The sequence below is a fragment of the Onychomys torridus genome, chromosome 8 (genome assembly GCF_903995425.1).
Source record: "Onychomys torridus chromosome 8, mOncTor1.1, whole genome shotgun sequence".
Lineage (NCBI taxonomy): Eukaryota > Metazoa > Chordata > Mammalia > Rodentia > Cricetidae > Onychomys > Onychomys torridus.
Genome location: NC_050450.1, coordinates 780676 through 1020803, shown reverse-complemented (window position 1 = coordinate 1020803; position 240128 = coordinate 780676). Strand labels below are relative to the sequence as shown.

The 240128-nt window shown below is 49.5% G+C and overlaps 4 protein-coding genes, 1 non-coding gene and 2 pseudogenes across 27 annotated transcripts; 3 read left to right on the top strand and 4 right to left on the bottom strand.

Annotated features, from left to right (window-relative positions):
* Window positions 1-7775: 7775 nt before the first annotated feature.
* On the bottom strand, window positions 7776-67806 carry Tango2 (transport and golgi organization 2 homolog). Of its 11 annotated transcripts, none has more exons than XM_036194508.1 (10): window positions 67573-67806; window positions 44959-45052; window positions 40650-40688; window positions 33200-33288; window positions 29489-29608; window positions 28153-28267; window positions 25521-25591; window positions 21286-21439; window positions 20049-20153; window positions 18231-19132 (listed from the first exon to the last, which is right to left on the bottom strand). In XM_036194508.1, the coding sequence occupies exons 5-10, from the start codon at window positions 29598-29600 to the stop codon at window positions 19012-19014; spliced, it is 678 nt and encodes a 225-aa protein (XP_036050401.1). In that variant the 5' UTR covers window positions 29601-29608; window positions 33200-33288; window positions 40650-40688; window positions 44959-45052; window positions 67573-67806; the 3' UTR covers window positions 18231-19011. The 11 variants fall into 11 exon arrangements, with proteins under 11 accessions (XP_036050398.1, XP_036050401.1, XP_036050402.1 ...); XM_036194509.1 differs by lacking the exon at window positions 67573-67806 and adding an exon at window positions 64331-64368; XM_036194499.1 differs by lacking the exon at window positions 40650-40688.
* LOC118590549 lies at window positions 17942-18048 on the bottom strand. Its single transcript, XR_004945833.1, has one exon. It is a non-coding gene; the product is annotated as a small nucleolar RNA U13 (small nucleolar RNA).
* A 112-nt stretch (window positions 67807-67918) lies between the features above and the next one.
* Window positions 67919-127510, top strand: Arvcf (ARVCF delta catenin family member). Of its 8 annotated transcripts, XM_036196295.1 has the most exons (21): window positions 67919-68146; window positions 72653-72704; window positions 96666-96783; window positions 109387-109617; window positions 116827-116985; window positions 117157-117683; window positions 118620-119119; window positions 119761-119944; window positions 120445-120562; window positions 120845-121016; window positions 121545-121562; window positions 122412-122483; window positions 123661-123788; window positions 124006-124156; window positions 124415-124613; window positions 124703-124814; window positions 124911-124998; window positions 125324-125377; window positions 125614-125699; window positions 126249-126368; window positions 126808-127510. In XM_036196295.1, exons 4-20 carry the CDS (start codon window positions 109405-109407, stop codon window positions 126354-126356), a joined length of 2889 nt encoding a protein of 962 aa, XP_036052188.1. In that variant the 5' UTR covers window positions 67919-68146; window positions 72653-72704; window positions 96666-96783; window positions 109387-109404; the 3' UTR covers window positions 126357-126368; window positions 126808-127510. The 8 variants fall into 8 exon arrangements, with proteins under 8 accessions (XP_036052188.1, XP_036052187.1, XP_036052195.1 ...); XM_036196294.1 differs by lacking the exon at window positions 96666-96783; XM_036196296.1 differs by lacking the exons at window positions 67919-68146; window positions 96666-96783 and adding an exon at window positions 68575-68593.
* On the top strand, window positions 75363-75516 carry LOC118590561 (annotated as a pseudogene).
* Window positions 127511-128360: 850 nt separating the features above from the next.
* Window positions 128361-139927, bottom strand: LOC118588842 (annotated as a pseudogene).
* A 2754-nt stretch (window positions 139928-142681) lies between these two features.
* Window positions 142682-232272, top strand: Txnrd2 (thioredoxin reductase 2). 6 transcript variants are annotated; one of them, XM_036195426.1, is made up of 19 exons: window positions 142684-142898; window positions 146398-146463; window positions 178569-178637; window positions 185049-185105; window positions 185842-185986; window positions 186460-186534; window positions 188550-188628; window positions 189354-189416; window positions 196537-196607; window positions 207719-207738; window positions 208486-208577; window positions 209965-210139; window positions 222339-222475; window positions 225682-225777; window positions 226322-226414; window positions 228163-228234; window positions 228694-228791; window positions 230666-230872; window positions 232018-232272. In XM_036195426.1, the coding sequence occupies exons 1-18, from the start codon at window positions 142796-142798 to the stop codon at window positions 230787-230789; spliced, it is 1635 nt and encodes a 544-aa protein (XP_036051319.1). In that variant the 5' UTR covers window positions 142684-142795; the 3' UTR covers window positions 230790-230872; window positions 232018-232272. The 6 variants fall into 6 exon arrangements, with proteins under 6 accessions (XP_036051320.1, XP_036051319.1, XP_036051318.1 ...); XM_036195425.1 differs by having other exon boundaries at window positions 146395-146463; window positions 232110-232272; XM_036195424.1 differs by having other exon boundaries at window positions 146395-146463.
* On the bottom strand, window positions 154536-175135 carry LOC118588841 (catechol O-methyltransferase-like). Its single transcript, XM_036195431.1, has 5 exons — window positions 174879-175135; window positions 158902-159169; window positions 158113-158306; window positions 157729-157860; window positions 154536-155313 (listed from the first exon to the last, which is right to left on the bottom strand). Exons 2-5 carry the CDS (start codon window positions 159167-159169, stop codon window positions 155122-155124), a joined length of 786 nt encoding a protein of 261 aa, XP_036051324.1. The 5' UTR covers window positions 174879-175135; the 3' UTR covers window positions 154536-155121.
* Window positions 232273-240128: the final 7856 nt, after the last annotated feature.

Here is a 240128-nt window from a genome sequence, read left to right as displayed (position 1 = left end):
TTGTCCTGAGTTTCTTTTGGACCTGACAAGCAGCACAGACTTGGGTGCATGCCTGCAAACCTTAAGAGAAAGCCCAATACACAACGGAAGGAGCAAGCGAATTGCTGGGATTAAAAATGTGCACGACCACCGCCTGGCCTGCTGTTTTTAGAGATTTACTTATTTTATATGTAAGGGTGTTTTGCCTGAATGTATGTTTGTACATAGAAGGCAGTGAGAAAAGGGTGGCAGATCCTCAGGAACTGGAAGTACAGATGGTTGTGAGCTACCAAGTGGGCTCTGGGGACCAAACCTGGGTCCTTTTCAAAAGCAGCCAGTGCTCTTAACCACTGAGCCATCTCTCCAGCCTATGTGGTCACCTTTTGTTTTATTTAAGAGAGAGAAAATTTCTCCTTTATTTCTACTAAGAATACACTCTGATTTAATGTAATTGTGTTAAGTGTACTGGTGATAACTTTTAATGTAATTGTTTTTGTGTTATTTTCTGTCTAAAACATCACAGGGAAAAGCTTAGTCTGCTCCCCAAAAATTCCTGAAAAAAATCACTGAATAACAAACCTCTAATATTTTTAACTTATGGTGTGACAAAATTACTACTCTTGACATGCCCAATTTAAAATGACTGTGTGTATATGTGAATATAAATGTTTTTAGGATGATTTTTGAACTTGAAAGCATGGCATTCATGTATATGGGTTATTATAGAGGGCATGGAGGTCCTTGTGCTCATAGATAAGCACTAAGGAGACCAAGAATGTTAAACATGCAGGGTTGCCCAGCAGTGGTGGTGCACACCTTTAATTCCCCGGCACTGGGGAGGCAGAGGCAGGCAGATCTCTGAGTTCAAGGCCAGCCTGGTCTACAAAGAGAGTTCCAGGACAGCCAGGACTAAACAGAGAAACCCTGTCTCTAACAACTAAAACAACAACAAAGGAAGAAGCACCTGTTTTCTGTCCAGAAGGCTGGGAATAGATGTGCTTAATAGCCTGACCTTTGTACTATCTGTAAAACCACACCTGGTTCCCCCCAAACTCTTCTGTTTATCTCAGTCATCTTTCCCAGACACCCTTATCATGAGCATTACTTCCCAGTCAATAAAACCCATCTTTTTTTTAGACAGGGTTTCTATGTGTAGTTTTAGTGCCTGTCCTGGATCTCACTCTGTAGAACAGGTTGGCTTCAAACTCACAGAGATCCACCTGCATCTGCCTCCCGAGTGCTGGGATTAAAGATATGTACCACTGTAGCTGAAAGTTTTTCTGTGTCCCACCCGGTCAGCAGACCCACCCGGTCAGCAGATGCTCAGACCCAAGTAAACACACAGAGGCTTATATTAATTATAACTGCATGGCCATGGCTCAAACTTTTATCTAGCTAGCTCTATATCTTAAATTAGCCCACAACTATTAATCTATATATCGCCACATGTTCTGTGGCTTTACCTGCGTCTCATTACATGTTGCTCCTTGGCAGCTGGCTGGAGTCTCCTCCTTTCTTCCTGTCTCTCCTTTGAATTTCTTGCCCGCCTCTAAGCTACCTTGCCATAGGCCAAATGGCTTTATTAATCAATCAATCAGAGCAACACAAATTCACAGGTTACAGAAAGACCCTCATCACACCACCACTGCTCCAGCTAATAGAACCTATCTTTATGGGGGATGTCACATGTATTTTACAAATGGGAGTAGAGGTGGTTAATAATCTGGTGACCTCTGCACTATCTGTATGGCCAGCTCCCCGGAATCTCTTTTGTTGTTGTTGTTGTTTGTTTGTTTTGTTTTGTGTAGGTTTTTGGGTTTTGTTTGGTTTTGGTTTTGTTTTTTGAGACAGGGTTTCTCTGTGTAGCTTTGCACCTTTCCTGGAACTCACTTGGTAGCCCAGGCTGGCCTCGAACTCACAGAGAGCTGCCTGGCATTGCCTTCCAAGTGCTGAGATTAAAGGCATGCGCCACCACTGCCTGGCTGTTTTTTTTGTTTTTTTGAGACAAGGTTTCTCTGTGAAACAGTCCTGGCTGTCCTGAAACTCACTCTTTATATCAGGCTGGCCTCAAACTCAGAGATCTGCATACCTCTACATCTTGAGTGCTGTTATTAAAGGCATTTGCTACCACTGCCCAGCTTCAGTACCATTTGGGGGGGGGAGCTGAGGACCGAACCCAGGGCCTTGTGCTTGCTAGGCAAGTGCTCTCCCACTAAGCTAAATCCCCAACCCCCATCTTTATTTTATTTGTTTGTTTGTTTGTATCTTATGTACATTGGTGTTTTGCCTTGCATGTATGTCTGTGTGAGGGTGTTGGATCCCCTGGAGCAGGAGGTACAGACAGTTGTGAGCTGCTATATGGGTGCTGGGAATTGAACCTGGATCCTCTGGAAAAGCAGCCAGTGCTCTTAGCTACTGAGCTCTCTTCCCAGCCCATTCACCACCATTTTTAAAAAACATTTATTTTACTTTTATGTGTGTGTGTGTGTGTGTGTGTGTGTGTGTGTGTGTGTGTACACATGAGTGTATGCACGTGTCCACATAGTCCAGAAGAGGGCAACATTCCCTGGATCTGGAGTTACAGGTGGCTGAGTGTTCCCATGATATGGATGCTAGGAATAAAATTTATGTCCTCTCCAAGTGCATCAAGTGCTCTCCAGCCCCCAATCTTTAGTCAGGGTCTCACTATGTAGCCTTGGCTTACCGGAACTCACTGTAGACCAGGCTGGCCCTGAACTCACATAGATAACTTGCCTCTGCCTTCCAGTCACTGGAATGGAAGACATTCGCCACCATACCTGGGCTGTGAGTCCTAAATTTTCTAGTTAACTCATAAATGTCTGCATTTTAGCAAGAACTGACTTCAGACTTAGAATAACCTTTTATTCCCCAGCCCAAAGGAGGTCGTAGCAGGAGAGCAGCAAGAAAGAGGGCAGACAGATAGGCAATCGCCCGTAGGCCCTGCAAACACCAGGGCCAGCAGAGTGTTGATCTTCAGGAGGCAAGGAACAGGACTCAGTAGCCAGTGTTGGTTCAAACTTCTAGAATCTGACTCCAGGCAGTTTATTTTTGGCATATTTAAGTACAGTGCAATTTGAGAAAAAAGTTTCTTGGTAATAATTCACTCAATCCATGTGCCACAATAAAGCTTAAGGAGTGAATACATTGAAAACCTTTGTAAAGTCCACATGACCTCTTCCATAAAGATGGTTTATATAGTTGACTACATGTGACATCTTGAAGGGCCTGGGAAGGATAACTGAGATCAATGTAAGAGTCCAGGAGAGCCAGGCGGAGGTGGTGCATGCCTTTAGTCCTAGCACTGGGGAGGCAGAGGCAGGCAGATCTCTGTGAGTTAAAGGACAGCCTGGTCTACAGAGTTCCAGGGCTGCTAGAATTCTGTCTCAAAAAACCAAAGGGGGAAAAGTATTTAAGGGGCTGGGGATTTAGTTGACTCATAGAACTCTTACTTACCTAGCAAGCACAAGGCCCTGGGTTCAGTACTCAGCTTTGAAAACAAAAACAACAAACAAACACAAAACAAGGTAAGGTAACTGTCATACACAAGCATTGCCCGACAGTTGTTGGATCAGATATGCAGCTTGTTCAACAGGTCAGGTGGAGATGGTCTCCCAGACCTTGGGACAGCACACAGTGCTGCTGGGACTGTGGCCTGCAAGCTCCATCGCTCAGAATAGGAATGATTCTCTTGGCAGTTTTTAGTTTCACTTTTTCAGTTGCACACGGGACAGATGTGATCATTCCCAGAAACCCTGGTTTTTTCTCCAGTATTTCCCTAAAATACTTTGGGAACTAATGCTTTTCAGGCTTCTTCTTATCTGGAAGTAGCAGCTGTTACTCGATTCAGTGCTGACAGGATCAGAGACAATAAAAGATTAATGGGCACACAGAAGAAAGCAGCTCAGGGGACATTAGTGCCTTATCGAAGTTTGCCCTTGTAGAGAGGCTGAGGTGTGCAGCCCCTTTTGTTGGACAGGGGAGCAGTGTTGGGAGCAGGCACAGAGCACCTGTCCTGAGTACTGCCATTTGACTTCAGACTCTGGTTACCTGTGGGTGAAACAAAGTTCAGGTTCCCAGGCCGTAGGGGAGCTGGAAACCTTCCAATGGCTGACCCACCTCACCCTTAAACCACAGAAGTAGTCGTTATGCATCTTTAGTTCTCTAGAAACATCATGGCTGTTCCTAACAACAGAAGGAACAAATGAATCTGATTGGTTGGACTGAAAGGCTTGCATTGTATATCAGTTGACAGTGATGGATCATTCAAGGAAGCCCCTAATCTCTAAATTCTGATTGGAGAAAACTGTAACTGTAACTTGGTAACAAATGTTTGTGATTTTTATGCTTAAATACTTGTTTCAGCTGGTATTCAGGTCAGTTGAGCTCCGGAGTCTGTTCTGCCATCCAGATCAATCAGCCCCCCTTTCCCTCCTTTGTACTTCCCTGTGTCAAGTCTGTGGCAACCTCTTGTGTCTGCTTGGGTTGATTCGGAGCCTCAGACCACAACAGTTAAGTTTTGAATGATGTTGCTCTTGAGAATATGTGCCTGTGTTTACCACCTTTCAGTTTCGAAAGGACAGGGTGTGCCTGGCTCACTATTTAGCCAAGTTAACAAAATGCTGAGGGTTGTTTTTTGTTTAAAAGTTGTTTTGATGTAAAAATTGGGGGGAAAAGAACCATATTTTTTTTCTGGAGGCTAATCCTGGAGGGTGGGAAAAACACGCTTGTTTTTGAAGTATAAATAAAAATGGTTCGAGCTACTTGGGGCTCAGGGCTTGTGTGAAACTTACCCAGTGCTCCGACACTTCCTTCTTCATGTGATTCCCCTTCCCCATCTCAGGACCTGAACCCAGCTGAGGCAGAACATGGCAGGCAGTGGTGGCCCATATCTTCAATTCCAGCATGGGAGGCAGAGGCAGGCAGATATCTGTGAGTTCCAGGACAGCCAAGGCTGTAATACAAAGAAAGCCTGTCTCGATGAAAAAAAAAAAAAAAAAAACAACCAACCAACCAACAAACAAAAACGCACAAGGTGAACTAGGATGAAAAGGGATTTTTTTTTAATTAAAATTATGGGGAAGGAGATGAGACGTTAAGGAGTTAGGGCCATGGTTCTGAGCACCAAAAACTGAGATATTCCTATTTGGAAACTGACTTGAAATGTATTATCTGGTCTCTTTGTCTTTGCTAACTGAGTCATATAAGAAACTGATATTCTATAATGATACATTATAAAAAGGATTAAAAAATTAAGACTCATGGTGTCTCTATGGGTTGCATTTATGATTTGAAGTTTTATTTTTGTATTAAAAGAGCTTCAGTTAAGAATTATAATTTTTAAGGCTTTAATTAGGACATTCAGGTTAATAGTCAGTCACCCTATAAATGATCAAATTCTTTGACATGCCCAGAACTATGCTTGTAGTCATTGTTATGAATTATGCATGTGTGGAACACCTTGGTTTTTTTTTTTTTAAACAGTTTTTGTTTTTATTTCTCCTGTAACCCAAATTGACTTTGAACTTTTATTTATTATATACAGTGTTCTGCCTGCATGTATGCCTGCAGGCCCGAAGAGGGCACCAGATCTCATTACAGATGGTTGTGAGCCACCTTTTGGTTGCTGGGAATTGAACTCAGGACCTTTGGAAGAGCAGCCAGTGCTCTTAACCTCTGAGCCACCTCTCCAGCGGCACTGGTTACCATGCGAGGAAAGGTCAGAGGCATGACAAAACCCAGTATCAGAGCTTTCTTAGGAAGAAGAGGGGCCCGAAGAGAGCCTGGCCAGACCTGGGGCAGAGACACATGCAAGAGAGAGGCAGGGGGAAGAAAGAGCAGAAGAGGAGGGAGGAGTCTGTGTCCAGCTTTTTAAGGTTGTCCCTGCACATGTACAGAGCTACATCATGCATGCACTGATTGCATGACCACGCTGTGCACATTTGCACAATCATGCAGTGCACTTATGATGTAAGACATAAGCAGCTGGAGTAGTGGCAGAATCTTAACATTCTAGACTTTTTGCTTATTATAAAAAAGCAAGTGAGGGTTGGGGATTTAGCTCAGCAGTAGAGCGCTTGTCTAGCAAGCACAAGGCCCTGGGTTCCATCCTCAGCTCCAAAAAAAAAAAGCAGGTGAACAGGAATAGGGGCATCCTTTCTCCCGGAAAAACTGCTTCCAGCTGACTTGGTGGGCATCGGTTGACTCCTGGGAGGCAGGGAAGGGAGCTTCTGAGGTAGACAGGCATCCTGGGATGGTGGGCTGTCCCTGCTGCCTTGGACCTATCCATCATCCCTCTCAGCCTGGGACTCTGGCTGCTTGTGTCTGGGAGTTTGAAGTAGATCTGACCTGTCCAGATGGATTTAAGCTGGTTTCTGGAGCTTAGAAAAAATTGTAAACATATTAAGAAGCAGCCATGAGAAAATTAAAGTCTTGGGCTGGTGGCCATTGTAGTGTTTAGTATTCTGCTTATATTAGTTAGTGTTAATGAGAGAGAGAAAGAGAGAGAGAGAGAGAATAAGAATGTGTTTTTAATTTTTACCTGAGATAAGCTTTATCAGAGAAAGATTTATTTTTTACATTTTATGAAATCTTTATTGACAAATAATTCACATAGTATACAATTTGCCTGTTTGCACAATTTGATAGACTTTAGTTCAGCATCCTCATAGGCCCGTGACACCATCACCTCTTTCTACTTTAGAACATCGCTGCCTTCAATTTCATACACACATATAATGTTTGGTGATTACATTCCACCTTATTTTTTAAATGAACATAATATTTGCAGTTGTAACCATTATTAAGTTCACAATTCAGTAGCATGAATTACATTCAAGATAGAGACAGATTATTTTAAGTTGCCTGTTTCCTTTATTAGTTTAGCTTCCAGGAGACACGGGTGATCAATTGCTGAGAGCATTTAACAGTACTAGATTGTTATATTAAAGTCTGTTTTTGCAGAGTCCAGACCCTTTTTGGTCTGGGGGTATAAATACCTTTTGATTGTTACTGTTCCTTTTCCTTACTGCCTGGATATAGCTGATGATCCTTGGACTCCAGCTCTATGGTGATCCTGTAATAATTAGCTAAGTAGTTAATTAGAAGATAGAACCAGGAAGAGAAAAGCGTGTGGGGTGAGACCTCATTCTTCTGGAATTGGGGACAAGGCAGTGGATCCTGGTGTCCTCTGGAACTTGAGGGAGAGCAGGGCCTTGTCTGTGTCACTGTGTATGAGAAGCACTGTTGACTGGTCTGGAGTGAGGCACAGGGAGGGAGCAATGAAATGAAAGCTCCTACTTTTGCTGGAAAATCTCTTCCCATTCAGTAACCCTGAAATACAATTAAGTCTGGTGAGGTGGGTAAGGCTGTCCCCCTACCCTGACAATAGGGAAATGAGGAGAGGTGGGACCCCAAAACTCCCTCAGGATTGATTAAGTGCCTCGGTGTCCAACAGGATGGAAATGGATTGCCCCATGCTTCCTCCTGGGTTCCCTGTGAGCCTGTGGCCAGGCCTAGGAGGTCTGCTGGAGGTCTTTGTTTGATGTCCTCATTACATGAGGTGCATGGGTCAGCTGACCAGTTATCTTTGTAGGTGGCACTTTGAATAAGGCTCAATTGATGGCCCAGCAGGGCACGCACTAGCCCGTATGGCTTTCTAAAACAGGACCTGGAAGCCCTTATGCACCTGCTGCTTAGATAGCATGTACCAACATTTGGCAATTCTGTTCATGAGCTTTCTCATCTCTCCCATAGCACATCTTAAATGCCACAGCTGAGACTCCCGCCTTTGGGGTCAGGAGCCTTGCTCTCCAGATGCTTAAGTTTAGCCTTGATGTTGGGAAGCTCTGAGAGATAAGAGGTGGGTTTTATTCTGTGTCTTGAATTAGTTTTTGTTTGTTTGTTTTGTTTTTTGATAGTTTGATGGTTTGAGGACAGCTTTAGGAAGACCCGCCAGGAGGAGGCAGGTTGTAAATTGATCTCTAGCTAGAGAGCCATCCGGATTATTATGATCCCAATGTGGGTCCTGATGGTAAACTTATTTGCATGCATCCTAGCATGCTTCCAGACTTGTCCAGGCTTAGCGGCCTGTCCGGTACTGGAGAACAGAGCCGAGGGTCTTTGGAGTCAGAGATTCCTCATTTGGGAATGCAAGTGGGCAGGAGAGAAAGACTCAGAAAGGGAGAGTTCAGAGCTTAGGTAAAATGTGGGGATAAGGTAACTCTTTTCATTTGCCAGTTCGCTGGCAGAAGTTAGATAATTCCCGTGAAATATTGGGGTTTAAGCAGCCATTACATGGCCAAATTTACTGGTATCTGGGGATATTTAAGGAATTTCTCAGAGGAAGAGTGGAACCACAAGAAGGAAGCCCCTATGTCCCATCGCTGCAGCTCAGAGAAAAAATAAAAAATTAAAATAACAAACGGGATCCCAGGCTCCCATCTCAAGCATCCCCAAGAGCAGGCAATCTGTGGACCGACATAAATTAACAGCACAACTTACCCCATCTGTTGTCTTGGGAGGGGCAAGGGCTGGGGGGTGTACTGGAGGACACCCCAGGAGTCCAGACAGTATCCATACTTCCTCAAGAGAATGTGTTGTGGTATGCAGCCTGAGGACCCCCCAGGGGTCTGTCATGAGAAATATATCTCAGGAAATGACGAAGGATCAGAAAGGGAACACTCACCAATCTGGTTAGCCAGTGTGTTGTGCGGAGCGGTCCTGGCAGCAGGGCAGTCGCAGGTCCAGTAAACCTCAGTACAGGGTCCCGGATGCAGAGCCCCAGACTCAGAGCACTGGGAGAACCTGTTTCGTCACAGCACCAATGTTGGTTTTAAATAAAAAGTGGCGCTGGTTACCATGTGAGGAAATGTCAGAGGCACGACAAAACCCAGTATCAGAGTTTTAATAGGAGAAAGCTGGGGGGGAGGGGACAGAAGAGAGCGTGGCCAGGCCTGGGGCAGAGACACGTGCAGGAGAGAGAGAGTGGGTGGGGGAAAAGCAGAAGAGGAGGGAGGAGTCTGTGTCCAGCTTTTTAAGGATGCCCCTGCACATGTGTAGGTGGGCTTACAGAGCTACACCACACATGTGCTGATTGGGTGCCTGCACTGCTCGCATTTGCCCAATCATGCAGTGCACTGATGACCCCTTACATAAGACCCCTTACTTAGCTACTGAACTGTGCATGTGTGGTTGTATAGCTGGAGTGGCAGAATCCTAACACCCCTGGATGGCCAGGCTAGGGTATCCCAATCATTCAGGGAACCATGCTGGCATGCTGAGTTGGGCAGATGCATACCATCATGCATGGCAGCGGCCAGTAATTCACAACCCAGACACGGCATCCATGTGGAGCGTTTATTATAATAGAGAGATGAAGAGAAAGATAGGAAAGAGAGAGAGGGGATTCAAGGGGTGCACACTTCATAGAAGGAAAAGTGAAAGAAAGGGAGGAAGGAAGGAAGGGAGGGAGAGAGAGACAGAGAGACAGAGAGAAAGAAAGAGAAAGGAAGGAAGGAAGGAAGGAAGGAAGGAAGGAAGGGGCAGAGTTTTTCTTTAAAAAGAGGCTTTTACATCAGGATGCAGGGAGCCACCAAGGGGCGGGTAAGAATATTAACATTCCTCCGTTTTGATTATCATAAAAAGAGGTGAGTTATGGGAGCAAGTGGGGGGAATAAAAGTGCTGAATTCTTGAGGCTACTTCAAGCTGACAAGGGGCAAAGTGGGGAGGGGGACCCAGAAGTCACGCACGGCAGAAGATCTCAGGGACGTTCCTTGAGGGAGCTGAGGAGGCAGGTTGAAGCAGTGGTGTTTGATTGCTGGTTGGTGGTGCACACCTTTAATTCCAGCACTTGGGAAGCAGAGGCAGGTGGATCTCTGTGAGTTTGAGGCCAGCCTGGGCTACAGAGTGAGATCCAGGACAGTCAAGGATACACAGAGAAACCTTGTCTCAAAAAACAAACAAAAAACAAAGAAAAGAAAAGAAAGAAAAAAGAAAAAAAAGAAAAAGATTTGACGTTTATGTAAGTTTTAAGGGTCTGAAAAATAATAAAACTTTAAATGCCAGGAGATGGTGGTGCATACTTTTAATCCCAGAACTCGGGAGGCAAAGGCAGGTGTATTTCTGAGTTCAAGGTCAGCCTGGTCTACAGAGTGAGTTCCAATGCTTAAGAGAACTAAAAAGCATCTGGGCGTGGCACACACCTTTAATCTCAGCATTCCAGAGACAGGCCAACTTGGTCTACAAATCGAGTTCCAGGGGAGAGAACAAGAACTTAAAAAGCAAAATTAGACTTCCAGATGTTAAGGGCTGTTAAGGGTTAATTTTTTAAAACTTTTTTTATTTTTATTTTTTTACTGTTTGTTGTGGTTTGAAACATGCAGGGTTTGGAGTTTGCCCAGGTGGTTTTCAGGCGTGCTTTGGTTCAGTATTTCCTTGCTGTTCTCCCTTCCCTGCATTTTGGAATGGTAGTGTATGTCCTGGCCATCCTATGTTAGAAGTATGTGATCTGCTTTTTTATTTTGATTTTTACAGGGGATATAGTTCAGAGATTGCCATGTGTCTCAGAAGAGACTTTGGACTTTGAAACAAGTTTGAGACTGTTATAGACTATGGGAACTTTTTGCATTATAATATGGCTACAAGCCTTTGGGGACCAGGAGTGGAATGTGGTGGTTTGAAAGTGAAAGACCCCCGGAGAGGTCTCCCCTCAGGAGAGACCCCCGGCTCAAGGAGCACGCAGCGACCACGGATCAGATGCAACAGCACGAGGTTTATTTAAACACAGGTACCTGGGGCAACCAAGTCTCTCAGAAAACTTGCGCGCCTCTGGGTTGGTAAGATGGGTTTTTATAGCAAGAAGCGCAGGAAAGCATTAGTCAAAGGGTTCTGATTGGATAATTTAAACAAGGCGCGAATGGTTACAAAGCTCTGATTGGACAATTCAAGTGAGGCGCGAATAGTCAAAGGGTTCTAATTGGACAAAGCTCTGTCAAAGTGAGGGCGCGAATAGTCAAAGGGTTCTAATTGGACAAAGCTCTGATTGGACAATTCAAAGTGAGGCGCGAATAGTCAAAGGGTTCTAATTGGACAAAGCTCTGTCAAAGTGAGGCACGAATATATGAGCATAAATCAAATGGGGCGTGAACTCAGGCTCAGGGCGGTTTGTGGGTTTTTCCCTTGGTAACCAGATATGTGTGTTGACTCAACCCCTATCTAGAATTCCAGCTGCTCTGGCCCTCCCGCACTGACGCCAGGCAGTCTGCCCCTGACATCCTGCTTATCTATCGGCTATCTGGGCTGCGGTGGGGCCATTCTATTTCCTGGAACTGTCTTTTGTTCCCTTATAAGCCTTGCAAACATAGCATTACTATAGGGGTGCCGGGGGGGTCTTTCAAAAGAAAATGGCCCCCAAGGGGAGTGGCACTATTAGGAAGTGTGCCTTAGGTGTGTCACTGTGGGGACCGGCTTTGAGATCTCTGGCTCAGGTTTCCCTCAATGTGACAGTCAGTTGACTTCCTGTTGCCTGCAAGATGTTGGACTCTCAGCTGCTCCTGCAGCACCATGTCTGCCTGCAGGATGCCAAGTTCCCCATCATGATGATAATGGGCTGAACCTCTGAAACTGTAAGCAAGCCCCCTCAATTAAATGTTTTCCTTTATAAGAGTCAGTGGTCATGGTGTCTCTTTACACAGTAGAACACTGACTAAGACAGGGCTGATTCTGCTTTGGTCAACAAGCTTGTTTTGCACAAGAGGACTTTCTGCTTGGAGAACATTATAACTTTGTGTTCTTTGTCTTATAAACCCCTGACTGAGGTGGCTGGGCTGCATTCAGGATCCTGAATCCTGGATGCAGAATACCTGATGCCAATATCTGAGTAAAAGCCTCTTCTTTGTTAAAATTTATTAATGCTCAGACTGAGGGATCTCAGAATGACCCCAGGCCCACAACAACCAAGTCATCTCTGGGTCCCCATAAACCCCGCCAAATCCAAGCAGCAACCAGGCATGATGGTGTACACCTTTAATTCCAGCACTTGGAATGCAGAAGTAGGTGGGTGTTCCAGGGCACCCAGGCTACATAATGAGACCCTGTCTTTTGTTTTTCTCAAGACAGGGTTTATCTGTATAACAGCCCTGGCTGTCCTGGAACTCCCTCTGTAGACCAGGCTGGCCTCAAACTCACAGAGATCCACCTGCCTCTGCTTCCTGAGAGCTGGGATTAAAGGCATGTGCCACCATGTTTGTCTTAAAAAAAAAAAAAAATCCAAGCAGATGTCAACTCTGCCTATGATAGGCAACAGACAAAAACCTTGTAGTTTATCTGAAATTATTATATTGTCATAAATTATATTTGGATTTTACTATAATAAATTGATGTATTTGTATTTATATGTTGCATTATCTCATGATGCTAAAGAAAGACTTTTCTATGGTAAAACAAGATTCTATCCTAAAGTAAAGGATTTTTCCAAAATAGAAAATCTGAAAGGTGACGACAACAGGGATGTTAAAATGGTTTGTAAAGTGGCTGGAGAGATGACTCTGTGTAAGAGGGCATACTGCTTTTGCAGAAAACTGGTTTCCATCTCTAGCTATACTCATATCTGGCAGCTCACAAATACCTGTAACTAATTCCAGGGACCCAGCAAGTAACTCAAGCATCACTCAATACAAGCAGTCACACAGTAAGAAAATAAAATACATCTTTTTAAAATACAACTAGTTGGTTAGATTCCATCTAAATGCAACTTTATGTTTTCTCACTGGACTGAAGACATCACCTATTAGATAGCCACCGACTTAGTAGTACTGAAAAAAATTCTATTAAAAAGAATTATTCTGCCCGGCAGTGGTGGCACATGCCTGTAATCCCAGCACTCAAGAAGCAGAGGCAGGTAGATCTGTGAGTTTGAGATTAAAGGTGTACACCACCACACCTGCCCTACCTATTGTATGGAGAGCCTCAATGGTTTCTCTATATATGTATCAACACGGTTGCCTCTTTGTCTCCCAGGGAAAGATGGGGAAAGCTCCAGACCAGGTCTCCAGACCATGGGCCAGGAAACCTTCCACGTCCAAGAGAGAGCTCTTGACCCTCTTCCCCTTCCCTTTTAAGAGGTCACCACCTCTATCAGGACAGATAGCCCAAGGGCATGGGTGGAGCAAACTCCCACAACAACCTCTTAAATTTAATTTTTTTTAAACATAAAAACAGGTTATAATTTAAAAGTTCAGGGTTATTTGAAACTGGGAAATATTTTCTCTGTAGAAAATAGTATAAATGGGCTGGAGAGATGGCTCAGAGGTTAAGAGCACTGGCAGCTCTTCCCAAGGTCCTGAGTTCAATTCCCAGCAACCACATGGTGGCTCACAACCATCTGTAATTTGATCTGGTGCCCTCTTCTGGTGTGAAGGCAGAATACTGTATACATAATAAATAAATAAATCTTCAAAAAAAATAGTAAAAATGATAACATTTCCCAATAAGCCCTTTTAAACCAAATAATAGCTGATTTATACATATAAATATTAATTAGATTCTGGGATACAGAAGAAACCTATCTTCATCTGTTCAGAGAGCTATGTTTTACTTAAGTTGTGTAAGTGAGATTCCTATTCATCTTCCCCTTCACTGTTTGATTTATGGCAGACATTTTTCTATAGGCTAATCCATAATCTAACAAGATTTTAGCCTCCCCTCCTGCAAGTACAGTCAGCGTTTTCTTTCATCAGCTTGATACAGTATAAATGCTTATCCTAATAGTGAAATGTTTCACTAAAGCTTGCCCAAAACTTATTATAAGCCACAGTCATCCTATGGTCCTTCCTGCTAGGTAGCTTCCCTGGATCTGTGGGTTACAGTCTGATGGTCCTTTGCTTTATATCTAGTATCCACTTATGAGTGAGCACATACCATGCTTGTCCTTCTGAGTCTGGGATACCTCACTTAGGATGATATTTTCTAGTTCTATCCATTTGCCTGCAAATTTCATGCTGTTATTGTTTTTCTCCATTGAGTAGTACTCCATTGTGTATATGTACCACATTTCTTAATCCATTCTTCAGTTGACAAGCATCTAGGTTGTTTCCAAGTTCTGGCTATTACAAATAATGCTGCTATGAACATAGTTGAGCATGTGTCTTTGTGGTATGATTGAGTATTCCTTGGATATATGCCCAAGAGTGGTATAGGTCTTGAGGTAGATTGGTTCCCAATTTTCTGAGAAACTGCCATACTAATTTCCACAGTGGTTGTACAAGTTTGCACTCCCACCAACAGTGGAGGAGTGTTCCCCTTGCTCCACATCCTCTCCAACATCACATCCATAGACTGTGATCAGTGTTTTTGATCATAGCCATTCTGACAGGTGTAAGGTGGTGTCGAAGAGTCGTTTTGATTTGCATTTCTCTGATGACTAAAGATGTTGAGCATTTCCTTAAATGTTTATCAGCCATTTGAGATTCTTCTTTTGAGAGTTCTCTGTTTAGCTCTATAGCCCACTTTTTAATTGGATTGTTTGGTATTTTGATGTCTAGTTTCTTGAGTTCTTTATATACTTTGGAGATCAGTCCTCTGTCAGATGTGGGACTGGTGAAGATCTTTTCCCATTCTGTAGGCTGTCTTTTTGTCTTATTGACTGTGTCTTTTGTCTTTTGTCCTACAAAAGCTTTTCAGTTTCAAGAAGTCCCATTTATTAATTGTTGCTTTCAGTGTCTGTGCTACTGGTATTAAGAGGTCACTGCCTCTATCAGGACAGATAACCCAAGGGCATGGGCAGAGAGAATTCTCACTACAACCTCTTAATTTTTTAAAAAATTTATTTAATTAATTAATTTATTTATTTTTGAGCTGAGGATCAAACCCAGGGCCTTGTGCTTGCTAGGCAAGCGCTCTACCACTGAGCTAAATCCCAACCCTAACCTCTTAATTTTTAAAAGACTTATTTTCTGTGCATTGGGTGCTGGAAACTAAACCCAGGTCCTCTGCAAGAGCAACAAGTGTTCTTGACTACAAATCCATCTCTCCAACACCCACAAGAGGCTTTTAAACATGGTAACTAAAAATTCAGAGTTGGTTACAGAATCTTTCCACAGTGAGTGCTCAAGAAACAAAGAACAAAATGAACAAAAACTAAAAGCAATAGATTTTATTGATTGGAAAAAAGACAACTCATCAAAGACTCAATTCACTCTGGAGGAAAAGGACCCTAGCCTGTATTTCTAACTACCTCCTATGCTACAGAACTTGAGATTAAAATTTTATCTATGTGTCTCTTACCTCAGACTATGTCAGGTTTTAAGACTGAGTCATGCTCACCTTTGACCTCACTGATAAATGAGTACCCTAAGTAACTGAGTTTGAAACTCCCAACAAGGCAGGCATGGTCACCCACACCTTTAATAACAGTACTGGGGAAGCTGAACAGGCCAAGCTCTGTGAGTTCAAGACCAGCCTGGTCTACATAGTGAGACCCTGTCCAGCCTGGTCTACAGAGACCCTGTTTCAAACAACCAACCCAAAAAACTAACTCCTCTGACAAGGTTTCTACAAACTCTCAATTTTCATATTTCTTCAATGCATTTAAATTTATACATTTTAAAAATTGTCTAGGATATCCCAGATGATAAAAAGGCAGTTTTGGTTTTAGTAAAGCTGCTAATGTCCTTTCATTAAACCTATTTTTGTTATGGCTGTTGCTCACTCAGACCTTTTCCTGAGCCAAGTCTTCATGTTTAAAAGGCTCAAACTTGCCAGGCGGTGGTGGCACACGCCTTTAATCCCAGCACTCGGGAAGCAGAGGCAGGTGGATCTCTGTGAGTTCGAGGCCAGCCTGGTCTCCAAAGCGAGTTCCAGGAAAGGTGCAAAGCTACACAGAGAAACCCTGTTTCGATCTCTCCCCCCCCCCCCCCCCGCTCCAAAAAAAGGCTCAAATTTTCTTTTTTCCTTAGAGACAGAGTTTCTCCTTGTAGCCCTGGCTGTCCTGGAACTTGCTATGTAGACTATGCTGACCTTGAACTCACAGAGATTCTGCTGTTTCTGCCTTCTGAGTGAGTGCTATTATTAAGAGCCTGTGCTACCACACCAGGCCAACTTTAATGTGTGTATGTGATGTGTTTGAGTGCAAGACACGTGTGCCACCAAATGCATGTGACAGAGAACTCAGGGGTGGATTCTTCCTACTGTGAGTTCCAGGGACTGAACTATAGTTGTCAGCAAGGATTTTCCCCCTCCAAGCATCTCACTGGTCCAAGACTTCAGCTTTAAACAGGTGTCTTCCCAAGGCATGGTTAGTCAAAGGGGGCTTCACTTAATTTGCAGGACCTGAGCTTAGTTCTCAGAGCCCTTGTGAAAAGGGCTGGGTGGAGTGGCATTTGTGATTCCACAAGCAGAGGGGCCAGTTCCTGGAGTTCAGTGGCCAACAAGCCTAGCTTACGTGGCAAGTTCCAGGCCAGTGAGGGACCCTGGAGAGGGAGGGAGGGCGGGAGGGAGGGATGGATGGAGGGAGGGAGGGAGGGAGGGTGTGTGTGTGTGTGTGTGTGTGTGTGTGTGTGTGTGTGTGTGAGAGAGAGAGAGAGAGAGAGAGAGAGAGAGAGAGAGAGAGAGAGAGAGGAAAGGAGGGTGGATAGTATCTGAGGAATGATGCCCTAAGTTGCCTCTGACTTTCCTATGTGCATGTGTACATGTACTAGCATAAAAAAAGACTTTGGCTTGGATATTTGAGGGAAGAGCTCTTCAGGCTTAGGGACAGTGGCTATAAAGGTCCTAGTTCATGAACGATGTCTGTGGGAGGGACCTGGGGCCACTGGGGAGGAGTCAGGAGGGGTGCCAGGCGCATAAGACCTGCATGGAAGGGTGGAGGGCTTGCAGCGCCCCTGGAGGCATCGCCTTGTCTTTGTCCTGGTCTCATGTCTGCTCCCTCACCTGTGTGGTACTAAGGGACTATACAGCTGGTGCTAAGCCTGGGTCCACACAGGTGAAGCTCTTCTTCCCATGCTGCCACAGCAAACACAGTGGTAGTGAGCACCTTCTTCAGAATATTTGTGGTTTGGTTTTGACTAGGGTTTTAGTTTTATGTGTCAGGGTCTCACTAGGTATCCCAGGCTGGCCTCAAACTTTCTATAGTTTCCCAGCCTCTGTCTCTGAAGTGCTGGGATCATAGGCATACATCACTACACTTAGCTTGTTTTCCTTCTGGGGAGGCGGTGCTGAGGACAGCTGCTAGGCAAGCACTGCCAGTGAGCCAGATACTCACCAAGATAGCAGACACCTCTTTGGAGGCTGATGTCTGGATGTCTTCAGTCGTACAACTCTGAGGGACTGGGATGAGGATTTCCTTTATGGGAGGGCATAACTTAGGCTGTAAGAGAAGCTACACTTTGGGCTGTTCCTTCCACAGGAGGCCACTGAGAAGCTTCAGGCAGACTTGGGGCAGAGAGCTCTACGGCAGGACAGGGATGGACATCTGAGGGGTTCTCCATGAGTGGAAACTGGATAGAACACAGGTGGTAGAATCTTCAGCATCCTGTGGAGGCTCGGCCCATGTGATCCTCAGCACCTGCTTCTTCCCAGGCCTGGGTGATGTGTTGTGTCACCCATTTCAGCCTTCCTGTCAACCAAGCATTATTTCTCTTGGACCCCAGAGGAGGGTGCTAGAGGACGGAAAAGTGAAGCCAGGCTGACTCTTCACTAGATGGACCAGCAGCGCATCACATGCAGTCTGGGACACCCAGATCAGATCCATGCTTGGCTCATTACTCTGAAATGCTGGCTGCAGATGTACAAGGGAGCCTGAGCTGTGGCTTCTTGCTGGCAGGGTGGAGAAGTCTGGTTCCAAGGCCCAGGGCTAACAACATCCCCTGGACCTCTAACTCATCCATTGCCATCAAAGACCCAAGACCCAGAGGCTACCTCTTCTTCCAGGGACTCCCCCCCCCCCAATGTCAGATGGGTAACGTTCCAATGTCATACCCAGGTTTGTGGGAGTTACACATCTATCTCCCAAAGGCATGGATACCTAATCATCAGACTTATGAACCAAAAAGGATCCCAGGGACTCCTGATGAATCCTTGGTGATGGCAGCTCACCCTGTAGTCACAAATAGGTTCTCTCACACCCTGGCCTCTGCCAAAGGACAGAAAGGCATCCATCAATGCTCCAGGTGTTATGTAAAAAGAAGAAAAATCTGACCTACCATGACAGTTCCACACGAAGGAAGAACTCTGAAACACCCTTACCCAGCACAACCTCAAAGCTTTATTATCAACAGCTCACATTCATATTCCTATGAAGTCCAGCTTGTGAAGAGGGAAATGAGAGATACAGGGGCTGGCTGAGCCACTTGCTGAGATGGTCCTGTAGAACCCACAATGCCTGCTGGGCAAGCAGGGGTCTAAGGGATCCCAGAGTCCACACAATGGGAGTGATCAATGCACACAGGATCCTCATGCATGCAGAACCAGAGCACACATGGGATCCCCTAACACATTCAGAACTACAGGATCTCCAACTGTCTCCATTTTCTGTCGATGTGGGTTTTTCTTGTGCCTGATTCAGTTTCTAACGACCAGTGCTCCTGCAGGAGCATGTCTAGCTACGAGGAACTGGAGCAGAGTTGTGCTCTGCATTCAGGAAAGGAAAGGTCAGTTGCTATAAAAGCTGCTTCTGCTGTTTGTTCAGGGAAGAGACCATGGCCAAACATGTCAAGTGAGAGGTACACCTCTGCTACTCAGTCAGACATACACGTGTGTACATGGTGGTGGCGGTGGGATTGAGCATGAGGTGCAGTCACATATGTTATGACACACCTACGCCTGACTCAGACCTAGTGATCAACTCTGTCATTCCCCACTGGCACAAAGACAAACGCTGAGCTGAGTATGAGGTCAAGTATGGGTGACACACAGATCAAATGTCCTGGTCCTAGGGATGCTGGCTGATTCATGCAGCGTGGCCACGGAAGGTTCCTGTCTATGCTGGCCCTTGAGGCACAGCATCCTGGCAGTGGGGGCTAACTCTGTAGTGTGAACTCATAGGTGTTAGTCTCCCAGCGAGAGGTGTCTTTGTCCAGCATGCTTCGTTCTGTGAAGGTCACATGGCCATCTGCATCCACAAGGATGATGGTGTTGGTTCTGAAAAAAAGCATCCTTTAGTCCCAGCTCCACTTTTCAGAGCCACAGCTAGGATCAGACCTGAGGCACAAAGGGTAGGCCCATCACACCTGGGGCCTGAACTGGCTATTCAGCTTTGGCTTCAAGTCAGTTAAATAACAGCCTCAACTTGGAGGATGTGAGGGGCTCATAAGGGGCATCTGGGCTCCCTGGCCAGCCTCATAATGGGTGAGTCCTATTACCTCTGCTCTAAAACAGCCCAGCTTGGCCTGACCTTCTTTTCATAGCAAGAACCAATTCACTCCCTCCCTCACAGGGTTGTGGAGCTGACTGCCCACCACCCCACTGGCAGTACACCAGGCCCCCAGACACCTGGCCATGTTTGGAGAGCCAAGGTTGGCTCTCAACTACTTGGAGCACATGACCTGTTTATCTAGAAAAATCCTTCTTGTCCGTCTTCGTCCACTGGCCCAGGCTAAGTCATCCAGCTCACTTTCTTCTTCCTTTTAGTCCCACCCTATGGTGGCTTCTCATGTGTGAGCTCCTGCCCTTCAAGTAGGGTGGGTACACATAGGAAAGACCAGCCCATAGCTGCTATTCCAGCATGTAAAGCACAGGCTTTGGAGAATCCATGCCAGGGCAGCTGTCAACCAGTATCTGCCAGTAGGAACATTTCAAATGCCTCTCTGGCTTCTTTGAACAGGTGCGGTAGGCAGGAGTCCCACCTAGGACACAATGACATCTTTAGGAGGCCAGAGCTCTGGCCCACCTGACCTCATGGGCACATAAACTATAGGACCTGCTAAACCTGCAGTGAAGTCTGGAGAAGACAGACTCTGGAATGCACCCAATCGGGAGGTGCCTGGCCATGGCCAGCTGTGTTGTGGGGGCCACCCAATGGGAAGGGGATATGCCCAGCAGTTCCAACCCTGATCACCTGGTGCCATAGGTGGCGCAGCGCACACACACAGCTGCATACTTGCTCAGAATTGGCTGTACATACTCCCGGCCCTGGTCCTCAATGGCTGGGTCTGGCAGCTGTCTAGAAGGACAGAGGGCCAGAGAAGCTGTTAGTCCCCTTACTTCCTGTGTGTAGCCCCTGTATCTGAGCCCTGTTTGCCACACTGGCAGCCTGAGGTTCCCAAGGAGGCCTTGGCCTTAAAAGGCTTGTTTATAACTTTCCTACTTGGCTCCTTCTGTCAGCATCCTACTGTATCACTTATGACTCCATCAGTAAGCCTAGGCATCCAGATGGCACATGCACTCCACTATCTCTTAGCAGTACCCTGTGGGCATCAGTCCATAGACAAGAGCCTCCTTAAACCCTGAGACCCACCAACCAGCACAATGTGCACCACAGCTATAGTTACTGCTAAGAACAGCCAGAGCCATAATTGGCCTGCTCAAATTATTGAGGACCGTGTGGACACATGGCTGAACAAAACCCAGCACTGCCCCACAAAAGAGCAGCTGATACTGAGGCTGGAGACTGATGTTATGGTTCAAGGCCCACAGGAGACAGTGAGCAGGGGTCAGGGCAAGGTGAGCAAGATGGAGGGACACTGGGCCATCTGGGCAGAAAGTGGCCAAGCTTACAGGAGAATGGGAAGATGCATTCTTCCCAGGACTTTTGGATGGGATGACTGAGAGCTAAGTACCCACAGTCTAAGGGTGCCCCATGAAGACATCCATGGCACAGAAGAGAGAGAGTGAGGGGGGGGGGCATCTGTTCCTTCCAGGGACAGGTGTGTCTACACCTAATGCTTAGCTCCAAGGTGACTGGAGGCAGGACGTAGCTAACAATGTCAAGCTCTAGGCCTGCTCTGGCTTCTCTGGCTCTTCTCCCTAAGATTTGCTGAGTAGCGAGAACCTTCTAGAATATCACACTAGCCCTCTTTGTGTGAGGGAGACCAGACCTCAGAGAACACCAGGTCCTCCAGAGCACGGCCCCTAGCTTTACCATCTCTCATTATCCAGGGCCACACTGGAAACCCAGATGCATCCCAAGAGAAATAGGTTTGAGTCCTGAGGAAGCAGAGGATAACAGGCCAGGCAGGTTCTACTGCAGCTGGAAAGCCACCCTGCTCATCTTCACAGGCCTTAAAGGTAGCAAATTCGGCCTTCCTTCCTGCCCTAGACCTGTGTGGCTGCCCCAGGGGGACTTGCTCACTTACGCCTCTTCATTGTTGAGTACATCCAGGAGATGGGAGACAAGGATGTCCTTAGGGAGGGCCTCGCTCTGCTCCACCACTCCGGTGAAGAGCTGTTTGCCGAAGCACAGCTTCCTCCAGGGCGTCTCCAGCAGGGCATTGCTCAGGCCATAGGTTCCTGTAGGAAGAAGGTTGGCCTCGCCATGTGGAGGCCCCAGGCGGCTGGGGCAGGTAGCTCACAGCCAAGCATCCTGATAAGCCACCAGTGGAAGCTGAATCTGACTGGTCCAGCTGGGGCCCTGGAAGATCACTCTGGCTCTGCTGCAGCCCCAGGCCAAGCTGTTGGTCTAGTGTCCCCGATTCTTCCTGAAGTAGCTTGGAGACCACTCTCTAATGGTGCTGGATGACAGGGTAGTCACAAGATTGGAGTTGGACCTGACCTCACATCCTATGCAAAAATAACTCTAGGCCAGAAAGATGGCTCAGTGGGTAATGGCGCCTGCCTTCAAGCCTGATAACTAGAGTTCAAGCTCGGGATTTATGTGATGGAAGGACTACAGCAGCTGACTCGTCCTCTGACTGCCACATGTGAGCTGAGGAATGGGCATGCAGGCAGGTACACACACACACACACAATAAATGTTTGAGGCAAATTTGTTTACATGAGAAGTCTCCAAAAAACAACCTGCCCCCCCCCCAAAAAAAAAGAGCAGCTTTAGTATCAAGTATGGTGGCATGGCATGTATCTGTAATTCTAGAATTCAGGAGGCTGAGGCAGGATTGTAGCAGGTTTAAGGCCAGCCTACATAGCAAGGTTTCAGACCAGCCTTGGTTAGAGTGAGATTGTGTCTCAAAGCGAACATGCACGCGTACGCGCGCGCGCACACATACGCACAAAGTAAATACATTTTAAAAAGGAAAAGCTTCGTGATCTTAGATTAAGCGATGGTTTATTAGGTAAGACAATAAAAGCAACAACAAGATAAATGACACTTCAAGTGAATTTAAAGTCATGCATTTCAAAGAAAGTGCCAAAGAAGTCAAAAAACAGGACATGGGAAAGGATTTTTGTGAGTTAGATATCTGACGAGATTTGTAGATTATGTAGAAAGAACAAACATTTTAAATGGACAGACCACACCTGTATCCCAGCGTTCAGTCAGTGGCAGTGGGAAGACCAGGGGTTTAATGCCATCCTTGGATAGATACTGAGCTGGAGTCTGGCTAGCCTGGGATCATGAGTCCCCACCACACCCCTACCCCTCACCCCTGCCTAAAAAAAGAAAAAAGTGGCAAGTAATAATGTCAAAGACAGAGAGCTTTGCCAAGTATGCCAGAGGCCTTGGGCTTGATTCACCAGAGGGCTGGGGATATAGCTCAGTGGCACAGAATGTGCTCAGCATGCTTAAGGGCCTGGGTTCCATCCCTAGAACTCTCTCCCCCTAAAGAGAGAGAACAAGTCTTGGTGAGCGTTTGGGAAAACAGGAACTTTTACAAACCACTGGCAGAAATGTAAAATGTGCAAATGCTTTGGCAAACCACGTGGAAGTTCCTCAAAAGGCTCTAAGTGGAGAGAGATGTGTTGGGCCAGGGAGATGGCTCAGGGGTAAAGACACTTGAAAACATCAGGATAAGTAATCCAAATTAGAAACTAGCTTCCTCCACCACGTGGTGAAATGTCCAGAATGCATAAACCCCAAGAGATAGGAGGCAAGTAGGCGCGGTTGCAGATGTGTCTGGGGTTTTTTGGTGGATGATTAAAAACAATTTGGAATTACCTGGAGCTTCCTATGTAAACCAGGCTGGCTTTGAACTCATAGAGATCTGCCAGCCTCTACCTCCTAAGTGCTGGTATTAAAGGTGTACATATCATGCCCAGCTCATCATTTGTTTTTTTATTTTACTAACTTACTTGGTTTATTGAGATTTCATCTTACTATGTAACCCTTGCTGGCCTGAAACTCACTGTATAGACCAAGTTATTCTTGAACTCAGATCCGCCTGCTTCTGCCTCCCAAGTGCTAAGATTAAAGATGTGTGCCACCCCTGCCTGGCTTCACATTTGATTGTACATGGAGTCCAGACTGACCTCAAACTATGATCCTTCTGCCTCAGCTTCCTGAGCACTGGGTTACAGATGTGCACCACTCACAGCTTACATGAAACGCCTTTCTTCCATCTGTCATGGAGTCCTGGTGGGCTTTGAAGTATTCTGCATATCAGCTGGCCTTGAAATTATTACCTCTTTGCTTTTACCTCTCTAGTGCTGGGATTATAGGCTTTTGTCACCACAGCTGGCTGTGTGACAGACTTTACATGCACAGCATGTGAGACTCATCTCAATAAAGGTTTGGCTTTTTGGGACAGGGCCCCATTCTGTAGCCCAGGCTGGCTTGGCACTCACTATGTAGTCATAGCTGGATTTGAAATCAGGGCAATTCTCCTGTTTAAAAGTGGAGGGCTGAGGATTTACTAAGAGTGTGTTCAGTAGGTGGGAGGGCGGAGAAGGGGACACAGATCAAGTAGGGCACTCAGGGATAAATCATGGTGTAGATGGAAAGAATTTCTACTATAAAGACCCAGCAGAAAATAAATAAGCTGCAGTCAGGAGTTTTCAGTTCTGAGAACAGTAGGACTCATGTCCTTGCCCCCAGCTGCTCTCCCAGAGGCCTTTGGGCTGTTGGGCTGGTATGAGGCCAACTTCAGTGGATCTGCAGACCCCAAGAAGCTGAAATGAAGGGGCTCTGAGGCAAACAGAGTGCAAGACTTGGCAGGAGATGAATTCTTGACTCTGCCTAAACTCAGGTCTTCAAGACAGGCATCAACTGGTTCTTGAGAGTGCACCTGGACCTGTCCTGGGCTTGCACAAGAAGGGGAGGACTATGCCACCAGGGGCAGCTAGGGTGGCACAGCTAGAGTGTCCCCAGCTGTCCGGGAGCCCTGAGTGAGGAATGTGCAGGAGACCTAGGAGTGACTAGAAGCCGTGCTCTAGGTCCAGCTCTAGGATCTCACCAGCCCACGGCATCCTGGCCTGGACATACCCCAGCAAATCGGGGGGAGCTCAAACAGCCCCAGAAAGTCATGAAAAGCTGAAGCCAGCCTTAGTATGAACTAGTAGGTGTATGAGTTCTGTTATGAAGCAGGCCAGGACTCCAGACCTCACCATTATCCCTGGAGCTAATAGCACAGGTGGGACAGGGCTACTCAGCTATCCTGGGGGCTGCTCCCCACTTCCCTTAGGCTCCACCTAGAACAACATTTTGGGCCTAACAGTGATCCTCAGTGGGAAGGGGTGACATGTGTCCTGCAACCTCCTTTAGAAACCCAGGCCAGCTGCCTAAGAAAGATTCCATGATTTGGGGGTACAGAAACTGTATTATGAGTGAAAAGTGTCACACAGAGGTGGGATATGGGTGCTGCTGAGGACACCGACTCTCTCCAGTGGCTCAGTTGTAGGGACCAGAGTCAGTGTCCAGGGCCCTGGACTCCAGACCCAAGACGTTACCAGCAAGGATAGTTCACAGGCGTTAATGAAGGAGAAAATAGCTGGTCCCAGCTGAGTTCACCCTGGGCTGGACCCATCTGTGCTGTTTCCCACAGATCCTGCTCAGTCTTGGACCAGACCTGGGACAAGATACAGACTTTCCTTCTTCAAAGTGGCTTATAAGGCTATGTGAGTGTGTGTTTGTGAGTGTGTATGAGCGAGAGGGGAGGAAGGGAGGAGAGGGAGAGGGAGAGAGAGTCAGCTCAGAGTGGAAGCAGGCAACTGGTAGACGAAGCTTCCAAGAAATCACAACACTCAAGGAAGAAAGGGACAGCAGGCCCAGCTGCAGAAACTACAGCCTGGGCATAGGTGCGGTGAGAGAAGGGCACCCAGGAGCTCTGGGGCAGGGGGCATGGGACAAGTATGGGCATCAGGTATAGGAGATAAGTATACGAGAGGAGCTGAAGTGTGTGAGATGTACATGTATCATCAAAGGGGAAGACCCTGGGCGGTGACTCCTGTGAGCTGCTAGCTGAGCTATGGGGGCTAGAACAGGGGTCCAGAGAAGGTCAGCATCTCCCAGTGTAGGAAAAGCCCATGGGAGCATTTGTGCAGATGTGGGCAGGTGCAGGCCCCAGGCCTGTACAGACTACATAAGACATACAAAAAGCCAGTACCAGGAGAACAATGCAACAATGGCCTGGTCTCTGAAAAGCACATGGTATTCCCACATAGGAGCAGCCCCCACCCTGTCTGGACACCAAAGCAGGCTCACCTGGTGCCAGGACAACAGGCTCAGGCTCCCCCCGGTTTCCATAGTAGCAAACGACATCTCCTTTTGTTGTGCTGCGAATGGAAGCCAAAAGTCAAAGAAAGTTAATGGGAGCCACAAGCACCCACTCCCAGCATTTCCCAGTGGTCCCATGGCCCTGCCTCTGGCCTAGGCACAAGGACTAGCACAAGGACACTAGCCCACTTCAGTCCAGCTCGGGGCCTGGAAAACTGGGCCACGGAGACACCAGGCCCTGTCCATTCTCACAGTGGTGTCCACACTCCTGGCTCACCACTCTAACCAGCAAGAAAGAAACAGAATGTACAAGTTCCTCCTACTTCTCTGAATGTTTCATGGCACAGACATGGACATGGTATGATAACTGCATCCCACCCTGACCCCTTCCAGTGGGTCACAGCTGCCCCACACGGGTAATCTCTAAGTGCTTCTGACAGGTAGCTACAGAGCAGGCTTCTGAACAAAGTGGCAAAGACTGCTTTCTCCCACTTCAGCATTTCACAACTATTCACAAGGCTGGAGCTCAGAAGTGACTGAAATACCTTCCAAATGGACAATCACAGACAGGGGTGGCGTTGGTTACTGAGCGGATTCCTCTTGTTCCACACAGACACCAGGTAAGACTTGCCCCCATACCCAGCAGCCCCCAGTGCACACCCCTTTCACATTCCTCCTCACTCTAGTCCTACAACCTTTTAAAGATGGTTAGCTAATACATTCTGATCATTTTGTTTGTGGGACATGTTTTTCCTTCATTTTTTTGCATAAGGACCCATGGAAATGAGCACCCCTGTCAAGGTGTCCAAGTGTGTGTATGGGGGGTGTCCAGGTGTCTATGACCAAGACAAATCTCTCTCCACTCTAGGCCTTGGTTTCTTTCTCTGTCTGTCTTTAAGAGTCACTGTTATTTTGATTGTATGTGTATGGGCACCTGTGGAGGCCAGAGACAGGGCCCCTGGAGCTAGAGGGGCAGGAGCCTTCTGACATAGATACTGGGGACAGAACGCCAGTCCTCTAAACACTGTATGCACTCTTACCCACTGAGCCATCTCTCCAACCTCAGGTCTTGCTTGCTTGTTTTGAGACAAGGCCTCACTAGAGTCCTAGCTGGTCTTCAACTCTTTATGTAGAACAACTGGCCTTGAAGCCCCCCCCCCCCCCCCACCTGCCTGACTCTTGGTCCCAAGTGCTGGGAGTAAAGGTGTGCAGCACCATGCCCAGCTTAGATCTTGGTTCATCAGTACCCGACTGCTACCCTGCAGCCTCAGCAGTGGCGTCAGCAGCCTGACTTGTGGGATTAGTCTTTGGCTGAACTCTGACCCTGAAGAGTCTATAGCAAGGAAGGCTGCTCAGATCTCCAGAGGCCCAACTGCAGAAGCCACGGTGTATCCGGCTAGGGAACAGCAGAAGGTACTGTGTGTCTGGCTAGGGAACAGCAGAAGGTGCTGTGAATCAGCCCAGAGAAGAGCAGAAGGTACTGTGTATCGGCCCAGAGAACTGTGGAAGGTACTGTGTATCGGCCCAGAGAACTGTGGAAGGTACTGTGTATCGGCCCAGAGAACTGCGGAAGGTACTGTGTATCGGCCCAGAGAACTGCGGAAGGTACTGTGTATCGGCCCAGAGAACTGCGGAAGGTACTGTGTATCGGCCCAGAGAACTGCGGAAGGTACTGTGTATCGGCCCAGAGAACTGTGGAAGGTACTGTGTATCGGCCCAGAGAACTGCGGAAGGTACTGTGTATCGGCCCAGAGAACTGCAGAAGGTACGGTGTATCGGCCAGAGAAGAGCAGAAGCCACCGTGTATCAGAAGAGCAGCCTTGTTTCCACCCTTTTGACACAGCCACTGAGCAACCATTCCTGCCCGCATCAGAGCCATGGCTCTGGTCTCTGGGGGCTGGATCAGACACATAGCTCCATGGAGAGAGCAAGCATAGGTTTACGGCCTCCAGGAACCCCCAAAGTGAGGAAGGAGGATGGCAGCTCCTACTCCAGTCCTTCTTCCTGACCACTGCACCTCACTCGGCTTCCACATCGAGTCAGCCTATCCATGTGTCCTGGAATGACACAGGACACACTATACACAGTGGATGGGGTTCAACTATGGAAGCAGCTCAGGACAGACATCTGGGTATGAGATGACAGCAGCTTCCCTCAGGAGGAAACCCCCAGCTAATCACATTCATTGACATCAGGGATAAAAGGAGGTAAGGATAGTTAACTCACTGAAAGGCCAAGCCTATCAAATTTGTGTCCCAATAGCCACATCTCTAATATGAGACCCACCTGGGAGCTCTAGTACCTAATCAAGACTAATGCCAGTTGTTATGAAGCATCCCCACAGGAGGTGATGGCTGCCCAGATGGAGTCGCCCCAAAGCAAGAGGCCACTGCCAGCTCCCAACTGCAATTCTGTCACTGCAGGGAACCAGCAACCTCACACTGACTCAAGAAGCCCTAAGCTCTATGCCCTGTCCTCAGTCAGTGGGTCTGAGACAGGCAGGCCTTCAGATGCTTGCCAAGCACCCCTCAAGTGGAGTCCTGGGAAAAGCCACCAAGTTGCCTGGGGCAGGGAGCTGGATACAGAAGTGCTGGAGACCTAGCTACCAAGGCAGACCCACCTCAGGTCAGCTGCTATGAGGTTAAAGCCGTTGTACAGGTGGCCCTCTGTGGAGACTTTCTTCAGGTAGGACAGGCTGTCCATGTCACTGGTCAGAAAGTGAGTCACGAGTTCACCTGGAGGCAGAGCACACACATCAATAGCTAAGGCAGTAGGCCTCGGGAAGACATAAGAAGAGGGGTAGTTCCACTGAGGTGCTAACATCTGGTGTCAGTCGCACCTTGCTAACTGGGCTATTATGGAAAATGGTCTTAAAAATATTTTCTAAGGGGGTTGGGGATTTAGCTCAGTGGTAGAGCGCTTGCCTAGCAAGCTCAAGGCCCTGGGTTCGATCCTCAGCTCTGGGAAAAAAAAAAAAATTTCTCGGTCAGGCAGTGGTGCGCACGCCTTTAACCTCAGCACTAGGGAGGCAGAGGCAGGCAGATCTCTGAGTTTGAGGCCAGCCTGGTCTATAGAGCGAGTTCCAGAACAGCCAGATTACACAGAGAAACCCTGTCTTGAAAAACCAAATATGTATATCCCCCCCTTCCAGGTAGGAGTCAGATCTCAACAGAAAAACTCTAGCTGAGCTTGCTCAGTGCCCTGGGTTCAATATCCACAGGGAAGAATGAACAGATGAATGAAAGAAAATAAAGTTTGCCTACTATATGCTCTCTGTGCAAGTTCAGCATTAAGAAAGCCGAAACTTGCCGGCGGTGGTGGCACACACCTTTAATCCCAGCACTCAGAGGCAGAGGCAGGAGGATCTCTGTGAGTTTAAGGCCAGCCTGGTCTACAGAGTGAGATCCAGGACAGGCTCCAAAATAACATGAAGAAATCCTGTCTCGAAAAAAACCAAAAAAAAAAAAAAAAAAAAAAAAGAAAGAAAGATGAAACTCATAAGTGGTGAAGAGATGGTTCAGCACTTAAGAGCCTAAGTCCAATCCCAGCCCCCACATGGCACCTTAGAACCGTCTATAATGGAATCCAATGTCCTCATCTGGCATGCAGGCATACATGCAGACAGAGCAATCATATATATAAAATACACAAATAAATAAATATCTAAAAAATAAAAGAAAGATGGAACTCAACAGGCTGGGGACAATGATGCCGGGCAGGGAGTCATAAGCCTAGAGGATACTTCCTGGCATAATCACATTGGCAATGCTTGCCATTTCTCTTCTCCAGCTCTTCTTCCTGTCACTGCTGTGTGAAGGGCACATGAAGGGCATCAGGCTCACCAGAAGCCCTGGCAGGGTGTCTGCCTTCCTCACAGCACCCGTGAGATCTGCTCACCTCCACTGCCCTGCCAGTCTTGCCTTTCTAGGCCCCACCCAACCCCACAGATCCCATACCTCTACCACGGGCGTCTGGCTCTTGCTGGGGCTGCAGGTAGTTGGTGAGCGCCCCCAGCTTCCCACGTGTGCTGATGCCAAGCCACGTTCCTCCTGCCTTGCCTTCCTCCATGTCGAGCCCTAGAGCAGATGACAGCATTACCACCAGCCAAGTTCCCGTGACGGGTCAGTCCCCTTGGCACTCTCTGCCAAGTCCTCATGAGGCATGTTCCATAGCTCTGCCAGAACATACAGGGTTGATGCTACTGTCACCAGGTCCCACACTAGGTCGCAAGCCACAGGAGAGGAGCTGGGAAGTGTGGCCCAGGTGTGAGGATGTGAGCGGCCCCGATGACAGGAAGTGTTCTGGCCAGACTGTTAGGTCACTGCACTTAAAGTCTGCGTAAAATGAGTTGTTAAGATGTCCTATGAGAAAGTGTGTTCATGAGTGTGTATGTGCAATCTAAACGTGTTCTTTGCACACCTGTGAGTCCTGGTACATGTACCTGTGCCCAAGCGGGGCTACAGGAAGTCAACAGATGTTTGCTCTACCACTCTCCACCTTAACCCTTAAACAGCATCTCTCACTAAGTCTGGAACTAGGCTGGGGGCCAGCCAGCCTCAGTGGTCCTGTTGTTTCTACAGCTCTGGGTTATAGGCATACAGGCCATGCAGGTGGGTGCCAGGATTTGAACTCAGATCCTCCTGTTTGTACAGTGAGTACTTTTACCTGACGAGGCATCTCCTTAACCCTAAAATGTCATTTGTTTGAACAAAAATCAATTATGACAGAAAAAGAAATATAAAATATAAACGCAGGAAAGAAAACAAAACTCTGTGGTGGGAGCAGAATAGCATACATAGAAAAGCCCAATCAAACCCAAGGCAGCCCACTAGGACCAGTGCGTAAGTCGGCTGAGAACTAGAGAAGGGACATTTACCTGTTCACGTATTCATTGTTATGTTTTGAGTCACGGTCTAATGTAGCATCTGATTCTCCTGCCTCAACCTACGTGCTGAGATTACAGCATGTACCACCTGTGCCTGGTCTATGCAATGCACGCCAGGCAACTCTACCAACTGAGCCACCTCCTCAGCCCTACTTTGTTTTTGTTAAGCCGGAGTCTCATAATTCAGCCTAGAAGGCCTTGACTGGGACCTCAGGTGACACTCATGCCTCAGATCCAAAAGTCTTGGGATCACAGGGCTGGCAACATCACCATGCCTGGCTTAGAAAATGAAAATCTGAATATGCCATTTCAAACAGTATTGAAAACACTTAGAGCCCTGAACTGTTGGGCTCAAAAGATCAGGTGTGACTACTGGGCTCAGCTCAAAAGAAGAGTAACAGAGACTGGCACTGGTGCCCAGACACACACATCAGTGTGCCACAGAGGCCAGAGCAGACTCAACATGCACGCACAACTGATTTCAATAAACAATACTGTAATCATGAGGAGGATAAATCTCAGCCCTTACCTCATATCAGGCACAAAGACTGATTTCAGAGTTGGGGACAGTTATTAATGTGCTTGCCTTGCAGGTATGAGGACCTGTTTGATTTCCAGAATCCTGTGATATCCAGGATAAGGTGGTATAAGCAGAGAAAGTTTTATCATGGGAGACCGTGATGGGCCAGTCTAAACTAATGAGGGAGCTTCACGCCAATGACACTTTGTTTGAAAGGAGGTGGCCTATGTTCCTGAAGTTGTCCTCTGGTCCCATGCACACATGTGCACACACATAGACATGAACTCACACACACACACAATAAAAACTAATTTGAGACAAGAGTCAGACTGCCAACTTAAAAATGCTATGGTGGAGACTTTGCTGACTACCATAGGAGGCCTTACCCACTCTGAGGAGTGGATGGGGGCAGAGTGGGAGGGAGGGGAGGAGGCGGGAGAAGGGGAGAGAGGGGGAACTGGGGTTGGTATGTAAAATGAAAAAAAGTTTAATAAATAAATATATATATATTTTTTAAAAAAATGCTATGGTGGGGCTGGTGAGTTGGCTCAGAGGTTAAGAGCAGTGGCTGTTCTTCCAAAGGTCCTGAGTTCAATTCCCAGCAAGCACATGGTGGCTCACAACCATCCATAATGAGATCTGGCGCCCTCTTCTGGCCTGCAGGCAACATGCAGGCAAAATATTGTATACATAATAAACAAACAAAACAAACAAACAAATAAATAAATAAGTAAATAAATCTTTTTTAAAAATGCTATGGCTTGGGGGAGGAGCAGGCTTCCTGAACAAGACAAAGAAGAACAAGCCATAAAAACTACATTCGTTAAAAATGAAGTGTTCTGCTTACCAAAAGATATTAAGGAAGTCAGTTGGCAGCCCATTTTACCCAATGAAAGGCTCGTATCCAGAATGCATAAAGAAACCTACAAATCAACCACTGGAAAACAAATGAGCTTTCACTGTGTGGCCGAGCAACAGAGAACAGATTTACTATCCCACATAAAACCACCAAAAACTAAAACCTATGAAAACATGGACTTTAAGAAGGATTTGAGCAGGTGTGGTAGTGCACACCTGTAATCCCTGCTGTAAGAAGGCAGAGGCAGTAAGCTTCAGGCCAGTCAGAAACACACAGCAAGACCCTACCTCCTCCCATCAAAAACAAAACAAAAAACAGGCCAGGGATATGGCTCAGTGGTGAACACTTGCCTGTCTAGCATGTGTCGGGCTCCAGGGTTGATCCCTAGCACCGTAAAAGAGCAAACAAAAGGCCAGATGGCTGGCAAGAAGGATCAGTGGATAAGGCCAAGCCTGATGTTTGACCCCCATAATCCACATGGCGGATTGTGAGAGTGTACATATGTACACACAGACAGACAAAGATCTTGAGGACAGAACTAAAGGTCCAGAGAGACTAAGGTGGCCAGAGTTCATGAAACAAGAGCAGAGGCCAGGGCTGTTCCCAGACTGTGTGTGACAGGATGAAAAAAAACCACACAAAAGGAACTGAACAGTGCTCACCGATGGCAGTGAGTGCTGTCTGCTCCCAGAAGTCAGGCTGGAAAACCCACTAACTCCTGGGGTTCTGGGTTCAGGAGTCAAAAATACTTAGCTTGAGCCGCACAGTGGTGGCGCACGCCTTTAATCCCAGCACTCGGGAGGCAGAGGCAGGTGGATCTCTGTGAGTTCGAGGCCAGCCTGGGCTACCAAGTGAGTTCCAGGAAAGGCGCAAAGCTACACAGAGAAACCCTGTCTCGAAAAAACCAAAAAGAAAAAAAAAATACTTAGCTCAAATGGCTCCTCCCCCACCTAACAGCCCCTAAAGCAAAGATCAAACTGTTTCCTGACAGCTGGCCTGCATTAAGAAAAAGCTTACTGATTTCTACAAATACCAAAAATACCCAGTACAGGCCTTTGCTGGGGGCCAGGGGTGCAGGTAGGAGCATGAACGCAGATACGAGAACACACATAGACATACACACACAATGACAATGCTCCAAAGACCAAGCAATGTGGCCCCTTCTCACAGGCTGGCCATTTCTTCCAGGACCCACAGCATGGGAAGAAGACACATGGGACATACTGGGTGGTCAGTTCTAAGGGATGCCTGATTTTAGGGCTGGCTGAACCCCAAAGCCTACTTTGCATTCAGCACCTGCACATGGAAGCAGCGCCATTACTACCCTTACTAGTTGTGGGTGCCGCCTTGCCAAACTTGGGGAGCACAGCAGAGCAGCTCACCAGGTGTGGAGAAACACTTACCACTGAGGATCTCACTGTTGTTCCCCCAGAAGTCTGCCAACTTGGACGGTCTGTGGTAGAATTCATCTCTATTGGCTGCCAAGATGAGCCTGGGAGAGGAAATCAGGGGAAGCCATGTCCTGGGGATTGAAATGCACGTGCGTCCCATGGGGAGCACCTCCAGCCTCTCTGCTCTAACGGTAAATTTTCAGCAGCAGCAACATGAAGAACCGCTCATTCCTGGCCATATATCCACAGGCGCTCTAGGCAGCTCCTGGGAAACTGCGGCAGAGAGCCTGCTCAGGAGACAGGCACCAGGCAGAGGTATAAGTACCAGGCAGGACAGGAAGGAAACTAAGGAGACAGAGAATGGAAAGGTAGCTCACCAACTCAGCGTTGAGGACGCCAGTCCAATCAACATTTACTGTTAAGACTGCCTACACAGGGCAGGTTCGTGAGCTGGTTTAGTTGTTAAGAGCACAGACTGCTCTTCCAGAGGTCCACATCAGGAAGCTCACAATCGCCTGTAACTCCAGCTCCAGGGATCTCACATCTGTTACCTGTGGGCACCTGTACTTACGTGCACATATCCATAAAAATATAAATAATTTAAAGTAATAAAAATAATGTTTAGAAAAAGAGACATTAAAAAGAGACAATGTCCTTTTTATATATTTTCTTTTAGAAAGTGTTAAAATAGCAATGAGCTATGTGTAAGGCCTGATCATTTATGTCCTTGAGCATGGCCTTATTACCTTTCTCAGATATAAGTCTGAAGTTTGCTGAGAACCTCAAGCAAGACAGAAATCTGTTCACAGTAAAAGCATCTTCTCTGTTACCCATGTGACCTTTATCTTATCAGCTACTCTAACCCAGCGCCCCCAGGAGCCACTCTGTCCTTGAAGTACCTTTAGAACCCTTTGAGACGTGCCCTCTGGAGGCACAGAATCACACAGACACCTTTGAGACCTACTTTCACAAGTCACAGTATCCTATACCTTTGAGATGGACCGTTAGACGGCAATGGAATCATATACTGCTCTGTGGAAGCCCACACCTTTGCCCTGGGAGTGTCTTGATACCCAAGTGTCTCTACTAACCTCTGCCAAAATCTATGTTAAAAATCTCTTCTCAATAAACTCTACCTCTGCTTCATGCTGACTCACCCTGAGATTTTTTTCTGTGAAGTCAAGCTGGGCATGATGGTACACAACTTTAGTCCCAGACTAGACAGGCGGAGGCAGATCTCTGTGGATTCTAGGCCAGCCAGGGTTATACAATGAGACCTCCATTAAAAAAAAAAAATCACGGGGTTGGGGATTTAGCGAGCGTAAGGCCCTGGGTTCGGTCCTCAGCTCTGGTTAAAAAAAAAAAAAAAATCACAACCACACTTTACTACCTTTCCTGAGTGGACATCTCTCAGGCTGCTATGGAGGCAGCATGGAGGCTTGCAGCTATACCTCTGGCCTCTGCCTGCTAGCCACATCTACCAGGTCTTGTGGGACAGTCTCATTCCATGCCATACTCCAAAAGGACCAGGGCAGTAAGGATTCTTCATGGACTACCAGGCACACAGGGGATAAGCTAGAGGACAGGTCATTTTCTTCCTTCCACCTGTCTGCCCCGCCCACTGCACACTCAAGCAGACCTAGAAAAGTGTGCCTCTGTCAAAAGAAGCCTGAGGAGACACTGGACATCAGTAGCTACATCTTGGTTTTGGAAGGAGAGTAGGAATGGCCCTTGAGCCCTCTGGGTCTCCTGGGGAAGCCTCACCGCATCCAGACTGCCCTAGTCTTGCCCCTAATTCTCACTTCAGCACAGTCACCTGGAGTAGGGAGGTAGTCACTGTCCTTAGGGTAGACTGTGGTGGTCTGAAGGAAAACGGCCCCACAGGCACACACAAGTGGCACTATTAGGAGGTGTGGCCTTGTGGAAGGAAGTGTATCACTGGGGGTGGGCTTTGAAGTTTCAGATGCTGAAGTCATGCCCAGTGGCTCTCTCTTCCTGCTGCCTACAGATTGGGATATAGAATTCTCCAGTAGTACATACACCATCTCTGCCTGCATGCCGCCATGCTTCCCACCAGGATGATAATGGACTAAACCTCTGAAATGTAAGCCAGCCCATGTGCTTTCTTTTTGCCATGGTGTCTCTTCACAGCAATAGAACCCTAAACAAGACACAGATACCCTCAGAACAATTCTCTGTACCTTCAACAGGCAAGTTCCAATGAGCCTGTGTCTCCCATCTCTGTTCTGCCCCTTCTGGGGTCGAGTTGTCTCTCCCATCTTGGCAGCAATGCCAGCATTCCCAACACCACATTTTTCACTGAGCCCGCACAGTGGCTAGGAGGAAAACAAGCAAAGCTCCTGAGGCTTCAGTGATGACACAGAGACTGGCTGGGAGCCCCCATTCTTCCAGATGTAGGGTCAGCTTCCTGGTCCTGCCCCTGAAAATGAATTGGGGGCAGTGGAGCCAGGAAGCCCCTGCTGTGGAATATTCCTTTACACTGTGTGAATATATGTCACTGTGATTGGTTTAATAAAGAAGCTGACTGGCCAATAGTTGAACAGGATAAGGTTAGGCCGGAGAGCCAGACTAGGAGAATGCTGGGATGAAAAGGGGTGGGTGGAGTCTAGAGTTGCCAGTCAGACATATAGGGAGCAGGACATGAATGTGCCATGCTAATAAAGGTACCACCACATGGCGGAGCATAAATAAGGCACATGGGTTAGCTTAAAGTGTAAATGCCTGTTAGTAATAAGCCTGAGCTATTGGCAAAACATTTATAAGTAATATTACTTCAGTCCACAAATGGTGTTCCAATGTGGCACAACTACATCCACATAAAACCTGAGAGAGCTTGGGAAAGAATTCTAAACACACAAAAAACGGAGTCAAAACAGCTTCTTGGTAACTGCCTTTTCTCCAATGAACTCTGTTTGCTGGTGGTGATCAGAGGTGTGATTAGATCTCTTCCTTTAAGAGAAGCTTCCTGGCTCAGCGCTAGCAGCAAAAACCGAGGGAGGCTCTTTTCAGAGGCTCTGCTACCCAACATTTAAGTGCGGTTTATGAGCAAATGGGTGGTACGATACTCAGTGGCCATGTGGACCAAAAAATTCCCAGATTTGGGGCAGTAAACATTGCTCCCGGAGCTGGCGGTAAATATACCTCTGCCATGAGACTAGACACAGGGAACTGAGCGGGGAGGAGCCAGCCACCAGCACACTATGATCTAAGTTACACAGCAGTTTAAATATTTTGCTCATGCAGACAGAAAAGGTTACAGATGCTCAGTGAAGGACAGATTTAGACAAAAAAAAAAAAAAGGCCCTAAGTGGGCTTGGGAAAGAAAAGAGAAGGTATACACATCATAAAAAAGAAACATAAAGTTTTAAAATAATAAAGTCTTGCCAGGCACTGGTAGCACACACCTTTAATCCCAGCACTTGGGAAGCAGAGGCAGGCAGATCTCTGTGAGTCTGAGGTCAGCCTGGTCTACAGAGTGAGTTCCAGAACAGGCTCTAAAGCTACACAGAGAAAAAACAAAACAAACAAATCAGGTTTGATCAAGGAAGACCCCCCCTCCCCGAAATCCTGACTACAGACACAAAGAAACCTAGAACTACAAGATACATAATGTATATTTGCCCGGCTCAAACACATAACAAAAAAATCAACCTTGGCTGATTTATGTACAATGTACAGTCTGTACTGTGTTAATGCAGATACATATGTTACCGTTAGAAGTTTATATATTTCAGGGCAGACAGGGATGGTTGAGGAGATCCAGCATCCAGAGCAGCTTCCAGATTGCTGACTGCTGACCCAGCCTCACGGAACGCTACAGTTTTCCTAAATTTTCCCAAATTCCCTCAAAGATTACCAGTACCCCCAACCATTAGGAAGTAGTCCAGAGAACTATGCCCACATTCCCAAAAAATGGGTTATGGATGTCTATTATCATTTAAAGGGGGTTACAAGTTGTTATTAGTGATAATTTAAAAAAAAAAAAGCTAAATAAAAGAGTTAAATTCAAAGATCTCTTTCTAAAGGAAAAAAGGAAGATATGATATAAAAATGATAGGATAAAAAGGTAGATTACTGAATCAATTTCAAACTAAAAAAAGCAACTATTACTCTTAAATAATTTACATTGGTATGGATTTTTGTATGTTGATAGAAATTTAAGCATTCTTGTTACACTGCTTATATGTTTCCATTTCTGTTTAAGATATTTTTTAAATTTATCTATCTATCTATCTATCTATCTATCTATCTATCTATCTATCTATTTATTGTTTTTCAAGACAGGATTTCCCTGTGTAGTTTTGGAGCCTGTCCTGGATCTCACTCTGTAGCCCAGGCTGGCCTTGAACTCACAGAGATCTGAGTGGCTCTGCCTCCCGAGTGCTGGGATTAAAGGCGTGGACTACCACCACCCAGCTGTTTAAGATAATTTTGTATATTGCCACAAATTTGAGGTTATTGACCTTTTACATCTGTTTCTATTTTTGCTTAAGGTAATACCTATACAGCTTATACCTATACAATGTAAAGTTTTAGTCCTTAAAAGCTATTTAAGGGGTTGGGGATTTAGCTCAGTGGTAGAGCACTTGCCTACAAGGCCCTAGGTTTGATCCTCAGCTCAAAAAAATAAAAATAAAAAATAAAAAAGCATTTAGGGATACTAAAAGGCTAACACTCACTCATAACTATTAAACTTATAGTCATGTTAGATAGGTTTTCTAGCTATACAGAGATATATTCTAGATAAACAGAGAAATAGATAGGCAATCTTTAAAAACTTCAAAGACTTACAGAATATGGCATTTAAAATGTTTTGATAACTTAGACTTTTATGACAGTTAAGACATGTCTGTTCCTGGCAGCACCAATGTACTCCAGAGAACATGATGGGCATCGAAAAACTCCATATGGAGTTTGCTTTCTTTATGGAAAAAGTTAGCCACGTGGGAAAAAAAAAAAAACTGCCCTTGCCTAAATTGCTGACAGTTACTGTCCAAACTGGACCAGCAGGATGTAAGAAAGGAGACTGTAGAACTTTGCCAAGACAGGATAGGATAGTCTTTCAAAATTCCCTGCTTCACAGGAAAGTCTGTCAGATATGCTAGACCTGTAGGCCAGAGTTGGATGCCCTAACATTGCAGAGGAACCTAGGGTGACTGTCCAGGCGGCCTGATGTCCCTGTCATTAGGTAACATTTCACCCTTCTGGGGTCTTTGATGTAATTGAAGACTAGATAGTTATAATTATAGTTTTCTTTAATTATGATAAAAGGTAAATTAGATTTAAACTTTAGACTCACCAAGATAGGATAGAAAATGGAGTATTTTCTCTAATTTTGCCAAATACAAATGGACTGGATATTGTAACTGTAATTCTTTTTTTTTTAAAGATTTATTTATTTATTATGTATGCAGAAGAGGGCGCCAGATCTCATTACAGATGGCTGTGAGCCACCATGTGGTTGCTGGGAATTGAACTCAGGACCTCTGGAGGAGCAGCCAGTGCTCTTAACCTCTGAGCCATCTCTCCAGCCCCTGTAACTGTAATTCTTACTTGATAACTGTTTTAGTTGTATATAATTTTACTACGTTAAAGTTAAAACCTTCTTTTTTTTTTTTTTTTTTTTTTTTTGGTTTTTTGAGACAGGGTTTCTCTGTAGCTTTGTGCCTTTCCTGGACTAGCTCTGTAGCCCAGGCTGGCCTCGAACTCACAGAGATCCACCTGCCTCTGCCTCCCAAGTGCTGGGATTACAGGCGTGCGCCACCACCGTCCGGCAAAACCTTCCTTTTTTATTTAGACAAAAAGAGGGAATTCCTGTGGAATATTCCTTTACACTGTGTGAATATATGTCACTTTGATTGGTTTAATAAAGAACCAATAGCTGAACAGGATAAGGTTAGGCCGGAGAGCCAGACTAGGAGAATGCTGGGATGAAAGGGGGGAGTCTGGAGTTGCCAGCCAGATGCAGAGGGAGCAGGACATGAATGTGCTATGCTAATAAAGTTGGCAGATGGGACAGAAACTTCTACCTCAGAGCTCCTACTGGTAGTCTGTGCTCTTAGTAAGCTCTGTGCCCAGAACCAGACAGGGACTGCTGGCCCCAGGAACTGATTCTTACATATTTGAATAAAGGCAATGTGAAACAAATAAATAAGAAGGGAAAGAAAAGCAGAAAAGCTGACTAAGCAGGACCTTCTGTCTGAAGATGTCCAACTACTTATTTTTCTTAGGACTAGAGAGATGTCTCAGTGGTTAAGAGCACTGGCTGCTCCTTCAGAGGACCCTGGTTCAATTCCCAACATGGTAGCTCAAAACTGTCTGTAATTCCAGTTCCAGTGGTTCTGACACCCTCACATAGACATACATGCAGGCAAAAGACAAATGCACATAAAATAAAAAGAAATAAAGTAACAACAACAAAAGATTTTCAAAATTATATAGCCAGGTTGTAGTGGTGCACTCCTTTAATCCCAGCACTCAGAAGGCAGAGGCAGGCTGCTCTCTTGAGTTCAAGGCCAGCATAGTCTACACAGAGAAACCCTATTTCGAAAAACAAAAAGAAAAAAAGTCTTTTTCCTTGAACCTTTTTCCTTTTATTATTCTTGTGTATGAGTGTTTTGCCTGCATGTATGTCTATGCATTACCCACAGACAGTCCATAGAGGCCAGAAAAGGGACTGGATTCCCTGAAACTGGAGTTACAGGTGGCTGTGAGCTGCCATGTAGGTTCTGGGAATCAAACCTTAATTGCTGAGCCTTCTCTCCAGTACCTCAACTGCCTATTTTTAAGCAAGAAATGTGTTTGCCTAATTTCTGAAGAACACTAACTGCTCAGTTATTTTTATCACAGGTTGAACTGCCGATGGTTTGTGGGGACTTTGTAATTCAGGGATATGCTAGAGAGATGAGCACCCACATCAAGTCCTAGATGAGAGGAGAGACAACTTCCTCAGCTAACACTTGGAGCAACTGCAGTACCCATGAGGGTTCATCTGTGGTCTGAGTTCAAGTTCCTAGCACCCAGGTGAATGTTGGGTGTCTTTAACTCCAGCCGTGAAGCAAGCTGACTAGTTAGGCTACCCACATTGGTGAGCTCCAGATTCAACTGAGAGGCTCTGTCTCGATGCATAAGGTAGAGTGTCTGAAGACTTGCAACACGAACCTCTGGCCTCCACATGCATGTGCACAAACCCATGCACACATGTGCACATGCACACCTCAACACAGACGTGCACCCACATACATGCATGCACACCACATGCTCAAGAAAAAATTTTTAATTAGAATGCATCATTTTCAGCTTTGTGCATGGGAGTGAAACACTGACATTTCCCTAGTCAATGGAAGGGCATGCTTTTACTGCATTTCCATTTATAAAAAAAAAATGCAAGTTTCTCCAGCTCATGGCTCTTTGGGTGAGTGGACAGGGTACATTGACTTACTGTGGTTATTGGTCAATCTTGTCAAAGCTGTTACGATGTCTGTAAGAGTATTTCATGTAATCAGTTATAGATTTTGAAATACACACAATTGCCAGCCAGAGTAATAGGCATTTATTTGCTTCACTTTTGACCTACTCCTTCAGGAGGCATTTTGCTAGGGTGAAGTCAGGGCCTGAGTTCAACCCTTAGCTCCAATAATGGCTTGATTGCATTTTATTTTTGCAGTGTTGAGGACTGAAGACAACTCTCTACCACTGAGCTATCCATACATAAACCCCAAGAATTTCAAGCATCATTTCCAGTTTTGTTTTTTTGTTTTTCGAGACAGGGTTTCTCTGTGTAGTTTTGGTGCCTGTCCTGGATCTTGCTCTGTAGACCAGGATGGTCTCGAACTCACAGAGATCCACCTGGCTTTGCCTCTGTGGGATTAAAGTGCTGGGCTTAAAGGCATGTGCTACCACTGTACTGTATTTTATGATTCTGACCTGGGAGATCTCAGACCTTAGGGAGGTTTATACTGCTCTATGGGGACTTTAGGGGACTTTTGTCTTTTGGGATCATGGCAGAAATCTAAAGCACTGCCCAGGCGTCCTCTCAGTGAATAAGTCAGAAGCTGCAGCCTGCCACCGTCACTGGACATCCCTGGAGCTACCAGAAGTGAACTTCGTCCACCAAGCTGGGAAAATATGGTTCGTGTTCATTCACTTGCTCAGGGCTGATTTAGTGAGATCTGTTAGGCTTCTTCACCTCCATAAGAAACACAGACCAGTGTGCTGTAAGCTGGCAGCAAAGCGTCTTCCTTGGAGACATGAGCATCCAAGTATAGGACAAAGTCCCCTGGGAAAGCCGTCATGCTGACTGATCTTAGAGCACAGGCTTCCCCTCTGCCATAATGGATCGCCACAGGCTGGCAGCTCAGGCACCAGCAGTTTATTGTCTTGTAGCTCTGCAGGCTGGGAGTCCAGGATCACAGTATTGGCAGGGACGGGTTTCCACCAGGGGCCTGTCTTCCATCTCTCTGTTTGTACCAGCATTCTTTTGTATGTCTGTATTCTGATCTCTTCTCAGGACACCCAGCGTACTGATTCAGGTCCACTCCCGTGGCTTCATTTGACCTCAGTCATTTCTTTGAAGGTCTATCTCTAAAGAGAGCTGTATTCTGATGTACTGCCAGTTAGGATTTCTATTTTTTACTTTTTGGTTTTTTCGAGACAGAGTCTTAGTCTATAGCTGTGATAAATTGCTGTCCTGGAATTTAGAGATCCACCTCTCTCTGGAGTGCTGTTATTAAAGGCCTGAACTGCTACACCTGGCTGGAGTTAGAATTTTAAACATAGAAACTATAACATCCTGTGGTTGTGAAGAGCTGTCTAGTTACTTTCTGTTGCTGTGATAAAACACCATGACCAAGGCAGCTTATAAACGAAAGTGTTTAATTTGGGGCTTACAGCTTCAGAGGGTCAGAGTCCATGGTGGCCAAGCAAAGGCATGGCAGCAGGAACAGTGAGAACTCATGCCTTCTTTTTTTTTTTAATTATTTTATGTGCATTGGTGTTTTGCCTGCATGTATGTCTACATGTATGTTTACTTCTTTTAGACCTTAGAGATGTTTATACTGCTCTTTGGGGGCTGTGTCTTTTGTGATCATGGCAGAAATCTAAAGTACTGCCCAGGTATCCTCTCAGTAAGGGTGTCATATTTTGGAATTACAGACAGTTGTGAGCTGCCATGTGGGTGCTGAGAATTGAACCCAGGTCCTTTGAAAGAACAGCAAGTGCTCTTAACCACTGAACCACCTCTCCAGCACCCCCCGCCCCCAGCTCATATCTTAATCCACAAGCTGGAGACAGAGAGTGAGTCACTGGAGTGCTGTGAATGGCCCCCAAGTCTTTTGAACCTCAAATCTCATCCCCCAGTGACACCCCTCCTCCAACAGAGCCACACCTCCTAATCCTTCCCAAAGTGTTCCACCAACTGGAGACCAAGTGTTCAAACACATTAGCCTATGGGAACCACTCTCATTCAAACCTAAGGTGTCTTCTCCTACTTCAAAAGCCATCTGTGGCAGCCACAGTAAGCCCTGGGGACCAAGTCTGGCTCTGTGATCAATCTTTTCTTTCTTTCAGAATTTCATGTTGTCCAGGTTGGCCTTGGACCTCCTGCTTGCATCCCCAAGTGCTGTGATTAAAAGATGTGAACCACATCTGGTTTCCAACTGAATGAATAAAGGTTGGTCCCCAGGGTCTCAGACTAATTGGATGTGAAGGTGATTTTCAGTGAGGCCCCAGGTGGTGATTGGTAAGTCCCAGAGATTGTCCCCAGAGGCCAGGGTTGCTGGAAGGATGAGGTGGGTGGAGCTTACCACAGGCACAGGCTCTGAGTATTCCCTGCAGGAAGAGGAACAGCTAAACTCCAGCCCCCTAAAGCTGGACAGAGATTTCTGGCCATATGGATCTGTTAACATCTGAGAGGGTAGAAAGGAAGCCAGTGAATACATGGTGACCCCAGGAAAGAGGATGGTGGTGGTGTTGCCTCTTGCTGCCTCCTCTTCCTGCTGGTCTAAGTTGTCCTGCCTGAACCCACTGTGTGACTGGGACTCCAGGTGTGTGCTGCACACTCGGCTCTCATGGGTCTTTACTTCCTACTAGTACGTGATGTAAACTTGCCGATTTTTTATCCTTCTTTCTTCCCATTTTAATTTTACCTGCAGATGGTCTTCAAGGAACAAACTATCAAGTGGGCTCTGGCCAACCCTGGGATTCATATGTCACTCAAGACTAAGGAACTGTTTGTTGGGCTGGGTCATCCCAGATGGAAATACAACTTTGCTTTTGCTGGTACAAGGAAGCTCACGTGAATATAAGGGCTGAGGAGAGCAGAGAAGTGGGTTGAACCACTTCTCAACTTAGTATGTGAAGGCTCAGATCCATACTTTACTGCTTACTTTCTTTTTTGGTTTTTCGAGACAGGGTTTCTCTGAATAGCCTTGGCTGTCCTGGAACTCACTCTGTAGAACAGGCTGGCTTTGAACTCACAGAGATCTGCTTGCCTCTGCCTCCTGAGTGCTGGGATTAAAGGTGTGTGCCACTGCCACCCAGCTTTTTAATTTTAAAGATTGTGTGTCTATGGTGCTCTGCCTACATCTATCTGGGCATCACTGGAGTACCTGGTGTCTCTGTGCAGGCCAGAAGAGGGCACTGTGTTCCACGGAATTCAAGTACAGACAGTGGTGAACTACCAAGTGGATACTTTCCACCAGAAGAGCAGCAGGACATCTCCCCAGCACCCCACTGCGGATCTTAATACAGGAATGACACACAGGGCCCTGCTCTGGGCACTGGAGTAGGGGCTGTTTCTCATGTTTGTTGTTTGTATATTCATTAATCTGCTCACTTCTCACCAGCCAGCCCCTTGGTGTACTTCCTTATCACTGTCCTTGCGGGACTGCACCTGCAGAATAGACCCTGACTCCCTTAGATCTTATGCCAGGGGCCACTAGAATTGCCTCCTTCAGCCTGATCCAACTATGCTGCTAGTCCTCTGCAGGAAGAGAAATGCTAAGTCCCAGTAATCCTATCCCTAACCTGAAATGAGGAAATTCAGGCACTGTGACAGGCATGGTGGTGCCTCTCCATTCTGCATCGTGACCCAGTATGAGAACCTCACTGAAACCACTCAGGTCATTGCTATAATGCATCTTAAAAGCTTGAAAACGCTCCAGGCAAATTCGTGAGAGGGGAGTTCTAAAGTCCATTTCTAGCTGTGGGTTAATTCTCTGCCATGTTCTCTACATGGAGGAATAAACGCTGACATGTCCTAGGGAATGAAGGGGCTACTACTGTCCTGAGTTCACAGGTAGGGAAGAGTAGGGCGGGCTGGCTCCCAGTTCACCCTTCCCTGCCCACTGTTCCCCAAGTCCTTGGCTGGTACTCCAGGTTCCTCTCTTCAGACTAAGAGCCAAAAACCCACGGATGCTTTCCTCAATCTGCTGCGATCCAGATCACTCACCCAAACCAACTCACTGTCATCACCACCCAAATTCGGCAGCTGTGACCCTAATCACAACCCACAGAACTGCACCTCGTCACGCTGTCCTCCCAGCACCCCATGCTAAGCAGCCACTGTCCAAGACAGCCAGACCAGGCCCGTGCAGGTTGCCTCAGAGACCAGTATGTAGTTATTCAGAGGCTGGCCCACACACCCAGCAGCCTGCCCTTGTCTCTTGCATACATGGCACCCCAGTGGTGAGGAGTAGCCATGTACCCCAGGCCCAGCAGCATGGCAGAGGCAGAACAAGGGCATTCATTACCTGTATGCATTTTTGGAAACGGGACGAGGATCAAACTTAAAGAAGATGATGCACATGGGTTGCAAGGGAGGCTTTGCTCACACGGTCACAAGCTCTGTGGAAAAGGAGAATAGTGAGCCATGAACAGCAGTGTCGCAGGGCCTTTCAGACACCTCAATGGCCCAGAACACACCACCACAAGTGAGAACCAGATCTTGTAACTCCACCACCACGACACTCCCTGACCCTGGGCACACCGCCCGGGGTGGTGGGTAGTGCTGGAAGGGACAGCAGCAGCAATGGGAACCACACATAAAGCTAGGGTAAGGACAGCAAATCCTCTCCCCTAAAATGGCACTTCACCTGGGGTGATCTGTGACACAAATTCCTGCAGGCCTTTGTCCAGCACACACACCTACCATCCCAAAGGACCTAATGGCTCTACATACCCACATTAGTAGGCAGAAATCTGTGCTGGGCATGTGCACACACCTGGGTGCTATATGAGCATGGACCCCATGCCTCAGAGCCTCTGGGGCCCAGAAAGCATTTTCCCATACTTTCTAGTTCTGAGATTAGACCTAATCTAGATGTACCAACTCTGGAAAGGAGACTCAAAGAACCCCAAAATGTATATAGGTACAATGATTTAGTGTCATAGTTCCAGGACACAGCCAATGCATCAGCTGAAATCTGGGACAACCAAGAAACTGTTCCAGCACTGAGGAGGCCAAGTAGTGAGCAGAGAGGCAGTGTGCACAGATGTGAGGCCACTGAGGACGAGTGCAGGAATGTGTATGTTGCTCTGCAGACAGATACATTCTATGTTCATGTGTACTTGTGTATGATATTTGTACACAGCGTGACACTGTCTTTGTGAGCACGTGTATGTTGTAAGCACATGTATGTCCATAGGAGACCACCCCTATCACAAAGGCACAGATGGAAGATGCCTCGGAGGTCAGGGTGGCTGGGGCGTCAGGCCAGGCTGTGTTCACTCTTAGGTTTGGGTAGGGTCAGTGCAGTGGCCTTAGTACTAAGGTGCTAAGCATGACATGGCCACTTGAGTTTGGGTACCTTCCTGGGAGGCAGCACACACGTAAGATGTGGGTCTGTGGGTCAGGCTCTTGATGGCTCTCTATATAGGAGACCAGCACAAGAAACCCAGGTCCAGCACAGCCGCTACAGCTGTTAGGGCAGCTATGTCCCCAGTCTCCATGTAGCTACACAGAGCATCATCCTAGATGAGGGCCTTCAAAGTCTCTGTGGGCACATTAGGAGAAAGCATGGCCTGGAGACCTGGAGACCACTATCACTTACTTTTTCAGAAAACCCTAACAGATACTACAGCATTGGGAGAGGCCTCAGCTCCAGGGATACCAGGGATATCCCTGGGACAGACACTGGAAATTCTAATTCTTGGGTCTATGAAATGGAATTTTTGCTGACTGTGCCTTGGCACTCAAAGAACTGGTTATCTCCACATCAGGCCTGCCACAGTAGTAGAGCGGGCTCAGGCCACAGCCTGCCATGGCTATTGCTTGCCTGAGTACCCCAGGGAAGCAGGCAGGCTTAAGAAAGCCTTCCATAGACAATACCACAATGTGTCTGCCCCCAGACTATCTGGCACACTGGAGTGATGGCTTAGTGATTATGAAAACTGGCTGTGGGGCTGAAGAGGTGGCTCAGTGGTTAAGAGCACTGACTGCTCTTCCAGAGGTCCTGGGTTCAGTTCTCAGCACCCACATGGCAGCTCACAACTTTGTGTAATTCTAGTTCCAAGGGGACCCAATACCCATGGCAAAACACCAATGCACATAAAATAAAAAGAAAAAAATTATAATAAAAAGGAAACAAAACTGGCTGTTCTTCCAAAGGACCTGGGTTCAATCCCCAGCACCTACGTGGTGGCTCACAACCATCTGTAACTCTAGTCTCAGAGCATTTATTCTGGCCTTGGGGATACTAGGCACACACATGGTGCATAGATGAACCTGCAGGCAAAACATTCATATACATAATTTTTTTAATTAAAGGGGGTGGTCTCTGAGAAATTATGTGTACCTAGCATTCCATGAAACAGAGACAGAGTCACGCTCTGGGGTCAGGTGAAATTCAGTGACTTTGGCTATCAAGAAAGATTGACATGAATATCACAAACTAGCCATGCTAATTCTAGGAAAACAGAAGCAAGGTAGAAAAAGTAACAGAACAAACCAGGGGTCACAGAGTACAGAAAAAACTTTGTAAAGTTCTCTGAGAAATGATGCTATAGGAACTATAGAGCCAGCAGGTGTGGGGGTGTGGGGGTGTGGGGGTGTGTGGGGGGGTGCACAGAAGTGGTAAATTCACAAGCAGACGGACACAGCTAATGAGATGGTCCAGCAGTTATCCAGAGGCAGTGCAAGGAACTGACATCACGCTGGGTCTCAGAAGGCCCATGTTCCACTTGCCAGCTGCTGTGGATGGGGGCTCCTGGACCAACAATACACGCAAAAGCCAGCTCCTGGTGTCAGAGAAGAGGCCAGCACTCTGGACCTTAGACTCCTCAGGCCCTCCCTAGGCTGTGTACCCAGATACTGGGAAGAGCCACTGGTAGAAGTAGTTCTGGCCACTGTCACCAGACATAGCCAGAGAAAGGGTGTTTCTCCAATTCAGCTGCAGGCCCTGCCATCTTAGCTGGCCCAGGCGGGCAGCAGACCGGCCTCTAGGTTGGAGTGGTGGGAGGGCTCCGGGGTCCACAGGAAGGCCATCGATGTGTCTCCAGGCAGCCTGGAATTGGAGGTGCTGGCAGAGCCTGGGGCTGCGGCCTCGATGAAGACGCAGTCATTGGGAGAGAAGAACCAGAGGAAAGCCAGCCCCTGGGAGGGGACCATCAGGAACTGCCTTTCTCTCCAATCCCTCACCCCCCACTCAAGCCAGGCCCGCTGCCCATCAGCCCCTCTGCCCTCTCTGGCCAGCAAACCACCCCTCATACCTTCCCTACTGTACCTCTCCCGTAGCAGATCCTTCTTTCCCCTGAGCCCAGTTATTTCCCCCAAGAAGCTGCTGGCAAGCCCCTGTGAGTGCCAGGTGTCTCCAACTTAGCACAGATGGAGTTCTGATGCTCTTTCTGGGCCTGGTGGGGTCTCAGACATGCTGCTTTTTCAGCCCCCTTCTTGCTCCTGCTGACCTGCAGGGCTGGGAGCCAACCTGAGTCCATCCCCTAGCCTCCTGATTACCACATTGTGTACAGGAGAGTGGGTATGTAAATGGTCAAAACCACCTCACAGAGTCAACACCCCTGAGCATGCCAGACACTTCCCATGGTCTCTGGGACCAGGAGAGCCCATGGGACCGCAGAAGACAACATGTATCACAAGGGTCCTCAAAGGCCATAGGCTGTTCATGACGGCCATGTGTTGGGGAGAGATGAGCCTGGCTTTTCCTCTACCTCGCCTGGAGCCGCCCTTGGGCTCATTAGCTAATGAGTTCAATGGAATTTCTGTCTTTGGCTACCCAAAAAAGCCAGAGTGACCAGGGTCATATAGGATTCTGCAATTGCCTGAAGTCAGATTAGCCCAGTCACCATGGAGAGGAGAAAAGGAAAGGAAACTTTTGGAAGAGCTGGAGACAGCTCAGCAGCTGAGAGCACGGGCTGTTCTTCAGAGGACCTGGTTCATTTCCCTGCATGCACATGGTGGCTCCCAACCCTCTGTAACCCCAGTTTCAGGGAATCTAGTGCCTTTTCTGGGCTCCATGGCCACTGCACATACATAGTACACAGACATACATGGAAGAAAACACCCACACACATACAATAAAATGGAAAATAAGAACAAAACCTAAAAAACCCCCCTCTGGACATTTGTGGAAATGGGTGAGGAGAGCATGAAGTCCTGCTGAGCACAGGAAGTTGCAGTCCTGAGGACGTCTCTGAAAGCCCCAAACGACCATGCTAACAAGTGCTAGCCCAGGAACTGGGATCTGTGCCAAAGGTTCCTGAGGTTAAAGTGCATAGAGAGTCCAAAGCCGGTGCCTCACACCCACCTGTCACTGGGCAGAGGGCTCACACTGTGTCCTTGGCCTGCCTAGCAACAGTTAGCACTCCACTTCCTGGGATGATCTCCACCAATACAAGTACACAGCTCTGCCCAGGGCTCTCCTGGCAGTCACTGTGTGTGGAGTACAGCAGGCCTGGGCTACCCACACCCTCTACACTTCAACTAGTCTCTTTGGAATGTCTTTTGGGAAAAGTGTCCTCACTGACATGAAGCCTATGTCACTGTGACTTGTGATGGTGGCCTTGGGCCATGTAGTTATCAGCTGGATACAAAGTAGGGTCAGCCACATAGGTTAGCAATCAGCCAAACCCACAAATGAAGTCCCTGTAAAACCCTGGGTACCCAGGTTAGCAGGCTGCTGGCAAAGCCCATGTGCATTGTTTCGCACATCACTGCTGAGAGAACTGAGCAGGGGCACACAGCTCCACTGAGAACTCGCAAATAGGAGCCTCTGCCCCTTGTCTATTGTGGATTTTAATCTGTATCCATCCCCTGTAATAAACTATGAACATGAATACAAGCTTTTTGAACTCTGCGTCCTCCTGAGACCCGCTAGAGTCACTACACCCCTCCTGAAAGGCTGGACCCTGGGCCCAGCAACAGGCTCCACTCCATGCAGGCTACTTCCACAACATAGTCCACTGAGCCTAGTTGTACCTGCCTCTTTGCCCGACCAAGACAATATCCTCTAAGTGTCTATAGGGCCAGAAAACTGTTGTTGCAGCCTGTGCCTAATCACGGGCTGTCTAATTGGTCAAATTCAGACTAAACGTAGCCACCCTACACAGGAAGGAAAGATTAGATCAAAACAAGACAGAAATTCACTAGGGAAAACATTAAATTCTGTAGCTGCAAGTCTGACATCCAGGACATGTAGTATGATGTGGGCTCCACAGGGCTTGGCCAGCCCCAACTCACAGCCCTTTTGCCTGGAGCACACATGAGCTGGCTCCACTCATTTCCTCCAGGTTCTGCCCTCAGTGGCATTTCACATTCCTGGCACCCTGAACATTCAAGGGTTTCTATTGTAACATATTCTTCATCCTTACAGTAAGCACTGGAGGAATCTCCTCAGGAAATCCAACCCTGCTACACACTGCCTGGCCTAAGACTTTCCTTTAAAAAAACAAAAACAAACAAACAAACAAACAAAAAACCAACCTGGGGCTAGGGAGATGGCTCAGTGGTTATGAGCACTCTCTGCTGTTCCAAAGGTCCTGAGTTCAATTCCCAGCACCCACATGGCAGCTCACACCTGTCAGAAACTCCAGTTTCAGGGAATCCCCACACCCATGGCAGAAACACAAATGCACATAAAAATAAAATTAAATTAAATTTAAAATAAATCTTAAAAACAAACAAACAAACAAACAAACAAACAAACAAAACCCTAGGAAGGCAGTTCTCAATCTGTGGGTTGTGACCCCTTTGTGTTGACTGACCCTTTCTTAGGTGGCTGCATATCAGATATTTATATTATGGTTGGGGGTCATCACAACATGAAGAACTGTATTAAAGGGTTGCAGCATTAGGAAAGTTGAGAACCTTTGGTCTAGGAGCAAGCCTCTATGTCCTTGTAATTCTTGCATCCTGTAAGCCTGTAAAACCATCACCATGTGGACATTGACAAGGTCTGGTACTAGCCTGAGAAACCTAGCCACCAGGTACCCTTGGACCTTGGCTATAGTAGCTCCCAAATGCTTTCATTGAAAGGCCAACAAGGGCTGGAAAGACGGCTCAGGGCATAAGGGTATGCACAGCTCTTGTAGAGGATCTGGGCTCAGTTCCCAGGCCCCACATAACGGCTTGTAATGTCTGTACCACTAAGAGTCTGACAGTCTTCTATCTATAAGCATCAGAGAATGCACACAGTGCACGGTCACACAAGCAAGCAAAACACTCCTGTACATAAAATAACAGTAAGAACCCCCAAGAAGCCAGGCATGGTGGCGCACACCTTTAATCCTAGCACTTGGGAGGCAGAGGCAGGCGGATCTCTGTGAGCTTGAGGCCAGCCTGGTGTACAGAGTGAGATCTGGGACAGGCTCCAAAGCTACACAGAGAAACCCTATCTGAGAAAAAGAAACAACAAACAAACAAACATACAAAAAGAACCCCAGAACCCCTGCCTTCCCTAAGCAGCCTGTTTCCAGCACAGCACCCTGGCAGCACACAGCACCCTTCCTCTTTTTCTGTGCTGCGTGCTCCAAAACACACTCATTTTTGGCAGTGGTGTAACAAATTTTAATTGAAAATAGACTCTCTGAAAATAGGGAAATTGGAAAAAACAAAAACAAAAAAACCAAGAAGGCCAGTAAATGTTCAGAATTCAAGAGCATGTCCATTGTGCTGGCTAATTTTATGTCAATTTGACATAGACTAGAGCCATCTGAGAGGAGGGAAGCCCCAACTGAGAAACGCCTCCATAGATTGGGCTGTGGGCAAACCTGTAGGACATTTTCTTAATGTGACCATTGTGGGTGGAGCCATCCCTGGGCTAGTGGTCCTAGGTTCTACAAGAAAGCAGGCTGAGCAAGCTACAGGCAGGACCCCTCCATGACCACAGCATTAGCTCCTGTCTCCAGGTTCTTGCCCTGTTTGAGTTTCTGACCTGACTTCTTGTAAGCCAAATAAACCTTTTCCTTCTCAGCTTGCTTTGTTTGGGTCATGGTGTTTTATCACAACAATGTGGACGCTTGTAGTAAGAGAAGATTCACAACTCCCCGAGTTCAAAACACTACACACACACATGCACATTTTAAAAGTCCAAATAGCAACACCAGTGATTCCAAGAGCCTTCCACTGTACTTCACCTGAGAGATATGACAAGCTCCTCCCCTATCACCAGGGGAGGACACCTAACCTAAGAGGGCTAATCCCCATTGCTAGGTCTGGGGTTTCACTTTATATTGTCAAGCACAGGGTTTGACGTCCACAGAACAGCCACAGATTCCTTAGTCCTGCCTGAACCATCAATCTGGACACCTGGGCCAGAGGGCCCATTTCCCCAATTCCAGCAGGGAGATAGATCCTGACCTACTCAGGAACTTAATAAGCCTTTTCTTTTCAAATGAGTTTTCAGGGTTCTACCCTGGAGCCTTTGATGGGCGAGGTCCTGTCACCTCCCGAAATGCCCTCAAGGTACCTTTCCTGTCATAGTACTAAGTATGTCGCTTGTTTTTGTTGTCTTTTTTAAAATTATGATTATTTTCTATTTTTGAGACAGGGTCTCTCTGTGTAGCCCTGGCTGTCCTGGAACTCACTATGTAGACCAGGCTGGCCTTGAACTCAGAGAGCTACCTGCCTCTGCCTCCCAAGATGCCATTAACAGCTCTGGCCACTCTAGCTTCATATACACCTTTAAATATACCCATGCTCCCTTCCTGGCCAAACTATATGCTTTTTTTCGTATCTTTCATTCTTTTAGCTCCTAATTCTTATTAGGAACCTGATTAAATTTTCTCCAACAAATAATAATTGGCTGATGGACCGGCAAAAAGTATAGGTGGGAAGATCAGACGGAGAATGATGGGAAGGAGGGTGGAGACAGGAAGATGCCCGACAGTCAGCCGATGCTGAGCAAGCAGGACGTGTAGAAAATGAGGTGATAAACCATAAGTCACACGGCAAAACATAGATGGATAGAAGTGGGTTAATTTATGTTGTAAGAACTAGTTAGTAATAAGCCTGAGCTATCATCTGAACATTTATAATATAAGCCTCTGTGTGTTTATTTGGGAGCAGGTGGTTGAGGCACACAAAAACTCTGCCTACATATGGCATTCCAACATGGGGCTCAAATTTCTACATAAAACCTGAAAAGGCTTAAAAAGGGATTCTAGACACAAGAACAGAGTCAGGCACAGCTTTTCTCCAGTGGGCTCTGTTTGCCGGCCGTGAGTAGAGGCACCGCTCCTTTAAGAGACAGCTTCCTGGCTCAGTGCTGATGGCAAAAACAGGCAAACACTTACATGGTGTTTATGAGCAGTGAGTGGCATGCTACTCAGTAGTGGCACGGACCTAGAAACTTCCCAGAGTTGGGATGGTAAACATGGAACCCAGAGCTGGTGGTAAATGTACCTCTGCCATGAGACTAGACACAGGGAACTGAGGGGGAGGAGCCAGCACCAGCACCATGGTCTAAGTTACACAGCAGTTTTTTGGTTTTTGTTTTGTTTTTTGGGTTGTTTTTGCTCATGCAGACAGAAAAGGTTACAGATGCTCGGTGAAGGACAGATTTAGACAAAAAGGGCCTCTAAACTGGTCTCAGTGTGTTTGAAAATATGTATAGGCTTGGGAGAGAGAAAGAAAAAAAAGAATATGCACAGTCTTAGATTAAGAAATACAGTTTTAAAATAAAGTCCTTAAAAAGGGAATAGAGTCATGAAAAATATAAGCCATATAAAAATGGAAAATACACAGAGAGTCTGGTACTGTATGTTACTCTGTTGTCTTTAAATTCTTGGACTGCTAATGAACAGGTGAGAACTGCTGAGAGATATGTGATTATGGAAGCTGCTAGATTAAACCAATGCATAGATTTTAAAATATCTTCACTTCAAATTTTGAGTCAAAAAATATGTTACTTTGGGACAGAGTTTTTGCTTTAATTTCCACAAGAAATAAGAGGCTCTGGATTCATTCTGGATTAAGAAAAATTAGGTTTGATCAAGGAAGACCCCCCCCCCCCCCGGAAAAATCGCCAATGGGAACAGATGCCCTGGATGATGCAACATTTCAGAGCACCTGTGTTGCAGTTTCCTCTAAGTTATGCCCCCAGAACACCTTCAGGGCTGCTGGCTGAGATGACCCAGCCTCACAAAATATTATAGTCAGGACTTGACCATAACCCTAAATTTTCTCAGGGTCCCCCAAAGATTATCAGTGCCCTCAATCAATAGGAAGTAGTCTGAGAACTATGCCCACATTCCCAAAAATAAATTGTGAATGTTTGTCATTGTTTAGGGGGGTTGGTTACAAGTTGTTATTGGTAATGGTCAAGAAAAAAGCTGAAAAAAGGAGATTAGATTCAAGAATCTCATTCTAAAAAGAAAAAGAGGGGGGATACAGAAATATGATAAAAAAGGTACATTATAGCTTAAAAATACAGGTTAATAATTAGTCATCTATAATAGCTACCCATATCTATCAAACTTATGGTCATGTAGTTAGGTTTTCTAGGTATACAGAGACATATTCCAGACAGATAGGTATCTTCAAACCCTTCAAAGACCTACAGAATATGGCATTTAAAATGTTTTAATAACCTAAGGCTTTTTTCATGAAAGTGAGACACGTCTGCTCCTGACAGCACCAATTATTTCAAAGAGGATGATGGGCATCGAAAAAAACTCCATATGGAGTTTGCTTTCTTTATGGCAAAAGCTAGCCATATGGGCAAAAAAAACTGCCCTTGCCTTGATTGCTGACAGTTACTGTCCAAACTGGACCAGCAGGAAGCAAGAAAGGCGACTGCCAAACTTTGCCAAGACAAGGTAGGACAGTCCTTCAAAATTCCTGCTTCACAGGAAAGTCTGTCAGATATGCTAGGCCTGTAGTTGAATGTCCCAACATTACAGAGAAACTATGGGTGACTGTCCATGCAGCAAGATGTCCCTGTTATTAGGTTACATTGCATCCTTCTAGGGTCTTTGATAGAGTTGAAGACTAGACAGTTATAGTTTTCCTTAGTTATGATAAAAAGTAAATTAGATACAAAACTTTGGAGTCACAAAGACAAATAACAGAATTTTTCTCTAGTTTTGTCAAACACAAATAAACTAGATATTGTAACTGCAATTCTTACTTAATAACTGTATTGGTATATATAGTTTTACTATGTTAAGGTTAAAACCTTTCTTTTTAATTAGACAAAAAGGAGGAAATGCTGTAGAATAATCCTTCTGTACACTGTGAATATGTATCACTCTCTTTGGTTAATAAGACACTGATTGGCTGATAGCCAGGCAAAAAGTACCGGCAGGGAGATCAAACTGAGACTGATGGGAAGGAGGGCAGAATAGGGAGATGCCAGCCAGCCTCTGAGCAAGTTGGATGTGTAGAAAATGAGGTGACTCTCTATGCTGATTCCCTGAGAGATTCCACCCTCCTGAATGCTTAAGGAATGTTCCTTGTCTGTGTATCCAGCATATTGGGCGTTAACAGCTTAGATGCAAGATTGTGAAACATCAGAAGTGGGGTTGGGGATTTAGCTCAGTGGTAAAGTGCATGCCTAGTAAGCGGGAAGGCCAGGGGTTTGATCCTCAACTCCAAAAAAAAAAAAAAAGTGAACTTCTGTCCTCCAGGGTTCTCTTATTGTGCTGTAAGCCTGTATTTAAGACCTCCTCCCTCCTGGCATTCCGCATTCAAAAAGAAGAGGAGGAGGAGGAGGAGGGGGAGGGGGAGGAGGAGGAGGAGGAGGAGGAGGAGGAGGAGAAGTGGGAGGTCAAGATCATGATGGGGAAACCCAGAGACAGCTGACTGGTGCTAGTTGGAGCTCACTGACTCTAGACTGACAGCTCGGGAACCTGCATGGGATCAAACTAGGCCCACTGAATGTGGGTGACAGCTATGTGGCTTGATCTGTTTGTGGGGTCCCTGGCAGCAGGACCAGGACTTATCCCAGATGCATGAACTGGCTTTTTGGAGCCCATTCCCTGTGGTGGGATACCTTGCTCAGCCTTGACACAATGGGGAGTGGCTAGGCTCTCCTTCAACTTGGTATGCCAGACTTTGTTGACTACCATGGGAGGCCTTACCCACTCTGAGGAGTGGATGGGGGTAGAGTGGGAGGGAGGTGAGGAGGCCGGAGAAAGGAAGGGAGGGGGAAGTGGGGTTGGTATGTAAAATGAAAAAATTTTAATTAAAAAAAAAAAAAAAACCCTAAAAAAAAAAAAGAGGAAGAAAATGAGGAAATAAGCCATGAGCCACTGGCAAAACATAGATTAGTAGAAATGGGTTAATTTGGGTTGTAAGAGCTAGTTAATAATAAGCCTGAGCTACTGGCTGAGAATTTATAAGTAATATATGCCTCTGTGTATTTATTTGGGACAGGAAAACTACCTACAAATGACCTAATTTCTTTCTTTCTTTCTTTCTTTCTTTTTTTTTTTGCCAGAGCTGAGGATCGAACCCAGGGCCTTGTGCTTGCTAGGCAAGTGTTCTACCACTCACTGAGCTAAATCCCAACCTCTCTTTTCTTGTTTTTAGTTGCTGTTTGTGGTTTTTTGTTTTGTTTTGGGGTTTGGGTTTTGTGGGTTTTTTTTTTTTTTTTTTTTTTTGAGACAGCTCTGGTTGTCCTGGAACTATACAGATCAGGCTGGCCTCAAACTCACAAACAACCACTTGCCTCGGCCTCCCATATGCTGAAATTAAAGGTGTGATCCACTGTGCCCACTTTCACCAACTAGGCCTTACCCCTTAAAGGTTTCCCAAAATTGTGATTCGTGCTGGGAAAAAGAAAACATGAGCCTAGAAGAGACAGGCTAGATTTGAACTATAAAAACTGAATATTACAGGGGTTGGAGAGATGGTTTAGCAGTTAAAAGCACTGGCTGCTCTTCCAGGAGACCCAGGTTCAATTCCCAACACTCACATGATGGCTCACAGCCATCTATAAACTAATGCTCTCTTCTGGTGTGCAGACATACATGCAGACCAAAATCGATATACATAAAATACATAAATAAAGAGTATTACATAAAACTGAGTATTACGAAGTATAGTCGGTCCCATACTTTATTGGCATTAGTTTCATTCTTGGAGTGTGTACAGAAAATTAGAATCCTTAGGCAGATACTGGAAGAAAAAGTGGTCAAAAATTCTCCAGCATGTGCAAAGCACACATCTGACCCCTCCACACATTGCCCCTGCCTGCATGGGAATTCCTCCCAGACCAGAGTCCTGGTACATGCTCTGAAGAGAGCTGCCCACTTTCCAGAACACGGGGGTGGGGGTGGGGTGGGGGCTGGTCCACACACAATGAATGGATAAACATCTACACTATACAGATCTGTCCATGTCTGAAGACAGCCAAGGTCCATATATACAGACAACATAACAGAGGAAGGTTTCCGTGTCCTGCGACAATCAATGCTTCCAACCCTAAGAATATCCCAGCTCTTTCTGACCTGTCCTTAGCAAGTGGGCTCAGTCCCCTGGTCTGCCTACCTTCTCTGAAAAATCTGAGTCCCCAAACTCCTTTGTTCTCCACATTTTGAAGGGAAGATTCTTCCCTTTAAGACCCTATCATGGCTGTCTATGGCCATGCTTTATCTCTAGTCTATAATTAAGAGGTTGTGGTGGCTTGAAAGAAAATGGCCCCAAGGGAGTGCCACTGTTGGGAGTGGCCTTATTGGAGTAGATGTGACCTTATGGAGGAAGTGTGTCACTGTGGAGACAGGCTTTGAGGTCTCATATATGTTCAAGCCACACCCAGTGAGACAGACCACTTCGTGTTGCCAGCAAGATGTAGGACTCTCAACTACTTCCCCAGCACCACATCTGCCTGCATGCTGCCATATCCCAACATGATAACTGACTGAACCTCCGAAACTGTAAACGAGCCACTCCAATTAAATGTTTTCCTTGTAAGAGTTTCTGTGGTTATAGTGTCTCTTCACAGCAATAACACACCCTAACTAAGACAGGGGTGTATCTCTCCTTCAGGTCCCCCATCATGATACACATAGCAGCTATCCTTCCAAAGGAAGCTCTTCTTTGGACCTGAGGGTCCACTCTCCCACTAACAAAGCTCTTTTGAGGTTTGATCTCATTTCAGGTCCTTCCCATGAACCTGAATTTTAAGTTACAATAGCTTTGAACTCACTATAGAGCCAAGGTTGACTTTGAACTTCTTCCTTTACCTCAAGTCCTGGGATCACAAGTATATGCCATACTTGGCTAAAATTTCCCTTCTTTTTTTTTTTTTTTTTTTGGTTTTTCGAGACAAGATTTCTCTGTAGCTTTGGAGCCTGTCCAGGACTAGCTCTGTAGACCAGGCTGGCCTCAAACTCACAGAGATCCACCTGCCTCTGCCTCCCAAGTGCGGGGATTACAGGTGTGTGCCAACACCGCCTGGCAAATAAATCTTTTTTTTTTTTAATTTTTTAATTTTTATTTTTTGGTTTTTCGAGACAGGGTTTCTCTGTGTAGCTTTGTGCCTTTCCTGGAACTCACTCTGGAGACCAGGCTAAAATTTCCCATCTTTAGTTTGTATCTCCTGTCGTTCTGAATAACCCCTTTCCTATCCCAACGTGAGATCCCCTTTTCTGGCTTTTTGATTGGCCTTGTCTGTTTGTTTGGATGGTGCAAGGCAGGGGCCACAACTAGGCTTCTGAAATGCACAGCCAATCCCTGGGTATCTTACTGAGCCATCCAGCCTGCCCCACTTCATCTGACTTCTGACGCCTTAGGTCTGGCAGCATCCCAGGCTTCAATGGTGCAGCAATTAGCCTTCACCCCAGTTTGGACTCGATGGTTTCTTTCCTGGCTATTCACAGACGCTATGGGTTGGATACATCCCAAACTCAGCCTTCCACCCCCATGGGGTGGTAGTGCTGAGAGGTGATAAGACATCTAAGAGTTTGGGTCAGGGGGCTGGAGAGATGGCTCAGTGGTTAAGAGCACTGGCTGATCTTCCAGAGGACCCAGGTCCCAGTTCCAGCACCCACATGACAGCTTAAGACGGTATGTAACTAGTTCCAGAGGATCCAAGGCCCTCTTCTAGCCTCTGAGAGCACTACACACATGTGGTAGGCATGCATACATGTAGGTAAACACCCATATACACATTAAATTAAAAGGGAAAAATAATTTAGGCCCTCATGGGGCTTTTGAAAAAGCAGGTCATTACGAATTTTCTCACATATGCTCCTGTCACGGCCATCTGCCAGGTGGTGCGGCACGTGGGGCACAAGGGCTTACCTGAGTTTATATCACACCTTTTGGACTTTCAACACCCCAAACTATGAGCTTAAAAAAAATCTGGGGGCTGGAGAGATGTCTCAGCAGTTAAGAGCACTGGCTGCTCTTCCAAAGGACCCCAGTTCAATTCCCAGCACCCACATGGAAGCTCACAGCTGTCTCTAACTCCAGTTCCAGGGAATCTGACACCCTCACACAGACATATATGCAGGCAAACCACCAATGCACATAAAGTAAAAATAAATTAATTTAAAACTGTTTTCTTTATAGAGTCAGCCTACTTTGTCTCTTCTGCTGTGGCAATGAAAACTAGAATAACTGAGCCTTTACACAGTGGCCATGACAATACACACATAGAGTTCTACCACTTAGGAGACAGACAGGAAGATCACAAGTTCAAGGCCAGTCTGTAGTACAGGAGACCTTATCCCCAACAAAGTGATCTTCTAGAAGCCGAGCTGGGCCATCCAAGGCTGCACTGTAACTGGCATGTCTCTGGAAGGAATGAGGGTTCACTAAATAAACACTTGCGCCCCCATTCTAACTATGCAAATGGCTAAAACATGGCACCCTAGGACCTGGAATTCTCCCAGGAATCTCCAGCTTGTCAGGCGACCTCACAGGAGAAACCAGCCTGGCAGGACAGACTGGAGCTGAGACCTTGCTGGACTGCTTAGTGGCACTTATCTCCCCTTATCTGTACCCTCAGGTTAGGGACCATTTTGTCTGCGTGTGTGTCTGTGTGTGCCCAGGGGCCGTTGTGAGCTCTCATGTAGGTGCCAGGAACTGAACCTGGGTCCTCTGCAAGAGCACCAAGTGTTTTAACGGATGAGTTGTCTCTCCAATCCCTTAATTTGGGTCTTTTAATTGGTTTATTGAGAACAGTGATAGAACTTGGCTTGTTGGGACATAAGCTGTGATTTGAAGGCCAGTAATAGTGCTATCCCTGTTAGCCATGCCAGATAGTACGCCAGCACCAAAGCCTCTGAGGTAACAGTGAGGAGGTCCATAGCATTCAGTGTATGTGGTCTTGGGGGTGGAACCCACAGCCTCCATCATGCCCTAGCTTGCTTACAAGTGCTCTAGCACATTACACCTGAGGCCCTCAGAGCTGGAAGCCAGCTTATAGCCTTCCAGTGGTGCTGTCCCTGTCCTGGAGCAGCAATGGCCAACAGCAACAAGTCCCTGCTCCTAAGGCAGCAGCAGGGAGGTAGCAGCCATGAGAACAAGTATCACTCTGGTCCATGGGGGTCAGAAGGCAGACAGCAACATCTTGTCTCAGAGACAGCCAGAGGACAGGAAGCAGAGGCCTGGGTGCCAGCAATGGTTTCTGCATCTGACTGTGGATGGCTAGGCTCCCTGGGAGAAGCTATCAAGTGAGGTACTGCAGTTAGCATGTTTCAGGTCAAAGAAGAAAGCTTGTACTGCCTGCTCATCTCATGCTGATGTAGGTGGAGAAGAAACAAAAGAAAGAACAGACATGTCATGGTCCATGGACACAGGGCACGGCACAGGCGGACTGCCTGACAACAGCATCATTCAGCAGAGCAGTGTGCAACACATGGCTGGGGCCTAGGAGTAAAGGCAAGCAGGGCATGTGGGCAGGAACATGGAGATGCAGGAACACACACACAAGAACAAGAGGCATTTTTTTTCTGACTTTCCAGCTGGAGGGCTAACATTTTGAGACAGTCTACCAGTGCTGTCTGAATCAAGGCTTTGGACAGAGGTCATGTGATGTTAGCAGTCAGCTGACACATTTAACTAAAAGGAATGAAAATGCACTTTTAGGACTGCCTAGTCTGTTAGTCTGGGGAGGATTGTCAGTGGACAGGTCCCTTAGGCTTCCAGCCAACCTCAAGCAGCTGCTCAACCTCATTGCTGCTGCGCATGGTAGTCCTGGGAGTGAAGATGTTCTTTTGGGCAGGTCGAGACAGCGAGACAGACAGAAACTCCTGATATGATGGACTGTGATCTGGGCTCCAAGGAGCTGCCAGCAGAGGAGGTAAACACACATGGAACACTGTGTCACCATTCCTGAGACCTTGGCTAGGAAATCGTGACGTCTGGAAATTCTCCCAGCAACCAATCCAAAACAGCACCTCTCCCCACATCTCAGCAGCCAGAGCTCCTTAAGCCAATGGCTGCTCATTCCAGCTATTACACAGCAGCTCACAAATTCCCTCCTGTGACAACCTTCTCCTCAGCCCTCCCCAATGTTCTGAAGACATTAATTTAGCCTCACACCAGGGTATCACTGTCTCTTCACAGTTCAAAGAAACAGCACAAACCAAACGTACTGTGGGTATGACAGAAAGCTGTGGATACAGGGCAGTCTTGCGTTTCAGCCTCCCCTTGGTAGGAAGGCCAGTCTGCTCCCACCCCCACCCCTACAATAGGGACAGGCCTGGCTTTAGATGGCTTCTAATACCTCATTGTGTATTGAAAATAAATAAATACAGTATTCTGTCTAGCTTAGTTTTTGAAACAGGATCCCTGACATGTCTAAAACTCTCTACATATACCAGGCTGGCCTAAATTCTTAGAGATCTGCCCACCTGTTTCCAGGTACTGGATTAAAGGTGTGTGTCACCACACCCAGAAAAAATATGGCATTCTTGCCTTGGTTTTTGTTTTGCTTTTTTTTTTTTTCCCCCTGAGACAGGGTTTCTCTGTGTAGGCTTGGCTGTTCTGGAACTTGGCTTTGTTGACCAGACTGGCCTTGAACTCAAAGAGATCCACCTGTCTCTGCCTCCTGAGTGCTGGGATTAAAGGCGTGTGCCACCATGATGGTATTCTTTAAGAAAAATAAAAGATTTTATTTTATTTTATTTCATGTATGTCTGTGTACTGTGTACATGCCTGGTGCCTGCAGAGGTCCAAGAAAAGAGGTGTCAGGTTTCCTGGAACTGCAGTTGTAATTTGCTGTCTGGGTAATAGGAAGAGAACCCATGGCCTCTGAAGGAACAAGTGCTCTTACCTGAGCCATCTCTGCTCACAGCTTCCCCAAAGAGAGGATAAAGGCAAGCAGTGTGCCAAGGGAGCAGCTGCTGGGAGGTGGTGCTGGTCTTCTAAGTATGTATTATTTTTGCAATCTCAAAAGGAACTGAGTACGACACACACACTTGTAATCCTAGCACTTGGGAGGCAGAGACAGGAGGTAACAAATCCAATGCCAATCTGGGCAACACAGCTAGAGCAGGTAAAAGCACTTGCTGCACAAGCCTGCTGACCCAAGTCCAGTCTCTAGAATACACAGCACAAGGAGAACCAACTCATAAAGGCGGTACTCTGCACGCAAGCCTGAGCATATCTCTCTCTCTCTCTCTCTCTCTCTCTCTCTCTCACACACACACACACACACACACACACACACACACACATACACACACACACGAAAATAACAAGCACTCTGGAGAAAATAACAAGCTGAGAAATAAGACAGATGTGAGTTCAAGGCTAGCCTGGGCTACAGAGCAAGTTCTAGGCTAGTCCAGACTATACTGCAAGACACTGCCTCAAAGAGCAATGAACAGTGAGAGTTCTGTCTACCTCTGCATCCCAGGTGTAAACTACCACGTCCAGCCTTATTTACAGGTATTTTATGTTAAAATAGCAATGGCCCAGGCTCAAGGCATGAAAAATGTCTGACCTTGAGCATGGCCTTATCTCTTTACCCAGACATTGGGAGAGAACTTCAAACAAAACTGTTTACAGTAAGACAGCCTACCCCTGAGGGCACATTTTCACCACATAACCTTGTCAGGTGCCATCAGAAACCATCCAAGTGACAAGATGGAACTTTAAACCTCACTCAATGAGCTGTTTTTTTTTAGGGGGGGGGTTCAAGACAGAGTTTCTCTGTGTAACAGTCCTGGCTGTCCTAGAACTCTGTTTGTAGACCAGGCTGTCCTCACCTGCCTCCACCCCCCACCCCCCACCCCCTGCTGGGATTAAAGGAGTGGCCACCATGCCCACCAGCTGAATGAATTGCTCTTGAGAAGCTCAACCTCTGGGGCATGTTTCACTTTTTCTGAGCACCTCTTTTGCTCCTAATCTTCATGCCTTAAGCCTCTATTGAAATATTTTAACAACTCTGCTTCATAAACTGGCTAGCCTGGAATTCTTTGATGAGACATGAGTTCAGAGCCTTAGAACTAGAGGAAACCCTAGGCTGCTGAGGGTGACAGCTGGGAACTTTGTCTCTCCGACCTGTGTCCCCCAGATGCTGACACAAAAGTAAAATGAAAATGTGGGATTGGGAACCATGGTAGGAGCACCCCACATCCCTGTGGGAACACTAGGAATCCAGGAGGAGCAGAGGCTCTGCTCTATCTGGCAATAGCCACCCTCTCCAGAAGATCACATGACTGGGGGCTGGGGCGGAGGGGCACAGCCTGGAAGCCAAGCACCCTGGGCTGGAGCAGCCTTGTAAACACTTGACTCCTTAGCTAGAGTTTCCTTCACTATGGACAGTGCTGGACCAATGAACATTGTCTTAGAAAGTTGTCTAGAGGATGGCTTTCACAGTGTCCTTTATAGCTGCTGTCACATCCACCTCAGAGGACCGCTCTGAGCCCAGTAGGGGCAAAACAGCAGTGAGAGGTCCAACCAGCCAAGACAGTGCTGAGAAAGACGCACTTCACTGGGGGAGGGCGGGAGGACTGGGGATCAGGGACTCGTAGAAGGTCATAAGGTTCACTCTAAAGAGGCGACCGAGCAGACAGAAGGAAGCACGGGACAAACACTGAGGGTAGACGGGTGGGGTCTCCACATCGGAACCTCCTTGCCCACACCTGGGCTGCTAAAGAGCCTACAGTAGGGCCAGGCCCTAGGCTGGATACAGTCTACACGCAGAGCTCTCCAGTTCCGGGCGTGGGTTTATTACCAAGCCAACCCAGTAAAGCCCATACCAGGCACAGGAATGACCCAGCACTTGCTGCCTACTCTGACACATCGTGAGGCCTCAGGCCTCACAGCAGGCTTCAGGGCGAGAGGGGACGACGTGACTAGGCTCCAGAGCGGTCCCTGACGCCGGAGGCTGCAGCCCTCTACCCTGTAACAACCATGCAACTCCCTGTCCCACCAATCTAGCCTCTTACACAGCGAGTCTGCTCCTGCCTGCCGTGACCCCCTCCCCGCACCGAGTCCTGACAGGCATAATCAGAAACATCTTTCGGTACCGTGGGGGGCTGCTTTCAATTGTCAGAGAAGGTCTGGTCTGTAGGACTAGAGTTCCGAGCCAGGCTATTTAGTTTCCATTTTACGCCTTGGAAAGGCGAAATTGAGTTAGGACGAGAAGGTGCGGGCCGCCTCGCCCTCGACCAACCTGGTCCAGACCGCGTTCCAGGAGCCCGGCGCCCGACCGTGGGTTAGCCCCGCCAGGAGCACAGCCCGCCTGCCCCAGCCTCCCGCCGCACACTCACCGCCTCCGCAGCCGCCGACTTCCGGGTGCCGCACCCGCGCACCACTGCCACCAGCCTGGGCCCGCCCAGCCCGTCGCCAGAGCGCTCGCTATTGGGCGCAGCAGCGAAGGGCGGAGCGGCGCACCCAGAGCCGCCGCTTTGTTGGCTGTGCGTGCCGTCGCTCAGAGACTCGGCGCTCCGCCCCCGCAGCTGCGCCAAGACTGGAACTGCGCCAAAGCTGGAGCTGTGTCTGGGTCCTTCATGCAGCCACAGCAACTCCAGCCTGCGGCTTATCTCTGGGAGACTGAGATAGCCCCTGAACCCCGACGGGTTCAGGCGCCGGAACCGCGGCCCTTAGGCTGTGTTCTGATCTTAGCCTCTAGATCTGTCCTGGATCTGTCCCTTCCCTTTGTTGCCTCCAGTTCAGTCCAGACTGTCTGTCTGTCTAGCCTCTGACCCCTTATCTACTGCAGTCCTTGCATTAGAAACCGCCCAAAACAGAACTTGAACTTTTGCTCCACCTCGCCTTCCATAGTCTTTGAGCAGACATGGAGGCTGTCCTGAAGGTCCAGACCTCAAGGATAAGGAGTTGACTACGCTTGAACTATGCTCGGGCGTGGGGCCCTCAGAACAGGATAGAGGCGTTAATTCCCTGGGCTTCCTGTGCCCGTTAGCATCAGGTTGTGTCAGGGGCCTGAGCATCACTAAGGTGGAGCATCCAAGTCCCTCCTCAAGGTGAGTACTCAATACAATGACAAGGATGACAAGCACAACAAGGACAGTGATATTGTACCACAGGCTCTCAAACCAGAGCCTTGATACCCAGCTCTCATTCAGTTAAGCTATTCAGTTGAAGTAAAAAAGGGCCAGCAAGATGGCCATGTGAGTATAGACGCTTGCTGTTAAACCTGGCCACCTGAGTTCCCTCCCTGGGACCCAAATGGTGGGAGAAGAGAACCAAGTCTTGAAGTTGTCCACATGTACATCGTACATGTACATGTACATCGTACACTAAATAAAATGTAATTGCATTTTTTAAAAATGGCAAGTGGCAGCAGCTGTATGGAAGATGTAGGTGCCACGGTCCCAAACTGCAATGCTGATATTTTGCAGATAACTGGAACTCAAAGAGGCAAAGGCAAGGCTGTCGCCAGACCCAGCCACGGAGGCCGCTCTTCCCATCTCACTGCCTCACCTGTATTCCTCCTCCTCAGAGCCAAGAAACCATTTGCAAACAACATAACAGGACTCGGCACACCGTGACGCTTGACCAGCAGGTGGCAGACCTAGCTAGGCACGACCATTCTCCTTCCAGTTTAGCACAATCCCTCTATGCTCCCTCTAGCGACCTCCCACTGAGCAGCCAGACCCCTTAGTCTACAGTACTCAGAGGTAGTACTGGTGGTGGGCACATAGGTCATAGGCTTGGGGATAAATGAGTATGGGCCAGCAGACACACAATGGCTTGTCTCCAAAGCACCAAGCCTTGGAGTGGGGCACGGGTTGTTCAAGCTTTCCCATCACTAACAGAGATACAGGAACATGTTGGATGGTGGTCCAAATCCCATCACAGGTAGCAGGTGGCCATGTGACCAGATTTGAACCTTGCCCCCCCACACACATTTGAGTCTGGCTCATTGCTGTCCCACCTCCAACTGCACATCCCTCACCACATTTGTAACCACTTTTAGGGTGCTGAGTGGTTGGAAAGTTCTTCCTGACACACACCTTGGCTCTGTGACTTTCCCAGCACTGTCCCTCCAAAGCCGACCAGCAGCTAGACAGGGTGAGGCGGTGGGAACACTGAACTACCGGCTCCTGTGGTCTTCTGCTCCACTTCTGTCCCCTGCCTAGTAGGCAGGCTGCAAGATAGCGCCCCGAGACCTACCTGAGCCATCTCTACCCACCCTGGTCTTTGCTGTGCATCAGTAACCAGGCTCTAAAGCAGACAGGTTTCTGGAAGGGGGCATTCCTAGCTTGAGCGAATTTGGGAGGAATGTCTCCCTTTTGCCCTCTTCCAGCAGAGAAGAGCATGTTCGACCTCTTTTGTACAATCAGCAATTATGTGGGAATAGTGATACAGAACGATGAGGTTTTAAAAGAAGGGCTCCAGGATGCCTAGGGGCCCATGCCTTTGGAGAATGCCAGCGGACAGCTGGACTCACTAAATCCACTTCTGATGGAGAAAAGAGAATCTCCCACCACATAGCAACTTAGCCAGAATGGCAACTATAGTGTTGCTCTACATGGAGAGCTGCCTTCTGGGAGGACTCTTGTTTTCTTGGGGGTGCTCATTCTGTCTTTCCAGAGCTGCAACAATATCTCAATGCTAGGATGCCAAATGGTGTTCATTTCAAGTGCCAATACCAATGGAGTAGTAGCAGCAAGGAGCTATCAGTTTTTATTGCTGGGGAACTGGTGGACCCGGGTGGACCCAGAAGTGAGATTTTCCTCCAGGGACTCCACTTTCTTTGTTCTTGCCAAGCAACCATTATTGGGTGAGCATTGCTGGACTCAGCATAAGTGGGTGAATTATGACTGTCCGGGAACCCTCCCCCCCCCACACACACTGGCCTCCATTAGCACTATCTGCAGGGGCCTTGGAAATACAGACAGCCCAGAAGTTACTAATTTCCGGGTGCATCCCGGGCGTGAAAGGCTTATAAGCAAGCACAGGCCAGAGTCATCTCTGCACTCTGGTCTCCTGTTTACAGCATCCCTGGTGGTTCCCCTCCACTGCCTTATGTCACGCAGAGATGTGGTTGGTGTTCTCTACCTGGCAGGGAAATGTGTTAATCTTTTCAGGCAGTGGATGAAGCTCCTTGATGTTTCTCCAAGACTCAAAGCACGGCAGAGGAAATGCCGACACCAGGGTGGGCTGGGGAGAGATAAACACAATCCCCCTTTCCCAGGAAAGAGCAGCTTCATGGGGAGTACCCAAGGGCTCTGGTTTGACAGAAGAAACAAACCCTAGTTTTACCAGTCTGTTTTTGCCCTCAAAATCACTGCAGCCATCCCCACCCCTTGCCAGCCTCGCTAACCTTGTCTGTCCTTGCTGGGGCAATGACCCCATGACCTGGAAGTCTGACCACTGGGTTCACACCCTGGTCTCCTAAAAGAAGCAAGAACCTCCCCGGACCTCAATTTTCCATTTGTAAAATGGGAGCAGCAGTCCAACTCTCCTTGTAGGAGAAATGCCATTCTATGCCAATAAAAAGAGATCGACGCTCTGTGTCCGGCAAACAGTAGGCACTAGAGGATACCTGCGAACTGGGGATGGTGATGGAGACAACGCTGCTGGAATCCGGGAGTGACCGCCGGCCCTAGGAGCTGCAGCTCGGGGCCTACTTATCCCAGAAAGTCCTCGGAAGGTGGCCGAGAGGGGGCAGCTCCGAGCCTTCTGTCTCCGCTGCAACCGCAGCATTCAAGGCAGGTGTCAGGGCCTCGGCCTGCTCCTCTAGGGGGCCGATCTTCCGCTAAGACTGACAAGACCGGGAGCCCAACAGCAAGCTGCACTCTCTGCACATCCATCCAATCCGTGCGGGTTGCGGGGAGCGTCTCTCTACCAATGGGAAAATTCGCGGTTGGATGGGGCGGGGCGGAGGCTTCGTCGCCGGCCAGGTCCGCTTTGCGCACGGGTCGCGGGAGGGGTAGGAGGGCTAGCCGGCTCCGGGTAGGGAAAGGGGAGGGTTCTCCCCCCACCCGCACGAGTTGTGGCCCCGGGAGAAGCCTCCGCTGCACAGCACTGGAGAGGCGGCTCCTCGCGCGCCGGGGGACCGGGGACGCCTGTCTTGGGGGCGGAGGCCGCGCTGCGGAGCTGCCCACGCCGCGCGCCAGGTGAGCTCGGCCGGGTGGGCGGGGTCCGGCTGTGGGCCTGGGCCCTGGGGCTGGACACTCGTGTCCAGGGCAGGGCTGGGTGTGTGCTAGGGGAGCGGGCTGGGTATAGAGTCTAGCTTGCGACGCGGACTCGGGTAGGGACGGGGTCCTGGGCTCGGACTCAAGGTCTGGGTGGGGTTCGGAAGCCAGTTCCTCTCTGCCCACCCGCGCCTCGCCCACGCCGGGTCTCCAGAGACCTGGGGTCGCTGAGGGCGGGTCCCTTTGTGCGTGACCTCAGGGCCCTGTCCGACTTGGCCAAGGCTCCAGCTTCATGCTACCCGGCTGAACACGACCCAACTCCCGCAAGCCTTGCCCTCCACCGCAGCACCTGGAAGCCGGGACCAGGCAGCTACCGAAACTTTACAGGGACCCAGGGGCGGCGAGGCTGGGGAACTTCTTCGGTGAGCGGTGAGCGCAGGGTCTTTGCGATGCCAATGGGATGTCCCTGCACCGCGCTGCTCCTAAGGCCTCACAAATGAGAGAAGAGCCACTGCTGGAAATTCCTTGTTTGGTGTCTCTGCTTGGATCTCCTACCTAGATACCCCTACATTCCTCAGTGGGACAACGGCCCTAGACAATCTGCAAGCCTAGAGTTATTCCTGGCAGGAGGCCTGGGTACCCTGGCTTTGCTCTTTTAATTTTTTTAGTAATTAAATGTTGCATACATGCAACTCTTTAACTATTTCAGTGTCAGGTGTCAGAGTGTATAGGGTACTAGGGGACTCCTGCTTCTTCAGACATTTAGAAATGATGGAAAAGAAAGAAATTGTCCCATTTGTACTAACTTTAGGCGCTTCCCTACCTCATCCATATATCTTTACTTGTTCATTGCAGAGAACCATTGGTCTGGTTCGAAGCTTCTGGTTTGTGCTACACTATCAATGCTGGGTCCTCACTGGGACTCTTCTTAGTTATCCTGCTTTTAGGCTAGACTTTTAACGTGGACCAACAATCTGAGATGCAGCACACATACCCGCTTTTATAAAGCCAGGGGGTGAAGCCATGCCCAGGTTGTCTTTGGGGTCAACTTTCCCTGAGTACAGCTATCTATGCACTCAGAGCCTCTAACTCCACAATGATTCCCCAGCCCCTCTACCTCTTCTCTGGTCCAGGATCCGGCTATATCTAGTCCATCCAGAGCAAGTGCTGCCTGCCCTGGTGAGGGCCTCAGAATCTGTGAACCTGGATGGTGATAGGTACCAGGACTGTTGGAGTTTATCCCTGTGTTCTGAGGCTATGTCTGCTTCAGAAGCAGGTTGTGCAGATAGGTATTGGCTATCTGGAAAGGCCAGGACCTACAACTTTGTGTCTTCTGAGGTACTTGCTTCTTGCTGTCTACACCCACCCTTCATTTGGGGTCCATTAGGGCCCATCACATAAGTGGGCACAAAGTATTTGGCTCTGATGGCAGAGGTACTTCTGAGCACAGCCAAGCCAGTGCCCACCTGACCTCCTAGCTGTGCTGACCTCATGACTTTTCTGCACAGATGCTGGTGACCAAGACTGTCTTGCACGAATTGGGCCCAGTCCTTAGTCTTGCTATGTCCCAGCTGCTGTATCCCTCCTACCCTCAATCTGTGCTCTTTGGCTCCCTACATTCATTCTAATACACACACACACACACACACACACACACACACACACACACACACACCTCCAGGTGGCCTGTTCCTAGTCCCAGGCACCCTTTGCATTTCTTAGCCTCCATAAGAGTAAGGCTGTAGCATGTCCTTGCTTGTGCAGCACAGGAATTCAGACTGACTTCCTTTCACCCCCAGGCTAGCCTGGGGCTCTTCCCCAGGTGCCTAGCTAGAAAGCTAGAGCTCTGCTTCTTCCGGGATGACTGTCAGGAAGTGGAGCTGCGGAGAAGCCAGAGACCCGGGACAAGGCTCCTTGGCATCCAGGAGTGCCTCTTGCACTGTGAGGATCACTCAAGGGTGGTAGTGGGACAGTGAGACCAAGGCCCAGGATACTGGTAGATGGAAATGGTTTTGCAGGAGAGTCCAGACATGAGCTGGGCATCATTGCCCATGGCAGCGGTTGGTCTGTTCTTGAGAGGGGTCTGGAGGAGTGGTTTTGCTGTGGTGGGTACCTGTCATTGAACAGCATGATCTGTCTGCCCCTGCCTGGTGCCTGAAGGACTCTCTGTATCTGTGCCCACACTGACTGCTGGAAGGGCTTGTTCTCTTACGTTTTCAATCCTACCTTTGCTCACAGAGCCCGAAGAGATCCATGCAAGGCTGCATCCTGTTGAGGCTATACCTCAATCAAGCTCTCAGGCAGGCCATCCCGATCCATGCTGGGCATATGTGACCCTAAGTCACCTGCTCATCATGCTCAGTCTGGCCTGTACCTTTGGTGGACTCAGCTTGTACCTGTGGGGACTGTCCACATAGTCGCCTTTGCTTGGCCTATAACTTGCTGGTCTGGCTTTTAAGCTTGGGCCAGGCTTGTGCCCATCTAAAGCCCTGTGTTTGGGTCAGTGGTACTGTAATACAGCTGCAGACCTTCTCCAGAGTCTGAGCAAGTCTGTGGGCATGGGCAGGTGGTGGCAGTGTCTCTAGAGATTTAGATGGTTTGGTGGAGAAGCCCAATGTTTGTGCCTGGGAGGCAGGTTATGACGGGGTAGGCTCAGACCATCCTCATTGGAGAAATGGAACATAACCAAGTGCCCATTGAGCCTGTAGACAAGTCCAGCAGGATGTTGAAAGGCTTTCAAGATGGGTATCCCCTATCACGAGTCCATCTCTGGGTTTGCATTTGTTTCTCTGCTTTGTCCATGCTCTGTCACTTCCCATCTGCCTCAGGCTGGCCGGCCATAGTCACTCCATTCTGACCTAACCTGTACCATCCCCTGTGATGAGAGCACTCCTGGAAAGAGCCCGTTCCTCTGTTGACCACCACTACCCTGCCTCCTATAGCCCCTCTGCCTCTCCACCCTTCCCCTACCTCGTCACTTTCTCGTATCCATGCCGTTCCCCACTGGGTGAAGGGTGAGAAGCCTGGGAATAGGAAGACATGAGTTCAGATCCTACTCAAGACAGTCAGTGGGAGTCAGACAAGATGTTGTCTCACCACTCATGTGGCCAAGGTTGTGGTGGTGTGGCAAGTCCTGGGGAGAGACTTCCGAAGATCATGGTTCTCTATAAGACAAAAATCTAGGTCAACATTTAAGTTAAAAGCAAAGTTGTCCCAGAAATGTCAGGCTTAGAACAAGGGCTCACTTCCCAGCCACAGGCTTCGCCTCTGCTTGGGGAAGGGGTAGTGGACAGCTCTATCCAAGGGCTCCTCTGGCATCAGCTCCTCCTCCCTCAGTATGTGCCTGGCTCCCCTGGCCTCTGGTGTTGTGTGCTGGCCCTCACCCTCATATTCCATGATTCTACTCTTGACCAGCTCCCCACTTCCTACTTGGAGCCTCTCAGCCTCCAGCACCACAGCCTGGCCCGAGTATGGCCACCAGAGGGCCTCAGGGACTGCCAGGGCGGCAAGCCAGGCTCCTGGTCCTTGCTGCCACCCCATTCTGATGAGCAGCTCAAGGAGAACCCTCTCACTAGGGTCTTTCTGTTCTATGTAGGGATTCTAGGTTGGATGGAATTCTTCCCCAGACATTTGATAGGCTGTTGTGAGACAGAGAAGACCTCTGGGACCAAGTGGATGGAGTCCATGGAGGATTGGGCAGAGGCACAGAGCAGTCTGGAAACAGACCAGAGAAGGAAGAACTCTCATTACTTACATCATAGTACCCCAGACATGCCTCCTCCGTTGATCACCCCTCCATGACTGTCTGTGAGCCATATAGGTTTTCATTTTTGTGACATAAACACTCTGGCAGTGTCTCTAAGTTCAGATACACCAGGAGGGAATGTGTTCCTAGACTGTTTACAGAGACAGGATGTGGTGGTTCCTTTGGCCCACGGTGGAGTTGTGTGCTGAGAAAGTACCAGTGCTAGCCGCCTCACGCCACGCGCCACCCTCTACACCGTGAGCATGCCACACTCCGGGGCCAGCTACTACAACTTGCTTGCCACCAGTTTCTTAGGAACTGGCAAGCTGCCTAAGGGAGCAGGGTTGGAGCTGGCTTTGAGGAGCCTTGGGAGAGGCAGATGTCATCCCACAAGGCTGAAGGGGCGGGCATGACTACATAGAACAGCAAGACCCTCCTTGAGCTGCTCATCAGAATATTCTAGATGCAGCCTTCTGGGAGGAGAAAGAGGGCGCTATCTGTCCACCTCTGTGACCTGTCAGCCTCATCAGGAGGGAAGCTGACCTGATGCAGACCGCAGTCCCACTTGTATGTGGGTACAGGAAAGTGTGTACAATGTGTGGTTGAGTCAGGAGCACCACAGGGCAACTTTAGAATCAGGAATGCCAGTGTCCTGCTTGGGAGAGGGTCTAAGCCAGTATGCCTGCATCCAAAGGGACTGAATCCAGGGGGGTTTCACATAGTGTCCTCTGGTTTCTCTACAGGAACAGAGGTCACAAGATGGGTGTTAGGACATGCTGAGACCCCCTGAAATAGGTAAGTGGCCTGTGTTTCTCAGGATAGCAGAGTGTCCTGGTAGGGTTGGTAGGTGTGGTCAGTTGGGGAATGATCTGGGCCCAGGCAGTGTATACTCTTATTTGCTTAGCTTCACCTGGGTAGGCACAGTCTGAAGGCTAAACAGGACCAGATATGGGGGCCTGCCACGCCAATTTGGACTTCCCATTGGCTCAAGTGTACATAGCAGCCACCAGATTGGTGTCTGTCTTCAGGATGAGTCCACAGTGGGACTGATCTACCAGGATGCTGGGTATTGTCAATACGGACATTAGCTGGGTCTGATCTCTGTCCATCTGGGATTGGATACCAGCCATGGTGGTATCTGGTGTCACACAGCCTGCTTGGCGTAGAGCTCACCTCGGGTGCTTCTGACTGCCCAGGGGGGAATGGAGCCTCCAGCTGGCCACTGCTGATAAGCCCCAAGTCCTGGCACTGTGGACTTCATCTGCAAAGTGAATGAGACTGTGTGCCTGCTCTCTCATGGCCTCACCACTGCCTCTGTAGGGCAACAAGGCAGGTATCAGAGCAAATGACACTCTGGTCATAGCCTGGCTATGTAGACTTACTTCGCTAGGTTGCTCACTTGTTTTGGGTTCATCTGTGAATTATAGCAACAGCTTCAGTGGCACAGGCGTGTGATGCCCAGGAAGTGTGGCAGGTTGGGTGGCATGGTTGTTTCTGTGTCCCCTGGTACTCTGTGAATAGAAAAGACACTTTGATGGCATTGGACACCCTACAGTGGGTGCTGTTGGGCAGAGTGGGTGATAGTTACAAGGAGTGCCCCAGCCACTCTTGTTCATCCAGTACAGCTGTCCAGTCCCCAAGCAGCTGTGCTTTCCTTCACAGAGTTCTGCTCAGCCGACTCCAGGGCCCGGAGCCAAACCCTGGCCCTATGGTGGTGTGCTGAGGAGAAGGTGGTAGCCACAGACCCAGGAGCACCAGGCCTTTGGATGCCTGAGGGTCCTCCATGGAGGGATATCAGGCACAAGGCATGGATAGGCAAGTCTGACTTCTCCTAACCTGTGACCAAGGACCTTGGGCGTGGGAAGCCGTGTCTGTTGATGGGTGAGAGGACCACTGTTTGGCTGAGCACGTCAGTGTACTGTCACTGAGCTCCCCAGTGGCTTCTGAGAGAAAGAGGCTCAGGCTGTGTGCAGGGCTTACTGGACCAGAGTGTCCCGGCCTTGGGCCATGGCGCTTCTTGTAGGACAGGTGACAGTGTCTGGGGCAACAGTGGACAGAAGGGCTACACTGTGTCCCTCCTTTCTCTTCTTCCCCTCGGTGCTGGGTCCGGCCGGGTAGTCCCAGACCCCCTTGTCACGGGCCGCTGCACACCAAGGAGGCCGGATGGCTGGGCCTCGATGGCTGGGCCTCGGATGACAGCTCTGAAGCAGCAAAGGCACATGTCCGGGGCCACTTGCCCCCAAACCCACTCTTTGCTGTGGCACTCACCTCTCTTCTTTCTCTGCTTCTAGCTCCTCCCTGTCTTTCTTTGCCCCTCCCTCTGCTTCATTCTCTCCTTTTTCTGTCTGTGTTCTGCTGTTTCGATTGATTATTCATGCCTGCTCTGGGTTTGGGCAGGATGGTTGGCATGGCTCGTGCCTTCTCCGCTTTGGTCTGAGCCCATTTTGTAGATTGGCAAGCAATACCCTGGCCCTGGCTTATGGCTCCCTGTTTTGTTACACCTTAAAGTGCGTCTCTGCGGACAGCCAGGAAGGCCATGGGGAGGGGCCCATGGAGCTAAGGTAGAATGGGTGTATGTGTCCCCCATGCTCACCTTCAGTCACTTAGCACCTACTCACTGAGCACCATACCAGGCATGGGCATTGCATTTGAGGAGTTCCCAGCTCTCTTAGAAAATGAACAAGAACAATTACAAATGTGGGTCTGTGAGATGGGAGTAGTGGGGGCCCCCCAGGAGAGAGAGCCGAAAGGCACTATGAGTAAACGGCACACCTGGATGCAAGGCCTGGGTAATAATGTATCCTTCACACACTAAACCAGCTTCTGCCCCTTCTCAGAAATCTGCACTAGCCTGGTCTGTTCCCACACCAGAGTTCTCCTGAGGGGTTATGGCTTTTCCAGCCCTTAGCTCAGTCTTTTTTGTTTTTTTAAAGATTTATTCATTATGTACAGTTTTCTCCCTACATGTATTCCTGCATGCCATGCCAGAAGAGGGCACCAGATCCCATTACAGATGGTTGTGAGCCACCATGTGGTTGCTGGGAATTGAACTCAGGACCTCTGGAAGAGCAGCCAGTGCTCTTAACCTCTGAGCCATCTCTCCAGCCTAGTTCAAGTCTTTAAACATTAGTGATACCAATTCTCTGCTCATCTCTCTGCCTCCTGCACATTTTTCTCAGCTTTTACATTTTTGTTTGTGGCAGCTTTTGATGTTCAAAATTTTTCATACTTATAGCAAAACATTGAATGTTTTCTGTTGTCCTCTCTGACAGGTAGCTGGATAGATGGTGTCTCTTTCTTCTATTAGATGCTGCTGCTTTAGGCTTTTACACAAGATTTAATCCATCTTGACTTTATTTTGACATAAATGCAAAGTGAATGTTTAACTTTGTTTTCCTGCTGCGTCTGAACAGTTTCTTTACTAGTGTCTTCTGTCAGTGAAAGGGAAAAGTTACACTCATCTGGCAGAAGAGACATGATTAGGAAGGCTCTTTCCCAGGGTGAGGCTCCTCCCTGTACTCGGGAGGTGCTGACTTCTGCTGCCTTCTCCAGTTCACAAAACTCAGCTGCCTCGTTTGTAGTAGTGGGAGATGTGTTCACCCTCAAAAGGTGTGTTGTGTGTGGAGGGATGTTGCTGTGTCTCCAAGTTCTCAGATTGGCTGTCCCTGGAATACATCCAGTACTCATTGCTCTCACTGAAAGACCAAGTATCAGGGGCTGCGAAGATGGCTCAGCGGGGAAGAATGCTTGCTACTCAAGTGGGAGGACCTGAGTTCAAATCCTCATCATGGTTATAAAAAACCAGGCATGTAGCCGGGCGGTGATGGCACACGCCTGTAATCCCAGCACTTGGGAGGCAGAGGCAGGTGGATCTCTGTGAGTTCGAGGCCAGACTGGTCTACCAAGCGAGTTCCAGGTCAGCCTCCAAAGCTACAGAGAAACCCTGTCTTGAAAAACAAAACAAAACAAAACAAAACAAAACCCGGGCATGTTCACATATTTGACCCTGTAACCCCAGTACTGTGGAAGACAGAGACAAGAGCATCCCTGGGTGTTGCTAATCACCAGCCCAGCTCCAGCTAGTGAGAGACCTATCTGAAAAGGTAGAGAGCAATAGAGTAGCACTCCATGTCCTTTGCCTCTGTTCGCATATAGGTGCACATAGGTGTGCATGTGTACACACACACACACACACACACACACACACACACATTGTTTTTGTTTTTTGAGACACAGTCTCACTATGTAGCCTTTGCTGGCCTAGAACTTGCTATGTATGCCAGGCTGGCCTCAAATTCATAGAGACCCACCTGTCTCTGCCTCCTGAGTGCTGGGATTAAAGGTGTGCACTGGCTTGCTTGTATGTTTTTATAGATGCTGACTGATCCTCTGTATGCTCCCTTCCCTGGTATCTCTGTGGGAGTCCTGGAGTCGGTGCCACTGAGCAAGCTGTGAGACAGACTCGTGGCACACTTGGAGACTGTCGACTGAACACGGGACCTGGTCCCTGTTGTAGTGGGGCCTATTCCGGAAGCTCCTTACAGGCGCCTGGTCCTAAAATGCCATGTGCTGGTGTGGACTGGTGACATTGCTAGAGCTGCAGGGTCTGCACCTCCCTGCAGTGAGGTGTGTGTCATCCGGTGTCAGCTCACGTAGATCTTCACGCGGAGGTTCCTTGCCCAGACAGTGTTGTTCTGCTGTGGGTCATCACTGTCCTCATCCTCAGGGTGATGGGCTCTGGAGTCCTGGTAAACCTAGGTTAGCAGGACTTCTAGGCTGGGCACTCAAATAGTTCTAGTTTGAGTCTCAGCCTAGGGGTGAGTGTGCTCAGCTGGCCTGGCTGCCTCACAAGAACCTTGCCTACATGACTGGAGAACCTATCACAAGCTGGCCGTCTGCCTTTGCCAGCTGTGATGCCAGTCTTGGTTGTCAGCTTGACTACACCTGGAATTAACTAAAACCCCAAAAATGGCTGGGCATACCTATGAGGGATTTTTTTTTTTTTTTTTTTTTTTTGCTTAATTTGATCATTTGAAGTGGGAAGATCCACTTTTTTTTTAAGTTGGTTTCAGTGGATCTTCTTTTTCTTTTTTTTTTCTCCCCAATTCACCTATTTATTTTATATCCCGGCCTCAGCCTCCCTGTCCCAGCCTCTCTTCCCCTTTCTCCCTGCCTCATCCCTCGTCCCTGCCTCTTCAGTCTCTACCCATGAAGGGGCAGGTCTCCCATGAGCATCAACAAAACACAGCAGATCAAGTTGCAGTAAGACTAAGCACCTCCCCATGTATTAAGGCTGGGCAAGGTGACCCAGGACGAGGAGCAGGGTCCCCAAAACCAGTAAACAAGTTGGAGACTGCCCCTGTTCCCGCTGTCAGAAGTCTCAGAGGACCGAGCTACACAACTGTCACATATGCAGAGTGCCCAGGTCAGCCTCTTGCAGGCTCCCTGGTTGTCAGGTTAGTTGATTGTGTGAAGGACAGAAGTGTCCTTGACCCCTCTGGCTCCTGCCCTCCTCCTCTTCCCACTCCTCCCGCTCCTAATGCTTGGCTGTGGGTCTCTGCATCCGCCTCCATCAGTTGCTGGATGATGCTTCTGATGACAGTTGAGTCAGGCACTAATCTGGTCACAGGAGACCAGTTCAGGATACTTAGCCACTATTGCTAGGAGTCTAAGCTGGGTTCCTCCTCATAGACTCCTGGGAGATTCCCCTGCACCAGGATTCTGCTGGACCTGGAAATGCCCTCCCCAACAGTCTCCCTCAACACTATCCTCCTCAGTGCCCCCCCAACTCGATCACTCAGGGTTCCATGCCCCCACCCTCAGTCTACTCACGAAATCTGGGAAGATCCACTTCTAATCCCGATCTTTGAGGTTGGAAGATCCATCTTTGTTTGTTTGTTTGTTTGAGACAGGGTTTCTCTGTCATTTTGGTGCCTGTCCTAGATCTCACTCTGTAGCCCAGGCTGGCCTTGAACTCACAGAGATCCGCCTGGCTCTGCTTCCGGAGTGCTGGGATTAAAGGCGTGTGCCAGCACCACCCGTGGAAGATACATCTTTAATCCAGATCTTTAGAGATGGGAAGATCCACCTCTAATCTGGGCCACGCCTTCTGCTGGAAGCCTGTAGGACATGGAAGAGGGAAGTGCTCTATTTTTGCCTGCTTCCTCCCACCCTTGCTAATAATCCTTTGCTGGCATTAGAACCTATTTCCTTGGGATTCCAGCATATACTGAAGACCAGCTGAGACATCCAGCCTCATGGACTGAACAATTATGGGTTCTTAGACCTTCTGTTCATAGTCAGCCATTGTTGGATTAGCTGTAAGCCATTCTAAATATATATCTCTATATATATATGTATGTATGTATGTATGTATATATGGTGAGGGGGGGGGAATGATTCATTCTATAAGTTGTTACTCTAGAGAACTCTGACTAATACACCTCTCAACCTGTGGCTCTGGACCCCTTTGTGGGGGGGTCACATATCATATCTTGCATATCAGATATTTACATTATGATTCATAACAATAGCAAAATTACAGTTATGAAGTAGCAACAAAATAATTTATGGTTGGGGGTCAGCACAGCATGAGGAACTGTATTAGAGGGTCGGCAGCGGCATTAGGACAGTTGAAAAACCACTGTTTTAATTGTTGATGTAACACGACCTGGGATCCCTGGGGAGAGATTGTTAGTCCCACAGACTGGCACACTGTCCTCCACCTTGTGAGTTTTCACGTCTTGTTTTGTTGCTGTGCTGAGGGTGGGGTCCAGAACCCTGCTTCTTCCATTTACCCTCCAAGTTTGCTGTGGATTGTGGTCTACTCTTCCATGTCATTTCATTGGTGTCTCCCATTGCCCACCTCCAGGGGGCATGGCTCCCCTCCCTGCAGCCTTGCACTTTCTCTGGATGCTTGGAAACAGTCCCTTTTTCCTGTGGTGCAAACTGCAGCTCTCGGCCAGGTCAGGGCTCCTATGGGAAATCCTTGTGCATCCAGAGCCACTTTTCTGTATTAGAACAACTTGGACCTGACCTTGAGTTCCTAGCGGAGCAGATATATGTTTATGCTTGCTACAGACTTAATAGTGAGAAAGATCCACACGTCCTTGAGGCCTGGAAGACCAGCCAGTTGGAAGGTCTCATGACCCTTGACCTCACAAGTCTAGTTCTATTCTCTCAGAGCTCCCCAACTCATGGTGTTATTTCCCAGAACCATCCATCCTCTGGGAAAGTGTCTTCATTACTACCTGCAGCTTCTGTGGGCTGCTGTCAGGCCTGAGAACACGCCCCCCCCCCCCCCCCCCCCCCCTCCGAGCCTGGCTCACCACTGCTTTAGCAAACATTTGCCTCTAGTCCCCTACCCCACCACAAAATCCCATTCCCTTCATGATAAAGCTCCCTCTACCTGCCAGTCCACTCCATCAGCCTCTCTCATCTACACCCTTCTCAGCTCTGCAGCCTGTGAGACAGCCCCGGCCCTCCTAAACACCTTACATGTGTAGGTCTCTGGTCCCGTTGTAACCCGAGGCAGTCTGCCCCTTGGGCACACCCAGGCTAGGGAGCCCAGCTGCTGTGCTGCCTGGGCACTGTTCCCCAGCTGTGTGACCTCACTTCCTCGTGCAGATGGACTGTAGCTCAGCTCTGCTTTATAATCCAGCAAAGGCCAGTGCGGTCTTGTCTCCCTGAGCTTAACCTTTTCTGATGAAGTGGCAAGGAAAGGAATGTTTAGGATTCTGAACATCTTCCTGACCCAAGCAGAGGTGCCGGAGTCACATTGGGAGCTTCACGTAGCCTCACAGGTGGAATTTCTAGGTCTTTCTTCGGTTCTGCCTTCTCTGAAGCACACCTGTTAGATATGTCTTAGTTCTGGAACATGAAAGATAGTCAATTATAGGTGTGTACTTCTTTTGTTGGTGGTGCTTTGGACAGGGTCTTTCTATGTAGCCCTGGCTAGCCTGGAATTTGCTATGTAGACCATGCTGACCTCAAACTTACTCTGAGTACTGGGATTAAAGGCATGCTCTACCAAGTCTGTTCTTAAAGTATGATGTAGGAGGTGCCCCCCATACACTGTTTCTTTGTTATCTAGCTAATGATCGATAGATGGATCGCTCTACCTACCTACTTACCTATCAACTCTGTGTGTGTGTGTGTGTGTGTGTCTGTCTGTCTGTCTGTCTGTCTGTCTGTCTATTGAGACAGGGTTTCTCTGTGTAGCCTTGGCTTTCCTGGAACTCACTTTATAGACCAGGCTGGCCTCTGCCTTAGAGATCCACCTGTCTCTGGTCCCTGAGTGCCCTAATTAATGGTGTGCACCACCACTACCTGGCAGATTCATTTTATGTGTGTGGGTAGTTTACATGCATATGTCTGTGTGCCAAGTGCATTCAGTGCCCATGGAGGCCAGAAGAGGGCATTGGATCCCCCAGGACTGGAGTTCCAGATGGTTATGAAGCATCTTGTGGAGCTGGGAATTGAACCCAGACCCTCTGAATGAGCAGCCAGAGCTCTTAACCTCTGAGCTGTCCCTCAGCCCTCCCCACTGTTTCAGACAGTGAACACTATTTTTGAATTTTTAGTTTTGATATCCTTATTTAAGAGAGTATTTGTCACTCGGGAGGCAGAGGCAGGCGGATCTCTGTGAGTTCGAGGCCAGCCTGGTCTACAGAGCAAGATCCAGGACAGCCAGGGCTACACAGAGAGACCCTGTCTTGAGAGAGAGAGAGAGAGAGAGAGAGAGAGAGAGAGAGAGGGGTGTGTGTGTGTGTGTGTGTGTGTGTGTGTGTGTGTGTGTGTGTGTGTGTGTGTGTGTGTGAGTACAGGCTCTTAGCTTCCACAGTGCATAGTGTGGAGGTCAGAGAACAGCCTGGGGTGCCAGGCTTTGTCAGCCTTCAGCAGAAGTCAGCTGTGCACTCCAAGATCGGCCTGTTTCTGTCTGCAGTCTCCCCATAGGAGCGCTGAGATTACAAGCCCACATGACTGTCTGGCTCCACTCATCCTGAGGATTCATCCTGAGGATTCAGATGCCCCGATCCACACGCGTGGCAAGCACTGTATCCACTGAGCCCAGTTTTGTGATTTCTAACGTTACATGAGGGGAATCTTTTTAAAGTATGGTCAAATATTCTTAACCTTCAAGTATACATTTCAACTGTATTAAATATATTTGCATTGTTCTGCAGTCATCTCCAAACTTGTTTTCACACAACCGGAGCTCTGAGCAATGGTGTCCGGCTTCCTCCCTCCCAGCCCCAGCCCTCTTCTCCTGTTCTCGTCACTACTCTGGTTGTTCACAGAAGTGGAATTGTTTAGGATTTGTCTTTTGTACCTGTTAGTTCAGTCATCTTGCTGTCTTCAGGATTCGTCTGTAGGGCTGCAGAGATGGCTCAGAGATGGAGAGTATGTACTGTTCTTGCAGAGGACCCAAGTTCAGTTCCCAGCACCCACGTTTAGTGGCTTACTACTGTGCTGACTCCAGCTCCAGGGGATCTGATGTCTTCCCTGGACTTTGTAAATACCTGCACTTAAATGTGCACATATCCACAAACAACACATGTGTTTAAAAGAAATAAATTGCCAGGCAGTGGTGGCACACGCCTTTAATCCCAGGTCTTGGGAGGCAAAGGTGGGCGAATCTTGGTGAGTTTAGTCCAGCCTGGGCTATCGAGTGAGATCCAGGAGAGGAGCAAAGCTACACAGAGAAACCCTGTCTCAAAAAAAAAAAAAAAAAAAAAAGGAACTTTTTAAAAATTCACGTTTAGGCAGGCAGGCTTGGTGGTCCATCCTTGCAATCCCAGTGTTCAGGAGGCTGAAGCAAGAAGTTGCTGCAAGTCCCAGGCTAACCTGGGCTACCGAGTAAGACCCTTCTCAGCAACAGGAACACGATTGCTATGTGTGAGAGTTTCCTTCCTCTTGTTTTATTTTGTAGACAGGTTCTAGATCCGTGGCACATATGCCCAACCCTCCTGGAAGCTGAGATAGCAAACCTGAGCCACCATGCCTGCCTTTCTTCCTTTATATGGCCAAATAATACTACATAGTACATATGTTTATTTCTCCACCAGTGTATGTTTGAATTGCTTCCTTCCCTTGGTGGTTTCAAATAATACTTCAGTAAATGTCAGTGAGTATCCAGATGTGTCTTCAAAAGCTGCTTCTAGCCGGGCGCTGGTGGCACATGCCTTTATTAATCCCAACACTGGGGAGACAGAGCCAGGTGGATCTCTGTGAGTTCGAGGCCAGCCTGGGCTACCAAGTGAGTTCCAGGAAAGGCACAAAGCTACACAGAGAAACCCTGTCTCAAAAAAACCAAAAAAAAAAAGGTGCTTTTAATTCTGCACAAGTTGGCTACTCTCCTGTCACTGTGATGAGACACTATAACCCATAACTTACAGGAGGAAGAGTTTATTTGCACTTGCTTTTTGAGGGAGAGTCTATGATGGCCAGGAGGCTCAGCAGGAGCAGGAAGCTGAGACATCTCCATCCATATTTGGGAAGCAGAGAGTGAACTGGAAATGGTGTGAATCTGTGGAGTCTCAAAGCCCACCCCTAGTGATGCACTGCCTCCAACAAGGCCAGGCTACTTCTTATGAAGCAATACCACCAACTGCATGTGAGTTGCTGGAGGCGATGATGATGATGATGATGATGATGATGATGATGATGATGATTTTGGTTTTCGAGACAGGGTTTCTCTGTGTAGCTTTGGAGCCTGTCGTGGAACTCACTCTGTAGGCCAGGCTGGCCTCAAACTCACAGAGATCCGCCTGCCTCTACCTCCTGAGTGCTGGGATTAAAGGTGTACACCATCACCTCCAGGCAATATTTTTTAAGCCTTTTTTTTTTTTTCAGAGCTGAGGACTGAACCCAGGGCCTTACACTTGCTAGGCAAGCTCTCTACTACTAAGCTAAATCCCCAACCCCATTTAGCCTTTTTTATTAGAAGCTTTATACCCACAGTGGCTGCAGCACCAACAGATATTTGTCCATATCTTGACAATACTTTTTGTTTTAATAAAATATTTTTTTACTGTCCTGTGCCCTTTTGGAAGTAGCTGCACTTAGGAGTGTAAACTGATAGTACATTGTGTTTTTTCATTCGTATACCCCTAATGATTGGGAATGTTCAGTATTTTTTCATGTGTGTGTTGATCATTTGAGTATCTTCTTTGAAGACGTATTTACACATTTACATATCTAACTCTTATGCTAATTTTTTTGGGGGGGGTTGGTTTTTCTAGACAGGGTTTCTCTGTGCAGCTTTGTGCCTGTCCTGGAACTCACTTGGTAGCCCAGGCTGGCCTCAAACTCACAGAGATCCGCCTGACTCTGCCTCCTGAGTGCTGGGATTAAAGGCATGCACCACCACCGTCCGGCTCTTATGCTAATTTTTAAAAATTGGATTATTTGTTTTGAAGTTTCTGCTCAAGAATTTTTGTTACTATCATATTCTGTGTATTATCCAAATATTACATATATCATTGACCCTGTCTTATTTCTTCAGGTTTTGTTGTTTTAAAAAGATTTTACTTCAAATATTTTAAGATTGATTTATTTTATGTGTATGAATGTGTTTTGCCTGCATGTATGTCCTTGTACCGTACATATGTCTAGTGCCTGCAGAGACCAAAGAAGGTGTTAGAGTTCCTGAGACTAGAGTTCCAGGAGGATGTGAGCTGCCATGTGAGTGCTGAGAACTGAGTCTTCTGGAAGAGCAGCCAGTGCTGTTAGCCACTGAGCCATCTCTCCAGCACCAGAATTTATTATTATTTATTTATTGTTTTTCCTGAGACAGGGTCTCAGTTTGTAGCCCTAGCTGGCCTTGAACTCCCAGAGGTCCAGCTTCCTCAGTCTCCTGAGTGCTGGGATTGAAAGTACATCACCATGTCAAGGTAAGACTTATTTCCTGGCTACCCAGCCATCTTTCCATCCACAGTTTCTTGGTTGGCTTTTTTGTTGATTTGATTTTTGAGGTAGGGTCCGTGTGATCCAGACGGGCCTTGCATCTGGAGTGTGACTGAGGCTGGCCTTGAACTCCTGATTAACTCCTTTCACAGCCTCACAGATGCTGCAGGTTCAGGTGGGTGTCAGCACACCTGGCTCAGATGTTTTTAATTGTTTGTTTGGTTGATTGGTTTGTTGCTAGGGATTGAAGCTAGGGCCTTGCATATGCAAAACATGTTCTACGCTTGTTTTTACCTGCAGCCCAGTGTTTTTAATTCTGAACTCATCATTTTATTATTTTGCTGCCAGTTACTTTGGCATCTTATTTAGAAATGCCAAACCCAGTGTCATGAAAATTTTCTTGTAGGTTTACAGTGTCGGGTGTTACTTTTATTTAAGTTTCTGAGGTTCTGAGTTTTTGAGGTACTGGCCATATACGGTGAGAGATAAGGCTCCAACTTCATTTCCATATGAGATCCGGTTTCTCCAGCTCTACTTTTGAGGAGACTGTCTCCTCATTGAGTGCTCTTGTTGCCCTTGTTAAAAGTCGGTTGACTGCATCCATGAGATCTGCTTTCCGTGCTCTGTGTTTTGTACCAGTAAAGAACACAAAGAACAGTGTGTGTGTCTGTTCTTATGGTTTTGATTCTGTCTTTTTTGTTTGTTTTTCAAGACAGGGTTTCTCTGTGTAGCCCTGGCTGTCCTGGAACTCTCTCTGTAGAATAGACTGGCCTTGAACTCACAGAGATCCGCCTGCCCCTGCTTCCTGAATGCTGGGGTTAAAGGCATGCACCACTGTGCCAAACTTGTAAAAATGTTTTGAAGTTGGCTGAGGGTACTGTAGCTCCATGGCAGAGTGCTTGCCTTGCTTGCATGAGGCCATAGGTTCAATTCCTAGCACTGCCAAAAAAAGAAAAAAGAAAAACAAGTTTTGAAGTTATGAGTCTTCCTGCTGTGTTCCTTTCCAGGACCGTTTGGGGACTTTGGGTTCCTCGGAGGTCCCAGTGAATCTTTTAATACATGTCATTAGATTTTGAGTTGAAATATGTTAAATCCTTAGCTGTAGTGTCATCCTAAATACTAGTAAAGTCTGGCAAGATGGCCAAGTGGGTAAAGACTTGCCACCTCTAAGCCTGATGACCTGAGATCACCCCCGTAGGCCCACATGGTGGCAGGAAAGAATCAGCTCCCCCAAGTTGCCCTCTGATCTCTATACATAGGCCATTTGTGTTTATATCTTTTGTAGTTTTCAGTATATAAATCCTACATTTATTGCTGCTGCTGCTGCTGCTGATGGTGGTGGTGGTGGTAGTGGTTTTGAGACGGGGGTCTTCTTCCCCAGGCTGCTCTGGAACTTGATCTGTAGCTAAGGATGACCCCAAACTCCTGATCTTCCTGCCTCCACTTGGAAGGTTAGAATTACAAGCATGTGCCACCGTGCCTGATTTGTTTGTTTGTTTGTTTGTTTATTATTATTATTATATATTTTTTTGGTACCTGTCCTGGATCTTGCTCTGTAGACCAGGCTGGCCTCGAACTCACAGAGATCTGCCTGGATCATGTGCAGATTACATGACCACGATGTGCAGGGATTATGTAGGACTTAAGGCCCTTGAGTGACTAAGCATTTTGCCTGACTGCAGCATACACTCAGTCATGTGACTCCAGAAGTAGCTAGGAATAATAGCAGATGCACCAAAGTCATATAATTTTTTATCATGTCTGGTTGATGTGTTTTACCAGTGATTGTTACGCCCTTGTTGCACATACTTTTTAAGTGTAACTTTATGATAAGTAGGCATGTATAGGAAAAAGCATAGTGTACATCTTGCTACTTCCTGCAGGAATTTCGGAGCTAGCTTTGAACATCTTGAAAGGTAAGATGTCTGTGTAGAGACAGTTGGGAGCTTCTGACGGAGTCCCTGGCAGAACGAGCCCCACTGGGGAATACAGTGAAAACCACCAGGGTTGTAAAAAGCAGAAAGGACCAGCTCAGATCCAGTGGAACCACCAGGCAATGTCTTGCCACCTCCCCTTCCCCACATCCTGGCACAGGAAACGGAAACAGCAGTTGGAGCAGAGGGCTCACAGATGCCTGTCTTTAACCTAGCACTCTGCACATGCAAAGACCAGCTAAGGCAAGAGAACCCCAGGGACCCATCTACCTGCTCATTTAGTGCAAGTCAGCCAGAAACTGACTCAGAGTCCTCAGAGAGAGCTGATGGAATGGCTCAGTGGGCGAAGGCACTTGACACCAAGCCTGTGACATGATCCGTGGTGGAAGGAGAGAACTGACTCCTACAAGTTGTCTTCTGACCCCCAATGTGCCAGAGCAGACTCCATTCCCATCTACAAATAATGTAGCATAAAACAAAAAGTAAAGCCCTTAGCAAAAGGGAGACAGGAATGGGATCTTCATCATAGAGGAACTCCCAATGGTGAATAGGCTTCCAGCAGCTGGAGAAGGGATATGAGAGAAGTCAGGTTGAACCCAGAAGTCACATAAGTCAGTTTTCATGGCCTAAGCCTCCTTCTGCTCTCTCCCTTTGCATCTGTTCCTTCTGTACCCATACCTGGGTCTGCTTACCAGGTGTGGTGGTTTGAATAGGAATGGCCCCCATAGACTCATGTGTTTGAATGCTTGGCCCTAGGGAGTGGCACTGTTAGGAGGTATGACCTTTTGGATGAAGTGTGTTGCTGTCGAGGTGGGCTTTGAGGTCATACAAGCTCAAGATATGCCCAGTGTGATACACAGTCACTTCTGCTGCCTGAAGATGAAGATGTAGAACTCTCAGCTCTTTCTCCAGCGTCATGTCTGCCTGCACACCACCATGACAATAAAGGACTAAACCTAAGAACTGTAAGCTAGCCCCAGTTAAATGCTTTCCTTTATAAGAGTTGCAGTGGCCAAGTGGGGGGCGGCTCACACCTTTAATCCCAGCACCTGGGAGGCAGAGGTAGGCAAATCTCTGAGTTCAAGGCCAGCCTGGGCTACAGAGTGAGTTCCAGGACAGCCAGGGCTACACAGAGAGACCTTGTCTCGAAAAACAAACAAACGAAAAGAGTTGCTGTGGTCATGGTGTCTCTTCACAGCATTAGAAACCCTAACTAAGACACCAGGCTAGCTCAGCGGTACTCTGTTATTGTGCCGTGTTGTTTTATCTTTTTTTTTCCTACTCTTCTCTTTTTCTTCTCCCAAAAACATTGTCTGGCCTGGTCTGTGCAATCTCCATGACTCACCTCCTGAGGTGAGACTGTTCTGCGTTATCTGATAGTAAATCTTGAAAGATATCTTTTTAAGGTTTATTTTTATTTATGCGTGTGTGCTCACATAGAAGTGAGGAAAGAGCATAGGCACCCCTAACATGGAATTATAGGCAGCTGTGAGCCCCTGGGTCTTAAGCAGGAGCAGCAGTTACACTAAGCTGCTGAGCCATCTCTTCAGCCCCATAGCGTGTTTTCCTTTCTTTCTTTTCAGCCTGCCTTTACTGGAAGTCCTCATCCCCATTTTTAGCTCCATTCATTTACACTCTCCTCCTTTACTTTCTGTCACCCCAACACCAGTCACTGGTCTGCTATCAGGGACCCTTACTCCCCACAGTGATTGTTCCATCTGTTTTGTAGTTGACCGCTTTTCCGTCCAATAGCTGGTCTGCCCCTGGACAGAGTCTGTTGTTTCAGATAATATGTTACTCTCAGGAGGAGACTGGAGACAGAGCCTGGCCCTCAGCTCCAGTCCAACAAGAGAAATGGCCCTACAACCTTATCTATCTGGAACATTGCAAACACTGAAAGATTAAAGGTGACCTGAACAATTACAACAGAAATCAACTGTCAGTCTGTCTCCTAATGTGCAGGTTCCAACACAGCATAAGTGACATGAAAAGCCACGGCAGTGTCTCCTCAGAAATTACCAGTCCCACATTCCACAGGAATGGCCTCCAGTGAGTGACTTAAATGAAATTCCAGACAAGGAGTGATTATAAATATGTTCAGAGAGCTGGGCACAGTGACGCACACCTGTAATCCCAGCACCCAGGAGGCAGAGGCAGGCAGATCTCTGTGAGTTTGAGGCCAGTCTGGTCTATGTAGTGAGTTCCAGGACGGCCAGGGTTATATAGTGAGACGCTGTCTCAAAACCAACCAACCAACAAAAATATATTCAAAAAAATGAGAGTGGACACAAACCCGAGTGAATTCCATGAGAACACAGATAATTGATTGAAATAAGGAAGACACACAGGATATGGAAGTGGAATTCAGTCAAGAAATAGAAATACTGAAGGAAAACCAAACTGAGATGATGGGATTGAAAAAATCAATCAAATCAAAGCCTCAGTGAAAGCCTCACCTATTGAGTGTCTCATAGGGAGGATAGAACAGCAGGTCTCGGGGGACAGGGGCAATTGGAACCTTCAGTGAAGGACAAAGATAACAGAATCATACAAATAGAACATTTGAGATCTTTGAGACACCATGAGCAGACCTAATCTACAAATTATGTGGAGATGAATTCCACGCCAAAAGCATAGAAAATATTTTCAATACAATGAAAGCAGCCGGTTCCCAAATCTAGGAAAAGAGGCTCATCTAGGAAAAAGATGAATAGAGCCCCAGATAAGAAGGAAATTCCCCCTATTGTTAAAACACTAATTATATGCAACACAGAAAATGTATCGAAAGCTTGAAACACAAAGGCAGATCATCAGAATAATAGCAGATTTCTCAGTAAACACTTCAACCCCAGAAAGGCCTTTGTGATCCAATTCAAGTTTTGAAAGACCACATCTGCCACCTAACACTACTGTACCCAGCTCAACTATCTCTGCCACCTAACACTACTGTACCCAGCACAACTATCTCTGCCACCTGACACTACTGTACCCAGCACAACTATCTCTGCCACCTGACACTACTGTACCCAGCACAACTATCTCTGCCACCTGACACTACTGTACCCAGCACAACTATCTATCAGAGTTGAGTGAAAAGGAAAAACACTCCAAGATTTTTTTTAAAGTTGGCTAACAGAATTTATGATCTTGTGATGTGAAGCCCGGCCTGCAAAGGAGACTGGAAGGAATTAGGACTGAAGAGAATGACTAAGCACACCCAAGCGCTACAGGGAAGAAATGCTAGAACAATAGTTAAACCAAAGGGGATTAGAAAAATGCTGAACACTGCAACATGACAGGATTTAATACAAACTTAATAGTTCTGAATATTAATGATCTCAACTTCCCAATCAAGTCATATTATCAGATTAGAATAAAAACAAGAGCCATGTCTTTGCCTCCTCCAGCCATATATTACAACACCTCATCATACATATATAGTGGTTCGAATGAGAAATGTCCACAAACTGTAAGCCACATTAATAAATCTTGTGTGTGTGTGCTTGCTTTTGTTTTGTTTTTCTTTCTTTCTTTTTTTTATTTAAATCCCCAACCTGTTTTGTTTTTCAAGACAGGGTTTCTCTGTGTATAGCCCTGGCTGTCCTGGAATTTGCTTTGTAGACCAGGCTGGCCTCAAACTCACAGAGACCCTCATCCCTCTGCCTCCCAAGTGCTGGGATTAAAGGTGTGGTCACTACCATCTGGCCCATATGTATAGTTCTGTTTCTCTATAAAACTCTGACTAATATAAAAATGTCAAATACAAATATTCTAAACAATATCCAATAAAAATAGCTTGAACAGAGTTCTCAAAAGAATATGAATGACCAATAGGTATTTTTTTTAATGTTCAAAATGCAAATTAAAACCTCTTGGCTATTGTCAAGAAAACAAATGACAAGTATTGAGGATGCAAGGAAAAGGAAACTCTCATCCACTGTTGGTGTGAGTGCAGACATGATGGAAATCAGTGTGGACTTTCTCCTACGTATCAGCTGTACCTACTCCTAGACACCTACCCAAAGGAGTCTGTGTCCACCTATGTTTATTGCTGCTCTATTCATAGTATCAGGAACTGGAATCAGAATGGATAATGAAAATGTGGCACATACACACATGGAATTTATTCAGCTGCAAAAAGAAACTGAAATTTGCAGGAAAATGAATAGAACTAGAAAATATATTAAATGAGGTCTTCTAGACTTAGAAAAAATGATGCCTGCATGAAAACCTACTCAAGGTACTTTGAATTGCAGAGATGCAAGGATATTTAAGCGTATACAAATCCGTAAGTATAATATCTCACATAAATAGGAGTGTCTATAGAGCCCAGGAAACTAGAAATGGGCCCATGACACAGGAAACAGGCTGTGGGGAGTGATTGTAGGGTACATGTGATGTGAATATGGAAGAGGGGCTATTGGGCACAGAAAGGGTGAAGCAGGGGAGCATGCTACAGAGGTGGGGGAGGGGCATCCAAAACTAAGAATTATGAAACAGCCATGAGGAAGTCTGATTCTTGGTAAACTAAGTGAAAAATAAAGTATTTGAGTAGAAGTACCCTGCATGGGTGGATAAAGTTACTTTCAGAAACCATAGCTGGTAGATGAAAATCTTAGCTACCTCCTCACACATTGTTGGCCAAGGAAGCCCCTGAGGCAGCTGCCATAACAGCTGGATGTAGATGGTACTATCTACAGACTGTGTGGAAATAGCACACACTCTGACTGCATGATATAGAGACGTGCATATGAAGATCAGGACCAAGATGGAAGCTTACTCCCCAGTGGCCAGCCCTCAGAGCCAGAAGTGTCTCTGCGCACTATGTTGGGGAGATTTGTCATCAGCAGTTTTTGCTGTGATGCTAATCTTGGTCATCAACTTGGCCACATCTGGAATCCACTAAAACCCAAGCAGCTAGATGGACCATTTGAGGTGGGAAGACACACTCTAAATTGATTTGTGCCTGTTTGCCTATCCTTTGCTGATATTAGAACATACTCCTTCAGGATTCAACAGACACTGAAGACCAGCAGTGCTCTGGGGGTCCTCCAGGGTTCTAGCACCAGATTGAGACATTTGAGACAGTCAGTCTTTGGGACTGCGCGGCTGCTGGATTCTGGGCCTTTGGAGGGACTGACACTGCTGGACTATTTTGACCACAGCTTGTGAGCCACTGTAAATAAACTATTTGCATCCTATCAGTTCTGTTCTTTTAGAGATCCCTAGTAGAGCTATGGACCCTGCGTGCGATGCTACTGACTGTCCAGACATGATGTCCCCCTGGTGCAGCAGTGGCAGTCTATTAGGAGGGTAGCCAACCACTTTCTGATTGGAGTTGAGGCCAATTCATAAGGAAATTCGTGTCTGGGACTGTGAACCTGTCAAAAGCCCATGGCTGGGAAGGTCGTTCATAGGCTCTGGAGCGCAAACCACAGCTGTTTTGTAAAGTGGACATAATTTGCCCATTAGATTCTCTTCTAAATGACTGTTTTTATACCCATAGATTAGTATTGCTGTCAGCTTTGGTCAGAGAAGCTTACTTTTGCAGGAGACAGTGGTAACTGCAGAGACTCGTAAGTGCTCAGCCATAAGTAGGACATCTGCACCCACTCCTCCAAGGCTTCGGGAGCACCGTAGGAGAAGAGGTGGGAACACTGTAGTAACTGCAGGAAAGAGGGGGATGGTGGAGAATGCCCATTCCTGGGCAGGACAAGGCCATTAGCTCTTGAAGACTGATCAGCTGTAATTATCCACACAGGATTTGCACAAGACTGGCCTGCCAGCACCCTGTCATGGAGAGGGGACCTTAGGGGGCCATCATCCCTTCCTCAGGATTTATAGGATTAGTAGGAGGGGACTAACTGGAAAAAGGGAGGGGGACCAGGAAGTCGGGAGAAGATGAGAGGGTAGCCAGGGTAAGTATGACCAAAACACACAATATACATACAGGAAAATGTCCTTGACACCGAATATGTGTGTTCAATAAGACAGGTTTAAAAATAAAAGACAAAAGGAGTGTAGTTTCCTTGAGTATATTTTTTACTGGAAAGGCAAGAAAAATACTTAGTTTCCAGTTCTCTTAAATTGTCAATTTTCAGAATAAATTGATGCCTTAGAATTGTACAGTGAATAAAAAAAGAAATGGTTGCTGGCTGTGGTGGCACATGACTTTAATCCCAACACTCAGGAGGCAGAGGCAGGAGAATCTTTCTGAGTTTGAGGCCAGCCTGGTCTACAGTGGGAGTTCCAGGACAGCAAGGGCTGTTACACAGAGAAACCCTGTCTGGAAAAACAAAATAAAATAACCTGCCCCAAGAAATACACAGGGTTATCCAGTGTGTTTGTTTTGCTTATTTTTTCCGATGTTTTTATATTTTTAATTGTAGCAGGAATTTTAAAAGTTCTTATTAATAAAACTCAAACCCGAGGCCAGTTATTGGAATGAATACTGGAAGATCAGAGAAGCAGAACAAGCCACAGCTTCCTCACTTCGCCAGTTCTTCAACTGATCCTATTTCCTCAGACTGGAAGCTTCTGAGTCCTCATCCGAATGGATCTCAGCTGAACTGCTGCTAAAAGCCTAAAAGCTTAACCAGCCAAATGCTTCTAGTTTCTGGTCCTCACGCTTATATACTTTTCTTCTTTCTGATATCACATCATGGGATTAAAGGCTCACTTCCTGGGATTAAAGGCGTGAGTCATCATGCCTGGCTGTTCCCAGTGTGACTTTAAACTCACAGAGATCCGAATGGATCTCTGCCTCCCAAGTGACAGGATTAAAGGTATACGCCACCACCGCCCAGCCTCTGCAATGGCTTGCTATTAGCTCTGACCCCAGATAAGTTTATTAGAGTTCACAATATTTTGGGGAACACAATACCACCACATTTCCCCTTTTTTGTCTAAAATTTTAAAAAGTTTGTTACTAATACAAGAAAAACTATCCAATAAGTGTATATATATATATCCAATGTATATATATATATATATATATACATTGTCTAGTCCATTAACATTTGACAGATTCAGATATATATTAACAATGTCCAGTCCAGTAACATTTGATAAACTCAGACAAAAAAATTTCATTACTTATCCTATTTAAAACAAGTAGTTCCTTTTTAAAAGTAGATTTAATAATTGACCTTTTTATCTTATCATATCCATATTCTCTTTTTTCTTTTCATAATAGATTCAGTAATCTACCTTTTGTCATTTTTATATCTTACCCTTTTTCTTTTTAGAGTAGATTCAGTTATCTTATTATTTCTTTATCTTTTTTCTCAGAGTAGACTCAATGATCTACTTCATATCTATATTCTCTTTTTCCTTTTTCTTTTTTTCTTTTTTAAACAAAAACTCTGAATTTAATCTCCTTGTTCAGCTTTTTAACTAACCATTAACAATTAACAACTTGTAACCAACCTTTGTAAACAATGACAGTATCCAAAACTCATTGACCAAAAACCTCCCATCCCACCTCTTGGGAATGTGGGCGTTGTTTTCTTAAAATTACTTCCTGCTTTCTGTGGGTGAAGACTTCTTTAGGGAATCCTGAAAAGAAAGTTTTGGGGTTAATTGTCAAGTCTTGTATCATTTGTCCAGTCGCTGCATAATGAGAAAGTGCAGGGCTTGTTTCAAGTCCTTTTTCGAGTAGTCTGTCAGGCTGGATTGTAGTTAGAGTTTTTCTGCCTGGCCCAGTCAGGACAAATCTCTCTTACCCGCCAGTCCCACAGTCGCTCAGACCCAACCAAGAAAGCACACAAAAACTTATATTGTTTACAAACTGTGTGGCCGTGGCAGGCTGCTTGTTATCTGCTTCTTCTATCTTAAATTAACCCATTTCTGTTAGTCTATACTTTGCCACATGGCTTATGGCTTACCAGTGTCTTTACATGTTGCTTTTCATGGTGGCGGCTGGCGGTGTCTCTCTCCAACCTTCTACTTCCCAGAATTCTCTTCTCTCTTGTCCCGCCTATACTTCCTGCCTGGCCACTGGCCAATCAGAACTTTATTTACACAGAGCGATATCCACAGCACTGGATCATCTCAGCTAGCCATCTCAAATTGTCCTGAGTAGTTTGCAGTCCAGAGTTGATCTTTCCGTGATATTAATCAGCTTAATGGCTTTACTATAGTCCATGTGGAATCATCGTTGTGGGGTCCTGTCATCTTTTTGAAGATTTCAAAGTTACTGTTAGTTATGGTCTTGGTTCCCTGCAGACTTTGTGTGTGTGTGTGTGTGTGTGTGTGTGTGTGTGTGTGTGTGTGTGTACGCCTCCTTTGTGGTTTGGAGCAAACTCAGTCTGATAAATGTCTGTCTCTTGGAACCATTAGTGTTCTTCCCTGTAAGAGAAAATCTTCACAGCAATTTCTCTCCACCATTTGTCTTGCCAAACTTTTCCAAACTGACCTTTGCCGATGCTTTTTTGTAATACGATGGTCCTGGCAATTCTTCTCTGAACAAACAGTGGTAAACCCTTTGTCCCAGGTAGCAGCATCACCGCAGTCACCAACAGGATGAGAAGAAGCCTGCAACTCAGAGCAGCAGCTGCTGCCTCCATGGTCCCACCACTGTTGTGGCTCGGGCCGGCCGAAGCTTCTCTGAAGCCTCCTAGGCTGGCCTCAAACTCGGGATCCTCCTTCCTCTACCTCCTTCAGTAAATCCAACCAGTCAGTGTGCATCACCACAACTGGCTGAGGGTAGCTTGTGTCTGAGCAGGGGCCTGCAAGGCCACAGGCAAGCAGCTTTTTCATGAATTCGTACCACAAACGTTGGATGCCAGATGTAGCAGGAATTTTAAAAGTTCTTATTAATAAAATCAAACCTGAGGCCAGTTATTGGGGTGAATGCTGGAAGATCAGAGAAGCAGAACAAGCCACAGCTACCTCATTTAATATTACTCTATGTTGATGGTTTTTTATTAACCCAAAATGACTTACTGAATTATTGTCATTATTTTTAGCTACTCAGTCTTTGAGATATGGTAATTAAAAGTCATCAATCCAAAACCAAACACAGCAGTGAAAAGATGTTGAGGTACCAAGCAGGCAAATGGCTGATACCTCAGATCTCAGCTTCTCAGCAGACTGAGGCAGAGTGATCACTTGTCTAGGCTCCTTGAGCCCCACACTGGGCTTTGGGCCTTACCCTGAGGCTTGAGATTTGTTCCCTGCGGTAAACAAGGACTGCTTTGCTTAGGATTCTCCATCATGATTCAGTCTTGACAGATGGTCTGTTTCTAGGAATTTGTTCATTTTGCGTAGATTATCCAGTTTGTTGGTCATATTTTCTAACCAAGCTTTCTTACTGTCTTTTTATTTTATTTTTATTTTTGTAGACAAGATCTCTTTATGTATCCCTGGTTGTCCTGGAACTCACTCTGTAGACCATGCTAGCCTTAATTCACAGAGATCCACCTGCCTCTGCCTCCTGCTGAGATTAAAGGTGTGTGCTACCTCCCTGGCTCTCTTAAAATAAACGAAGAATCATGCCAAAACAAACGTTTTGTTTGCTGTGTTGTTGAGCTGCTTGGCTTGGCCAGATCTTGTTTCATGTTTCTTGGAGTCACACCTAGTCTGTTGGTAGCCCTCAGTCCACAGATGCTGTTCCTATGCTAGTAGGATTACCCAGGATTTGTTCTGTACAACAATACGGGTTCCCTCTGGTTATCCTGAATTTACAAGCCTGATGTTTACTTTCCCTTTGGTTCGTTTTATCTTTGTTGTTGTTGTTGTTGTTGTTTATTTTGTTTTGTTTTTCGAGACAGGGTTTCTCTGTTTAGCTTTGTGCCTTTCCTGGATCTTGCTCTGTTCTCGAACCAGGCTGTCCTCGAACTCACAGAGATCTGCTTGCCTCTGCCTCCTGAGTGCTGGGATCAAAGGCATGTGCCTGGCTCTTCTTTTTATCTTTAACTATGTATATGTGTGTGCACATGTAAGTTCAGATGCCCACAGAGTTCAGAGGTGTCAGGGTGTCAGATCTCCTGGAGCTGGGGATACAGGTAGTTGTGAGCCACCTGATCTGGGTTCTGAGAGTCAGCCTTGGGTCACCAGTCCTTGCTTTGGTTCTTAAACACTACAGAAGTGTTTCTAAAGAAGAGTCCAGGGCTCTGGGTGACATGTGTTTGCTCTGAAAAGCCTGAGGGAATGGAGGGCATGAGGCAGGGAATTAGGAAGCCTCACCTGCTGCTTCCTGAAGGACTTCAGAGCTGGTTTAATGTTTCTGAAGACCTCAGGTATTAGCCAGGCACATGGCCCACATCTGTACTCCCAGTTACTCAGGAACCTAAGACAGGGGAATTACTTGAGACCAGGAGTTCAAGACCAGCTTGGGCAATATGGTAAGACCCTGACTCTAAACAAACAAACAAAACAAAAACACCCTCCAAGTGAGAAAGGAATAGTTTTTGTGCTTTTTCTAAAACCATCTTCCTAACCATAAAAACATCTAAGATTTAAGAAGTAGCTGCCAGGCTATTAGTATCTGTTGATGAGCAGTGACCAACTCCTCTAGGGCTTGGCACAGTCTGTTGGAAAAGTGATCCAAACCCACCGAGCCCAGCAGGTCTGGTCCAGGCAGACTACTTCCTATACTACGCATGGGCACAGCACATCAGGAGACCAAAAGAAAGGAGACCTTGATGAAACTTCTAAAATGCCAAGAGACATGTCCATGATTGCTGAAGCTGCTACTGTGGTTGAATCTGGCTTGTTTCCGCCAGACCTCAGGCTGAAATTTAATTTCACTTTATAAGATAATAAGGACTGGAGCCGGATGGAGGCTTGAGGAGGTAATTAGGGTTCTGCCCTCGTGAACAGATTGACCTGTTTGTTTAATTGTTGATAGCTATCTAAGAGTGGATCTGCTATGCAGCCAGTTGCCCAGGTCTCTTGTTCTCTGTGTTTCTAGCATGTGATGCCCTGGACTGCTTGCAACCCTACCAACAAGACCACCCTTGGATGCAGCCTCTTGACCATAGTCCAGAATCATAAGCCCAAATCAACCTCTTTCCTCACTAACCTCCTCGGTGAGTGGAATTATTACTAACAGTAGAAACAGATGAGGACAGCCTCCTTCTGGACAGAAAACTCCTCCCAGCCCACGTTCCCACGTGGCCACCTGAGTGCTGTTGGTCTGGTCTCTGTGGTGGCAGCTCTTCTGCCTTCTGCTCACCTGACTCTGCTCGCGTTTGTCATTGTCTGCTTTTGCAGCTTGAGTTGGCCCTCCACCCCACGAGGCACGGTTTCTGTCACTGCTGTTCCTTGTGTAAATCTGCCTCTGCTGTGGTTTTTGTAAACTTCACTTACAATGCTTCCTTTTCTTTGTGGCCTGTTCCCAATTCATCATACACCATCTTGAACCTTTCTGGGGTGTCCTGGCTATAGTTCCTCACCTCTATGCTCGTAAATGTGCTCATGTGACTCAGCTGAAGGCAGCTTTCCCAGACCTCTCACAGCGGAAGTGTGGTTGCAACAAGCCTATGGTTGGCTTTGAAAAGATCCCCATATCTGGCTGGGGATGTAGCTCAGTGGCGGAGTACCTGATGTACACAGAACCCTGGGTTCAATTATCAGTACTGCATGGTGCTGTATGCCTGTAAGCCCAGCACTGGCAGGAGGTTACATATTGAGCCTAGGATACATAGAAGGAACCTGTCTCCAATGCTGTGTGTCATCAAGAGCAGGGAATGCTGATGATTTAGGGATCCTTTTAGGAGGTTAATGTTTAGGGAAGTGGATACATAGGAGGATCTGTCTCAAAAAACATCTCCACCCCCTTCAAAAAGGATCTCCAAATCATCAGCATTTCCCACTCCTGATGACAGCATTTGGACAAAAGCAGGTCCAGTTCCCAGAGGCTCTGAAGCTAGACAGAGCACTGGAGGGCCAGCACTGCACTGGGTGAAGGTGGAGAAGCGCCCCCTGCCCCCCCCCCCCCCCGCCCATTTCCACTGTTTTGTTTACATATGAAGGCAGGACTCTTCGTACTTGCTTGAAGTTGGTGGTACCTGGCCTGTTAGTGTGGGTACTCCAGTTGAGCTGGCTTCACCAGGGAAGATGGGTCGGGTTCTGGCCAGGCAGCCAGATTGTGGGAAGTAAAGGCCCAAGTTGCAGCTAGAGCTGGCCAGAAGCCATGTGGTAGCCTAAGGTGAGGACAGAGCAGAGACACACAGACCTTTGGAGCCTAGAACCTCTCTGCTTCAGATATGGTGGGTTAATGCATGGCTGGATGCAGAATAGGTTTATTTTATCTCTGATTAAAGAATTAAAAGGCAGGAAAAGTGTGAACGTCAAGCAGAGCCAAAGTTTGTTCAAAGAGGACGTTTTTCTTAGAGTCAAACAAGACAAAAAAAGAATGCAGGACAGGAAAGCTGTGACCCTCAGTGAGGAGGAGGGGGAGGGGGGCTATGCTGTGTTAGTTTAGCAACATAGCAGTCAGCAGTGGCAGAGGAGCAGCTTTAGAGAAGGGGAAGGAAGCCCAAAGTACAAAACCAAACCTGCACACTTAGGTTCTGGACCGCTCTGAAAGAGACAGAGGCAGAGGAAGAAAGAAAGGCACACCTTTTTCAGTAAGGATGTAGAAGGGCAGGGGGTCCAGTGAGACCTTGTGGCAGCTCAGAGGGAAGGTGCTGAGGCAGGGGTTCAAAGAGGAAAAAGTAGAGTCTCTCGTTAAAGGGATGATTATTCCACCTTAGTGTGCCTTACAGTGAGCCTACTTTTTGAGGGGTGGGACCTTAGCCAAGTAATTGACTATTTGGACTGGATAAACCCTTTTTTTGTTTTATTTTTATCTTTAAAGTTAGTCTTTTATTTATTATCTGCTTATTTATTTTATGTGTATGAGTGCTCTCTCTGTATGTATGACTTTATGCCAGAAGAGGGCATCAGATCCCACTATAGATGGTTGTGAGTTATCACATGGGTGCTGGGAATTGAACTCAGGACCTCTGGAAGAGCAGCCAGTGCTCTTAACCGCTGAGCCACCTCTCCAGACCCCTAGTCTATGTTTTAGAAGCTTGTAATGTCATATCTCCAGCTGGTTTAGAGATTTCATCCTCTTGGCCGGCATGAACTAGTTTTCCCTCAGTGAGGCTTTCGTGCTATTGTGTCAGGTCAAGGTCATGCGCCACTTGATTCTGACCTGCTTAGCAGGAGGGTTGTGCCAGGGACAGTCCTTCCCTCGAGGATCACCTGCATGCAGACAGATCACCATTACCAAGGAATTGCAACTCTGCCCGCTCCCAGGGTCCTGTCTTTTCCCTTCCTAAAGCCATGGTGGCAGGCAATGGGGAGAATACTGCCAGTTTCTTGTCCCAGAGGTCGGGGGTGGGGGGCACTGTGCAGAAGGGTGCTGGTATTCACACTAACGCCGTTTCATGGCTGAAGCCACTGATGGCTCTTCTGTTCCCAGCATGATTGTCTCATGTAGAATTTCTTGGATCAGGGGACCTTCAGCATCACAGTCTGACACAGTCCCATGCCCACAGGAGGGCAGGCCCAAGCCCCCTGAGCTGGCCATGACTTCGGCATCCTCTTGCCACCTTCCATCGATCCAGAACCAGGTGGCCACAGTTCTACCACAGCTGTGCCATCCTGGCAGCCCAGCCGTAGAGTGCCTCCTGCTCTCCCTCACGTTTCTCAACATGGCCCAGATTGGACTGTTACTTAGGCACTCCCCACAGGGTAGGAAAGGCCAGGGCATGGCAGAGAGCATAGGCTCCTTGCTTGAATCCTGAGTGTTGTCCTTGGTGAAGGAATGAATGGGGAATGTTACTACATTTTTCTAAGCAGCTGTCTTTTAGCGGATGTGGACGATTCTGCAGAATCTCCATCTCCCCTGGTAGCAGAGCCCCTGAATGTTCTGTGGGAGCCTGTGTGTGCTGACTGAGGGGATTTGCAGGTCCCTGCATAGCATCCTCATGTCCACAATGTCAGCAGATAGCTTGAATGCCAATGGGGAAGCGGGCTGGGGAGGGCAGCATGGGCCTGTGTCAGAGCTCCATGTGCTGCTTGCTGATTCACAGACCCTGTTGAGTTGGGAACTGTCTCTTGGCCGGTCACCCTCGAGTGGGCACACTCACACACAAAAGGGTGGGTACCCTCCCACCCTACTGGAGCCCATGCTGTCTCATACTGCCACTAGGACTCGTTACCCCACTCAGGGCTTAGTTAGTAAAGCTATTGTGGGTCAGACTGAGGTCACTTGGTGAGGGCCTCTGGGCAGAGAGCCCAGCATGCCAGGGCACTGCCAAGTGCCTGGTCAGCAGCAGTCAGGGTGGGCAGGACCCCCTCAGGCCAGGATATCTGGGAGGAGATCCATGTCTGGGCTACCTCTGGCTGAGGCCTGCTGTAGGGTGGCCTGGCCATCTCTTGGTCTCCTGGACTATGATATTGGGGTACATATACAGCTACTGCACCAGGGGGGTCTGCACAGGGTGCCTATCACCGTGTGTGGGACTTAATACTGTCCCTCGGAATGAGCCGGTCCACAGTGAGACCCTCCTGACCAGGCCGACCCTGGGGTGGTAGGCACAGCTAAGCTGTTCCAGGCTACAGTTTTTTCTAGGACAAGCAGGGAAGTTGGGATTCTCGGGCAGGGGGACAGATGTCAGGAAAATGAAATGACAGACAGCTGGAGCAAGACCTGGATGCCATTGCCAAGTCCCCTCAGCAGACTCGGTATTGAACCTCTCCTGCCAGCCCAGAAGCTGTACGATCCCAACTGCCTGTCTGTGGAGGACTTCCAGCATCCCAGTTTCCATGGCTCTTCAGCCCAGCACTGTCCCGTGGCCATGTTCGGGTGTTCCCTGTCCCATGAGTCCCTTTCCCACCACCTAGCAATGTCTTCTTTGTCACGGGGACACAGGAGACATTAAGACTCTGAAGCTTTGAGGACAGCTACTGCTTGTGCCGGGGTCTCTCCGACAACCCTTAACCACATCCCCTGACCTAGGGACTGTTCTGCAGGTAGTCAGAGCCCAGCCCAAACCACTAGACTTCCCCATCTCATCTCCTTAGCTTTGTATCCTGGGAGGCTGGACTCGGGCCCCTTTGTCCCTCAGAGGCTCTCTGACTACAGCAGGGGGCGCACCTCAAAGGGTCTTTGTGTCGCCACAAAGAAGCTCTGTCCCTCCAAAGAAGCCTGAGTGTTGCCATGGTGATGGAGGGGCCTGGCAGAAAGGGTCCCACCATCTGAGGTGGGGGAGGGCATTGCAGTATGCAGGGCTAGCAGCCAGCAGTCAGTGATGCTGCACCTGCCCAGCTGAGGCCCTTATCTTTCAGGACACTGTCCTTGACAGGGCCCCTGGGGAACTATAAGTACTGGTAGGGATAAGAGTGGGCCTCCCAAACCTGCTGAGCTCAGTCCCCTCTTCAGGGTACCTTGATCCTCATGTCCACCCCAAAATGCAGGGGCCAAGCTTGGTTCTGTGCCTAGGACCTCAGCGCCTAGCTTCCTGTCTCCTTAAGATGGAAAGCCACTGGCAGGTGCAGTCTGGGTGACTTTCAGAGGAGGGGATGGAAGCTGTAGGCTGGCATCTCCGCTGCCTGACCCCACTCAGTGGGGTGACCTATGTGGCTTTGTAAATGGATGGGATATACTGAGCATCCCCGTATCATGGAGGAGATAAGGGAAATGCCCTGGCAGGACGTCTGCCATAGTGGGCCCATTGTAGCCCAACAACACCTCCAACTAAATGGGGAATGTCCTTCCCATAGGGATGCATTGGACATCTGTGAGAGGACACATACTGGGGGAACCGTTTGGTTCCTCATGGTTGGCACCAGCTACTGTGGTCCTGAGGGACAGGTCCTTCAGAGCCTGCGAAGGTAACCCCATGGGTTGCAGCTGGTGTCTGCTGCTTCAGACACAGATGGGGTAGCAGGGACTGCCCCAAGTGGGGGACATCTATCTTCCATATCCTCTATGTTCTTATGGAGAGATGAGTCTCAGGGAACATGGAGGCTTGAAGGAAACCAAATGGAGAAGAGGTGTCGGCCCCCAAGGAAGTCTTGATCCCAGGATCTGGCAGTAGCTCCCTGTGGCTCAGGCCTCCTATAGAAGAGGACACAGCTTCCAGAATACTGAAATGCCCACCTGCCTGACGGTGCATTGTGCACCGACTGACAGACCCAGAGTCTCCGAGTCACGGACCTCAGGCTCCTCAAACCTCAAGTTACCTGGTCCTTGGCCACAGTAGCACCCTGTCCATGATCAGAGCCCCAGCCTCTCAGGTCAGCCCCGACATAACCCCTATGCTACCCATATCTTTCTGCTCAGAGGCCCTCTGCTTTGGAGCCTACCAGCAGTCCTTGACCCTTGACAAGCCCTGGGTCCAAGGTGCCCTGTTAGTGTAAGGTAAAAATCCACTGAGGACTCCCTTCCCCATGAGGTCCATTTCCCCAAAGCAGTGCTGTTGAGGCACTGTGGGCACACCCTAGGAGACAGAAGTCCCTGAAGAGTCTGTCTCCCCACCCCCTACCCTACCCAACTCTCTGCCAGAATGGTCTGCCTCTTTGTGGGAAATCTAATTTCCAGGCTGTATCTGATTAGGTTTTCCAGGCTGCCTGAAAATCCAGCTGCTTCCCTGGGCAGCAGACTCATCCCTCACCCCTCTCCCCTCCTCTCCTCTCTCACCCTCCCCCCTCCCCCAGCAGGCTTGGCCTGGTTGAAAACATAGCTTCCTCTTCCCCTTTCTTAGACTTGATTATACTCATAACCCTGCTTCTCAGACGTGTGTACCTGGAGCCCTGGATCAACCCCAGTACCAGGACATCCCAGCTACAGCTGTGACCACAGGCTGTGGGTCCTTCTAGTCTTTCTGTGCTCACAGTATACACAACCATTCCCATGCCTCTTGACTGAGGTCTTCAGCCATGTCACCCGTGTATGCCATTTTACCCAGTTTCAGCTGGGTTTTTGGTTTTTGGTTTTTTGTTTTGTTTTGTTTTGTTTTTCCTGATTTATATAAGAGCACCTTATGAGCAGGTAGGCAGTGGTGGTACACGCCTTTAGTCTCAGCACTTGGGAGGCAGAGGCAGATGGATCTCTGAGTTCCAGGCCAGCCTGGTCTACAGAGCAGGTTCCAGGATAGCCAGAGCTATCCCACAGAGAAACCCCATCTCCAAAAAAAATAAAATAAGCCAATAAAAATAAAAGAGTACCTTGTGAGTTAAGGATATTACTTTACTGTTGAATGTCAAATGCTTAATCCCAACAGAACAGCTGTCTTTTGAAGTTCTGTATGTCTGCCCTCCTCTGTCCCCCACCACCTCATTTTTTTAAAAATAATTTATTTTTATGTGCATTGGTGTTTTGTCTGCATGTATGTCTGTATGTGGGTGTCAGATCTTGGAGTTACAGACAGGTGTAAGCTGCCATGTTGGTGGTGGGAATTGAACCTGGGACCTCTGGAAGAGCAGTCTGTGCTCTTAACTGCTGAGCCAGCTCTCCAGCCCTCTTCTTGAGCTCCTAGGCCAGCAATTGCAGTTCTCAACGTGTGGGTCATGACTCTTTCACTCCATTCACAGGGTCCCATATCAGACATCCTGCATATCAGATATTTACACTACAGTTCATAACAGTAGCAAAAATACAGTTTTAAAGTAGCAATGAGATATTTTATGGTTGGGGGTCACCACAACATGAAGACCTGTATTAAAGGGTTGTAGCATTGGGAGGGTTGAGAACCACTGTCCTAGGCTCACATGATCCTTGAGTAGTTGGGAATATAGGAACATGCATTACATGCAGCTTCCTACCACTGTCTTCGGGACATGACTAAGGCTCAGAGGGAAGAGAGAAGGGAGTGTTGGTGGGTGCACTGCCCCACTCAGCCTCTTTTGCTGAAGGCACTGTGTAGCCATGAAGCCATTGCTGTTACTGCACCTAAAGTGCCTACTGTTTGTGTCGCTTGTTGTTTTAAAACAGGACCACACCGTGCAGTGTTTTTGTTGGTTTTAGTATACAGAAATGTTTCGTTCTCACAAAACCCTGCTAGTACATCCTTATGCTGCTACGAAGAGGCTGAGAACAGCTATTTCCTAGTCCAGCACCCCACACCCTCCTGCCGGAGACTCTGTGGTCCAGACCTTGGTGCAGACATAGTTTGTGAACCTCATGCTCCAGACCTCCTCTGACTTATCTCAGCCTGGGCACAGTGCCTGTCCTTTTGAGCTTGGCTAGAAGCCGTTCCCACAATTCTGGGTGTCACTTGACCTCAATGAGCATGACAAGATAATGATGGAGTCCTCCCAAGGCTTGTATATATAGGAAGTGTGTCTTCTGTGCTGGCAGAGCTGGGGGGATGAGACCAAAGCTGTTCCCATGATGGCCTCGCAGGCAGAGAGGATGGGCTTGGGCATGTCTGCATCAGCTCCTACCAGACTACTTCCTGGTGTCGTGTCTTTTTCCTGCTTGGGATGGGCAGAGTGTGGAGTATGGGTTGGAAGAAGGTTTGGCTGTTCCCAGTGTCTTCTTGGGCTCTGATAGGAGGCTGGTAAAGAGCCTGTAGCTGGGCCCCCTCCCGCCCCCTACTGACCCTTAGGAAATTCCTTTAATTCCTCATCCCTAGTTGGACTCAGCCCTGTAATTTGCTTTTCGGGGCCAGGCCTTTGGCTGTGTGCTCTCAGAGGAGGAATGTCTGGGTCAGCGAGAAGACAAGGCGCGCTGCTCTAGGTTCCAGGGGAAAGAGTCAGTCTCCACCCGCCTGTTGCTCCCGTAGAGTGAGTGAGAGCCCCATTTGCTGCAGAGGACACGGCCACTAGGCATTCTTTTTCTGTGATTGTGAGACTGTATTCTTATGCCCATCATTCACACCCCCATCTTTGCATTCTCCCTCACTCCCATCTCACTGTGTAGTTCTTGCTGGTCTAGAACTTTCTACTTAGATCAGGTCAGTCTCAAACTAACAGACCTGCCTGCCTCTGTTTCCAGAGTGCTAGGACCATGTCCTGCCCAGCTGTCTATTTCATTCACCCTTCCCCAGCTCTCTGGCCTGTCTCCCACACATCCCTACCCATTCAACCGTTTTTCTGCCCACCAGACTCCACCTCCAGTTGACCTCTCCTGCACTCATACAGCCTCTTTCATGTTGTTGGCACAGAACTGTTTTCTCACTCATTCATTACCTTACCCCTTCCAGCCAGCCTCCTAGTCCCCCATTCTTCTTCCCTCCAGTGACTCAGTAATCTATCCACTCATCCACCCATACATACATCTTCCAATCTACCATCCATAATCATCTAACTCAGTAGTCCATACTCCACCGTCTCCACGGCTCACCCTTCATTTACCTGTCTGTCTGTCCATTGCCACCCACGCACCTGCCTACCTCTCTGTCACCCATCTGCCCATCCCATCTCCTCTGCCTCCCTGTCTGTGGTTTACTGCCTCTCCGTCTCTGTCCTCTTGCCTTGATCAGCTTGCTTTTGCCTCAGGTTTCTGTGCTGTGCCTCTCCCTGCCCTGTGGTTATGAGAGCACAGGTAAGGGGGACCCTAAACCTGATGCCGGTCACTGACGGTGGCTGTGTCTGCGGCTCCATGGCCACGTTGTCACTCTTCTTCTCTGATTTTGCTTTTGCTTTTAAAAATCTCTCTCTCCCTCCCCCTCTCTCCCTCTCTCCCCCTCCCTCTCTCCCCCTCCCCCTCTCCCCCTCTCTCCCCCTCCCTCTCTCCCCCTCTCTCCCCCTCCCTCTCTCCCCTCTCTCCCCCTCCCTCTCTCCCCCTCCCCCTCTCCCCCTCCCCCTCTGTCCCCCTCCCCCTCTCCCCCTTCCCCTCTGTCCCCCTCCCCCTCTCCCCCTCTGTCCCCTCCCCCTCTCCCCCTTCCCCTCTCTCCCCCCCCCCCCTCCCCCTCTGTCCCTCTCCCCCTCCCCCTCTGTCCCCCTCCCCCTCTCCCCCTTCCCCTCTCTCCCCCTCCCCTCCCCCTCTGTCCCCCTCCCCCTCTCCCCCTTCCCCTCTCTCCCCCTCCCCCTCTCCCCCTCTCTCCTCCTCCCCCTCTCCCTCTCCCCTCTCTCCCCCTCCCCCTCCCCCTCTCCCCCTCTCCCCCTCCCCCTTTTCCCCTCCCCCTCTCTCCCCCTCCACATTATATAAATGTGGTCGCCCACATCCCACAGTTCACACGTGGAGGTCAGAGGACAAACTTTGGATGTCAGTTCTCACTGTGCATCTTATGTGTGACCAGGGCTCTAGCTAGCCTTGGAACTTCCCATGATTCTCCTGGTAGGAGCATGCTAAGATTACAGACACTTGTGCCACTGTGTCTGGTTTTTACATGGATTCTAGGGACCAGAACTTAGGTCTTCAGTTAAGTGCAATGAGCACTTTACACGCGTGTCCCCCCCCCCCAGCCATCTTCCTGGCCCTGTGGTTTGTTTACTTGTTTTGTTTTCGTTTTGAGACAGGGTTTTACTATGCAGTGCTAGCGGTCCTTGAACTGTGTAGACCAGGCTAGCCTCTGCCTCTCAAGACTGAGATTGCCCATGTGTGCCATCATGCCTGGCAGTCCTGTTCCTTCACAGTTGAGTTTTCCAAGTTTAACCTTAGTCCTGACTTTTCTAACTCCCTCTTCTAAGTTCTTGGGTCCTCTGGCCTTGTTCTGGTGTAGGTCACACTGAGGGGTCCCTTTAATCTGTCTCGTGCACATTTAACAAGAGCTGTGCAGCTGGTTTTGGGGCCTGGGTGGGGTGTTGTGTGGTGCAGTGGGTTGTCCCAGGCAAGCAGGGGCTGGCAGTAAAGGCCAAGGCCCATAGCATCACACTTCCTGACTGTCCTGAGGTGATTCCTGGGCTCTGGCAGATGCATACCCAGTGCCCACCTCCTAGCCAAGATCTGCAGCCCTACGCCCCAAGCCCTAGCTGAGAGAAGCATCTTTGAGGTCTCTGTGGTAATTTTTTTTAAAATCATGCATTTTTGCTTCCCATGATAGCATATATTTATTGTTTTTGTTTGTTTGTTTTCTGAGTTTCATTGTGGAACTCTAGCTGTCCTAGAACTCACTCTGTAGACCAGGCTGGCCTCAAACTCATAAAGATCTGCCTGCCTCTGTTTCCCAAGTGCTAGGATTAAAGATGTGCGCCACTACATCCAGTTTTATAGTTATTGTTTTAATATAAAAATAGTATTTTGAGTTACTATCCAAAAAAAGTTGCCCTGGGCTGGGCATGGTGGTGCACATCTTTAATGTCAGCACTCAAGGCAGAAGCAGACAGATTCTTGGGAGTTTGAGGTCAGCCTGGTCTATATAGTGAGTGAGTTCCAGGCTGGCTAGAGGTATAAAGTAACTTTCAAGAAATCCAAAACAAACAAAATAAAACCCTGTCCTTTGGGGTTCTGGGCGTTGGTCACTCATGTCTCATGTGTCTTCATTTGTCTCATGTCTGGGCCTCCTCTAATCAGCCAGATGGGTACCAACAGCCCTTGGGGTCCATACCACACCTGAGAGCAGGCAGGGCACACAAGCTGGGAAGCTGGCAGGGGCTCAGTACTCATCTCTCTGCTCTACTGTAGGAACTGCCGAAAACTCTACCTCTCACCAGCCTAGCTAGTGTCTGGGGTGTTCCTTGGGAAACACATAGTGATTTTACTCTGAGTTATCAGAATTGGGCAATGAAAAAGCCAGTGTGGGGTTTGGCCACTTTCTCATCCTAGCTTCAGAGTTCTGGACCCCAGCCAGCCACATCTAGAGCCAGTGGGTACCCACCCTTCAGAGAAAATCTTTTTGCCCCAGAGCTATGGCATGTTTAAGGTGCCTTGGGGCTGGGAAGCTATCTCTAGGCTGCAGCACAGGCTTGGTTATGTCAGGTGGGGGTTGGAGGGCACAGGGATGAAATCATAGGGAAGGCACAAGATGGAAGGAAGTAACTCTGGTCCACAAGATCAATAGCCCCTTCTACATTATGGTTCTAAAGTTCAGCTTAGGTGGGCTGATGCTTCAGGCAACATAGTTCAAGTGGTTAGGCTCCATTACCTACCTCAGTCCTCCTTAGGGTAAGCTTCCCTCCAGGATGGGCCCTCTTCAAGGCTTGCTCATCATGCTCCTGTGAACACCTGGGCCCTGCTGTGTGATGGCAGGCTGAGAGCCCCTGCTGTGACTATGTCCTTGGTTCCTGCGTGCCACGGTGTCCAGAGAGCCCAATCTGTACCTCTCTTCCTGTTTCTTTCCCTAGTGGTCACCAACTCTCCCAACAGAAGTTCGGCTAATTTTACAGGCTATGGTTGACTGAGGACAGTTCCTCTGCCCACACCAGTGTTTCTGCAGGGTCACATTGGCAGTTTTATTTGTGTGACAGGTGCAAAGGAAATGAACAGCTGTGGGGGCCAACACTCACTTCTTGCCTTCACTGGCCTCCTTTCCCCCAGCTGTCTTGCTAGGGGGACTGTGCTTTTTTACCTCTGAGATACATATATCACCAGCAGGCTGCTGCAGAATTGGTCTTCTGTGGGTGTCACCCAGTCCATGCATGACATTCCCATGCATGGGCCTTCCTTCTCTAAGATCAGACACTGTATTGGTTCAGGGGTGAGTGGTCCAGGAGGTTTGCTTTAGTGGGCCAGTGTGGAGCCAGCTGGGAGCAGGTCCCAAGCAGCACTGGGCTTCAGGCCACACACTGAGGGTGGCGTATGGTTGTACCCCTCCTCAGCCAAGAGCCAGGATCTGGGCTTTGCATACTTGGCCTACTTTTTGTTGAAAAACAAACACACTGGTCAGCCAGAGAATGAGTGGCAAGGAAAATTCTGGCTTATCACCACAAACATCAAGCTCCCTCTCCCTCCAATCCTCCCCCCCCCCGGGGGGTGCCCTCTGGTGCTCAAGGAACATCAGGGCTAGTGTGAGGGCAGGCCTGAGCCTCCCTGAGGGCTGGGCCTCAGATGCTTGTGAACTCCCTTCCTCTGGATAAGGCTTCTCACACACAGGCCAGTTTTAAGCAAGAGGAGTCCAAACTTAATATAGCTCTGCTAGAACCTCAACCAGGTTTTATTCAGCCATAAGAAGTAGAGACAACCCTGTCCTGGTGGAGTGGCAGTGAGTGAAGGCTGGACTCCTGGTCCACAGTCAGTATTTCTAGCAGCTGCAAGGTAGTGTGGTTCTCACCCCGCTTCCTTGGTGTCCTGTGCTTGGAGTGGAATAGCCCCTCACAACTGGCCTGCTGGCTGCTCTGACCTGGCCATACTGACTATGTGGCTGCTGGGGTCCCTCTGTGGGTCCCTATGAGACAGGATTCAGGTGGTTCCATGAGATTGGAATTAGCTCTCAGAATCAGGGGCAGCCAGAAGCCTGGAGATATTGAATACTTATTACACCCGCTCTCCTCATCCTTCCTCTCAGGCTCTAAGACACCCATGGTCCATGGCTCAGCTGAGCTTGGCAGGAAACCGAAGAGCCTGGGTCAGAGGCCCAGCCTCCCAGGGAGGGAGTTGCCTGCTTCCGGCCAGCTTCAGATTAATGGCTTTTAATTTAGAATGTAATCAATGCAGCTTCCCTCCAGAGAGCTGGATGCTCTGGTCTTGGAGAGTGTCCTGTGATCTGTGAGTAGGGTGGCAGGGGGCCCAGGATGGCCTCACCGGGGACCCAGGATGGCCTCACTGGGTCAGTGCTCAGCCCCACCCTGAGCTTGTTCTGCTTTGCCTGCAGGCGGCTGGCACCCTGGTTATGGAGGACTGCAACGTACGCTCGGCGGCCAGTATTCTGGCCTCGGTGAAGGAACAGGAGGCCCGTTTCGAGCGGCTGACGCGGGCACTAGAGCAAGAGCGGCGCCACGTTGCCCTGCAGCTGGAGCGTGCCCAGCAGCCTGGCATGAGCAGTGGTGGTATGGTGGGCAGTGGGCAGGACCTACCAATGGCCTGGCAACAGCTGGTTCTGCAGGTAATAGTCTGGGGGAGGGTGAAGACAGCCAAGTGAGGAAACAGTTGAGGTCTTGGTGGATCACAGGTAGCATGCAGTGACTTGTGGGTCTGCTGGGGCCGGGGGGGAGGAAAGGAAAGAGCAGGACGTGCCTGGCCCTCAGAATCGGAGCCCTCCATTGAGTGAGCCCTCGGGGCCTAGGTAGCTAGATTGGATCTTTTTTGTCAAACCCAGCAGAATCCCACCATCTGCCTACAGCTCAGTGACCTGGAAGCATCAGTTTCTCCCTTGGCCATTGCCCTTACACAGCATTCAGGCCCCAGGTAGAGAGCTCTGTCCCATAGCCAGGACCTGAGAATGCTAAACTGGGGTGCACAGCCAGGCATCAGAGTTTCTTGGCCCTTCCCTACACCCTCATGATGCAGGGAGGTCCCAGAATGAGGAAATGCAGAGGTTTGGAGTCTGCTATGCTATCAAGTCTTCCATTATGGCCGAGGCTCACCCAGCTACCAGCAGGAAGAGGAGGCCACTCTTCACCACCCATAACAGATGCTTGGCCTGCTGTTATCCTCTGAGCTCCTCAGTTTCCCTTGTCCAGCTCCTGCACTCTTAGCCATGGCTGCCCTCCCATGCATTCCAACCCCTCGCTAGCCTCCTGGTCTTTCATCCTAGGGACTGTGCCTAGCATGCACTTGCTAGAGACTGGGGAACCCTGACCCATTTTAGCCAGAAAGGGAAGGAGGCACTGGGCATGTGAGACTCATAGACAAGCTGCCTGTGTTAGGCTTGGGGGACAGGTTGAGACTGGCCCTGGAGTCTGTCCTTGCCTGATGGTTCATAGATAAGAGTTCCTACGTCCATTTACATCTACTCACCTAAAATGTAGAGCAGTCGGAACCAGAGATTTCCAGATCTCCAGGAGCCCCCAAGCCTGTTGGGAACCACTTTTCTCCTCCTGCCCCCACTCCATTTTTTTCTCTTTGAGACAAGGTAGCCCTGGCTGGCTTCAAACTCACAAGAGATCTGTCCTGCTCTGCCCTGTGACTTCTGGGATTAAAGGTATGCCCCACTACATCTGGCTGAAGAGCCCTTTTTTCAACTCCATGGTGCTAAGTGGTTTCTGTAAGGCAGAACAGTGAATTAGGACTGGGGGAAGTAGGCCTGGATGAGTGGGCCACACCCATGAGGAGCTTGCTGAGTCAAACTCCAGACTCTAGGTCTTCCAGATGGTGAGGCTCTGATACAATGCATGTCTAGTTTACAGGAGACCCTACCCTATAAAACCATATCCAACCAAATAGTGAGTTCTATACCCCAACCTTCCCTAACCTCCTAAGGAAGTAGAACAGCTCATCAGCTGGGCCACATGAGGTCAGTGGCAGCCACTGACCCTGAGGCTGTTCCTCAGCCACGAAGGAACTCAGTGCATCCCTCCCAGGACAGAACAGGCCCTGTTCTCCATCTCATTGACAAGCAGTATGGGAGGATAGACCCGGGCACCCTCAGGGTCAGCGCCCTGGCAGGATGCTGTTCCCACAGTCTGGAGCTGCTGTGTCTTCTTCCCCACTGCCTCATCTCACTCTCGGCTTTCTTGGCTCTAGCCAAGATCTGACAGGCTGATGTGGACATGAAGAGGCTTGGGCTGGCCGGGCCATTGCCTCAGTGTTGAATCTTTGTATATTAATCTTGACGAGAGGTGACCCAGGACCTACCTCTGAGGCACAGGTCAGCATAGGTGGTTGAGAACTTGGGTGGTGGCAAGGCAGATAGCTGGGGCCTGCAGCCTGGGAGCTACAGTCAAGGGCCGCAGCCTGGCCCCTGCCTGCCTGCCTTTCATTAGCCGGAGCAGAGCTGACCCTCTCCTTGGACAGGGGGGTGGAGTGGGGTGGGTGGGCACTGTGACCTGGCTGCTAGGCTACTGCGTTTGCCTCAGGCTTAGCCAAAATGGGTTTGTGGCTGGGGGCACTAGCAGCTTGAAAATGCACAGAAGACGGAAACAGCTTCACCATAAGACCCCGCTGCCTCCCCTTTAAGTGTTCTATTCACTGGTCTGGGTGACTGTGAGTGGAGGGATGGAGGTCCGAGGTCAGAGCATGCTGGACTGAGTGGGGAAATGGAGGCCAGCAGACACCTAGCATGCATGAGCATGTTTAAACATCTCACAGTGCAACTTCTGGCCGTGGCACAGCAGGGAGGCCAGGTGGGGCCTCAGGCCAAGTTTCACTTTTCAGATTGGGCTGAGGAGCAGCAGACAGGAGACAGGGAATCCACCCTGGGCTCCTTCCTTTGGAGTACCCTCCAAGCTTCCCTGGGCTGGCCCCAAACCTACTTCTTTACTGTGAGGAAGGAGTCATTGTCATGTTCCAGCACAGCCGGCAAGAAGGTGGCCTAGTATCAGCTCCCCTCCAGCAGTCAGGCTCCCCAGGTGTGGCTGCTGGAGGGCTTAGGGTGGAGTAGGTACATCTTGCTGGCTCTGATTCCCACAGCCCATTTGTCATTTCCCAATGGACGCAAGGTTTGAAGCCGGCTCAGTTTCCGGAGCTTGTGACAAGAGCCCCAGTCCAGAGATTCTCTAGCCCAGAGCAATTCCAGACTTGGCTTTTTGCCCCACTGTTTGATATATTGTATTAGCCTTCAAAGGGTGAGAATATACTGTGTTTTGATGGGTAGCTCAAGACACAAACTGGGTGCCTGTTGGGTCATGCACTAAAGTCCCCACCAAGTTCTGCAGTGACCTTGACTTGGAGACCCATTTGGAGTGAGGGACTGAGAATTTGCAGCTTGACCATACCAAAACTGTGTCTCAAGGCAAGTGACTCACAGTTAGAATAAGTAGCTTGTGCCAGGTTGGTAACCTTGCCCCTGATCTGCTCTGTGGTACATCAGTTTACACAACTGTAGAGGTGGATGGGTGTTCACATTCACTGGGGGTGGATTGAGACCTCAGAAGGAAGACTTTGCCAAAGTCTCTTGGTGTGGGAGTTGGGGTGGGGTACTGACCCTAGGGCGTGATGCTGGGAGCCAAGACCTGGGGCTGGCGACCAGTCAGGCCTAGCTGCAGAGTCCCGCCCAGGCCTGTTGTGGGCGGAGCCTCGCCAGCCCCGCCTGGGTGCGCCCCGCCCGATTGGCTGCTAGTGGTGGCCGCTGCCAGGTCCGCCTTCACCGGAGCGAGTCAGTAGACCTGGAGCGGCCCTGGGGCCCGCGGAGCGCGGTCCGGCTGCCGCCCCCGCCGGCTTGCAGCCTCGAGCCTCGGTCCGATGCCGGCCGAACTCAGACAGGTTGGAAAGAACTCGGTCCCCCCGGGGGCGGGGGCGGTGTCCTGAGGCCCTGGCCTACCCGGGAAGACCCGCTTTTGTTTAGGCGAGCCGCGAGCCCTCGGCAGCTATTGTCTGTTCTTCAGCCGGCTTTGCTGACCCCGGGGCCAGGAGCGGTGGCGGGAGTGAGCCTGCTGCCTGCACGGAGGGGGCGTGTGCGAGCACCGTGCGCGGCCGTACGGCAGGGTCTGGAGCCCCGCGTGGGGGCGCAAGCCGGGAGACCCAGCGCTCGGATCGAGCATGACTCCCAGAAGGGTGCACCCCTTCGGCCGTGGGACAGGTGGCGGGGGTCGAGGGGGCGGGACGCAGGACCTTCCCAGCGGCTCCTCCCCGAACAGAGTGAGGCCTGCCTGCCAGCCCAAGGAAGCTGGCCTAGGCCTCTTGCTCCCTGGGGGCTCTCTCGCCTCCCCTCCACCCCCCTTCCGCGCGCCTCTGACTACACTCTGGGGACCAGTGGAGCAGCTTCTGGAGGTTTAATGGAAACCCTCTCTGCCGCGGCATTGCACGTGAGGGGTGGGGAGGGGAGGGGCAGAGGCTGGTACTGCCCACGTGTGGTGGCGGGAGGGGTCTGCCGGCAGCCAGCCTATATGCCTTCCAGTACTGGTGAGGGGCAAGTATGCAACCTGTACTGTGTTCCGAGAGTGGGGTTCGTTCATAGGCAGCGAAATTGCGGGTGCTTGGAGCAGGGACTGCCGAAAAGACACTTGGTGGTAGAGGGGAACTCTCTCACACACCTGGTAATGGTCCATAGGTTCTGACCACTGACTGCCCAAGCAGTTGTGGATTTATGGTCAGTGTGTCTGGGTCCCGGCTTAAGGAAAGCTGGGAATGGTGACGTTTGGCCCTCTCCCTTGCTTGTTCAGCCCACGTGCCCCCTTGGCCTTTTAGCCACTGTCTAGGGCCACATCCCTGACAGGCTCGCTGTTCCTGTGGGCTGTGGAAGGGTTGTGCAGAATGCTGTGGGCATAAAAGGAGGTGGTGTTTTTGTGGTGACCAAGGGCCTGTCTGGTAGGAGATGCCAGCCTGACTTGTCCTACACTCTGCCTAAGAGGGCCATGCTGGAGTTCAGAACTCAAGCCATCCATCCACTGGTGGCCATCTTGTGCCCTCTGGGGACCTGGCCCTGGAGGTATAGGCTCCGGGTATGCATCTCACTTTATTGTGTGGTTGATGTATGTCAACAGGTACTGCAGAGGGTGTTGCACAAAGGCTTATGGTCTGTTCTGCAAGTTGTGGACTGTAGATGCTCATCCATAAAGTGCATGACCTGTTATAACCTAGTGCATCTTGGCTTCCTCTCCATGGTCCTGGCATTAGGCGTATAGGTGGGATGGATGGGTTCCTGTGGCCTTCCCTTCTCTGCATGAGGGAAGTTTGGGTTCAGCGCTGTGCCCTGTGGGGCTCTTCCAGGGAGCATGGTGGCCGAGTAAGTCCTCCACAGGCAGGGAGAGAGCTCTAGCAGACCCCAGGCCTGCCAGAATAGGCTGGTAGGTAGGTATGAAACACGGAGACACTCCAGCAGCCTTCACTGTTGAATGTCGATTGTCCCACCACAAAGAAATTACAGAAGCTGAGTCCCAGTTTCCCCATCTGTACTACCACTGAAAACCCAATAGTCAGCTGGTGATTGGGTGTCAATGACTCCTTCCCTGTGCATTGGAAGCACATGTAAGGGCTAGTACCAATAAAGGTACAGACAGGTGGATGGAAGGTGGGGTGCATTTGAGAACGGGGGCATGTGCATAAATCAGTGCACTTGTACCTGTGTTCCGACTGGGAACTTGTGCATGTACATATGCTCCTGTTTGAGGGGTCAGAGTCGTGTGTTTGTATGAGTCCAGATCCCTGCCTGTGTGTGTGCCCAGGCATGTGTAGCTGGCTTGACTTTTCCCAGGAACATGGCTGACTTAACACTCCTAGCTGCCTGGGTGAGGTCATTAACTGCTTTTAGCTTCCTGAGGTCATTTGCTAACAGAGACTCTTGGAAACTCAGGATCCCTCAGCCCATATGTCAGTGGTGACTGCTGCGGGTTGCCACCCTTTGCTGGATCCTGGTTCTCCAGACCATCCTCAGCACAGTCCAGTCTGTGACTCACAGTGTTCTCTTTCCTTCCTCCCTTTACCACCTAGATAGAGAGTCGGGTAGGGCTCTTCTTTGAATGTTTAATATATGTAGATGCATGCAAATCTACACAGGGGCCCTGTCCCCTAGCAGAATGTCCCAAGCAACTCGTCCCTCAGCCTTGTTCCTCCCCCCTCTCCCCTCCTCCATATCTAGGAATGCAGCTCCTAGCCTTACCCCCACCCCCAAAACAAAAACAAAAACCCCTGTTGACTAGCTCCCCAGGGTCCAGCAGTGAGGGCCACGGTTTGACACTCAGTCACCAAATAGAGATGGGACAGCCCAGGCCTCAGCACAGAGCTGTCCCGACTACCCAGTGTCCTTGGAGAAGTGCCCAGGTCACCCAGTCTGGCATCTTTCCAGTTGTCCTGCATTGGGCCCCCTCGTCTATTTCCCTTTCCCAGGGAACAGGGTCTCCTCTTCCTGGCCAGGTCCCAGCAGATATTCCATCTCATCCCTAGGCTAGGAAAGTAACTGCCAAGGCACCGTCCCAAAGAGGTGAGGCAGCTCAAAGGCTTCCTTGTTAGATAGGTTCCTGAAATCCCTCTGCTAGGACTGCTGAAGTTCTGGGCAGACCTGCTCTCCTCGGCCAGGCCTCTTAAATCTCTAAAGCCCTGCTCCTGAGGGAGGAAACAGTGTGCTCTGTGCCTCCACTTTCCTGTGTTCCCAGAGCCCAGGAGATGTCCTGTCATGCTAGTGATACACTTACACTCATATACTCCGTCAGGGACCAGGTGCTCCCCCAGGACAGGAGCTGGCCTGAGAAGGTTTACTGACCTGATGATCTCAGCAGAAAGGCCTGTTCTGAGGACAGCCTGGCCCCCTGCTTAGCTCCCAGGCCAGGGAAGGACATTGTGGCTCTGGAGCTGGGGGAGATGCAGTGTGAACTTGGGTGGGTGAGGCACAGCCTTCTGCTGACCTAGTCATGGTTATGAAGGAGTATGTCTCCTCTAACCCACCCATGGTAGCTTGAGTTCTAACCCCTGTCCAGGCCAGATGCCAACCCTGAGATGTTGACAGAGTGCGGCCCTGGGCCCAGGGCACACCGTAGCTCTCAGATCCATGTGCCACTCTGCACAGCAGGAACTGGCCCATCTTTTTGGAGTTGGTTCCACACTGGCTAATCTGACTAATATACAAGTAGTCCTCAGTCCGTAACTGTCTTACCTAGAATCCCACATCATGCCTCTGTGCAGGGTAGTGACAAGGTGGCTACAGGTAGGAATCCATACATCTAGTGTCTGATAGGATGCCTGGTCTCCATGTCCCAAGAGCATCTGGGCCGGAAGGAGCAAGGATATTGTAGCACTGTGGGTGGGTGTTGTACTCTGGGAGGTGGGTGTCTCGGAACTGTGAGGACTGCTAGCTGATCTTGGCACAGGATTGTGTGAACTGTGCTGAGACTGTGTCTCCAAGATGTGGCTATTCAGAATTTATAGAGTAGGATGGGGAGGAAGGCCTACTTGAGGAGGCAAGTGATGTCAGGACATCTTGCAGGACCTTCTTGGGTCTAGAGAAGCCTGTGATAGAGCTATCCTGGCTTTGTCAGGGCACTGTCCAGGTCTCTAGAGCCACCAAGCCCATAAATGACTTTCTTGTCCATCAGGTCACCAAGAAAGTCAAGACCATGACCACAAGGAAAATATGCTAGGTGCCTTTGGTCCAGATGGACTCCCCTTGGACCACATCCCTAGGTTGAGGAACTGATGCTAAACCTGGTGAATGGTTGGCAGAAGTCCAAGGCAGAGTCTGTTGTGCATGGAACCTTGACCTCTGACACCCTTCTCCTTCTAGGAGCAGAGCCCGGGTAGCCAGGCATCGCTGGCCACGATGCCAGAGGCACCCGAGGTGCTGGAGGAGACCGTGACAGTGGAGGAAGACCCTGGCACGCCCACCTCCCACGTGTCCATTGTTACATCAGAAGATGGTACAACCCGGCGCACTGAGACTAAGGTATGTCCAGGCCCAGGCAAGACAAGGGCAGCTTGGACAACCACAGCCATCCCTCTGTGGAATAGGCATGTGGGCTGGCCCTAAGGACCACTCGTTGTTTGCATGGAGAACCCTGGCACTGTCCAGGTCTCTAGAGCCACCAAGCCCATATACTACTTTCTTGTCCATCAGGTCACCAAGACAGTGAAGACTGTGACCACAAGGACAGTACGCCAGGTGCCTTTGGGCCCAGATGGACTCCCCTTGCTGGATGGTGGCCCCCCACTTGGCTCTTTTGCTGATGGGCCCCTGGACCGGCATTTCCTTCTGCGTGGTGGTGGCCCAGCAGCCACACTCTCCCGAGCCTACCTCAGCAGTGGAGGTGGCTTTCCTGATGGCCCTGAGCCCCGTGATATCCCAAGTTATGGCAGCCTGTCCCGAGGGCTTGGGGTACGACCCCCACGTACTGGCCTCCTGGGCCCAGGGCCTGGGGACGGCTGCTTTACACTGCCTGGTCGCCGAGAAGCCTTCCCCATGGGCTCTGAGCCTGGCCCGCCAAGTGGCCGCTCCCTGCCTGAGCACTTCCAAGCTGAGCCATATGGCCTTGAGGATGATACTCGGAGCCTGGCTGCCGATGACGAGGGCGGCCCTGACTTGGAACCTGACTATGGCACAGCAGCACGGAGGAGACATGAGTATGGGCGGGGCCTTCGTACCAGGTGAGCGCCTGTTGCTTGTGACTGCCTCTTCTGGGAATTCTGTCTTCCACTTCCCAGCATCAGAGTATCCCACGGGTCATCAGGCCACATTTCATTTGGAAGTGGCTTCTCTTCTCAAGGATGGCAGCAGGAACAGGCCTGGGATGATAAACATTAAGCTGGTGCAATTGCCTGAAGCTGGCTCTGTTCTAATAACCTGCTGGCCAAGAAGACCCAGGCTTCAGATACTTACATCTGGTGACATCACATCAGAAGATGGTGTGACTTTGCCTAAGGCCTCTGATAGTTCTAACCCTAAGTCTCTACTGTGCACACTAGCTGAAACCCAGAGGCCCTGGTCCTTCTTGTCATGGCCGTTGGTCCTGCCCTTTATGCCTTCTCCATTTATATCTGTAGCATGAAACTCTGACCACAGCTTGAGTCTAGAGTTTACTGTGTGACTCTGGGCAAATGACCTGACCTTCCTAGCTTCAGACCCTTCCTTGCGAAGTGGGCCTGAGAGTTCATAGGGCAACTGAGAGGCAGACGTGTCTCATTAGATGGTCTGATTGGAGTGACCATTCACAGGGAGGTTATTCTACCATTCATGTGCTGGAATAGTCAGCTAACTTTACAGAAAGGAGGTGGGGTTCCTGCCCTGTCACTGACAGATGCCACATCGAACCACATTAAGCCGTGGTTAAGTAACAGTGTTGATGAGTGGATGTCCTGACATGGGAGGGAGGCAAGCCCATTTAATGGCTGCATTTGGCTGTAACCTTGACCTTGCACTGGCTGGACTGAGATGGAACTCTTGGTGTCCACACTGTGTTTGGGGCTAAGATACAGGATGCTGTCAGTTCCCCTTGGCAGGGAATTCCCAGACCCTTGAACAGGGTAGGGGGTGGGGCTGCTGGCTACTGTGAAGGTGTTGACAAGATCTATTCACCCTCACAGGGCTTTTGAGGACACAGCAGACGATGCCGGTGAGCTGATAGATGAGCGACCTTCATTCCCAGCAGCAACGGCCCCTCTGGCCCAGCCTGAGAGGGGCAGCCTGGGCAGCTTGGACCGAGTAGTGCGGCGCTCGCCTTCGGTGGATAGCGCCCGCAAGGAGCCACGCTGGCGGGACCCTGAGCTGCCAGAGGTGCTGGCCATGCTGCGGCATCCTGTGGACCCTGTGAAAGCCAATGCCGCAGCCTACCTCCAGCACCTCTGCTTCGAGAATGAGGGCATCAAGCGCCGGGTGCGGCAGCTGCGCGGGCTGCCCCTGCTTGTGGCGTTGTTAGATCACCCTCGGGCTGAGGTGCGGCGCCGGGCCTGCGGGGCACTGCGCAACCTCTCCTATGGCCGCGATGCTGACAACAAGGCTGCCATCCGGGACTGTGGGGGTGTGCCAGCCCTGGTGCGCCTGCTGCGAGCTGCCCGTGACAATGAGGTCCGTGAGCTGGTCACTGGTGAGTGGGCCTTGGCCATGGCTGACAAGAGCGTGGCTCAGCCCGTAAGTGGGGGAAACAGGAGTATAGCAGGCCCAAGCGCTGGGATGGGTCCCCAGCTCTCTCAGCCACGGGGTTCCTGCCACCAGACCCTCCCCACGCAAGTGTAGGAGTAGGGCCTGTGCCTCGGAGAGAGTGGGGGTTGGGGTCACAGGGCTGACTCCCCATGGCCCTGTGGCCTCATGAGCATTTGCTGTCCACCCACTCGTGTAGCGGGAATGGGTGGGATAAACTGCTACTGGCTGTGCCTCTCTTATAACTTGCCCCTCCCCTACTAACTGGAAGCCACCACTAGGTGCTGCCAGTACATCTTGTCCAGGCTCGGTGGGGCCCTAGAGCCTCGTAGACCTTTCACTGCCCCTAACTTCTTAGGTGAGCTGGGTGTCGCTCAGTGGGAGTGCTTGCTACATGTGCAAAGGCCCTAGGTGCCATCCTGAGATAACCAAACAAACAAACAAACAAACAAAAAAAAAAAACCAACAAAACTACGCTAGTTTCATGTGCCTGCTGGAGGACAGCAGGGAAAGACCACCAGTGTCATCCCTGGGGAAGCCAAGGCAGGAGGGCCATGGTCAGCAGTATTGACTAGTGGCACATTACAGGCACACTCTGGAACCTGTCATCCTACGAGCCCCTGAAGATGGTCATCATTGACCACGGCTTACAGACGCTGACCCATGAGGTCATCGTGCCCCACTCAGGCTGGGAGCGAGAGCCTAACGAAGACTCGAAGCCCCGGGATGCCGAGTGGACAACGGTCTTCAAGAACACATCAGGCTGCCTGAGGTGTGGGCAGGGGTGGGGCAGAGGCCAGATCTGCAGGGTGGCAGGAGTTGCCGTACTCATAGCCCAGCTTGTCCAGCCTTAGGAGATTCTGACACGTCCTAAGTCCCCGGGGTTTCCAGTGGTGCTGTCCTCACACCCACAGCTGGAGTCCCGTGTCCCTGAGGTCCTGCTTATCCATCAGTTTTGTGCCATCATGACCCTGCAGGGTCCTGATGTTGGGAGCTGCTGTTAACGATAGAGCAGAATCGCCTGCATATCAAGGATTCTGGCCTCTTGGGGCCCAGCTCTATCCTATCCCAGTTCAGCTGGAAGCCAGAGAACCTGCTTCCTCCCCCACATGTACAAAGCCCAGTGCCTGGGACAGTCAGGCCACCCTGTCCACTTTCACTGTGATCCAGCAGGACCCATGGTACAGATGAAAGCCACGGAGGCCTAGTGGGCTGGGGAGTTCAGTGAGGCAAGAGCAGGGGTCACTGGTGGTCCTGCTCCCTTACACCCAGGAATGTGAGCTCGGATGGTGCAGAGGCCCGGCGGCGACTCCGCGAGTGTGAAGGTCTGGTGGACGCGCTCCTACATGCTCTGCAGTCAGCTGTAGGCAGGAAGGACACAGACAATAAGGTGGGTGGGACAGGTGGGAATTAGTTCACAGCCTTCCCTTCAGGTTCTCAGAGCCCGAGGGTCACAGGAACAGGACCCAAGGTTGGGAGCTCCCTAGAATGGCATCGATGGGAGCAGGTAGTAACTACCCAGAGCAGGGGACATGGTCCCTCCAGGCAGTTCCCCTCAGCTTGGGCTGACAGTGCTGTTGGTGTTCACTGGCCATAGCTTCACACATAGGGTCTGGGAAGATCAGCACCCCCCTTCAGTGTTCCTGCCCAACCAGGCCATCTCTTCCTACAGTCAGTAGAGAACTGCGTGTGCATCATGCGGAACCTGTCCTACCACGTGCACAAGGAGGTTCCAGGGGCAGACAGATACCAGGAGACTGAGCCTGGGATCCAGGGCAGTGCCACAGCCTCCCAGCGTCGGAGAAAGGATGACGTCAGCTGCTTTGGTGGCAAGAAGGCCAAAGGTGGGTGGGTGAGGCAGGGATATGTCTCTTTCCCCCTGCTCCCGGGGCTTTGGGCTTTCCATGTCCACAGCAGGTGTTCTGGAGGCTAGAAGACATGTAGTTAGCCCCATGCAGCAAGTTAGGAAAGGTGCAGACCCAAGGCCCAGCCTTTGTCCTTTTCTGTGGGCCATGCTGTGGCATCCACCTTTGTCTCTACTCTGGAGCAGGATTCTGAGGGCCCACAAATGCCACTATCTGGCTATTCACAGAGCACCCTATAACCACACCCCTTTCCTCAGCACCTGCAGGTACAGGTCTCAGGTACTTGCATCCTCCAGCAGAGGCAGTGGTATAGGTGCACTGCCTTCACCTGCCCTGACCACAGGTCTTGCCTGTGCCTTATGGGTACTGAGCCCCCAGAGTCTCTGGAATGAGATTGCACAGCCTGCTTGCTTGGCCTGGTATGGGTGGGAGTCTGAGTCCTGGGAGGGTGCTGCTGCTGCTGCTGAGGCTCATCTCCTCTTTCCTGTGCTTCCTCCGGCCGCCCAGAGGAGTGGTTCCACCAAGGTGAGTCCTGTTTGTTCTGCTGTCCAGGTCTGACAAGTGCAGTGGGCAGCAGAGTGACATTCGTTCCCTAAGCTCAGGCAGTTATTTCCATGACAACTATAGGGCAGCTGGGATGCCTTTCAACCTCCAGGCCCTGCACCACCCCCAGCCCCTTGGAAGGGCAGCCATCTCCATGACAACAGCATAGACATGGCAGAGACTGGAATGCTGGCTCTGGGCTGGTGGGGAGGCCCAGGGGCTGCTGCTCACAAAGTCAAAAGAAGTTACCCAGCCAGCACTGGGACAGAGCAAACAGTGGCAGGGCCCAGGGAGGGGCCAGCACCAGGGGGCCATCTGCAGTGGGTGATGCAGTGGGTGATGTGTGGCACAGAAGTACTATGCGGGTAAGCAGGGCAGGGGCACCAGGTCATCTGCACTGCCTTGCTGCCTGCTAGAGTTCCTTCAGCTGAAGAAGAGGCTGAGAATTTCAGCGGCTCCTGTAGGGGCTCAGCCTAGATATGGTCATCCTTCTGTACAGTAAAGGTTGGCCCATGTCTGGCCCCCAGCTGGGGGCAGTTTTCCTCTTGGATGAACTTTTTGACCCAGCACTGTGGTCCACTGTACTGTGTCACTGGCTCCAATGAGAGGTGAGGTCTAGGTACTCAGGACATGGTTAGGTTGTTCCTAGGCTCCACTGCCACCAAGTCCTGGGCCAACCTGCTTCCTTGCTCTGGGGACAGTATATCTCTTCCAGGGTGTTCTTAGTGCCCAGTTCCCTTTGGGCCCAGCAGGAGAGGGCTGTGCCTAACTTTGTACACACTTGTCCCTTGTGGATTCAATCTCTCAATGCCTACCACCCTTCTGTTCCAGGGAAGAAGGATGGAGAGATGGACCGGAACTATGACACACTGGACCTTCCCAAACGAACTGAGGCTGCCAAAGGTGAATGGATAAAGAGGCAGAGCTGGGGAGCCTAGGGCTTGTGCTGGCCAGGGGTCAAGGCTTTGTGCCATTGAGTAGGCCTGGAAGGGGCTAGAGGGTCAGATATGCAAACAGAATTATCCATCAGAGTTCGATTTCCTAGAGAATGGTTGGGTCTTGGCACCTCCTGAGAGGTGTGTGTGTGTGTGGGGGGGGGGTGGTATCTAGTCTGTGCACAGGTGTTTCAGGTAAACTCCTTCACAGTCACTCAGCAAGTGAGAGGTGGATTGGAGGGACACTGACAATGACTCGGCTGTGTTACTTGTAGAGGGCATGACCCAGGGACCAGGCTTCTGCAGTCCAGGGTGGGTCACCCCTGCTGTCTGATATGTCTGCTGGATTTCCAGAGTGCACTGCCATGACACTCTGACTGGGAACTAACCCTAGTGAGAGAAGAGATGGCCCTGGTGGGGCCTAGGGTATCAGAAGAACCCAGATGCCCCTAACTGGGGTGTGGATGGGTCCAGGCACAGTAGCCTACCTGTGTAGATGCCTTGAGAGGATGTGTTTGGAGAACTTGAGGAACAAGAGACTCAGCAGGCTGGAGTGGAGAGAGAATGGATACAAGAGTAAGGGGAGAGTGATGAAATGGGGGGGACGTCCTGAGCTAGGCAGAAGCTCTGGGTTAACACAGGCCAGCTTGAAGGCACTTTAGCTCTTCTCCTTCTACTGGGCACTACTTTTACTGGGCCTCAGTTGCTGGGGAGCCCGGGATGCAGGGCCTGTTGCTAGGTGGGGCCCGGCTATACCGTCTGTTACTGGTGAAGGTGGTCCCTATTGTCAGGGAGGGTAGGTAAACCTTGTGTTGAGGGGTGCTGCCCTGATCATATCCAGGGAAGGTGAGTTCTGTTGCTAAGGAAGTCCTGTGCCCATCTCCCTCTACCATACCTCCTGGATGTGCAGGCTACCAGATGAGCCCAGTATCATTTCTTTGTAAGCAGAGTTAAGGAAGGAATGGCCCGGTCTGCCTGCTCTGTCTCCTGGCTGACTGTCAGTTTGCCCATCTCTGAATGGGGACACAACTGATACTAAACATGACTTGACTATTCAGTTCACCCTAGCTCAGAACGATGGCTAAGAAGGGCTGGAGGAGCGGGAGTTTCACCATGACTCTGGGCTACCATTCCCCTATGTCTAGGCTTTGAGCTGCTGTACCAGCCTGAGGTGGTACGTCTCTACCTCTCACTCCTTACGGAGAGCCGGAACTTCAACACCCTGGAAGCTGCAGCTGGTGCCCTGCAAAACCTCAGTGCCGGCAACTGGACGGTGAGGGGTTAGGTCGGCAGGGAGGGCAAGACCTAGATGGGAATTCCAGACACTCCCCTGTTCTGCCCCGAGCCCTTGCCCCATTCGGGCTAGTGGGAGGCGAGGGATGCACATCTCCTCAGGGTCAGGCAGCTCTGAGCACTGCCCTGGCCAGTGTGGGTGGTGTGGTGCAAGGCATCTCCCCTCTGAGCAGTCACCTCCGGTGCCACCCTCACAGTGGGCCACCTGCATCCGTGCCACGGTACGCAAGGAACGTGGGCTGCCAGTGCTGGTGGAACTGCTGCAGTCCGAGACCGACAAGGTGGTGCGTGCGGTCGCCATCGCGCTCCGTAACCTCTCACTAGACCAGCGCAACAAAGACCTCATTGGTGAGGATACTGAGGCTCTAACCCAGGACTTGGGAAGTGGGACGGGGGACAGGAGTTCAGGGGACCAGACTCTACCCAGGTGCTTGGGCTGCTCCTTTGTTGAGCTGTGGGAGCTTAGGTCTCCTTCCCTTGGTCCTTGAGGCTCAGCCTTCTGCTGAAGAGGTTGTGGTAGTCGTGTTTATATCCCTTGTCTGAACACTGAGCCTTCCCCCAGGGGTAGGGCAGAGATGTGTCCTAACATCCGGCCCCGTCTCTTAGGGAGCTATGCCATGACAGAGCTGGTGCGGGATGTTCGCAGTGCACAGGCACCTGCTCACCCTGGTGCCCACCTGGAGGAGGACACGGTGGTGGCCGTGCTCAACACCATCCACGAGATTGTGTCCGACAGCCTGGACAATGCTCGCTCACTCCTGCAGGCCCGTGGTGTGCCTGCACTGGTGGCACTTGTGGCCTCCAGGTGGGTGAGGGCAGCGTGGGTTTGGGAGGGACAGCGGGGGACTGGAAGAGGAGGACCACTGACCCCAGCCCTGGCTGCTGCCGCTGCAGCCAATCAGTGCGGGAGGCCAAGGCAGCATCGCATGTGCTACAGACTGTGTGGAGCTACAAGGAGCTTCGTGGAGCCCTACAGAAGGATGGCTGGACCAAGGCACGCTTCCAGGTACAGCTGCGCTGTCTTCTCTCTCACTTTGCTAGGTCTGTCCCCAAGTAGGAGTGTCCTTGGCCTTACCTCTTACTTGTGTTTTGTGCCTCCTAGTCTGCTAGCACTGCCAAAGGGCCCAAAGGAACGCCCAGTCCTGGGGGCTTCGATGACAGCACACTGCCACTAGTGGACAAGAACCTTGGTGAGCACAGCTGGGGAGAGAGACAGGACTCATCCTGAGGCTTCAGGGCAGTGCCCATCTGCAGACGCACTAGGAAGGTGGGGTTAGGGAGACGGGATGTTGCTGTTAAGATGGCTCAGTGCTTGAGGCTTTTCGTGCAGTCAGCCTCCTGGGAACTCGTCTGCTATGGCTGCCCAGGAAGCCAGGGTGGCTGCCAGTAGGCAGAAGATGGAAAGGAATGCTAAGCACTAGAGGGTCACTGAGGACTGTCCTGTGGCGAGCTTGTCTGCCCCGCCCTCCCCATCCTGCCCACTGCTCACAGACAGACACTGCCCATGCCTTGCAGATGGGGAGAAGTCAGCCACCAGAGATGTGATCCCCATGGACACACTTGGTCCAGGTGAGCACAGGTGCACATGGAAGAGGAGCAGGATGGCCAGCAACCCGGGAGGGCCAGCAACCCGGGATGGGGCTGGTTTCGTGCTGGGAAGATAAACTGTCCACAGGAGAACTAGCTGGTGTGGAGGCCTCATGGCACCTCTCCAGGGCTTTCTATATGTGGCCTGAAGAAAGATCACCTGTCCCTGTGGTGCCTTCCCCACGGCTCCTCATTCCCTGATCTCTTCCACCCTACAGATGGGTATGCCACAGTTGACCGGAGGGAACGGAGGACACTGGGCAGTGACTCCACAGTGGAGACCTCTGAGAAGGAACTGTTGAAAGTGAGTGGCAGGAAGCAAGTACCCAGGGAGGCTTCGTGTTTTGGTCCTGTCAAGAGAACAGCGATGTCATGCTAAGTTTGATCAGGGCTCTGGGACATGGCTGGGGTGGCACTCACTTGCAGGGCCCAGGAAGTAGCCCATATATCAGTGAGACTGTGGTCCTGAGGGCTTCAGTGCACACACTGTCTGCTACAAAGGAGCCCAGCCATGGCCTGCATAGGACCAAGTCTGAGCAAGTGGATCTGTGCCCTTCCCTTATGTGTGTGTGAGGGTAGGGTATCCTCTGTGGTGCTCTGGAAAGGGAAGCACCTGCCACCTACTGTGCCAGTATCCTGGCCTCATGTACCAGCCTCTGGGTACATCCCTGTGCCACCCATACCTAGAGTGAGCCACACCAACTCCAGAACCACCCTGTACTGCCTGGATAGGCCCACATTGATCCCACCCCTTCCTTGTCCACATCGAGCAGCCTAGCCTGCCCTTGGTTGCGGTTAACCTGCTTTTTTTTCTGCTTCTAACTCCTATCTGCCTACTCGCCATGCACTGCAGCCCGACCCTGGCAGGAAGGCCCCTCTGCCTGGGCCCAACAGGCCCTCAGTCAGGCTGGTGGACGCCGTGGGGGATGCTAAGCCTCAGCCTGTTGACTCCTGGGTTTAGCTTGCATGCCTGGTACGTTCCTTCATTTGGTTGGTGTTCCCCTTGTGGACTGGGGCTTCTTGTTTGTCCCTGCTTGCTGAATGACGAAGAGCTCCCTGTGTGACCCCTGTTAGGACCCAGGAAGACCCATGCTGATCTGGAGGGTCCTCCCAGAGCTCACAGCCCTGTTCCAGCCCCCCCCCCCCGCACCCCCACATCAGGTTCCTGAGGAGACAAGCCCTCTATTTCCTCAAATACCCCCATCATGGGCCCTGTGAGGACCAGCAAGACAGGGCTGGCCCTGTTGTCAAGGCTCTGGCATGGCCCACCCTTCCATACACAGCCACTGCTTCTGTGTGGCCTCTGCAGTCAGCTGCCCTGTGTGCAGGCTCCCAGGTCACCCTGCTCCATTTTGCTGGCTCTGTTGCCTGCCGGTTCCTGGCTAAAGCATCTGTCTTTGTCTTATTTGCAGGGCCCTGGCCCAGCTGTTGGTTCTTAGGAATCACATCGCCATAGCTAGAAGGCCATCCTGAGCAGACCCAGTCCTGGAGCCGGGAGCCCCACCCTTATGTGGCAGGTTGGCCAAGCCTCTTGTTCCAAGCCAGGGCCTGACTTTATGGCTCTCCCTCTGTCTTACCCTCCCTCTCCTCCACTCTCCTGGTCTAACTCTCCAGGCCTGAGTTAGCTGTTTACTGACAAGGTGCTGTGTAGTGGGAGAGAAGGGGTGGGGTGTCCCCATGCAGTGCCACAGAGGAGCAAGTATGAGCTGGACAGGTGGGGGCCTGGAAAAGAACCTGGGCTCCCAAGGGTGGCTGGAATACTACCCCGCATGCAGGCTCACCACAGTGAGGGCTGCTCCAAGAGAGTCCAGGCAGGGAAGTCTAGGAGGCAGATGGCTTGGGGGACAAGCTGTGCTTCCCCCAGCCCCCGTCATGGGATTCCTGGGACACCCTCCCTCTGCAGTGTACCCTTCCTGAGCTGCCTGTGCTGGGGCCACCCCGGCCCCTGCATCTGCCTAGAACCTCAAGTAACCTCGGGCCTGACTGCCAGCAGCAGGGGGAACTGCTCTTCAGTGCCTGCTGTTTGTGACTTAAGATGAAACCAAACTAAGACTGTATCAGCAAACACTGACATTTTTGTAAGGAAATTTCAAGATTAAAGGAGCAGCAAAGGAACTTCCTGCCTGTCTTGTGAGTCAGCTCACCAGAGCAGCTCCAGCCCGCCCGCCTGGCTACAGAGGCAGAGGGTTAAAGCTACTGCTGCCACCTGGTGGACAGTTTCCTCAAGTCCCCTGGCGCAGGGTGGGGTGGGGGGGCGGGAATTGGGAGGCTCTGCCCCTGGCCTGGAGGTCCTGCCCTCTCCTGTCCTCCTTGGCTCCTGTTGGCACCTTCAGCCCAGGAAGGGTGCACTGGCTGATTGATGTAGGTGCAGGCGGGATCAGCTGAGGAGGCGCTGATCTTTTCTATTCTGGAAACAGGCCCCTTCTGAGGCGTGGAGGACAAAGTGGATGGGTGCTTCCTCAGCAGCTGGGGGCCTGGGCAGACATGCCCTGTGGGCTGAGCCCACTTCCTCTTCTGTAAGTCAGGAAGTAGGGCTGCAGAGATTGTCTCCTGAGTGCCACACAGGGTGGAGAGCAGCAGGGGACAGCATGGCCCCACAGCCCCGGCCTACCCAGTCAAAGATGCCGCAAAGGCTGTCTGTCATGTTGTTCAGCAGGTAAGAGAGCAGTAAGGTAGTGGAGAAGAATAATTGAGTGGATCTCTTATATCCATATATTTAGATCTTTAATTTCTTTTATGATAAAAGATCACATATTAGGGGTTGGGGATTTAGCTCAGTGGTAGAGTGCTTGCCTAGCAAGTTCAAGGCCCTGGGTTCAGTCCTCAGCTCTGGCCAAAAAAAAAAAAAAAAATCACATATTAACTAGAAAACAGGTTGTAACTCGGGAAGACAAGAGTCTGTAGCCCTGGCTGTCCCGGAACTCACTGTGTAGAACAGGCTGGCCTTGAACTCGGAGATCTGCCTGCCTTAAGTCCTGGGTGCTGGCATTAAAGATGTGCGCCACCACACCTGGAAAGCTGATGATTCACTCTTAAGATGAAGTGTGAGTTGCTGGTGACAGAATTGTCACACGCACTGTTGCCATTTGGTAGCAGCCAAACGGCATCTGGATATTTCCAGTTTCCTGACTTCTTGCTGGGCCTAATTGGTGATGGCAGTGCCCAGGGATCTGCCACTGACCCTGTGAGAATCTCTTAGGTGACACCGTTGGTGACACCAGCAGGATGACACCTGCTTTGACTTTTATTTATTTTTTAATCCCTTTTGTTTTCTGGCGTTTAGGATTAAACTCAAGGCCTCTTGCATGAGGGGCAGGCACTGGGACCATTGCACCTCCAGCTCAATGCAGCCTTTTATCACAGGTGCTTTCCAGGTCTATTGCAGTGGTTATGGATGGTGAGCTCACTACCTTCAGTGTGCCAGTGCTGACAATATGGAGCCATAGCCCTTGAGGACAGGCTCCAGAAGCATAGCGGGGTCAGTGTGAGTGTGTGTCATCTTGCAGAAGGAAGCGGGAAGGGCATCTCAGGGTAGGCTGATGGTCCAGACGTCATGGGCTGCTTGGACCCTTGTAGAGTGCCTTCTCCAGGCCGTCTACCGTTTCCCTGTACTCCAGGTATGAGCTGTAGTGTGTGCACTCGAACTTGTTGCTCCCCCGCACATATTCCAGGAAGTCAGGGGCTCCCGGGACGATGACATTGTCAGCTAGAAGAACTGTCCCCTTGCGCAACAGGCCATATTCCTGCAGGGGACAGACAGGGAGGGTCATGAATGCTTGGCAAACCCACTGCAATCTAGGGGCAGCTGTTCCCCCAAGGAGTCACTTCTCCGCAGTATCCGTACCCAGACCTAGAGGGGCATGTGGGCAACACAGGTTTGTAGGTTGACTGAGAAGAGAGATGGAGGGACCAGAAGGCCAGTTTTTCTCAAACACTCTGTGCCAAAAATATGGGTTTGGGCTCAGTGGTTAAAAGCACTGGCTGCTCTTCCAGAGGTCCTGAGTTCAATTCCCAGCAACCACATGGTGGCTCGCAACCACCTGTAATGAGATCTGGTGCCCTCTTCTGGCGTGCAGGGGGGACACATGCAGGCAGAACACTATATACATAATAAATAATTAAATCTAAAAAAAAAAGAAAAAAGAAAAAAATGGGGTCTTCACCAACAACCCTAACCTTAAAGATCTGTTCTAGACTTTCTACCTGGGCCAGGGAAGACACTAGGTGCCTGGGCTCTGAGTAGGAGGAAGGAGCAGTTTCTGGGCTCCCAAAGCAATGGCTCTAGAACCTGTGGTTTTGAGAAACCTCCCCTGTAGGGTACTTGTCTATCCACTCCAGCAAGTATGTCTGCTGACAGTATGAGAGCATATAAATAACAAAGTACCTGACAAGGAAGTGGACTGTGTGTGTGTGTGTGTGTGTGTGTGTGTGTGTGTGTGTGTGTTTGTGTAGGGGAGTGCAAGGAGCGGGGAGCAGGAAACAGGACACCTGGATGTCTTATTTGAAGGTTGCTCAGGAAGCCTAGGCGTTTGTTTTTAACATAATCATGAAACAAAAGTTAAAGCAATCTTGTCTGATGTGGCCCACATCTGTAATCTCAGCATTCAGGAGGCTGAGGCAAGAGGACTGGAAGTTCCAGGCTAGCCTGGGCTACATAAGACATTTGTCTTCAAACACATTACACACAAAGCAACCCAAAAATGGAAAGTAAATCCAGTAAATAGCAAGGCCTAAAGTGTAGCTCAGTTGGAACTGCAGCCTAAGGTAGTGTTCCCAGCACCACACACACAAAATAAAAATACCCCCCAAAAAAAAAAAAAAAAAAAAAAAGCCGGGCGTTGGTGGTGCACACCTTATATCCCAGCACTCAGGAGGCAGAGGCAGGCGGATCTTTGTGAGTTCGAGGCCAGCCTGGTCTCCAAAGCAAGTTCCAGGAAAGGCACAAAGCTACACAGAGAAACCCTGTCTCCAAAAACAAACAAACAAACAAACAAACAAACAAAAAATCCCCACCATCCTATTGCAGTGGAATCTATGCCCTTGCAGAACAGAGCTGCACTCCTAACCATTGTCCAGGGCCCCTGCGATTGTCACACACACAAAGCTGCAGAGACCCACTCCCTGCACTGTGGCCTGGCTCTCCTGTCAAGTGGAGCCTGACCACTCTGCTGTCTGTACTCATGTTCAGTGTCTGCCAGGGATGGGCCTGTCCAAGCCAACGTCCCAGGGTAGGCCTACCCTGCTAGTCTCCTTTCCATCCCCTGACTGCCTGCCCTCTTGCTAGAAACATTCTCTGATACAACTTCCTGGCCCTGCTCTATGCCTGTCTCCCACCATAGTGCTCAGCACCTCTACAACAGTTTGAAGGAGCTCTGAGTACCCCCCGCCGTGCACCATCCATGCCTCCACAAGGTCAGCAAAAATCCTTCTAGATGCCAGGACTCACCCTCCCCCATCACTTGCCCAAAGCTCATTCATGCCTGACTTTTCCTCTGTGCCCTTACATTCCCCAGAACTATCTGAACCACGCCCAAGCCACAATGGCCTGTCCTGCCCATGGGCTCCTTGGCTGACCCCTCACATTCTAGACATGGCAGGGTGTACAACTCTTGAGACAACTGTGGCTGGGCCACACCAAGGCACAGCACCATGCTGGCTATGGAAGACTGTGAGGAAGCCCAGTGAAGGCCAACGAGCCCCCCTGTCCCTTTTCTGGTAGCAGAACGAAGTAATGTCCCCTCAAGCTCGTCACTTGGGAGTGGGGTGGCTCCCCAACCTTCACTGGGGGTCTCTGCTAGGTGAAGCTGGCTGAGCAGCAGTGCTGAGGGCCGGAAGGGACTAGGGAGACTGCACTTGGATAGCCAAAGCTTCAGGAAGATCCAGGACATGCTTGCCATTCCTGTGGCTAGCCCCAGCGGACCCCCAGTCAGACCCATGCTGTGGCCAGTTCAGACCCCTGCTTGTAGGGCAGGGGATCCCTGGCCTGGCACTCCTACCCAGAACCCCCTCCCATTTCCACCTGCCACAGGGCTTCTGCAGTCCACCAGATTCCCAGCCTGTCTCTGGGCTCTCTGTGCCCTTGGGCCACCCTCAGTAGGGATCTTCAGAGAGGTCGAGGCCCAGTTACCCCAGCAGTGACAGCACAGAAGCCATCCTGCCAGCAGGGGCAGCTCAGCTCACCTCCAGGAGATGTGTGTCTGGCAGGTAGCGGTCTTTCCAGTGGTCAAGAAAGACCATGTCTAAGGTGTCCACATCACACTTGGTCTTCAGCTGCGGGATGAGGTCTTGGGATGCCCCAATGAGGATGGTGACCTGCAACAGTATTCTGTCAGCGCTGGGCCCGCAGGGATATGCAGGAGCCTGCCTGGAGCCCACATGTATATACATCAATCTCCTTGGGGCTCTGGAGGAGTCTGTGCTGTGTAGGACAGGTCAGCAAGACTGTGTCCCAACCTGCTGGGGTTTCTTTCTTTGACATGGCAGGTGCCTAGTGATTGAACCATGCACCTCACCCTCCCCTCTGCCTGCTCAGCCCTCCCAGCCACACTGGTTACAGGGTCCTACTTTGTCCTGCAGGCCTGCCAAGTTCAGCATTTGCCGGGTGATGGCAGCATAGTCAGGGTTCATCTCCATGGTGAGAAGCCTGGCTCCAGGCGGCAGCAGGCGGGCTATCCGCGTGGCTGAGTAGCCACAGTAAGCTCCTAGCTCCAGCACCAGCAGGGGGTTGTACTCCTGAATCACTGCATCCAATATCTGGCCTAGAGGGTGGTGAGGAAGACGTGAACACAAGCAGGAGGGGAACCCCACCCCCAGGTCTGGGTCTCGCCCCTCTCTAGACCAGTGACATTCCCACTTGTCTCATGTTCCTGACTGCCGTGGAGAAAGGTCCTTGGCTCCTGATAGCCCAGAGGACCTCACTGTACATACCCTTGGAGAGTACTCTGGCTTTTGGACACACACACACCCCCATCGCACTCCCCAACCAGTACCTTGTTCCTTCATGTGTAAATGTTATGGTCTATAAGGGGGGGGGGTCAGCCAGGAGCATGACCCGTATTCCCTATCCCTTTAACAGGCTCCCATGCAGGCTCAACCACCACGCCCAGTTCTGGGTTCCCATTTCTAGGCCACCGCCTAGAGGCCAGGGCAAGTACCTTTCATGGCGCCAACATGCATGGCCCGCTCCTTCTCTGAGTAGTAGGTGTCAAAGGCATCCAGGACACTCTGGGGGTCTCCAGGCTTGGCATGCTGCTGCACATGGCGAAGGATGCGCTCGCTGCTCCTTTGTGTTACTCATGAGCAGGTTCCGGACTGGTTGCTGCCCAAACACAAAATAGCTACCAAGCCAATTTCCATGCGAGGGCCAACAACAGGACACCCAATGAGATCACAGCGAGTAGCATCTGTGGGACCAGAGCAAGGCAGACAGGTTTATGTGCTGTGTGCCCTTCCTGCCTCACCCACCACGTGCTCAGCTTAGTGCACCCATTGGTCCCTTTTGCTAAAGGAGGGGCTGAAGTCCAGAGCATATGCCCACATGACTCACTGGGTCAGAGCCAGGGGAGACTGGCACCCTGCTCACCACAGCCAGCTGCTGGCCAGAGCCGACAAATGAGGCTTCCTGGAGCCACGTGTGGAGGCCAGTGAGGCATGGACCCCAACCCTGGTGCTTTCTCAGTGAAGGAGGTTTCATCTCACACTGAACTGGCATTCTGACTGCTTCAAGCTGAGAGAGGAACTGTGGGTATATGATGGGCCACATTACCTGTGTTCCTACATGCAGCAGAATGTGAAGATTTCTTGGAAGAGGGTCCTCGGTTACCAAGACAGAACGATAGCCTTCATCAGCAGAAACTGTTCATGGAGCTGGGGACCCAAGTAAATGACCTCACTGGAGTATGGAGATGCTCATTTTCCAGCTGGATTCACAGCCCCTTAGATTACCAAGTGACATCCCTAGAATTCACAGCCTACTCCAGACATGTGTGCCCTCTTTCTCACTACAGATTATCACTTTGCCTCAGAAAGCAGGTAAGCTGTGGCCCTTGTTCTTTATTTCCTTTGGGTTGTGGATGGAACCTTGTGTGCTCGAGGCAGGCACTCAACTACTAAACTGCATTATCAGCCTGATTTCTTGAGCCAGGATATATAGCCCAGGCTGGTCTTGAACTCATAATCCTCTCGAGGGCTGGGATTACAAGTGTGTGGCACCATGTCCAATGTTTTGGTCATTTCTCTGGTCCACATCTTCTTGTGGAAATCTCCAGGGCTGTGCAACATTAATACAATACATGTGTTTGCAGGGCGGTGGTGGCGCAAGCTTGTAATCCCAGCACTCGGGAGGCAGAGGCAAGTGGATCTCTGTGAGTTTGAGACCAACCTGGTCTAAAAAGCGAGTTCTAGGAGAGACTCCAAAGCTACAGAGAAACCCTGTCTTAGAAAACAAACACACACACACACACACACACACACACACACACACACACACAAAACAAAACAAAACCAAAAACAAAAACAAAAACAAAACGTGTTCTCCTCCTGCTGTTCAACCTTGTATTGACTGATTCACTTGACTAGGATCTTGCACAAGGCTTTACTGGGCTACACTGACAGCCACTTACCTTGAGACAAGTTGTCATTAAATTGCCCGGGCTGACCTTGAAATTACTTTGTAGCCCAGGCAAGCCTTGAATTTATAATCTTCCTGCCTCAAACTCCCAAGTAGCAGGAGCCTGCACCACCAGGCCTGATTTTTTTTTCTTTCTATTTTAAAGTAAGATAATAAAGTTGGTTAAAATATGAAAAAACTGGAACCCTTGCACACTGCTGAGATGAAAACTGGTGGAAACAGTTTGACAATTCCTCCAGAGGCCATCCCAGAATCACCACGTGAATTGCTGTGTAGCCCGAGCGGAGAGCAGGGCCCCAGGGTTGTGTCTGCAAGCCCAAGCTTCTCCAAGCTGAAGAACTTCACAGTCGTCCAGACACAGAACAGCAAATACCACAGGAGTCCACTCCCAGGCTGGAAGCAGATCAGCCACTGAAGCTGAGGAGGGGGAGGGAGTTGTTCAATGGATTGAGAGCTACAGTGCAGAAAGATGAGAAAGTTCTGGTGAAGGTTACGCAATATTGTGAATGCCCTTCGTGCCAGACAAATGGCCAAGTCTGATGTTTTTATCCCACACTTATTTACAAAATCGCCAGGTGGGACTGGAAAGGGATGTTAATCATCTGCTTAAAGGCTGTTTCTGCTGAACCCTGAGCTGGGTACAGCTCATTCACACTGTGTGATTAGCATGCTTCTCCATCTTGTCTGATACACTCAAGTTCCCGGATGTGAGAAGATTGAGCTGGATGCTTGCTAAAACCCGGGGTACACATGCACACATTAGGGTCTGGGTTCGATTCTTCACTGTTATCAACTATTGACTTTGTGTTAGTACAAGGAGAAGGAAGCTGAGCCAGTTACTCTTCAGAATGAGCTTTATTAAGACAGTGCCTCAAGCAGGGCGGTTGTGGTGCAAGCCTTTAATCCCAGCACTCAGGAGGCAGAGGCAGAGGTGGATCTCTGTGAGTGTGAGGCCAGCCTGGGCTACAGAGTGAGTTCCAGGACAGCCAGGGCTACACAGAGGGAGCCTGGAGATGGGGCCGGGGGTAAATCGGGAGCATTATGACAACATTGGGAGCGACAGCATTAAGTGGAAGAGAGGAAGGCATGATGTACAGCCTGGGATGTGAACCAGGTACTGAACTGAATCATAAACTTCCCTTATACCTGTGAGGGGAAGTCCTGCAAGGCCCCAGCAGGGCTTCTGAACTACTCTGGCTGAGAGGGAGAAGGTCTGGAGGGAGAGAAAAGAAGAGGAAAGGAAGAGGGGGAGTCGGGGAAGACTGAGCTTGGTGGTGCGCATCTGTACTTCCAACACACAGGAGGTTGAGAGGAGGGTCAGGACTGAGTTCCAGGCCTGGTCTACATCATGCATTCCAGGCCATCCAGTGCTGCACAGTGACACCTGTCTCAAAAGCCCCAGGGCCACATGAGATTCTGTGGAGGCCACTTAAGTCCATGACAGCCTCCAGGCACCAGTGCCATCCCTACTGCATCTGGGTGCCTCCAGCTGTCATCTTAAAAAAGAGCACTGGCTGTTCTTCCAGAGGACCCGAATTCAATTTCCAGAACTCACATGGCAGCTCACAGCTGTCTATAACTCCAGTTCTAGGATATCTGACACCCTCACACCAATGCACATAAAAAAATTAAATAACTTAAACAAAGCAAAAGCAACAAAATTAAAAAAAAAAGAGAGAGAGAGAGAGAAGTAACAGCAGTAATGGAGCTGGGACACTTAAGTCTGCAAATACCACCTGAGCCTTCTCTGAGTAGAAGCCTCTAGCCAGACTGCTGCTGCATCCCTCTGCATCCGGACACAGGCTTTCTGAAGGGTCCCCTGCATTCCACAGGCTGCACTCTGGTCTCAGATCAGATCTGTGTCCTCCAAGATCAAGATGTTCTTGTGACTGAGCAGCAGGGGGGCCAGGAGGGATCTTGTACCCGTAATCATGGAGGCAGGAACCCCAAGCCCAGTCTCAGGACAGGTCCTTGGGGCCTGGCCATTCTCACTGCTGAGCAGTTCTCTGCTCTGTAAACTGGGGTGTGAGTTCCCCAGATCCTGCAGGACTGAAGTCATTGCAGGACAGGTTACATAACGCCTGGTGCCTGTAGGCATAGACATGCCCAGGAAGCACAGAGCACCCATCCAAGACGAGGGTAGTCTGGTCTAATGAGCCAGCCCCTGGGACAGTAATAAGCCCAGCTTAGATGCCTCCAGAACTGAACAGACAAGGGCCTTGCATACCTCAGATGGCAACTCCTCCCTTCCAGCGCTGCAGATGGACCCTCAAGAGCATGCACACAGGCATCCTACCAGTCAGGCCCCGCATCCCCATCATTTAAAGAGAAAGCCAGTCATGTGTCTCATGTCAGCAACCCAACAGTTAGGAGACCAAGGCAGGAAGTTTCCCAGTTTAAAGCTAATGAGCTTATACAGTGAGCCCCAAGCCAGCTGTGGCTATGGAGTGAGCTCCTATAGGTGCATCCCAGGAGTTATACCAGCCTACTGAATCAATGAGCCCCAGATAAGTAAGAGAACCTGTCTCAAAAAATAAAGTGGGGTCTGGAGGGATGACTCGGCACTTAAGAGCACTGGCTGCTCTTCTAGAGGACCAGGGTTCTCAGCACCCAACCCACATGGTGGCTGACAACTATAATTAGAAATCCAGGGGACCCAATGTCTTCTTCAAGCCTCTGAATACTATACCTACCTACAAACATGGTACATGGACATGCAGGCGTGCAAACACACTCATACACATTAAATAATAAAAAATAGGGTGGAGAGTGAGGAAGACCCGTGATGTTGACCTCTGACCCTGACATGCATGTGCATATATACCCACACCCACAGCAACGCATGCATATACCATACACACACACACAAACAACCTTCAAGTGAATAAGGCTGAGATGTAGCTCATGTCTAACATGTTTAAAGCTCTGGATTGGATCTTTAGTGTGCCATCAAACTGGGTACAAGGGCACATATACCCAGTTCCAGCACTCGAGGGTAAAGGCAAGAGAAGCCAAAGGTCATCCTCAGCAATGTAGCACATTCCAGTTCTGCTGGGCTCCATGAGAACCTGTCTCAAAGCCTCCTCTGCTTTCTTCTCAAAGGCACCGCTCATGTGACCTAAGGCCTCTGCTCTGCACAGGCATTTTCATAGTGCAGCTAATCCTGCCAACCACAGGATTCTGGAGACCCAGTGTAGGGCAGGCCTGCTTTTCTCTCAGCAGGAAGCAGGCCTCCAGTGAGCATGGTAAGGGCAGAGAGGGCTTGACAGGCCTGCCGAGGACAGACTTTTTCCTCTCCCACTCACTGGAAGCCAGGTGGCTCCTGGCCTGCCTTCCTCTCAGGCTGAAGGCTTCTGGCTCATGGTTCCAAGTGACTACTTAAGCTTTGGTTTTGAGGTTGGAAGCTTGTCTTCCTGCCTCCTTGTAAGTCCTTTCTGCTGTCACTCTTTGCTCCTAAGTTCCCCATGGGTGCTTCTCAGAGGCTAGGACATCACCACTGTGTCAACGCACAAAAACACCACTATGCAACCAACACCCAGCACCCCTTTTTCCGTCGTTGTGGCTGTCAAGGATCACCTGAAGCACCAGTGGTCTGGGGAAAGTTAAGACCTCATGCTTTTCCCACAGCTGTCTTCTCTAGGACGCCTCCCCTGCCATTACCCCCACTCCAAGTTCCTTCGTTTGTGGGGAGGAGACTAGGATGGAGCCTGGAGGCTTCCACACACTTACAGGCACAGACACTGGACACTGAGCCATGTCCCACAGCTTCCGTCCTTCCCCACCAGACAGGGCCCCACTACTCAGCTGCTCAGCTCTGGGTGGTCTCTAAAATTTGACCCCTTACCCTAGCAGGAGTTCTAAGGATTCCGGGTTCCACCAAAGCAACCTCCTGAAGTTGAATAAGAAGAAAAAACAAATTTGAGGGCTGAGATGCAGCTCACAAGTAACATAGCCTATTTGAGACCCCTAGACTCTGCCCCAGCACCAAAACAAACAAGTATACCATGTTCCATGTATACCTGTATACCTGGGGTGTGTACTCTGTGCAAGCCAGACATTGACATTGGGTTTCCTATATTGCTCTCTCTACCTTTTTTTTTTTTTTTTTTTTTTTTTTTTTTTTTTTGTAAGCAGAGTCTCTTGCTGAATGTGGAGCTTGCAGGTAGCTGGACCAGCTGGCCAGTGAGCTCTGGACATCAGCCTATCCTCAGTCCTATCCCTGGAGACGCAGGTGACCATCTTGCCCATTTTTGTTGTGATTTTTTTGTTTTGTTTTTTATTTAAGACAGGCTCTCTTTATATAGTCCTGGTTGTTCTGGATTTCTCTATGTAGACCAGGCTGGCCTCAAACTCACAGAGATCCACCTGCCCCTGCATCCTGAGTGCTGTGATTAATGGTGTGTGCCACCATGTCCTGTCATTTTGGCCATGTTTACAGGGTCGGGTTCTGCACTCAGGCCCTCACATTGTGTGACAAGCACAATACCCACCAGGCCATCCTCCTCAGCTTTCTTCCCTTTTTGAGACAGGGTCTCCTGCACCCTAGGCTGTTCTTGAACTTCTAGTGGCTGATGATGACTTTATGTCTTCCTGTCTCTACTTCCTGTGTGCTGGAGTTACAGATGTGGGACACATCCCCTCCCCTTTCTCTCTCCATGCTGGGTTCAAATCCGCAGCTCTGTCTGCCAGGCACAGCAAACGCTCTACCTTTGAACTAGACATTTTTAGATGTACAGAACGATTTAAAAAAGTTTGTGTCTGACTGGGTATATGCCTCTCTTTTTTAAATGTGTGTGTATGGCTCATGTCCTCTGAGGATGACTTTTGGTAGTTGGTTCAAATCCAAGTCATCAGCTTGGAAGAAAGTAAGCATTGTAATCAGAGCCACCTCACCAGCCCAACACTGGTTTTATATGTTTTTGTTTTTTTTGTTTTTTCTTCTGAGACAAGGATTCTCTGTAGCTTTGGAGGCTGTCTTGGAACTCGCTTTGTAGACCTGGCTGGACTTGAACTTCCAGAGATCCACCTGCCTCTGCCTCACAAAGATTTGATGGCCTCTGCTTCCTTAGTGCTGGAATTAAAAGTATGCTCAGCTACAAGTCTTTTTTATTTTTATTTATGTGTCTGTATGTGTGCCCACAGAGAATAGGGCTTGGATCTCCTGGAGCTGGAGTTACAGGTAGTCATGAGTCACCTGATGTGGGTGTTGGAAAACAAACTCAGGTCCTCTAGAAGAGAAGCATTTGGTCTTAAACCCGATCCATCCCTCAGAACCCAGAGTTTTTGTTTTGGTTCTTGAGACAGTTTCTCTGTGTAACCCTGACTGTCCTAGAACTTGCTCTGTGGATCAGGCTGACCTCAAACTCAGAGCTCTGCCAGTCTCTGCCTCCTGAGTGCTGAGATTAAACGTGTGCACCACCAGCACAGGCTTAGAATTCTTTTTTAAACAATAATCTTGGGCTGTGGTATAGCTCAGTGGTACAGAGAGTTAGCATACACCAAAGCCCTGGGTGCAATCCCAGTACTGTGAAAAAGTCAAAATGTTGTTTTGCCTTTGATCAAAAGGGAGGTGATTTGTGCAGCTTCTCAGTCTTAGTTCCCTTTCTTCTTCTATCTTCTCCTGTGGCTTGAACTTGCTCCATAGCCAGGACTGGCCTTGAGTTCCTGAGCCTCCTGCCTCTACCTCCCAAATGCTGTAACTGAAACATGACTGCTCTACACCCTCATGCCGGGATTCAGATTCTGAGGATTTAGGACGTACCTATGCATCGGGATTCATCTTGTTTTCTTACATGCTGGTTGATTAATTTTTTTGGTCCGAGGAGTGTTGGGTGGTTCATGTAGCCCAGAGTAGCCTCAAACTTGCTATGCAGATGAGGATGACATCAAATTTCTGATCCTCCTGCTTTACTCTTTGGGTGCTGGAAATAGAAACATATCCCATCATACCTAGTTATATTAAGTGTTAGAGAGAACCCAGAGTCTCATATGCATGTCAGGGAAGCACTCAACTGTCTGAACTACATTCTTCACCCTTCTCAAGTCAGGGAAACTTGGGGGAAAAGGAAAAGAAGCCCCTTATCCCAGGATCTAGTTTATGTTTTCCTGCTGTCTCAGGCTCAAGAATCTTCAATACAACTGATAAGCCGGGCCGTGGTGGCGAACACCTTTAATCCCAGCACTCGGGAGCCAGGCGGGTCTCTGTGAGTTCCAGGCCAGCATGGTATACAAAGCGAGTTCCAGGACAGGCACCAAAACTACACAGAGAAACCCTGTCTCAAAAACAAACAAACAAACAAAAATGATACCAAGACAAAACTTCCTACAGAAATAATAATGTTTCCCTAAAGGCATTGCAAATGATGTTAAAACAACCGGGACAGGAAGACCAATCAGTTCCGATCCCCAAAACCACTTCAAGTCAATACATGCCTATAACCCCAGTGCTGTGAGATGAGAGAGAGAGGGAAATGGCACCTCAGCTTTGGGCCAGCTAATATAGCATAGGTAATGGTACACAAGAGAAAAGACACCGCCTCGACCAAAGAGGAAGTCGGGAAAAGAGCCACGGTTGTCCTGACTTCCACATGTTCATCATGGCATGTACTTGCCCATTCTCCCCAACACAAACACACATACACACACAGAGCCAGGCATGGTGGCTCCCAAATGTTGTCCAACACAGGAGCCGCCGATGCAGGAGTCCTGGTGCAAGTTTTAGGCCAGCTTAGAAAACAGGAACCAGCAACAGGAGCAAACTGTGCTTTCTTAGAGCCAGAGTGTTTGCCCCTTGGAGCTTCACTGGGTCAGTACCCTGTCATCCCCAATTAAAACGTCCCTCACAAGACCATCTCGCAGCTTCATCTGCGAAAAGGAAACTGTGCCCTCTTGTTTCAAAGACAGGGTCCCATTCTGTAACCCAAGCTGGCCTAGAAATCACTGTGCAGCACAGTCAGGCATCAAATTCATGATGGCCCTCCTGAGTGCTGGGATCCCAGGTGTGTGCCACCACACTCTCTTACTCTTTCTGGCTGGGAGCAAATACATCCACATGTGACATCTGGCTTCAATGTCTGCCTACAACTCTGTTCTCAGCTTTTCTCCTTCCTAATTTCTCATCACTTGGAACAAAAGCCCAACAGTGTGGGTTCTTGTTGGGACACAAGCTTGATGCAGCTACCCTGATGGAAACTTTAGACACTTTAAAACACCAAATACTCTGTGAACAAACTTCTGCCTGGAGCCACAGTTCCATGGGCCATGTGGGAAGAAGTCCTCTACTGTGTCCATACACTGTCCTGGGAAATGATCATGCCTGAAACCTTGTGGTCAATACACTTCATACACTCACAGGATATCTGGAATCCCTTCAACACCCTCCCACCCCAACCACCCCCGGTCAGAGACACCTGGCCACTGGCATCTAGAATCATGTTCAACACATGTCCACTGGACTCAAAAGGCAATTTGAAGCAAACATTAACCTTTATTGGTTTTCTGAAGAACCGCCCTCATGAAACGTCTGCTCCTTCCAGCTAGGGAGTATCTTTGTCCTAGTACACTTAGTTCTTGTGAGAGGAAAGGTCATGGAACCGAAAATGGACTTCTGTTTAGTAGGATTTCTCTCCTCCTGGAAAAGTGTCCTCTCCTTGATCAAGAAGTCTGAGGCACGTTTGGCTAAACTCCTTTTAAAGACTTAAACGTGAACCATCTGAGAGCCCAAGGCTGCATCCCTAGAGGACTTTAGACCCCAAAGTGTCTGCTTGAGAAAATTCAAGATGGTTGACCTAAGTCCCCCTAGCCTCAGTGTCTGTGGGAGAATGGGAATTAACTCCATAGGCCCCAGCCAGCAGCAAAACCATGAGGCTTTGCATCCACAGCCCTTCCCTCCTCTTCCCTAATTCGTGTAATTGCTCCTCACTGACTTCTGCACTCTCTGTTCCCCTTCGGAACCACATCCACTTGGTGCCACCTCTGCCCCAATGGGGGATCCGCCCCTCCATTAATTAGAGTAGTGCTGTGTCTCTATGACAAGCTGTCCTTTGGGGCCCTACCCCACCACAAGCTCCTAAAAGAGGCGACAATTACCCGTGACAGCTCCCTCTGTACTCCTAAGGCTTGGAGGGCCAACAAGGTCACCAAAGTGCCAGGCTGGAAGACTTCCTCTTTCTCTCACATTGTTCCAAAGCCTGCCCCAGTGCTCCTCAGCTTCAATGGGCTGCCCATTCTCTTGCAAAGAGAGATCCTCTTGGAGAATACCTGTTGAGATTGCTTAACAGCTTCCAACTCCACTGACCACCCATGGGCCTGGTACCTCTGACCCTCTGATCTGCATCCCAGAGCTAAGTGAGACCCTCTCATGATGGGCCAGGGCCTGGATGTGCCACATCCTGTCCAGGTTGAGCCCTACTCCAGGGACAGTCCCACCGGGCTTACCTCCCACCCCAGCACCGACAAGAGACCTGCCTCACTTCAGCGCCCCCCAGCCGGGATCAGACCCCTTCCCAGTGTCCACGTTCCCCGGCCCCGGCCCACGTCCCCCTAGGTGAGACCCAGTACCCAGGCCTGGAGAACCCGCGCCTGAGATCAGCGCCCTTCAGCCCAGTCCGGTCCCCGGGTGCAGAACGCGATCCCCGGGTCTGAGCTGAGCGCGGGGCAGGCGCTCTGGCCGCAGCACTCACCTCGCCCAGGCCGCGCACAGGTCTGCCCGGGAGGCGCGAAGGGCTCAGGCAGCGCGAAGGGCAGCCCCGGCCGCCTGAGGTCCCCGGACCATGGCGGCGATGGTGGCGGCGCTGCGCCGGCCGGTCGCCCACTTCCGGTCGCGGACACGGGCCTGGACACGCGGGACCCGGTGCGCGGCGGACGCAGCGGGAGGTAGGGTGGGGTCGTGGGCGGTGCACGGGAAGAGGAAGAGGGTGCCTGTGCGTGTGTCCACGTGGGGTCGCGGTGGCGGGGCTGTGCTGGGGTGTGTCCGCGTGGGCACGCCACGCAGGACCGGGTATCCGAGGACCGCTGTCCTGGGCAGGAGGGGACCTGCTTTTAGCCCGTCGCTCCCTTCTCAGATGACTCCAATGCTGAGCTGCCTGGCCTGAGGTCCTGTCCCCAGGATTAGTTGTGGCCCTGTGGGGATGTCAAGGGCTCTGGGGTCACGTGGCACCCCACTGGCCCGCCACTCCCTAGTTGCTGGTCCTGTTTGTTGTTGTTGTTGTTGTTGTTGTTGTTGTGATATTTTAGTTTTGCCCCTACACCCACCCGCATGAAGCCCAAGCTGGCCTCAGACCGCCTAGTTAGTTGCCACTGACTCTTTGGCCTTCTGGTTTCCTCCCAAGTTTCAGCCATTGATTTGTTGTTTTTCTGTTTTGTTGGTTTTGGGGTTTCGAGTCATGGTCATGCAGCCCACGCTGGCCTTGAACTGCTCTTCACGCCTCAGCTTCCAAATGTCGGGATCACAAGTCCACACCCTCATGTCCCACCTAGCAAGGACGTTTTACGTGTACATACAGGGAATACATGAGAAGATGCTAGAGAGCCATGGGACCAAGCCCTAGTGATTGTCAGGGTCTGTGAATATCCTTGGAGAGGAGAAGACACAACTTGTTTGCTTTGCACCAGGGAGAGTTATTGCTGAAATCAGGATAGTAATCAACTTCAAACGGCCCCGGTGGGAGCTGGGAACCCCTCAACATTGTTCCCGCTGTCCTGGACAGGCCGAGTTCCTCCAGAGTTTCCCATCGGTCCTGGTATGGCTGTTCCTGGAATGGTCTTCTCCAAGCAGTCACATGGTGACTATCCTTAGAACTGCCCCCAGGATTGGAATGACAGAACTCAGTTCTGACCACAGTGGGCGAGTGTAGAGGGAGGTGAGCAAAGACAGGCCAGGGATCTTCACAGCACAGAGGTAGTGGCATGAAAGGGACAGTGGCTGGCCCTTGGCCTGCAGGGGGAGGGCAGGCCGGCCAACTGCAGGATTGGAAGAGGTCTTTTAGCTCCCTGATGAAAGCTAGCTAGCCTGGGAGAGTCTTGGAAGCCGGCCCTACCATGTGAGGTGGGGACCTAGGGGACAGACCTTAGGGACCTAGGGTTGATCTAACTCTCAGAGCTCTGGTTCTTTCAGCCTCGTTGCTGCCTATATTAGGTGGGAATATTTACAATGGTTTTGTAGGGGTAAAAAAAGAAATCAATGTACCTGTGCCATTGGTACCATCACCCAGTGACAGTAAAAGATATGACTCAGCAATGACTGCTCTTCCACAGGACCCAAGTTCAATTCCCAGCACCCAGATGGTGCCCAGTCCCAGAGGATCCAAGGCCCACATCTGACCTCTGGCACTGCATGCCCATGGAGAGTGCACGTGTATACACAGACACACACACACAGACACACACACACACACACACACACACACACATACACACACATACACAAACACACACACACACACACACACACACACACACACACACACAAACACTCATACATATGAAAATAGGTAAAATCACTAAAGGAAAAATCCTCTTTAAATCTGTAGACGAGCTTCGGGAGTCCCAGGCCTGGAACCCCCAGTGGTTTGGGATTTGTTTTCAGGGGAGCAGGAGGCACCACTGTCTGGAGGATTCTGGACACAGAGCTTTGCTGAGGTGTGAATCCTATAGGGTCCAGGGAAGATGCCATTCACCATATGATTCCAGAGTCCACTTGTTTTTGAGTCCCCTGCAGCCTTGCAGTCTGTCCTTCTAGAGCAGGAACACGCCATGTTTTCCAGCTAGTGGTTGGGGTGTGGTGCATCTCCCAAACAAGACTGTTGGTATCCTCTGAAGAGCTGTACAGAACCCCTCACCACACAGGTGACTCCTCTGGGTGGCCAGCCAGTCTAAGGAACCCTCTTGCTTTATCAGAGCTGTGTTCCCTTTATTTGGATCCTGTCATTCCATCAGAGCTATGCTCTCTGCTCACCTGTCCAGAACACTGTGGGTCAGGAGGCAGAGATGAAGCAGAGGGGTGTTCTAGAGATGCCACTGGGCAGGAGGAGTGGCCTATCCATAGTGAGTGAAGGCCAGCATGTCAGGGTTCCAACCAGGAAGCCATCACCCAGGTGAGGTGTCTGCTGACATCTGCTCTCCAGGTTTGCTCCGTAGAATGGCATTTGCTACCCCCAGCAGGTTGCATCCCCTAACCCCAGCAGGCTGCATCTCCTACCCCCAGCAGGCTGCATCCCTCATGCCCTGCATGCTGCATCCCCCACCCCTGCATTTTGCATCCCCCACCCCCACACAGCAGGCTGCTGTATCCTTCCCCTGACCCTTGTTAACTTTTCCTGTGTGACTCTTCCAGTGTTTATCAGAGGGGAGGCTCCTGGGTGTGCACAGTGGGAAAGCAGGTGGCCCATGATAAGCCAGCCCTACTACTAGCTTGATAGCAAACGGGAGAGGGCACAGTGTAGGGCTTCAGGGAAGAGAGACCCAGTAGGAGCCCCACTCTGGCAAGGTGTTGGCAATGGAAGGTAGGAGCCTTTTCCAGGGATCTAGGGTCCCCAATCTGTCCCCCAAATGCAAGAGACAGGCTCTAGCTGTCAGGCTGGTCCTCTCTGGAGCTGAGGGGCTGCTTGCCTCCTAGCACTTAATTTCTTTTCTTCTCTAGGATCACATCAAAGCCATCCAATAATTGGTAACTGTTCAGGCCTTTTCAGAACTTGAGCCTGGGATAGATTCAGTTGTGGGTCTGCAAACGCGGGGCCACCTCTCACCATCAGCTGTGTGCTCCTGTAGAGGGGTGTAGGCCAGTGACTCTGAGGGGTATCTGAACCCCAGGGTTTTCTCTGCAGCCTTGTCTACTTAGGGTGGGTACAAAGACAGGTGTGACCATTAAAAACTATTCTTTTTACATTTGATTTTGTATTTATTTAGTGTGTGCATGGGTGTGGGTGCACACATTCTCCTGGCACACAAATGGAGATCAGAGGATGACTCTGAGACTCTTGGCTGTATGAGCCCTTGGCTTCTTGCCGAAGGGGCTACAGAGATAGTCATGGTTGCTATAATGAAGAACTGCCTTCACCACTGAAAAGCTTGTAGACCGAATGACAATGTTTTTGTTCTGTCTGGCTCAGGACTCTGGGTGTAGTCTTAGGTTCTGAGACTCCTTTGGGGAGTTAGGGAGATTCTCTACAAAGAGGGTCACATACCCTGACAGCCAACCTCTCCACATGCTGCTTTCTGATTTGTGTAGACAGTGTGGTCACCCTGACTGCCCCAGGTAGGGTTCCCCATCCTGATAAGCTTTGTACCACCTAGAACTGTATGGAGCCGCTGGCCCTTCAGAGAGCAAGGTCAGGGCTGGCTCGGGCACCTCTTACCTTCTGTTCTTCCTCAGCAGGGCAGCAGAGCTTCGATCTCTTGGTGATTGGTGGGGGATCTGGTGGCCTAGCTTGTGCCAAGGAAGGTATGTATTTTGTATTTTGTGTCTCCTCTGCTGTGTTGGGCCTTTGAAGCTATTGGGTCTCCTAGGAGAAGCTGGCCATATGTCCAGAAGCAGATGCTATGGAACAGATGTCTCCTCTAATCCTGAGTCTGGCCTCTCCTGAGAATGGCATAGTTCCATCCCCATTTGTTTTGTCTTAAATGTATTTTTATTATTTTTAAATTACATGTATATGCCTCTACATAGGGGTATGTGATTGTGAGTGCAGGTTCTCACAGAGTCCAGAAGAGGGCACCAGATTCCCTGGAGCTGGAGTTACAGGTAGTTGAGAGCCATCATCTAACAGGAGTGCCAGGAACTGAATTCAGATCCTCTGCAGGAGCAGTCTGCTCTCTTAACCCCTGAGCCATCTCTGCAGCTCCACATTTCTGTTGTTGTTTTTGAGGTGGAGTACCATTTTAAAGAGAATTGATAGACAGTATACCAGTACATATTTAAAGTGGATAACTTGAGGCTGGGCCTGGTCATGAACATCTGTGATTCTAGCTATTCAGGAGGCTGAGGCAGGAGGATCACTTGAGTCTCAGAGTTTGAGGTCTGCCTGGGTAACATGAGATCCTGTTTCTTTTTGTTTGTTTCTTTGTTTGTTTGTTTTGTTTTGTTTTGTTTTTTGAGACAGGGTTTTTCTGTGTAGCTTTGGAGCCTGTCCTGGAACTTACTCTGTAGCCCAGGCTGGCCTCGAACTCACAGAGGTCCGCCTGCCTCTGCCTCCCAAGCGCTAGGATGAAAGGCGTGGGCCACCACCCCACCCCCACACCCCCTCTCCTGGCGTGACCTTGTTTCAAAGTAAGTAAATCAATCAAAATCAAGTGAGCAGTCTGACAGGTGGGTGTGTCTCTGAAACCTGAACTGTGGTGAGGATGGTGACTGTCCCTGACACCCCTCACCAACTCTGAGTGGGCTGCATAACTACAGCCCTGGACTGACTGACCTGGATGCTAGCAGTCGAAGACCAAAGTGTCAGCAGGACTGGCTGCTTGTGGCTTCTCTGCTTCTCATGTCTTCATGTAAACTCCCGTTTCTGTACCCTAATCTCTCTTTACCGTTGGACAAGGGACCAGCCACCCTGAGACCTGTTTAACTTTATCTCCAATTACAGTCATAGTCCTTGGTACTGAAGGTTAAGTCTCGGACACGGATTTGAGTGTCCCAGAGAGCGTGGTAATTCCTGCCTTCCCTCTCCTGTCCCACAGGCAACCACTGGCCCGTTTTTCCCACTGTGGGTGCTTGCCATTGGTAAAGTGAGCAGCAGTGGAAGTCACTCTGTACTTACTACTCTGGCTCCTTTCGCTCAGCATCACCATTTTTAAATATTTATTTTTACTATTTTTCATTGTGAGTGTTTGTGTGTGGGTCTGTATACACATTATGTGGAGCCTTCAGTGTCCAGAGATGTCCGATTTCTCTGACTGGAGTTGAAAGCTTGTGAACTACCCAACATGAGTGCTGGGAATTGAACTGGAGTCCTTTGGAGGCACAATATGTGCTTCTAACCACTGAGCCATCTCTCCAGCCCCCGGCATCATTAGTTTGAGTCTTGACCATTCAGCGAGTGTATGTAGTTTGTTCTTCCTGCATTGGGACAGCACATGATAGACCGACCATATCTCGTCTGTTCACCTGCATGTGGACATGTATTCTTTTTTCAATGTGCATGACTGCTTTGTCTGTGCATAGACATGTGCATTGTGTGCCTGGTGTCTGTGTCCAGAGAGGCCAGAAGAAGGTGTTAGATCCCCTGGAACTGGAGTTACAGATGTTTGTGAGCTGCCATGGGGTGCTGGAACCAAACCCTGGTCCTCTGTAAGAGCAACAAGTGCTCTCAGCTGCTGAGTCATCTCTCGGATCCTGGTGTGTGTGTGTGTGTGTGTGTGTGTGTGTGCACGCGCACGCGCGCGCGTGTGTGCGTGTCTGTCTGTCTTTATCTCCAGATATATTCCCTGGTACTGAGGGCTGACTGAGGTATGAATTTTAACAGGGAGGATACAGTTCAGCCCATTACTATTGCCAGCTTCCCTTCCCCTTGTTTTGTTTTGTGTGAGACAGGTTCCAGTGTGTCCCTGGATGGTCTGGAACTTGCTATATAGCTGAGTCTGGCCTTTAACTGCTGATCCTTTGCCTCAACTTCTAAAGTGCACTTGCTGGTATTGCAGAGGCCCTGGGTTTGGTTTCCAGCACCTGAGTTAGGCTCCATAACTCCAATTCCAAAGGACCTAACTCTTGTCTACACGGGCACCTGCATGCATGTAGTGTACATGCATATGCACACATACATACACACAAAATAAGTCAATTTAAAATATTAGGGGTGGAGTGGGAGGAGGGATGATAGGGGGATCTGTGATTAGTATGCAAAATGAATAAAATCATTTTTAAATAAAAAAATGTTTTTTGCCAGGTGTAGTGGTGTATTCCTTTAATCCCAGCACTCAGAAAACAGAGGCGTTTGGATCTCTGTGTATTAGGGACCAGGCTATTCTACACAGCAAGTTTCAGGATAACCAGAGCTGCATATAGAGAGACCTTGTCTCAGAAAACCAAATAAATAAGTAAAAATAAAAATCTTCCAGCCAGGCCATGAGGATGCTAGATTGGAGAGTCGAAGAGTGGCAGGGGTGGGCCTGGACACGTGCTCTGGAAGTCAGCCTCTACGCCTCTGTACCGCTGCAAGGAAGCCCAGGCCCGAGGAGCATGGGCCTGAGCAGAAAGGCACCGAGGCACCCAGACAAAAGAATTCTACAAGGAACCACCAGGAGGATTTGGCTCATACATGTACAGGCCATATAACAGACTGTGCACTAAGGAGAATCGAAAGCGCATCCTTAAGAGTACCTGTATTTTCCACACTAATACAGAGCATGATTTATGTATACTAAAAAATAAATCCAAACAGAAAAAAACCAAAGTGAGCTTGCAGAGGGAAGGGCACTTCTTCAGCCTCCACTGCGTTGGATGTAGTAGACGGAGTCCCTGCCTAGGCTTGTATTGCTTTTGGATGTCAGAATTAAACCTTGCTTTTGCATTCCGGCACCAAAAAAAAAAAAAAAAAAAAGAATTTCCCATTGTGTAGCCCAGGCTGGCCTGAGATTCTGAATCCTGCCTATGCCTCTGAAGTGTTCGGGTCACAGGTGAGCACCTTCTTGTTCAGTTACAGTTTTTAGTGTGTGAGTTTTAGTTAGTTTCCTATTGCCATATTAGAACATTCTAACCAAAGCCGCTTGGGGAGGAAGGGGTTTGTTTGGCTTGTACTTCCATGTCACAGCCCATCACTGAGGGAAGTAGGGCAGGAGATCTCGGCAGGAACCTGGAGGCAGGTGCTAGTGCAGAGGCCATGGAGGAATGCTGCTTACTGGCTGGCTCCCTCTGGCTTGCTCAGCTACATTTTTTTTTTTTTTTTTTTTTTTGAGCTGATGATCGAACCCAGGGCCTTGCACTCGCTAGGCAAGTGCTCTACCACTGAGCTAAATCCCCAACCCTCAGCTACACTTCTTATACAAGCAAGACCACCTAGCTAAGAGTGGTACTGCCCAGAGTGGGCTGGACCCTTCCACACCAACTGCTTGCCTATCTGCTGGAGGCATTTTCTCAATTGAGACTTCCTCTTCCCAGATGACTCTAGCTTCTACAAAGCTGACAAAAACTAACCAGCATGATTGACCCCTTGTCAGTCTGACACACAGCTATAAACTATAAACTTTCCTGTTATCTCCAAGAGCTCATGTTAATATCACAATACAAAATTAATACAATTTAAGATTTCTTTATTATGTATACAGTGTTCTGTCTGCATATGTCCTTGCAGGCCAGAAGAGAGCACCAGATCTCATTATAGGTGGTTGTGAGGCACCGTGTGGTTGCTGGGAATTGAACTCAGGACCTTTGGAAGAACACCAGTGCTCTTAACCTCTGATCCATCTATCCAGCCCCAAATTAATACAATTTAAAAAGCTCCACAGACTTTAAAAATGTCAATACTTTAAAATCCAAGGTGTCCTTAAAATTCCAATATCTCTTTAAAAGCTCAAAGTCTCGCTGGGCTGTGGTGGCGCACGCCTTTAATCCCAGCACTGGGGAAGCAGAGGCAGGCAGATCTCTGTGAGTTCGAGGCCAACCTGGTCTAGAGAGCGAGATAATGGTTCTAGGGTTGGCAGTGGAAGAAACTCAGTACTCTCCTTAAGGAAAGAAAATATGTCTTAAAAAAAAAATGAAAAGAAGAAATGGAATGGATAGATATAAGGTATTATGGTAGACTATCATATACATTAGTAAACAAATTTAGTAAAATAGCAGCCTTAGATAGTTTTCAGTGTTATGAATTCTTATGTTGATACAAATATAAACTTTTTATATTCCTATTTAAGATAATTTGTATATTGATACAAATACAGAACTATGTTATAATGTACACATTATTTGAAACATTTTTATATTGACACAAATGTAAATTTATATCTGTCATACTATATGTATGTTCTACTTCTGTTTAAGATATTCTGTATAGTGATATATATTTTAGGATTATTATCATATTGCATATTGCACTATACATTCCTACTTCTGTTAAAGATATTTTGTGTGCCGGGCGGTGGTGGCGCATGCCTTTAATCCCAGCACTGGGGAGGCAGAGGCAGGCAGATCTCTGTGAGTTTGAGGCCAGCCTGGTCCCCAAAGCAAGTTCCAGGAAAGGCACAAAGGTACACAGAGAAACCCTGTCTCAAAAAAACAAAATAAAACAAAACAAAAAGATATTTTGTGTATTGTCACAATGTAAAGTCATTGTCCTTTTACTGTACATTTGCTTACAGACTGTTTGCCTTATTTATATGAAGCCTTAATACTTAGGTTGTTTAGGTAGATAAGACTTATAGATTTATTGTCACCTATGCTTGTCATCTCTATAATTATGTTAGTTAGGTTATCCAGATTTATAAATACATAGGTCAGATGGACAGGTAATCTTCAAACACTTCATGGACCTAGAGAATATGGCATTTAAATAACTTAGAATTCTGTTGACGTGAGACACAATTGCTCCTGGCAGCACCAATTTGATCCCGAGAGAATGTTGGGCTTCTAAGACATTTCCATTTGGAAGTTTGTCTTCTTGGCACAAAATGGCCTACTGGGCAAAGAACTGCCCTTGCCTCAATTGCTGACAGTACGAATGCTGTCCTTCTGGACAAGTGGGACACAAGGAAAGAGACCACTATACTTTGCCAAGATAGGGTAAGATGGTCTTTCAGAATTCCTGCTTCTGAAAATGGTCTGTGAGATACTCTAGGCCTATAGCCAATTTGAATGCACCAATGATGCTGAGAAACATTAGGTGACTGTCCAGGCTGCTAGCTGTCTCTGTCTACTCCTGCAAGACTTCTGAAAGTTGCTTGCGTCCTTCTCCCATTTCTCAGGTATTATTATATTCCTTCTCAGGTCTTTGATGAGGTTTAAGACTAGCAGTTACAGTTATAACTTAGTATATATACATATATAATATCTTAGATAGAATATATTAAGTATTAGACTCAGGTTCTTTAGGATAGGACACCTTTTGGAATGATCTTTGTAACATGCCACCTACCCACGCTCTAGACTTCCCTGGATTTTAGTATGTGTTTTTTGCTTGATATTGCTTGCACTTATTGTAATTCCAACTTAATCTAGGACATTATGCCTCATTACTCCTGGGCAATATTTGATAACCATCTCTTTGTATATAGTCTTGTATTAGGTTAGAACCTTCTTATTTAGACAAAAGGGGGAGATGTAGTGGGTAGCCATCCTAGCCTTGGCCTGGAAGTTCCAACCCCCATTGAGGCTTTGGTAATGGTCACGCCCACAAGGTGGGGCTGAGGGAGGAAGCTGAAGACCCAGGATTGAGAGGAGAGGCATCTCTTGGTTGCGGGACCCTGGACGCTGGAGGTAGACTGAGCGCAGTTCTCCAGAGAACAGCACTGGACTGCGCCATACCTTTCCCAGACCCTGCAACCTATTCCTTCATTTGTAAGTTACCCCACAAAATAAACCTCCCTTTTAACTATGTGGAGTGGCCTTAATAATTTCACCAATACGAAAAACCATAAAAAAAGAAAAAAAAAGTTAAAGTCTCTCAACTGTGGGCTCCTGTGTGACCCCTGGTAGGACCCAGGAAGACCCATGCTGATCTGGAGGGTCCTCCCAGAGCTCACAGCCCTGTTGCAGCTCCCCACCGCCTTACATCAGGTTCCTGAGGAGACAGGTCCTCTATTTCCTCAAATACCCCCATCATGGGCCCTGTGAGGACCAGCAAGACAGGGCTGGCCCTGTTGTCAAGGCTCTGGCATGGCCCACCCTTCCATACACAGCCACTGCTTCTGTGTGGCCTCTGCAGTCAGCTGCCCTGTGTGCAGGCTCCCAGGTCACCCTGCTCCATTTTGCTGGCTCTGTTGCCTGCCGGTTCCTGGCTAAAGCATCTGTCTTTGTCTTATTTGCAGGGCCCTGGCCCAGCTGTTGGTTCTTAGGAATCACATCGCCATAGCTAGAAGGCCATCCTGAGCAGACCCAGTCCTGGAGCCGGGAGCCCCACCCTTATGTGGCAGGTTGGCCAAGCCTCTTGTACCAAGCCAGGGCCTGACTTTATGGCTCTCCCTCTGTCTTACCCTCCCTCTCCTCCACTCTCCTGGTCTAACTCTCCAGGCCTGAGTTAGCTGTTTACTGACAAGGTGCTGTGTAGTGGGAGAGAAGGGGTGGGGTGTCCCCATGCAGTGCCACAGAGGAGCAAGTATGAGCTGGACAGGTGGGGGCCTGGAAAAGAACCTGGGCTCCCAAGGGTGGCTGGAATACTACCCCGCATGCAGGCTCACCACAGTGAGGGCTGCTCTAAGAGAGTCCAGGCAGGGAAGTCTAGGAGGCAGATGGCTTGGGGGACAAGCTGTGCTTCCCCCAGCCCCCGTCATGGGATTCCTGGGACACCCTCCCTCTGCAGTGTACCCTTCCTGAGCTGCCTGTGCTGGGGCCACCCCGGCCCCTGCATCTGCCTAGAACCTCAAGTAACCTCGGGCCTGACTGCCAGCAGCAGGGGGAACTGCTCTTCAGTGCCTGCTGTTTGTGACTTAAGATGAAACCAAACTAAGACTGTATCAGCAAACACTGACATTTTTGTAAGGAAATTTCAAGATTAAAGGAGCAGCAAAGGAACTTCCTGCCTGTCTTGTGAGTCAGCTCACCAGAGCAGCTCCAGCCCGCCCGCCTGGCTACAGAGGCAGAGGGTTAAAGCTACTGCTGCCACCTGGTGGACAGTTTCCTCAAGTCCCCTGGCGCAGGGTGGGGTGGGGGGGCGGGAATTGGGAGGCTCTGCCCCTGGCCTGGAGGTCCTGCCCTCTCCTGTCCTCCTTGGCTCCTGTTGGCACCCTCAGCCCAGGAAGGGTGCACTGGCTGATTGATGTAGGTGCAGGCGGGATCAGCTGAGGAGGCGCTGATCTTTTCTATTCTGGAAACAGGCCCCTTCTGAGGCGTGGAGGACAAAGTGGATGGGTGCTTCCACAGCAGCTGGGGGCCTGGGCAGACATGCCCTGTGGGCTGAGCCCACTTCCTCTTCTGTAAGTCAGGAAGTAGGGCTGCAGAGATTGTCTCCTGAGTGCCTCACAGGGTGGAGAGCAGCAGGGGACAGCATGGCCCCACAGCTACCTGTCCCCAGCCTACCCAGTCAAAGATGCCGCAAAGGCTGTCTGTCATGTTGTTCAGCAGGTAAGAGAGCAGTAAGGTAGTGGAGAAGAATAATTGAGTGGATCTCTTATATCCATATATTTAGATCTTTAATTTCTTTTATGATAAAAGATCACATATTAGGGGTTGGGGATTTAGCTCAGTGGTAGAGTGCTTGCCTAGCAAGTTCAAGGCCCTGGGTTCAGTCCTCAGCTCTGGCCAAAAAAAAAAAAAAAAAAATCACATATTAACTAGAAAACAGGTTGTAACTCGGGAAGACGAGAGTCTGTAGCCCTGGCTGTCCCGGAACTCACTGTGTAGAACAGGCTGGCCTTGAACTCGGAGATCTGCCTGCCTTAAGTCCTGGGTGCTGGCATTAAAGATGTGCGCCACCACACCTGGAAAGCTGATGATTCACTCTTAAGATGAAGTGTGAGTTGCTGGTGACAGAATTGTCACACGCACTGTTGCCATTTGGTAGCAGCCAAACGGCATCTGGATATTTCCAGTTTCCTGACTTCTTGCTGGGCCTAATTGGTGATGGCAGTGCCCAGGGATCTGCCACTGACCCTGTGAGAATCTCTTAGGTGACACCGTTGGTGACACCAGCAGGATGACACCTGCTTTGACTTTTATTTATTTTTTAATCCCTTTTGTTTTCTGGCGTTTAGGATTAAACTCAAGGCCTCTTGCATGAGGGGCAGGCACTGGGACCATTGCACCTCCAGCTCAATGCAGCCTTTTATCACAGGTGCTTTCCAGGTCTATTGCAGTGGTTATGGATGGTGAGCTCACTACCTTCAGTGTGCCAGTGCTGACAATATGGAGCCATAGCCCTTGAGGACAGGCTCCAGAAGCATAGCGGGGTCAGTGTGAGTGTGTGTCATCTTGCAGAAGGAAGCGGGAAGGGCATCTCAGGGTAGGCTGATGGTCCAGACGTCATGGGCTGCTTGGACCCTTGTAGAGTGCCTTCTCCAGGCCGTCTACCGTTTCCCTGTACTCCAGGTATGAGCTGTAGTGTGTGCACTCGAACTTGTTGCTCCCCCGCACATATTCCAGGAAGTCAGGGGCTCCCGGGACGATGACATTGTCAGCTAGAAGAACTGTCCCCTTGCGCAACAGGCCATATTCCTGCAGGGGACAGACAGGGAGGGTCATGAATGCTTGGCAAACCCACTGCAATCTAGGGGCAGCTGTTCCCCCAAGGAGTCACTTCTCCGCAGTATCCGTACCCAGACCTAGAGGGGCATGTGGGCAACACAGGTTTGTAGGTTGACTGAGAAGAGAGATGGAGGGACCAGAAGGCCAGTTTTTCTCAAACACTCTGTGCCAAAAATATGGGTTTGGGCTCAGTGGTTAAAAGCACTGGCTGCTCTTCCAGAGGTCCTGAGTTCAATTCCCAGCAACCACATGGTGGCTCGCAACCACCTGTAATGAGATCTGGTGCCCTCTTCTGGCGTGCAGGGGGGACACATGCAGTCAGAACACTATATACATAATAAATAATTAAATCTAAAAAAAAAAGAAAAAAGAAAAAAATGGGGTCTTCACCAACAACCCTAACCTTAAAGATCTGTTCTAAACTTTCTACCTGGGCCAGGGAAGACACTAGGTGCCTGGGCTCTGAGTAGGAGGAAGGAGCAGTTTCTGGGCTCCCAAAGCAATGGCTCTAGAACCTGTGGTTTTGAGAAACCTCCCCTGTAGGGTACTTGTCTATCCACTCCAGCAAGTATGTCTGCTGACAGTATGACAGCATATAAATAACAAAGTACCTGACAAGGAAGTGGACCGTGTGTGTGTGTGTGTGTGTGTGTGTGTGTGTGTGTGTGTGTGTTTGTGTAGGGGAGTGCAAGGAGCGGGGAGCAGGAAACAGGACACCTGGATGTCTTATTTGAAGGTTGCTCAGGAAGCCTAGGCGTTTGTTTTTAACATAATCATGAAACAAAAGTTAAAGCAATCTTGTCTGATGTGGCCCACATCTGTAATCTCAGCATTCAGGAGGCTGAGGCAAGAGGACTGGAAGTTCCAGGCTAGCCTGGGCTACATAAGACATTTGTCTTCAAACACATTACACACAAAGCAACCCAAAAATGGAAAGTAAATCCAGTAAATAGCAAGGCCTAAAGTGTAGCTCAGTTGGAACTGCAGCCTAAGGTAGTGTTCCCAGCACCACACACACAAAATAAAAATACCCAAAAAAAAAAAAAGCCGGGCGTTGGTGGTGCACACCTTATATCCCAGCACTCAGGAGGCAGAGGCAGGCGGATCTTTGTGAGTTCGAGGCCAGCCTGGTCTCCAAAGCAAGTTCCAGGAAAGGCACAAAGCTACACAGAGAAACCCTGTCTCCAAAAACAAACAAACAAACAAACAAAAAATCCCCACCATCCTAATGCACTGGAATCTATGTCCTTGCAGAACAGAGCTGCACTCCTAACCATTGTCCAGGGCCCCTGCGATTGTCACACACACAAAGCTGCAGAGACCCACTCCCTGCACTGTGGCCTGGCTCTCCTGTCAAGTGGAGCCTGACCACTCTGCTGTCTGTACTCATGTTCAGTGTCTGCCAGGGATGGGCCTGTCCAAGCCAACGTCCCAGGGTAGGCCTACCCTGCTAGTCTCCTTTCCATCCCCTGACTGCCTGCCCTCTTGCTAGAAACATTCTCTGATACAACTTCCTGGCCCTGCTCTATGCCTGTCTCCCACCATAGTGCTCAGCACCTCTACAACAGTTTGAAGGAGCTCTGAGTACCCCCCGTGCACCATCCATGCCTCCACAAGGTCAGCAAAAATCCTTCTAGATGCCAGGACTCACCCTCCCCCATCACTTGCCCAAAGCTCATTCATGCCTGACTTTTCCTCTGTGCCCTTACATTCCCCAGAACTATCTGAACCACGCCCAAGCCACAATGGCCTGTCCTGCCCATGGGCTCCTTGGCTGACCCCTCACATTCTAGACATGGCAGGGTGTACAACTCTTGAGACAACTGTGGCTGGGCCACACCAAGGCACAGCACCATGCTGGCTATGGAAGACTGTGAGGAAGCCCAGTGAAGGCCAACGAGCCCCCCTGTCCCTTTTCTGGTAGCAGAACGAAGTAATGTCCCCTCAAGCTCGTCACTTGGGAGTGGGGTGGCTCCCCAACCTTCACTGGGGGTCTCTGCTAGGTGAAGCTGGCTGAGCAGCAGTGCTGAGGGCCGGAAGGGACTAGGGAGACTGCACTTGGATAGCCAAAGCTTCAGGAAGATCCAGGACATGCTTGCCATTCCTGTGGCTAGCCCCAGCGGACCCCCAGTCAGACCCATGCTGTGGCCAGTTCAGACCCCTGCTTGTAGGGCAGGGGATCCCTGGCCTGGCACTCCTACCCAGAACCCCCTCCCATTTCCACCTGCCACAGGGCTTCTGCAGTCCACCAGATTCCCAGCCTGTCTCTGGGCTCTCTGTGCCCTTGGGCCACCCTCAGTAGGGATCTTCAGAGAGGTCGAGGCCCAGTTACCCCAGCAGTGACAGCACAGAAGCCATCCTGCCAGCAGGGGCAGCTCAGCTCACCTCCAGGAGATGTGTGTCTGGCAGGTAGCGGTCTTTCCAGTGGTCAAGAAAGACCATGTCTAAGGTGTCCACATCACACTTGGTCTTCAGCTGCGGGATGAGGTCTTGGGATGCCCCAATGAGGATGGTGACCTGCAACAGTATTCTGTCAGTGCTGGGCCCGCAGGGATATGCAGGAGCCTGCCTGGAGCCCACATGTATATACATCAATCTCCTTGGGGCTCTGGAGGAGTCTGTGCTGTGTAGGACAGGTCAGCAAGACTGTGTCCCAACCTGCTGGGGTTTCTTTCTTTGACATGGCAGGTGCCTAGTGATTGAACCATGCACCTCACCCTCCCCTCTGCCTGCTCAGCCCTCCCAGCCACACTGGTTACAGGGTCCTACTTTGTCCTGCAGGCCTGCCAAGTTCAGCATTTGCCGGGTGATGGCAGCATAGTCAGGGTTCATCTCCATGGTGAGAAGCCTGGCTCCAGGCGGCAGCAGGCGGGCTATCCGCGTGGCTGAGTAGCCACAGTAAGCTCCTAGCTCCAGCACCAGCAGGGGGTTGTACTCCTGAATCACTGCATCCAATATCTGGCCTAGAGGGTGGTGAGGAAGACGTGAACACAAGCAGGAGGGGAACCCCACCCCCAGGTCTGGGTCTCGCCCCTCTCTAGACCAGTGACATTCCCACTTGTCTCATGTTCCTGACCGCCGTTGAGAAAGGTCCTTGGCTCCTGATAGCCCAGAGGACCTCACTGTACATACCCTTGGAGAGTACTCTGGCTTTGGGTTTTTTTTTGGTTTTCTCGAGACAGCATTTCCCTGTGTAGCTTTGTGCCTTTCCTGGATCTCACTCTGTAGACCAGGCTGGCCTCTAACTCAGAGAGATCCCTCTGCCTCTGCCTCCCAAGTGCGCCATCTCGGACCTGGGAGTCCTTTGGCTTTTGCTCAGGTGAGCGCGCACACATACACACACACACACACACACACACACATGCCCCTAAATCCCACTGCCCCGCCCACCTACCTGTTGCCTTCATGTGTAAATGTTATGGTCTCTAAGTGGGGGTCAAGCAGGAGCATGACCCATGATCCCCTCTCCCCTTAAGAGGCTCCTCTCTCAGGCAGGACCACCACGCCCAGTTCTGGGTTTCCATTTCTAGGTCCCTGACTGCAGGCCAGGCCACATACCTTTCCTGGCACCAACATTCATGGCCCACTCCTTCTCTGAACAGTAGGTGTCAATGGCCTCCAGGACGCTCTGGGGGTCTCCAGGCTTGGCATGCTGCTGCACATGGCGAAGGATGCGCTGCTCCTTTGTGTTACCCATGAGCAGGTTCTGGACTGGCTGCTGCACGAATTCAAACCAGAAGATAGCTACCAAGCCCCTTTCCACGCGTTGCAGGAACAGGAGGAGGGCCAACAACAGGACACCCAATGAGATGACAGCGAGTATCATCTGTGGGACCAGAGCAAGGCAGACAGGTTTATGTGCTGTGTGCCCTTCCTGCCTCACCCACCACGTGCTCAGCTTAGTGCACCTATTGGTACCTTGTGCTAAAGGAGGGGCTGAAGTCCAGAGCATATGCCCACATGACTCACTGGGTCAGAGCCAGGGGAGACTGGCACCCTGCTCACCACAGCCAGCTGCTGGCCAGAGCCGACAAATGAGGCTTCCTGGAGCCACGTGTGGAGGCCAGTGAGGCATGGACCCCAACCCTGGTGCTTTCTCAGTGAAGGAGGTTTCATCTCACACTGAACTGGCATTCTGACTGCTTCAAGCTGAGAGAGGAACTGTGGGTGCATGATGGGCCACATGACCTGTGTTCCTACATGCAGCAGAATGTGAAGATTTCTTGGAAGAGGGTCCTCGGTTACCAAGACAGAACGATAGCCTTCATCAGCAGAAACTGTTCATGGAGCTGGGGACCCAAGTAAATGACCTCACTGGAGTATGGAGATGCTCATTTTCCAGCTGGATTCACAGCCCCTTAGATTACCAAGTGACATCCCTAGAATTCACAGCCTACTCCAGACATGTGTGTGCTGTTTCTCACTACAGAATTATCACTTTGCCTCAGAAATCAGGTAAGCTGTGGCCCTTGTTCTTTATTTTCCTTTGGGTTGTGGATGGAACCTTGTGTGCTCGAGGCAGGCACTCAACTACTAAACTGCATTATCAGCCTGATTTCTTGAGCCAGGCTATATAGCCCAGGCTGGTCTTGAACTCATAATCCTCTTGAGGGCTGGGATTACAGGAATGTGGCACCATGTCCAATGTTTTGGTCATTTCTCTGGTCCACATCTCCTTGTGGAAATCTCCAGGGCTGTGCAACATTAATACAATACATGTGTTCTCCTCCTGCTGTTCAGCCTTTTATGACTGATTCACTTGGCTGAAGACCCACAAGGGATTAAAGGAAGATACTGGGATCGATTGAGTAAAGAACACCTCCAGATTCCAGATCCTCTAAGCCTATGTAAAAGGGCTGGTGAGCTCAATGGTACAGTGCTTATGTAGCACACGAATGGCCTCAAGTCTGTCCCCAGTACAAGGTGAGTCTGAGTGAATACAATCACACACACTCACCTTTTAGCAATCAAGAGCTGGGGAGAGGAGCCCAGGATCTAATTGACAAAGCTCGACAGATTCCCATGCTGACACTGAGCAGAGTTCACTATTCACAGCACAAGCTCATGATTTATACCACAGACTGAACAGAAAGACACAAGGAAGGACCCAGAGACACTTCCACCAAACACTCTGTGGCCATTTACCGTTCCTTCTGGAGTGGGCACTGCCCTCAGCTGGAAAGGCTTGTGGAAGTCTGAAGAGGAGGCAGGCCCAAGCCCTAGGTGTGATGGCTGCTTCAGGACATTCTCATTGAGAGCAGAAGTGACTGAAAGCTGAGGGATTGTGGGCACTGATCCATCATACATGACACTGGCTTCCTTTCACTCCTTTCTTATGGCTTAGCTTTCCTAACACATGCTTGGGTGTCAAAGTTTATGCTGTCCATTACCTTCACTAGATGTAGCTTTCCAGTGATGAGACAATGAGCTGTTTTGTTCTGTCTGTCTGTGTAGCTCTGGAGTATGTAATATAACATCCATAAAGTTTTAAAATCTGGGGGCGCAGGGAGAGGCTAGGATGTAGATCAGCTGGCGGAGTGCTTGCCTGGCATTCATAAAGCCCTGGGTTCCAGTACCACACCAGTTTAGCATGGTGGCACAACATGCAGGAGGTGAAGATAGAGGCCAGAAGTTCAAGATCATCCATGTGAGTTAAAGGACAGCCCGGAAGCATACGATCCTGTCTCAAAAGGGTGGAGGTGGGGTAACAAGGAAGACACAGAAAACCTTGTAGGGAAGTGCCTTAACAACATCAGTTATGTTTACTGAGGAGATTCACATCAAAGCCACGCTGGAAAGAGTACTTCACTGTCACTGAAACGGCTTTTTTCTTGGGTGGGACACCTGGGATCTTGCACAAGGCTTTACTGGGCTACACTGACAGCCACTTACCTTGAGACAAGTTGTCATTAAATTGCCCGGGCTGACCTTGAAATTACTTTGTAGCCCAGGCAAGCCTTGAATTTATAATCTTCCTGCCTCAAACTCCCAAGTAGCAGGAGCCTGCACCACCAGGCCTGATTTTTTTTTCTTTCTATTTTAAAGTAAGATAATAAAGTTGGTTAAAATATGAAAAAACTGGAACTGGAACCCTTGCACACTGCTGAGATGAAAACTGGTGGAAACAGTTTGACAATTCCTCCAGAGGCCATCCCAGAATCACCACGTGAATTGCTGTGTAGCCCGAGCGGAGAGCAGGGCCCCAGGGTTGTGTCTGCAAGCCCAAGCTTCTCCAAGCTGAAGAACTTCACAGTCATCCAGACACAGAACAGCAAATACCACAGGAGTCCACTCCCAGGCTGGAAGCAGATCAGCCACGGAAGCTGAGGAGGGGGAGGGAGTTGTTCAATGGATTGAGAGCTACAGTGCAGAAAGATGAGAAAGTTCTGGTGAAGGTTACGCAGTATTGTGAATGCCCTTCGTGCCAGACAAATGGCCAAGTCTGATGTTTTTATCCCACACTTATTTACAAAATCGCCAGGTGGGACTGGAAAGGGATGTTAATCATCTGCTTAAAGGCTGTTTCTGCTGAACCCTGAGCTGGGTACAGCTCATTCACACTGTGTGATTAGCATGCTTCTCCATCTTGTCTGATACACTCAAGTTCCCGGATGTGAGAAGATTGAGCTGGATGCTTGCTAAAACCCGGGGTACACATGCACACATTAGGGTCTGGGTTCGATTCTTCACTGTTATCAACTATTGACTTTGTGTTAGTACAAGGAGAAGGAAGCTGAGCCAGTTACTCTTCAGAATGAGCTTTATTAAGACAGTGCCTCAAGCAGGGCGGTTGTGGTGCAAGCCTTTAATCCTAGCACTCAGGAGGCAGAGGCAGAGGTGGATCTCTGTGAGTGTGAGGCCAGCCTGGGCTACAGAGTGAGTTCCAGGACAGCCAGGGCTACACAGAGGGAGCCTGGAGATGGGGCCGTGGGTAAAACGGGAGCATTATGACAACATTGGGAGCGACAGCATTAAGTGGAAGAGAGGAAGGCATGATGTACAGCCTGGGATGTGAACCAGGTACTGAACTGAATCATAAACTTCCCTTATACCTGTGAGGGGAAGTCCTGCAAGGCCCCAGCAGGGCTTCTGAACTACTCTGGCTGAGAGGGAGAAGGTCTGGAGGGAGAGAAAAGAAGAGGAAAGGAAGAGGGGGAGTCGGGGAAGACTGAGCTTGGTGGTGCGCATCTGTACTTCCAACACACAGGAGGTTGAGAGGAGGGTCAGGACTGAGTTCCAGGCCTGGTCTACATCATGCATTCCAGGCCATCCAGTGCTGCACAGTGACACCTGTCTCAAAAGCCCCAGGGCCACATGAGATTCTGTGGAGGCCACTTAAGTCCATGACAGCCTCCAGGCACCAGTGCCATCCCTACTGCATCTGGGTGCCTCCAGCTGTCATCTTAAAAAAGAGCACTGGCTGTTCTTCCAGAGGACCCGAATTCAATTTCCAGAACTCACATGGCAGCTCACAGCTGTCTATAACTCCAGTTCTAGGATATCTGACACCCTCACACCAATGCACATAAAAAAATTAAATAACTTAAACAAAGCAAAAGCAACAAAATTTAAAAAAAAAAAAGAGAGAGAGAGAGAAGTAACAGCAGTAATGGAGCTGGGACACTTAAGTCTGCAAATACCACCTGAGCCTTCTCTGAGTAGAAGCCTCTAGCCAGACTGCTGCTGCATCCCTCTGCATCCGGACACAGGCATTCTGAAGGGTCCCCTGCATTCCACAGGCTGCACTCTGGTCTCAGATCAGATCTGTGTCCTCCAAGATCAAGATGCTCTTGTGACTGAGCAGCAGGGGGGCCAGGAGGGATCTTGTACCCGTAATCATGGAGGCAGGAACCCCAAGCCCAGTCTCAGGACAGGTCCTTGGGGCCTGGCCATTCTCACTGCTGAGCAGTTCTCTGCTCTGTAAACTGGGGTGTGAGTTCCCCAGATCCTGCAGGACTGAAGTCATTGCAGGACAGGTTACATAACGCCTGGTGCCTGTAGGCATAGACATGCCCAGGAAGCACAGAGCACCCATCCAAGACGAGGGTAGTCTGGTCTAATGAGCCAGCCCCTGGGACAGTAATAAGCCCAGCTTAGATGCCTCCAGAACTGAACAGACAAGGGCCTTGCATACCTCAGATGGCAACTCCTCCCTTCCAGCGCTGCAGATGGACCCTCAAGAGCATGCACACAGGCATCCTACCAGTCAGGACCCGCATCCCCATCATTTAAAGAGAAAGCCAGTCATGTGTCTCATGTCAGCAACCCAACAGTTAGGAGACCAAGGCAGGAAGTTTCCCAGTTTAAAGCTAATGAGCTTATACAGTGAGCCCCAAGCCAGCTGTGGCTATGGAGTGAGCTCCTATAGGTGCATCCCAGGAGTTATACCAGCCTACTGAATCAATGAGCCCCAGATAAGTAAGAGAACCTGTCTCAAAAAATAAAGTGGGGTCTGGAGGGATGACTCGGCACTTAAGAGCACTGGCTGCTCTTCTAGAGGACCAGGGTTCTCAGCACCCAACCCACATGGTGGCTGACAACTATAATTAGAAATCCAGGGGACCCAATGTCTTCTTCAAGCCTCTGAATACTATACCTACCTACAAACATGGTACATGGACATGCAGGCGTGCAAACACACTCATACACATTAAATAATAAAAAAATAGGGTGGAGAGTGAGGAAGACCCGTGATGTTGACCTCTGACCCTGACATGCATGTGCATATATACCCACACCCACAGCAACTCATGCATATACCATACACACACACACACAAACAACCTTCAAGTGAATAAGGCTGAGATGTAGCTCATGTCTAACATGTTTAAAGCTCTGGATTGGATCTTTAGTGTGCCATCAAACTGGGTACAAGGGCACATATACCCAGTTCCAGCACTCGAGGGTAAAGGCAAGAGAAGCCAAAGGTCATCCTCAGCAATGTAGCACATTCCAGTTCTGCTGGGCTCCATGAGAACCTGTCTCAAAGCCTCCTCTGCTTTCTTCTCAAAGGCACCGCTCATGTGACCTAAGGCCTCTGCTCTGCACAGGCATTTTCATAGTGCAGCTAATCCTGCCAACCACAGGATTCTGGAGACCCAGTGTAGGGCAGGCCTGCTTTTCTCTCTCAGCAGGAAGCAGGCCTCCAGAGAGCATGGTAAGAGCAAGGGGTTTAACAGGACTGCCAGTGTGGTGTTCTCTATCTGGGAAGCTGCAATTTCAGGCTCATGGGCTGGAGACCAAGGAGGACCCCAGCAGCTGTCTTTGTGGCCAGGCCTGGTTCCCCATCACCCAGTCCACTGCCTGTGACCTGACACTGACCTTTTCACCCCACTCACTACAGAGTGTATTGCCACATACACCCTCATATCAAAGTCCCTGGGCCCCATCACACCAGAGTCTTATGTTTGTTTGTTTGTTTGTTTTTCAAGACAGGGTTTCTCTGTGTAATTTTGCAATTTCTTGGAACTTACTTTGTAGACCAGGCTGGCCTTGAACTCACAGAGATCCCCCTAGCTCTGCCTCAGGAGCGCTGGGATTAAAGGCATGAGCCACCACCGCCTGGCTAAAAGATTTATTTATTTATTTTGTATACAGCATATATGACTACAGGTCAAAAGAAGGCACCAGATCTCATTACAGATGGTTGTGAGCTACAATGTAGTTGCTGGGAACTGAACTCTTAACCTCTGATCCATCTCTCCAGCCCTCACACCAGCATCTTAACAAAGATTTTCTCCCTACATCGACTCTAGCCAGGTCCTTTGTGTTTTTTCTGACCCAGACCTTCACCTTGAATGAATGGACTGGAAAGTAACCTTAACTTAGTTCCTAGGTGGCTCAAGCTAAGGATGACCTTAGCTCCATAGGTGCCTGACGGAGAAAACCCCAAGTTTCCAAACAAACACTCTGGGTGCCACAGCCAACACCAGCAGGTAGGACTTTGGTCTCCCTGACTGGGTAACTAACCTGTGAGGGGCCTGGCTGGACTTTCCATCCTTTGATCCCCTTCACAGTGCGGGGTGGTATACTATGTAAGTTCTACCACTGAGCTACAGCCCACCTAGGAGCAAAGCAGAAATTTCATAAGACCAAGGACAAGTCCAGATGAGTTCCCATGAACCGATTCTTCCTGCTTTCAGCAAATTCCCATTTCCCAACTACGTTCAAGTCACAGTTCCTCCTTCCTATTTCTTCCTCCATGCAGGTTTCATGTAGAACAGACTGGCCTCCAACAAGCTACCTGGCACTCATCCTTTTGCCTCTGCTCAAGGTCTGGGATTACAGGTGTGAGCCACCATGCTCTGAGTAGGCTGTGCTGCTTCAGTGTGGCCAGGGCTCAGACTGGCCAGTCTCGCCATCTGAGAGAGCTGCATCCCACTTCCGGTTGTCCTGCTGATAGCTGAGACATCCCTGGGTCCAAGGCTTCAGACAAACACCCACTGCCAAGATGAGGACAGACTGTTTTTCTTCTCCCACTCACTGGAAGCCAGGTGGCTCCTGGCCTGCCTTCCTCTCAGGCTGAAGGCTTCTGGCTCATGGTTCCAAGTGACTACTTAAGCTTTGGTTTTGAGGTTGGAAGCTTGTCTTCCTGCCTCCTTGTAAGTCCTTTCTGCTGTCACTCTTTGCTCCTAAGTTCCCCATGGGTGCTTCTCAGAGGCTAGGACATCACCACTGTGTCAACGCACAAAAACACCACTATGCAACCAACACCCAGCCCCCCCTTTTCCATTGGTGTGGCTGTCAAGGATCACCTGAAGCACCAGTGGTCTGGGGAAAGTTAAGACCTCATGCTTTTCCCACAGCTGTCTTCTCTAGGACGCCTCCCCTGCCATTACTCCCACTCCAAGTTCCTTCGTTTGTGGGGAGGAGACTAGGATGGAGCCTGGAGGCTTCCACACAGTTACAGGCACAGACACTGGATACTGAGCCATGACCCACAGCTTCCGTCCTTCCCCACCAGACAGGGCCCCACTACTCAGCTGCTCAGCTCTGGGTGGTCTCTAAAATTTGACCCCTTACCCTAGCAGGGGTTCTAAGGACTCCGGGTTCCACCAAAGCAACCTCCTGAAGTTGAATAAGAAGAAAAAACAAATTTGAGGGCTGAGATGCAGCTCACAAGTAACATAGCCTATTTGAGACCCCTAGACTCTGCCCCAGCACCAAAACAAACAAGTATACCATGTTCCATGTATACCTGTATACCCGGGGTGTGTACTCTGTGCAAGCCAGACATTGACATTGGGATTCCTATATTGCTCTCTCTACCTTTTTTTTTTTTTTTTTTTTTTTTTTTTTTTTGTAAGCAGAGTCTCTTGCTGAATGTGGAGCTTGCAGGTAGCTGGACCAGCTGGCCAGTGAGCTCTGGACATCAGCCTATCCTCAGTCCTATCCCTGGAGACGCAGGTGACCATCTTGCCCATTTTTGTTGTGATTTTTTTGTTTTGTTTTTTATTTAAGACAGGCTCTCTTTATATAGTCCTGGTTGTTCTGGATTTCTCTATGTAGACCAGGCTGGCCTCAAACTCACAGAGATCCACCTGCCCCTGCATCCTGAGTGCTGTGATTAATGGCATGTGCCACCATGTCCTGTCATTTTGGCCATGTTTACAGGGTCGGGTTCTGCACTCAGGCCCTCACATTGTGTGACAAGCACAATACCCACCAGGCCATCCTCCTCAGCTTTCTTCCCTTTTTGAGACAGGGTCTCCTGCACCCTAGGCTGTTCTTGAACTTCTAGTGGCTGATGATGACTTTATGTCTTCCTGTCTCTACCTCTTGAGTGCTGGAGTTACAGATGTGGGACACATCCCCTCCCCTTTCTCTCTCCATGCTGGGTTCAAATCCGCAGCTCTGTCTGCCAGGCACAGCAAACGCTCTACCTTTGAACTAGACATTTTTAGATGTACAGAACAATTTAAAAAAGTTTGTGTCTGACTGGGTTTATGCCTCTTTCTTTCTTTCTTTTTTTTTTTTTCTGGAACTGAGGACTGAACCCAGGGCCTTGGACTTGCTAGGCAAGCGCTCTACCACTGAGCTAAATCCCCAACCCTGCCTTTCTTTTTTAAATGTGTGTGTATGGCTCATGTCCTCTAGGATGACTTTTGGGAGTCGGTTCAAATCCAACTCATCATGCTTGAAAGCAAGCATTGTAACCACTGAGCCACCTTACCAGCCCAACACTGGGTTTATATCTTACATATGGAAATTTTAAATCATGTTTGGGCCAAAAAATAGCAAGAACATCTAAATTTATCCTATGTAACTCCTTGCATTTCATTTAAAGACCCTCAAGAAGCAAGCAAGGGGGTTCACGTGTCTTCCAAGAAGTGTTATCTCAACCAGTAAATAGATTTTGGCAAAACTTTTTTAAAAAAGTATGTGTCTAGTTAGTAAGTTAATATACATATTCTATCCACATTAAAAAATTGTACCAAGGCTGGGTATAGTGGTGCACACATTTAATTCCAGCACTTGGGAGGCAGAGGCAGACAGATCAAGGTCATCCTGATCTCCATAGCAAGTTCCAGGACAGCTAAGGCTATAGAAAAAGATCCTGCCTAAAACAAAATTACCAGGAGCTGGGGAGATAGCTCAGTCAGTAAAACGCTTGCTGTGCTAGCTTGAGGAGCTGAGTTAATCCCCAAAACCCTTATGAAAGCCAGGCATGTTGGAGTATGCTTGCAGTCCAGTCTCGGGAGGAAGACAGAGCAGAACCTTTTGACTCACTAGGCAGTCAGCCCAGCCTGTCTGGAGAGCTCTAGTACAGTGGGAGACCCTGTCTCAATCATCTAGAAAGATGGTTCCTGAGGAACAACAGTTCCCAAGGCTGTCTTCTGCCACAGGTCACATGCAGATCACCATTCCCAGAGATTATGAGATGATGAATTTGTGTACAGCACTAATCTGCTACCGAGCCTGCTGTGAGATAAACTAGTAATTTTACTTCATGGTTTGTTTCTAAGATCCATGTTTAAAATGTCTAAATAATGAGTTGATGACAGTCTAGTATAGCGCATGTGTAGTATGTGTACACAATGTACTGGGTCCTATCCCCACCAAAACACACACACACACACACAGGAAATTCATACATAATCTATACATCATATGTAATCTGCTGAGAGCCAGGCTGAGCCAAGGCTTTCTTAGACGCCCTGATGAAAGGACAGAAGGAACCAAGTTGGGGCTGAGATAGCCTGTGTTCTCCTTGTGCAACATTCTTTGATTAGGTCCTGCTGGCTTTGTCCTGGAGTATGGTAGCTTCCTACCGACTCTGCCCCATTCTCCCCTGCAAATAGTATACAATAGATACAGGGTTGGGGATTTAGTCAGTGGTAGAGCGCTTGCCTAGCAAGCGCAAGGCCCTGGGTTTGGTCCTTAGCTCCGGAAAAAAATAAAAATAAAAAATAGATATTGTACTTATTTAAAAAAATTCCTTAGTTTAGGACATAGCTTATGCAAACCTCCTGAGGCCACCTGTCCTATCTGCTTACCTCTGATTCCCTGGTCCTTCTTCCTCAGGGCCCTGTCACAGAAGAATTTGCTGGTCTGGGTCAAACATCAGTGTCTGACAATAGAACCAATATGAACAAGGTCTGGAGAGCAGTTGGTGGTATCGCCTTTAGTTCCGTCATGGGGGTGGGGGTGGGGGTGGGGGTACATCAATGCCTTTCTTTCTTTCTTTCTTTTTTTTAGGTTTTCCGTTGTTGTTGTTGTTTTTGTTTGTTTGTTTGTTTTGTTTTTTTGAGACAGGGTTTCTCTGAGTAGCACTGGCCATCCTGGAACTAACTCACTCTGTAGCCCAGGCTGGCCACGAATCCCAGAGATACACCTGACTCTGTCTCCCGAGTGCTGGGATTCAAGGTGTGCAGCACCACCACCCGGCTATGTAGACACATTTCTAAATGGTCTTATTAAATAAAAAAAGAAAGGAGCCAAGTATAGGGGTGAAAGCCTTAGATCAGGGGAATAGAGAAAGAAATCAGCATACCTTACCTCACCAACTCTGCAGCTTCTAAATAAGAGTTCCTTCCTGCCTACCCACACTTTATTGCCTTGCTCTTCTGCCCTCTCATTGGCTCTTAGCCCAGCTACCTCACTTCCTCTTCCTCCACAGTTCTATCACTTTCTGTCTGTCTGTACAGACCTCCAGATCTCTAAGGTTGTTAATGGGATTAAAGGCATGTCACTGCACTTGGCTCTGTTCCCCATTGTGGCCTTGAACACAGGAGACCCTGCCTGCTAAGGGATGGGATTAAGGGCATATGCTACCTGACTTCTTTTTCTTTCTTTCTTTTTTTTCAGCTGAGAATCGAACCCAGGGCCTTGTACTTGCTAGGCAAGCGCTCTACCACTGAGCTAAATCCCCAATCCCTGACTTCTTTTTACTTAAAATGGCTGGCCTTTTCCCCCTGATATCTAGGCAAGCTTTATTTATTAACATGCAAATAAAATATCACCACATTTCAGCACAAATAAAGTATCGCCACACTGATCTTCGTGTGTTCAAGGCCAGTCTGATCTTCATAGTGACCAAAACCCTTCAAAAATAAAAAATTAAAAATGAATAGAGAATTAAGGACATGGGACTGGGTAAAAATAAAGTAAGAGGTGATGGTGGTACACACCTTTAAATCCCAGCACTGGGGATGCAGAGGCAGCCAGATCTCTGTTAGTTCCGGCTGGGCCTGGTCTACAGAGTGAGTAACAGGAAAGGCTTCAAAGCTACACAGAGAAACCCTGTCTCAAAAAACAAAATAAATAAACAAATAAATAAAAATAAAAAGGAGCTGGTTTCTCTTGAGCTATCCATGACTCCTAACTATTCAGAAAATTATACTTTGTTAAACTAAATTGAAACATTTGTCTATTCCTCACTGTCTGATCCCTCCAAACATCAAAACTTAACAAGTACTTCCTTTCATGGTAAAAGCTCCTTTTTAGCTGCAGTAGGATCTATGTTCTCCTACAGGAGGATACAAGTACAAACTTCAGCTGGTGCTTGTTGACAGGAGTGTCCCACTGGGATGATTACCCAGAAGCAGGGAGTACCAGAGGGCTTTAAGGAACTAAGTTTCTTTCTTTCTTCCTTTTTTTTGTTTTTTTGTTTTTTTTTTTTTTGTTTTTGTTTTTGGAGACAGGGTTTCTCTTTGTAGCTTTGGAGCCTGTCCTGGAACTCTGTAGCAAGTCTTAATTTCTTGAGCCAATGTTTACAAAGCCCTCTTGAAAAACCTCCCTGGTTGAGAGTTCACAACATAGCAAGCTCCAAGTTAGCAAGGTGCATGAGGAGACTGTCTCAAAACAAAACAACTCCATGTTGTACTTTAAAACAAACAAATATGCACCAAACCATGGGATATGGTGGTGCACAGCTTTGATCCCAGCTCCCTGGAGACAGGTAAATCTCTGAGTTCAAGGCTAGCTTGGTCTACAGAGTGAGTTCCAGGACAGCCAGGGCTACACAGAGAAACTCTGTCTTGAAAACCAAAGTAACAAGCAAGTAAATATATAAAAAAGAGAAACTTTCTGATTTTATTAGAATTGGCCTGCTTATTCATACCAGTGTAGTAAGAATAGTAGTTGGTCTCAGAGGTCTACAAAGAATTTTAAACTTTTCAAAAGACTCTGAAGGCTCAGAAGTGTCCCAGAATCTCTACCATCAGACCTCAATGCAGTATCCATAAATTTGGGTGTACCTTGTTCTTATTGAGGTCAAAGTATCCTGAGGTTGCTGGGCCTGCCATAAATTCACAAATATTTGATAGCCTCTGCTTCCTTAGTGCTGGAATTAAAAGTATGCTCAGCTACAAGTCTTTTTTATTTTTATTTATGTGTCTGTATGTGTGCCCACAGAGAAGAGGGCTTGGATCTCCTGGAGCTGGAGTTACAGGTAGTCATGAGTCACCTGATGTGGGTGATGGAAAACAAACTCAGGTCCTCTAGAAGAGAAGCATTTGGTCTTAATCCCGATCCATCCCTCAGAACCCAGAGTTTTTGTTTTGGCTCTTGAGACAGTTTCTCTGTGTAACCCTGACTGTCCTAGAACTTCCTCTGTGGATCAGGCTGACCTCAAACTCAGAGCTCTGCCAGTCTCTGCCTCCTGAGTGCTGAGATTAAACGTGTGCACCACCAGCACAGGCTTAGAATTCTTTTTTAAACAATAATCTTGGGCTGTGGTGTAGCTCAGTGGTACAGAGAGTTAGCATACACCAAAGCCCTGGGTGCAATCCCAGTACTGTGAAAAAGTCAAAATGTTGTTTTGCCTTTGATCAAAAGGGAGGTGATTTGTGCAGCTTCTCAGTCTTAGTTCCCTTTCTTCTTCTATCTTCTCCTGTGGCTTGAACTTGCTCCATAGCCAGGACTGGCCTTGAGTTCCTGAGCCTCCTGCCTCTACCTCCCAAATGCTGTAACTGAAACATGACTGCTCTACACCCTCATGCCGGGATTCAGATTCTGAGGATTTAGGACGTACCTATGCATCGGGCTTCATCTCGTTTTTTGTTGTTATTGTTTTGGTTTTTTTTTTTTCCTTCCTTTTTCCAGAGCTGAGGACTGAACCCAGGGCCTTGCCCTCGCTAGGCAAATGCTCTATCGCTGAGCTAAATCCCAAACCTCGTACCTTTTCTTAAATGCAGTATTGATTACATTTTGTGGGAGGTGGCGGCGGGGGGTGGGGGTGGGGGGGGGGGGTGGGGGGTGTCATGTAGCCCAGAGTAGCCTCAAACTTGCTATGCAGATGAGGATGACATCAAATTTCTGATCCTCCTGCTTTACTCTTTGGGTGCTGGAAATAGAAACATATCCCATCATGCCTAGTTATATTAAGTGTTAGAGAGAACCCAGAGTCTCATATGCATGTCAGGGAAGCACTCAACTGTCTGAACTACATTCTTCACCCTTCTCAAGTCAGGGAAACTAAGGGAAAAAGGAAAAGAAGCCCCTTATCCCAGGATCTAGTTTATGTTTTCCTGCTGTCTCAGGTTCAAGAATCTTCATTACAACTGATAAGCCGGGCCGTGGTGGCGAACACCTTTAATCCCAGCACTCGGGAGGCAGAGCCAGGCGGCCTGCCTCTCTGAGTTCGAGGCCAGCCTGGTCTACAAAGTGAGTTCCAGGAAAGGTGCAAAACTACACAGAGAAACCCTGTCTCAAAAACAAACAAACAAACAAAAAATGATACCAAGACAAAACTTCCTACAGAAATAATAATGTTTCCCTAAAGGCATTGCAAATGATGTTAAAACAACCAGGACAGGAAGACCAATCAGTTCCGATCCCCAAAACCACTTCAAGTCAATACATGCCTATAACCCCAGTGCTGTGAGATGAGAGAGAGAGGGAAATGGCACCTCAGCTTTGGGCCAGCTAATATAGCATAGGTAATGGTACACAAGAGAAAAGACACCGCCTCGACCAAAGAGGAAGTCGGGAAAAGAGCCACGGTTGTCCTGACTTCCACATGTTCATCATGGCATGTACTTGCCCATTCTCCCCAACACAAACACACATACACACACAGAGCCAGGCATGGTGGCTCCCAAATGTTGTCCAACACAGGAGCCGCCGATGCAGGAGTCCTGGTGCAAGTTTTAGGCCAGCTTAGAAAACAGGAACCAGCAACAGGAGCAAACTGTGCTTTCTTAGAGCCAGAGTGTTTGCCCCTTGGAGCTTCACTGGGTCAGTACCCTGTCATCCCCAATTAAAACGTCCCTCACAAGACCATCTCGCAGCTTCATCTGCGAAAAGGAAACTGTGCCTTCTTGTTTCAAAGACAGGGTCCCATTCTGTAACCCAAGCTGGCCTAGAAATCACTGTGCAGCACAGTCAGGCATCAAATTCATGATGGCCCTCCTGAGTGCTGGGATCCCAGGTGTGTGCCACCACACTCTCTTACTCTTTCTGGCTGGGAGCAAATACATCCACATGTGACATCTGGCTTCAATGTCTGCCTACAACTCTGTTCTCAGCTTTTCTCCTTCCTAATTTCTCATCACTTGGAACAAAAGCCCAACAGTGTGGGTCCTTGTTGGGACACAAGCTTGATGCAGCTACCCTGATGGAAACTTTAGACACTTTAAAACACCAAATACTCTGTGAACAAACTTCTGCCTGGAGCCACAGTTCCATGGGCCATGTGGGAAGAAGTCCTCTACTGTGTCCATACACTGTCCTGGGAAATGATCATGCCTGAAACCTTGTGGTCAATACACTTCATACACTCACAGGATATCTGGAATCCCTTCAACACCCTCCCACCCCAACCACCCCCGGTCAGAGACACCTGGCCACTGGCATCTAGAATCATGTTCAACACATGTCCACTGGACTCAAAAGGCAATTTGAAGCAAACATTAACCTTTATTGGTTTTCTGAAGAACCGCCCTCATGAAACGTCTGCTCCTTCCAGCTAGGGAGTATCTTTGTCCTAGTACACTTAGTTCTTGTGAGAGGAAAGGTCATGGAACCGAAAATGGACTTCTGTTTAGTAGGATTTCTCTCCTCCTGGAAAAGTGTCCTCTCCTTGATCAAGAAGTCTGAGGCACGTTTGGCTAAACTCCTTTTAAAGACTTAAACGTGAACCATCTGAGAGCCCAAGGCTGCATCCCTAGAGGACTTTAGACCCCAAAGTGTCTGCTTGAGAAAATTCAAGATGGTTGACCTAAGTCCCCCTAGCCTCAGTGTCTGTGGGAGAATGGGAATTAACTCCATAGGCCCCAGCCAGCAGCAAAACCATGAGGCTTTGCATCCACAGCCCTTCCCTCCTCTTCCCTAATTCGTGTAATTGCTCCTCACTGACTTCTGCACTCTCTGTTCCCCTTCGGAACCACATCCACTTGGTGCCACCTCTGCCCCAATGGGGGATCCGCCCCTCCATTAATTAGAGTAGTGCTGTGTCTCTATGACAAGCTGTCCTTTGGGGCCCTACCCCACCACAAGCTCCTAAAAGAGGCGACAATTACCCGTGACAGCTCCCTCTGTACTCCTAAGGCTTGGAGGGCCAACAAGGTCACCAAAGTGCCAGGCTGGAAGACTTCCTCTTTCTCTCACATTGTTCCAAAGCCTGCCCCAGTGCTCCTCAGCTTCAATGGGCTGCCCATTCTCTTGCAAAGAGAGATCCTCTTGGAGAATACCTGTTGAGATTGCTTAACAGCTTCCAACTCCACTGACCACCCATGGGCCTGGTACCTCTGACCCTCTGATCTGCATCCCAGAGCTAAGTGAGACCCTCTCACGATGGGCCAGGGCCTGGATGTGCCACATCCTGTCCAGGTTGAGCCCTACTCCAGGGACAGTCCCACCGGGCTTACCTCCCACCCCAGCACCGACAAGAGACCTGCCTCACTTCAGCGCCCCCCAGCCGGGATCAGACCCCTTCCCAGTGTCCACGTTCCCCTAGGTGAGACCCAGTACCCAGGCCTGGAGAACCCGCGCCTGAGATCAGCGCCCTTCAGCCCAGTCCGGTCCCCGGGTGCAGAACGCGATCCCCGGGTCTGAGCTGAGCGCGGGGCAGGCGCTCTGGCCGCAGCACTCACCTCGCCCAGGCCGCGCACAGGTCTGCCCGGGAGGCGCGAAGGGCTCAGGCAGCGCGAAGGGCAGCCCCGGCCGCCTGAGGTCCCCGGACCATGGCGGCGATGGTGGCGGCGCTGCGCCGGCCGGTCGCCCACTTCCGGTCGCGGACACGGGCCTGGACACGCGGGACCCGGTGCGCGGCGGACGCAGCGGGAGGTAGGGTGGGGTCGTGGGCGGTGCACGGGGAGAGGAAGAGGGTGCCTGTGCGTGTGTCCACGTGGGGTCGCGGTGGCGGGGCTGAGCTGGGGTGTGTCCGCGTGGGCACGCCACGCAGGACCGGGTATCCGAGGACCGCTGTCCTGGGCAGGAGGGGACCTGCTTTTAGCCGGTTGCTCCCTTCTCAGATGACTCCAATGCTGAGCTGCCTGGCCTGAGGTCCTGTCCCCAGGATTAGTTGTGGCCCTGTGGGGATGTCAAGGGCTCTGGGGTCACGTGGCACCCCACTGGCCCGCCACTCCCTAGTTGCTGGTCCTGTTTGTTGTTGTTGTTGTTGTTGTTGTTGTGATATTTTAGTTTTGCCCCTACACCCACCCGCATGAAGCCCAAGCTGGCCTCAGACCGCCTAGTTAGTTGCCACTGACTCTTTGGCCTTCTGGTTTCCTCCCAAGTTTCAGCCATTGATTTGTTGTTTTTCTGTTTTGTTGGTTTTGGGGTTTCGAGTCATGGTCATGCAGCCCACGCTGGCCTTGAACTGCTCTTCACGCCTCAGCTTCCAAATGTCGGGATCACAAGTCCACACCCTCATGTCCCACCTAGCAAGGACGTTTTACGTGTACATACAGGGAATACATGAGAAGATGCTAGAGAGCCATGGGACCAAGCCCTAGTGATTGTCAGGGTCTGTGAATATCCTTGGAGAGGAGAAGACACAACTTGTTTGCTTTGCACCAGGGAGAGTTATTGCTGAAATCAGGATAGTAATCAACTTCAAACGGCCCCGGTGGGAGCTGGGAACCCCTCAACATTGTTCCCGCTGTCCTGGACAGGCCGAGTTCCTCCAGAGTTTCCCATCGGTCCTGGTATGGCTGTTCCTGGAATGGTCTTCTCCAAGCAGTCACATGGTGACTATCCTTAGAACTGCCCCCAGGATTGGAATGACAGAACTCAGTTCTGACCACAGTGGTCGAGTGTAGAGGGAGGTGAGCAAAGACAGGCCAGGGATCTTCACAGCACAGAGGTAGTGGCATGAAAGGGACAGTGGCTGGCCCTTGGCCTGCAGGGGGAGGGCAGGCCGGCCAACTGCAGGATTGGAAGAGGTCTTTTAGCTCCCTGATGAAAGCTAGCTAGCCTAGGAGAGTCTTGGAAGCCGGCCCTACCATGTGAGGTGGGGACCTAGGGGACAGACCTTAGGGACCTAGGGTTGATCTAACTCTCAGAGCTCTGGTTCTTTCAGCCTCGTTGCTGCCTATATTAGGTGGGAATATTTACAATGGTTTTGTAGGGGTAAAAAAAGAAATCAATGTACCTGTGCCATTGGTACCATCACCCAGTGACAGTAAAAGATATGACTCAGCAATGACTGCTCTTCCACAGGACCCAAGTTCAATTCCCAGCACCCAGATGGTGCCCAGTCCCAGAGGATCCAAGGCCCACATCTGACCTCTGGCACTGCATGCCCATGGAGAGTGCACGTGTATACACAGACACACACACACAGACACACACACACACACACACACACACACATACACAAACACACACACACACACACACACACACACACACACACACAAACAAACACTCATACACATGAAAATAGGTAAAATCACTAAAGGAAAAATCCTCTTTAAATCTGTAGACGAGCTTCGGGAGTCCCAGGCCTGGAACCCCCAGTGGTTTGGGATTTGTTTTCAGGGGAGCAGGAGGCACCACTGTCTGGAGGATTCTGGACACAGAGCTTTGCTGAGGTGTGAATCCTATAGGGTCCAGGGAAGATGCCATTCACCATATGATTCCGGAGTCCACTTGTTTTTGAGTCCCCTGCAGCCTTGCAGTCTGTCCTTCTAGAGCAGGAACACACCATGTTTTCCAGCTAGTGGTTGGGGTGTGGTGCATCTCCCAAACAAGACTGTTGGTATCCTCTGAAGAGCTGTACAGAACCCCTCACCACACAGGTGACTCCTCTGGGTGGCCAGCCAGTCTAAGGAACCCTCTTGCTTTATCAGAGCTGTGTTCCCTTTATTTGGATCCTGTCATTCCATCAGAGCTATGCTCTCTGCTCACCTGTCCAGAACACTGTGGGTCAGGAGGCAGAGATGAAGCAGAGGGGTGTTCTAGAGATGCCACTGGGCAGGAGGAGTGGCCTATCCATAGTGAGTGAAGGCCAGCATGTCAGGGTTCCAACCAGGAAGCCATCACCCAGGTGAGGTGTCTGCTAACATCTGCTCTCCAGGTTTGCTCCGTAGAATGGCATTTGCTACCCCCAGCAGGCTGCATCCCCTAACCCCAGCAGGCTGCATCTCCTACCCCCAGCAGGCTGCATCCCTCATGCCCTGCATGCTGCATCCCCCCCCCCCGCATTTTGCATCCCCCACCCCCACACAGCAGGCTGCTGTATCCTTCCCCTGACCCTTGTTAACTTTTCCTGTGTGACTCTTCCAGTGTTTATCAGAGGGGAGGCTCCTGGGTGTGCACAGTGGGAAAGCAGGTGGCCCATGATAAGCCAGCCCTACTACTAACTAGCTTGATAGCAAACGGGAGAGGGCACAGTGTAGGGCTTCAGGGAAGAGAGACCCAGTAGGAGCCCCACTCTGGCAACAGGAAGGACGGTGTTGGCAATGGAAGGTAGGAGCCTTTTCCAGGGATCTAGGGTCCCCAATCTGTCCCCCAAATGCAAGAGACAGGCTCTAGCTGTCAGGCTGGTCCTCTCTGGGGCTGAGGGGCTGCTTGCCTCCTAGCACTTAATTTCTTTTCTTCTCTAGGATCACATCAAAGCCATCCAATAATTGGTAACTGTTCAGGCCTTTTCAGAACTTGAGCCTGGGATAGATTCAGTTGTGGGTCTGCAAACGCGGGGCCACCTCTCACCATCAGCTGTGTGCTCCTGTAGAGGGGTGTAGGCCAGTGACTCTGAGGGGTATCTGAACCCCAGGGTTTTCTCTGCAGCCTTGTCTACTTAGGGTGGGTACAAAGACAGGTGTGACCATTAAAAACTATTCTTTTTACATTTGATTTTGTATTTATTTAGTGTGTGCATGGGTGTGGGTGCACACATTCTCCTGGCACACAAATGGAGATCAGAGGATGACTCTGAGACTCTTGGCTGTATGAGCCCTTGGCTTCTTGCCGAAGGGGCTACAGAGATAGTCATGGTTGCTATAATGAAGAACTGCCTTCACCACTGAAAAGCTTGTAGACCGAATGACAATGTTTTTGTTCTGTCTGGCTCAGGATTCTGGGTGTAGTCTTAGGTTCTGAGACTCCTTTGGGGAGTTAGGGAGATTCTCTACAAAGAGGGTCACATACCCTGACAGCCAACCTCTCCACATGCTGCTTTCTGATTTGTGTAGACAGTGTGGTCACCCTGACTGCCCCAGGTAGGGTTCCCCATCCTGATAAGCTTTGTACCACCTAGAACTGTATGGAGCCGCTGGCCCTTCAGAGAGCAAGGTCAGGGCTGGCTCGGGCACCTCTTACCTTCTGTTCTTCCTCAGCAGGGCAGCAGAGCTTCGATCTCTTGGTGATTGGTGGGGGATCTGGTGGCCTAGCTTGTGCCAAGGAAGGTATGTATTTTGTATTTTGTGTCTCCTCTGCTGTGTTGGGGCTTTGAAGCTATTGGGTCTCCTAGGAGAAGCTGGCCATATGTCCAGAAGCAGATGCTATGGAACAGATGTCTCCTCTCATCCTGAATCCACACAGATCCTGAGTCTGGCCTCTCCTGAGAATGGCATAGTTCCATCCCCATTTGTTTTGTCTTAAATGTATTTTTATTATTTTTAAATTACATGTGTATGCCTCTACATAGGGGTATGTGATTGTGAGTGCAGGTTCTCACAGAGTCCAGAAGAGGGCACCAGATTCCCTGGAGCTGGAGTTACAGGTAGTTGAGAACCATCATCTAACAGGAGTGCGGGGAACTGAATTCAGATCCTCTGCAGGAGCAGTCTGCTCTCTTAACCCCTGAGCCATCTCTGCAGCTCCACATTTCTGTTGTTGTTTTTGAGGTGGAGTACCATTTTAAAGAGAATTGATAGACAATATACCAGTACATATTTAAAGTGGATAACTTGAGGCTGGGCCTGGTCATGAACATCTGTGATTCTAGCTATTCAGGAGGCTGAGGCAGGAGGATCACTTGTGTCTCAGAGTCTGCCTGGGTAACATGAGATCCTGTTTCTTTTTGTTTGTTTCTTTGTTTGTTTGTTTTGTTTTGTTTTGTTTTTTGAGACAGGGTTTTTCTGTGTAGCTTTGGAGCCTGTCCTGGAACTTACTCTGTAGCCCAGGCTGGCCTCGAACTCACAGAGGTCCCCCTGCCTCTGCCTCCCAAGCGCTAGGATGAAAGGCGTGGGCCACCACCCCACCCCCACACCCCCTCTCCTGGCGTGACCTTGTTTCAAAGTAAATAAATCAATCAAAATCAAGTGAGCAGTCTGACAGGTGGGTGTGTCTCTAAAACCTGAACTGTGGTGAGGATGGTGACTGTCCCTGACACCCCTCACCAACTCTGAGTGGGCTGCATAACTACAGCCCTGGACTGACTGACCTGGATGCTAGCAGTCGAAGACCAAAGTGTCAGCAGGACTGGCTGCTTGTGGCTTCTCTGCTTCTCATGTCTTCATGTAAACTCCCGTTTCTGTACCCTAATCTCTCTTTACCGTTGGACAAGGGACCAGCCACCCTGAGACCTGTTTAACTTTATCTCCAATTACAGTCATAGTCCTTGGTACTGAAGGTTAAGTCTCGGACACGGATTTGAGTGTCCCAGAGAGCGTGGTAATTCCTGCCTTCCCTCTCCTGTCCCACAGGCAACCACTGGCCCGTTTTTCCCACTGTGGGTGCTTGCCATTGGTAAAGTGTGCAGCAGTGGAAGTCACTCTGTACTTACTACTCTGGCTCCTTTCGCTCAGCATCACCATTTTTAAATATTTATTTTTACTATTTTTCATTGTGAGTGTTTGTGTGTGGGTCTGTATACACATTATGTGGAGCCTTCAGTGGCCAGAGATGTCCGATTTCTCTGACTGGAGTTGAAAGCTTGTGAACTACCCAACATGAGTGCTGGGAATTGAACTGGAGTCCTTTGGAGGCACAATATGTGCTTCTAACCACTGAGCCATCTCTCCAGCCCCCGGCATCATTAGTTTGAGTCTTGACCATTCAGCGAGTGTATGTAGTTTGTTCTTCCTGCATTGGGACAGCACATGATAGACCGACCATATCTCATCTGTTCACCTGCATGTGGACATGTATTCTTTTTTCAATGTGCATGACTGCTTTGTCTGTGCATAGACATGTGCATTGTGTGCCTGGTGTCTGTGTCCAGAGAGGCCAGAAGAAGGTGTTAGATCCCCTGGAACTGGAGTTACAGATGTTTGTGAGCTGCCATGGGGTGCTGGAACCAAACCCTGGTCCTCTGTAAGAGCAACAAGTGCTCTCAGCTGCTGAGTCATCTCTCGGATCCTGGTGTGTGTGTGTGTGTGTGTGTGTGTGTGTGTGTGTGTATGTGTGCATGTCTGTCTGTCTTTATCTCCAGATATATTCCCTGGTACTGAGGGCTGACTGAGGTATGAATTTTAACAGGGAGGATACAGTTCAGCCCATTACTATTGCCAGCTTCCCTTCCCCTTGTTTTGTTTTGTGTGAGACAGGTTCCAGTGTGTCCCTGGATGGTCTGGAACTTGCTATATAGCTGAGTCTGGCCTTTAACTGCTGATCCTTTGCCTCAACTTCTAAAGTGCACTTGCTGGTATTGCAGAGGCCCTGGGTTTGGTTTCCAGCACCTGAGTTAGGCTCCATAACTCCAATTCCAAAGGACCTAACTCTTGTCTCCACGGGCACCTGCATGCATGTAGTGTACATGCATATGCACACATACATACACACAAAATAAGTCAATTTAAAATATTAGGGGTGGAGTGGGAGGAGGGATGATAGGGGGATCTGTGATTAGTATGCAAAAATGAATAAAAACATTTTTAAATTAAAAAATGTTTTTTGCCAGGTGTAGTGGTGTATTCCTTTAATCCCAGCACTCAGAAAACAGAGGCGTTTGGATCTCTGTGTATTAGGGACCAGGCTATTCTACACAGCAAGTTTCAGGATAACCAGAGCTGCATATAGAGAGACCTTGTCTCAGAAAACCAAATAAATAAGTAAAAATAAAAATCTTCCAGCCAGGCCATGAGGATGCTAGATTGGAGAGTCGAAGAGTGGCAGGGGTGGGCCTGGACACGTGCTCTGGAAGTCAGCCTCTACGCCTCTGTACCGCTGCAAGGAAGCCCAGGCCCGAGGAGCATGGGCCTGAGCAGAAAGGCACCGAGGCACCCAGACAAAAGAATTCTACAAGGAACCACCAGGAGGATTTGGCTCATACATGTACAGGCCATATAACAGACTGTGCACTAAGGAGAATCGAAAGCGCATCCTTAAGAGTACCTGTATTTTCCACACTAATACAGAGCATGATTTATGTATACTAAAAAATAAATCCAAACAGAAAAAAACCAAAGTGAGCTTGCAGAGGGAAGGGCACTTCTTCAGCCTCCACTGCGTTGGATGTAGTAGACGGAGTCCCTGCCTAGGCTTGTATTGCTTTTGGATGTCAGAATTAAACCTTGCTTTTGCATTCCGGCACCAAAAAAAAAAAAAAAAAAGAAAAAAAAAAAAGAATTTCCCATTGTGTAGCCCAGGCTGGCCTGAGATTCTGAATCCTGCCTATGCCTCTGAAGTGTTCGGGTCACAGGTGAGCACCTTCTTGTTCAGTTACAGTTTTTAGTGTGTGAGTTTTAGTTAGTTTCCTATTGCCATATTAGAACTTTCTAACCAAAGCCGCTTGGGGAGGAAGGGGTTTGTTTGGCTTGTACTTCCATGTCACAGCCCATCACTGAGGGAAGTAGGGCAGGAGATCTCGGCAGGAACCTGGAGGCAGGTGCTAGTGCAGAGGCCATGGAGGAATGCTGCTTACTGGCTGGCTCCCTCTGGCTTGCTCAACTACATTTTTTTTTTTTTTTTTTGAGCTGATGATCGAACCCAGGGCCTTGCACTCGCTAGGCAAGTGCTCTACCACTGAGCTAAATCCCCAACCCTCAGCTACACTTCTTATACAAGCAAGACCACCTAGCTAAGAGTGGTACTGCCCAGAGTGGGCTGGACCCTTCCACACCAACTGCTTGCCTATCTGCTGGAGGCATTTTCTCAATTGAGACTTCCTCTTCCCAGATGACTCTAGCTTCTACAAAGCTGACAAAAACTAACCAGCATGATTGACCCCTTGTCAGTCTGACACACAACTATAAACCATAAACTTTCCTGTTATCTCCAAGAGCTCATGTTAATATCACAATACAAAATTAATGTCATTTTTAAAAATAATTTCAATTTTATTTCATGTGCTTTGCTGTGAAGATGTCCGATCATTTGTAACTGGAGTCACAGACAGTTGTGAGCTGCCATGTGGTTCTGGGAACTGAACCCGGGCCTCTGGAAGTGCAGCCATTGCTCTGAACCTCTGATCCATCTCTCCAGCCAAAATTAATAGAGTTTTAAAAGCTCCACAGATTTTTAAAATGTCGAGAAACCCTGTCTCAAAAAGAAAAAACAAACAAACAAACAAAAAGTCCAATATCTCTTTAAAATCTCAAGGTGTCTGAACTGTGGGCTCCTATAAAATAAATTAAAAAAATTATTCCAAAGGGAAGAACCTTAGCACAGTTACAACTAGATCAAAGCAAAACCAAAATCCAGCAGTGTAAATCAAATTCTGTAATTATTTATTCAAGGTCTGGTGCTCACTGATGATCTCTCCACTCCAGAGGCCTTAAGCAGCTCTGCCTCTCCAGCTCTGCCCTCCAAGCACACCAAGCACACATAGGCCCGCCTCTCCAGGCTCTGCACAGCACACATAAGTCTTCTTGTTGGCCTAAGTCTGCTCCACTCCATACCTGCTGCTGTCCTTGGTGGTCAGCCCATGGTCCTAGCATCTCCAGTATGCTAAGGTATTCACTACAACTGATGCTATACCCTCACCAGTGGCCTCCTGGTATCTTTTAATAGACTCTGACTCTTAAGAGACTCTCCATGCCTCCTTTAGTCCTGCAGTTTACATACCCCCCCCCCCGAAAAACAGTACTATATGGCATACTCTTATACATTACCAAGTTTTGCTGCCAGCTTGAGAGGCAGCCTTGGCCCCTTTGGACCACAGCTTCTGACTGATGATCTATAGGAAACACTCCCTGGAAGATTTTTGCTGGTCAATGATGCTGGTCTCTTAACTGATTTCTCCGCTCCAGCTGACCAGCATCTGCTGCTGGTCTCTCCTTAGTCACAACCGATTCTTACTGATCAGAAACCATAGAGTCTTGATTCAAATATATCACATGAACAACCCTGATAGTCTTTGAGGGACTCTCAAACTTCCTATGAAACATGATGAGCCAGGCCTGTATCTTCTGCATTTCTCCCCAAAGCTCCCACACAACAGCCATTTAAGCTTTGCAGCCTGAAGTTTCAAACATTTCCACAGTCCACCCCCAAAACAACATGGTCAGGTCTTCACAGCAGTATCTCACAATCCTGATACTGGCTTCTGTTTCTAGTTTGCCTTCTATTGCTATGATAAAGCATTCTGATCAAAAGGAACTTGGGAGCCAGCGGTGGTGGTGCACACCTTTGATCCCAGCACTCGGGAGGAAGGAGGATCTCTGTGAGCTTGAGGCCAGCCTGGTCTACAGAGAGAGTTCCAGGACAGCTAGGGTTACACAGAGAAACCTTGTCTCAAAAACCAAACAAAGAAACAAACAAAAAAGGAGATTGGGGAGAAAAGGGTTTTTATCTGGCTTACACTTTGCTAGTCTGTAGTTAAGGGGCCTCAGGGCAGAGACCTGGAGGCAGGAACTGAAGCAGTAGCTGTGGAGGAGTGCTGCTCACTAGATTGTTCCCCCAGGCTTGCTCAGTTTGCTTCTTTATAAACCTTAGGACTACCTGGCTTGGGGTGGTTTGACCACAGTGGGTTGAATCCTCCCACAGCAATCATGAATCAAGAATATCCCACAGTCGGGCCAGTCTGATGGAGGCATTTCTTCAGTTGAGGTCCTGCTACCCAGGTGACTTTAGCTTGTGTCAAGTGGACAAAAACCAACTATCGTGGCAAGTCACATCTTTTGCCATCTTTATCCCCAAGGGTCTCCTTTTTTTATGGCCGTTTCATTGAGACATGTGACATTGTCTGCTCATTTAAAGTGAGTTCTTCAGGGTTTGGTATACTCCCATGGTTGCATAGCCACAGCCAGAGTTTTAGAATGTTTTCATCGCCCCTGGGTACTTCATACTCATACTTAGTCGCCCTCCCCATACCTTCATCCTTTCCCTTCCCTGAGCCTTGTCATCGCTGTCTGCTTCCCGTCTTAGCGGACTCTTAACGCTTCACATCGATGGGGTCATCTGTGATCTTCTATTTCTTCCACTGACTGTGATGTCATCTGTGTTCGTTGATGATGTAGTGTGTCTCAGGACGTCCCTCTTCATGGCCGAGTAATGTCATACATTCCCACCAGCTCCAGTTCCCCACCTAATCTCTGGCCTGACATGTGTCACTTGTGTGTTATGGCCGTTCTGTAGATGGCTAATGAGGCTGATGTCATGTGCTCCGGGTGGGGACTGGGCTCACACTGAACTTCCAAGCCTACAGTAGGTGGGGGCAGGAACTCTGGAAGGGCATCCATCCTAGCACTGCCTCAGTGGGTGGTGTGAAGGCTGGAGTCTGCAGAGAGGCTGGAGCTCCTGTCTGCAGGAAGCAAGCCGGGAGGGTACCGGGAAGGGCAGGAGATGGACAAGGAGATGGAACAGCACAGCATTTGGCCTCCATGCTCAGGTGTTGGCTGGACCCGCTGCCTCCTCCAGGGCCTCAGGGGCTCCTGGGAAGCTCCGTGCTGGTCTCTGGCTGTGCTTACCTATGGATGTCTTTGTCATTTCAGCTGCTCAGCTGGGAAGGAAGGTGGCAGTGGCTGACTATGTGGAGCCCTCCCCCCAAGGTAGGCAGCCTGGACAGAGCCCTCTGTCCTAGAGAAAGGGGTACATAGTAGGGACACAGCTCACATTCCGCTTACAGTGACTCATTCCCTTCTACCCACAGTCTCCCTAGGGGGTCCTGTTCAACATACAAACATTTCTATAAAATTGTTATTTAAAAAATGACTGCTGGAGTGCTGTTGGAGTGATGGGTCAATGGTCAAGAGCCCTGGCTGCTCTTCCAGAGGACTGAGTTCGATTCCCAGCACCCACCTGGTGGCTCACAACCGGCTCTAACTCCAGTCTTAGGGGATCTGACACCTTCTTCTGGTGTCTGTGAGCACTGCACCCATCCCATGTGGTTCACACACATGTACATAAAACACCCATATTCACAAAAATGATAAATAAAATGTTCAAAAATTTTTTTAAAAAATGACTCTTGAGTATAAACTGAGGGAACAAATCTACATGGGCAGGTTCCCCTGGGCCAAGTTCAAGTCACAAAATAGCAACCCCCTAAAGGCATTCTGAGCCTGTAAAGTAAAAGCCTCTTGCTTTCCCCTACGTGGGAAGTCAAATCCACTCCTACCAGGGCCTGATTGATTTGGTGACAGAATATTTCCCTGGTATGTGCAAAGACTTGGGTTTTGTCCCCTGCAACACATATACACATGTACACACACGCACTCATGTGTGCACACACACATACATACACATACATACATACATACATACCTGCTTTTTCTGACATTCCAGGTACCAGGTGGGGCCTTGGTGGCACCTGTGTCAACGTGGGTTGCATACCCAAGAAGCTGATGCACCAGGCCGCACTGCTGGGGGACATGATCAAAGATGCTGACCACTATGGCTGGGAGGTGGCCCAGCCCATCCAGCACAACTGGTGAGGAGGTCTTGCCGTGGGACCCCCTTGAGAGGGAGATCTGCTATCTGCCACTTATCCCAGGGAGCAGCTCTAGTTCTGGCTCAGTGGTGGTGGGAGAGGGCAGTTGACATAGTTAGCACTCTCCAGAGTGTCAATGGAGGAAGAACACACTAAATTCCCCAGGCAGAGAGAGCCCAGGATTCTACAGTCCCAAAGCTTGGTCAGAGGCAGGGCAGCCTGGGGGGGAGTGTCAGGCTTCAGCCCTTGAAACACCTCTGCAGACCGAGTGTGGTGCACACCTGGAGTCCAGGAATCAGAAGGCTGAGACGGGAGGATCTTAAGTTCGAGGCCAGCCTGAGCTACTTAGCGAAACCCTGACCCCCTCCAAAAATACAGAAAAGTAAAATAACTACAGCTCTGTCTCCTGATATTCTGGAGTCTTCTCCTGCTACTGCTGCAGATTTCATCGATGTGTGTGTGTGTGTCAACAGGAAGAAAATGGCAGAAGCTGTGCAAAACCACGTGAAGTCCTTGAACTGGGGTCACCGAGTCCAACTTCAGGACAGGTACTGAAACTCCCAGGTCTCAGTGGGCCTGGCAGGGCCACCCTCCTGGCCGTGCTGTCATTTTGTACCTGTGAAGATGTTCACAGGCAGCACAGTCCCTGGCCGTGAGAACAGGACGGTTCTTGTGCCGCAGTGGGGCAGAGACTGGTCAGTGCTGTGGGAAGTGAGGAAATGGCAGCAGTGAAGGGATGTGCTGGCTGGAGCTGGGGGAGGGTTACACGGGCAGCAGAGACCTCGGCCTGGGCCTGTGGGTATGACTGGACTGATGGGCGGTGAGAGGCTGGCCCCAGACAGGATGCATCCCTTAGGCAGGCCAATGTGGCCCTCCACAGTTAGGAGGAGAGAGCCTGATGAGCCCTAAGGCAGGCAGCAGAGGGTCATGAGAGGCAGGAGGGTGTTTCCACTTCTCTGTGTGTGTGTGTGTGTGTGCGCATGTCTGTGTGTGTGAGTGTGAGTGTGTGTGTGTGTGTGTGTGTTTTCCTGCATGTATATCTGTGTAGCACTTGTGTGCTTATTGCCTACTGAGGTCAAAAGAGTGTGTTGGGTCCCCCGGAACTGGAGTTACAGATGGTTGTGAGCCACCATATGGTGCTGGGCCTCAAAGCCCACTCTCTGGAAGAGCAGCCAGTGCTCCTAACCACTGAGCCATCTCTACAGTGCTGCATGGTTATCATGTGTCTGTGTTGTAAGACTGTTCCTTGATTGTCATGGTGAGTGAAAGACAGCCCAGAGAGGCCAGGGAGAGGCACATGGACAGAGAGTTACTGCTACCATGGGGCCTTTCAAATGGGAAGATGAGTCGCTCTGCCCACCACATACCTGGTCACACCGTGCCATAGCATCACTGTGCCTGCCCTCCTGACCTCTTGGTACTTTTAAGTACAGAGGTGACACACGTGGTTCCCTCCCCTGCCGGTCAGTTTAGGGCTCTCAGGATGGTGCCAATCATGGCTCTGTCCCTGTCTTGACATGTGTGGTTGCCATGTGTCAGGGAAGCCAGAGTGACAGGCGGGGTGCTCCTGCTTTCCAGCGTAGTTTCCCACTCACACTTGCGGGGGGTGGGGAGTGGGGGCACTGCAGTCAGCTGGCCCTGGGCCAGAGCTTGTGTCTCCAAATCTTTACATATGTCTGTCCTTCCGTGTACATGACGCCTGGTTCCAGATCTGCCTCCTAGCAGCCTACGGGGCACTGTCTGGGTAACCAGCCCTGGAGGCTGAGTCTGTGGAGGAAATGCTGAAAGAGCCTTCATTTTAGAGACAGGTGTGGTGGTGCACACCTGTGATCCTGGGTTTACAGACACCATGAAGGTGGAGTCAGGAATATCAGGAGTTCAAAGTCACCCTTGGCTACATAGTGCATATACTGGCTGGTCTTGTGTCAGCTTGACACAAGCTAGCCTCATCTGAGAGGAGGAAACCTCAATTGAGAAAATGTCTCCATGAGACGGGACTGAAGGCAAGCCTGTAGGACATTTTCTTAATTACTGATTGATGCAGGAGGGCCCAGATCTTTGTGAATGGTGCCACCTGAGAGCTAGTAATCCTGGGTTATAAAAGAAAGCAGACTGAAGGGCAGGTTGTGGTGGAGCACATCTTTAGTCCCAGCACTCAGGAGGCAGAGGCAGAGAGGCAGAGGCAGAGGCAGAGAGGCAGAGGCAGAGGCAGGTGGATCTCTGTGAGTTCAGGGCCAGCCTGGTCTACATGGGGATTTGCCACACAGGGAAACCCTATCTCAAAAAAACAAAAACAAAAAGAGAGGACACGCTGAGCAAGGCGGTAGTCAGCACCTGATCACGGTTAGAGCATCAGCCCTGCCCCGGGATCCCGCCCTAACTTTCTCAGTGAGGGATGGTGACGTGAAGCAGAACAAACCCTTTCTTTCACAAGGGACGTGGGGTTGTGTGTTTCCACAGCAGCAGAAACCTAACTAAGACTGGGCTTGATGCTACATGAGAATACATGAAACCTTGTCTCAAAAAATGAAATAAAAAATAAAATCTTATTTTTATATTTCAGGAAAGTCAAGTACTTTAACATCAAAGCCAGCTTTGTGAATGAACACACAGTTTGCGGTGTTGATAAAGGTGGGAAGGCGGTAAGTGTCCATTGGTGCCTCTCATGACTCCTCTGGTGCCTGATCCCAGTGTGGTTTGGTCTGGGTGTTGTTCTGGTGTTAACAGCTGCTTTTGAGGTCACACCTCTTTAGAGCTGGTACACAGGTCACAGCTGGGTGCAGTGGGCAAGCCTGAGATCCCAGTACTAGGAAGGTAAAAATAGGATCTTGAGTCCCAGACCAGCCCTGGGCTCTATAGTGTAACCATGTCTCCCCGACACAGACACACACACACACACACACACACACACACACACACACACACACACACACATTCCTGAATACATAGACACAGACACACACACATACACACACATTTCTGCATCCACAGACACACACACAGTTCAAACAGAGCTGGGGAGATTTCTCAGGAACAAAAAGGCTTACCTAACGTGATCTTCAACCACACAGTCCCTCGTTAAGCAGCTCAAATGTCATGGCAGGCTGTCCTGCAGCTTGGGGTAATGACAAAGATGGCAGCCACTCCCTTCCTGCAGTGTCTGTGGGGCTCTGAGGAGGCATGGTATTTGCAAAGGCCTTGTGCACTATAAAGTGCTTGGAGCTGGAACATTGTGAGATGCAGAGATGGGCACAGCACCCACACTGCACAGTCGGACCCAGGGACCACTGCCCCTGCCACCCGCAGGCATTTGAGCCTTTGGCAGCTGACCGCACTGTCTGACCCACGGTTTTCTGTTTATCCTCAGACCCTGCTCTCAGCTGACCACATAGTCATCGCTACAGGAGGGCGGCCGAGGTACCCCACACAAGTGAGTGCCGTGCTGTGTCCCTTACCTGGGCCCTCGACCCTCATTCCTCTGTGATTTTCTGTCCCTGTTTCCAGGCCTCCCAGAATCCACTCTGCTGAAATGGGCCTTCAGGCCTCTCACATGGCGGTGCCTCAGGATCACTCCACACTGCAGGCTCCTCTGTCCCTCCCTCAGTGTTTAGCTGTGTTGTCCAGGCTGGTTCTAACCACCAGGCTTCCAGTGACCCCCTCAGCCTAGAGTAGCTGTGACATCGCCCCGGGCCTGTGCACCTCCCCGCCTCCCCCTGTCAGTGCTTTTCTCTCGAACATCAAAATGCCGCGGCCTCCGGGACCTCAGTTTTCTTCTTCACCGTCCTCTTCCCCACTCTTTAAAAGTTCGAGATAAAATCCCCTTTGTGAGGCACGGTAGCTTTGCGTACATTCTGAGTTGTCCTCCCTACACTCTCCATCTCTAGCACCTTTCCAAAGTTCCAGGCTGATACTTTACTACACAGTTCCCTGGTCTCCAGATTCCAGGCGCTTCGGAGAGGTGATATGATAGCTGGGCCTTTTTTTTTTTTTTAACATTAATTGTATTTTTATTACATTCATGATATTATGTCCTGATACTACTGTCCATTTGTGGGGCTTTTCCATATCACACAAAACAGAGATTCTGTACTTAGGAAATCACTGGTCTATATTCCTTTCTTCTCCATCTTGAGATAATGTCTAATCTTTCTGTCTCTTTGAATTTGTATAGTCTGTATATTTCATGTAATACAATTCTATAGTATTTGTCCTTTTAAAAATTTATTTATTTATTAATATATTTATTTATTAAAATTTTTCCATTTTATATACCAACCCCAGTTCCCTCTCCCTTCTCTTCTCCCTCCCCTTCTCCCGCCTCCTCACCTCCCTCCCACTCTACCCCCATCCACTCCTCAGAGTGGGTAAGGCCTCCCATGGTAGTCAACAAAGTCTGGCATACCAAGTTGAAGGAGTGCCTAGCCCCTACCCATTGTATCAAGGCTGAGCAAGGTATCCCACCACAGGGAATGGGCTCCAAAAAGCCAGTTCATGCACCTGGGATAAGTCCTGGTCCTGCTGCCAGGGACCCCACAAACAGATCAAGCCACACAACTGTCACCCACATTCAGCAGGTCTAGTTTGGTCCCATGCAGGTTTCTGAGCTGTCAGTCCAGAGTCAGTGAGCTCCAACTAGCACCAGACAGCTGTCTCTGTGGGTTTCCCCGTCATGATCTTGAGCCCCTTCCTCCTCCTCCTCCTCCTCCTCCTCCTCCTCCTCCTCCTCCTTCTCCTTCTTCTCCTCCTCTTCTTCTTCTGAAAATTTTCATTTCTTTTTTCTTTTTTTAGATTAGTTAATTATTTTTCTATTTTCAGCTTGATACAGTATAAATTCTTACCTTCATAGTGTAATGTTTCATTGAGGGTTGCTCAGTATTTGAGTAAAAGCAAATCTTATTATAAGCAACAGTCATCCTAGGTTCCTCCATGTCATATATATAGCCTTATGGTTCTGTGGGTTGCAGTCTGATTGTTCTTTGCTTTCTATCTAGAATACATTTATGAGTGAGTACATACCATGTTTGTCCTTCTGGGTTTGGGTTACCTCACCCAAGATGATTTTTTTTTCTAGTTCTATCCATTTGCCTACAGATTTCATGCTGTCATTGTTTTTCTCGCGATTTGTCCTTTTTTTGAATGTAAAAACATTTTATGTACAACTGCAGGAGAAATAATACACAGATAGCTTGAACATAAAAACAGGTTATAATTCCAAAGTCCAGGGCTATTTGAAACAGGAAAATATTTTCTCTGTATAAAATAGTAAAAATGATAACATTTCCCAATAAGCCCTTTTAAGCCTAATAATAGCTGAATTATACATATAAATATTGATTAGATTCTGGGATACAGAAGAAACCTATCTTCATCTGTTCAGAGAGCTATGTTTTACTAAAGTTGTGTAAGTGAGATTCCTATTCATCTTCCCCTTCACTGTTTGATTTATGGCAGACATTTTTCTATAGGCTAATCCATAATCTAAAAAGATTTTAGCCTCCCCTCCTGTAAGTGTGGCCAGCATTTTCTTCCATCAGCTTGATACAGTACAAATTCTTATCCTAACAGTGAAATGTTTCACTAAAGCTTGCCCAGTGATTGGGCAAAACCAAAACTTATTATAAGCCACAGTCATCCTAGGGTCCTCCCTGCTAGGTAGCTTCCCTGGATCTGTGGGTTGCAGTCTGGTTGTCCTTTGCTTTATATCCAGTATCCACTTAAGAGTGAGTACATACCATGTTTGTCCTTCTGAGTCTGGGTTATCTCACTCAGGATGATATTTTCTAGTTCCATCCATTTGCCTGCAAATTTCATGATGTCATTGTTTTTCTCTGCTGAGTAGTACTCCATTGTGTGTATGTACCACATTTTCTTAATCCATTCTTCAGTGGACGGGCATCTAGGTTGTTTCTAGGTTCTGGCTATTACAAATAGTGCTGCTATGAACATAGTTGAGCATGTATCTTTGTGGTATGATTGAGCATTCCTTGGGTATATGGCTGGGTCTTGAGGTAGATTGAGAAACGGCCATACTGATCTCCACAGTGGCTGTACAAGTTTACATTCCCACCACCAGTGGAGGAGTGTTCCCTTTGCTCCGCATCCTCTCCAACACTGACTGTCATTAGTGGTTTTGATCATAGCCATTCTGACAGGTGTAAGGTGGGTATCTCAGAGTTGTTTTGACTTGTATTTCTCTGATGACTAATGATGTTGAGCATCTCCTTAAAGGTCTTACAGCCATTTTCTTGTATAGTATTAGAGGGACCAACCTTAATATTATACATCCCAGGCACTCAGGAGAGAGAACTACAAATAGCGTTGACGATTTTTGGGAAAATAGAGAGAGTCTTAGCACACTGAGCTCTTTAGTCCATTCACTATAATTCCTCTAGGATAAGATCCTATTTACACAGCTTCAGTTCTGTTCTCATGCCTAGCTTCTTTCTTGCCTGATTTCTCTCTATACTTATCTATTGCTCCCTCTAAGTTCTATCTTAATTCTCTCGTCTTAATTCTGCCTCATCCAGGTCCTTCTCATCTCATTCTTACCCAGCTAGTACTTCCTCATCTGACTCTTCCTCATCTTCCATCTCATCCACACATTCTCTCTGGTCCAAATCCTCCTTATCCCTCTCTGTTCTCCGTCTCTAAGTTCTCCCCAAGCCTCTCAGGAATCCAGTTATAAACCCAAGCAATAGCAATCCTCTGGCTGAGCAAGCTCACCAGGCTTGAATTCTGTGGAGTCATAAAGGCAGGTAAGAATTTTCCTCCAGGCCACCAGGGTTTCTTTCTTTTCTTTTCTTTCTTTTCTTTTCTTTTCTTTTCTTTCCTTCCTTCTTTCCTTCCTTCCTTCCTTTTTTCTTTCTTTCCTTCCTTCCTTCCTTCCTTCCTTCCTTCCTTCCTTCCTTCCTTCCTTTCTTTTTCTATTATCAGCTTGATACAGTATAAATTCTTATCTTATTAGTGAAATGTTTCACTGAAGCTTGCCCAGAGATTGAGTAAAACCAAAACTTATTATTAGCCACAGTCATCCTAGGGTCACCCCTGCTATATATAGCCTCCCTGGATCTGTGGGTTGCAGTCTGATTGTTCTATGCTTTATATCTAGAATCCACTTATGAGTGAGTACATACCATGTTTGTCCTTCTGGGTTTGAGTTACCTCACTCAGGATGATATTTTCTAGTTCCATCCATTTGCCTGCAAATTTCATGATACTGTTTTTCTCTGCTGAGTAGTACTCCATTGTGTGTATGTACCACATTTTCTTAATCCATTCTTCAGTGGACAGGCATCTAGGTTGTTTCCAGGTTCTGGCTATTACAAATAGTGCTGCTATGAACATAGTTGAGCATGTTTCTTTGTGGTATGATTGAGCATTCCTTGGGTATATGCCCAAGAGTGGTATGGCTGGGTCTTGAGGTAGATCGATTCCCAATTTTCTGAGAAACTGCCATACTGATTTCCACAGTGGTTGTACAAGTTTGCATTCCCACCAACAGTGGAGTAGTGTTCCCTTTGCTCCACACCCTCTCCAGGCTTTCTTTTACAATCCAAAATGGGAGTGGTAAAAGAGGAGGTCAACTGAGTCCTAATGACCAATTAGTATATCAAAAGGGGGTCTATGTGCTCAGTCTACATTCCTAGAAGTGGTTAGGTAAGAAGTTAGGGGTCTATAAAGTTAGTAAGGCTGTAAGAAAGGAGGGTCCGAGCTAAATTGTGTAAAGCTATTACTTAAGGTTCAGCTGACCTAGGTGGTGTCTCCTTGTGGAATTTACCTTAAATCAGGAGACTAGCATGTGGTGGTCTGTCTGGACTGTTATTTCTGTTAGTCCTTGAACGTGGCTAAGGGAGATATCTGATTCCAGTGCTGAAAAGGGAGAGATGGATAGGCTGGAGGAAGGAAGCCTTTCCTGAGGCTGTTCTCCAAGTACTTTGAATGTGTATGTCCAGAGAGTGATCAGTCCACACTGTTAGCACTTCTTAGGGAAAAATCAATGGGAAAACTATGAAGGCACACATGATTTTCATAACAGAAGACAGCTGATACATAACAAGCCAAGTAACACCCAAAGCTCCTTGGAATTTGGCTTCCTCTGGAGGAATTCCTTGATCCCTTCAGGTAGTGTTTTTGCCATAACCAGCTGAGTTCTTATAATATTTTCCTGTGGCCCATAGCACCATTTGATATTCTTCTTTTGAGAATTCTCTGTTTAGCTCTGTAGCCCATTTTTTAATTGGGTTGTTGTATTTTGATGTCTAGTTTCTTGCATTCTTTATATACTTTGGAGATCAATCCTATGTCAGATGTGGGGTTGGTGAAAGTCTTTCCCCATTCTGTAGGCTGTCTTTTTGTCTTATTGGCCATGTCTTTTGCCCTGCAAAAGCTCAGTTTCAAGAGGTCCCATTTATTAATTGTTGTGCTCTGTGTCTGTGCTGTTGGTATTGTATTTAGAAAGTGGTCTCCAGTGCCAATGCATTCTAGACTACTTCCTACTTTCTCTTCTATTAAGTTTAGTGTAACTGGATTTATGTTGAGGTCTTTGATCCACTTGGACTTAAGTTTTGAGCATGGATCTATTTGCAATCTTCTATATGTTGATGTCCAGTTATGCCAGCACCATTTGTTGAAGATACTTTCTTTTTCCCATTGTGTAGTCTTGGCTTCTTTGTCAAAAATCAGGTGTTCATATGTGCATGGATTAATGTCAGGGTCTTCAATTCGATTCCATTGGTCCACATGTCAGTTTTTATGCCAATATCAAGCTGTTTTTATTGCTATAGCTCTATAGTAGAGCTTGAAGTCAGGGATCGTGATGCCTCCAGAGGTTGCTTTATTGTAAAGGATTCTTTTAGCTATCCTGGGTTTTTTGTTTTTCCATATGAAGTTAAGTATTGTTCTTTCCACGTCTGTGAAGAATTGTGTTGGGATTTGGATGGGGATTGCATTGAATCTATAGATTGCTTTTGGTAAGATTGCCATTTTTACTATGTTAATCCTGCCTATCCATGAGCATGGGAGATCTTTCCATTTTCTGATATCTTCTTCAGTTTCTTTCTTTAGAGACTTAAAGTTCTTATCATACAGGTCCTTCACTTGCTTAGTTACCCCAAGGTATTTTATATTATTGACAGCTCACTTCACCAGTGTATATGCTCAGTGTTTACTCATAGATGTGTCAGCTTCTCCTTTTTTTAATGCTGAATAATATTTCATTTTATGCAGATCCAGCTTTTGTTTATATGCTGGTCCATTAGTGAATATCTCAGTTGCTTCCTCTTTTTAGCTATTATGATCCATGATGTGCTATGAGCATCCATGTAAAAGGTTTTTTATGGAGTTTGTTTTCACTTCTCTTGGGTATTTATTAAGAATAGAAGTTAGAGCTGGGTGGTAGTGGCACACGCCTTTAATCCCAGAGTGAGTGAGTTCAAGGCTAGCCTGGTCAACAGAGTGAGTTCCAGGACAGCCAGGGCACTGGTACACAGAGAAACCCTGTGTCAAAAATCCAAAACCAAAGCCAAACCAAAACAGTGGAAGTTAGATCACATGATCATTCGATTTATCCTTTTGAGAGACGACTTAGCTTGTTTTCCAGAGGCCACACTGCATTTGCTCCCTGTAGCTGTATCTGGAAGTCAGTTTCTGATCCCTTCACATAGTTCAGGTCTTTTGGTGAAAGCAGACTATTTCAAGTAACTTATGTGGTAACCACTATCAGGATTTTGTCAATGCTGGGGTGACTCCTCAGAGCCAGTTTTGTGAAGCATTTCTTTTTTGTCATGTGTGGCCACTGGGGTCTACTTAACAGCTTAGTGTCAGCTAGGGACTACAGAGGTTTCCTTTAAAACTGGGAACTGTGAAATCTCTGCAGGCCTGTGGGATCCTTGTCTGTACTGCAGTCTGCACGCCTGTGGGATCCTTGTCTATACTGCAGTCTGCATGCCTGTGGGATCCTTGTCTATACTGCAGTCTGCATGCCTGTGGGATCCTTGTCTATACTGCAGTCTGCATGCCTGTGGGATCCTTGTCTGTACTGCAGTCTGCACACCTGTGGGATCCTTGTCTATACTGCAGTCTGCAGGCCTGTGGGATCCTTGTCTATACTGCAGTCTGCACGCCTGTGGGATCCTTGTCTATACTGCAGTCTGCAGGCCTGTGGGATCCTTGTCTATACTGCAGTCTGCATGCCTGTGGGATCCTTGTCTATACTGCAGTCTGCAGGCCTGTGGGATCCTTGTCTATACTGCAGTCTGCATGCCTGTGGGATCCTTGTCTATACTGCAGTCTGCAGGCCTATGTCTTGGATCTGTATCGATGTGAATAGGATGGAGCCACTGCTCCTGCCTTCCTCAATAAAGGTGCATGCTTGGGGAAGTGTGCATGGAGTCACCTCCCATCCCCCACAAAGACACAACCTGAAGACATGGATATAAGACAAGGGAGCTCATGGGATTGAGTTGTTTCTGTAGAATGGGGGTGGCTTTTTCATAAGCCCTGGGGACATGCCAAGGGCAGTCTTGTCACGTGAATCCTCTCTTCCTCCCTAGATCAAAGGAGCCCTGGAATATGGAATCACAAGTGATGATATATTCTGGCTGAAGGAATCCCCCGGGAAAACGTAAGTCCTGGGGTATGCTGTGCTGGTGTGCCTGCTTTCTGCTCCTACTGGAGCCACAGGATCATTGTCTAAAAGAAGGGAAGACCCCTTTGCAGGGCTGCTGGTGCCCTATGTCCCATGACTGTCTTGAAGGTGATAATATGAGTGTTACAGAGAGCCAGTCAGCTGTCATATGGAGCAAGTGTTCCCTTGAGCCCATGGTGCAGCAGATTCCCACTGGGTCCCTCTTGGTCATCTCTCCTGTCTGCTTTGTGCATTAATTATGCTCCAAGCTATGGCCAGGTGTGAAGGTGAGAGCAGTGTGTGCAAAGCACATGTGCAAATGCACTAGCCTGCCCCAAGCTGGATGCAGTGTGGTGCAGTCTTCTTGCTTGCAGGGACCAGGCTGGCCACGAGAGGGCGACAGAGGCTTGGATGATAACTGTTCCTTGCCAAGCTTGTGCCTTTTCTAGCAAATACTAATGGAAAAAAGTACCCCAGTGGTGGCAGGCGCACGAGTGTGTGTGCACGTGAGTATGTATGCACATGTACACATATGTATGCATATAAATATGTGCGTGTATGCAGGCGTATATTGTGCGCATGTTGGAGCATCTACTCAGGTATGAGGAGGTGACATGTATGTGTGCCCTGGACTTATTTCAGTGAGTACAAATCCTACCCCTAAACCTGGTGCTTGGGATTGAACCTAGGGCTTCACTAACACCAGGCAAGTGCTCTGCCTTTGAAGCTGTCGCCCAGCTCCAAACTCGTTCTTGTCGTCGTTTGCAGACAGTCTCTGTGTGGCCCTGTCTGTCCTGGAACTCTGTAGTCCAGGCTGGCCTCGAGCTCAGAGATCCGCCTGTCTCTGCCTCTCGAGTGGATTAAAGGGGTGCACCACCACCACCTAGCTGTCAAGATCCTATCAATTAATCAATAAATAAAAGCTTGTTTATTATTACATGTAGGTATGTTTGTGGTATGTGTGTATGTGTTTGTGTATGTTTGTAGTGTGTGTTTATGTGGGGGGGGCGTGCACATGCATGCCACAGTGCACATGTGGAAGTCAGAGGGTAGTCTGGGATTTGGTTGTCTCTTCCTCCTTTGTGTGGGTTCTTCAGATTAAACCCTTTCACCCACCGAGCCGCTTCATCAGGCCCACACTCTTTGTTTAGCTGTTTAGTGTGGTTGCACACATGCCAGTGTGTGCACATGGAGGTCAGAGGACAGCTTACAGGAGGCGATTTTCTTCTACCTGTGGGTTCCAGAGGTCAAGATCATGTTGATAGCACTCTACCTGCTGAGCTGTCTCACTGGCCCAGCTTCTTTCTTTCGAGACAGGGGCTCATAGTCCGATTCTGGCTTTGAACTCATAATGTAGGCAAGGGTCCTCCAGTCTATACAAACTGGGTTCTGGAGTTACAGGCATGCTTCATCATGCCTGGCTGCTTCTTCCTTAAACAAACAAATAAAAATCCCCAACTTTATTTATTGTGTGTGTGTGTGTGTGTACATGCGTACATGCACAGATCATCAGGCTCCTATCTGACCCTTCCTCCTCCTTTATAGCTGGTCATCCTGCACCAGCATCTCACCTTTTGTTGATCTACTCATCCTTGGACAGGCAGTGTGAACTGCATTGCTGTGAAGGTGGTACATGGACGTCTATCTGAGTCCTGCTTTTCACTGTGTTGAGCATATATGCGGCAGTGGAATTGTTGGCTTGGTGTGCTTATCAGACTACCTTCAATAGCTCAACACTGTTCCAGTTGGGGGTGTTCCCGGTGGTGATGGTGCTCCCACTAGTGATGGTGTTCCCAGTGGTGGTATTCCCAGTGTTGGTGTTCCCAGTGTTGGTGTTCCCACTGGTGGTGTCCCCGCTGGTGGGGTTCCCAGTGGTGGTATTCTCACTGGTGGTGTTCACACTGGTGGTATTCCCAGTGGTGGTGTGAACACTGGTGGTGTTCACACTGATGGTGTTCCCACTGGTGGTGTCCCCACTGGTGGGGTTCCCAGTGGTGGTATTCTCACTGGTGGTGTTCACACTGGTAGTATTCCCAGTGGTGGTGTGAACACTGGTGGTGTTTACACTAGTGGTGTTCACACTGGTGGTATTCCCAGTGGTGGTATGAACACTGGTGGTATTCCCAGTGGTGGTATGAACACTGGTGGTATTCCCAGTGGTGGTATGAACACTGGTGGTGTTCACACTGGTGATGTTCCCACTGGTGGTGTTCCCAGTGGTGGTGTTCCCACTGGTGGTGTTCCCACTGGTGGTGTTCCCAGTGGTGGTGTTCCCACTGGTGGTATTCACACTGGTTGTGTTCACACTGGTGGTGTTCCCACTGGTGGGGTTCCCACTGGTGGTGTTCACACTGGTGGTACGCCAGGGTCCAGTGTGGCTGACCTGCACATCTGACCAACAGTGATCTTAGACAGTTTATATACACCTGTAAGAAAGTCTTTCCTGGAAGCAGAGTAGCTGGGTCCCAGGCCAGCACCCTTTGCTGACAGGCTAGCTGACTCCTTCCCTTATGTCTGCTGCGTGCTTCCCTCATCCCCGTAACACGGCATTGTCTGCATCCCTGTAAGACACAGAATCCCATGTGTGACTACAACCATTGCTGTCTGAATCCCCTCCCTCACACGAAGGCCAAGTTCATACTGGTTCATGATGATCCTGCTGGATTACCAAACTGTGATTTGCCCTTTGTCTTTTTAAAATTATGATTATTTTAAAAATTAGAGGCTGGGGAGATGATTCAGTAGTTGGAGCACTGGCTGCTCTTCCAGTGGACCTGGGTTCGGTTTCCAGCACCCACATAGCAGCTCACACCAGTCTGTAACTCCAGTTCTAGGGCTTCTGACACCCTCATACAGACACATATGCAGGCCAAAACCAATGAACGCGAAGTAAAAGTAAATTATAGTAAATATTTATTTTACGTATGTGAGTGCTTGTATGTATGTATGTATAGCACATACATGCCTGGTCCATGGAAGTTAGACAGGGACATCAGATCCCCTGGAACTGGAGTTAGGGGTGATTATAAGCCACCCTGTGGGAGCTAGGGGTCAAACCTGAGTCCTCTGCAAGAGCAGAAAGTTCTTTAAACCACACAGCCATCCCTGTAGCCCCTGCCTTTTGTCTCCTGCCTTTTTTGAACATTTATGCATTTAGTTAGGTTTTTGAGACAGTGTCACCTTGTGATCCAGCTGGTCTGGAACTCATTACACAGCCCAGGGTGACCTCAAACTTGTGATTCTCCTGCCTTGGCTTGCCAAGTGTGTAGCGCATTACCCCATCTCTCAAATTCTTATTCTTTTTTCCCTTTTGCAGTGCTGGACCTCAAATGCAGTCCTTACACATCCTAGCCAAATGCTCCACCAGTGGTCGGCACTCCCACCCAAGGTTTTAATTTTTATGTCAGAACGATTATCATTTTCTTTTATGCCATAATTATTTCTAGGTGTGGGGGATCTGGACTTCCTAGGGCTTTGTACCCAGAACACTGTCCTGCTGAGCTCCAGCCCCTGTCTGCTCCTCTAGCTTTGACTGTCTGCTAGGCTGAACACACTCTGATTCCATGGGTCATCTTTTCATGTATAGCAGCCTCTTCTGAGGTTCAGTGTCCGTGTGTGGGTTACCCTTGTGGACCTTGGCCTTGTATCTGGCTGCCCCCCCATCTCTTCCTTATCTTCCAGATAGTTCAAATATCAGAGATGGCCCTGTGTTGTATACCATAAAGATTCTTCATAACTTATAGATGTACAATGTAACCTAAATCTCTCTTTGTTCTTAATGGCTTTTAGATTAATTACATGTTCAGAAGATTCTGCCCCACCCCAGCTTGGTTTTTAGTTTGGTTTGGTTTTTAGTCACCTCTGCCTGGATGTTCTTTTATGTCTTGGGCCTAGTTGTGTTTGTCTGTGGAGCTGGGCTGCTGCGGTGCCTGTGGCTGACCATGGCCTGTGAAGCTGGGCTGCTGTGGTACCTGTGATTGACCATGGCCTGTGGAGCTGGGCTACTATGGTGCCTGCTGGTTGTTTGTGGCCTGTGGAATGGGCTGCTGTGGTGCCTATGGCTGGCCGTGGCCTGTGGAGCTGAGCTGCTGCAGTGCCTGTGGTTGACCATGGCCTGTGGAGCAGGGCTGCTTCGGTGCCTGTGGCTGACTGTGGCCTGTGGAGCAGGACTGCTGTGGAACCTGTGGTTGACCATGGCCTGTGGAGCTGGGCTACTATGGTGCCTGCTGGTTGTTTGTGGCCTGTGGAATGGACTGCTGTGGTGCCTATGGCTGGCCGTGGCCTGTGGAGCTGGGCTGCTGCAGTGCCTGTGGTTGACCATGGCCTGTGGAGCAGGGCTGCTTCGGTGCCTGTGGCTGACTGTGGCCTGTGGAGCTGGGCTGCTGTGGTGCCTGTGTTTGACCGTGGCCTGTGGAGCTGGGCTGCTGTGGTGCCTGTGGTTGACCATGGCCTGTGGAGCTGGGCTGCTGTGGTGCCTGTGGCTGACCGTGGCCTGTGGAGTGGGCTGCTGTGGTGCCTATGGCTGACCGTGGCCTGTGGAATGGGCTGCTGTGGTGCCTATGGCTGACCGTGGCCTGTGGAGCAGGGCTGCCGTGGTGCCTGTGGCTGACCGTGGCCTGTGGAGCAGGGCTGCCGTGGTGCCTGGGGCTGACCGTGGCCTGTGGAGTGGGCTGCTGCGGTGCCTGGGGCTGACTGTGGCCTGTGGAGCAGGACTGCTATGGTGCCTGGGGCTGACCATGGCCTGTGGAGCAGGACTGCTGTGGTGCCTGGGGCTGACCGTGGCCTGTGGAGCAGGGCTGCTGTGGTGCCTGTGGCTGACTGGGTCCCCTTGCCTGTCTGCAAGCAATGCTGCTGCTGGGCATCGACACTAAGCCGGCTTCACTCCCTCTGTTTCCTTCACCCTGACTTCTTTGGGTGGCTCTTACTCTCCAGTCTTCCCATAATGCTTTGTGCTGGACCCACATGAACATGAACAGCATGAATTGCACTGGAGCTGCAGAGACCCTGGAAGCCAGCCTGTCCATCTCTACTCTAGTCTGAGGCCCCCTTTCTGGGCTCAGGCCATTGTTCTGGCCTGTCTCTAAAGGTCAGCCTGCTTTTTCTGAGTTCTGGTCAGGCCCATTTCTGGGAAGTCGACCTAATGCTATACATGTAGTGCAGCCCAGCAAGAAACCACCCTTCAACCCTAACCCTGGTAGCCCAGAAGTGAGACCTCTCTGCTGTGACTGTGTGCTGGGGCAGCTGGCTCAGCTGAAAAGATATGGCCCTCAGATAGTTTAGTCAGGAACAAAACTGCAGTATTTATTTTCTTCAGAAAAAAAACATTTAGAGTTTTTTGGGTTTTTTTTTTTTTTTTTAAGCTCCTTCATGTAGATGGAATCTAGGTATGTTATTGTTTAAAAAAAAAAAGTGTTTGTGGTGCATCAGTCACCCGTTTAGTTCTGAACATGATTTATGTGAGGAAATGGTTTTTTTTTTTTAAAAAAATTAAGCTGGAGATATATCCCTGTACGATGCTTCTGTGAAAATGCGGCTTTGTCCAGGCTGTTAATGCAAGTTGTAACAGTGCAGCAGGGGAGGCAGTGTTTACATGTTACATTCCTCCGTGCAGTCAAAATAAGCCTGGAGGGTCTACAGTAGCATTTCTGTATTTTATCAGCTTGGGCTGGGGCAGAGGGGGAGGCCCCGCTCACACTTGGAGGGGCTGTTTCTGCTAGATTTATTTGCCTTATAAATATTCCCTGTGTTTATTTTAACTCGCCTTTAAAATGGAGCTGAAATTAATATGGATCCCAGGGCTGTCCCTGTGGCCCCAGGGTGCCTCCCAGAGCCCGGTGACACTCTGACACAGCTCATCCAGGAGGCCAGGTCAGCAGCCAAGGGCGCATGGCACCACTGTCCGCTGGCTGACAGTTGCTGAGGGGACCACATGGTCTTAGCCCCAGAACCTTGGTGGGATCAGCAGACTTTCAGAGCTCTCCTTCCTTCTGTCTACTTGGGCCCAGGCAGCAGCCAGGATTTATTTCTAGTTCATGTATGTGGGGCATGGTGACTAACGCCGCTAGTTACCCATGAGGTGAGGTGAGCTCAGCATGGCAACTATCGCTGTCTGGGCTTCCAGGATTACCTCCCACTGCCTTTGCCCCTGGGCATCGAGTGAGGAGCCCCTTTCCTCCTTGGATGACATCTCAGTCTCAGAGACCCCAGGGCTGGCAGATGGCAGAGATGGAGCGCTTATGTCTGAGCCCTATCCATAGGAGACATGGTTAAGTGACAACCTTTACCCAGCAGCTGGGTGCTGGCCAAGCAGGGTCACACCTGTCAGCTGTAGTAGATGGAGCACCTGGCTAGAGCCCACGTGTTAGCAACTTCATAGAAAGAACACCTGAGCTGGCAGAGGTGGTCTCAGACTCCTTGTCCTGTCTTAGAGGGGCAGAGGCTGGGCAGTATGAGGCCCAGGCTAGGACTGCAAGCTGGCCCCGCCTTGGCCACCTAGCCACCAGTGTGTGCTGGGCCTGGTTGTCTTTCCCATTGCATGGAGAAGGGAGGAGTGGGTAGAGAGGGCACAATACAGGGAAGAGTAGTGGTGAGACAGTGGCCACTGTGGACAGGCACCCACTGCCAGTGAGGACGCTGAGAGTGTGGAAGGTAGCTGATCCCTTGTGGAAAAACTGCCCCTCTGATCTAGCAAGGCCTACAGTGGGAGGATGTGAGGTGAGAAAAGTGAGCTTGCTCCTTATCCCTGCTTTAGGGCTGCAGGACTTGCCATTGGGGTTCACTCATAGATCATGGGGCCAGTGTGTGGGGTTAAGGGAGTGACAAGAGCTGGCCCTGCCTCTAACCCTGCAGCTCAGACTGTCTCCTGCATGCCCAGACCTCCAGAGAGCCTCTGTGCCCCACAGAATCTCAAGCCTGACCCCCAACTGACCTGGCCTAGCACTCCTGACCCCTCTTTTCTGTATTTCTAGATACCCAAACCATGAAAGAGGGTCCCACGGTCACTCTTCCACACCCCCTTGACCTCCTGCAGGCTGATCAGTGGTTGAGTTGCTAGGCTCAGTCTCTGGTCCTGAGCTGACACACTCAGGACAGTGAGGAGGCCACAGTGAGCGAGCAGCTGCCTCTGCAGCTTCTCTGACACTGGGCCTGAGCCCCAGGAGCTGAGCTGCTGTTTCCAGGTAACAGTCACAACCTGCTTTGTTCCTGCTGTCCCTTCACACCGCTTTTGGTCCCCAAAAGGCTTACAGAGATTAGGGGCCTCTGCTGTTAGACCCATTCAAACCATCCTGGCTACATACCACACTGGCCCTAGAAATGGTGGTGGCTGAGGCCAGCCCATAACTGTCCACTCCCGTGTGCCCGTGCCAACCTGAGGCTTCTGTCTCTGGGCACTATGAAGCAGAGTGTTTTGCCTTATGAGACAGGGTCTCTAGTGCAGGCTAGGCTGGAGCCTACTGTAGCCCAAGCCAGCCTCACCTTCATGACAGCCCCACCTCCCTTTCCTGAGTGCTATGACTATAGGTGTGTGTCAGCATGCCAGACTAGAGAATCCTTGTAATGGGCCAATTTAATGCCACCATCCAAGTTGGTCTGGAAGTAGCTTTGGTCTGACCCTCATTAAGTCGGGAAGCTGCCCAAGGTTCTGTGGCCATTTTTCTCCCATGCTAAGCACACAGGAGTTAGAAAGGTACATTTTATCTTAGAATAGCCACTTAGAGCCATGGCTTCATAATATTCTCATTTTGTGCCCAGTTTCTGTCTATTTCATGTGATACTCTGGTGAGGCAGAAGCAAGAGCAGCTGTCAGCCTGAGACCTGATTCTCAGCTTTTCTGCTTGTTGGCCTGTGTGGGGCCAGGACCTTGGGCAGCTCCCGCTACTCAGGGCTGGCCCAAGGGCAGACCCCAGAGGGTTGGGTGGTGCTGGCAGGTCCAGGCAAATCTGGAGCCAGCTCCACTAGGATGGAGGATTTGTGGTTTCTCCTCTCTGGAGCTGCTTTCCTGGAGTGTCTGTGGCTCTGCGGCTGTGACTGGCACTTCCTGGACTGGTAGTACTACCAAGGAGCCAGGTGCTCCTGTGAGACTGTCCCTTGTGTGGGTGTGCCTCCCGGAGAGAGGATTAGGGTCCTGCCGGCTGAGAGGCAGACTGAACACCCTGTAAGCCTAGCTTCACAGGTCTGTGTTAATGCCCTTGTTTCTGCTTCCTCCTGGCTTTCAGTTCTGACAAGCAAGCTACCCTGTGATTAGACTAATCTCATGGTAGTCATGCATCCATGGAGAGTGTTGGCACACTAAAAGGCACAGAGATCACCACACACACACACACACACACACACACACACACACACACACACACTCACACACTCACACATAGATTGGGTTCAAGGCTACCAGGGTATAGGATGGTGACTTCTGGTTGAGCAGACAGAGATCTGGCCTCAGGGTCTTTAAATACAGTGTTAACTCTCAGGCTCCCAGGCCTTCCTCCAGACTGCCAGCACCACTGTCCCCTGTGCCCGGGTAGCTACACTGGTCACTGTGCCTTTGCAGCTGGTCCTGAGTGAGTATGGCCAATAGAAACCAGTCTACAGCTGCCAGCCTCTAGGAACTGTCTCCAATCTGGAAGCTTCATGTTTTGTCTTGGCTTTTGTTCCAGTCTCCTCCCCTTCCTCCCTCTCTCCCTCCTCCCCCCCCTCCTCCTCCCCTCCTCCTCCCCCTCCTTCTTCTCCCCTCCTCCTCCCCCACCTCCTCCTCCCCTCCTCCTCCCCCACCTCCTCCTCCCCTCCTCCTCCCCTCCTCCTCCTCCCCTCCTCCTCCCCCTCCTCCTCCCCCTCCTCCTCTTCCCCCTCCTCTCCCTCTTCTTTTTTCAAGGGTCCAGGCTGGCTTCAAACTCTATGTAGCTTGAGATGGCTTCGAGTTCACGGTCTGCCTACCTCCACTTCACAAGCGCTGGGATTGCAGGCATGCAGGCCATTCCTAGAACTTCAGTCCTCTGACTTCTTTTGTTCATCTTTCAAGAAATGAACATTCCCATTAATTGGTCAGTTAGAGGGAGAGGTGGAGTAAACCAATGCTAACTATCATCCTGGCTCATAAAATAAATGGCCCAAGGTCACTGTCCATTCAAGCAAGATGTGAGCTTTTGTAGATTTCAGTGCACACACTCAAGACTCCCCCACCCGCAGGAATGTGCCTGCCTGTGGGTGTCTGTCTTCCCTGTGTGTGCTTTAGAGTTGGCAATTTGGAGTTGGTGGCCTGAGGGCTGGGGGCACTTGAGAAGTGGTTCCCCACCTTCTGTTGTGGGGCCACCTCAGAAGGAGGTCCACAGTGCTCCTGGGGCTCTGTGGGAGCAGATGGTGATCCCTGGCTGCCCGCCCACCTGTCTCCTACACCCAGCCTGCTTTGTGGGAGGCTGGGAGGCACACATGAACTACAGAAACAGAAGAATCAGGTTCTGGAGACTTGCTCCATGTTCAGCAATGTGGTAGGAGGGCCTAGGAATGGGTGTCGGGGACTAAGCTGGCCTGGGGAGAGTCTGAAGGGAGCTTGAGATAAGTAGAGAGACCCAGTCACCAACAGAAGGCTACACTGGTGTTGCCCTACCAGGCTGGGTCTCCACAGCTTGCTGGGAGGCGGGGACTGGGAAGTGCATGCTCATCAGGGAGCTGAGAGCAAAGTTGCTGCTTGTTGGATACCCACAGACTTACCATCTGTCCTCCAGGTGAGGCAGCATGACCACAGCAGGCTAGTTCTGTTTGCTGTTTGCTTCTAAAGTAACTTCGGGTTCCATATCTTAAATGGCTCAGATGTCTCACTGTATACATCAAATCCAAAAAGCGTTGGGTTGTATACTTTGGAAAGAGTCTCTCCTGTGTGGGCGTTTGCAGGCAGACAGATGCACACTTGCATCCTGTGTATGTTTCTTGGGCATTGTCAGTTCATTGGGGGCCTGGAAAGCACCTCTGTTCTGCTGGCCTGCATGGGATCCCAGGATCCCCTGTCCAAATTCATCACATCCTGAGTGGGATTGTATGGCCAGCTGGGGCCACCTTGTACTGAGCCAGTCAGTGTGGTTCTGTCCCAGCTCCTGTGCAGAAGCCGCATGCCAGATGGTTCCCGCAGGGCACCTGCACAAGTATTCCAAGGGATCCGCCGCTTTTTGAAATGGAATTATATCATTAGTACTTGCCAGGATTAGTACTGACATCAGGCTTATCCATCCTTACATCACCTGCTCTTGTTCAAAGACTGAAGGGGTGATCTGACGAGCCCACCCACATGCAGCCGCCCTGGCTGGCAAGCCTTGTTTCCTCAGCCCTTTTACATGAGTGTGCATATATGTGCCTGTGTGTTTATGCCTGGGTATGTATATGAGAGGATGTGGACAGGTGTGTGTGAGCATTTGTCTATGCTAGTGTGTTTACAGTGTGTATGTGCATGCAAAGGACTTTTCATGTTTGCATGTCCCTGTATGTGCAGGTGTGTGTGTGTGTGTGTGTGTGTGTGAGAGAGAGAGAGAGAGAGAGAGAGAGACAGAGAGAGAGAGAGACAGAGAGACAGAGAGAGAGAGAGAGAGAGAGACAGAGAGACAGAGACAGAGAGACAGAGAGAGAGAAGGGGGGAGATATCTTGGTCCTGGGCCCACATGCGGTTAGGTTGACAGACAGGCCTGGGCTCTGTTCACAGAAGCTGCTTGCCATACGCCTTCTCCCCAGTCTGACCCTCTTGTGTCCTACCAGGTCATCCTTGCTTCTATCCTGGCTCAAGAGGTTCTGAGGAGTAGAAGAGGGACATCTCTCACGTGGCCACCGGTGCCTGGTGCTGCCTATGCTTTCCACAGGCCAGGGGTCACTTGCCACTGACCACACCCTTTACTACCAGGCAGTTTGCTGGTTCAATAGCACTGTTTGCGGTGTTGTATTTCATAGCTGTAGCCTTTAGGAAGCGGGTTCTATACCTTGGCACACCTGTTTGAATAGTCAGCCTCAGCTGTCATTGGCTTATGAGTACCTGGCAGGAAGGCTACAGGGCCCATCTTTGTCCCAGCCTTGGAGCAACAGCATGTGACCCTGCTGGTACTTAGTGTGCTCTTTCCTGGTTTCTTCTGCAGGTTGGTGGTTGGAGCCAGTTGTATCCTTTGCCAAAGTGCAGATGGCCATCCTTAGGAATGATGCTTGGCCCCTTTCCATTTCCCTCCCAGGAGATACTGTGTTCTCTTGTGTGGGGATTCAGCTGGACCTGTTAGGGTTGGGGGTCTGGGCCCAGGGAACTGCTTGAGGCTGACCTTTAAAGGCTACCACTTCCTGAGCTCACACTGAGTCGGCTAGGGCAGCTGGAGAGGGCTGCAAGGCAGTCACATGGCTGTGATGAGCATCTCCCTTGAGAGCAGCCCTGATCTGACCTCATCCCTGCAGGAGAAGCAGTCAGATCAGGAAGGGTCAAGAGGGGAGCCCTGGGGTGCTTAGGGTCAGGACAGGATGTAAAGGGGAAGACAAAAGCCCCAAGGCTGGGCATAGGAGCACAGGCCACAGGGAGTGCTCTGTGGCTCTACCCACAAGGCTCTTCGCTCTTAGGTCTGGCCAACAGCTCTCCATTGAATCTCCACCCTCTCTCCTGGAGGCTGAGACTAAATAGCAGAGCCAGATGGAAGGCCATGGAGACATAAACCTCTCTAACCTGTGGGTGCTGTTGGGAGAGCTTGAAGCTTGGGCTGCACTTGAGACCCAGGGCCCGGGGCTCTCTGAAGCTTTCAGCAAAGGCCCCTTGTGGTGCTGAGCAGGGACAGGGGTCCTGGGCTGGTGGAGCAGGGTCCAGGCTCTATTGCCCCTCTGCTCCCTAACTCACCATCAGTTAGTGTTCCTTAGCCTGCTGCTGAAGATGTGGCCCTAGAGTGTGCTGGCTTCCTCACAGGGATTGGACTGGATACCACAGTCATGATGCGCAGCATCCCTCTCCGAGGCTTTGACCAGGTAGTGCCCAGGAGCCCCTACTCCCACCTGGGATCTGCCCCTCCCATGAAGCCACCCCCCCTTTTTTTTTTGTCTACCTTACCTTGCCCCAAGCAGGTGCAGGTGTGGCCTAGGGGAGAGGCCTGAATATTTAGAAACAGTTCCTTAAAAGCCAGGTGTCCTGGCACTTGAGAGTCTGAGGCAGGAGGATCATCGGAGTCCAAGAGTGGAGGCCAGCCTGGGCAGTATTTCAAGCCCCATCCCCCAAAATAAGTCACCCATTAAGATTCAAAATTGAGATGCCAAATATTTTATGTCCTCTACCAAAGACAATCCAGTCCTCGCTCATGTTAAACTTTGATTACAGAAGCCAGGGCAAAGTCAGCTGAACATGGGATGAACTGGGTCCACAGTCTCATGACCCCTTCTTCCATCATCCTACCCCACAAACACCTTCCCATGCAACTGTGTGTGTGGCTTCATCCTAAAGCTGTGCCACCACAGCTGAGGGTGTGCATGCCAAGCCCCTCTACAGGGACACAACATTGGGGGCTGTCGGTGTCCTGCCGCCAGGGGAGATGTTGGCAGCAGCCAGGCTGCAGACATAGAGGAGGCCAGAGGTAAAGGGGTCTGCAGGAAGAGCGCTGGACTCTCAGGCTAGGTGGTAGTGCCTGCTGGGCACTGAGCAGGCCCCATAGTTCCCCTTAGAGACTTGCACGTCTACGTCCATCAGGCATCTGGTGGCATGTAAACTGTTTAGCAGCTAATGAGTCAGTTCCTTTTTTTGGGACAAATTGAGATATGCTCCCTGATATGAAGGGCTCCTCATATAAGTGGGCCAGCATGAAGCACCTCACCTAGGTAGATGTCCCAGGATTTAAATAGTGATTGTTTATGTAACCCCCAGGCAGCAGTGTCTAGTCTCTGTGTTGGCTTACAGAGTTGCATATGAACTGGGCTCTGCTGCAGCTAGGCCTGGTGATACATGGGGCCCTGTGGGCAGGGAGGTGATTACAACACCCTCACCAACTCCCAGCCTGGGCCTGCACCACTTTCCTGCGGTCAGCTCCCCCACCTTCCTGAGGGCAGTGAGGGGATGTGGGTGACCCCCCAGTGGGGACTGGGTGGGGAGTGGAAGGCCAGAGATCCCATGACCGAAAGAAGAGGCTGAAGTGGTCTCAGAATCTGGTAACTGGGAGCCAGGAGGTAACTTGGCTTCCCGACCTGGCCTCCAGAATCATAGAACAAGGGGACCCAGAGGTGGGTGGTGGGTACCCCATCTTCTTCTCTGGGCAGAACCCTGTTGTGGCCTTACCAGGCATTCAGGAGCAAGGTGGAAGGCTAGGGGCTCTCTTAGTGCTTATTGCCAGTAGTGACCTGTCCTAAGGTATCTTCTTGTGCTTTGCAGCAAATGTCATCGTTGGTCACAGACCACATGGAATCTCATGGTACCCGATTCCTGAAAGGCTGTGTCCCCTCCCTCATCAAAAAACTCCCAACTGGCCAACTGCAGGTCACCTGGAAGGACCAGGCCTCTGGCAAAGAAGACACAGGCACCTTTGATACTGTCCTGTGGGCCATAGGTAAGGAAGCAGAGAGCCACACATATGCTGTCTCTACCTCAAGGAAACCAGCAGAACCAAATTCCCTTGGAACAGGGGTCTTTACCTTCTTTCCCTGCACCTCCAGGTTCCCCACTCTGCTGGCTCCCAAGCAGGATGGCCACTGCCTGGTACACCTTGCAGGCCACTGCGAAAGCCTGCAGGCACAGTGCCTAACCAGGCTGTCCCAAACACACTGTTCCTCTGTTTCTTTTTTCATTGCCATGTGCTGTTCTGGAAATGCAAACCAAAGAAGAGATTTGGTGGTGTCACCAGGCATCACCATTCGGGAAAGGTGTTGTGAGGCCTTCCACACCCCTTCCTTCATAGATTGTTTTTAAGGCTTCAGTGTAAATCCTAGAGATTTCCTATAGGGCTTAAACCTTAATAGATCTATCTTGAATGAATTAGATGTTTGCTTTATAACATAATTTCAAGCTAGATGTTGTTGTTATTGTTTGCTCACTTTGAGGCAGTGTCTCACATAGCCCAGGATAACCTCAAGCTACATGTGTAGCCAAGGATGAGCTTGAACTTATCTTCAAGTACTAGGATTATAGGCATACACTGTCATCCATCTCTGATTTAAGCCAGTTGTTTTTCTCATAGAAATGATATGTTGGGGGAGGAGGGAAGTGATCCATAGAGGACTGCGGAGTCCGTCAGTCGGTCAGTGCTGCAGCATGAGTTGGTTGCCCAGCACCTGAAGTAAAAAGCTGGGTTTGAGCCGGGCGGTGGTGGCACATGCCTTTAATCCCAGCACTCAGGAGGCAGAGGCAGGTGGATCTCTGTGAGTTTGAGGCCAGCCTGGTCTCCAAAGCGAGTTCCAGGAAAGGCACAAAACTACACAGAGAAACCCTGTCTCGGGAAAAAAAAAAAAAAGCTGGGTTTGGTGGAGCCTACTTGGTAATTCCAGAGCTGGGGAGGGAGAGCTGGGGAGGGAGAGCTGGGGAAGTAGAAGCAGGTGGACCCCTGGGGCTTGCTGGATAGGCAGCCTAGCCTGTTGAGTAAGTGCCAACATGTCTCCATAATACAAGGAGGACAGCCCTGGGGAATGACACCTGAGGTTAACATCTGGCCTTCACACATATGCACATATACACGTGCATACCTGCATATACATGTGTTTTCACAGGAACACACAGTGATGTGTTTTTAAGTTTTAAAAATGGCAGTCATACATATAACATAAGCGTTCTGTTTTAATTATTTGGTACTCAGCTCTGTGGCGTTAAGGGCATTCACACCACTGTGAGCCATCACCGCCATCAGAGCATTACCCCACTCCAGAGCCACTTTTTACTGCACATTAGCTTCCTCCCGCCCTCCTGCCTGGCACCCTCCACTGCACTTTCTACCGTAACTTGATGACTCCAGGAACTTATAAATGGACTCATACTGCATTTATTTTTTTGTTCCTGGCCCAAGTCACTTATCATAATGTCCTCAAGGTTTATCCATGTGCTAGCTACCATGTGTCATAATTTCCTTCCTCTTTAAGGCTGAACCATTTTGTTTACCCATCCATCTGTTAATGGACATGCAGGCTGCCTTCACCTTTGGTGATTGTCAGTACTAGTGCAGTGAACACAAATGTCCACAAGCCAGCTCTGTGGATACAGGCCAGAGGATGTGGTTCATTAACAGAGGCTTGCCTAGTGTGTCCCAGGCCCAGGTCCCATCCTGGCAGTGTGTATTGCTTTCACTTGCTCTCATCCCTTTCCGTGGATGGGAGGCCCAGTTTGTCATGGGGATAAAGGCCTAGCAGGTGAGGCTGTACATACCTAGCTGCTGCTGACTTTGTTAGGGAGAAGGAAGGTGTAGCCAGTGGAATACTTACAGGGCCTGGGTCTATGTGATGAGGGTTGTGGAGGCTCAGCCGGAGGCCAATGGTGAGAACAGAGATCCAAGATGCTACTCCTGTCACAAGCCTACTGGGAGACCAGCACACAGGTCATGGTGAATGGGATCATATATGCACACCACGTCCCCACATGAACATCCCTGCCCACCTTAGTGTGAGTACCTTCTGGTTTGGGCTTCTAGTTTTCCTGGCTTCCTCATGAACTTACACATTGACACAGGGAATACCTGGGTCAATGGAAACTTTTCTTAGGGCTTTGCCCCAGATTATCTGGCTCTCTGGAGTCTGCTTGATGTGAGCCAGGCAGGGCTCAGAAACCAGATCACCCTCTGAAACCTCCTTTTGCTCCATCCCAATGAGCAGGTGGTCTTCAGGTGTGCCAGAGGGGCTGTCCAAGGCAAAATAGGCCCCAGAATGGCTTTCTAAGGAACAGGGCTGCATCACAGAGCAATATGCTTCTGGAGATGAACTTGTTTCTGAATTCTTCAATAGAAATAAAAAATGAGGTTGAATCCAGAGGAGATGGACCAATGGTTCAGATCACACAGAAGAGGGGTGTAAATGTGGATCTGAATGCCCCAGCACGAATACAGCATTGCCCTAGCAAAAGCTGACCAGTCACCAGAGAGTACGCTCTTGGTCTCATCATAAAAAATAATCTTTAAATAAGCTCGTTATGAACAGTACAAAAGAGTAGGTGACCTCCTAGAGCCCAGAGGGTCCGGTGTATTGTAAGTGGTGAGGAGACAGCTCTTTTCTCACCCCGCCCCACTTCTCTGTACCTCACCTTGGGCACAGGGGAACCCTGTGCTGCCTTTATTGTTTTTGATTGTTTGATTTGTTTTTGAGACAGGGCCTCACTACACAGTCCAGGCTGATTTGATCTCATAATGTAGTCTGAACTGGGCAGTGCTCCTGCTTTAGTCTCCCAAGCCCTAAGCCACCAGAGCATGTCACTGTGCCCACTCTTGCCACTCAACTGTGCGGCCTGATGCTGCAGGGTCTGTGCCTTTGCAAAGCCTGGGTCCCCTGGCTTCCAGGGCTCCTCCTCAGGCAGAGCTCCGTCCCTCCCTTGCTGGGAGCCTGTTCTACTTTTTTTGTTGTTTTCAAAAAGAGAATCCCCCAGACACGCTGCTGGAGTGATTGATGCTGGGGGTGGAAGCTTTTCGAAGTCCTTGGCCTCTGACCCTGCTTCCCCAGGGCTGTGGCAGTGGCGGCAGTGGTTTCTGGCACGCCTTCTGGGTGGTGGGGCTGGCACACGGGCATGTGCTGACTTCACCATCCCCATCTGAGCCAGGTTTTGTAAACATTCAGGAGCCACTTCCCACTTGAACAACTGGGACTTTTTTCTGCAGCTCACACCGATAAGCCTTTAAGGAAGCATTATTCCTGCTTGCTATAAGGTGATGCACCCCAGGAGGTTAAAACAAAATACAGGGCTGCAGAGCTGGTACCTCAGACATCTCTGTGGATCGTGCTTCCCATCCAAGCAGCTGGTAATGTGTCCAACATGCCAGGCTTTGAGGGACATTTAATAAAGGGATGGATGCTCTTCCAGGCCCCCACGACACCCATGGCCAGGAGAGGCCCCAGCACCCTATACCCGACCAGTTTTCTATAGTCGGTGAGAACGTGAGGCTGCAGCCACAGCACAGTGGTGGTGCATCCTGGAAGCCGAGAGGGGCAGTCAGCCTTTTTCTCCACACGGCCTTGATCTCCAGTGGTGGATTAAACATATTAGCAGTTAAAGCAGTTAATTGCTGTGCAGGGGCCCCTCATTGTTTGTCTCTGAATCACCCGCCCACACCAGGTGTCTCAGATAATAGACTGGGAACCTCAGCGCGGAGGATTTCCTGTCTGCAGATGTGCCGATTACAGCGCTGAGTGAAGACAGTCAGCCTGCAGTCCAGGCAGGCGGGATCTGCTCTGCCTAGCCAGGAGTTAACCAGTTGTGGCCTGAATTGGCGCTGTCTGGGGAGCTGGCCCAGGACAGCCCCAACAGATGCCTTCCTGAGGCCTGGCTGTCCTTGAGCCGAGCTGAGATTTGGTTTTAAGGAAGACTTATGGAGTCTCTGGAGAACAGCCTGGGGAAACTGAGTAGAGATTGACCTTTGCCCCTAGGCTGCCAGAGCACATCCAGGCAGTTCTCTGTTCCTGCCCAGGAAGGGTGACAAGGCTGTGGCACATTCGTTCCTGGGTCACATGGACTCCTTCCCAGTCTGTGGAACAGGGGCCTTGCCGCACTTACATAGTCCCTATTACCTTAAGAGCTGGGGACAACAGTCTGAGGAACCTGCCTAGAGAGGTGGAGTGACAGGTGAGACCTGGGGGAGGGATTCTCCTGATGCTTACCCCAGGCTGCCAAGCCATTTCTTCCTGTTCAGGCTTCATCTTGGAGAACCTAGTATATTGTTTTCATTGTCATCATGGTGTGCCTGGGTGAAGTCCAGGTCTGAGCCTCTGAGATGGTGTGCGAGCAGCCAGGCAGTCTGGCTATTAGGCATTGGAGCTAGACTTCCCAGCTTCTGTCTGACCCCATGTGGAGGCTGTACTGGTCATCCACCTGACATGTGCACCTGGTCCACAACCAGGGAGGCTGTAGGGACACCCAGTGTTTGGAGGCCAACCTCAGCCCAGGATGAGCTATATAGTGTGGCTCTCTGTTCACACCCAGGACTACCTATTTGTGTATATGCAAATGACATGTCCACATGACCGACAGTCCTGCAGCAGGGGAAAGGGTAGAACTAACAGAATCAAGCTCCACAGGGTGGACATTTATCACTAGGAATGTTCTGAGCTCAGCAAAAGAGGAGGCGCAGCTTTGGGCTGCCTGGAGGTTTTGAGAGGTGGCTTGGTCCCCGGGACTGAGTGCTAAGCTAAGACTCTGAAGAGGAGCCTGTAGTCTCACTGTGGGTCTCACAGGTGTTCAAGTGTTCCTGGGACCCTCACAGCTGTAGGTGGGCCTAAGGTATATTGAGTCAGGGCCATAATAGAAAAAGAGAAGGATGGAGAGGGAAGGGAAGCAGAGGTTGGGGTTTAGCAGTAGACATATTTAACAGGCTGGAGGTCCTGGGTTCAATTCTCAGGACTAAGTAAATGACTAAACAAAGAAGGGAGCTGGCCTGGTGGCGCTCACCTGTAAACCTTGTTCTCTGAGACAGAAGGATTGCCACGATTCCAAGGGGAGCATGGGCTAGATCAGGAGTTTGGAGCCAGCCTGGGCTACAGAGTAAGACCTTACTCCCCCATATTCCTCCCCAAAAAAGAGTCAAAGAAGGCTAGGGATGTAACTCAGTTGGATTGAGTCCTCAGCTTCATAGAAACTGGGTATCAACAGGCACATACCTGTAATGCCAGCACTGGGGAGGCAGGTGGGAGGATCAGTTTAAGATCATCCTCAGCTACAGAGTGAGCCAGAGACTAGCATGGTTTACATGAAACCCTGCCTACAAAAGAACACATGAACACAGATAAGAAGGTGAAAAGCAATTTAAAAACAAAACAGCCTCAATGGAACAGGCAAGCAATTACCAGGCTCACTGCATTGGAGCAGCACTGTGGGCTTCACGGGACAGTTGCCTAGGCTCTCCATACAGGCCTTTGTGGGCCTCAGACTGTCCCAAGGCCACAGTGTGTACTTCTCTGTCCAACTCCATGCCACCTGGTGTGGCCATATTAGTTTGGATCACAGCCCTTCACTCACCCTCCCTGTTCCTGCTGGCACTTAAATCTCACCTCATTTCACGGATTACCCTTCCCTGGTGGGAACATGTGCTGTAGGCAGGCATGAAATTGGAGGGCATGCTCGTTTAACTAGCGTGGATCAGAGAGGCGCAGGGTGCTGCTTGTTGCCTTCTGCCTGCACACCCCTGTATCCAGCAGATAGGTGGTAATGGCTGATGCCTGCACACCCCTGTATCCAGCAGATAGGTGGTAATGGCTGATGGCTGCATTATTATTCAGTAGGCCTGCTGCCCTCTCTAGCCACCTCCTGGGGAAGGGTCAACTATTCAGGAGGGACAACAGCAGGCTTTTGGAGGTGTGTGTGTGTTTGTGTGTGTGTGTGTGTGTGGGTGGTGGTGGTGGTGGTGGTGGTGGTGGTGGTGTGCTGTGGAAGTGACAGCCAGAGATTCTCAGCACAGTGCTCAGCACACACATACTCGGGGCCTATGTCTACATTTACTCGGAGGAGAGGAAAATTGTGCATTTGAACTTGTGTTTGAATGCCTTCATTGTAGAAGAAATGGTAGAGCACCATGTATCAGTCACATGTGAAGCTCTTATAAGGCAAGAAAGGCAACAGGCAAAGTCAGGGATTGGCAGTTTGCAAAAGAAATGCCATTAATAAATAGTAGGCAGAAAACCATTGCATTAGTCACCAGAGAAATGCAAATTAAAACAGCAGGAGAGGTGCTGTGCCAAGGCCAGAGTCTAAACAAACAAACAAAAACAGCTACTTGCTACAAGCTGGAAGCCTTGTCCTCCAGTCCAGCTTCCCTTCCTCCGAGGGTCAGCGGTGAGACACCAATGTCTTCCTGTTCAGGAGCATGTTGCCACCACTACACTTGCCCTAGAGCTGAGGCTGGGGGATGAAGCCACAGAAACTGACTGAACTAACTGGCCCTGGTGCAGCAGGTTCTGGAGAGGTACTGAGCACAGTGCACACTGACAAACGTGGCTGCCTTCCAGCATGGCCTGAGCACAGTGTTTGCTGGGGACACTGCTCAGCATGTTGGCTGGCACCTTGCTTCTCACTTTGTGAATGTGTCACTGGGTCTAGAGTGCCTAGAGCCACCTGCTTAGGTGGAGGAGCCCTGGGGTGCTACCTGGCACCTGTTTTCTACTTTCCATGGGTTTGAGACCTGAGCTCAGGAGGTGCCTACATCTCTGATGGGCCTTCAGTGCCAGGAGGGAGATTGGACCCAGCTCTGATCCCAAGCGAGAGAGCATAGCTTGAGGGAGCTGTGACACTATGTCTGAGGTCACAGGGCCCACCCTGTTCCCTGTGGTCTGTGTCCTGGCTGTAGGGTTTGCCTCAGTTTCAGGGAATGGTCCCACAATATAGGATGCCTAGGGAGAGGCAGGCTTTCTGACCTCTGGGCCGTACTAATAACCGTTTTCAAGGCCTCGGTGTAGCCATGGCTGCCAATCCTGGCCCTTCCCCCACTTCTTCTACCATCCCTTCCAGAAGCATTTGCCACACACTAGCCAAGTTCTTTGCCACACTGTCTGCTCCTCTATCCAGTGTGTTCCTCACACCACAGACTTGGCTCACATGTCCCTGCACTTCCCAAATGTATATATACAACATGTCCTAGGAAATCTTGGCTTTGCAATAGACCATGACAGGTACTTAGTTCCTCCCCTACCTTCTCTCCTGGCACTACTTTCAGATGTGTGCATTGTGTATCTGAACCTGGAAGGTTATCCCAGCGCTAACAAAGCCTCCTATGGCACAGTGGCTCCAAGGCTGTTGTAATGCCGTGACCATGTGTATGGAAATAAACCTGTTGAAATAAACAGGTCTGTGCTTCAGTTGCCTGTAGCGCTCAGTGTAGTGAGTGTTGTATGCAGTTGCACACGTGTGGGCCACACAGGTAAGGTAGGCTAGAGCACCTGGGTGTAAGAATACTCTATCTTCACACAGGGTCAAACCACTCAGTGACACATTTATCAGAATGTATCTCAGTCTTAAGCATCTTTTTACTGTATCTTTATATCCATAATGACCGTGGTAGAGAACTTCCTTGGTATCTGCAAGGATCAATAGTTACCATAGTTACCACAAGGAGCACGAAGAGATGCTCTTGGCCTCACAGGATATATGTAGGAGAGATCATGACGTAGTGTGTCCTTTGTAGAGCAGGCTACCAGTTTGTCCCCTGGCCACTCCAGTTCCAGTACAATTACCAGGAGGCAGTGGGCACAGCAAGCTGGACTCAGCAGCCAGAGAAGACACCCAAGGATTGAGCCATGGGCCCCTACCACAGAATTTTTCCCTCATCTCATGGGCTCCAGCCCTACCCAGAGGGCCCAGCTCCTTCCTCTGATGTGGCCTCCGACTGCCTGAGTCTAGGCTGATCCCCGTGGTGCCTGCCTGCCCACTCCTGGTTCCTGTGGCTGAGTAGTGCCAAGAGGCTGGAGCCAGGCCCAAGCCAACTATAGCAGCCAGGCTTAGCTGAGTCTCAGTGTTTTGACTTCCCCATCCAGCGTAACAGCTGGAGACTTAAAGCTTCATCTGCCAGATGTTTAGGTGGGCGACACCCACTTCCTGGACATTGCACACTGAAGTCTAGCTTGTCCCAAATACCAAGAACTGTGGGAACTATGCCTTTGATGCCAAATCACCTCTGTCACTGGAGAATTGTCTGGAGATCCTGAGCGGCATAAGCATTCTGGCTCTGGGGGACATCCATCCTCTCAGGGGCCACTGTCATTGGGATTCAAGGCAAACAGGACCTCCTCTGACAGCTGAGCTATGGCAAAGCTCATATGCTACCCTCCCTGAAGGCCCAGAACTGTATGGAATGTGAGGGGACAGACACACTGACACCAAGAGAGACAAGCCTGTCCCATCCCTGTTTGGGCTTTGCACCCGAAAGCTGAGGCTGAGGATGAGCATGGTGCTGTCAGACAGTCTGAAAGCCCATCTCCTCTCAGCACTGAGCAGTTTACTGGACAGCTTCAGAGGGTGGGCCCAAGAGGGCAAGCTGAGGACTGTGGTCTGGAGACCTGGCTACCAGCCTGCTTGCTCAGCACCATTACCAGCTGCCTGGTGAGGTGGGTCTCAGGCCTATTTTGAGGGTCTGGGCAGGACATAAATTTGCTCACTCTCACTGTTGGCTCCAGTCAGTATGCTCCTTACACAGCACCTACTTCAAGCTATCCTGGTAAATTCTGGAACCCAGGGCCTTGTCTGTCCATGCAGATAGTCTATTGGTGAGAGGTGGCACTCGGAGCCTGTCTGGAGGAGGCATCCAGGGTGGGCAGAGAGGAGCAAGTACTTCACAGGAGTCCCAGGCATTTGGGGAAGTGGAAGAGTGCCCACCCAGTTAAGAACCGTGTGAGGAAGTGCCAGCCAGTTAGCGCATATGGGGCCCACATGAACTGAGACACCCCACAATTTACACAGATAGGTCAGAGCCACCTCTCTGTGGTCACCCAGGCTAGTGGTATCCTCCCTTTGAGACATGCCACCTTTCTGCACTGCACAACCTGTGGGACCCTGTCTTTGCTCACGCTCAGCTGCATCCTTGCAGCTCTGTGGGGCCTGGTTCCTTGGGCAGGAAGTATTAGAGAGCCCAGGCTAAAACCAGGCCCACTCCAGGGCTCTGGCTTAAGTCCTTTTTTTATGGTCAAGAACTACATATTTTAGAAAAGAGAAGACACCATGACTTTCCAGTATAAATTTGACATTCCAGGATGTTAACACTCCTCTTTGAATGGCACATGGATATCTTTGTATCTTCACGTTAAGATAGAGTTCACACCATGTAAACACGAGCTTCTCTGTCTCTTCAGAACCATTGGCCTGTGCATCTGTGGATTTCCACAGCTCTGGATTCACTGAGGGTAGATATGTTTTTGTTAGTGCTGGCAATGAAACCTTGTGCATATGAGGCAGGTGTTCTGCCGATGTTTGTTTGTTGCTGTTTTTGAGACAGGGGCTCATGCCACCCATGATGGCCACAAACATACTGCATAGCCAAGGATGACCTTGACCTTCTGGTCTCCTGCTTCTACACCCCCATATAACCCCGGTGCTGGGATTATAGGCATGTGTAAATAAACACTTGATTTATGGTGCTGGAATTTAACCCAGGACTTCATACATGCTAGACAGGCACTCTGCCAACTGAGCAAAATAGCCAACCCAAAAAATCTTGTTGCACTGTTCAGAGCACATAGACACCATATTTTCTTGGTCCCCTAGTGACAGCATAGCAACTCCTCACCTGGCACTGACATCAAGTTAGGTCCCAGGAGTCACCTAGAGAGGGGCCAAGGGCACAGAGGGTGGGGCAGGCTGTGTGAACTGCACTGTGTTCTATATGAACACAGCATCAGGGTGTGGATTCCTGGTTTGGGAAGGGGCCCCTGGAACTGTGCCCTAAGGAGGCTAAGAGGACTGTAGTGATCCTGTCATCTGCTCTCTTACAGCCTCTTGGTTCATTTGTTTATAATTGTGGTTTTTAGAACTTTTTTCCTGTGTTAATGTCTGTTTTGAATATATATACTATGTATAAGCATCAAAAAAAGTGCCAAAGGCTGTGTTTAGACAAGCATTTTCACTTTGGTCCCACTGTCTTCTCCTTGTTCCTGTGTTTGTTTTGCCTGAGGCAGGGTCTGCAGTGTAGCCTTGGCTGGCCTGGAACCCATTCTGCATCCTAGACCGGCTGGGAGCTTTCAGTGATCCCCTCCTATCTCTTCTGCTGAGTTCTGTGGTGGAAGGTGTGTGTCACCACACCCGATCGCTCTCCTTTCTGTAGGATGCCGCTTTTCACCTTTTCATTGATTTCTTCAGTGTGCGTGTGCGTGTGCGCGTGTGCGTGCGCGTGTGTGTGTGCGTGTGAGTGTGTGTGTGCGCGTGCGTGTGTGTGTGTGTATGTGTGTGTGTATGTGTGTGTCTGTGTGTGTGTGTGTCTGTGTGTGTGTCTGTGTGTGTGTGTCTGTGTGTGTGTGTGTATGTGTGTGCGTGTGTCTGTGTGTGTGTGTGTGTGTGTCTGTGTGTGTGTGTGTGCGCACACCCTGTCTTTACAAGGGGGACACATAGTCTCTGTACTGGAGACTTGTGCCTGTTCCATCTCTAAGGTCCCCTCAGTTAGCGTCAGGAGTTTCCCTTGTCATGAACATTAGGGCTGCTTGTGCTGAAATCCAAACACAATTCAAGGGCGTACGGCAAGGGCAACAACGTGGTCTCCCTGAGAAACTTGGCTCGTCTTGTCTGGGTCCCACGTTGGTCCCCTGTGTAGCTGGGAACACTGAAATGCACAGGAAAAAGACAGGTCTTTCTGCACAGAGACTGGTGACCCGGCAGCTGTCTTGGGAAGAAGCTATACTGATGCCTCTCCAGAGAGAAGGAAGGAGCCAGGGAGTCCTGTCCATATTAAGAAGTCCGTGAAGGGAGCAAGAAAGTTAAGGTGTCAGGGCCTGGCACTGAGGATGTCTATAGTACCATTCCCCTCCAAGGGAGGGCGAGTTTCTCCTGATTCTGAAACCAGAGCCATACTGGTTCAGGTGAAGGGGGTGTGTGGAAGGTTCTCAAGTCTGGCACCCACAAACTGTCAAGCTACAATTGTGTCAGAAGGCATCTGATCCTTACCCATGTTTCAGAAAGCAGCACCCAAGAGGGACACCATCTTTAGTGGGTGGCACCCACAGACACAAAAGTGAACTGAATGGCACAAGGTTAGTAGTTGTCATAGTTACCAGAGGACATTGATAAACATTCCCTCTTTGAGCCAGAGGCTGTTACAGCCCCTCAGTCCCTAACCCTGCAGTCAGGCTTTCAAGTTTCTAAGTGGCCACTCTGAGAAGTTGTTTTTGTTTGTTCGTTTGTTTTGTTGTTTGGCCTGTCTTTTAGGGACAGCCTTGCTAGGTTGTCTGGACAGCTGTATACTCCTGTGCTCAAGACATCTTGCCTTAGCCTCTCAAAGTAGCTGGGATCCTAGGCCAGCCATAGAACCCAGCTCTGAGAAATGTTTGTTAGGTGATTTATTGGTTGACTGATCTATGTCTTGTACAGGAACCCAGACCAGAACCTCTATTTGGTCTGCTGCTGAGCTATATCCTCAATCTTGTTTTGGAGACAGAGTTTCTATATGTAGCCCTGGCTGTCCTGGAACTCACTTTGTAGACCGGGCTGGCCTCAAACTCACAGAGATCCGCCCGCCTTCCTCTGCCTCCCGAGTGCTGAGATCACAGGTGTGTGCCTAGCCAGCCCTGGGTTTTTGTTGTTTTGTTTTGTTTTTAGATAGAGTGTATAAGTAGCCCGGGCTGGCCTTGGACTGTTATCCTCCTGCCTCAGCCTTTCAAGAGCTGGGATTTCATGTGTGTCACTACATCTGGTTGAAAAAAATTTTTTTTTCTTTTGAGACAAGGTTTTTCTTTGCAGCTTTGGAGCCTGTCCTGGAATTCACTCTGTAGACCAGGCTGTCCTTGAACTCACAGAGATCCGCCTGGCTCTGCCTCCAGAGTGCTGGGATTAAAGGCGTATACTACCACTGCCTGGCCTGGTTGAAATATTTTAAATAAAAGGAAGCCACATCAAAATTGCTAACCTAAATCTTTCAACTTTCTCTATTTTTCCTTAAGGGCGAGTTCCAGAAACTAGAAATCTGAATCTGGAGAAGGCTGGTGTGAATGTCAACCCTGAGAATCAGAAGATTGTTGTGGATGCCCAGGAGGCCACCTCTGTCCCCCACATCTTTGCCATTGGAGATGTTGCTGAGGTATGCTCTACATCTGTCTGACCAACCACAGCCACCGGAAACTCCTATTTATGTGATCCCCTATTTCAGCTGGGTCTTGAGGTGAACATGATGTAGGCTCTGCTGTCCACAGGAAAGAGACCTCTCTCTCTCTCTAATCCCAGAGCACCAATCACAGGGTCCAACTCTAGGGACTGGTCAGGTGCATCCTGGGAAGGACTGAGCACTAGCCTCTGCCTCTTGTAATGCTGTCCCTCTCTGGGGACATCAGGGTGGGACAGTTTAAAACTTTGAGCTAGAGAGAGGGGTAAGTGGTTACCAGTTCTGGCTGCTCTTCCAGGGGACCTCATGGCAGTTGGTAACCGTCTATACCTTCAGCTCCATGGCATTTGACACTCTCTTCTGGCCTCCTTGGATACTACGCACACATGTGAAGCACAGACATACATGCATGCAAAAATATCCACACACAAAATAATTTTAAAATCATAAAAAAGAAAATGAAATCCTAGCTCTACGCAGAGTTAGCTGTTGCTGGGCATGACCATGGCGAGGTCTCATAGCCACAGAAGAAGGACCAGCCCCGGTTCAGGTCATCAGGCCCTGTTCTTGCCACTGTCCCCTCTGAGCCTGAAGCTGTGCCAGCCCCTCACTGACTAGGCTGTCACTGATCTTTCTTGGGTGGGGGACTCAGTGTGGGGAAGGTATCAAGACTCTGAACCCTGTCCTTGCTGACTGGAGCTGTGGCTGTGGACACTTCCCTGCTTCCTTGTCTTCCATGGAGACCATGGCCCACAGCACCTCCCTGGTAAGGCCCTGGCTTGGGAAAGCTACCATTCTTCTCCTTCACAGGCCCCTAGAAAAGACTCCATTCATCAGTCTTGGGTCTCTGCATCCCGAGAGCCTCAGGAGTAGCATGTACTGAACCGTTCTGATGCATCTTAAGGAAGGTGTCCAGGAGGCCCCTGCTCAGTCATGCTGATAGATGCTCAGAGTCCCCAGGCCCTCTTGTCTCTGTGCTGAGACCTGCTGTATCTTCCAGGAGTACGTATATGTTCTGGGGCTGCTGTAGCAAGTGGTTTATGCCACCACAAATTCAAGAGCATAGAGCACCCACTCTTGGAGGCTGGAAGTTAAATCTGGGTGTGGGCAGGGCTGTATTCCTCAGTACCTTCTAGGAGGTTACTTCTTGCCTCCTCTGTCCTGGACCTGGGTGGTCCCTGATCCCAGCTCTCTCCATCATCACTGAGCATCTCCTCCAGGGGCTTATCCCTCCTTTGTCTTACAGATTGTCCTTTGTCAGACTTGGGTCATTTGTTACTCAAACCCATTTCCAAATAAACTCAAGTTCTAAGCAGGTATGATTTCTTTTGAAGGGGCGTCGCTGTTCAACCCCCCCCCCAATGTGTTACATTCCCAAGAGCACTGGGGACACTGAGGAGCATGCCCCATGGAGGAACATCAGTAGGAGAGGGAAGCTGGAGAACTCCTTCAGGTGTAGAGACAGTGTGATGGGTAACTGAGGCTCTGGCTGGGAGCAGAGCAGCCTAGGCAAGGGCACCTGGCACCTAGACCTTCAGGAATATGAAGATGGCTACCCTACCTGACTCCCTTTGGAACTCACTTTGGGAGATGGAGAGAGGAACCTGAGGGAACTAGAGTCAGTGTTTGCGTCTGGTAGATCCCAGGCCTGCTGGGTCAGCATGGCTCCTGAGTCTTTGGTGTACCAGAGGGGTCCACTGTTGAAAATGCTCAGATGAGCCAAATGGCCACTGTACAAGGTACCATCAGGCCCTGTGACTGAAATTCAGGAACGTGACTTTCCCAGAGGTGCCAGACTCCCACCTCTGCCAGGTACAAGACCTTGTAGAGGACTACATGAAAAGCTCCGAGGGACTTGCTCTCCGACATTTCCCTTTCTTGGTCATTTCAACACACACACACACACACACACACACACACACACACACACACACACACGAGTGTTTGTTTTATATGCCTGCATGTATATCTGTACACCACATGTGTGCCTGGTGCACATGGAAGCCAGAAGAGACTTCATATCCAGGCATCATATCCCTGGAACTGGAGTTACAGACAGTTGTGAGCTGCCATGTGGGTGCTGAAACACAGGTCCTCTGGAAGAGCAGCCAGTGCTTTTAACCACTGAGCATCTCCTCAGCCCTCCCGTCACTTTCAGGCCACAGACCTCGGTGGTGTGGTTGCTTGTCTCTGCCTGTGGTTGTTTTGGAGCTTGAGGTCTCTGACTATAGGCTTCAACTTTGTCTTGTGAGCACTGCACCCTGAGACAGCGCCTGTGTTCGCTCAGGCACCAGGTGAGTCTCTGCACCCTAGAGGCCGGTGCTGTGTTACCACCAGCATGTGGCGCACAAAGGCCTTCTTTATTTTAAAAATTTAAGGCAATGCAGATAATAGTCTTGCAGTCATGTCAGGCCAGCGGCTACAGGGAGCCCCAGGGTGAAGTGGTGATGTTTAATGTGGCATGTTGTGCTATGTGGGGATGCTTCCTGGGTTACTCAGGCCTGATGGAATGTACAGGCTGGAAGCAGAGTTTATCTCTGTAGATCTTTACTCATTTCTGGAATGCCAAACAGCATCTGCATTTCCTGCTACAGAAGTGATTGGCAGTGGGGGCCTGGGCTGCTGCAAGCAGGAACACCCGAGGCTAGGTGCATCCAGAGACAGAGGGGTCTTCTGTGGAGTGACACTGATTTGGGATTTGTCCTGGACTATGACATGCATGTCAAGCTGTGTGTCAGGAAAACATGACATGCTTGGGGCCTTGAGCTCTGTCTGAGACCAACACTCTGAGATCATCCATGTGCCGGGTTCAGAGAAAAGCCTGTACCAGTGAGGGTAGTGGGGCCATGCCTGGCAGCCCATTCCCTCCTCTAGAGAAAGGGATGATAATGTGGGCATGCCCTGCAGTGGGATAGAGGGAGACAGGGGATAAGCACACCCGCAGCAGCCCTGGGATTGTCAGTGTGGGACATCCTGCTGAGGACGTCCGGATCTTCACAGCTTGTAGCAGTGTCCACACCCTCACAGCTATGTCCATATCCTTGTTGCTATGTCCACATCCTCAAAGCTCGTGGCACGGGGCTGGGGGTCTTCAGCAGGGAGCCACCCACTCAGAAGGCGATGGGTGGTGGCGTAGCATCTGTACAGGCTGCTTGGAACACGGTGCTGCTATGCTCTTCCCTCAGGGGCGGCCTGAGCTGACACCCACTGCTATCAAGGCAGGAAAGCTGCTGGCTCAGAGGCTCTTCGGGAAATCTTCAACCTTAATGGATTACAGCAACGTGAGTTCCTTTAAAGGATCCAAATCCAACCTGGGGGAGGCTTGACTGCTTCTCCTGGCTGAAGGGTTCATGTGCACCTATGTGTGCCACATATGCATGTTGTATGTATGCACACATGTATACATGCCTGCGTAGACATAGGTGTTTATGTACATGTGAGTGTGTGAATGTGAGTGTATTTGCACACATGAGCAGGAGGACACAGTCCATGGGGCCATATGAACCAGATCCCAAATCATTGAGAATTGTGGCCAGGAACTCTTGAGCTCTGTCATGGGACCAGCACATCGAAGAGCCGGGTTCAGAGAAAAGCCTGTACCAGTGAGGGTAGCGGGGCTATGCCTGGCAGCTCATTCCCTCTTCTAGAGAAAGGGATATATGTGGTTTGACTCCTGGTCCAGCCCAGGAACAATGAGTGGCCACCTGCTGTGCTCGTGTGTGGCTGGGTCCCTGGCCTCAGATTACTACTCAAGTGTCACTCGGGGGTTGCAGTTTCAATTTGGGGGGCCCAAGAGACGTATCTGATTCCAGACCTACTTTCCAGGTTCCCACGACTGTCTTCACACCACTGGAGTATGGCTGTGTGGGGTTGTCTGAGGAGGAAGCTGTGGCTCTCCATGGCCAGGAGCATGTAGAGGTAGGGGTCTACCAACAAGAGGGCCTGATGGCCACTCTCCACAGAGCCTCTCCAGGATTGGAGGTCTGGTAAACAGGGGCTACTTCCTGGGGGCTGCTCTAAGCAGGGCCTAGTGTGGGGCCTCCACAGAACAGGAGTATCGGGCAGCTGAAACAAAGGGGAGCCAGAAGCCTTTGGTAGCTCCAGTGTGTGGCCAAGCTTTGCTTCTCTGGTCTCACCCAGTGTCCACCTGCTGTCCTGGATGGAGTCATTAGGGCAGGAAGATGCCTTCCTCTGAGGCCCTGTGGTCTGGCAGCCCCCAGCCCTGCCCCTTAGCTCACTGTATGTGCTAGAAGCATGGCTGAGCTTCCTAGCATTGCCGCCACAGCCTCAGCATGCAGAGAGCTTGTGACAGAAGCTCTCAGGTCCTGGTGCTGCTCTGCAGAGTTCTCCTTACCTCTTAGTGGGAGGAGCCTCATTTAACCTGAATGGCTCCTCCCAGGTGTCCTCTGACCTGATGTCTACTCCATCCTACCCACCTGCACCTCCACCTTTCTGGGACTCTTTTGAGGTTCCCACTGGGCAAGACATTTACTCCCAGCCCAAATTCTGTCCTCTTCTCAAGTTCTTCTAGTGCCTACAGGCTGACTAGAGCCTTCATCCTAAGCAAAGGGGTTTTCATTGAGCCAGGGTGCTTTTGGGAGTCTGCAGTGGCAGGCAGGCTATGGCCCCTGGGGTGTTTTCAGAGACGCCGAGGTAGCTGGAAGCTTTGAAAGCTGCCAGGTAGTGGAAGTTGGAAGACTTTGGTGGAGGTCTTTCTGTAGAAGCAGCTTGCAAGGTGGCCTGGGTCACTAGGCTGTGGTGTCTGCCCGTTCCATGTACCCAGGCCCTCCATCATGGGGACAGGCCTGACAGGCCTGCCCTCCCAGTACTTTATTTGCTATTTTTGTTAGATTCATCATAAGTGCACTGGGACATGTGCTCATAGCATTTTATAATGCTTTATGTTTCATGATGTTGAATAGCCAAACATTCTTGTTTGTTTTTTTTTCAGTTCTGTCTTGCTTAGAACAATATTCTCTGAAGCCCTATTAATTAATAATGGCTGTGTAGCACATGTGGGGTCCTGCTCATTTTTTATATGCCTGTAGCCCTGAACACACTGTCAAGCCCTTCATGGGTGCTGAAAGCCCTTGTTCCACAGCTCCAGTGAGGCTGGGGCCTGCCCTGCTCCTCCACAACCCTGCACCAACCCCTCCTCTTAGCTGAAGTCTTAGCCCAGTCAGCATCAGGGTGTCTCAGGGAGGCCAGGCAGCCCTCTGAGAGCCATTCTGCCCACACAGGTAGGACGGGCACTCCTACACCAGCAATTTGCCTGAGGTCTCCCTGTCCAGTCTTTTTGGTCTTGGGGAAGCCTGGATCTACTTCTTGGGGGATGCCAAGTACTGTGGCTCACACCATGGCTAGTAGCACCTCAGCAGCCTGGTGCCTGCTCTCCTGCTGTGTTTCAGTGCGGAGTCTCAGATGTGGGGAGGAGAGGCTCTGTCTGCAGACTACATGGTTATGGTCACAGGCTGCCTGAACATAGAGGACACACTCTCGCCAACCAGCTGAGGTGTTTCCACATCTCATGTTGTACCCTTGGGCCACATAAGTGTCCCTGGGTCCCTGAGAATCCTGTCTCCCCACTGCTTTTTTGTTTGTTTGACCCAAGACTGATGACTGTCTTGGGCACGGCACTGATTCGGTGCTGGTGTCTTGTCACCCAGGTTTACCATGCATATTATAAGCCACTGGAGTTCACAGTGACGGGGCGGGACGCATCACAGTGCTACATAAAGGTGAGTGTGCTCAGGGCCAGGGACTAAGAGGGAAAAAGCTAGTGACCTCAGGGAGTGCTCTGGTGTCCACAGGGTCCCCGTGGGAGAAGTCCCTGCAAAAGCAACTTAAGGAAGGGTTTGTTTTGTCTCACAGTGGAAGGAAAGGCTTAGTGGCAAGGGCTAGAAGCAGCCAGTCACATGTGTCTGCAGTCAAGAAGCAGAGATGGTTGCTGGTGTTCAGCTCGCAATCTCTTTTTTATGCAGTCTGGACCCCGGCCCATGGAATGGTGCTGCCCACAGTTGTAATGGGTCTAGCCACCACAATTAACCCAGTGTGGAAACTTCCTCGTGGAGTCTGTCAGATTGACAGTCAATACTAGCTACCACAAATGGGAACCTGAGGGCTGTGGAGGGAGGGCATAGCAGCTCCCCATGGCTGGGTGGGTCCCCTGTGACTGACAGAATCACTGTGGCTTTCAGATGGTGTGCTTGAGGGAGGCCCCACAGCTGGTGCTGGGCCTGCACTTCCTCGGCCCCAACGCTGGAGAAGTCACTCAAGGATTTGCTCTGGGGATCAAGTAAGTCAAGCAGATTCCCTCTGGCCTGATGGCAGGCATGGTTGCTGGTAGTTGTTTTCACAGTAGTGAAGCTGCTGGGTCCACATTTCCAGGGGAGGGGTTTGAACACGGACACAGCAGGAGGGAGACTCTCTAGCCAAAGGTCCTAGGCAGGGATGGCTGCACTGCTGGGGCAGGCCAGCATGAGTGCAGTTGATCCCTCACCCCCAACCTCCACTGTTCACTTCTGTTCTGTTTCCTGTGAACTGTCTGGTTCTTTGGCGTTTTGTCTGCCTTTCTCCTGCCCACAGGCTCCTCTGTGTAGCCCTTGTTGTCCTATAACTGGCCCCAAACTCAGAGATCTGCCTCCCAAGTGCTGAGATTAAAGACGTGCGCTGCCACCACCACCAGGCCAAATTGTTTATTTGTATTTTGTAGTTTTTCTTTCTAGTTGTTTGTGCTATGATTGTCGAGCTACAAGAGCTCTTTGCATATTAAGGAAATCAGTATTATAAAAAGAGGTTGCCACCATTTAAAAGACTTTCAGAAATTCTTCCCAATACTGAATTTGCCTGGGCAATGAGTCTGCATTCAGAACAGTGAATGGTAATGCACTGTGGGGCAGCCCTGTCCCATTAATCCTAGGGCCCTCCCAGGCAAAGCTGATGTGGATGCCCTGCTTACCATCATCCACACCATGTATCCATGGTGGACACTGCCTACATGGTCTCTCAGGATGCTCAGGAGAGGCTCCTCATGGATCCTACCTGGTGGCTACTTTGGAGTAAACTCCAGTCCTAGCTCTGCTGCAGATCTCCTAAAGCCACAGATAGATATAGATATGGATATGGATATAGATATAGATATAGATATATTCCAAAGACATGGGCTCACCTGGGACCTACAGCTCATGCTTGGGAGAACCTTATCACCAGCCATTGCCCTAACACATTTGCAGGCCAGGTAGGCCTGAGGCTTGCTGTCATATGATAGGTGTGGCCCCATCTAGGGATCTGGCCCAAACCCTGTCTCACGCACACAACCCTTCAACATGTTGTTCCGTTGTTGTTGTTGTTGTTGTTGTTGTTGTTGTTGTTGAGATCCTCTTCCTGCTCTCCCTTGTCCCTAGATCCAGCCCACTGGGGACCCAGGTGTCCACACACCCTCCTCCTGTCCACCTTTCCCTATGCCTTCTCACTCTGTGTCCTCCAGGGTTCTTTCCCCAGTACCATGAATACATGTTTGTGCCACATGCATACACACATGGATATACACAAAACAAAATAAGAACTCATGGAGCCGTAGCCCAGGACTCAGCCACACGGCTGCACTGAATAGCTCTTTCCTAGTCATCTTAAGCCCTGGAACCTGACCTTTGGCGGTGAGGCAGGGGCATCTGGGTGGAGGCCAGGTCTCAGAGGCCACTGGCTGGCAGTGGAGGCTGTTCTCAGAGGACTGGTGGCTAGGCTGATTACCTCCCTTCATGGACTTACTCTGCATAGGCAAAATACTGCCCACAGCCAGTTTCCTGCCTTGTGTTTGGATGCCATGTGTCCATGTATAGATTTCTGAGCAGGAGAGCCGGGTGGGTGGGTGTAGGCTGCAGTCAAAAGTGGCCGGGGTGGGTGATTTCTGCCACACCTTGACAGTGGTAAAGCAGGCCTGGAGAAAGGGGCAATTAGGAAAGAGACAGGACAGAGCAAGCCAGGGCCAGGTTGGATAGGAGGTAGTGGGTGTTTGCTCGGGGCAGAGGGCAGTCCAGCACAGGCATGGGCATACAGTCTTAGTGCTGACTCCATAAGGAAATCACTGCCCTCTAAGGCCTTCCTGAGGTCAGAGTGGTGTGGACAGACCTCCCCATACTGACACTTACCATCTACTCTCAATGTCTGCAGATGTGGGGCGTCATATGCACAGGTGATGCAGACAGTAGGGATCCATCCCACCTGCTCTGAGGAGGTGGTGAAGCTGCACATCTCCAAACGTTCGGGCCTGGAGCCCACTGTGACTGGATGCTGAGGTTAAGTCACCATCCCTGCCAAGCTGAGGGCACACACTAAGCCATGTGTCCAGCACAAGGCTCCTCAGACACCTGGATCCAGGTGAGCAGGCTTGAGAGGAGCGTTTGTGGCTAGAATCATGGGAACCACCATGACAGGCCTGATGCCAGGTACATGCAGGGGTTCCCCTCAGGTCGGGGTTCCCCTCAGGTCGTGGTTCCCCGCAGGCCGTGGTTCCCCGCAGGCCGTGGTTCCCCACAGGCCGTGGTTTCCCGCAGGCTGGGTCCTCACAGCATCTCTGGGCAATGTCAAGTGCTGCTCCCCGTGTGCCATTGGTCCCTGCACTGAGCACAAGTGCCGCTCATTTCCTTCTTGCCCAGAAGGTGGAGATACTGCCTTGTACACGGCTGGCTGACCGCCGCACATGTGGCTCGGCTATAGCTGTGTAGTCAGGCTGGCCGAGTGGGCCACCAGAAGTCACAGTGCCCTACCAGTCATGGCAGTCCTCTTCTGAGGAGGAAGAACTTGGCAAAGGCCTGCCCCTGCCACGTCACCTCTGTCTGACGGCATCCTCCAGAAGCCCCAGTCCTGAAGCCGGCATGCTCCAGCCATCCTGGGGTGTCTGTCTCGGCTGTCACCCCTTCTTGGTCTGGGCCCTTGGTAACTGTTCTCCTCACTGAAGCTGAGGGGGAGGCTCTAGGAAGAGTTCTTTCTCTCTCTAGATGCCCTCTGTCTGTTCTGAGCATCCCAGCAGGAGCTCTCAGACATCAGTGGGTGGTGGTGAGTCTGGCCAGGGCCTTGTCTGGCATTCTGGCATCAGCTCCCCTCCAGCTTCTCAGTGCAGGGCTGCATTTGACAAAGGCCTCTGAGGAAGCTCTTACCTGAATATTATCCCTTCTGGGGGATATTATTAAGAGCCCAGTATATGGTTTTTTTGTTTGTTTGTTTGTTTGTTTTTTGTTTGTTTTTGTTTGTTTGTTTGTTTGTTTGTTTTTAGCTGAGGATCGAACCCAGGGCCTTGCGCTTGCTAGGCAAGCACTCTACCACTGAGTTAAATCCCCAAGCCCTCATCAAATATTTTTAGAACTGCAGTGTTCTCTCTGATACACCAGTCTGGGTGGAGGTGGGGTGGGGCTCTCTTCAAGGGCTTATTTCCAACCCATCTCTCAATAATCTCTTGTGGATTGAGGTGATGTGGCTAGGCCAGTATGAGGCCGGCCTGTGCTGACCTCACTTGTTATTGGCAGGACTGGAAGGTTTTACTAGCACCTCAGAGATCCCCGAAGACGTGGGTGGAGCACCGTGTGTCTGCATAAATGGCTGTGTGTCTGTCCTGCAGGGATGACTCCAGGGAGCAGTTACTCCACACCTGCATCCTCTGGCTGGCCTTCTCATACTCCAGCGTCAAATGATGATGGCCTGCGCAGAAACCCCATGTGGGCTGCTCGGGTTTGAGACCCCTGGCATTTCTGGAGCGCCAATAAAGAGGATGTTTTCCTGAAGCATGTCTGCTTGTGGTGTCCCCAGGATTGCCCAGTGTCCCATAATAGTAGCTTCCAATCAGGATCTGCTGCCACCAGAACCATAATACACAGAGCCACAGTGTCTTAGTCCTAGAGTTCCCAGCAACCATTGGGAGGAACAACCCTAACCTGACCCTTCTGGCTGTTGGCAGGACACAGTACTTCCCCCACCATCCTCAGCACCTACCACCTCCCTTCAGTTACTGGCTCAGGCCTGAAGACATCTTTCTAGAGGTCCCTCCTGGACCCTTTGCCAAGGTTACCCCATGGTCTCTGTGCATCCTGAGGCAAGGGTGGCCTAGCTCTGGTGGTCATCAAGAGTCAGGAACAGGAGGAAAGGTTTGCCAGGGTCTCTGAACTGAAAGTCACTCACCTCCTTACTTCCCACTGCGGCCCTCCAGGTCAGTTTGTGAACTGGTTTTGGCTAATCCTCCACACTGAAGCTTGATGGGCCAGGGAGCGCCTGTCAATCACTGCAGGGAGAGACAGACCTTACAGGGAGGGGCAGGGCACTGCATTATGCTGAGGCTTTAGCAGAGGCTAATCTCTGTGTCTTCCTTAAGAAAACATCACTTAGCCTGGCCCGGGAGCCTTGGATGAGACCCTGCTTGTCAGCCAACAAAGGAATGTGTTTGCACCTTAATGGGCCTACCAGAGCCTGGCTCAAAGTGGAAGTGTGCAGGGTGCTCTCAGACTCCCAATTAAGACGCCAAGTGCTGGGCTGGGCCCCGCCCTTCTGACAAGTGCAGGGCCCGACCAGCCATGTCCTATTTAATGCACCACTGGTGGCATGCCCCAGCCTGCCAGGATCCTGGGGCGTGGTTGGGGACGGGACACTCCTCTAGCTTGAGGTTTTGTCTGCCTCCAAGGGAGAGAGGTCAGCTAATACCTGCTGCCTCAGGCCAGTGGGGTGAGAAGCCTCTGGGACCTGGCCAGGTGCATGTCATGGGAGCACAGCTCGGGGGCAGTCCCTGCCAAGCAGGCAAGCAAGCACCTAAAAGTGGCCTTGGTGCTGGGTGCTGACTGAATGGAGGCAACCCATGACTGGCCCTGTGCACACTGGTCTATAGCTTCCTGCCTGCACAGCCAGCCATTGCCATCCATGCATTCATGTCCCCAAAGCCCCTTTAGGGTAGTTACTAGTGTGTGCACACTGCCCCACTGGGGTCCTCCTAACCCTGTTCTAGCTCCGCAGTACTGAGTGAGGCTCTGGGCCCAGGTCTCACCTAGGCAGTGGGCTGCCTTTGTGGTCCCCTGAACCTGTCCCTGGACCCCATAGCTAGGCCACTGTGTGCAGCTGCACTGGCCAGCCCCGAAGGTAGGGCCTGCTTGTATACCTTCTTCCCAGAGCAGATTTGCATCAGAGTACTTGCCCTACAATCTTTGTCTCAGCCTGTGCCAGCCTCTAGGAGGGTCCAGACACCCACAAATCCATGTTCTATGTGGCTTCAGGTCCCAGCTCCCTCTGCACTCCTGGAAAATGGTGAGCAGGAGTCTGGTCAACTCATAAGCAGTGAGTGTTGCAGAGAAAGGACTACCACAGGGATGAGCTACCACTCAAGCTACCTTTGGGGCTGGCCAGTGCAACCCCACACATTGGCCTAGCTATGGGGCCCAGGGAGACCACCAAGACAGCCCAGTGCTCTGGTAAGACCCAGAGCACTCACTCAGTCATCTGTGGAGCCAGAACAGGACCAGGAAGTCCCCAATAGGGCAGTGTGCACAGACCAGTGACTACTTTGCACTACTCACTGAAGGCTGTTGTGCCCTGTGCTAAAGGCAGGGTCAGTGCCAAGGAGCAGAACCCACAGATGAGCTGCATCAGCAGTGGCATCTGTCCTGAGTGTCTGCCCCACCTAGCCTCAGGATCACTGCAGGGCCAGTTCCCTCTCTGGACCAGAAAATGCAACAAGGGCTAGAATGCCCCAGGGCTAGGTGCTCCCCAACCCAGGGCCAGGTGCTCCCCTGGGCCGCCTCTTCTCTGCCTTTGCATGTTTTTATGATGCAATGAAAATATGTTTTTAATTCCTCAGATTATTCCATGTAACCTGCAATTACCCCCGGCGATGCTTTACACACCTCTGCTTGTGGCTTTGGATTGCGCAAGGACATGGGAAGGAAAGGAGTTGGTAGGAGCGCCCTCCCTGCCTGCCTGTCCTGGGAAGTAGAATGGAGTTCCCAACTCCTAGCGCCTTGCCTACCTCATCCCCACTTCCTGCTGTCCTGAGATCCCTGGGTGCTTTTGAGGGCCAGACTGAGGGGATGGTAGTGGAGGACAGAGCCCAGCGAGGCTTGGAGAGGATATAAAAGGAGCCATCAGTTCTTAGAGTGGCTGAGACTGCATATGACCAAGCCCTCTGGGGACCTCTGCTCAGCTGGTGGCAGGGGCATGGGTCCCTACTGTGCTTTGCTGGCAGTGGAGACTGTATCCATGTCCTGTCTGGGCAACCTTGCCAGCAAGTGGACTTGCCTGTGAGAAACAGCAGTGTCTGCCTGAGGCCTCAGGTAGGAGCTTATACCTGAGACCCACATTTTTGTTCTTTGCTACCTTGGGATATGCAAACAGATACCCAAACAGAAACCAGGAGGTGCCACCATGTCTGGGACCCTGACCCCAGGCAAGCCTAACCCCCCACCTAGCATTCATATACTGCATGCTACCTGGAGCTATGGGTGAGCCAGGACCTAAGAATGCCTTGAGACAGCTGCCCAGTATGTCTGTCAGATAGGCTGTGTCCTTGAAGAGACCCAGGACTAATGACTATTCAGGCTCAAGGTCACCCTGATCAGGAGGTCTACCACATGAGATGTAGTTGTGGCTGCACTGGACTGTCTGTTCCTGCTCCCCTCACCCCTGCCTTGGGTGACAGACTCCAGGGAAGACCCCCTCCATACAATGCTGACAGGCAGAGAGGATAAATAGAAGGAAAAATATGGAAGAAAAAAAAGAAGTAGCCAAAGAAGAAGGAGGACTCCAGCCACCCATCTACACAGCAAACCATGGATTAAGAGTAAGATTTACAGAAGTAAGAATAAGAAAAACCCAGAGGCAAAAGATAGATGGGGCTAATTTAAGAAAAGCTGGCTAGCAACAAGCCAAGCAAAGGCCAAGCATTTCTAATTAAGAATAAACCTCCATATGTGATTTATTTGGGAGCTGGGTGGTAGGCCCCCCAAAAAGAGTAAAAACAAACAACAGCCAATGGCTGAAGACAGTTACAGGCATGGGTTTCTATTGGTGCCACACATAGGTCCTTAGTAAAGAAACTAAAGTCACACTTACCTGTGTATCCAGGAGCAAAAGGTTGTCCCTGGACCTCTCCATGCAGTGTCATGTCACATGCCTGCCACTGCCTACCTCATATGGTCCCGGTCCACCCAAGGTCCAAGACTGATGCTGTCCACTCTGGATGGGGAGCTGTCCTGGGAGGAGGAGGAACAGAAGGCCCATCTGATGGTGACCTTGTGACTTTGATGGTGAGCCAGTCAGGGCCATGGCTGCTCACCCATGGGCAGCTGCTGACCCTCACTTTCCTGCAGAACCAACCACCCTGAGCATCCCTGCTGCTGGGACCTGGCTTCTGCTACGTCCCCTTGCTGTCCCCAACCCCCTTAAGCTCTCCAAGAGCTCTCATGTTTCTGGTCCTGCCACCAGAAGGTTTGGGGAGCCCTGAATGTTCTGGTCCACAGCCAAGCACCTGTGGCTACAAGGGTAGTGAGGAGACCTTCACATCTCCCAGGGGCCTAGCAAAGCAACATAGACCTGAGCCTGCCTAATCTCAGCCCTGCTGCGGTTTATGATACTCAGGTTACCCTAATCCTGAAACCCAAGCTGGGGTCCCAGGAGCCGTCCCAGTGCCATCTGAGGAACACATGAGGCCTTCCCAGTAGGCGGTAAGAGAACTCCTATCACAGGCCTTCTGAACCAGGGATTGAGCAGGGTGCTGGGCACTCAGAGGTTGGAAATCCAATCCAGATAGACCCAACGAGTCACTGAATACACCGGACTCAGCTGCCTGACAGGGCAGGGCGAGGCCTCATCTCTGGGAGGAAACTCAAAGGCAGGAGCAAAGGCAGCAGGGATGGGCGAGGAGACCCAGCCCAATCCCCTCTAGGATTTCATGGGACAGCGACTGGGCCTTGGAGTTCCATAAAATTAAATTTGTTCTCTCCCAATAAAATTGGATATTTGGGGCTTAAAACTGATGATCAAATAACACCAAATGCTTGGGAATAAAGTGGGACCATAAACAAGATATAGTGTGACCTTGTTACATAGCAACTGGAGGTTGACAGGCAGATGGGCACAGCCCCTACCCCATTGTGGCCATTGACCCCAGGGCTTTGCACTGAGTGTGGGCCTGATACGAACCCTGGCATGGGGCAGGGGCACCCCACATGGGGCAAGGGCACCCCATTGTCTCTTTTGCTCTACTTTTGTTATAAAGCCACACTGGCCAGGCATGATGAGAGCACCCGTGTCTCTGGCATCTTCATGTAACTTCCCTGGAAGCAGGTACAATTAGCTCCAAACCCATAAGCATCAAGCTGTGCAATAGAGTGGCAGTGTAAAACCTGTTTCTGCATATGGTTTTTCCGTTTGTAGTTTTAATGGGGGCCCTGCTTGATGAGTGAGGAAAGCAGTTTCCAGACCCCCCAGGAGTCTCTGCAAGCCGAGATGGCAAAGCCAGGACTTAGGCATGTCTGCCCTACTGCCCTCCCCTCGGGGGCCTGGTACCAGGTCCCAGCCTGAGGGAGAGGATGGATAGGAGGCTTCAATGGCTCATTGTTCTGCCTGTGGTGCCTGGAATTGGGCCGACCCATTATAATAATAAAGTTCTAGCACTCAGCCAGTGGCTGGGTTTCCATAGCTTGGGGAGTATTTAATTTTCAAAGTCTCTGTGAGGGAAGCTGTGTGTAAACGGAGTTTGTTGTTTCCGTCAGCCTGGTCTTTGCAAGGCCAAGTCTCCTGCCCCATGCCTTCATTCTCTCAGAAGCTGCTGTACCTGTCAGCTCCTCAGTGCCAGGCATGCCAGGGCGGGCAACTATACCAGGAGACCCAGACACAGTGTGAGCGAGTCTTGCCATCACTAGCTCAGACAGGCTCTCACTCCGCCCTACCCACTTGGCTGAAGGCTGTGAGGAGGACCAGATGCCTGATGCCACAGGGGGCCGAATGGATTGAAATGTTCCTCTGCCGTGAACATTCTCCTCAGCACACAGCTGCCTGTCTAGATATTCTTTTTTGCTTTTGAAAAAGTCTCAATTAGCCTAGCCAGTCTGGAACTTTCTATGTTCAAGTCTCAGATTTACAGAGGTCTGCTTGCCTGGAGTGCTGAGCCACCACAGCTGGCCTTTGCCTGCTCTTTCTGCTTATTCTGTGTGGTTGCCATAGACCAGAAGTGTGCCTTGGCCTCTGCCTTGGCTGGCTTTTCCCTCTTCTGACTGGGTAGTATTAGGTACAGGGTCTCCCTCCTAGATATTTCCCAGGTACCTGGCAAAGTGAGGCGCCTGTTCAGGGCTCCCACAGAATGTCCATATTGTTATCTGAAAGGGTATTTTTCTCTCTTATCTAAAGAGGCCTTTTAAAAAATGTTTATTTCTTTTTATTTTATGTACACTGATGTTTTGACATGGGTGTCAGGTCGCCTGGAACACAGACAGCTGTGAGCTGCCATGTAGGTGCTGGGAATTGAACCCAGATCCTCTGAATGAACAGTCAGTGCTCTTAACCACTGAGGCCATCTCTCCAGCCCGAGGCCTTCTTTTTCTTATGTTTAGGGAAAAAAATGAAAAAAAAAAACAAAACCGATATGGTTGCTGGGAATCTAATTCAGGTCCTTAATCACTGAGCCATCTCTCCAACCCTTGGAATGAAATTTTAAAACAGCTGTAACAGCCGGGTATGGAGATGCATGCCTGTAATCCCAGTCTCTTGAGTTGAAGGCATGAGGATCAAGAGTTCCAGGCCCTCCTTGGCTATACAAATTTGAGGCCAGCCTGGGTTACATGAGATCTTGTCTTGAAAATTAAAGAAAAAAAAAAAAAGAAGAAGAAGCAAAAATTCTTCAGGCTAAATCAAAGGGAAATGACATGAGACTTGGAACCCGCATGTTGGTGTTTCTGGGGTGCAGCCTAACAGCTGTTAGAGCTCTGAGACTTTAAACATCTGTTCAAGTGTAGGTTTGGCGGCATGTGCCCACAGTCCCAGCTACTCAGGAGGCTGAGGTAGAAGGAACTGTGAAGCCACAGTCCGGGATCAGTTTGGGCAACTATGGTGGTTTGAATAAGAATATATTCGCATACTTGAATGCTTAGTCATCAGGGGAGTGGCATTGATACTTGAGAAAGATTAGGAGGCGTGGCCTTGTTAGAGGAGGTGTGTCACTGGGGGTGGGCTTTGAGGTTTCAGAAGCTCAAGCCAGGCCCAGCGCCTCTCTCTTCCTGCTGCTTGCAGATCAGTACATAAAACTCTCAGCTACTTCTCTAGCACTGTATCTGCCTGCACGCTAACATGCTTCCTGCCATGATGAAAATAGACTAAACTTCTAAAAGCCAGCCCAATTAACTGCTTTCTCTTCTAAGGGTTGCTGAGGTCATGGCGTCTCTTCACAGCAATACAACACTTCCTAAGACAGCAGCACAGCCAGACCCCATCTCAGGACAAGATAGGAGAAGGGACATACAGGAGGGTATATATTATAACAAACACTTCTATTGAGAAGAGAGATCTACACTCTGTTACCTAAGCACTTCCAGAAGATGACAGAAATTCAGACTACTCACAGGAGTGAAATTAAAAATGGATAGCAAGGGTCGGGGATTTAGCTCAGTGGTAGAGCGCTTGCCTAGCAAGTGCAAGGCCCTGGGTTCGATCCTCAGCTCCAAAAAATTTTAAAAAAAGGATAGCAATAGTATAGGAAGCAGGGCTGTGTAGCTCAGTTGGTAGAGTGCTTGCCTCACATCCACAAAACCCTGGGTTTGACCCCAGTACCCCAGAATACTGGGCATGATGGATGGAACACCACTGTTGACCTCAGCCTCCCAGAGGTAGAGACAGGAGGATCAAAAGCTCATCCTTTGCTACACAGAGGTTGAAGGCCAGCCTGGGCTATATAAGACATTGTGTATGTATATATATATTTTAAGTGTGGTGCTGAGGAGATGGTGTAGTAAGTCCAGGTGCTTGTCACCAAGTCTGAGACCTACATGGTGGAAGAGAGAACCAACTCCCATAAGTTGTCTTCTGACTTCCACACATGCATTGTGGTACACACACACACACACACACACACACACATACACACACACACACACACACACACATATACATACACACACACACACACACACACACACACACACACACACACACATATACATACACACACACACACACACACACACACATACACACACATATACATACACACACACACACATACACACACACACACACACACACACACACACACACACTTGTAATTTTAAAACGTTAAAGTCTGAAGAAAATCAATAAAGTGTTGGAAGTTTGAAAGATTTTCAACTTCAGTTGGGAAAGAGAAAACACTGTCACAAAAGACATTGAATGAAAAAAGAAGTGAAGGAAAGGCCATGGCTGCCCCTAGGTATGGTGGAGGAGAAAGTTTATTATAGATAAAAGGGAGAGCTTAGCCAGAGGCAGGAACATCTGGAGAGTCCAGAGTGGACACGCCCTTGAGCCATGTGAAGAGGGTGAGCCAGGAGCAGCTGCCAGGAGGCCAAAGGTACAAAGGGCAGGTTAGGGAGATGTCTCAATCACACAGGGAAGAGCTCCAGAGGAAAGGGCAGCCCAG

Bases quoted from the DNA above. Each gene is read 5' to 3' on its own strand.
- Tango2 (XM_036194498.1), bottom strand. From the start codon at position 67,733: ATGCTGCGGTTGCAGCGGAGACAGAAGGCTCGGAGCTGCCCCCTCTCG. The intron at 28,268-29,488 runs GTATGGGATCTG...CTCTGCCTCCAG, and splicing joins GCCAGACGCCCGTGGTAGAG to GTGAACTCGTGACTCACTTT. The intron at 19,133-20,048 runs GTGATCAGGGTT...GCTTTTTTTCAG, and splicing joins TGCGCCACCTATGGCACCAG to AACCAACACCATCATCCTTG.
- Arvcf (XM_036196294.1), top strand. From the start codon at position 109,405: ATGGAGGACTGCAACGTACGCTCGGCGGCCAGTATTCTGGCCTCGGTG. The intron at 119,945-120,444 runs GTGTGGGCAGGG...CCTTACACCCAG, and splicing joins AACACATCAGGCTGCCTGAG to GAATGTGAGCTCGGATGGTG. The intron at 125,700-126,248 runs GTGAGTGGCAGG...CATGCACTGCAG, and splicing joins CTGAGAAGGAACTGTTGAAA to CCCGACCCTGGCAGGAAGGC.
- Txnrd2 (XM_036195425.1), top strand. From the start codon at position 142,796: ATGGCGGCGATGGTGGCGGCGCTGCGCCGGCCGGTCGCCCACTTCCGG. The intron at 208,578-209,964 runs GTAGTGCCCAGG...TGTGCTTTGCAG, and splicing joins CTCTCCGAGGCTTTGACCAG to CAAATGTCATCGTTGGTCAC. The intron at 226,415-228,162 runs GTAGGGGTCTAC...CTTGTCACCCAG, and splicing joins ATGGCCAGGAGCATGTAGAG to GTTTACCATGCATATTATAA.
- LOC118588841 (XM_036195431.1), bottom strand. From the start codon at position 159,169: ATGATACTCGCTGTCATCTCATTGGGTGTCCTGTTGTTGGCCCTCCTC. The intron at 157,861-158,112 runs GTAGGACCCTGT...ATACTGTTGCAG, and splicing joins TGGCAGGCCTGCAGGACAAA to GTCACCATCCTCATTGGGGC. The intron at 155,314-157,728 runs GTGAGCTGAGCT...TGTCCCCTGCAG, and splicing joins CAGACACACATCTCCTGGAG to GAATATGGCCTGTTGCGCAA.